General features: G+C 48.3%; 10 protein-coding genes across 18 annotated transcripts in view; 3 read left to right on the top strand and 7 right to left on the bottom strand.

Annotated features, from left to right (window-relative positions):
• Positions 1–2: 2 nt before the first annotated feature.
• On the bottom strand, positions 3–6,646 carry EIF4A1 (eukaryotic translation initiation factor 4A1; the record flags this gene model as incomplete). The annotated part of the gene is made up of 8 exons (XM_080979113.1): positions 6,558–6,646; positions 4,765–4,813; positions 4,443–4,575; positions 3,435–3,574; positions 2,108–2,276; positions 975–1,084; positions 181–324; positions 3–68 (listed from the first exon to the last, which is right to left on the bottom strand). Coding segments are annotated over exons 1-8 (834 nt in total), but the record flags the coding sequence as incomplete, so codon positions are not given.
• A 5,001-nt stretch (positions 6,647–11,647) lies between these two features.
• Positions 11,648–50,648, bottom strand: SENP3 (SUMO specific peptidase 3). The gene is made up of 11 exons (XM_080979739.1): positions 50,508–50,648; positions 44,539–45,542; positions 39,261–39,548; positions 35,921–36,032; positions 33,113–33,260; positions 28,097–28,144; positions 24,377–24,454; positions 20,611–20,748; positions 19,386–19,469; positions 18,157–18,207; positions 11,648–12,584 (listed from the first exon to the last, which is right to left on the bottom strand). Exons 2-11 carry the CDS (start codon positions 45,527–45,529, stop codon positions 12,474–12,476), a joined length of 2,049 nt encoding a protein of 682 aa, XP_080835865.1. The 5' UTR covers positions 45,530–45,542; positions 50,508–50,648; the 3' UTR covers positions 11,648–12,473.
• Positions 50,649–56,273: 5,625 nt separating this feature from the next.
• Positions 56,274–89,604, bottom strand: LOC308460947 (zona pellucida sperm-binding protein 3-like). The gene is made up of 13 exons (XM_080977481.1): positions 89,184–89,604; positions 86,544–86,662; positions 84,603–84,706; positions 82,980–83,151; positions 80,281–80,401; positions 78,083–78,174; positions 77,396–77,535; positions 75,226–75,396; positions 66,140–66,262; positions 63,639–63,722; positions 61,948–62,085; positions 57,979–58,116; positions 56,274–56,642 (listed from the first exon to the last, which is right to left on the bottom strand). Exons 1-13 carry the CDS (start codon positions 89,544–89,546, stop codon positions 56,497–56,499), a joined length of 1,911 nt encoding a protein of 636 aa, XP_080833607.1. The 5' UTR covers positions 89,547–89,604; the 3' UTR covers positions 56,274–56,496.
• On the top strand, positions 75,172–118,163 carry LOC308462315 (asialoglycoprotein receptor 1-like). 4 transcript variants are annotated; one of them, XM_080979953.1, is made up of 10 exons: positions 75,172–75,373; positions 97,432–97,557; positions 101,173–101,312; positions 103,744–103,860; positions 106,752–106,847; positions 107,151–107,222; positions 109,679–109,765; positions 110,081–110,232; positions 111,665–111,771; positions 114,542–118,163. In XM_080979953.1, exons 2-10 carry the CDS (start codon positions 97,538–97,540, stop codon positions 114,690–114,692), a joined length of 942 nt encoding a protein of 313 aa, XP_080836079.1. In that variant the 5' UTR covers positions 75,172–75,373; positions 97,432–97,537; the 3' UTR covers positions 114,693–118,163. The 4 variants fall into 4 exon arrangements, with proteins under 4 accessions (XP_080836079.1, XP_080836082.1, XP_080836080.1 ...); XM_080979954.1 differs by lacking the exon at positions 75,172–75,373 and adding an exon at positions 97,177–97,238; XM_080979956.1 differs by lacking the exon at positions 97,432–97,557 and having other exon boundaries at positions 75,240–75,373.
• Positions 118,164–120,385: 2,222 nt separating this feature from the next.
• On the top strand, positions 120,386–137,359 carry LOC308462330 (asialoglycoprotein receptor 1-like). 3 transcript variants are annotated; one of them, XM_080979986.1, is made up of 9 exons: positions 120,386–120,513; positions 124,605–124,700; positions 126,879–127,001; positions 128,411–128,506; positions 129,487–129,558; positions 131,794–131,886; positions 134,158–134,306; positions 135,075–135,181; positions 137,117–137,359. In XM_080979986.1, the coding sequence occupies exons 2-9, from the start codon at positions 124,667–124,669 to the stop codon at positions 137,259–137,261; spliced, it is 819 nt and encodes a 272-aa protein (XP_080836112.1). In that variant the 5' UTR covers positions 120,386–120,513; positions 124,605–124,666; the 3' UTR covers positions 137,262–137,359. The 3 variants fall into 3 exon arrangements, with proteins under 3 accessions (XP_080836112.1, XP_080836114.1, XP_080836113.1); XM_080979988.1 differs by having other exon boundaries at positions 120,447–120,522; XM_080979987.1 differs by lacking the exon at positions 120,386–120,513 and adding an exon at positions 123,098–123,563.
• Positions 137,360–138,133: 774 nt separating this feature from the next.
• The window catches only part of TMEM102 (transmembrane protein 102), a 171,013-nt gene continuing 53,946 nt past the window's right edge, over positions 138,134–255,200 (bottom strand). For all 4 annotated transcript variants that reach the window (XM_080979850.1, XM_080979848.1, XM_080979847.1 and 1 more), the window contains one exon: positions 138,134–142,247. The gene's annotated coding sequence lies outside the window, so the exon portion shown is untranslated. The remainder of the gene's footprint in view (positions 142,248–255,200) is intronic.
• LOC308462366 (thialysine N-epsilon-acetyltransferase-like) lies at positions 143,586–159,896 on the bottom strand. Its single transcript, XM_080980044.1, has 6 exons — positions 159,723–159,896; positions 154,928–154,979; positions 152,832–152,915; positions 150,861–150,962; positions 149,556–149,596; positions 143,586–144,389 (listed from the first exon to the last, which is right to left on the bottom strand). The coding sequence occupies exons 1-6, from the start codon at positions 159,822–159,824 to the stop codon at positions 144,210–144,212; spliced, it is 561 nt and encodes a 186-aa protein (XP_080836170.1). The 5' UTR covers positions 159,825–159,896; the 3' UTR covers positions 143,586–144,209.
• On the top strand, positions 172,038–182,248 carry LOC308462369 (thialysine N-epsilon-acetyltransferase-like). Its single transcript, XM_080980047.1, has 6 exons — positions 172,038–172,324; positions 173,830–173,884; positions 175,231–175,314; positions 175,477–175,578; positions 179,438–179,478; positions 180,449–182,248. The coding sequence occupies exons 1-6, from the start codon at positions 172,262–172,264 to the stop codon at positions 180,623–180,625; spliced, it is 522 nt and encodes a 173-aa protein (XP_080836173.1). The 5' UTR covers positions 172,038–172,261; the 3' UTR covers positions 180,626–182,248.
• Positions 193,406–217,805, bottom strand: CHRNB1 (cholinergic receptor nicotinic beta 1 subunit). The gene is made up of 11 exons (XM_080979808.1): positions 217,721–217,805; positions 214,178–214,317; positions 207,691–207,735; positions 206,737–206,846; positions 205,552–205,660; positions 204,921–205,068; positions 203,153–203,344; positions 202,157–202,380; positions 198,315–198,490; positions 195,311–195,458; positions 193,406–193,660 (listed from the first exon to the last, which is right to left on the bottom strand). Exons 1-11 carry the CDS (start codon positions 217,770–217,772, stop codon positions 193,520–193,522), a joined length of 1,485 nt encoding a protein of 494 aa, XP_080835934.1. The 5' UTR covers positions 217,773–217,805; the 3' UTR covers positions 193,406–193,519.
• Positions 222,930–255,200, bottom strand: part of FGF11 (fibroblast growth factor 11) — a 55,051-nt gene continuing 22,780 nt past the window's right edge. The window contains exons 2-5 of the mRNA XM_080980002.1: positions 240,424–240,534; positions 238,366–238,469; positions 227,959–228,157; positions 222,930–224,586 (exon numbers count right to left, since the gene is read on the bottom strand). Coding sequence (XP_080836128.1) covers positions 224,465–224,586; positions 227,959–228,157; positions 238,366–238,469; positions 240,424–240,534 — 536 coding nt within the window. The 3' untranslated portion in view covers positions 222,930–224,464. The remainder of the gene's footprint in view (positions 224,587–227,958; positions 228,158–238,365; positions 238,470–240,423; positions 240,535–255,200) is intronic.

Genomic DNA, 255,200 nt, shown 5'->3' with positions numbered 1-255,200 from the left:
ATGAAGATGACGGCTTGGGTGATGGTGAGGGTCTCGTAGAGATCGCACAGGGTGTCCAGCTTCCACTCCTTTGGCACGAGAGGGAGGAGAGTTATAACCGAAGTAGAAGACCCACCCCAAATTTAAATCAACACCTCCTCCCGGCCACCCCATAAGCCCTGCATAACAGTCGCCACGTACCTCCCTCTCCACGTTTATGTAGAACTGCCTAATACCCTCCAGGGTGAGCTCCTCCTTCTTGACCAGGATACGGATCGGGTCCCGCATGAATTTCTTGGTCACCTCCAGGACATCCATGGGCATGGTGGCAGAGAGAAGCACCACCTGGAAAGGGGGCAGAGGGGCTGCGGGTCAATACATTGGTACCCTCAAGGCTATGTACTCTATGTGGGGCTGCCCTGGGTCTGACTCGGGACCCTCCAGCTGCTGCAGAATGTGGCAGTCGGGTTACTGGGGGAGGGAAATCACCTGTGAGCCGGGTTCAAGGTCCTTGAACGAAGCTTTGAGCAATTTAGGCCCAGGGTACCTCAAGGTTTGCTTAACAGTGGTGGCCAATCCAGCTGTTTTTTGACTCCCATCATCATCAGCGGAGAAATGATAAGGGATTTTATTTTTGTGTAGGAAAAGCAGGATACAATAAATAAAACTAAATATCTCAGCGGAGGGGGAGTTGAGGGAAGTCCAGAGGAGGGGAGGGAGAATAATTGTAAACAACATGATGAATGATAAAATTCAATAAATATCCATGTTCAAATAAATAAATAAACCCTAGCTAACAGGACCAGTGGTCAGGGATGATGGGAATTGTAGTCCCAAAACAGCTGGAGGGCCAAGTTTGGCCACCGCTGGCCTAAACCTTCCATTGCAGAGAACTAAAGAGCCGAATGAGGCTGCTCTGACGACGATCAGCTTTGGGCACCATTGGCGAAGCCCTGTGGAACTCTCTGCCCCAGTGAGGTGAGAAATTGCCGTACCTGTGTGTTCCCACTCAGTTTCTGGAAGATGTCATAGATCTGGTCTTTGAAACCTCGGCTCAACATCTCGTCGGCTTCATCCAGCACAAACATCTTGATGAACTTGGGCGCTGCAGAGACAAAAATGAGCCTTGGTGAGGACTTTGAAGTGAGGGGCTAGAGACAGTGTGTCTCCTTGATGGGACGGCGGCTGGGTGAAGCTGCTGTTCTCAGGAATCTTTTAAGAGCTATGATCACTTCCGAAACCCGCACCTTTCTCTCCCAGCACAGCAGAACGCCAACTGGGAGGGAAATACGGGGGGTTGATGGGAGTCAGATGACACGCATGGGAGATCATCACAGAACAGCAAGACGGGGCGCTACAGATCTGCTTATGAAAATGGCAACTCTGCCACCAAGAGCAAAGTCACACAAGCCAGAGATAAGGCTGGAAACAAAGTCCTGATGAGGAACGCTTCGAGGAAGTTGGGTGTGTCTAGTCTAGAGAAGACTGAGGGCACCCATAATAATAATAATAATAATTTATTATTTCTACCCTGCCCAATAGCCTATTATTTCTATCCCACCCAATACCCCGCTTCAAATATCCAAAGGGATCTCCCACGGAAGATGGAGCCAGCCTGTTCTTTGCTGCTACAGAAGGCAGGTCCCGAATCCATGGATTCAAATTCTGGTTTAAGAATAGTGTCTAACCTTAAAACTGCTGCTAAGGTCATGGCAGCCTACTAGAGCCAAAGGGATTGAGAAAGCTTAATCTGTAATAACTACAATTAAGCGAACATATTACATAAAAATACAGGCAGACCAGATGTTGGGGGAAATGGGTGTTTCAGGCAATGTCCTGCAACAAGTCAACATTGAACCATAGGCTGCTTTCAACCTGCCGTAAAGTTTCTTTGTGTTTTCTCCCTTTTGAGTTAATTTACTATTAAGGCACCCCTGTTTAGGGAAGTTTTTAATGTGTGACATTTCAACGTATTTTAAATCTTTGTTGGAAGCCGCCCAGAGTGGCTGGGAAAACCCAGCCAGATGGGTGGGGTACAAATAACAAATCATCATTATTATAAAGACTGCAAGATCGTGAGTTGCCCATTGCGCTGCTGCCTGGAGGGAAACTGAATGCAGATACTTACACAGGTATCGCCTGTTCAACATGTCAAAGACACGTCCGGGGGTCCCGACAATGATATGGGGAGCCTCCATCTGCAGTTTCTGCACCTCGGCGCGGACGTTAGTCCCGCCTATACAGGCATGGCAGGAGGCGCCCATGTAGTCTCCTAGGGCCATCACGACCTTCTGGATCTGTGGGAGGATGAGAGGAGCAGAATTGTTAGCGGGGCAAGGATTCTCTTACCTGGCGCTGGTCAAGGGCAATGGCCTCCCGGTGTTTCCCCGGTGTTTCTTTTGTTTCCCCAGCATGAACCAGCAAACAGCCACGGGAGAGACACTGTGCTGGGATGAACAGGGACGGTTGCTGTCCCCCGGCCAGAGAAAAAGAGGTCCCCACTTTTTGCAAGGTGCCTCTTTCGTCAACTGGCAGGGGGAGGGAAGATGGACGGAAGAGAACAGGGTCGGAGCGGAGGCAGCGATTCCTTTCTTCAGCGGAAAGCCTCTTCGGCGTCACTTTGTGAAGCGGGACCAGGCCAGGAGAAATGGAATAAAGCCCCCTAAAATGTTCTTGCACGCCAGGGAAGGAGACGCAGGACACAAGAGGCTGGGAGCCAATGTCAAAGGGAGGACAGGAGCCTGGGAGGCAAGCAGGGTCACTTAAGGGGACAGATGAAGCACTCCTTCACGCAGTGGCGTGTTAATCTGTGGAACTCCCTCCTTCAGGAGGCAGCAAAGGTCACCAACTCAGATGGCCAGAGGTTTATGTCCTTGTCCTGATCCAGCAAGGGCTATAGGTTTACAGCAGGATATAAACTGAATAGCAACTTTTTAAAATAAAAAGTCTCTAGCCCTGCGTTGTTGATTTACAATGAAACGTTATACACGTCTGCTCAGATTTTGGTGGAAGGGGTGGGGAGAGAAGCAGGGTCCTTGCGCCTTTCACAGCTGTGCGGCAGGCAGAAACTCCAACAGGTTAAGCCTTTCCTAGTACAGAAATGCAATTATGGATAAAGCTTCACCTGTGCACGTTCTGTCTGTCAGACAGTTTATAAAGGCGCCTCTTTGCCCATTAAACCAGAGGAATGAATGGAGACCTCTGGAGTTTGTTTTTGGGGCCCTCAGTTCCACCTGCAAAAAGAGGACACGTGGTTTTTATACAAGACAAAGCTGGGCACATCTGACGGCAGCCCTGTTTAGGGAAGTTCTTAATGTTTGATGGTGTTCTTAATATTCTGTTGGGAGCCGCCCAGAGTGGCTGGGGAAACCCAGCCAGATGGGCAGGGTATAAATAATAAATTATTATTAATTATTATTATTACTATGGGCTGGAAAGAGGGGGGAAAGGCTTACCTGCTGAGCCAACTCTCTTGTTGGGGCCAGGACCAGTGCTTGGGTAGCTTTCAGGTCTAGCTCAATTTGCTGTAAGATGGAGATCGCAAAAGTGGCGGTCTTCCCAGTGCCAGACTGGGCCTGCGCAATCACATCGTAACCTGGGCAGAAGGAAAGCAGGACGGCGTCACAAACACACACAAAGGACAACTAGCACATCTCGCCAACCTCAGAGGGAGCTGTGACAGGATAAATGTTTCCCCAGCATGAACCAGCTGACAGCCACGGGGAGGAACGCTGTGCTGGGATGAATAGGGTAACGTTTATGTCCCCCTGCTAGATATAAGACAGTCACCACATTCAGAGGTGCCTCTTTGCCCAGTAGCAAGGGGGATGATGGAGAAAAGAATCGGAGGCAAGTAGGACAGCTGCATTTGCAGTGTTAGGTGGGAATAACTTGGAAAGATCTCCCAAAATTCCTCCCTTTCTGCCCAGTATTGTTGATCAGAAAAAAATCAGCCCCCACCTCACCCTGGTGCATGCCAGATTTTTAAGACTGCAAATCCCCATCATTTCTAGCCAGAACAGCGACGTTGATAGAGGACTAGTGGAAATGAAAGCTCAAAATATCTGGAGGGCAGACAAAAGGACGGACTTCTCCACACAACTATGGAAGTCACTCCCTGAAGCATAAAGGGAACCTTGAATGCTAGTTGTGTTAGGATTTTACTGTTTGGGGAATCTGGTTGGCCTGAGAACAGGATGCTGATCCGATGCAGCAAAGTCCCTTTTCTGGCAATACTAAACTTAACTGAAGCAGCAATCTAAGCGGAAGTCAGTTTGGTATCATTTGCTGCATATATTCTGCTATATGGGGCTTAAATGCTTGCTCGTCAGGGCAGCACTCTAAGCAGTCAATTTAGAAATCAATGTCTTCTCTCTTTCACTGCCTGCCTTTCCCTGTACTCCCCTCCTACACAGAGCCCCCCACCCCCCTTTGAAGAAGTGTGCTTGAGCAGTTAGCCTCACCCTTGATACAAGGGAGAATGGCTCGCTGCTGGATGGCGGAGGGCTTCTCAAAACCATAGGCGTAGATTCCTCGCAGGAGGGACTCCGACAAGTTCATGTCATCGAAACTGTCAACGATCTCGTTCCAATTGCTCTGTAGGGAGAAGCAGGGAAAGGTGAGCTCCCACAGCCAAGCCCCAAACCTTTCAAAAGAAACATCCAAGCCCCCAGAAGGGTATTTTGGGCATTCTGGATGCCACTGTGTTGGTTGGGATAGAGATCATGGTATGTTTCCCCCATTATTTAGTTATCCAACTGACTCCGGACATGGGTAGTTTCTCACCTCAATGACACCATCGGGGTCCATCCCTTCGGGGCCATTGTCTCTAGGTCTAGAGGAAGAAAAACAACATTTTAGAAGCGCTCAAATGAGCAACCAGGAAAATATCAATGCGCTCCCCACCCATTGCATATTATTATGGCTCCAAAAGGCACTTTGTTTTGCAATAGCTTATGTAAGGAATGGCCTTATGCGACAAGTAGAGGCCAACAACACCACCCGCTGTGAAAAAGCAGGGTTTACCCCTTGGAAGGTCAGAAGTTGATCACCACCACCAGGGCTTTCCCACTCGTTTGGCCAGAGGTACACTGCCACTGGCCTGATCCAGCAGAGCTCTTGCTCTCTCTCCTCCCCTGATCTGGTGGCTGTGAGTTCCACAGGCCCCTTTTGTCAACTCCAGCTATTCCTTCCAGCCACCCCCGTCATAGCTGGAGAGGAGGGAGGAAATGCCTGATCCAGCAGAGCTCTTGTTCTCTCCCCCCGATCCTGTGGCTGTGAGTTCCACAGGCCCCCTTTCTCAACTCCAGCCATTCCTCCCAGCCACCCCCGTCCTAGCCGGAGAGGAGGCAGGCGATGCCGTAAGCTCAACGTGTCCCCGGGCGGCCCATTCGCCGCTCCCCACGTGCCTCCCCGCTCCCTCTTTCTTCCTGCTTTCCTTTTAAGGGCAAGAGGCTCCTCCCTCCCCGCGCCTCTGGCCACAGGCCCGTGACGTCACGGGCGCAGAGTTCCCGGATGCGAAGCGACAGGACAATAGGCAGGGCGGGAGAAGGGAGGGGGAGAAACGAAGGGAGAAATGGACGCGCCCGCGGCGGGGGGAGAAAGAAAGGCAGCGCTGCTTCTGTCCCCCCCCATTTCTCTAAAATGGGCTCGCCCGTGCCAAGTCTGCGCGGTGCGGAAATGGAATTGCCCAACTGCCCCCGCGGGGGGGGGGGAGCGGGGAAAGGATGGGCGAGTCCAAGTGAGGAGGAGGGGGGGAAGGAGCAGACCACTGAGGAAAAAAGGAGAAATGGGAGGGGGGGAAAAAGAAAAACTTGTGTAAGAGGGAAAGGCTCAAAATGGCTGAAAAAAGGGGAGGGGGAAGAGGGGAAAAAAGGGACAGGCCGCCTTTTTTCCCCTTCGCCCTCCACACGGGGGACAATCGGCACGGAAAGAATATCGCCTCTCCTCTTCTCTTCACAAAAAAAAAGCCTTAGAGATTCCCCCCCTTTTTCTCGACGAAAAATGGAACTGCCCGCGAGCATTCGAGAAAAAAAAAACTTGGGGGCGATAAACCCCCCAAAGGGGGGGGAGAGAAGAGACAACGCCATTACAGAACCCGACGCCCCGCGCTCCCTCCCGGCCGAAATGGCGGCGCTTCTCGCGAAGGAAGTTTCTATTCACACGCCGGTGAGCCACGTTCCGGCTTTCTTTCTTTTTTCTCCTCCCCCCCCCCCGCGATGAAAATGGTCTCGGCCGCAAAGCCACAGAGACCTTAAGGGGGAGGACGGTTCCACTCCCGAAAACGGGGGCGCCGGCCCCGACCTAGCCGGCCACGTGGAATGAGCCGAGGTGGGGGACTTAAAAGCGAGGGAACAAAATGGAGGAAGGCGAGGAGGAGGAGGAAACAATTCGCGGTTCTTTCGCTGTGAGGAAAGCGCCTCTCTTTCGCCTGTTCAACCCCCCCCCCTTGGCCGCGTAATGGTTCGGTCCTCCGATAGAACCTTGAGGGAGGAGAAGAGGCCTGGACGGGCCCATAGGGCGGATATGGGGGGGAGGCCCTGCCGCGCGCGCTCTCTCTCCCTCGCCCGCTCACTCACCGGCTCTCTTGACTCGCAGACATCCTGGGGAAAAGGTCCTAGCCCCGCCCGCTCCGCTCCCCCTTATAACATCCCGCCGAGGCCCCGCCCCGCGGCCCCTCCTCCATTGGCCCTCTTCCCCCTGAGCCCGCCCAGCCGCCCGCCTCACGCCATTGGCCCCGCGCGCTTCTCCCCGACCGGCTTCGCCCCCATTGGCCCGCCGCCTTCCCCCTCCTCCGCTTCCGGAGACGCCATTGGCCAGCGGCTCGCCGCCGTCGCGTTCCCATTGGACGAGGGGGATCCGTGACGGGCGGGTTTTTTTTTTAATGGTGACGTCAAACCGAGAGAGGGGAGCGTGGGGGGTTGGGGGAAAGGGAGAGGTGGAAAGAACTCGGGCGTCGTGACGTCAACGGGGAGCGCCGGGCTCTGGTTGGTCCCCGGCCGCGTCCGTCGAGACGGCGAGCCAATGGGAGCCCGAAAGAGGAGGAGGCGGGTTCTAAGGAGGGGGGGAGACAGGGAGAGGAAAAAGGCCCACGTGGTTAGGCGTTGGGGCCTGAATTTTGGGCCTGCTGCCTTTGTCCAGCGGGGAGGGCAGAGCACCACGTGATACAGGCCTGGGGGGGGGGGTGACAAGAGGAGGATGACAAAATCACCCCCCCCCCCAAAAAAGTTAAAAGAACTGGGCTGAAATTTAAGCACTGGGTGCATTTTTCAGAGACCCCCCCAATAAAAACCTTCCCAATTTTTTTGGTAAAATAAATATTAATTTGCAATTTTTTTTTTTGCAAAAGCCCCCCCCCCCATTACAAGGGAGCCCCCTTCTAGGTGCTGTGGAAGTTCCTGGGCAGGAAGATTTGCCCCCCCCCCCAAAAAAAGTTAAAAGGGCTGGGTTGAAATTTAATCACTGGGTGCATTTTTCAGAGACCCCCCCCAGAAAAAACCCTTCCCATTTTTTTTTGCTAAAAAAATATTAATTTGCATTATTATTATTTTTGCAAAAGGCCCCCCCCCCCATTACAAGGGAGCCCTTTACGGGCTGTGGAAGTTCCTGGGCAGGAAGATTTGGACCCTCCCTCCCAAAAAAAGAGCCAAATTTCCTGACCCCTCCAGCTTTGAAACTGGAAAACTCCCCCCACCCCACAAACCCTCTTGTATCTGGGAGGGTGGATCGGATCCCCCCCCCGTTGATCCGCTGGTAAGGATTCCCCCCCCCCCCTTTTCCACTGGCCTGTTCCTTTCCCCTCTCCCATTTTTATTTCAAAATATTTTATAATAGGTGAGCAGTCCCAATCTAAGGTGTGCTGCAACAGCTCATTTCTCAAAAACAAACCACCACCTGTTATAGTTTACTGTTTTTAAATTAAAACGATTTAGGGGCCCACTGCAGGAAGCGATTAACAGGCACCTTGTAAATACCAAAAATCTGCTGTCGAGGCAGCCAAAAAAAGCCCTCGCCTGAACTTCCTTGGCCCACCTTGAAACTGATCCAGTGTGCCAAGGTCCTTTCAGTTTTTGAAAAGCAAAATGCAGAGAGATGAGGAAAATGTTGGACTTGACAGCATCCATCAGCCCCAGTCAGCATCGCCAATAATCAAGAAGGATGGGGTCCCCACAACATCTGGGGGACCAGGCATTGGCCTGAGTCATCAAGCTCTCCTCCCATGTCTGCAAGTGTTTTTGTTTTATTTTGTGTTCTCATTTTGTATGCTTCTGTTGTGAACCGCCCTGGGATCTTCGGACAAAGGGCAGCATAATAATAATAATTTTATTATTTATAACCCGCCCATCTGGCTGGGTTTCACCAGCCACTCTGGGCGGTTTACATAACATTAAAAAAATGTAAAACATCAGAAGTTAAAAATCTCCCAATACAGGGCTGCCTTCAGATGTCTTCTAAAAGTCAGATAGTTGTTTATTTCCATGACATCCGGTGGGAGGGCGTTCCACAGGGCGGGGGCCACCACCGAGAAGACCCTCTGCCTGGTTCCCTGCAACCTCACTTCTCGCAGGGAGGGAACCGCCAGAAGGCCCTCGGAGCTGGACCTCAGCGTCTGGGCTGGACGATGGGGATGGAGACACTCCTTCAGGTCTACTGGGCCCTTGAGGCCATTTAGGGCTTTCAAGGTCAGCACCAACACTTGGAATTGTGCTCAGAAACGTCCTGGGAACCAATGTAGGGCTTTTAGGACCAGTGTTATATTGTCTCATCGGCCACTCTGCCACCCGTCTAGGATACAAATCTATAAAATAAACAATGGAAACACCAGAGGCAGACCTAAGCTTTCCTAGCATCTGAGAAGCTCCAAGTTGCTGCCCAATCTTAGGTAAAGGTAAAAGGACCCCTGACCATTAGGTCCAGTCGCAGACGACTCTGGGGTTGCAGCGCTCATCTCGCTTTATTGGCCAAGGGAGCCGGTGTACAGCTTCTGGGTCATGTGGCCAGCAGGACTAAGCCGCTTCTGGAGAACCAGAGCAGCGCATGGAAACGCTGTTTACCTTCCCACTGGGGCGGTACCTATTTATCTACTTGCACTTTGACGTGCTTTTGAACTGCTAGGTTGGCAGGAGCAGGGACCGAGCATCGGGAGTTTAACCCACAGCGCCACCCTACCCTTAAAACCAAGCCAGGTTCAGTGGCGTACGTTTAGGGACTTTCTGGGGCCTTATACTTCAGCTTGATCTTTGAGATTATCTGAAGGAACTTCGTAGGTTGTCCCCTGGATTTGCGATGCATGTTTTAACGACAAGAAACCGAGCCTTTTGTGTCTTGGGCCCGTTCCTGTGGGACTCCCTGCCACTGACACCTTCTGTTCCAGCTTTTACACAACTGCTCAAAACATTTCTGCACTTCCAGGGATGTGCAGGCAATTGAGAGCATTCTCTTTCTGCGATGGTTAGTTGATTTTTCAGTACATAGGGTTTTTACAGTACATAGGTATTCTTGCAGACCACTTCAATCCTTTTCCCCCCAATACAGTGTTACATAAATATTTTTATAATTAAAGCCCCCGGCCCGTCTCCCTGTCCAGGAAAGAGCCCTCCAAGGCCCTTCCAGAAGGAAGAAACCAGTGGCCAGAATATTTTGAGCTGGACTAGAAAAGATTCCTGGCTCTGAGTAACCCGAGTGATTCACTCCCAGAGCCGTTGCGGAGGAGCAAAAGCACACAGGCTTTCAATCCAGCCGATGACTCACTACAGGGAGGACTGGGTTCAAGGAAAACTAATAATGCAGCAAAAACCAGGTAGTCAGCAGGACTTCTTGCACCCAGGGGGGTGTGATGCCCATGAAAGATGCTCCATAAACACACACTGTGTAGGTTTAGCTGAGATCCACGTTGGAATGCACCACACGCATATTTTGGGGAATTTGCTCCAGCCCCCCCAAATGAGCACGCCCCCCCTGCTTTCATAACGCTTGGTTCCGATTTTAGAATGGCTCTCCCACCACATTGCCTGTGTTTCCTCCAGCAGAGAGCCAGGGGTGTTTAGTGTGTTGGACTAGGGCCTGGAAGAGACCAGGGTTCGAACCCCGCCCCCCCCCGGCCGCTGGGTGAGCTTGGACCAGCCGCTGCTTTTCTCAGCCTAGTCTAGGCTGATCGCCGAAGAATGGATGCTTTTGAATTCTGGTGCTGGAGGAGACTCTTGAGAGTCCCATGGACTGCAAGAAGATCAAACCTCTCCATTCTGAAGGAAACCAGCCCTGAGTGCTCACTGGAAGGACAGATTCTGAAGCTGAGGCTCCAAGACTTTGGCCACCTCATGAGAAGAGAAAAGACCCTGATGTTGGGAAAGATGGAGGGCGCAAGGAGAAGGGGACGATGGAGGACGAGATGGCTGGACAGTGTTCTCGAAGCTACCAGCATGAGTTTGACCAAACTGCGGGAGGCACTGGAAGATAGGAGTGCCTGGCGTGTTCTGGTCCAGGGGGTCACGAAGAGTCGGACATAACTATACGACTAAACAACAGTCTACCTCACAGAGTTGTTGGGATAAGATGAAGAATTGGGTGGATGTGGAGAATCGTGTATGCCACTTTGAGCTCAGTGGAAAAGGTGCAATAACAGGGCCGACAGAGAAAAGTGAAAGCTACCTTGCTCTGTGTTTGATCACAACAAATAGCGCTGCCTTCGGACCGCCAGTGTTAATCAGCCCCCCTGCTCAATCCCAACCCCTTACCTGCAATCCCCCCAACTTCCCCAGCAGAATCAACCTGGAAAAATGGCGCTCTAGAGGTTCCATTTGAAAAACCGGATTCCCACACCGATTTATCATGCTTGCCACGGAGGGAGAAGGACGCAGATCTATGGAGGGACAGCGCCCCCACCCTCCAACCCAAGAAGGCCAGATGAACGCTCCCCCCCCCAAACCCCCCTCCCAAGGTTTTATCACACTTGTTGAAGCTCCTCTATTGCAGGGTGAGAGGGGAGTCTGTTGGGTCAGGCCAAAGGAGGCCTCATCCAGTTCTCCCAGTGGCTGACCAGATGTCCCAGTGGGAAACTTGCAAGTTTCCGGAAACCAGGATTCAAAGGCACTGCTGGCCCTGTGGAGTTAGAGCATAGCCACCAACAGTGTTCTCCACCACAAAGGCGTAGGACCTTGTTTTGTTTCTCTCTATATATAAAAAAGGTAAAGGTAAAGGGACCCCTGACCGTTAGGTCCAGTCACGGACGACTCTGGGGTTGCGGCGCTCATCTCGCTTTACTGGCCAAGGGAGCTGGCATACAGCTTCCGGGTCCTGTGGCCAGCAGGACTAAGCCGCTTCTGGCAAACCAGAGCAGCGCAGGGAAACGCCGTTTACCTTCCCGCCGGAGTGGTACCTATTTATCTACTTGCACTTTGACGTGCTTTCGAACTGCTAGGTTGGCAGGAGCAGGGACTGAGCAACGGGAGCTCACTCCATCGCAGGGATTCGAACCGCCGGCCTTCCGATCGGCAAGCCCAAGAGGCTCAGTGGTTTAGACCACAGCGCCATCCGTGTCCTTTTCTCTCTCTATATTGTTTTTAAAAAGTGGATCTAGGGCAGGAGGTGCAAAACTCTTTGTTCGCCTCGTAAAACTGCACAGAACACCTTTGCGCAACCGCCACGCATCGCAAGGAGGTTAGAAAATGCCTTTTTCTCCAAAGAATGCTTTTTCTTTTATTACCCACAATGGTAGCCATCGTATAAAAAAATGCTTGTTTCCGTTATCTCGGCCCCAGTGTAGAAACCTGCCCCCCCTGCCCGCCCACCAGAGCCCCTCCTTCCCCTGTTCCACCTCCCTCTCCCTTGGGGGGGGGCGGGATAAAAACCAGAACACATTATCCACTAACACAAGTAACCAACAGGGCGAGATAAAGCAGAGGGAGAAGCTGGGGGGGGGCAGGAGGGTAATTTATGCTGCCGCCCCCCCTGTGCCCGCCTTCCTGGTCCCTCGTTTTTGGACTCTACCCCCGCCCCCCCCCCGTCGAACTGGAGCGGAACATGTGCAGAGGGCATGTTCGGTGATAAGAAACTTCCCCAATCCCACCCGCTCGCCCTCCATCCCACCCATCCGTCGTGTGTCTCCCCCCCCACCCAAAAAAACCCCCGCAACTTCCCCAACAGAACCAACCTGGAGAAAGGGCCCTCTGGAGGTCGGTTTTAAATACGAACGAAACAAAAATGAGAGACCAGGAAGAAGAAGAAGAAGAAAAAGAAGAAAGGGGAGGGGGATTTAACTCGGGTTAAAAACGACACCCCCCGCCCCCCAAACGAGTCCGCTTGTTAAACCTCAACGAGTTCCAGTGACCTAAAGACGCCCCCTCCCCGCTTTCCGTACACCCCAAATCGGATGCCTGCTGTCAAGCTGGAGGAGGAGGAGTCGTGTGTCCGGCCGTCCAAGTCGGTCTTTGGGAGGGTGTGTGTGTTGTGTGTCTATGAGTGTGTGTTGTGTTTGTATGAGTGTGTGTGTGAGCTCGTCACGCAGTGAGCTTGCAGTGGCACAACTCCTTGTACATCTGACGGCGCAGTTTCGGCATGTCCTGCTGCGTGAAGGAGAAGGGGAGGCCCAGCGCCAGGAATTTGGAATACTGGAAGAGAAAGGAAAGGAGGATCAGCAATATATACCTAAGAGCATCATAACAGCCTGCTGGATCGGGTCCAATGGCCCATCATCCCGGTCTCACAGTGGCCAGCCAGGTGTGTGTTAGGTAAGGTCAAGGACCCCTGGACAGTTAAAGGTAAAAGGAGCCCTGACCATTAGGTCCAGTCATGGCCGACTCTGGGGTTGCGGCGCTCATCTCGCTTTATTGGCCGAGGGAGCCGGCTTCCGGGTCATGTGGCCAGCATGACTAAGCCGCTTCTATCGAACCAGAGCAGCGCACGGAAACGCCGTTTCCCTTCCCGCCGGAGTGGTACCTATTTATCTACTTGCACTGGTGTGCTTTCGAACTGCTAGGTTGGCAGGAGCAGGGACTGAGCAACGGGAGCTCACCCTGTCTGTGGTTCAACCCACAGTGCCACCCGCGTCCTTGAGGTAAAGGTAAAGGGACCCCTGACCATTAGGTCCAGTCATGACCGACTCTGGGGTTGCCGCACTCATCTCGCTTTCAGGCCGAGGGAGCCGGCATTTGTCCACAGACAGCTTTCCGGGTCATGTGGCCAGCAGGACTAAACCGCATCTGGCGCAACGGGACACCATGATGAGTGCCAGAGCGCACGGAAACGCCGTTTACCTTCCCGCTGCAGTGGTACCTATTTATCTACAGTCATACCTCGGGTTGAATATGTTTCAGGTTGAGCGTTTTCAGGTTACGCCCTGTGGCGACCCAGAAGTAACGGAATGCGTTACTTCCGGGTTTTGCCCCTCGTGCATGCGCAGACGCTCAAAAGGACGTCACGCGCATGCACAGAAGCTGCAAATCGCGACCCGTGCATGCGCAGACGTGGGTTCACATCCAGAGGTACCACTGTACTTGCACTGGCGTGTTTTCCAAGCCAGCAAGCGGGATTTGAGCAGCGATGCCGCGTTCCTGTGCTTTCCCCCCTGCAATGATCATTTCTCGTCTCATTGGGATAAGTTTGCCATTCCTATAAAAGCTGTTCAGTTCTGTACGTAATCGGGACACCTGACAGATCAGCTCGGAAGAGGGTCTGTTGTCGCCTCTTACTTGCCTTTTCTCTGCCCCCCCCCAATCCCCAAAGGCCACAACCTTTATCGCCACACCCCCTTGATAATTTGGGTCGCCCTTCTCCTGAACCTTTCCCAAATGCGACCGCACCATTCTCTCTTTTAAGGACTTTAAATCGCAATGAATGCACTAAAAAAGAAAAAGCTCTGTGAGGGTCCAGCTCAAACCTTGCCACGTAGGGAAACAGGAAGGTTCTATCCACCTGCCCTGATTATGCACATTGGAGGACGACCTCCCTAGAGGGGAGGTGCAAAATTCCTCCAGGGCTGGGACTGACTGTTCCTGCTGCCCACCCCACCCGCAGAAAATGGCTTCTGAGATTCTGCCAGGCCTGGACTGACCACGCAAGTGTTTTGAAGCCTGTTGTTTCGAAGTAAAATCTTGACAGACGGGAGGAAGGGACAAAGGCAGAACAGCCTCGTGCGCGGCCCACAATACGAGCTGCCGTTGCTGCAAACAGGTTGCCTCCTGACCACCCTTTTATTTGCGGGAAGGGGGAAATCCCGCTTTCTGGCTGCAAATTTGATGATGCTAATTTGCCTGAATTATTTGCATTTAATTATTATTATTATTAATACCCGACCCATCTGGCTGGGTTTCCCCAGCCGCTCAGGGCGGCTCCCAACACAATACAGTGGTACCTCGGGTTAAGAACTTAATTTGTTCCGGAGGTCCGTTCTTAACCTGAAACTGTTCTTAACCTGAAGCACCACTTTAGCTAATGGGGCCTCCCGCTGCAGCCGCCGCTGCGCGATTTCTGTTCTCATCCTGAAGCAAACTTCTTAACTCGAGGTACTATTTCTGGGTTAGCGGAGTCTGTAACCTGAAGCGTATGTAACCTGAGGTACCACTGTATTACAAACATGATAAAACATCAAATATTAAAAACTTCCCATACAGGGCTGCCTTCAGATGTCATCTAAAAGTCAGGTAGTTGTTTATTTCCTTGACATCTGGTGGGAGGGCGGTTCCACAGGGCAGGCGCCACCACTGAGAAGGCCCTCTGCCTGGTTCCCTGTAACCTCACTTCTCGCAGGGAGGGAACCGCCAGAAGGCCCTCGGAGCTGGACCTCCATGTCTGGGCTGAACGATGGGGGTGGAGATGCTCCTTCAGGTATACTGGGCCTCTGAAGCCGTTCAGGGCTTTAAAGCCACCTTTATGACGTTCACCTGAAAAGCAGTGTGTGTACGCAGACATGCGCATCTGCCGACCCACCCCAAGCCACCCTGGGCTCCTTTGGAAGAAGAAGAAGAGTTTGGATTTGATATCCCGCTTTATCACTACCCTAAGGAGTCTCAAAGCGGCCAACATTCTCCTTTCCCTTCCTCCCCCACAACAAACACTCTGTGAGGTGAGTGGGGCTGAGAGACTTCAAAGAAGTGTGACTGGCCCAAGGTCACCCAGCAGCTGCAGGTGGAGGAGCGGAGACGCGAACCCGGTTCCCCAGATTACGAGTCCACCGCTCTTAACCACTACACCACACTGGCTCTGTTTGGAGAAAAAGGTGGGATGTAGATTTAATTAAATGGATAGGGTTTTTTTTTGCAACAGAAACGCTTAGAGCAGCGGCTCACAACCTTCATGGGCACAAGGACTCCCTTTTAACCTCGCAGGCCTTCACATAATGATTTGTCGTAGCTTTACAGACTCTGTTAACAGCGAAAACACAGCCATGGTGTGGAAGGTTTTAAGATGGCTGCTTGGCTGCCTTTCCAGACCCAAGTCTCCGGATCATTCTTTTGAAAGAAGTGCTTGGTTTTTGAAAAGGATGAGTTACAGTGGTACCTCAGGTTACATACGCTTCAGGTTACAGACTCCGCTAACCCAGAAATAGTACCTCGGGTTAAGAACTTTGCTTCAGGATGAGAACAGAAATCATGCTCCGGCGGCACAACGGCAGCAGGAGGCCCCATTAGCTAAAGTGGTGCTTCATGTTAAGAACAGTTTCAGGTTAAGAACAGTTACAGATAGGTAGCCGTGTTGGTCTGCCATAATCAAAATAAAAAAAATCCTTCCAGTAGCACCTTTAAGACCAACTAAGTTAGTTCTTGGTATGAGCTTTCGTGTGCAAGCACACTTCTTCAGATACACTGAAACAGAAGTTGCCAGATCCTTCTATATAGTGAGAAGGTGGGGAGGGGTATTACTCAGAAGGGTGGTAGGAATGGGAGATTGGCAGATAGCTGGGATGAGCCTGCTGACGACTCTTAACGACTGTAATGGGTCTTACAGGAAAAGGCAAGGGGTGAGACTAAGCCATTTCTCACCTTCTCACCCCTTGCCTTTTCCTGTAAGACCCATTACAGTCGTTAAGAGTCGTCAGCAGGCTCATCCCAGCTATCTGCCAATCTCCCATTCCTACCACCCTTCTGAGTAATACCCCTCCCCACCTTCTCACTATATAGAAGGATCTGGCAACTTCTGTTTCAGTGTATCTGAAGAAGTGTGCTTGCACACGAAAGCTCATACCAAGAACTAACTTAGTTGGTCTTAAAGGTGCTACTGGAAGGATTTTTTTTATTTAGGTTAAGAACAGACCTCCGGAACGAATTAAGTACTTAACCCGAGGTACCACTGTACTTGACATGTCAGAATGTCCCAGCAAGGAAGGTACTTCCATGTAGGAATTAATAGGAAAACTGCATGAGTCTGATCATCTCACACAGACAACAGATGCAACAGAGAAAGCATTATCAACCGGGGTGGGGTGAAAGCAGATCTTATATGTAAGATCAGAAGCGATTACTGCATGGTTTGGTATGCCCTTCCATGCAGGGTCTTTATAAAAGGTAAAATGCCCTTCAGAGGGAAAATACAAGAGCAACATATAGCTCGTACGCCTGAATATTTATTTTTAAATCACCTCCTATCCTGAAAAGATATCTCACAAACTAAAAGTAACTGAAGGGAAAGCGCATGAATGACTGCTTTTTAAATATATGGCATGGTTTTATCTCTTGCAGAAAGATTGAGGCACATGGCTGCATAGTGCCATCAGTTTATGCAGATGTCTGCTTCATTTAAGGCTTTATTCCCTATAATAATGGAACTCACAGGTAGAGAAAACTACCGTATTTTTTGCTCTATAGGACGCACTTTTCCCCCTCCAAAAATGAAGGGGAAATGTGTGTGCGTCCTATGGAGCAAATGCAGGCTCCTTGGCTTCAGCGATAGCAACGCAAAGCCTCCAAAGCGCAGAGGGAGCGCTCCCTCTGCGCTCTGGAGGCTTCGCGTTGCTTTCACTGAAGTCTGGAGAGCGAGAGGCGTCGGTGCGCACCAACCCCTCTTGCTCTCCAGGCTTCAGGGATAGCTGCCTGAAGCCTTCAGAGCGCAGCGCGAGTTCCCGCTGCGTTCTGGAGGCTTCAGGTTCCTTTCGCTGAAGCCGGGAGAGTCTTGCTCTCCCAGCTTCAGCAAAAGGAACCTGAAGCCTGCGGAGCGCATCGGGAACTTGCGCTGCGCTCCGAAGGCTTCAGGGATAGCCACGCGCAGTCCCTCCGGCAGGGAGAGGCAGCCTCTCCCTGCCGGAGGGGTTGCGCACAGCTATGGCACAAGCCAAGACAGCGAGTGGGATGGATCCCGCTTGCTGTCTTGGCTTGTGCCATAGCCGTGCGCAACCCCTTCAGCAGGGAGAGATTGTGCGCAGCCTGTACGCTGCTCTTTGGGGCTGGAGGGGAAAAAAGAATTCCCCCCCCTCTAAAAACTAGGTGTGCCCTATGGTCCGGTGCGCCTTATGGAGAGAAAAATATGGTGTGTGTGTATGTGTGTGTGTGGCTTATATGTCTTTATTATCTGTAAAGGAAACCACTGTGCGAGCCAATACTTTACTATCCCTTCGAAGCTGCCCTGGCTCTTTATAAATTTGTCCTTCCGGGCTGTGATGCTTTCTGGTTTAAAATTTTCGATTCTTTCTTTTCTTCCTTTTCGCCTAGGCAGCCATAAGAACATAAGAAGAGCTCTTGGATCAGGCCCGTGGCCCGGCCAGTCCAGAATCCTCACAGTGGCCAACCGGATGCCCATCGTGGGAAACCCGCAATCAGGATTCGAACGCAAGAGGCGCTCTCCCGCTCCTGCGGTTTCCAGCGACTGCTACCCAGAAGAATTGGTGCCGCCAACTGTGAAGGCTAGCAGCCATCGATAGCCCTCCCCACACCCTCCACAAATTTGTCTCATCCCCTTTAAAGCAATTAAGGTCGGTGGCCATCGCTGCGTCTGGTGGGAGGGAGTTCCACAGTCTAACCCTGCGCTGTGTGAAGAGGGACTTTCTTCTATCTGTCCTGAGTCTCCCCAGCATTCAGCTCCCTTGGTTTTCCACCACCTGGGCAGCATGAATGTCTATGGCCAAGGGGACCGGGGGCAGCTGATGGATAAGGCAAGGGGAAATGGCACCTTTTCCCCTCTGAAAGCCATAAAGTGTCTATTGTTTTTTTTTTTGGAACCTCAAGACCCCTCCTGCCCGCCCCCCCGCCTCACCTGCAAGACGAAAGCGCCGCAGTCGCTGTCGTTGTTCTGCCTGGCGATGTTCTGGAAGGAACGAAAGGGAGATCGGGTCAAGGCGAGGAGGGAGAACAGCAGAACCAAATGACTATCCCTCTCCTGTCAGGGAGGTCTGCTTTGCAGTCCCGCTCTGGGTCACTGGCTCCCTCGTCCGCTTGGAAATCAAGAGAGACTTGTACAAAACCTGCCCCCCTGATTTCCCCATTTCTTTTCTTTAAAATTTTTTTTTTAAAATTCATTTTTCTTTTTCATTCATTACGCACATCTCATCATAGCTGTCAACTTACAGATTTGAAAATAAGGGACCAGCAGCCTCGAAAATAAGGGATCAGCAGCCAAAATAAGGGATTTTCAGGGCACAGGTATGTTCGACTTCTGAGCCCCTCCGTGCCAAAGGCAGAAAGCCCAGCCAGCAGCCAAAGGAAGCCTCACACGGTGGTTCCCACAGCGCAGCAACCCGGCAAAGGGGATGCAGCAAGGGAAACCACCGTCACTTCTCCGCTGGGAAGCGCTGAGCGAAGGCGAGTCCCCAGGCAACGCGGCCGATTTGATTGGCACAAGGCATGCAAGCTCCACCCCCCAGTCGTTCTCAGACTCCTTATTGGGTGAGCAACGCAGCCAAGCAACACAGTTGGAGCCTCCCTCCTCCCTGGCTGGCAGGAGGGAGAGGAGCTGCTTCCTTTGAAACCCGGGAAATTTAAGGGACATCATCAATAAGGGACAGCAGCGGGACACGGCACTGGGATAAGGGACTGTCCCACCAAATAAGGGACGGTTGACAGCTATGCATCTCATATTCGTAACATTTGCTATGCATTCCTTCCTCCCTCCCCTCCTGGGCTTCCCCCAACTTCCGCTTCTGGTTTGTTTCTCTTTTCACCCCCTTTGCTGCCTCGACACCCCACTACCCGTGGGGCTTTTATTTGGGGGGGGTCTAACCCTGGCACTCACCCCCACAGCTCAAAACCCCCGGTGACGGTCGTCTTTTAGATGGGTGACTCACACCGCGTCGCCATTTCCCTTCGCAGACAAACTGGAAATCCTGACCATTTCTCTGAAGAGCATTCTGCATTGGTGCAAACCCTGGTAACTCCATTCTTTGCGCTAATCAGCCGTTTTTGGCCCAGTTATTGTGGGTTGGACCATGGGCATAGCTCCATTCTGCTCCCTCCGCTGAGCGAATGGGGAGGAGAGATACTACTCACCATCTGAAAAACCCCTTTCCACCCGTCTCTGAAGTCCGGACGGTTCTTCTTGTCTGCTTCGGCCTGCAGGTATCTGCAGATGTGCTGGGGGGGGGTAAGGAGAACAGTCAGGTTTTGAGTGTAAGCATGTACATTGGGAAGCGTGGTCCATTTCTCAGCCTCCTTCCTAAAGGGGCAGGATAGCTAGACCACCCTCACCCCCTCCTCTCAAGCCCATTATGTTTTTGCGCATGCTGGAAGCCGCCCAGAGCGGCTGCGGCAACTCACTCAGATGGGCAGGGTACAAAAAACAGAATTATTTTTACTATTAAACCACTTGCAACATTGCTACCCTTGAAGCCAAGGCAGCTGTCTACCAGCTCCATCTGGGACGCAGGATGAGACCCTCCCTGCCCGCAGACTGTCTGGCCAAAGTGGAGCATGCTCTGGTTATCTCCCGCTTGGACTACTGCAATGCGCTCTACGTGGGGCTACCTTTGAAGGTGACCCGGAAACTGCAACTAATCCAGAATGCGGCAGCTAGACTGGCTGAGACCACATAACACCAGTCCTGAAAGACCTACATTGGCTCCCAGGACATTTCTGAGCACAATTCAAAGTGTTGGTGCTGACCTTGAAAGCCCTAAACGGCCTCAAAGGCCCAGTAGACCTGAAGGAACATCTCCCCCCCATCGTCCAGCCCGGACACTGAAGTCCAGCTCCGAGGGCCTTCTGGTGGTTCCCTCCCTGCGAGAGGTGAGGCTGCACAGAACCAGGCAGAGGGCCTTCTCGGTGGTGGCGCCCTCCCAGTGGAACGCCCTCCCACCAGATGTCAAGGAAATAAATAACTATCTGACTTTTAGAAGACATCTGAAGGCAGCCCTGTACAGGGAAGTTTTTAATGTCTGATGTTTTATCGTGTTTTTAATATTCCGTTAAGAGCCACCCACAGTGGCCTGGGAAACCCAGTCAGATGGGTGGGATATAAATCAATCAATCACCATCATCATCATCATCAAGCCCTTAAGGCACCGTTATGCTAGGAGGCCCCCATCCACTCTTCAGTCTTTGGCCTTGAGAGTCAGTGTGAGCGCTGAATTAGGAGCAAGGGGACCCGGGTTCAAATCCCCAGCCGGCCACAGAGCTCGCTGGGTTCGACCCTGGGGCCTGTCGCCTTCTCTCAGCCTAACCCACCTCACAGGTTTGTGGGGCTCCTTGCTTATGGCCCGGCCACCCAGGCCTTTACCTTGGGGCACCGCCGGTTGAGGGTGCGCTGGGAGTCCAGGTACGTGATTTTCTTCTGCTTCACTTCCACGCAGATCAGAGACCAGTGGACCTCCAGGTGGATTGGAATGAGGAGGAGCTCCTTGTTGAAGATGTCCACCTGTTTGTTTGTAAAACAATACAGCATTCTAAAATCAATTCGTTATAAAATCAGTTTAAATCAAATTACACAAATAAAAAACACAGACAGAAAAGACAAACAATACGAACAAATTCTTGCCATAGCCTTATTTTTCTAAACATTGTTAGGTGAGCTTCCCCAAGTCCCACCTATTTGATTTTCATTTTAACTTCATCTTTAGCAGTTTACATATATCACAACCATCTTTTTTTTTAACCATACTTAAAATAACTTCACATTTTATCACTTACAAATAATACTATTTTGAAATACCCTGTCTTCTACTTCTAACCCTACAGCCTATATCCACTTCCAAAGCTATTCTGAAGTTTAAATATTTAAGATGTCCACCTGTTAAGGGGCAGGCACACGGGGTCAGACTCAGCAGCCCCTTCCCAAAAAGTTCTCCTCTGCCTCCACCGTCCCCTGAGGACCTCAAAGGGTCATCCAGTCCAACCCTCTGCGTTCCCTCCTCTTGGACGTTCGGCAATACAGGAAGTTGCCTCGTACGACCTCAGATTTTCGGAGCCTCCAGCACAGTGCTGCCAGCACGGACTGGCAGCAGGGGCTCTCCAGAGTCCCAGACTCCGGGTCTGTCTCCGTCCTACTCAGACGCACTCTCTGGGGATTTAAGATCCCTTTCTGAGAGCAGACCACTGGTTCATAGGAACACCAGAAGCTGCCTTGAACAGCATCAGACTGTTCGCCCTCCTAGCTGTCATGGATTGGTTGGACGCACAGAAATGGTGCAGGGAACTAGCTGGGGGACCCCCAAGCGAAGAAGGCTCAGAGAAGTGTTAGAAACTGAGATATGAAAGCTAGGAGCTCAATGGCACCTTAAACCTAGGTTATGGGCACAACAACGGAACGTCTAGGTGCGCTTTTTCTTTATATCAAGAATACAAAGCTGAAAACAAATGAACGGCAGCTAAAATACAATGTTCGTTTTCAATGTTACACATGTGGTGGGCATGCAAGAAAATTAAAGAATTCTGGAATGTAATTTATGATGGGCTAAAAAAATGATTAAGGTATCCTTTATTAAAAAAACAACAACGGAGGCTTTTCTCCTAGGGATACTTGGCCCAGAAATACCGAAAACTGCGGGAGAAATATTCTTATATACTACGGTAGCAGCAAGAATACTTCTCTGAGTGAATTGGTAAGGAGAGAAAGTCCCAACTGGCGAAGTAAATTGATGGAATTTGCAGAGCTGGCAAAAATGACAGACAAGTTGAGAGGTAATACTGAACAAACAATTATTAAAAAATGGGATGTGTATAAAAAGTATCTAAAAGATGATTGTACTAACATAAAGTCAGTGGCAGGACTTGAATGACTTCTGTGAAATGATGGATAATAACAAGAGAGGATATTAATGATGATTAAAAAGAAAACGGTGACTAACAGTGCACCAGATAAAATAAGCAGTAAATACAGGATGGGGTGGAAGGAAGTCATTGGGAATCTAAGAAGAATGGATAGTGAACAAACTATGTGGTTTTCTTTTTATATGTTTGTTTTAATTGTGTGTGTGTGTGTGTGTGTATACATATATATATATCTGCCTGTCATATCTTTTTAACATCAATAAATCTGAAACAGCATTTCAGAAAAGCTTGAATCCAAAAAATAAATTTTAAAAAATTATGTTTGTTTTTCACATGGTCTAGTCCTTCCCCTGCCCACCCCCCTAATATTCTTAAGAGGGTCTCTTCCTCAGTCTTCAGAGAGTAGCTGGAAGTGGGGAGGCAGAAAAAGCTCCTCCTTTCCTTCCACTCCGCAGTTTTAATCTGAAATCTCAGGCGCAGGATTGTGCCCAGAGCTCAGAAATGTCTTGTGCTAATGAAATTCCCTGTCGCAAATCGTGCCAGGAACAACGGGAGTTTCGAACACCGGCTCAGAGTCCTGAGATTGATGGTGGGACAATGATGAGTGGTTACAAGGAGAAGCCTGGAATGAGGAGGTGTTGAAAGCTGATGAGGTAACAGGGTTTAGGGAGCAGGGAAGAGTCTGTGGCAGAGAGCAGTCCAGAATCGGAGGCAGAAGCTGAAGGAGAGGAGGGAGGCCGAGGGGCAGAGAGGAGTCCGGCTGGGGAAGAGGCACGGGTGTCTCCCCCTCCTGCTACAACCAGCTCCCTTCCTTGCTTGTCTCCCAGGACCTGAAGAGGGCGGAGGAGAGGTTCGCTGCTCACAGACACAGTCTTCTGATCGCTTGGGGAAATGTCTACGTCTATCCCCACGCAGGTGGCGCTGTGGGCTAAACCACAGAGTCTGGGACTTGCCGATCAGAAGGTCGGCGGTTCAGATCCCAGCGACGGGGTGAACTCCCGTTGCTCGGTCCCTGCTCCTGCCAACCTAGCAGTTCGAAAGCATGTCAAAGTGCAAGTAGATAAATAGGTACCGCTCCGGCGGGAAGGTAAACGGCATTTCCGTGCGCTGCTCTGGTTCGCCAGAAGCGGCTTAGTCATGCTGGCCACATGACCCGGAAGCTGTACGCCGGCTCCCTCGGCCAGTAAAGCGACATGAGCGCCGCAACCCCAGAGTTGGCCACAACTGGACCTAATGGTCAGGGGTCCCTTCACCTTTATACATACACAATGGGACGCGGATGGCGCTGTAGGTTAAACCACAGAGCTCAGGGCCTGCCAATCAGAAGGTCGGCGGTTCGAATCCCTGTTGCTCGGTCCCTGCTCCTGCCAACCTAGCAGTTCGAAAGCACACCAGTGCAAGTAGATAAATAGGTCCCACTCTGGCGGGAAGGTCAACGGCGTTTCCGTGCGCTGCTCTGGTTCACCAGAAGCGGCTTAGTCATGCTGGCCACATGACCCGGAAGCTGTAAGCCGGCTCCCTCGACCAATAAAGCGAGATGAGCGCCGCAACCCCAGAGTCGGCCACGACTGGACCTAATGGTCAGGGGTCCCTTTACCTATCCCTCTGGAGAGGAGGGGACTGAGGCAGCTGTGGGGAAGGTGGGGGATTTCAGTCTCAGCAATTGATCCATGGGGCAAGACCTACCAGGGATGAGCGGCTGTGTTCATTAGGCCTGCCGCTCAGCCAAGTCCAAGCAGATTGTGTTCTTGCCAATAAGACATCAGCTTCAACTTGAACAGTGTTATTTGCTGCCGGCTCGCTCCGGACACTAGCTCAGCAGCGGCTCTGCCAGATTTCAGCAGGGAGTCCCTCCCAGCCATACCTGAAGTTGATGGCAGGAGTTGAACCCAGGACCTTCTGCTTGCAAGGCCACTACCACCAATCTATGGCTCTTCCCTGGCTCCGTGTTTGTCAATTTTGGGTGGCCAACTCCCTTCATCTCCTGCCATCTTGGCCCACCCAGACGCTTAGAATGTTAGTGAATTTTCTATTCTCTTTTTAGTCTATTGCTGATTTTATCTTCTGAACATTTCTTACTCTTCTTACTGGTGATTTTATTGTTTCATTCTCTTCGGAAACCCCTCTGAGGCCTTCCACCCTGCCTAAATCGAGTGGCGTATAATTTATTTGTTGTGTTTTACTAAAAAATAAATAAATCTGCACCCCGCCTTTCGCTCTCTGCTCCTCCACCCTGCGAAAAGCACCGGAGTAGAGAATTCTTGGAAGCCACTCACGTTTTTGGTCCAGCGCTTGACTCCCTCATACCCCTTGGTTCGTAGCTTATCGTAGAAAAAACTGTTGAAGAAATGAACCTGGTGGAAGAGAAAACAAAGTCGCTTTGGGTCCATGAAAGAGGCGGCACGGTGTGGGGCCGAAGGGGAGGGAAGCGCCAGGGCAGGAAGCAAGTCAAAGCAGCGGGAAGAGGGTGGTGTCACCCCCAAGTTGGACCGACCTGCTAGATCCCAGTCATTTCTAGTGTGTATACAAGCCCGTGCCAATCTGGCAATCTCGCGTCCCAGAGGCAGTAGCGCCGTGTAGCAGTTAGAAGGCTAGGACTTGGGAGACCAGGGTTCAAATTCCCACTCAGCCGTGAAGCTCACTGGGTAACCTTGGGCCTGTCGCTGTCTCTCACAGCCTAACTTATCCCACAGGGTTCTTGCGGGAATTAAATGGAGAAGCATGTACAAGTGGTACCTCTGGTTATGAACTTAATTCGTTCCGGAGGTCTGTTCTTAACCTGAAACTGTTCTTAACCTGAAGCACCACTTAATAATAATAATAATAATAATAATAATAATAATAATTTTTATTTATACCCCGCCCTCCGCAGCCAAGGCCGGGCTCAGGGCGGCTAACAAGCAATAATAAAAACAAGTTGAATGAATACAACTTAAAAACAAAATTAAAATACAACATTAAAATACTGAAACATTAAAATATTAAAATGTAGCCTCATCGCGGGAGGAGAAAGGAAAAGAAAAAAGAAAGAGGGGGAGGGAATCAAATTGGCTCCAAGCCAAAGGCCAGGCGGAACAACTCTGTCTTACAGGCCCTGTGGAAAGAAATCAGATCCCGCAGGGCCCTGGTCTCATGAGGCAGAGAGTTCCACCAGGCCGGAGCCAGAGTTGAAAAGGCCCTGCCTCTGGTTGAGGCTAATCTAACTTCCTTAGGGCCCGGGACCTCTAGGGTGTTGCTATTTATGGACCTTGAGGCTCTCCGTGGGGCATACCGGGAGAGGCAGTCCCGTAGGTACAGTGGTACCTCGCAAGACGAATGCCTCGCAAGACAAAAAACTCACTAGACGAAAGGGTTTTTTGTTTTTTGAGCTGCTTCGCAAGACGATTTTCCCTATGGGCTTGCTTCGCAAGACGGAAACGTCTTGCAAGTTTGTTTCCTTTTTCTTAACACCGTTAATACAGTTGCGACTTGACTTCGAGGAGCAACTCATAGAATGCGGTGTGGTAGTCTTTTTTGAGGTTTTTAAAGACTTTGGTGATTTTTGAAGCTTTTCCAAAACTTTCCCGACACCGTGCTTCGCAAGACGAAAAAAATCGCAAGACAACAAAACTCGCGGAACGAATTAATTTCGTCTTGCGAGGCACCACTGTACGGGGGTCCTAGGCCGTGAAGGGCTTGAAAGGTCAAAACCAGCACCTTGAACCCGACCCTGTACTCCACCGGGAGCCAGTGCAGCTGGAAAAGCACTGGGTGAATATGCTCCCATGGCAGGGACCCCGTGAGGAGCCTCGCTGCAGCATTCTGCACCCGCTGGAGTTTCTGGGTCAGCTTCAAGGGCAGCCCTGCGTAGAGTGGATTACAGTAGTCAAGCCTGGAGGTGGCCGTCGCATAGCTAATGGGGCCTCCCGCTGCTGCTGCGCCGCCGGAGCACGATTTCTGTTCTCATCCTGAAGCAAAGTTATTAATCCGAAGTAATAATTCTAGGGTAAGCGGAGTCTGCAACCTGAAGCGTATGTAACCCGAGGCACCACTGTACATCGCTTTGAGCTCCTTTGAGAAAAAGGCGGCGCAGGTAATGACTGATTTGCTTGGGGGTCACGTTCTGGAACCCCTCTCACTTCTGGGTTCAGTGTGATGTGCGTGCGAGCAGTCGTGCATGTATTGGACACGCCTAAGAAGGTTGCTGCCTGCATATAAATGTACCGCAATTTCTTGCTCTATGAGACTCACTTTTTCCCTCCTAAAAAGTAAGGGGGAATGTGTGTGCGTCTTATCAGTGGCGTAGCGTGGGGGGTGCCAGGGGGGCCGGCCGCACCGGGCGCAACATGGGCGGGGGGCGCGCTCGCACTAGCAGCTCTCTGCCCCTACTAAAATCCACAGGTTAGGGAGCCCGCGCTCGCTCGGCTTGGCGAGGAGGTCGCGGAAGGGGGAGAGCGAAGCCTTCTGCCGCGGGCAAAAAAAGGAGAGGAAGCCGGGTGGGCGGGCGGGCGGGCTGGCTGGCGGGGGTCTGGCTGCGCCTGCTGCTGCCGGTGCAGGGCAAGGCAAGCAGAGCGAGGAGGAGAGAGAGGGGAAGGGGGGGGAAGCAGCTAGGAAACGCTGCGGTGTGGAGGAGGAATCAATTAAGGAGAGAAAGCGAAAAGCCTTGGAGAAAGGGAAAAAAGGAAAGAAAAGAGGCAGCTCCAGGAGAGCGCGGGGGAAAGAGAAGCCTCGCTGCTGCTGCTGCTTGGGAGAGTAAATTACTGTACTTGCCTTGCCCCGGGTTAGGGGGCGCAAATTATTTGCCTTGCCCCGGGTTAGGGGGCGCAAATTACTTGCCTTGCCCCGGGTGCTGATAACCCACGCTACGCCGCTGCGTCTTATGGAGCGAATGCAGGCTGCGCAGCTATCCCAGAAGCCAGAACAGCAAGAGGGATTGCTGCTTTCACTGTGCAGCGATCCCTCTTGTTGTTCTGGCTTCTGAGATTCAGAATATTTTTTTTCTTGTTTTCCTCCTCCAAAAACTAGGTGCGTCTTGTGGTCTGGTGCGTCTTATAGAGCGAAAAATACAGTAGATACTGTAACTAATAACAAAGAGGTTTGCAAAGGCTGCGGCAGGTTGGCGACCGTTCCATGAGCACCACCAAGTGGTGATAAGGGAGAACGACAGCCGCTCGGGTCCATCGGCTCAAACCGTCTACAACCTTTCCAGATCCAGCACCCTTTTTTCAGCGCAGGATGGCACCTTGTAGAATCCCACAGGGCCGGCCTTTTCCCCCTCGCCTCTCTTAGTCTCTCCCTGTCGTTCTCCTCCTTTCTCATGGCAACGAAGAGGATGAGGTGGGTGCTGCTGCTAGCGTGACTCTCCAGAGAGGTCAGGTCACCCTCACCTGCTGGAAGAATGAAGCTCCCTCTCTCTTGGTCCATGCCTAACTGAGATTCAGCAGAGGGGCTACTTCAGCAAGGAACAAACTGCGATCTTCTCCTACAGGACGCAGCGACGGCCACCAGCTTGGATGGTTTTAATCGGACAAAATCACAGGGGACGAGGCTATCATTTCATCGCACTTTTTGTAATTTGGTTGTAAACTTCCCTGAGATCTAAGGGTGAAGGGGGGTGTGTGTGTGTACAAATTTAATAAATAATAACCAGCCGCAATGGCTGTGTCCTGTCGGAGGCAGTAAACGCCCCTGAATAGCAGGTCCTGGGAATTGAAGCAGGGAAAGAACCACTGTTCCTGCATGTAAGGCTTCCCTTTCAGACATCATCTGGTTGGCCACTGTGAGAACAGGATGCTGGACTGGACGGGCCACGGGCCTGATCCGGCGACGCTCTTCTTATGAACACATGGCGAAGGGCCTGTTTGCTCCCTCCGCACTGGGTCTCCACACTGTCTTTAACCCCCCCCCATAAGTGAAAAATTATTATTATTATTATTATTATTATTATTATTATTATTATTAAAGTTATATGCCTCCCTTTGCTCAAAGATCACTGGGAGGTTAATAGTGATGCTCACCTTCTCTGGCACTGTGTCCATGACGAGGTCCCCGTACATGTTCATTACCTGCCCAGAAAAAAAGGAGGCAAATAGGTTAGGGGTCAACAGACAAGATTAATTTGTGGTCAGGAAAAAGGACTATATTCACACATGCGGTGGGAATGTAATCTGGTTAAAGAATACTGGCAAAAGATTATAAAGGTAATTTCTGGACTATTTCAAGTAAACATAGAAGTTAATAGGGATTTGTTATTTTCGGGAATACTGGGAAATAACAAAGTAAAGGGTAATAAGCAAGAGTTGTACAAGATTATGATTCTAGCTGGAATGGCAGTTACTGCTTTGGGATGGAAAGAAAAGGCCAAATTGAATATGGAAAAATGGAATGATTATGTTTTTGAATACGTACAATCGGAAATATTCGCACAGATAGTGGTAGAGGATAGATGGGAAAATAAATGCCAAAGAATCACAAATAAATGGGCATTTTACAGGAACTGGATAGAAAGAGGGGAAGCTTGAATGAACAGACTGTGTACATGGATAAAGATATGAAGAAGGAAGGCCTGACAGGGGGCGGGGAGGGCTGGAGTGGGGAGGGAGGGGAAAGGGGAAGGAAAAAAAAAAGTAAACCAGACAAGATTTCTTTAATCTCCTCCATCTCCTCCTCAAAGGAAACGGCAGGACCCCTTGCTAGGCTCCACCCTCCGGATTTATTATGCCAGATAGCATTCATACGTCCATTCACAGCGATATAAAAAAAATCTGGAATTTGATTACTGAATTCTCGATACAGGTTTTGTTTCAGCGTTGATTGCTTTTAACCTTTTCCGTAGAATGTATCTGGCCTGGTTTTGGTGTTTCTGCATTTTGTGACTCTCCTGCTTCCCTTCCTACGCTGCGTTCCTTATTTCTCCTGATCTGACCTCAAGAGGTGCCAGGAACAAGGCCAGCCAGGATGTTTTGCTATTTCTGTTCTTGAGTGAACATCGGGGGGGGGGGGGGAATAAGCCATCATCTCTCCTTGAAGATCTTTGACAGGGAAGTCAGAAAAGTGACTTGACTGTCAACAGCCCCTACTGAAGGCTAGGTTCCCAAGGTGTTTGGGGTTAAAGTGCGACAGTCAAGACCAAACGTTTTGGGGCACCCCAAGGAAGCTGATACCAGTGTGGAGTCAGGCATTTCACATCCCATGATCAGTGAACTTCCTTGATGTATACAGGAGAATCCTTTATGACTCTTTGTGTGTTGTGTAGAAGTACCTCATATAATATCAACAACCTCAGATATGCAGATGACACAACCTTGATGGCAGAAAGTGAGGAGGAATTAAAGAACCTTTTAATGAGGGTGAAAGAGGAGAGCGCAAAATATGGTCTGAAGCTCAACATCAAAAAAACGAAGATCATGGCCACTGGGCCCATCACCTCCTGGCAAATAGAAGGGGAAGAAATGGAGGCAGTGAGAGATTTTACTTTCTTAGGCTCCATGATCACTGCAGATGGTGACAGCAGCCACGAAATTAAAAGACGCCTGCTTCTTTGGAGAAAAGCAATGGCAAACCTAGACAGCATCTTAAAAAGCAGAGACATCACCTTGCCGACAAAGGTCCATATAGTTAAAGCTATGGTTTTCCCAGAAGTGATGTATGGAAGTGAGAGCTGGACCATCAAGAAGGCTGATCGCCGAAGAATGGATGCTTTTGAATTCTGGTGCTGGAGGAGACTCTGGAGAGTCCCATGGCCTACAAGAAGATCCAACCTCTCCATTCTGAAGGAAATTAGCCCTGAGTGCTCACTGGAAGGACAGATGCTGAAGCTGAGGCTCCAAGACTTTGGCCACCTCATGAGAGGAGAAGACTCCCTGGAGAAGACCCTGATGTTGGGAAAGATGGAGGGCACAAGGAGAAGGGGATGACAGAGGACGAGATGGTGGGACAGTGTTCTCGAAGCTACCAGTATGAGTTTGACCAAACTGCGGGAGGCAGTGGAAGACAGGAGTGCCTGGCGTGCTCTGGTCCAGGGGGCCACGAAGAAGCGGACACGACTAAATGACTAAACAACAACAACAACACCTCATATAAGCTTTGTTACGAATTTGTTCGTAAAAGTCCTTTCTAATTGGGGGTTCACTGAGCAACTGGTTGGGAGAGGGCTGCCGTATTTCCTGCATCAGAGTTCCTACGGATCAGGGCATGGGTAGGCAAACGAAGGCCGGGCCTGGATCCGGCCCAATCTCCTTCTAAATCTGGCCCGCGGTTAGTCCAGGAATCAGCGTGTTTCGACATGAATGTGTCCTTTTATTTAAGATTGCATCTCTGGGTTATTTGTGGGGCATAGGAATTCGTTCATTCCCCCCCCCACCAAAAAAATATAGTCTGGCCCCCCACAAGGTCCGAGGGACAGTGGACCGGCCCCCTGCTGGAAAAGTTTGCTGACCCCTGGATCAGGGCTTCTAGCAGCCAAATCAGAACAAAAAAACGCTTTCTCCTGTTGCTACGATCACACAGGTAGAGTCAAACTCTGGCCAATCTCATGAAGTTTACCAATCTACTTTATTGGTAAATAAATAAAGTAAAATAGAATTGTAGAGGCTGTTCTGCTGATGGACTCTGAGAAACGTATCCGGCTATTGCAATTTGCAACTGGGACATCAATAATAATAATAATAATAATAATAATAATAATAATAATAAATTTTATTTATATCCTGCCCTCCCCAGCCGAAGCCGGGCTCAGAGCGGCTAACAACAGTAAAGTGATAAAACATTCTAAAATCATTTCATTATAAAATTAATTCAAATCAAATTAATGGCAACCATTGGGCTAGAGTTCTGTGAAGAATTGCCAAAGGAGGGAGTCAGGCTGTGCCCTGGCCAAAGGCCTGGTGGAACAGCTCTGTCTTGCAGGCCCTGCGGAAAGATGTCAAGTCCCGCAGGGCCCTAGTCTCTTGTGGGAGAACGTTCCACCAGATCGGAGCCACAGCCGAAAAAGCCCTGGCTCTGGTTGAGGCCAGCCTAACCTCCCTGTGGCCTGGGACCTCCAAGGTGTTGCCATTTATGGACCTGAAGGTCCTCTGCGGGGCATACCAGGAGAGGCGGTCCCGTGGGTACGTGGGTCTTAGGCCATATAGGGCTTTGAAGGTTAAAACCAGCACCTTAAACCTGATCCTGTACTCCACCGGGAGCCAGTGCCTATGAATGAATTTGCTGAACTTTACGGTTCAAATGGTCCTCAGCTGTTTACAGTAGAGCAGTGGGGAAGCCCAGGCACAGCCTGACCCCCTGCTTTGGTAATTCTTCCCAGAACTCTAGCCCAACGGTCGCCATCAATTTGATTTGAACTGATTTTATAATGAATTGATTTTAGAATGCTGTATTATTTTACTGTTGTTAGCCGCTCTGAGCCCGGCTTCGGCTGGGGAGGGCAGGATATAAATAAAATTTTATTATTATTATTATTAGAGTTGGGAGGTGGTCCGGGGTGGAGTGTCATCCAGCCCACCCCCCTTCAATGCAGGAATCTCAGCTAAAGCATCCACGACAGATGGCCATCTGACCTGTGCTTATAAACCTCCAAGGAAGGAGACCAAATCCTCCAGAGGGAGTCCGTTCCACTGTTGGAACAGCTCTCACCACCAGAAAGTTCTCCCTAATGTTTCGTTGGAATCGCCTTTCTTGTCATTTGAATCCATTAACTGGGGCCCAACCCTCTGGAGCAGCAGAAAAAAGGCTTGGTAATAATAGTTTTATTAGTAGGACCCCGCCCATGTGCCTGCGGTGGCCCAGTGGGCTTGCTCCACCTTCCATGCGATGCTCTTTCAGATATTGGAAGATGGGCTATCGCATCACCTCTAGGTCTCCTCTTCTCCCTCCCTCAACCGTTCCTCATCCGGCTTGGTTTCCAGACCCTTTGGTCACCTCCTCTACACACCTTGCAGCTTGTCAATACCCTTCGTAAACTTCGTAACCCCGGTAAAATTAGCAAAGATTTATCATACAAATGATAATTTATGTTGGAAATGCAAAGAAAAAGAAGGCATTTTTCACCATATGTGGTGGACGTGTCCTAAGGTGAAGGACTTCTGGGGAAAGATTCATAATGAATTGAAAAAAATGTTGAAAAATACATTTGTTAAGAAACCAGAAGCCTTTCTAATTGGAACTATAGGATTGGCATTGTCCAGAAAAGATGTTAGATTGTTTTTGTATGCCGCTACAGCGGCAAGACTGCTATTAGCTAAAAATAGGAAATCTCAAGAAATACCAACGGTAGAAGAATGGCAGATGAAGATGTTGGACTTTTTGGAGCTGGCAGACCTGACTGGAAGAATCCACGATCAGATAGAGGAGGAGTATCAAGAAGATTGGGAGAAATTTAAAGGATATTGTAATATAAGATGTTGAAAGTACCAAACAGGCCTAGGATTAGAATAAGAATGAACTGTAAAAAATCAGGGACTAGATTATTAAGAAAAGAGAAGAGGATAGTAAATTGAAGAAGTTAATTTTATGAGAAATAGGATTTGCAGAGCTGTTACAAAGTGATTCAATGAAATTCAGTTAGGGGGGATTTGAGGAAGTTAAATTGGGTATAACATTATTTTGTTTTGTTTTGTTTTCTTTAGTATTGTAATGTATGTTTCTTTTTGTGTGTTATATATGTTTGCGATAAATGTTGAAAATTAATAAAAAAAATTGGGGGGGGGGGAATACCCTTCGTAAACTGGGGTGCCCAGAACCGGACACAGAACTTAGCTTACTGTACACTGGTCCCAGAAACCCGGTGGAGAAGATCTGAAATGTCACCCCCATTTTGCAAATGGAGAAACAAGAGAGAGGCCAGGCCCCCCCCCCCCCGATTTACAGCCACTTCCATCGCTTGGCGGTCTCATCACGCCAGTTCTCCTAACTGCACCACCGCTGGCTGTGCCTCTTCCCCCCATACTTTCCTCCAGCCAGTCACCTTTCTCTCCCCCCCAAAACCCCCACCTCCCAGTTTTTTCTCCCTAGCCCCGTTCGCCTCCGCAGCCTACCTGGTCGTTGAGCCAGTTGGGCCCGTAGAGTGTCTGCAGGTCGTCCATGGTGACCACGTGGCGCTTATAAGTGACCCGGAAGGTCCGAACCATGGCATTGCCCGGCAAGCGCTGGTAGGACTGGATGAGTTGGTTGACCATGCCTTTCCTGTAGGGTCCGGAGAGACCCAGAGAGGGATGACCGTGAGAAGAAAAATGCCACGGGGGACAGCTCTGAGAATTTGGGTATACAGTGGCACCTCGGGTTAAGTACTTACCGTATTTTTTGCTCTATAAGACTCACTTTTTCCCTTCTAAAAAGGGGAAATGTGTGTGCGTCTTATGGAGCGAATGCAGGCTGCGCGGCTATCCCAGAAGCCAGAACAGCAAGAGGGATCGCTGCTTTCACTGCGCAGCGATCCCTCTTGCTGTTCTGGCTTCTGGGATTCAGAATATATTTTTTCTTGTTTTCTTCCTCCCAAAACTGGGTGCGTCTTGTGGTCTGGTGTGTCTTATAGAGTGAAAAATGCGGTAATTCGTTCCGGAGGTCCGTACTTAACCTGAAACTGTTCTTAACCTGAAGCACCACTTTAGCTAATGGGGCCTCCCGCTGCTGCCGCGCCGCCGGAGCACGATTTCTGTTCTCATCCTGAAGCAAAGTTCTTAACCCGAGGTACTATTTCTGGGTTAGCGGAGTCTGTAACCTGAAGCGTATGTTACCCAAGGTACCACTGTACAGTGGTACCTTGGTTCTCAAACGCCAAAAACCCAGAAGGAAGTTTTAATTTAACCCAGAAGGAAGTTTTAATTTTTATCATCTACAATACTGCCTTATTCATTTTATAGTACAGTGCATTGATTATTGCTTTTGTTTTATGGATCCATGGTCTCGTTAGATAGTAAAATTCATGCTAAACTGCTGTTTTAGGGGCTGTTTTTAAAAGCCTGGAACGGATTGATCCATTTTGCATTTCATTCTATGGGAAAGCGCGCCAAAAACCCAGAAGGAAGTGTTCCAGTTTTCGAACGTTTTTCGGAACCCGAACATCCAATGCGGTAGTTGGCTATTGTTTCAGGGTGCCTGCACCAATCAGAAGCCGTGCCTTGGTTTTCCAACATTTCGGAAGTCAAACGGACTTCTGGAACGAATTAAGTTTGGCGCTTTTGTTTTTGCTATTTGTTTTGCGTTTTGTTTTTGAGAGCTTTTCGGTTAATTTGTTTTTGTGACTGTGTGGAACCCAGTTCGGCTACTGATTGATTGATTGTGTGACTGCGGAAACGGATAAAAGCCCCCCATCCAAACTAATTAAAACTAATTTTTTACTTACTTTTTTTACTTACTTACTATTATCAGCGCAGGTAAGTAAAAAATTAGTTTTAATTTTTATCATCTACAATACCGCCTTATTCATTTTATAGTACAGTGGTACCTCGGGTTAAGTACTTAATTCGTTACGGAGGTCCATTCTTAACCTGAAACTGTTCTTAACCTGAAGCACCACTTTAGCTAATGGGACTTCCTACTGCTGCGTTGCCGGAGCACGATTTCTGTTCTCATCCTGAAGCAAAGTTCTTAACCCGAGGTACTATTTCTGGGTTAGCGGAGTCTGTAACCTGAAACGTATGTAACCTGAAGCGTATGTAACCCGAGGTACCACTGTACAGTGCATTGATTATTGCTTTCACTTTATGGATCCATGGTCTCGTTAGATAGTAAAATTCATGCTAAACTGCTGTTTTAGGGGCTGTTTTTAAAAGCCTGGAACGGATTGATCCGTTTTGCATTACATTCTATGGGAAAGCGTGCCTTGGTTTTGGAACGCTTTGGTTTTGGAACGGACTTCCGGGATGGATTAAGTTCGAGAACCAAGGTACCACTGCACGCAATATTCGTGTGTGCGCCCTAACCCTTGGAACCAAACGCCCGTAAGATGCAGTCATGCTGTAAACAAAGCAGAGTCTTAACCGAAGCCAATCCAGGAAGTCGGGTCTGTAAAATTACTAAGCCCTGGGCATCAGGTGCCCACCTTAGCCCCAGGCGCTGAAAGAAACAACCGAGGCCTCCTGGTCGAGCCCCTCACACTCAGCTTTAAAGCCACGTGGAGCCTCGATTTCTGGAGACCGGGTGCCCTCACCCAGCTCTCTCTGCCCCTCCCCTGCCTGGTGTGATGGCCTGGGAATCTGATTCAGAGGCTGAACCGGAGGAGTCCCAGCCTGCACAGGAGTCCCTGCCTCCAGGGCCGGCTGAGCTGGGGCAGGGGCTTGAGTCTGAAGGGCCTGCACCTGTGCCGGATCCTCAGGAGCAGGCACCAGGTGAATCCACTCTGCCTCCGGAGGTGGTTGAGGATCCACTGCCTGCAGGTGCGCCTCTCCCAGCCCTGTCAGGGGAAGGTGAAGCTGCCCCTGGGTCCAGTAACCCTCCAGCCTCTCCTGAGCTGCAGAGGCTCAGGGCAGAGAGGTGGAGGGAACTGGGTTCTCCCAGGAGGAGTGCTCGCCTTAAGGCCAGGAGAGGCGGGTCACCGGTGGGCCGGGACCGCCCCTGGCCTCAGAGGGGATAAAGGCCAGTCAGCCCAGTCCCAGGTTGCGGGAGCAACGACGTTGGAAACCTGTTTCTGCCAGCACCCAGACCTGTTTTCCCGGAGTTCCCGGCCACGCCCGGCTTCTTGCTTTGGACCCCGCTTCCCACTTGGTGGACAGTCTCCGGACCCTCGACCCAGGACCGGACTTTGACCATGCCTCACGGTAACCCCCCCCCCCGGACCAGCACACCTGGAGACAGAGTGGAAGGGGATGGAGTCAAATTCCCCCGAGCGGGAAGAGAGGCCCTACCTTTGGGGTGTAGAGAATTCCTGCTGGAAGATGTCCTCTAGCTTCTCCACGACTTCGTCCACGCTGATGGGGATAAGGCTGCCGTACGTCTGCAGGAACTCGTCCAGGATGTCTGGCAGAAACGGCAGGAGGAGAAAACTGAAGCCACGGGAGCCTGGCAGGCTTAAGGGAGCCCAAGCCACAGAGTTTATTGTGGGGAGGTATGGATGGACACTGCTTGGGCGCCCCTGAGAACAGCCTGGAGGTGCAGAAGCCTGTTTTAAATATTAAAAGTAGGCTCTCTCTGGATGGGAGACAGGGCGGTGTGTGTGTGTGTCCCGCTATGAGGTCATATCCAGCAGAATTAAAACTGAACCTCTTGAATTCCAAATTCCGACACCATATTCTATTACACTGGTACCTCGGGTTAAGAACTTAATTCATTCCGGAGGTCTGTTCTTAACCTGAAACTGTTCTTAACCTGAAGAACCACTTTAGCTAATGGGGCCTCCTGCTGCCACCGCACTGCCAGAGCACGATTTCTGTTCTCATCCTGAAGCAAAGTTCTTAACCCGAGGTACTATTTCTGGGTTAGCGGAGTCTGTAACCTGAAGCGTATGTAACCCGAGGTACCACTGTATTGTACATTTGTGATTCAATTACAGTGGTGCCTCGCAAGACGAAATTAATCCGTTCCGCGAGTCTCTTCGTCTTGCGGTTTTTTCGTCTTGCGAAGCACGGCTATTAGCGGCTTAGCGGCTATTAATGGCTTAGCGGCTTTAAGAAAAAGGAAACAAACTCGCAAGAACTCGCAAGACTTTTCGTCTTGCGAAGCAAGCCCATAGGGAAATTCGTCTTGCGGAACGACTCAAAAAACGGAAAACTCTTTCGTCTAGCGAGTTTTTCGTCTTGCGAGGCATTCGTCTTGCGGGGCACCACTGTACTTTGTGTGCGTTGATCTCAAATTATCATTGCTTATTTTTCTTATCAATAAATTTACTTTATCTTTTTTTTGTAAACCATTCTGAGGGCGGTTGCTGGCGGGCTGTTTTCCTTTTTTACCATCCAGCAGTGTGTACATTTTATGGCACAGATAAATAAAATTAATCTGTGTTTGTCGTGAAACCCCTGTTGAATCAGGCCAATGGTCACTCCAGCCCGGCATCCTGTTCTCACAGCAGCCACCCAGATGCCCCAGTGGGAAACCTGTAAGCAGGATCCGACCCCAAGAGCAAGTCTCCCCTCTTGTGTTTTCCAGCAACTGGCCTTCGGAAGCATCACTTCCTCCAGCTGTGGAGGCAGAGACACAGCCATCCTGGCTAGGAGCCATCAATAGCTTTCTCCTCCTCCATGAATTTGTCTAGACCTCTTAGAAATCCATCCACATTGCTGGCCATCTCTACCTCCTGGGGGAGAGGTTTCCACAGTTTGACTGCGTTGCACAAAGGACTTCATTTTAGCTGTCCCGTTTTACATGCCATCGAATTAGAGCGGATGTTGTAGTCCGCACAGGGAACAAAACTACAGATCCAGCCCTGGTCCGAGGCACAGATCCTCATGAAGCTTCAGGATTATTATTATTATTATTATTATTATTATTTAACCCGAGGAGAGCAGAACCACCAATAAACAACCAAAGACAGCTGTGGGCATGAGAGGTGACCTAGGAATTAGTTGTTTAGCGGGGGATCCCTTGAAAATAATTTCGAGCCCCTTGGAAAAAAGCCGTGTTTTTGCATTATGCTGAAGCTAAACACAGGGACGCGGATGGCGCTGTGGGTTAAACCACAGAGCCTAGGACTTGCCGATCAGAAGGTCGGCGGTTCGAATCCCCGCAACGGGGTGAGCTCCCGTTGCTCGGTCCCTGCTCCTGCCAACCTAGCAGTTCGAAAGCACGTCAAAAGTGCAAGTACGACTCCGGTGGGAAGGTGAACGGCGTTTCCGTGCGCTGCTCTGGTTCGCCAGAAGCGGCTTAGTTCTGCTGGCCACATGACCCGGAAGCTGTACGCCGGCTCCCTCGGCCAATAAAGCAAGATGAGCTCCGCAACTCCAGAGTCGGCCACGACTGGACCTAATGGTCAGGGGTCCCTTTACCATTTTTAAAGCTAAAAAGCCCTGAAGCTGTGATCTGTAGTGTTCCGTCAATGGAGACAGATTTGATCTGTGATTTACACGGGAAGGAGATAAGCCCCTTAGGGTGTGTGGGTGTGGGTGTAATTTTAAAAGCATCCATTTTAAAAGAAATTGTGTGTGTGTGTGTTCCCTTTTGCACTCTCCCCCTTCCCTGACTTCCATGCCTTCCTCATTTTCTGCCTCTCTTTCCATTCCTCCAGATGACTCCCCCTCTCCCCTCTTGGCCACTGAGCTTCCTGTTCTTGAGTTCTCTTCCAAGCCTTGGAAAGCACGGTCTGCTGAAGGAGGAAGTGGGAGGAAGAGAAAGAGAAAGAGAAAGAGGGAGCACGCTTTGGTCTTCCAGCTTCCTTCTGTAGTTCTACGTGCTTTTTTTGTGGGGGAAAGTTATTGCCTTCACCATATCATGTTAAAGCAGGCAGTGAGCTGCTGGGGAAGGAGATCAGATGGGGCCAGGGGAAGTCCTAAATACACAATCCTGTTTTTTGTATTACCGTATTTTTCGCTCTATAAGACACACTTTCCCCCTCCTAAAAAGTAAGGGGAAATGTGTGTGCGTCTTATGGAGCGAATGCAGGCGGGAGGTTCTGCTCAGCGCTCCCTTTAAAGAGCCACGTGGAGCAGGTGTGCGGCTCTTGGGGGCTTTTCCCCGAGGGGGAAGAAAGCTGCAGAGATAGCGCAGGATAGTGTGCACCCCGGAAATGATCTCTTTCAGCTTCTGCCTTCTGGAAGAAGGTAAAGGGTTACTGAGACTAGGACTAGCCGCAGGAGAAACAGTTTCTATCCAAATGCGATTTTGGTTTTAAACGCAGTGTAAGGTAGTCTCTATGGGAGTATATTGTATTTAATTAAGGGGTATCAGAGATTTTAGGGGGACAACCAGGCTGGGATAGCAGGCTTGTTGGTTTCTGAATGTCTGATGCAGATTTTCAATTTCATTGTTCTGTATGGGACAATGACAATAAAGATTACCATATCGTATCATAGCCGAGGGTAGCGAATGCTGCTAAGAGGCCCAAGGAAACTAACCAGACAGGACTCCCCCACGGCCCCCGGAGCACCCAAGGCTGTTTCCCTCCTCCAGCTGGGCCTGAAGCCAGATCGAAGCAACCACCACCGTCCAAGACAGTCTAGGGGCAATAGCCTTGAAGATCCCATGTGGGGGGGAGAAGGAGGGGACTGTTTCATCTGCTTGCCCACCCACCCACCCATTCTGGCCCCCTCTCCTTACTGTGGACACATGTGATGTGTTCTTCTCTCAGGGGGCTGTGCTGGGCTGCCTTTTCGCCGGTCCTCTCTTGGCTGCCTTCGGTGGCCAGGTCGCCTTCGAGCCTGATCCCGGAAGGATCCAGCGGCCTGTCTTTGTCCCGGGGCCCCTGGAAGAGCTCCTCCGCCGCGTGGCCCCCGATGCTACAGACGTTGCTGATGAGGATGGTGGCGTCCGTGACTCCGGGGAGGGAGCAGAGGTCGCCGTCGGGAGTGAGGGAGGCAAAGCCGTTGGGGAGGGCGTCCATGGGGCCTGCAGCGCGAGAGAGAGGCGGGAGGGTTTCAGAGGCCTCGCAGGGACCCACATGCGTTAATAGCAGCACCCCCCAAAAACTACTACACATTTTGGAAAGCGGTTTCTCCACCCGTCTCGTGAGATATCGGCGCCAAGCTTGGAGCGACGAGGCGGGGGAGACTGTTCTCTTCAGTGTTTGGACACTGCCCCAACCCATTTTGAACCAAGACGATTCCAAACGATTTTGACACCTCTGAGGTTATCATCGACCAAGATGGTGGGCTGGAACGTTCAGGGCTGCACTGATTTTTAACCAAATATGAAAATAAACTACCGTATTTTTCGCTCTATAAGACGCACCAGACCACAAGACGCACCTAGCTTTTGGAGGAGGAAAATAAGAAAAAAATATTCTGAATCTCAGAAGCCAGAAGAGCAAGAGGGATCGCTGCGCAGTGAAAGCAGCAATTCCTCTTGCTGTTCTGGCTTCTGGGATAGTTGCGCAGCCTGCATTCGCTCCATAACACACACACACATTTCCCCTTACTTTTTAGGAGGGAAAAAGTGAGTCTTATAGAGCAAAATAGGGCTGTGCACTGGTTTGGTAGGAAGAGGAGCTCTAACCTCAGGACTAGGGGTGGGAGGCCAGAAAAACCAACTACTGCCCCCATTTGTCCAGTGCTGAGGGTCAGGCGACCTCTCATCTATGGCCCCCATGGTAATGGAATCTGTTTGATTCGGGACCAGATCCTGGCCAGGTATTCTCCAGGTAAGTGCCATGCACAGCCGTAGAAACTAACAAATTACATTATCTATTTATAAATCTCAGGATTTCCCCCCCTCACCCCCAGAATTCCTGGGCAATGCTGGGCACTTTCCGATAGTCTACTACAGTGAATATTTTTGTTGTTTTGTCTTTTTGCAATGCACTGGATGCCTCTTAAGATTTGATTGGCCTCCGCCTATCCTGGGAGACAACAGAGGAGGACTTAACCAAATTTCTCATGACTGTTCCTGAGATCAAAGACCAGGTTTTTTTTTATCTGTGTTTGGATGTAACTGGACGCCATTTAGATGGCAGAGAGAAATTCGAAATGGGAGTCTCCTTCTGGCAACTCCTGGAGCCAAGCTGGTGCCTAACGTCTTGCTCTGCTTTTCCTTTGGGAAAAGTGAGAGGGGGTCTTGTCGTCTGGGCAGCCCAGGACCTCCAGACACACTGCCTGGTCTTGTGCCCTGGCAGAGCGAACTTTTCAAAGCTGCACTGATTCTAACCACCAACTCTGAAACTGCACTGATTTCTTAGATCTCTTGAGCGATACCTGGTACGGTACCTGCTGCTTAAGAATATAGGGAAGAAGTTGCCTTATTACTCGGACAACTGATCCATCTAAGCTCAATAAGATTTACTCCTAGGGAAAGCAGCTCTCAAGAGCAGTGTTTCTCAGACTTGGGTATGGACTACGACTCCCATCATCCCTGACCGCTGGTCCTGCTAGCTAGGGATGATGGGAGTTGTAGTCCAACTAGTGATGTGAGGTGAGAATATTCTCGAGAATGAGAATATTCTCTGCTAGAAAATTCTCCGGAGAATATTCTCCACAAACTATAAATTCTAATGTAAGAACCAGTTTTACAACCCACATTAAAAAAACTAGTAAATAATAAGCCAAGCTGTAATAAAAATTTAGACCTTCTATGAGCCTACTGTAATAATATTTCAAGTTTAATGCTATAATATTGTTGTTTCAAATTTAGGCCTACAACCACAGTTTTAGAACTACTTAAGTATTTGCAGTAGGCCCACTGTACTATGTTTCCCGTGTAATGCTACAATTTTTGTGCTCTTTTATATAGCCGGTGCGGGGACGCGGGTGGTGCTGTGGGTAAAACCTCAGTGCCTAGGGCTTGCCGATCGCATGGTCGGCGGTTCGAATCCCCGCGGCGGGGTGAGCTCCTGTCTTTTGGTCCCAGCTCCTGCCCACCTAGCAGTTCGAAAGCACCCTCAAGTGCAAGTAGATAAATAGGTACCGCTTTATAGCGGGAAGGTAAACAGCGTTTCTATGTGCTGTGCTGGTGCTGGCTCGTCAGAGCAGCTTCGTCACGCTGGCCACGTGACCCGGAAGTGTCTCCGGACAGTGCTGGCCCCCAGCCTCTTAAGTGAGATGGGCGCACAACCCTAGAGTCGGACACTACTGGCCCGTACGGGCAGGGGTACCTTTACCTTTATATAGCCGGTACGATTGATATTATGATGGTCATTTCAAATTTAGGCCTATCAAAGAATGTGAATTCACTGCGTTGCCCCATTGAATAGAAGTATCCGTACAGTTTTTGGTTGCCATCTGAACAAGTACGTTAACTAATTATATAATTTTCAATGCATTAAAATGAATATTCTCCTATTTTAACTGAAAATTCTCTAATATTCTCATTAATCGAGAATATTCTGCAAAAGATTATTCTCGAGAATTTAACATCACTTAAGTCCAACAACCGCGGAGTTTGAGAAAACCTTGCAGTGCCTTGAAGGGGGCCATCTTTCCCAGTCCAAATCTGAGGTGCTACGGATTGAACCTGAAACCTTTGCCATGGAAAGGAAGTTCAGGTGCATTACCACTGAGCCTGTCATCAGCACTCTCCACCTGGTACCTCCCTAAGGAAGAGGAGGGACAACAACACCCATTCTCCATCGACCTGGCCAGGACAGACTGCCACCTGCCTCCACCCCATTCACAGGCATCCCACTTGGTCTTCGTAACAATTGCGTAAACAGATGTGCATTGTCTCCTCTGCCATAGCATCTATAAACACCGTATTTTTCGCTCTACAAGACCCACTTTTTTCCTCCTAAAAAGGAAGGGGAAATGTGTGTGCGTCTGATGGAACGAATGCAGGCTGCGCAGCTATCCCAGAAGCCAGAAGAGCGAGAGGGATCGCTGCGCAACGCCTCTTGTTCTGATGCCTTCACAGCGATGCACGATGAGGGATGGACGGGAGCCCTTACGGAGCCCCTTCCGTCCCTCATCCTGCTTCGCTGGGAAGCCAGCAGACCAAGAGGCGCTGTGCCCCTCTCCCTCTCGCTCTGCTGGGTTCAGCAGAGCAGTGCAGCGCCTCTTCACTGAGAGCCAGTGTGGTGTAGTGGTTAAGAGCGGTAGACTTGTAATCTGGGGAACCGGGTTCGCATCTCTGCTCCTCCACATGCAGCTGCTGGGTGGCCTTGGGCCAGTCACACTTCTCTGAAGTCTCTCAGCCCCACTCACCTCACAGAGTGTTTGTTGTGGGGGAGGAAGGGAAAGGAGAATGTGAGCCACTTTGAGACTCCTTAAAGGGAGTGAAAGGCGGGATATCAAATCCAAACTCTTCTTCTTCTTCTGCTCTCACAGTGGCCAGCCAATTGCCAGATGGGCAGGGTATAAATAACAAATTATTATTATTATTATTATTATTATTATTATTAACCTCCAGTGAAGGACAGGAGAGTCGACCGCTGGCTAAAGTGAAGCGAAATGCAGAAAACTTCAGGTAGTGTAGTGGTTAAGAGCGGTAGTCTCGTAATCTGGGGAACCGGGTTCGCGTCTCTGCTCCTCCACATGCAGCTGCTGGGTGACCTTGGGCCAGTCACACTTCTCTGAAGTCTCTCAGCCCCACTCACCTCACAGAGTGATTGTTGTGGGGCAGGAAGGGAAAGGAGAATGTTAGCTGCTTTGAGACTCCTTTGGGTAGTGATAAAGCGGGATATCAAATCCACTCTTCTTCTTCAGCGAAGCAGGAGGAGGAAAGCAAGGGGCTCCCTAAGGGCTCCCTTCCTTTCCTCCTCCCACTTCGCTGAAGAGTGTTGCTTCGTCTCGCCTGCCTCCTCCGATCCCCCCAGCAGGGACAACACTGCTAGGCAGCCAGTAGATCCAGCTTCCCCAAAGGGGCGGACGGACTGGTGGCCCCTTAGCCTAATCCTCCCTCCTCCTTCCTCTTCAACATTTGATTCAGAATATTTTTTCCCTTGTTTTCCTCCTCTAAAATCTAGGTGCGTCTTATGGTGCGAAAAATACGGTATCTGGTGGAAACAGGGAGCAGAGGGGCAAGCGGCGTTCCCAGAGGCTCACCTAGTGAGCAGCCGGGGCAGGATTCGAACTCGGCACTATCCAGCTCACACCCTTCACCGTGATGCTAGCTCACATCGCGCACAAACACGGTGGAAAGGCACACCAGTTTAAAAAGCCACAGGCAGTTATTTAAAACTGCGGCAGGCCAGGTCTGACAGGCTTCCCCTACCCTCGACAGTCATGCCTCAGTGGGAGAGAAGGGACTGGGAAGGATCTTTGCATCGGCTTTTCCCAGCTCCATCAGGAACCTCCCGCCCCTGAACTGTGCCAGTAGGGCGTCTCCACCCCCATCATTCAGCCCGGACGCTAAGGTCCACCTCCGAGGGCCTTCTGGCGGTTCCCTCGCTGCGAGAAGCAAACCTACAGGGAACCAGGCAGAGGGCCTTCTCGGTGGTGGCACCCGCCCTGTGGAACGCCCTCCCACCAGATGTCAAAGAGAAAAATAACTACCTGACATTTAGAAGACATCTGAAGGCAGCCCCGTTCAGGGAAGTTTTCAATGTGTGACATTCTAATGTATTTTTAAACTTTGTTGGAAGCCGCCGAGAGTGGCTGGGGTACGAATAAATAATAATAATAATAATAATAATAATAATAATAATAATTGTTGTTGTTGTTGTTTGGAAATGGGAAATCAGCTTTTATTTTCCTCTTCCCTCCCTGCCCCCTTTCCTTGTGTGCTGTGTTCTTGTGTTTTTTGTTAAGAGTTTAAGCCTGAGGGTAGGGATGGTCTCGTTCTGATTGTGCGTAAACTGCTCTGGGAGCGTTTTTGGAGCGGGGTGCCGAATAAATACATGAATAAACAAGAAACGCAGCACGCTACAGGTAAGCCACACAGCGCTAGCTATTAGCTAGCCACCACAAACGCCAGGAGGGGTCGAAGGGCAGCGGTTAAACGTGAGCTTTACCTCCGTCTCCATCCAGGCTGTGCTCTGCCTCTCCGCACTTTCTAGTCCTGGGGGAGGCGTGGGCCCCTCCGCCAGGGTACTTGAGCAGGCCGGTGGCTTCCTCCTCCAGCTCGGCGGCTCCGGGGTCTTTGTCGAAGCTGACCCTCTGCAGCTCCACGTACTGAGGGTAGGGCGAGGCGTCGTCCATCAGGGCCCCCAGCAGGCTGAGGCGAGAAGAGGCCGGAGGGGGCGAGGAGGAGGACGACGCAGGGAAAGCCCCGTCCAAGTCGTAGTCCAGGTGGGGCTCGGGAGGGCGGGGCTTGAAGCGGGCGGGGCGGGGCCTGCGTTTGGCCCCGCCCCGGCAGTCCTCCTCCCGCAAGGGGCAGCTTTTCTTGTATAGAGGGAGGTGGTCGTCGTCGGGCTGCGAGCCGGGCGAGAGGGACAGGGACGACCGGGCCCGCTTCGCCCCCGCTGCTCCCCCTCCCCGCCGGCGCCCCCTGGAGGCCATCTTGCCCCACAGCTTCCAATGGAAAGCCAGGGAGGAGCTCTTGGCGTATAGGAGCATGCGGAAGGCCCGCAGGGCACGCCGGCGCTGGCGGCGGAAGCAGCGTGCCCTCGGCGCCCCCAGAAGTTGCGGGCGCCTCCGGGAGCCGGTGCCCGCGGCCACGTCGAAGGGCCAGGCCCGGCCCCCGCTCCGGGGGACCTTCACCCTGCCGGCTTTGCTCTGGGCCGGGTGGGACTGGCCCACGCCGGCCACCTCCCAGCCGGACATGCAAGGGAGGTCCCACCTCCCTTCTTCCTCCTCGCTGGCAGAGGACGAAGGGCTGAAGCCCAGGGGCTGCTTCTTCGCGTAGGCCAGGCGCCGGTTCCCCTCGAAGCAGCCGCCGTGCTTGCGCTCCGGCTCACCCCACTCCTGGGAGGGGCGGCACAGCTTGTCCCGGTGCCCCGTGGGGTCGCGGAGGCTGGGGGACGGGCCCCCCCAATACTTCTCGTCTTGAAACATTTCCTTCATGGTGCCGACGCGGCTGCGGGGGGAGAGAGAGAGATAGAGAGAAAAGAAGATCTGCGTTACGGTCATGGGAGAAGAGTAGAAGGGGCTTCCGCATTGTGAAAACCAGAGGCGACAGAACGCATGGAGATACCAGTATACCTGAAGGAGCTTCTCCACCCCCATCGTTCTGCCTGGACGCTGAGGTCCAGCTCCGAGGGCCTTCTGGCGGTTCCCTCCCTGCAAGAAGTGAGGTTACAGGGAACCACGCAGAGGGCCTTCTCGGTGGTGGCACCCGCCCTGTGGAACGCCCTCTCACCAGATGTCAAAGAGATAAACAACTACCTGACATTCAGAAGACATCTTAAGGGAGCCCTGTTCAGGGAAGTTTTTAATGTATGACATATTAGTGTATTTTTGGTATTTGTGGAAGCCGCCCAGAGTGGCTGGGGAAACCCAGCCAGATGGGCGGGGTACAAATAATAATAATAATAATAATAATAATAATAATAATAATTACGGAGATGGCTGCTTGTTTAGCATAGTGTGCACGACTAGCATCAGGCACAGGCAGGAGACGTTGTACAGAACGCAGAAACACTTAGGTGGACGTAAGACCCAGTTCCTGTCTGGCCCTTCCCACTTGCCTTCAAGCAACTTTTCCAAATAACTTTGCATCCACGAAGACCAGACAGTGCTTTAATGTATTTAAGAAAAACCACAAACACCAAAGCACGTCGGAAGCTGGACTGCGTAGCTCAAAGACTACCCTTTCTGCGCACATGGTGGCTCAGTGGTTAAGGCAGTGGACTAGGCTCTGAGAGCATGGGTTCAAATCCCACCCTCGGTGTACGCTGGCAGTTATGTTTTGAGAGCCAGTGTGGTGTAGCCATCAAGAGTGTCAAGACTAGGAGGTGGGAAGGACCAGGGTTCAAATTCCCACTCAGCCATGAAGCTCTCACAGGGTGACTTTGGGGAAGTGGCTGCCTCTCAGCCTAACCTCCCTCACAAGGTTGTTGCAATGATCCCACAGGGATGGGGAGAACAACATATGCTACCTTGAGCTACTTAGAAAGTTTGTATATAAATGCAATAAATAATGAAACGTTCAGATAACTCAGTGCCCTTTTTCTTCCCTTTCAAAGCAAGGGAGAACGTTTGCCCCTGAAGATATTTGCACAAAGGTATAGGGGACGCGGGTGGCGCTGTGGGTAAAAGCCTCAGCGCCTAGGACTTGCCGATCGAAAGGTCGGCGGTTCGAATCCCCACGGCGGGGTGCGCTCCCGTCGCTCGGTCCCAGCGCCTGCCAACCTAGCAGTTCGAAAGCACCTCCGGGTGCAAGTAGATAAATAGGGACCGCTTACTAGCGGGAAGGTAAATGGCGTTCCGTGTGCTGCGCTGGCTCGCCAGATGCAGCTTGTCACGCTGGCCACGTGACCCGGAAGTGTCTGCGGACAGCGCTGGCTCCCGGCCTCTAGAGTGAGATGAGCGCACAACCCTAGAGTCTGTCAAGACTGGCCCGTACGGGCAGGGGTACCTTTACCTTTTTATCTGTAAAATGTGACTCCAGTTTGAGCCACCGTTTGGGAAATTGTTCCTCCATTTTTCTTCTTCTGCATCTCAAGTGGTGGTAGGCACACAGTTCCCAATACCGATTCCTGGCTCCTTTTAAACTAGTCTCGCATGTTTCAGGCAGATTAGGGGGAAAGCTTTCCGCACACCTGAGATGGCTTGGCATTCCCCTGCCAACTGGACTGCTTGCTCATTATACCTGGCTGGCTTCACTCAGTGTGGGTGTGACATCCCATGACAGAAAACTCCGCTGCCAAAGAGGGAGCTGAACAAGACGGTCCCTAAACCAGGGCTGGAAGCTCAACTGAAATATCTGAACATGCAGGAGCTAGCAGCAAAATTTGGGTGGGCTTCCTGGCTCAATGAACGCCAACCTCAATGAATGCCCCCCCCAGCCTCAGGCAAGGGAGCTACTACCTCATTATTCACTTAGTTACAGGACAGATAAAAGGACTTTTTCACGTAACACATACTTAAAACTACGGCACTTGCTCCCACCGAAGGCATTGATGGCCATAAACCTAGATGGCTTTCAAAGAGGATTGGACAAATTCATGGAGGAGGAAAGGGTTATGGATGGCTAGTAGCCATGATGCCTCTGCCCTGTCTCCTTCTGAATCCCAGCTGCTGGAAACCATCGGAGGAGAGTGTGCTCTGATGTTCGGGTCCTTCTTTTGGGTTTCCCACAGGCATCTGGTTAGCAGCTATGAGGATGCTGGACTAGATATGGTTCTCTTTGGCCTGATTTAACAGGTGCTTCATATGCCACGCAAAGGGGGTAGAAGAATGCAGGTTCAAGAGGACATCGCAGAAAACCGAGGGTTTGACACAAACCTCAGTTTGCCAAGGGAAGTGTAACTTGGGAAACTGAGGTTAGTGTCAAACCCTCAGTTTTCTGCATAAGCCAGTACAGTGGTTACATACGCTTCAGGTTACAGACTCCGCTAACCCAGAAATAGTGCTTCAGGTTAAGAACTTTGCTTCAGGATGAGAACAGAAATCGTGCTCCGGCGGCGCAGCAGCAGCAGGAGGCCCCATTGGCTAAAGTGGTGCTTCAGGTTAAGAACAGTTTCAGGTTAAGTACAGACCTCCGGAACGAATTAAGTACTTAACCTGAGGTACCACTGTATAAAGGTAAAGGTACCCCTGACCATTAGGTCCAGTCGTGACCGACTTTGGGGTTGTGGCGCTCATCTTGCTCTATGGGTCGAGGGAGCCGGCGTTTGTCCACAGACAGCTTCCAGGTCATGTGGCCAGCATGACTAAGCAGCTTCTGGCGAACGAGAGCAGCGCATGGAAACGCCATTTACCTTCCCGCCGGAGCAGTACCTATTTATCTACTTGCACTTTGACGTGCTTTCGAACTGCTAGGTTGGCAGGAGCAGGGACTGAAGAAAAGGAGCTCACCCCGTCGCAGGGATTCGAACCGCCAACCTTCTGATCGGCAAGTCCTAGGCTCTGTGGTTTAACCCACAGCGCCACCCGCGTCCTGTACCACTGTATAGGAGAGTGTAACTCCATCTCTCTCTCTCCTATACTGGCTTTCAGTATGGGAATAAGGCTGGGAAGGCGAAGTGCAAAGGAGAGAGGAAACCAAATCGCACCGTCTTGCCGTTTACTTTGACTGACAGTGCCTTGCTTTGGCAGAGACATCCGGCCACCTGAGCGTCTTTTACCTGCAGATGCTTAAGACACCAAGTTTTCTGAATGCAAAGGACCTGCTGTCCCACTGTGGACCCAACTGGAAGGTAGGAAAGTGCCCAACTCAGACCTTTGGGGGCTCCATCCATCTCACTACTCTGACTGGCAGCAGTGGCATTCCATCGTTTCAGGCAGGAGCCTCTCCCAGCCTTACCAAGAGACGCTGCTGGGGATCAAACCTGGACCTTCACACATGCACTACCCCCAAGCCAATTCCCTTTCCCTCCAGAGGTGTGCACTTTGGCTCAGCAACACACAGGCGCTCTCCAGGGTTTCCTAAGAACGGAAGAAACGCCTGCTGGATCACCTAGCCCAGCACCCTGTTCTTACAGCACCCGACCAATGAGAAACCCGTAAGCAGGATGTAACTGCAGTGGCGGCCTTCTCCCCTACAGCAGTTTCCAGAAACAGCATTCAGAAGCATCGCGGCCTCCGACTGTGAAGCCGAAGCAGTAGCCCTCCTGCCATCAACATAGTCCTCTCCTCCCGGAGGCTCCTTCCTCCTCTTACCTGGAGACGCCGCTGGTGGCTGAACTCAGGACCTCCTGCATGGAGCCACAGAACGGTAGACTTGGAAGGGACCCCCAGGGTCATCCAGCCCAACCCCCTGCAATGCGTGCAGAGCAGGTGCTCTAACCACTGCCCCGCCATGCCCTCTTCCCCTTCACTGAGCAGCAAGCAGATATATATACAGTGGTACGTCGGGTTACATACGCTTCAGGTTACATACGCTTCAGGTTACAGACTCCGCTAACCCAGAAATAGTGCTTCAGGTTAAGAACTTTGCTTCAGGACGAGAACAGAAATCGCGCTCCGGCGGCACAGCAGCAGCAGGAGGCCCCATTAGCTAAAGTGGTGCTTCAGGTTAAGAACGGACCTCCGGAACTAATTAAGTACTTAACCCAGGATACAACTGTGTGTATATCTATATATATATCTATATATATATAGGCAAAGGTAAAGGAACCCCTGACCATTAGGTCCAGTCGTGGCCGACTCTGGGGTTGCGGCGCTCATCTCGCTTTACTGGCCGAGGGAGCCGGCGTACCGCTTCTGGGTCATGTGGCCAGCATGACTAAGCCGCTTCTGGTGAACCAGAGCAGCGCACGGAAACGCCGTTCACCTTCCCACCGGAGTGGTACCTATTTATCTACTTGCACTTCGTGCTTTCGAACTGCTAGGTTGTCAGGAGCAGGGACCGAGCAACAGGAGCTCACCCCATCGTGGGGATTCGAACCGCCGACCTTCTGATCGGCAAGTCCTAGGCTCTGTGGTTTAACCCACAGCGCCACACACACACACACACACACACACATATATATATATTTCTTCTCCAGACACAAACAGGCCAAGTTTCCCTGCCACCCCCACCCCTTGCACAGTCCTGCACCCTGACCTCCCTCAGCCCTTTAAGAAAGGGGCGAGTCCTGCTTGCCAGGGAATCTAGGTGCACCTCTCACGGTGCTGCAACAAGAGTCCCCCAGAATACCCCACTGGGGTGGGGGGGCGTGGCTGGGCAGCGTTGGTGGGGGGGGAGCCCAATACAAAGAGGGGGAGGGGGCGTGGCCGGGTGGGTTAACCTGGGCGAGGTGTGGGGCGAGGGGGGCAGCCGCAGAGGACGACGGGAAAGGAGGGTTGGGGGGCGAGGAGAGGAGGGTCCCGCGGTGAGGGAGGCCGGGGAGGCCCAGGGACGGGACCCGGTCCCTCAGCGCGCGGGGTGGCGCCTCACCTTGTCCCGCAGCGGGGAGAGAGGCGCGGGACGCGGCAGAGGCCTCTCTCTCACGCCTCGCCTCCCAGCGCCGCCGCCGCCGCCGCCGCCGCCTCCTTCCCTCAGGAGCCGCCGCGGCTGCCGGCGCCGCCCAAAGGCGTCATCAGCCGGCGTCTGGGCGGGGCCACGCCGATGGAGGAGGGCGGGGCGGGGCAACGCCGCGTCACCTCTCCTTGCCGAGCGACGTCACGACGCAAGCCTCAGCATCCGGGCATTTCTGCCTCAGTCTTGGCATAACGGTTACTTGACGGAGGGGTTGCGGCGTCCCAGCAGCGTCGCTTCCTTTGCACGTCGCCGCTGCCATAAATCCTGAGGCGGCGACGCCGTCGGGCGCTGTCGGACTACGACTCCCGTCATCCCTCGCGGCTTGCCGCTGCGGCTGAGGCCGACGGGAGCTGTAGTCCATCAGCGTGTGGAGAACGGGGGGGCCCTAAAAGAATGAAAAAATATAAATATAAATGCGACAGGAGCGTAACAATCCCACATACGGAGACAATATCTAGTATTCTAGAAGCCCGCTGCTTCCCTCAGCCCGCTGCCACCCGAGGGCTTTTCGGACTACAACTCCCGTCAGCCCCTGGGAACCAGCACACCTGCGCTGGCAGGGGCTGTCGGGAATTGTAGTCCAGAATCCTGTGGAAACTATGAACTACATTTGTATACCGCCTTTTAGCTGAGGAGCTCAGGGTTAGGGGTCGCAGCATTAAAAAGTTCGTTAGGGGTACCGGGTGGGCTGAACTACAGTTCCCAGAATTCTTTGGGGGGAAAGACTTGGAGACCCAGGGGTGTCCCCTGGCAATGTTGTTGCCAGAGAACTGGCCATTGTGTACTTGTTGTCTAGTCGTGTCCGCCTCTTCGTGGCCCCCTGGACCAGAGCACGCCAGGCACTCCTGTCTTCCGCTGCCTCCCGCAGTTTGGTCAAACTCATGCTGGTAGCTTCGAGAACACTGTCCAACCATCTTGTCCTCCATCGTCCCCTTTTCCTTGTGCCCTCCATCTTTCCCAACCTCAGGGTCTTTTCCAGGGAGTCTTCTCTTCTCATGAGGTGGCCAAAGTCTTGGAGCCTCAGCTTCAGGATCTGTCCTTCCAGTGAGCACTCAGGGCTGGTTTCCTTCAGAATGGAGAGGTTGGATCTTCTTGCAGTCCATGGGACTCTCAAGAGTCTCCTCCAGCACCAGAATTCAAAAGCATCCATTCTTCGGCAATTGGCCTTCTTTATGGTCCAGCTCTCACTTCCATACATCACTACTGGGAAAACCATAGCTTTTACTCTACGAAGCTTTGTTGGCAAGGTGATGTCTCTGCTTTTTAAGATGCTGTCTAGGTTTGTCACTGCTTTTCTCCCAAGGAGCAGGCGTCTTCTAATTTCGTGGCTGCTGTCACCATCTGCAGTGATCATGGAGCCCAAGAAAGTAAAATCTCTCCCTGCCTCCATTTCTTCCCCTTCTGTTTGCCAGGAGGTGATGGGACCAGTGGCCATGATCTTCGTTTTTTTGATGTTGAGTTTCAGACCATATTTTGCGCTCTCCTCTTTCACCCTCATTAAAACCTCTAATTTTGAGATGTCAAAACAAAATAAATGATCAAAATACACAGGGCGGGTGCACATACATACATTGTTTGTGTGTTTGTTTCTTCCTCTGCGCTCCCTTCCCATCGCTGAGCCCTGGAGACGGAAGTTAATTGGGAGAGGGGCAGACCCCATAATCTGTGCTACCATTTCCAGGTTTGCGCTGTGATGGAGCTTGCAAGCTTTAAATGAATGAGGTGGAGATAAGGTTGCTGGTGCAGGAGCATCCAGACCCGGAGATATCAGGGCCCAAACCTGAGACCTAGGAGCAGCCCCCAGGGATGCCATGGGGCGACCCACCCCAGTTTTTCTTCCTTCACCCTCATCTGTGTATATGTTTACTTTGCTACCAAACTTAACTTACCAAACTTTTAGAAGACATCTAAAGGCAGCCCTGTTTAGGGAAGCTTTTAATGTTTAATAGGTTATTGTATTTTAGTGGAAACCCAGCCAGATGGGCGGGGTATAAATAATAACTATTATTATTATTATTATTTGCACCCAGCAGAGTTGTAGTGCTCTGGTCAGTGCTATGACTTCTGTCTCCCAGGCTGAGGTTGGGTATTGCTTACTAAGCCCTAGAGACGGAGGTTAATTGGGAGAGGGGAGGAGGAATCAGAGGAGAGCAGACCCCTAAAAGGAGAAAATGGTAAGCTGTGAGGGAAGCAAAAGGATACGGACTGTGATCATTACATCAAAGGCTTAATTAAAATTATAGTGACCACTCTTCAGTGTTGAGAATAACACACCAAATGGCAGGCTGTTTTACATTCCTCATGAAAACTGTTTCATCAGGTGCCTGCACCTGACCCACAATATGAGGGTCATTATAAAGCCTGCATTTATTCGTTTCCTCTATTTATATACTGCCCGCTTTGTCCCAGGACAGCAAGTGGCAAGTGATGAAACAACAAAAACGTATTTTAAAAACAATTTCCAATACAGATTCAGACTGGGAGAGCCCGAAACTTGCTGCTTGCTTAGACTCCCATCTTCCCCAGTGTGTGAGAAACTGGCCTGTGTTTAAAACCTTACACCAAAGCAAGGGGAGGAAGGAGTGACCTTCGGCCCTGATCCGTTCCGTTCGTGGAGATGAAAGCGAAAATCCTGGAAAGGGAAGCAATTTCCTTATTGCACAATGGTCCACGTTTGTTGCACAAGGTCTGTCCATCAACCATGATGGCAAAACCTGAATTTGCTGGCGTAGGATTGAATATAGCGACAGTCACATCCAAGTGGGTGACATGTGGCAGCTAGTCGCTTTGACTGCCTTACTTTTTCATAACTTGGGCGGAAGTCTTCGACCCTGCTGCTCCCCTCCTCTTGCTCGTAAACGGGTTTGCGATTCTATTATTTTCTGAATAATGCTGGCTCCGTGAAGAGGAAGTGGTTAAGCAGGCTTAGGACAGCATCTTCTTACTTCTTGGAAGTTGTTTTTCAGGCTACTTTCGTACATTTAAAGTGCTTTGATTCCACTCTAAGAATCCTGGGAGCCGTGGTTGGTTTGTTGTTGTTTAGTCGTTTAGTTGTGTCCGCCTCTTCGTGACCCCCTGGACCAGAGCACGCCTGGCACTCCTGTCTTCCACTGCCTCCCGCAGTTTGGTCAAACTCATGCTGGTAGCTTCGAGAACACTGTCCCACCATCTCGTCCTCCGTCGTCCCCTTCTCCTTGTGCCCTCCATCTTTCCCAACATCAGGGTCTTTTCCAGGGAGTCTTCTCTTCTCAGGAGGTGGCCAAAGTCTTGGAGCCTCAGCTTCAGGATCTGTCCTTCCAGTGAGCACTCAGGGCTGATTTCCTTCAGAATAGAGGTTTGATCTTCTTGCAGTCCATGGGACTCCCGTGGTTGGTTAGGAGGCCCCTATTCCACCCACAGAGATACAATTCTCCTAGCGGTTACAAACTCAAGACCCCTCGATCTTTTTCACATTGTTACGGTAAATCTGGGTGCGTATTTACCCTGCCACCCAGCTCGTCGGACAGAGTCCGCGGGTCCTTGCGGAGGAAAAGGAAGCTCAGCCGGACGCAGGAGCAAAATGCGAAGATCCAAGTTTATTGCGCAACAGGTTCAAGATGAGATTGAACCCCGAGAATGGGGCGACATAAACTTTTAAAAGTTCCCTCCAAGTCCCAGAATACAGTGCACGAAACGTCATGAATACATTATGGGAAGGTTGGGTTTCATGGATTACATCATGAATATATTACACACGTCATGAATATCTCAGAGAGAGGTGGGGTTACACTAATTAACATTTGAGATAAGGGAGGGGGAATATGCAGAGCGAGGGATGTACACAAATATACATTTCCTGAGTACCGGTGGCGGTAGGACAATGGGTTGGTGATATGCATCGTCTGCCACCTGGCACTGCCCGGAGGAAGGGCTGGGCAGAACGATCTGACAGGATTAAGGAGTTCCTGTGTACGTGACTTGTCGTCTCGGGGATTATGGAGCCAGGGTAGCATCATGGAGTCCAGGGGAAACTGAGCCGAATGACACCAAGAACAAGAAAATCGGAGTTGTGGTTGATTTTATATGATTTTCGAAAGGTTCCGATGGCTTCCAGCCTGTCCCGTAGCGTAGATCAAAAGCGGAAATAGCTCCCGGTCCGTATCAACATGGACTGCTGCCAAGCCAAGTGCCCCCCACTGTTGTAAATAGAACAGTTCGGCATCACCTCCCCCCAGTGCTGGATTTACGTATAAGCTAAACAAGCTGTAGCTTAGGCCCCCACTCTCTTGGCCCCCCCCAAAAAAAAATAAGGGGAAAAAACTGGATGCACATTTCCAAAACATAAGATAAAAAACAAACACAACCTACCTACAGCAACAGTGTTTCGTGTTGTGTGGGCTACTATGATATAAGTAATGGGCCCCGCCTGCTAGCCTGCTCCGTAAAATATCACGGGTTTTCTCATTTCTATATATAGGGAGCCTACATTCTGCATGGACTGCTTGCATTTCATTTCAACAATTATTTGGATAGAATTCATATTTTGTTATGTGCAAATGGCTTTAGCTATCTATTCAGTCCATCAACTACCATAGAGCATATATTCAACCCAAAAAACAGCAACAATTCGTTGTTGACAAAGGACAGCTGGACATATAAAGGGCCCCATTACCTTCAGTAGCTCAGGGCCTCATCAAAACTAAATGCGGCCCTGTGCCCCACCCCACAATCCTATATTTGTGCACCTGGTTATTTCTGCTTAAGTGTAGAACCTGACATTCGTCCCTATTGAAATTCATCTTGGTATCTTTTGGCCAGTGGTATTTTTCAATAAAAAGAGGTGCCGGAACTCAGCCTAAACGCCTCTCCTGTCCTCTTATAATGGTGATGGCGCCCACCTGGGGAACTGAGTTCTGGCAGGTTCTGTGATAGGAATTTTGAGGTCTTAGATATATGGTAATGTTCATAAGCGTACCAACCAAGCACATACATAGATCAGCACAGGAAGATCGACCTGGAACCATTTTTGATTCCCAAACTGACCAAATGTTTTCTCTGCAAGGTCAAACTGGGAAAGCCTCCCCATTGTATTTTCCTTCACAAATCCTGTCTTAAGGGTATGTCTGTGTTTGAATAGGGTGTGAGCCTGTGACCTGGCCCAGGAACTAAGTATTTATCATTACAAAAGACTGGCCAGGCTCCCCAGGCAACCCAATCAAGTAACCTGCCAGACAGGAGATAAACAACATTCAAATTTCTGTTTAGACCGCCTTTTTGGTGATGTAGGTGTGATGTATCTGAGGGGTGGTCTTAGGTTACACCCCTTCTGTGATGTATGTATGATGTTTCTGGGGGTGGTCTTGATCTACAGGGTGGAAATTCTTTATAAAGTCTTTATAAGGCCTTGCATGCCATTTTTCGGGGTTCCTCCTCTCTCCCGCAGGTGAGGGGAGCACCCTGTTGCAACAGATCAATAAAGATCTGGCTTACTAGCTGCTTTGCTTCTCAATATTCTCTAGTTGGCCTCTGTTATTCTCTCCTACCAATAGGGAACCTATGAAAGGACTCTATATGGGCTCTTGGATACCCCATAAGGGAAAAGGGCAATTTTTGTTTACAACAGTTCCCGCTGGGAAAAAAGCCCTGGTTTTGTTCCGGTCCTCCGATCTGTTGAGGCCACCCTGAATCTCAATTCTGTCTTCTGCGGCGTTAGCTACCCCTCCCAGTTTGGAGTGATCTGCAGATTGAATGAGCACCTGCTAAATTCTTGCATCCAATGAATTTTATAAAGACCTTGAACACTGAGCCCAGGACAGAGCCACGAACTTCTCCCAAATCCCTGAAATGAGCGGAGACTGCAAAAGGGTGCTGCGTACGTGTGTTTCTTTAAAGTGCTTTATTTGGTAACAGTTTGCATGGAAGATGCTTAAAAACGTTGGATGTCGTGCTGAGCTGAAGAACATGGATGGCCAGTGCATCTGAAACGCAGGTGCATGGCCGCAAGGATGACCAGGAAGGTGGCTTCGGTGATGATCACAATCATGGCAATGAACTGGAAGGTGGGGCTCCACCCTGGAGCGAGAGAGGGGGCAAGGAATGAGAGGCGTTGGAGACAAAAGCTGTGCCACAGCGTTAACACATCAGCTTATGAGACTAGCCGCTACTAGCAGATGGGGCTGCCAGGTGAGGCACACCCCAAAGTTCACTTGGGAAGACAGGTGAATTAATGCTAGTCTACTACTGGAAAAGGATGCGGGTGGCGCTGTGGGTTAAACCACAGAGCCTAGGACTTGCCGATCAGAAGGTCGGTGGTTCAAATCCCCGCGACGGGGTGAGCTCCCGGTCCCAGCTCCTGCCAAACTAGCAGTTCGAAAGCACGTCAAAGTGCAAGTAGATAAATAGGTACCGCTCCGGCAGGAAGGTCAACGGCTTTTCCGTGCGCTGCTCTGGTTCGCCAGAAGCGGCATAGTCATGCTGGCCACATGACCCAGAAGCTGTATGCTGGCTCGCTCGGCCAATAAAGCGAGATGAGCACCGCAACCCCAGAGTCGGTCACGACTGGACCTAATGGTCAGGGGTACCTTTACATTTACCTTACTACAGAGGTATCTCGGGTTACAGACGCTTCAGGTTACATACGCTTCAGGTTACAGACTCCGCTAACCCAGAAATACTACCTCGGGTTAAGAACTTTGCTTCAGGATGAGAACAGAAATCGTGCTCCGTTGGCACGGCAGCAGCAGGAGGCCCCATTAGCTAAAGTGGTGCTTCAGGTTAAGAACAGTTTCAGGTTAAGAACGGACCTCTGGAATGAATTAAGTTCTTAACCCAAGGTACCACTGTATTGGAAAAAAGCAAAGATCCCCAGTGTTGAAGCAATGATCCTCCAACATCAACTTCGCTGGACTGGTCATGTTGTGCGGATGCCTGATGATCGCCTTCCAAAGCAACTACTCTATTCCGAACTTAGAAATGGAAAGCGTAATGCTGGTGGTCAGCAAAAGAGATTGAAAGACTCTCTCAAGGCAAATAAAAAAATGTAGTATAAACACCGACAACTGGGAAACACTGGCCTGCGAGCGCTCCAGTTGGAGAACAGCCTTTACCAAAGGTGTCGTGGGCTTTGAAGACACTCGAACTCAGCACACGAGGGAGAAACGTGCTAGGAGGAAGGCACGCTTGGCAAATCCACATTGTGATGGACTCCTGCCTGGAAACCGATGTCCCCACTGTGGAAGGATGTGTGGGTCCAGAATTGGCCCCCACAGTCACTTACGGACTCACTGTTAAAACCGTGTTTATGGAAGACTATCTTACTCTGCTACGAGTGACCGCCGAAGAAGAAGAATATCCCAAACTCTGAGACTACAAGGTCCGGAGTCACATTTGCACAAGGCCCTTGCCTCACCTTTTCCGGGGGCAGCTGTCGATGCAGTGGCAGTGAGTTCCCCAGTCCTGGAGGTGGTCTGGTTCTTTGCCCTGGAGACGGCACCTTCGAGGGTCATGGTGACAACTTCAGCCTTCCGTTCCAGCGCTTTCCTCGCCTCTGAGGGGAGAAAGGGGCAGGTCAGTCCTAGGAGCTGCGCCATCTTTCGGCACAAAGAGAGCTCTGTGGCAGAACTCGAACCCAGATCCAGAGGGCAGGACCCGAAGCAATGGATTCGAATTGGTGTGACAGTGTCAGAATAGGATCTAGGAGAGAAGGGGGGTCAGATCCCCATTCAGACAGAAAGCTTAGCAGGCGTGAATTTGGGCCGGTCGCTCACTCTCAAGACAGAAGGATTCTAACAAGTGGTGGAGGGAACCCCAAGGGCCATCCAGTCTGACCCCCCTTGCATTTATGCAGGAATCTCAGCTATAAAGAATTCCTGACAGATGATCACCTGACCTCTCTTTGGACGGCTTTATATATTTATTTCCTGCAATTTTCTACACCGCTTCATCGGGTGTACAAAATGATCAAGCTGCAAAATTAACAGCCCCGATCTTTGAAAACATAAAACGACAGGAGGCTAAAAACAGATTTAAACTTGCACCATATATCTGTAGAAGAACCAATAGAGGCAATCCCAAAAATATTACGAGAGATTAAAAAAATAAAGGCGAGGTAGCAGGTCTTCAGATCAATAAAGATAAAACCAAACTCTTGGTTAAAAATATGAATGGTGAGAGTAAGAACAAATTACAAGACGTATCTGGTTCAAAGATTGAAAGAAAGGTTGAGTATAATATTTAAAAACTTGGGAAGGTAATAAAAGATTTGGAAATTTGGAATAGAATGAATCTTTCACTATTAGGTAGGGTGTTGACGATAAAGATGAATGTACAGATTGCTAAATATCTGGGTACGTCCGTTTTTAGCAGGTGTCTGAGTATAGCAATGGTGATGCCTGATGGGTAGGCAAACTAAGGCCCGGGGGCCGGATCCGGCCCAATCGCTTTCTAAATCCGGTCCACAGACGGTCCGGGAATCAGCGTGTTTTTACATGAACAGAATGTGTCCTTTTATTTAAAATGCATCTCTGGGTTATTTGTGGGGCATAGGAATTCGTTCATTTCCCCCTCCAAAAATATAGTGTGGGCCCCCACATGGTCTGAGGGACAGTGGATTGGCCCCCTGCTGAAAAAGGTTTGCTGAAGTCTGCAGTAGACCCTCAGGTTATGTTACTCTCAAGTAACATAAACTTTGGGTTGCAAAAGCGGCAAACCCGGAAGTATTTTTCCGGGTTTTGCCGCTTGTGTATGCGCAGAAGCAGCACATCTAGATACAGATTTTTTCAGGGTGCACACGGACCCCAGGAACGAATTTAATCCGTATCCAGAGGATCCACTGTATGTCGGAAGCTGCCCAGAGTGGCTGGGACAGGGGTAGGCAACCTAAGGCCCAGGGGCTGGATCCAGCCCAATTGCCTTCTAAATCCGGCCTGCGGACGGTCCGGGAATCAGCGTGTTTTTACATGAGTACAATGTGTCCTTTTATTTACAATGCATCTCTGGGTTATTTGTGGGGCATAGGAATTCGTTCACCCCCCCCCCCCAAAAAATAGTCTGGCCCACCACATGGTCTGAGGGACGGTGGACTGGCCCACAGCTGAAAAAGTCTGCTGACCCCTGGGCTGGGCAACCCAGCTAGATGGGTGGAGTATAACTAATAAAATTATTAATACGGAATAGGACCAGAACATTTTTTTCAGTTCTGGCACCTTTCAGGTAGGCACCATTGCCATTATAAGAGAACAATGATAAGAGTACAAGGGAGACGTTCATGGTGAGTTCTGGCACCTATTTTCTAGAAAAATAGCGCTGAGTAAGATGTCCCTATTTTCATCCGAAAAATGTCGGAGGATATATGCAAGTGCGGGATCAGGACTCACAAGCACTTGCAGCCTGACTCAAGGTTGTCCAGTATTACAGTCATAGTAAAGGTAAAGGGACCCCGACCGTTAGGTCCAGCCGCAGACGACTCTGGGGTTGCGGCGCTCATCTTGCTTTACTGGCCGAGGGAGCTGGCGTCCAGATTCTGGGTCATGTGGCCAGCATGACTGAGCCGCTTCTGGTGAACCAGAGCAGCGCATGGAAATGCCGTTTACCTTCCTGCCGGAGAGGTACCTATTAATCTACTTGCACTTTGACGTGTTTTCGAACTGCTAGGTTGGCAGGAGCAGGGACCGAGCAATGGGAGCTCACCCCATCGTGGGGATTCGAACCGCTGACCTTCTCATTGGCAAGCCCTAGGCTCTGTGGTTTAACCCACAGTGCCACCCACATCCCGTAATACCTTGGGATAAATACGCTTCAGGATAAGTATTTTCGGGTTGCTCTCCGCGGCGACCCGGAAGTAACGGAGTGCATTACTTCCGGGTTTCGCCACTCGTGCAGACAGTCAAAATCATGTCACGCGGAAGTGGCAAAACGCGACCCACCCAGTCACGTCTTATGTTCTGTTCAGGATGCGAACAGGGCTCCAGAACGGATCCCTTTCGCATCCCGAGGTGCTATGTGGTAGAAAAACCTCGGCTATGGGTCCTCCAAAATGCTAGCCTGGGGCTGAAGGCTCCATTCATGGCATTCAGATGCCTTCTCCCAAATTCCCGAAATGAGCGGAGACTGCAAAAGGGTGCTGCGTACGTGTGTTTCTTTAAAGTGCTTTATTTGGTAACAGTTTGCATGGAAGATGCTTAAAAACGTTGGATGTCGTTGTGCTCTGAAACACATGGACGGCCGTAGTGTCTGGGGGACAGGCGAATGGCCAAGAGGATGAGCAGACCGGTGGCTTCTACGATGAGCACCACCGTGGCACAGAACTGGAAATCGGGCATCCACCCTGGAGCGAGAGAGGGGGCAAGGAATGAGGCGCGTTGGAGACAGAAGCTGTGCCACAGCGTTAACACATCAGCTTATGAGACTAGCCGCTACTAGTAGATGGGGCTGCCAGGTGAGGCACACCCCAAAGTTCACTTGGGAAGACAGGCGAACTAATGCTAGTGTGCTACTGGGGATGCGGGTGGCGCTGTGGGTTAAACAACTGAGCCTAGGACTTGCTGATCAAAAGGTCGGCGGTTCGAATCCCCGCGACGGGGTGAGCTTCCGTTGCTTGGTCTCTGCTCCTGCCAACCTAGCAGTTCGAAAGCATGCCAGTGCAAGTAGATGAATAGGTACCCCTCCGGCGGGAAGGTAAATGACGTTTCTGTGCGCTGCTCTGGTTCGCTAGAAGCGGCTTAGTCATGCTGGCCACATGACCCGGAAGCTGTATGCCGGCTCCCTCGGCCAGTAAAGCGAGATGAGCACCGCAACCCCAGAGTCGCCCCGACTGGACCTAATGGTCAGGGGTCAACTTTACTGCTGGAAAAAAGCAAAGATCCCCAATGTCAAAGCAGTGATTCTTCAACATCAACTTCGCTGGACTGGTCATGTTGTGCGGATGCCAGATTATCGTCTCTCAAAACAACTACTCTTTTCTGAACTTAGAAATGGAAAGCGTAATGCTGGTGGTCAACAAAAGAGGTTGAAAGACGGTCTGAAGGCAAATCTAAAATGTAGTATAAAAACACTGGCCTGCGAGCGCTCCAGTTGGAGAACAGCCTTTACCAAATGTGTTGTGGGCTTTGAAGACACTCGAACTCAGGACGCAAGGGAGAAACGTGCTAGGAGGAAGGCATGCTTGGCAAATCCACACCGTGATTGACTTCCATTCGGAAACCAATGTCCCCACTGTGGAAGGACGTGTGAATCTAGAACTGGCCTCCACAGTCACTTACAGACTCACTGTTTAAACCTTGTTTATGGAAGACCATCTTACTCGGGTACGAGTGATCGCCAGAGAAGAATATCCCAAGCTCTGAAACTACAAGGTCCAGACTCAAGCCCCTTGCCTCACCTGTTTTGGGAGCAGCTGTCGATGCAGTGGTAGTGAGTTCCCCAGTCCTGGAAGTGGTACGGTTCTCCGCCCTGGAGATGGCACCTTCGAGGGTCATGGTGACAACTTCAGCCTTCAGTTCCAGTGCTTTCCTCGCCTCTGAGGGGAGAAAGGGGCAGGTCAGTTCAAGGAGCTGTGCCATCTTTAGGCACAAAGAGAGCTCTGGGCTAGAACTCGAACCCAGATCCAGAGGTAATGAATGTTGCGTGATTGGTCTACGGCACAAGACACATCATATGGGGACTTCCGGCGAGGCAAAATGGCGGGCGCCACAGCGGTGAGCAGCTCCTGACGCCAGCCAGAGCCAACTGCGCTACCAGGTTGGCTCTGGGCTGCTGAGACGGCCGCTGCCAAGGGGGAACTGGGGACGCATGGAGTGTCAACTGGGGGAATCGCTGACCACCCAAATTGAGCTGGGAGCGAGAGCGCCCGGCCACCCAACCAACTGCCCAGTGGCGCTCCGGGGCCAGGAAAAACCCAGAGCCGGTGCAGGGAGAAGGAGGAGAGGAGGAGAAGGAAGAGAGAGAAAGAGGAAGGAGAAAAAAGAGAGGAGCCACGAACTTCCCATGCCATTGCCATCGCAACTGTTGAGATAGGAGGGCACCGGGAGGGCAAGGACAATGGCCGAGCCCAGGCCTGATCCGAGCCTACTCCACGGTGGTTAGTGCTCCAAGAGGGCAGATCGGGGCCCAGAGGAAAGCCGCGTGACAGAGAAGACCACAGAAGGGAAGATATTACTTCTTGTTTAAGTAAAGTAAAGGTAAAGGGACCCCTGACCATTAGGTCCAGTTGTGGCCGACTCTGGGGTTGTGGCACTCATCTCGCCTTATTCGCCAAGGGAGCTGACGTTTGTCCACAGACAGTTTTTCTGGGTCGTGTGGCCAGCAGGACTAAGCCGCTTCTGGCGAACCAGAGCAGCGCACGGAAACGCCGTTTACCTTCCCGCCGGAGTGGTACCTATTTATCTACTTGCACTTTGTGCTTTCGAACTGCTAGGTTGGCAGGAGCAGGGACCGAGCAACGGGAGCTCACTCCGTCATTGCGGGGATTCGAACCAGCAACCTTCTGATCAGCAAGTCCTAGGCTCTGTGGTTTAACCCACAGCACCACCCACGTCCCTTCTTGTTTAAGTAACTTTTTTTTAATTACTTTTTTCCTCTTATTAAAAAAAAAAGTCTCCCCGGATTCTTTGGAAAAAAATCTGGTAACCTTACTTTAAGCAGAGCTAGGATAGCCAGGGATGCTTTGGTTGTCCAAGCCACCTGAGTGTTCCTTGATAACTGGGAATCTCTCCCCTGCCTTTGGAATGTAACACCCCATCCAGTTAAAAAGAGCAGAGAATTAAGAGTTGTTCAACAGTGGAACTGGCTCCCTTGGGAGGTGATGGTCTCTCCTTCCTTGGAGGTTTTTAAACAGAGGCTGGATGGCCATCAGTCATGGATGCTTTAGCTGAGATTCCTGCATCGCAGCGGGTTGGACTGGATGACCTCTGGGTCCCTCCCAAACCTACAATCCTACGCTCTGCAGAACTCGATCAAGTGGAGCAGAGCTTTTGCATCTTGCCACCCAGGAGATAGGCACGACCTTCTCCTGCTCTCAAATGCTACATACAAGCGCGTATCAATTAAGGCAGTTCTGGGGAAAGTCCGTACCTGGCCTTGCTGCTTCTATTAAGTCCGGAAACCCAGATCCCTCTTCCACCTCACTGATGAAGATGGGGTCTCTCCTCAGGTACACTGCAAAGAATTAGAAAGCATTGGCTGCCACCCTGGATCTGCTCAAGGAAAGTTGGCCAAGTATCATGAATAATAATAATAATAATTTATTATTTATACCCCGCCCATCTGGCTGGGCTTCCCCAGCCACTCTGAGCGGCTTCCAACAGAATATTAAAATACAATAGTCTATTAAACATTAAAAGCTTCCCTAAACAGGGCTGCCTTCAGATGTCTTCTAAAAGTCAGATAGTTGTTTATTTCCTTGACATCTGAAGGGAGGGTGTTCCCACAGGGCGGGCACCACCACCAAGAAGGCCCTGTGCCTGGTTCCCGGTAACCTCACTTCTCGCAGGGAGGGAACCGCCAGAAGGCCCTTGGAGCTGGACCTCAGTGTCCGGGCAGAACAATGGGGGTGGAGACGCTCCTTCAGGTCTACTGGGCCTTTGAGGCCGTTTAGGACTTTCAAGGTCAGCACCAACACTTTGAATTGTGCTCGGAAACGTCCTGGGAGTCAATGAAGGTCTTTCAAGACCGGTGTTATGTGGTCTCCCAGTCCCCAGTCTGGCTGCCGCATTTTGGATTAGTTGTAGTTTCCGGGTCACCTTCCAAGGTTGCCCCACGTAGAGCGCATGGCAGTAGTCCAAGCGGGAGATAACCAGAGCATGCGCCACTCTGGTGAGACAGACAGCGGGCAGGGAGGGTCTCATCCTGCGTACCGGATGGAGCTGGTAAACAGCTGCCCTGGACACAGAACTGACCTGCGCCTCCATGGACAGCGGTGAGTCCAAAATGACTCCCAGGCTGCGCACCTGGTCCTTCGGGGGCACAGTTACCCCATTCAGGACCAGGGAGTCCCCCACATCCGCCCAGGTTTGAACAGCTAAGGTTGGTTTGTCGGGCCAGCTGTTCAAAAACGGTTGTTTCCAATAACCGGTCTTTGGATATTTTGCTGCCTCCAACTGTGGAGGAACAGCATTTGGGGAGGGGGTTGGCCATGGGCCCGGGAGCAGAATTCTGAGGGGGTGCAAAGTAGACAGCAATCCCCATCCCAACAGGCGAATCTTGGCAGGCTCCGTCCTGCCAAAAGGGGTCTCTGGGCCCAGGAGACTTACCTGGCCTCACCGCCACATCCCTGGCCCCCTCGTTACATGGCTGCCCGGCCGGCACTCGCTCACTCTGCATGCTCCCTGGATGGCGAACGGGTGACCTAGCATAGCCCAGCCCAGTGCTCCTCTCCACAGGTTTTGGGGGGATTCACCCTCCAAACCAGCCAGCTGGGCTCCCCACACGTGTGGGCAGGCAGCCCCGCTTGTGGGGGTCACTTTTGCGGGTTGCCACGGGCTCCGTTCCCCCTTTGGAGGCGCAGATTGCAGCTACAACAAAGGCGGCATTTTTCCATCTCCGCCAAGCTAAGCAGTTGGCTCCTTACCTCTCTCGCCCTGACCTAGCCACTGTGATCCACGCGACGGTCACCTCCAGACTGGATTATTGTAACTCACTCTACGTGGGGCTGCCCTTGAGACTGACCCAGAAACTCCAGCGGGTGCAGAATGCCGCGGCGAGACTCCTTACGGGGTCTTCGCGGCGAGATCACATTCATCCGGTGCTATACCAGCTGCACTGGCTCCCAGTGGGGTACAGGATCAGGTTTAAGGTGCTGGTTTTGACCTTTAAAGCCCTATACGGCCTAGGACCCTCGTACCTACGGGACCGCCTCTCCTGGTATGTCCCACGGAGGAACTTACAGTCTGCAAATAATAACATCTTGGAGGTCCCGGGCCCCAGGGAGGTTAGGCTGGCCTCAACCAGAGCCAGGGCTTTTTCAGCTGTGGCCCCGATCTGGTGGAACACTCTGTCCCAAGAGACTAGGGCCCTGCGGGACTTGACATCTTTCCGCAGGGCCTGCAAGACAGAGCTGTTCCACCAGGCCTTTGGCCAAGGCACAGTCCGACCTCCTCCTTTGGCAATCTTCACAGAACTGTAACCCAATGGTTGCCATCAATTTGATTTGAATTAACTTTATAATGAAATGATTTCAGAATGTTGCATTATTTTATTGTTGTTAGCCGCCCCGAGCCCGGCTTCAGCTGGGGAGGGCGGGATATAAATAAAATTTATTATTATTTGTGTCCCGGGCACCGGCAAACCACGCTATGCCACTGAGCCAGAGTATAGCCCCCCAGAGCCCCCTCCGCCATGAATTTGGGAACCACTGACCTAGACTTTCCCCCCGATCCACAAAGTTTGGGCCAAGCTCTTTCATCATTCCTGTTTCTGCAACGCTGCCTCGTTCTTTTTAATGCTATTTCCGTATACCGCTTTAGGGAGTTAAATAAAACCCAGCAGTCTAGCTTCTAAATCGAACTGCTCTTCCTTCTCAGGGCAATGTGTTTTTTTCACAGCTTGTGCTATCAACACCATCGCCCGGCACGTACCATCCAACGGCAGCTCAGGATTATCCTCCTGCTCTTCCGAGATGTTGGCAGACCTTCCCGGGTCTTTGAAGGGCACAGGGGTTCTCATTACATCCACCTTGGATTCCATCGCTGGCATGAACTCTGCCAAGGAACAGAAAAAGGAGATGTGTTTTGTCTAGAGCAGCGGCTCGTAAAAACTTTTTAAAAAGACATCTGCAGGATCAGGCCAGGGGCCCAACTTTTTTTTTTTGCCTTTTGCTTAAAGGTTAACAAGTCTCGTCTAGCATCCTGCACTCACAGTGGCCAACTGGATGGCCCAGTTGAGCAGGACCTGAACCCAAGACCCCTCTCTCCTCCTGTGGTTTTCAGAAGAATGACTGTCTCTGAACGTGGAGGCAGAGCCAAGCCACTGTGGCTAGGAGCCACCGATAGCCCTCTTGTCCATGAATTAGCCTCATCCTCTTTTAATAATAATAAATAACAACAACAACAACAACAATTTATGATTTATACCCTGCCCATCTGGCTGGGTTTCCACAGCCACTCTGGGCAGCTTCCAACAAAATATTAAAATACACTAATCCATCAAACATTGAAAGCTTCCCTAAACACGGCTGCCTTCAGATGTCTTCTAAAAGTCTGGTAGTTGTTGTTCCCTTTGACATCTGGTGGGAGGGTGTTCCACAGGGCGGGCGCCACCACCGAGAAGGCCCTATGTTTAAAGGCATCTATGTCAGAAATTGGTGCTGGAGGAGACTCTGGAGAGTCCCATGGACTGCAAGAAGATCAAACCTCTCCATTCTGAAGGAAATCAGCCCTGAGTGCTCACTGGAAGGACAGATCCTGAAGCTGAGGCTCCAGTACTTTGGCCTCCTCATGAGAAGAGAAGACTCCCTGGAAAAGATCCTGATGTTGGGAAAGATGGAGGGCACAAGGAGAAGGGGACGACAGAGGACAAGATGGTGGGACAGTGTTCTCAAAGCTACCAGCATGAGTTTGACCAAACTGCGGGAGGCAGTGGAAGACAGGAGTGCCTGGCGTGCTCTGGTCCAGGGGGTCACAAAGAGGCGGACACCACTAAACGACTAAACAAGTCAGCAATTATCACTGCCTCCTGTGGGGGGGAGTTCCACAGTCTAGCTATGAGCAGAGGGGACTTTCATTGTCCTGAATCTGGTAACGTTCAGCCTTCATTGCATGTCCCCAAGTTCTCATGCTATGAGGGAGAGAGAGAAACTTTTCTGTATCTACTTTCTCCATGCAAGGCATAATTTTATGAACTATTATTCCCAAACCTTTTTTTGGCCACCGCCCTCTTGGTTCCATAAACTCACCCGCAATTCCCCTTTCCATGCCCGATAAAATAAGTATTATTCAGAATAACAGTTTGCAGAAACCACTAAGACAGACAATATTGCAACACAATAAAACCCAGCAAGGAATATTGCACGGAAATTATTCTTACACACCTTTACTCACATACGGTTGAAGCAGATTCAGAGCATGAAGTATTTATGTATTACTACTTGCCACACACGGACAAACCTTCACTTAATTTATAAGAAAATCAATAGCTGTTATCAATAATAGGCTGTCTTGTGGCAACTCAGAATCATAAATACCACAAATGTGATTGAAGGAAACAGATTTGAAAGTGGCAAGAACAGTAAAACTTTAAATACAATGCAAGGAAGGAGTTTCATTCAGGCGCTAACCTGGTCCATCGGAAAGGTTTGTAATTTAAAAGACAAAACACTAGCGTTTCCCTGCAAATTTCTCTGAAATATTCACTTTGTTTTTGCTGACCCCTGCATGTACTGCAGTCACACAATCAATCAATCAATCAATCAATCAATCAATCAGTAGCTGAACTGGGTTCCACAGTCACAAAAACAAAAGAACCGCAAGAACAACACAAAATAAATAGCAAAAACAGACAGATCTCAGCGTAACACTCAAATCGGAACCGCAACACTCAAAACGGAGCATGTTCAGCTTCCGAAAAAAGTTCGCAAACCGGAACGCTTACTTCCAGGCTTGCCGTGTTTGGGTTCCAAGTTGTTTGAGTACCAAAGCGTTTGAGAACCAAGGGACCACTGAACTTCAAAGTCAATGCGGTTTGCCAAAAGGACAAAGCGATAAAATTATCAGTAAAAACCATGAAAAACAAAATCGTGGATGTTTCGGCATCTGCGGTACTTGGGGGTCGATTCCAAAAGATCCCGCCTGAGAAACGCCTTTGCCCCTGTGGAGACGGTAGCACCGAAACAGCGGCACACGTCCTCCGGTCTTGCACTCTCTAATAAAAACCCCTGAGGAACGAGATCATCACCCCACTCGTACTATCCATCCCAGGGCGCTCAGCCACTGCCACAATGGCCTTTCCTTCTATCAGATCAAAATGAGCAGATAACAGCAAAGGTTGCTGGGTTCATAGCAGGGGCGATCAGAATAAGGGCCACTAACTGACTGCTGATTCAGGACTTTAAATTGTGCTTTTATAGCAAATTTCCTTTTCTGCGAATACTGTAATGTTTTATTGTTGCTATGGACATTGGCTAATGTGAATAAAGTTTTATCTCTCTCAAAACAGATGTGTGGTACTCAAAATGGAGCACGTTCGACTTCTGAAAAAAGTTCACAAACCGGAACGCTTCCTTCCGGGTTTGCAGTGTTTGGGTTCCAAGTTGTTTGAGAACCAAGGTGTTTGAGAACCAAGGAACCACTGAAATTCTAAGGAGCCTTTTGTGTCCACTCTTTGCTTCAGAGTCCGTTTTTCCCCAGTTGCTGGGATTCTCTGAAATTACCGCATTTTTTGCTCTATAAGACTCACTTTTTCCCTCCTAAAAAGTAAGGGGAAATGTGTGTGTGCGTCTTATGGAGCGAATGCAGGCTGCGCAGCTATCCCAGAAGCCAGAGCAGCAAGAGGGATTGCTGCTTTCACTGCACAGTGATCCCTCTTGCTGTTCTGGCTTCTGAGATTCAGAATATTTTCCCCCCTTGTTTTCCTCCTCCAAAAACTAGGTGTGTCTTGTGGTCTGGTGCGTCTTATAGAGCGAAATATACGGTATGTTGCATCATGGGGCAGAGGGAGAGACACTATGATTTTGCGGCAACTTCCTCCTCTGCGCAGAACTGCAATAAAAAGTCTTTTTGCAAATGTAAATAAAAGGGGGCAAATCCCAGGGTGTGGAGCTGTCAGCTGCGATACGCCGACTTCTCAGAGAGTGCACGCGATCTGTCTGGAGGCTGCCAGCAGCGGCCTGACCCCTTAGACCAGGGTGAGCAAGTTATCCATCCATCTGTCGGTGGGGGAAGAGATGGAAAGCAGAGGCTTGCAAAGAAAGCTAGCAATACAAGCTTGATCTGACAGTGGCACACTGGGCCCATCACCTCTTGGCAAACAGAAGGGGAAGAAATGGAGGCATTGAGAGATTTTACTTTCTTGGGCTCCATGATCACTGCAGATGGTGACAGCAGTCACAAAATTAAAAGACGCCTGCTTCTTGGGAGAAAAGCAATGACCAACCTAGACAGCATCTTAAAAAGCAGAGACATCACCTTGCCCACAAAGGTCCATATAGTTAAAGCTGTGGTTTTCCCAGTAGTGATGTATGGAAGTGAGAGCTGGACCATAAAGAAGGCTGATCGCCGAAGAATGGATGCTTTTGAATTCTGGTGCTGGAGGAGACTCTTGAGAGTCCCATGGACTGCAAGAAGATCCAACCTCTCCATTCTGAAGGAAATCAGCCCTGAGTGCTCACTGGAAGGACAGATCCTGAAGCTGAGGCTCCAAGACTCCTCATGAGAAGAGAAGACTCCCTGGAAAAGACCCTGATGTTGGGAAAGATGGAGGGCACAAGGAGAAGGGGACGACGGAGGACGAGATGGTGGGACAGTGTTCTCGAAGCGACCAGCATGAGTTTGACCAAACTGGGAGGCAGTGGAAGACAGGAGGGCCTGGCGTGCTCTGGTCCAGGGGGTCACAAAGAGGCGGACACGACTAAACGACTAAACAACAACAAAGCCAGATGCAGTCTCATTTGAAAATATAATTTTACGCGTGAGAAAAAAAATGCCGCGTTTATAATTATTATTGGTCATTTCCCCAGCGCAGACCCTGCTCAGTGCAGACATGTTGATGTTATTGGACTTGCTTAATTTAGGTTTGTTAATTTCAATGCCGGTCTGTCCTTCAAAAAAAATACAACCCTGTTATTATATGGATTAGTTGCCCCCCAGAATCACTTCACCAGGTCACCTACAACCGTAATGCAATAATATATTGATAGAATAATAATAATCAGTGCTTTTTTCCTAAAAAATTAAAATGTTTAGGGGTACTCTCATTTCGACTCAAAACCACCATTTTATAGTTCAAAACGGGAAGAATAATTATAGTAAATGGACAAAACTACAGTGGTACCTCGGGTTAAGTACTTAATTCGTTCTGGAGGTCTGTTCTTAACCTGAAGCACCACTTTAGCTAATGGGGCCTCCTGCTGCCGCCGCGCGATTTCTGTTCTCATCCTGAAGCAAAGTTCTTAACCCGAGGTACTATTTCTGGGTTAGCGGAGTCTGTAACCTGAAACATATATAACCTGAAGCGTCTGTAACCTGAGGTACCACTGTACAAAGATTCGCAAAATGTTTAGGGGTGTGCCTACCCCTGTGTACCCCCAGGAAAAAGCACTGATAATAATAAATAATAATAATAATAATATAACTAATATAGCTAACATAAGACAGCACAGTTTGAAGAGCATGAGACACTGAATCTTAAGGTTGTGGGTTCGAGCCCCACATTGGGCAAGTTTCCTGCATTGCAGGGGGTTGGACTAGATGACCCGCAGGACCCTTCCAATTCCCTCTCCAACATACACATTTTTATGCACGATTTACCCCAGCATATGCATTTCTTTTGTACCCGCTACTCAGGCTGGAGAAGCACATTGCCATAATTCAGAGGGGTGTGGACCACCTCTCCTGATACGCCCCGCGGAGAGGTCCACAAATGACAATACCTTGGAGGTCCCAAGTCACAAGGTGGTTAGATTGGTCTCAACTAGGGCCAGGGCCTTTTCAGTAGTGGCCCCGACTTGGTGGAACGCTCTGTCACAAGAGACTAACATTTTAATATTTTGCTGAAAGCCACCCAGAGTGGCTGGGGAAGCCCAGCCAGATGGGTGGGGTATAAATAAATTATTATTATTATTATTATTATTATTATTACTAGGGCCCTGCGGGACTTGACATCTTTCCGCAGGGCCTGCAAGACAGAGCTGTTCCGCCTGGCCTTTGGTTTGGACTCAGTCTGACCCTTAAGTCTCCGTCCTCTTATGGTTTTGATCTATGGGCTACTTTTAAAATGAGGCTGCATCTGAAATTGAATTTAAACTGTATTTTAAATTGCCCCCCCCTTATGTTTTTATTGTAGTTTTACCAGTTTTAGCTGCCTTGAGCCCGGCTGTGGCCGGGGAGGGTGGGGTATAAATAAAATTATTATTATTATTATTATTATTATTTCAGAGGGGGCTGCGTTTCGGCCCTCGCCTTGTTTCGGATCGTGCAAATTGAGTCCGTTCGTCTTCCAGGGTGACCTGAATCGAACCTCTCTGCCCCTCCCTAGCGATATTCGGAAACACCATTTAAATCCTGCTTCTGGCAGTACCAGCTCCGCAACACTAGGGGGAGCTCCGAGGCTTCCCAAATTACCCTTGGAGATAATTGCATCTTCTGCAATTTCCTGGGAGCAGAATGAAAATTTGAAGCCCTACTGCGCCGGATCAGAAAGTGCTGGGTTTTATTTTCCCATTGCCTTCAAAATATAAAGCCTTCCCTTTCCCAGAATCACATAACTGTAGAGGTGGAAGGAATATTGAGAGTCATTGTCTGACCTTCTGCCGTACAGGAATCTTTCTACCCAGAGTGGGATTCGAACACACAACCCTAAGATTCTTGTGCTCTACGGATTGAGTTGACATATACCTTGGTTCTCAAACTTAATCCGTTCCGGAATTCCGTTGCAAAACCAAAGCATGTTCCAAAACCAAGGCGCGCTTTCCCATAGAAAGTAATAATAATAATTTTTTATTTATACCCCGCCCTTCCTGGTTCAGAAAACCGGGCTCAGGGCGGCTAACAAATTTAAAACACTTAATTGTGATACAACAACAAAAAAAGCATAAAATACAGTATAAAAGCGTGAATAACAATAAATTCAAAAATCAATTTATGGGAAAATCCATTGAGTAAACATTAGATGATCACCAGGGCTAGCTGGCTAAATTAGTGCTACTTGGGCCAGCGAGGAGAATTAGCTGTGGGGTCTCAGAGCAGGTAATCTTCATAAAAAGGGGAGGGGGAGAGAAAAGAAGGGAAATAAAAGATCAGGCTGAATTCAGATTAAAGGCCAGGCAGAATAGCTCTGTCTTACAGGCCCTGCGGAAGGAAGTTAAAGCCTGCAGGGCCCTGGACTCATGGGACAGAGCATTCCACCAGGTCAGAGCCATCACTGAGAAGGCCCTGGCCTTGGTGGAGGATAGTCTGGCTTCCTTAGGGCCCGGGACCTCTAAACTATGGTTATTCATGGACCTTAAGGTCCTCTGCGGGGCAGACCAGGGGAGGCGGTCCCGTAGATACGAGGGCCCTAAGCCACAAAGGGCTTTAAAGGTTACCGCAAAACAGTAACGCAAAACGGATTAATCCGTTCCAGACTTTTACAAACAACCCCTGAAACAGCCAGTTAACATGAATTTTACTATCCAATGAGACCACTGATCTATAAAATGAAAGCAATAAACAATGTACTGCAGTCACACAATCTATCAGTCGGTAGCTGAACTGGGTTCCACACAGTCCCAAAAACGGAAAAAAAAAGTCGCAAAAACACAAAATAAATAGCAAAAACAGACAGACCTCATTGTAAGACTCAAAATGCAAGTTTGGCACTCAAATCGGAAGCGTTACACTCAAAATGTAGCATGTTCGGCTTCCGAAAAACATTCGCAAACCGGAACGCTTACTTCCGGGTTTGCAGTGTGAAATATACTCAGAGTCGAGAGTGGATTTCATGCTCTTTATTCAGCTCATAGTGCTGAGGAGGAATGGAAGTTCCTCCAGAATGTCTGCTTTCTATACATTATTTACACAATGGGCCCCATGTGATTGGCTAATTCTGGGATTCTCCTGTAGGCCAATAGGGTTGCGGATTCACATCCACCTGGAGCTGGATTGGGTGGCTCCTGTGGACCAATCAGACCGCTGCATTCTGGATCCTATTGTTCTAGGACCAATCAGACCGCTGCATTCTGGATCCTATTGTTCTAGGACCAATCAGACTGCTGCATTCTGAATCCTATTGTTCTAGGACCAATCAGACCGCTGCATTCTGAATCCTATTGTTCTAGGACCAATCAGACCGCTGCATTCTGGATCCTATTGTTCTAGGACCAATCAGACCGCTGCATTCTGGATCCTATTGTTCTAGGACCAATCAGACTGCTGCATTCTGGATCCTATTGTTCTAGGACCAATCAGACTGCTGCATTCTGGATCCTATTGTTCTAGGACCAATCAGACTGCTGCATTCTGGATCCTATTCAACTCAGTACATAACACAGTGTTTGTGTTCCAAGTTGTTTGAGAACCAAGGTACCACTGTACAAGTTATCGCAGTGCCCCTCCTTCAGAGGTAGGGCAGAGAAAATATATATTTTTCTTTTTTTGCTATGGCAACAGCCTCTCTATTGAACGCCTTCCCTATAGAGACCCACCTGGCGCCCACATTGCAATCTAACTAAGCTAACCAGTTATTCCAGTTTTCTGGACATTTCAGGTTTCTCGATTTCCCCCTGATCTAGCCACACACTGAAAGAACGAAAAGGTGGTCTGGATATTTTTGATGAGAACCGCTGCGCCATTCGGCTGGTCCAGGATCCTGCCCTTCGCATGGGGCTACCTAGGCGCCCCCAAAGGAATTCTGCAAATGGGTCCCAGTTTGCAACACCCCTCTCCTCGCTCGAAATTCCCAAAAAAACGATCCTCAGAGGGCACGCCACCTCCGATAATGGAAGCAAAACACACCCTTCACAACCAGCCATAGCTGTCAACTTACAGATTTGAAAATAAGGGACCAGCAGCCTCGAAAATAAGGGATCAGCAGCCAAAATAAGGGATTTTCAGAGCACAGGTGTGTTCAACTTCTGAGCCCCTCCGAGCCAAAGGCAGAAAGCCCAGCCAGCAGCCAAACGAAGCCTCAAGCGGTGGTTCCCACAGCGCAGCAACCCGGCAAAGGGGATGCAGCAAGGAAAACCACCGTCCCCTCTCCGCTGGGAAGTGCTGAGCAAAGGCGAATCCCTAGGCAACGTGGCCGATTTGATTGGCACAAGGCATGTAAGCTCCACCTCCCAGTCGTTCTCAGACTCCTTATTGGGTGAGCAACGCAGCCAAGCAATCCAGTTGGAGCCTCCCTCCTCCCTGGCCGGCAGGGAGGGAGGGAGAGGAGCTGCTTCCTTTGAAACCCGGGAAATTTAAGGGACATCATCAATAACGGACAGCAGCGGGACACGGCGCTGGGATAAGGGGGTTTCCCGCCAAATAAGGGACAGTTGACAGCTATGCAACCAGCAGCCATCCAAACCTCACCCTCCTTGCCTGAAAAAAACACCATCCGTCACTAATCTTGTGGTGGTGAGTTCCGGGGGTCAAATTATGTGCTGCATCTCTTTTTGTCCTGAAAACCAGAATTCTGCTTCCTTGGATGACCCCCCCGTGCATCTTATGAGGCAGCGCCACAAACTTCCTGCTTTTTACACACCGTAATTTTTTCGTTAAAATGCTCCAAAAGTAGTTTTGGCTGAAGCAAGCTCAGATTTTAAAGTCAGCAGAAAAAGGAATTTCCAGGGAAATGGCCGAGGGTGGAAACCAAACCCTAAAAAAACTACCGAGGAAGCATCTTACAGTTCCTTTCCAGGGAAATGGCCGAGGGTGGAAACCAAACCCTAAAAAAACTACCGAGGAAGCATCTTACAGTTCCTTTCTTGGAAAGTTAGGAAGAGAAACTAGAAAAGGAGAAGAAGATCTGTTTTGCGAGGCCCATTTACCTTCCACTGCCGTCTTCTGAGCGCTGGCCGGGTCTGCGGGGAAGTTTGCAGAGTTCTCTGGGGAGTCGAAAACAAAGAAGGGTCCCAGCGTCAGGTGGGCCTGCGGTGCGATCAACTCGGCTGTGGTCAGGAGGAAGCCACAAAACAGGTCAGTTGCGAACGTCCAATGTTCTCACAGTGGCCAACTAGACACCCACAATGGGTAAATCTCCAGAATTCGAACTCAGGATCCCTCTCTCCCCTCCTGCAGCTTCCAGAAAATGGGATTTAGAGGCAGGGCGTAGCCATCCTGGGCTATTAGCCATCGATCGCCCTCTCACTCCTCCATGAATTTCACCCAACCCTCTTATTATTATTATTATTATTTAAAAGACATCTGAAGGTAGCTCTGTTTTGGGAAGTTTTCAAATATTTAATGCTGTATTGTTTTTAACAATCGATTGGGAGCCGCCCAGAGTGGCTGGGGAAACTCAGCCAGATGGGTGGGTATAAATAAAATATTATTATTATTATTATTATTATTATTATTTTAAAGCCATACAGGTTTCTCGTCTCAACAGGATTTGGGGAAGCGGCTGCTTTTAAGGAAAGAGCTGGTGTGGTTTCTTATTGTAATCATCTTTATGAATTTAATAGCTATCCTATCTGTACATCTTGTTTTCATTCTATCAACTTTTCGTTGTTTTCAAAAGACTGTTGCCTGCTATATTTTTTTTTAGCTATTCTCAGTGCTTTTTTTCCTGGGGGGACGCATACCCCTAAACATTTTGTGAATCTAAATTTGGCCTCATCGAGGGGCAGTAGCAAAATGAGAGTACCCCCCTAAACATTTTTTTTAAAGGAAAATAGCACTGGCTGTTCTTATCTGTAAGCTGCCTTGAGACCCTGTCAGGGGGAGAAAGCAAGATTTAAATAAATACGTAATAATCATAGTAACAGTAATAATATTATAGATTTGTAGCCATCATTGCATCTGGTGGCAGGGAGTTCCACAGTTTAACTTTGAGCTGCGTGAACGACGGAAACTTCCAACATTCAGCTTCATTGAATGCCCACCATTTCTCATATTGTGAAAGGGAAAAAAAACTATCCCATATATTATAAGGTCCCTTCATTCCGCCTCTCACTAGCCTTTCCTCCACCGAAAAGCCCCCAAAATTGTGTGGGGAGCTCCAGCTTCAACTACAGTGCTGCCCAACACAGAATTGTCAAACTGTAGGGTCCGATGGGCCCTCCAAAGGTCCTGTGTGAGTGTCTGGAGGCGGTTGGAGGATGGATGGTGGCTAACAGATTGAGGTTGAATCCTGACAAGACAGGCGGGCAGGTGTGGAGGACTCCCTGGTCCTGAATGGGGCAACTGTGCCCCCAAAGGACCAGGTGCGCAGCCTGGGAGTCATTCTGGACTCACCGCTGTCCATGGAGGCGCAGGTCTGTTCTGTGTCCAGGGCAGCTGTCTGCCAGCTTCATTTGGTACGCAGGATGAGACCCTACCTGCCCGCAGACTGTCTCTCCAGAGTGGCGCATGCTCTGGTTATCTCCCGCTTGGACTACTGCCATGCGCTCTACGTGGGGCTACCTTTGAAGGTGACCCGGAAACTGCAATTAATCCAGAATGCGGTAGCCAGACTGGGGACTGGGAGACCATATAACACCGGTCTTGAAAGACCTACATTGGCTCCCAGGACGTTTCCAAGCACAATTCAAAGTGTTGGTGCTGATCTTTAAAGCCCTAAACGGCCTCAAAGGCCCAGTAGACCTAAAGGAGCATCTCCACCCCCATCGTCCAGCCTGGACACTGAGGTCCAGCTCCGAGGGCCTTTTGGTGGTTCCCTCACTGCGAGAAGCCAAGTTACAGGGAACCAGGCACAGGGCCTTCTTGGTGGTGGCGCCCGCCCTGTGGAACGCCCTCCCACCAGATTCCTTTTAGAAGACATCTGAAGGCAGCCCTGTTTGGGGAAGCTTTTAATGTCCGATGTTTTATCATGTTTGTAATATTCTGTTGGGAGCTGCCCAGAGTGGCTGGGGAAACCCAGCCAGATGGGCAGGGTATAAACAATAATAAATAATGAATTATTATTAGTAGTATTATTATCATCCCACCCAACCCCCAGCAATGCAAAGGGGCAGGGCTGGAGGAGACGACCTCCGAGCCTTCAGAAAACCCATTCACCTGGTAGACTTCTTTGCCAGCTCATCTCCACGGCTCGGGGTCTGGGAAGGAAGCTGGGGGCCTGTTCTGCCGGCACCTGATCGCAATTCCTCGCCTCGCAGCAGCTGCAGATGCTTCGAGGTCCCTCGACAGGAAGCCAGCTTTGGGGAGAAACAGAGAGAGCATGAAATAAATTTGAAACACTTAATTGATGCAACAAAAAACAGCATAAAATACAGTATAAAACGTAAACAACAATAAATTCAGAATTCAAAAATCAATTTCAGGGGGGAATCCATCCAATAAACACGAGATGATCACCAGGGCTAGCTGGCTGAATTAGTCCTATTTGGGCCAGCGAGGAGACCAGAGGAGAATTAGCTGTGGGATCGCATAAAAATTTTTATAAAAAGGGAAGGAAGGGGAATAAAAGATCAGGTTAAGTTCAAATTAAAGGCCAGGCGGAATAGCTCTGTCTTACAGGCCCTGCGGAAGGAGGTTAAATCCTGCAGGGCCCTGGTCTCCTGGGACAGAGCATTCCACCAGGTCGGAGCCACCACTGAGAAGGCCCTGGCCCTGGTGGAGGATAGTCTGGCTTCCTTAGGGCCCTCTAAACTATGGTTATTCATGGACCTTAAGGTCCTCCACGGGGCAGACCAGGAGAGGCGGCCCTGTAAACAGTGAAAAGGGCTTCAGGAAGGGACTCACGTGCTGCTGGCAACGTCGAAGGAGCAAGCCTTGTTCCGGACATCTGGCGTTTGGTCGGCTCGCGTTACCTTGAGGTGGCAAATCACGTACAGCTGGAGGGGAGAAGGCAGGAGGTTAAAAAGGGCTTTTTGGGCAAACAGCAAGGGGACAGTGGCGACAGGTGTCAACCAACTGGTTGCATCCTTATTAATTGCGTGAATATTCTGCCTTTTTCTCCAAAGAGCTCAACAAGACCGGCATGGTTCCCCCTTTCCACAACAACCCTGCGAGGCAAGCAAGGCTAACAGGCTCCCAGTGAGCTTCTTGGCTGCGTGGGAATTCGAACCCAGGTCTCCAAGGCCCTAGTTCTCATTTGATCTCCACCCAAAAACACCGTGGGATAGAGTTGGGGCTGAGAGGCAGTGACCGCCCCCCAGGGTCACATCCTGCGAGCTTCCTGGCCGAGTTGGCACAGGGATTCGAACCCTGCTCTTTCCCGTGTCCTAGTCCGGCACTCTAACCATTGAACCACACTGCCTCTCTAATTTTAGGGCTTGCATAGGGCACGGGACTCACGCAATCGCTGCCCATCAGGAGAGGCGGCAAACCCACCTTGACCCAATCGGACCTCCATTTACCCTACAACTGATTTCTTTAGTTTAGACCATTTATATAGCATTTAAGTCAGCGGATCCCCAACCCAGCTTCACTTGGTTCCATAAAACCATCCCCGATAAAAAGACACACCACTCAGAATAGCAGTCTGCATGATCCGCTAAGGGAGACAATAAAATTCAAGCCGTTCAGAATTGCAAAAGAGAATAATAATAATAATAATAATTTTTATTTATACCCCGCCGTCTCCAGCCAAGGCCGGGCTCAGAGCAGCTTACAAGGAATAAAAAAACAAGTTGAATGATTGCAACTTAAAAACAAAATTAAAATACAACATTAAAATATTAAAATGTAGCCTCATCGCAGGAGGAGAAGGAAAAGAAAAAAGAAAAAGAGGGAGGGAATCAAATTGGCTCCAAGCCAAAGGCCAGGCGGAACAACTCTGTCTTACAGGCCCTGCGGAAAGAAATCAGATCCTGCAAGGCCCTGGTCTCATGAGGCAGAGCGTTCCACCAGGCCGGGGCCACCACTGAGAAGGCCCTACCTCCGGTTGAGGCTAATCTGACTTCCTTAGGGCCCGGGACCTCTAGGGTGTTGCTATTTATGGACCTTGAGGCTCTCCGTGGGGCATACCGGGAGAGGTGGTCCCGTAGGTACGAGGGTCCTAGGCCGTGAAGGGCTTGAAAGGTCAAAACCAGCCCCTTAAATCTGACCCTGTACTCCACCGGGAGCCAGTGCAACTGGTAAAGCACTGGGTGAACATGCTCCCATGGCAGGGACCCCGTGAGGAGCCTCGCTGCAGCATTCTGCACCCGCTGGAGTTTCTGGGACAGCTTCAAGGGCAGCCCCGCGTGGAGCGAATTACAGTAGTCAAGCCTGGAGGTGGCCGTCGCATGGATCACTGTGGCCAGGTCGGGGCGGGAAAGGTAAGGGACCAACTGCTTGATGCGGCGAAGGTGGAAAAATGTCGCCTTGGCTGTTGCTGTAACTTGCGCCTCCATGGAAAGGGAGTTGATGAACTATGCAGAATTGGGGAAAATGGCAGATTAAGAGAAAACGACAACAGTGACTTTGAAAAAGAATGGGAACCATTTATATTATACTTGCAGAAACAAAGAAAGTCGATAGACTTGATGGCAGGATTCAAATAAACATTCACATTATTAGTATTAGAAAATGTTTAGAAGATAGAGAAATGTTATGGTGTTTTTGCTTTTACTTTTAGGTCTTTAGGTTTGATGTTATGTTAATAACTTTTTTCTGATGTGGAAGTTGGGGGAAGCCTAGGAGGGGAGGCAGGAAGGAATATATGGTAAATGTTAAAAATTTGAGATGTAATGAATGAAAAAGAAAAACGAATAAAAATTTTAAGAATTGCAAAAACCCAGTTGAAGCAATTTCTGACCCCCGCAGGTAACGCAGCTGCCTCCAGGGGGCAGCGCAGTCCATTTCGCAAAACCCGCCTAGGCCATCCTGTCGCCCTCCGGGCGCTTTGAACTATAACTCCCATTCGTGCCAGGTGGACGAAAGCTCTAGGGACGCCGCTCCCACAGAGCCGTGGGCCCAGATAAGGCCTCCCACACCACCAAACCCCACCTGCTCACCATATTCCTGGAGTCCCCGGCAAACCGGAAGGCGTCCACCGTGAAACGTAGCGTCTCCTCGGAGACTCTGGGTGCGAGGAACGTAGACGAGACGCCCTCTTGCCTCCCGTCCACCAGACACCTGCGCCAAAGGGAGAAATCGTCACCGACTTTGGGGACTGGAAGGTGGTAGAAAATTGACTGCTTCCCCCAGTTTTCATTCATTTATTAAATTTATTAAATTTCAAATTTATTAAATTTGTTGACCACCCTTCGGGTGAAAAGGAAAGGAAATTCTTATGGTGGATTTCTGTTTCCAGAGATTCCTCGAGGTCAGCCTTTCCACTAGATTTCCCACTTATCTTTTCCCTTCCTTGGATAATAAATAATAATAATAATAATAATTTATTATTTATACCCCACCATCTGGCTGAGTTTCCCCAGCCACTCTGGGCGGCTCCCAATCAAGTGTTAAAAACAATACAGCACTGAGGATACAGGATCGAGATTTTCTCGGGTTTCCCCCTGCAATTTAACTGGGTTTTTTCCTTTTCCCAGGGAAAAGCTGCTCTTTCGTGCTAAATCAGAGCAAACATCAATCCAGAATTGCTTGTTTGTGCCGATTGAGCGCTAAAGAGTGGATTTTTCCAAAGCTGCAGGACAAAAGAAGGCTGGATAAGACCTCTGTGATTCTTTAGGCGTGTTAGGAAGCGCCATTTGCCGCGCACCGTGCTGATGGGAGGTTTAAGTCCTAACATCATCATCATCATCATCATCATCATCATCATTTATTATTTATACCCCGCCCATCTGGTTGGGCTTCCCCAGCCACTCTGGGCAGCTTCCCAAAAAATATTAAAATACTGTCATACATCAAACATTAAAAGCTTCCCTAAACAGGGCTGCCTTCAGATGTCTTCTAAAAGTCTGGTAGTTGTTCTTCTCTTTGACATCTGGTGGGAGGTAGTTCCACAGGACGGGTGCCACCACCGAGAAGGCCCTCTGTCTGGTTCCCTGTAACCTCACTTCTCGCAATGAGGGAACCGCCAGAAGGCCCTTGGTGCTGGACCTCAGTGTCCGGGTAGATCGATGGGGGTGGAGACGCTCCTTCAGATATATCTGGAGATGCCGCCAGGAATCGAACCCAGAACCTTCTCTGCACACAAAACAAACGCTCTATCCCCCAAGTCACAGACCTTAGCGGGGAAGAGGCTTTTCTGCCCGAGGCCTTTAGATTGCTGGGGAAGAGATTACTAGCCAGACAGAAGGCATATTCCTATGTTTCCAAGCGAGGGAGCTGGAGGGGACCCCCTGAGGTCATCCAGTCCAACCCGCTGCAAGGCAGGAATCCCAGCAGAAGCAAAGCCTCAGAGGCTACTGGAAATAACGATTTTGCTCTGAGCGCTGCTGAAACAGGGATTCCTGGCTTTGGGCAGCCCGTCTCCCCCCATTCAGGGAGCACTTTAATCATCCATTTCCCATGTGGTCTTTGGAACTCCCTGCCACTTGATATTAGACAGGCACCTCCATTGTACAGCTTGATGCATCCTCAAATCTCTTTTCTGCTTCGGCAAGCCAGCACCCGGACAATGAAGGTGACTTGGCCTGTATTTTGTTAATGTTATGACATTTTATCTTTTTAAAAGTCCAATTTGTTTGGTTTTCTCGGCTGCTTTTAAATGAATAGGGTAATGCCGTTGTATGTGAACTGCTCATCGAATTGTTGTTGTTACCGTATTGGCCCGACTATAAACTGCACCCACAAATAAGCCGCAAAAAAGAGAATAATAATAATAATAACAATAATAATTTATTATTTATACCCCTCCCATCTGTGCTCGGGAATGTCCTGGGTGCCAATGTAGGTCTTTCAAGACCGGTGTTATGTGGTCTCGGCAGCCGCTCCCAGTCAGCAGTCTGGCTGCCGCATTCTAGATTAGTTGCAGTTTCCGGGTCACCTTCAAAGGCAGCCCCACATAGAGCGCACTGCAGTAGTCCAAGCGGGAGATAACCAGAGCATGCGCCACTCTGGCCAGACAGTCTGCGGGCAGGGAGGGTCTCATCCTGCGTCCCAGATGGAGCTGCCCTGGACACAGAACTGACCTGCGCCTCCATGGACAGCTGCAAGTCCAAAATGACCCCCAGGCTGCGCACCTGGTCCTTTGGGGGCACAGTTGCCCCATTCAGGACCAGGGAGTCCCCTGTCCCCCAAAAACAGTACTTCTGCCTTGTCAGGATTCAATCTCAATCCAAATAACCGAATATAAGCCGCTCCCAAAATCGCTGCAGTTGGTAGAATTGTAACTCCGAGCCAATTTAAGCCTTTGGTCTCGCAAGCCCAGAAATGTTACCGTACAATCGGCTAAAATCGAAAATGCTATTCAATTGCTACAATCCCACAGGTACTCAAGCTCGCAAATTGGCGTCGAAACCATTTTTCTGTTCCGTTTTACCGCACGTCTGTTCCAGCAGCGATATTGTAAAAAACCATTTTTCGTTAGGTCGCGAATTCAAGCCCTGCTTTAATAACTTTTCAGGGTCGGAATTTTTGGGGGGTGGGGAGAAAGTGTGGCTTATATCCGGGTCAATACGGTATTCAGGATAGAAGCCAGACTGGGGATAGCTCAGTTGGCAGAGCGCAAAACGGGTTGCGGGTTCGAATCCAACGATTCTGCGATAAAACTTACGAAATAAAACACTCATGCAAGGTATTTCCTTACCCGTTGGAGTCGACAATGGCATACGTAGACCCCAGAGTGGCTTCAGGGCTGGCGACGCAGCTGTCCACAAACAGCCTTAGGGGAAGGTGGTTCTCTGCCGTGACTTGGGCTTGCAGGTGCAGGATCTCACCCAGCTGGAAGCGAGAAGATAGCCGCTCGCCGCTCCAGTCATCTTGGCGGCGCGAGAGGATGAATGCGTTAATCATTTTTTATTTTTTTAATTGCAAGCGTAGCAGAAGAGAAAAGGAAATAAACTTTTCCTGCTGACAGCGTGGTTCATTGCAGTGGCCCCAAGCCTGTGGAACAGCCTGCCACTTGAGCCTGGGCAGGGAGGGTCCCTTACTGAGCTGAAGGCCAGATTTAGGTTTGATGAGGCCCTGAGCTACCAAAGGTAATGGGGCCCTTTATATGTCCAGCTGTCCTTTGTTCAACAACAAATTGTCGCTTTTTTGTTTATGGTAATTTATGGACCTAAAAAGAAAAGTTAAGAAATTTGACTACAATTGGAATATTGTTTTTGAATAATGATATTGGAAAACTGCTACATTTAGTTACAAGGAAATTCAGGTGGCAGGGACTAGAGGAAGTCAACTAATATGTTTATGAGGTTGGAAGTTTAACTAATTAATTAATTTGTATTGTTTATGTGTTTGATGTTATATCTTTTACTGCTATTTGCTTTATTTTCTTCTTTTTTGTTGTTTTATTTGTTTTACAGTATGTGTTATAGTTGTATGAAAATCAATAAACATTACTGGAAATAATTTATGGACGTAACAGGTATCAAAAGCCATTTGCACATCACAAAATATGTATTTTATCAAAGTGATTGTTGAAGTGAAATACAATTAAGTATATTAATAGTGAAGTAATTATTAAGCTCTAACTTAAATTGATTTTTAATTCATAACTTAACGCAAACATTTAAGGTTTATGATTTCTCTATTTCCTTCTGAGGAAACTGAATAGTTCAGTGAAACGAGGTTTGTACCCGGCGTCCCGTTAAGGCTTTGTTCAGTTCTAGGTTTTTCTAATTTTTTCCTTAAACTTTTTGATTTTTGTTATTTAGTTTAATTCTAGAAGATAATATTTCTAGTCGATTACTTCTCGTTTCAGGGATTTTCATGGTATTTCATCTGTTTTGTGTAATTTCGCGGTTCCGTGACTGTTTTTTCTACCGGCTTCAGGAAAGAAGCCAGCATTTCATAAAACAATTTTGCTGCCCTAACAGCAAAGGAACATCAGGAGTGAGAGGGCTAAACAGAGCTTGTGAAGAAGGGACCCGAGGGTCATCCAGACCAACCCGCTGCAAGGCAGGAATATGCAGCTGTTTCATGCAGGGTTCGAACCCGCAACCTTGGCCGACGTAGCTATCCTGTGTTCAAGAGCTATTAGCCAGAACAGCCAAGCAGAAACTCCATTTTTCAGAGACAGAGAACCGCAGCGACATCTGTGGGCTTTGGGGGTTATCTGGCTGTCCCCTGTTGGAGGCAGGAGACTTGGGCTAAGGGGAAATTTGCATCCTTTAAGCCCTGGTGCTCAGCAGCCCTGGATCCTAACCGGACGGGTTTGGGGGCTCTGAGCTAGGCCCTTCCCACACCCCGAATCCACCCTTTTCCTTACCGTTCATGAGTCGCAACGAGAACCCGAGCCTCGCTTCGGCCGACACGGTGGACCTGAAGGGAGCCCAGGTGGGCTGGATGGCCAGACTGGAGACGTTGCCTTTCCTGGAAACGGGGAGACAAGCAGCTGAGAACTCAGTCCAATGACTGTGGGGCACCTAGATGCCATCCAGACTGACCCGCCACCCTCGGGAGCGAGAAATCGCTTCCTGCTCCGCCCATTACTCCTCGCTGCTCCCAGACATCTAGGGGGTTGGCAGGGCAGGAGGTAGGGATCCTCCACAGTGGGAGGAGCCACAGCCAATAATGGGAGGAGCTAAAGGCCTCCATCCACAGACATTTAAAGAGGTATCGGATCACTTTAAAACATCCAGGCTTCCCCCAAAGAATTCTGGGAGTTGTAGTTTGCTAAGGGGGCCAAGAGATGTTAGGAGAAAGAACCCTCTCTCTCTCAGAACTACAATTCCCAGAGTGCTTTAACTATCAAGACCTCTTGCCCAGGGTACTTTGGGAATTGTAGCCCATTGGATGTGCCTGAACTACAACTCCCATCATGCAGCAGGCTGGCAGGGGTTGATGGGAGGCAGCTCCCAACTCCCAAGAGCACCAGAATAAATCAATAAATAATAATAATAATAATAATAATAATAATTTATACCCCGCCCATCTGGCTGGGTTTCCCCAGCCACTCTGGGCGGCTTCCAACAGAACATTAAAATACAATAACCTATTAAACATTAAAAGCTTCCCTAAACAGGGCTGCCTTCAGAGGTCTTCTAAAAGTTTGGTAGTTGTTTATTTCCTTGACATCTGATGGGAAGGAGGGCGCCACCACCGAGAAGGCCCTCTGCCTGGGTCCCTGTAACTTGGCCTCTCGCAGGGAGGGAACCGCCAGAAGGCCCTCGGAGCTGGATCTCAGTGTCCGGGCTGAAAGATGGGGGTGGAGACGCTCCTTCATGTCTACTGGGCCTTTGAGGCCGTTTAGGGCTTTCAAGGTCAGCACCAACACTTTGAATTGTGCTCGGAAACGTACTGGGAGCCAATGTAGGTCTTTCAGGACCGGTGTTGTGTGGTCCCGGCTGCCGCTCCCAGTCCCCAGTCTAGCTGCCACATTCTGGATTAGTTGTAGTTTCCGGGTCACCTTCAAAGGTAGCCCCACGTAGAGCGCATGGCAGTAGTCCAAGCAGGAGATAACCGGAGCATGCACCACTCTGGCCAGACAGACAGCGGGCAGGGAGGGTCTCATCCTGCGCACCAGATGGAGCTGGCAGACAGCTGCCCTGGACACAGAACTGACCTGCGCCTCCATGGACAGCGGTGAGTCCAAAATGACTCCCAGGCTGCGCACCTGGTCCTTCAGGGGCACAGTTGCCCCATTCAGGACCAGGGAGTCCCCCACACCTGACCGCCTCCTGTCCCCCTAAAACAGTACTTCTGTCTTGTCAGGATTCAACCTCAATCTGTAATACAGTAAAACATCAGACATTGAAAGCTTCCCTGAACAGGGCTGCCTTCAGGTGTCTTCTAAAAGTCAGATAGTTGTCTATTTCCTTGACATCTGGTGGAACGGCGTTCCACAGGGCGGGCGCCACCACCGAGAAGGCCCTCTGCCTGGTTCAGGCCTTATGCACTGACGGAGGCTGAAGAAAGCCGCAGCCCCAGAGAGACGAAGGACCGCAAATTGGGGGGAAGAACTTCACCTGTTGGATTTCTGCCTAACTACCGCTCTTTTAAAGGCACAGGAGCAATTCTCCAGACCCTCTCCTACCCATGAAGCGGCGCTATGTTAGCTACGATTCCGGCATTGATGGGGGTTGGTTTGGATGACCCCCGGAGGGCCCACTGCACCCTGCAATCTGCGAGCCTACGAACAAAAGCCCAGGGCTTGCTAAGGTGAAAAAAGCCTTGCTTCACCCCACACCCAACTGGCAGCCTTCCTCACCTGGGGTAGTGGCACTCAATGGGTATTTCCGCAGCGTTGGTCCTGGTGATTATGGGATTGGCGGAAGGCGACGGCTTGTGGAAGAGACTGGTTCGGTAGATCAGCATTTCTGGAGTCATCTAGAAGCAAAGGGAGATGGGTTGCGTTTCAGAGTTGTTAATAGGACTTGCTGCAGGATCCGTCTATTGAGAACTTTTAGCTTTCCCGGAAACAAGGTGGCTCCTTGCCGGCCGTTTTTGGCAAAGGATGAGGCCCCACTGAAAGGCCCCCATCCCCTGGGACAGTTTCCCGGCCAGCCCCACTGAAAGCTACGGAGCTCAGGAAGAAAATAAATAATAATAATAATAATAATAATAATAATAATAATAATTTATTCCCCAGGCACTCTGGGCGGCTTCCAACAGAATACTAAAATATAATAAAATAATAATAATAATAATAATAATAATAAAGTCTGAGATGAAAGCACCTTGCTTGTTTACCTGGCCGAACCCCCAAAATCTCCTAAAACCGAGGAAGACAGAGACCGACAACCCCTACGTCTCCCAAACAGTTCCTTTATGGGTTACTCGGAGAGTAAAAGGCAGCCCGCCCTGTCCAGGGTCTCTGCCAGATCTCAGAACGGCACGCCGGTCCCTCCCAGCAGCTTCCAGTGAAGAGTTAATAGTAATAATAATAATAATAATAATATTTATACCCCACCCTCCCCAGCCAAGACCCAGCTCAGGTCGGCCAACACCAGATATAAAACAATGGCTTGAAACACAACTTAAAAAACAAGATTAAAATACAACATTAAAATGCAGAGTTGACCTGCGGAACTCCCTGCCACAGGAGGCGGAGGCGGCGACCGCCGACTGAGATGGCGAGGACTGGGCAAATTTGTGGAGAAGCAGAGGGCTGTTTGTGGCCACCATGGGCCTGATCCTGCAGGCTCTTTTTTTGGAACAGGGAGGAGAAGGCTATTTGTGGAGGATTAAGGCTATCGTCGAGTGGCTATCCCACAGCTTGAGGCAGCAATGAAAGTGGCTGGGAAACGCAGGAGGGGAGCATTGGGTGTTGGGTTCGAATCCTGCCTGCGCGTTTCCCAGTAAGGGTATTTGGTTGGCCGCCGTGAGGACAGGGCGCTGGGCTATCTGGTGGCCCAATCCTGCAAAGCCTCTTTTTGCATTCCTATAAAGTCCAGGGGTCAGCAACCTTTTTCAGCAGGGGGCCGGTCAATTGTCCCTCAGACCTTGTGGGGGCCAGACTATATTTTGGGGGGGAAGAACAAATTCCTATGCCCTACAAATAACCCAGAGATGCATTTTAAATAAAAGCACACATTCGACTCATGCAAAAACACGCTGATTCCCGGACCGTCCGCGGGCCGGATTTAGAAGGTGATTGGGCTGGATCCGGCCCCCGGGCCTCAGTTTGCCTACTCATGCTATAAACAAGGCGTGTCCAAAGTCCGTTTTGGGGGCCTAATCCGGCCTGCCAGTCGGTTTAATCCAGCCCCTGTGGCAATTAATTTCCCAGGGTAAAATCCTAAAGAGACCTCAACTACTTCAATCTTTAAAAAACGCCAACTTTGGGGTAAAATCCTGAATAAAGCCCAACAACTTCAATCCCCCCAAAAGTCAACAACTTTGGTTGGCCCCCACAGCCCTTCGCTTCATCAAATCTGGCCCTCTTTGGAAAAAGTTTGGACACTACTGCGTATAAACGTTTAGGCAAAAAAATCCCAAAGTTGACAAACACACAAACACACAATTCCTTGTTTTTAGTAAACTCCCATCAATGCAGGAATCACTGAGTTTAGCCCTTGCAAACCAGATTATGCTAGTAGGATTGCCAGAAGTTTTGTGAGGTCACAATGTAATTAAGTTTGATTTAATAAGGTGAAGATTTATGTTTGTTTGTTTAAAAAACATTTTGGAAAATTAATTTAAAAAATTCAACAAAAAAAGAACTTTTGTGAGGTTTAGTATTTGAAATATTACAAGACAGACTAGGAAAAGAGTCATTAATTAAGGATAATTGATTTGATAAGGAAGATTTATGTTTTAAAAACTTTTTTTTTAAAAAAAGAGAAGTTTTGTGAGGTGGAGTATTCGAAATATTACAAGAAAGACTAGGAAAAGAGTTATTAATTAAAGATAATTGATTTGATAAGGTGAAGATTTATGTTTTAAAAACTTTTTGGAAAATTTAAAAATTTCAAAAAGAAAGAAAGAAAGAAAGAAGTTTTGTGAGGTGGAGTATTCGAAATATTACAAGACAGACTAGGAAAAGAGTTATTAATTAAAGATAATTGATTTGATAAGGTGAAGATTTATGTTTGTTTAAAAAACTTTTTGGAAAATTAATTTTAAAAATTCAACAAAAAAAGAAGTTTTGTGAGGTTTAGTATTTGAAATATTACAAGACAGACTAGGAAAAGAGTCATTAATTAAGGATAATTCAATGCAATATAAAAATTAAACCTCCTGCTCCTTTCCATGGGGCTGGCCTGGGAGACCCACCCTCCCAGGGGGTTCTGCCCCATATTGCTCAACTCCCCTAGCACCCCATTTTTAAGCTGCACCCCTCAAGTAGGACCCACCCTCCTCCCAAAAACCCCACAAAAACCCTTCCATCCCAGAGAACCCAAAGCACCTGGACTGCGATGCCACACTGATGGAGACCCGCCTCAAAGAGGACCACGTCGGTGGTGCCAGCGGCGAAGGACACCGGGGCGCAAGAGGCTGCCCCCAAAGTCAGGTCTGCGGGGGCCACCAGCCTGCCCACCCCAAAGAGGTCTCGGTGCACGGCCACCACCAAGCGGTGGGGCTCGCAGGAAACCTTCACAGCGTGGGGCGTGGCAGGAGCGGCCCTGGAAAAAACAGAGGAAGGGGGCAAGGGGACATGATCCGAGGTCTCTGGCTCCCACCAGGCAGGACTCTGGGGGTCAGCAAAAGCCCCCTGGCAGAAAAAAATGCCCCACAGCAAAAACAGCCCCATCGCAAACTCCTGCCCCATAGCTGCAACCCCTGCGCGCAATGAAGCTGAGAGCCAAATGATCGTCCTTTTATACTGCTTTCTGACTCTGCCCACAGTCACATGACTCAAGCAATTAAGACCCGCCTTGTCCCGCCGTCATTTCCCCAGGGTCCTAAAACCCGCAGGGTTTTTTTATAATAATAATAATTTATTAATTTTACCCCGCCCATCTGGCTGGGTTTCCCCAGCCACTCTGGGCGGCTTCCAACACAATATTAAAATACAGTAATGCATCAAACATTTAAAGTTTCCCTAAACAGGGCTGCCTTCAGATGTCTTCTAAAAGTTTGGTAGTTGTTGTTCTCTTTGACATCTGGTGGGAGGGCGTTCCACAGGGAGGGCGCCACCACCGAGAAGGCCCTCTGCCTGGTTCACTGTAAGCTCACTTCTTGCAACGAGGGAACCACCAGAAGGCCCTCGGAGCTGGACCTCAGTGTCTGGGCAGAACGATGGGGGTGGAGACGCTCCTTCAGGTCTACTGGGCCTTTGAGGCCATTTAGGGCTTTCAAGGTCAACACCAACACTTTGAATTGTAAAAGTGTTGGTGAAACGTACTGGGAGCCAATGTAGGTCTTTCAGGACAAGTGTTATGTGGTCCCAGCGGCCACTCCCAGTCACCAGTCTGGCTGCCGCATTCTGAATTAATTGCAGTTTCTGGGTCACCTTCAAAGGTAGCCCCACGCAGAGCATGTTGCAGTAGTCCAAGCAGGAGATAACTAGAGCATGCGCCACTCTGGCCAGTCTGCGGGCAGATAGGGTCTCATCCTGCGTACCAGATGGAGCTGGTAGACAGCTGCCCTGGACACAGATTTGACCTGTGCCTCCATGGACAGCGGTGAGTCCAAAATGACTCCCAGGCTGCGCACCTGGTCCTTCAGGGGCACAGTTATCTCATTCAGGACCAGGGAGTCCCCCACACCAGACCGCCTCCCGTACTTCTGTCTTGTCAGGATTCAACCTCAATCCATTAGCCACCATCCATCCTCCAACCGCCTCCAGACACTCACACAGAACCTCACAATGCCCCACGGTCTGTGCTCAGGACACAGCTGTCAACTTTTCCCTTTTCTTGCGGGGAATCCTATTCGGAATAAGGGAATTTCCCTTTTAAAAAAGGGAAGCGTTGACAGCTATGGCTCAGAATCCCCTGCCGCTTTGGGAAATGATTTCATTTTTTTAAAAAAAGTTTTATTAGTTGAATATAAGAACAACATATAATCCAATACAAGCAATCAAATACAGTTTCCCCCCCCAAAAAAAACAGCCTCAACTACGTCCAGGTAATTACGTTAGTAATATAATCAAATAAAAAATCATTTCTATAGCTGCTGGTTTAAAAAATATCATTGCACGTGTAAATTTATTTCATTTACAGCCTATCTTCCTTCCGTCATGTCGTAGAATTGTAGAGTTTGAAGGGATTCCAAGGCTCATTATTCTTATTATTATTATTAATTTTTATTAGGTTTTACACACCTTCCATCTTGTCCATCTCCTCCTTAAATTGTGCTGCCCAGAACTGGACAGAGAACTAGGTCATTTGGAGTATTTGAAAGACAGGTTCCCCAAAATATGCTCTAATCCACTGAAGAAGCCCCCTCCCATTAATAATAATAATAATAATAATAATAATAATAATAATTAGGTTTTACCATTTAGTATTCAACACATTTGACACATAAAAGAAGAAAAATAAAAAAGTGAAATTCCCCCCGTGACGTCCCTCAACTTCCCCTTCTGGTTTTTTAAATATATGCTGTTTCTGCTTCATTTTATCTTACTTTCTGTAAAAAAAAATTCCGCTAAATGCTTTTATATCCTTACCATTTTTATACCAAATTTTATTTCAAATCACATCTTACACTTAATTAATTTCCATTTCGTTGTTTTGTAACCGCGCACTTATTTTCTTAATTGTAAGCGTTTATTCAAATCCAACTAGTGAGTCCAATTTTTTACAATGTTTCTGTAAATACAACCTAGTCTTTTTTAAACTCTCTATTGCCATTGTCTCTTAAGTCTTCCTGTAAGTTTTGCCATTTCTGCATATTCCATAAGTTTGTCTTGCCATTCTTCCTTCGTCGGTATCTTATCGCCCTTCCATTTTGAGGCTAGTAATAATATCCTGAAAAACTTCCTATCCTATAATTATATATGGTCTGAAAAAATATGCAAAATATCTGCAAAATATGGTCTGAAGCTAAACATCAAAAAAACGAAGATCATGGCCACTGGTCCCATCACCTTCTGGCAAATTGAAGGGGAAGAAATGGAGGCAGTGAGAGATTTTACTTTCTTGGGCTCCATGATCACTGCAGATGGTGACAGCAGTCACGAAATTAAAAGATGCCTGCTTCTTGGGAGAAATGTGATGATAAACCTAGACAGCATCTTAAAAAGCAGAGGCATCACCTTGCCAACAAAGGTCCGTATAGTTAAAGCTCTGGTTTTCCCAGCAGTGATGTATGGAAGTGAGAGCTGGACCATAAAGAAGGCTGATCGCCGAAGAATGGATGCTTTTGAATTCTGGTGCTGGAGGAGACTCTTGAGAGTCCCATGGACTGCAAGAAGATCCAACCTCTCCATTCTGAAGGAAATCAGCCCTGAGTGCTCACTGGAAGGACAGATCCTGAAGCTGAGGCTCCAGTACTTTGGCCACCTCGTGAGAAGAGAAGACTCCCTGGAAAAGACCCTGATGTTGGGAAAGATGGAGGGCGCAAGGAGAAGGAGAGGACAGAGGACGAGATGGTGGGACAGTGTTCTTGAAGGGACCAGCATGAGGTTGACCAAACTGCGGGAGGCAGTGGAAGACAGGAGGGCCTGGTGTGCTCTGGTCCAGGGGGTCACGAAGAGGCGGACACGACTAAACGACTCAACAACAACAACATCCTATAATTCCTAGCAAAAAAAGCTATGCAGGAATTTTTTGCCCAACGCGGAACTTGAACTCGTGACCTTGAGATTAAGAATCTCCTACTCTACCAATCAAGCTATTCTCACTTTTTTCACCTCTCAGCTAAAAAAATCCTTGATTTAACCCCTATGTGGTGATCAGGATTAAGGCCCTCTGCAAAGAATTATTTCTTTGGGATTTTTCTAAACCTTATGCAAAGAATATTTTTGCATTTTTAAAGTGGCCATGGTTCTGGTGCTGGTTCTATTCAGGTTTACTCTGTCCAACTGAGTTGAAATGGATATCCAGCCCAATTCTAGGGTGGTTTACTCAGAAGTAAGCTCAAAGAGCTCGCAGCCAGTAACACCAGTAAAGTTGGCCAAAATGTACAAATGTTGGAAATTTAAAGAAAAAGAAGGTACCTTTTACCACATGTGGTAGGATTTTAAGAAAGTAAAATGCTTCTGGGAAATGATATATATATATAATGAGATGAAGGAAATGTTGAAATATACATTTGCAGGGAAAAACCAGAAGCATTTTTACTTGGCATTGTAGGTACGGAAATGAATAGACAAAAATCTGTTTTTATATGCAATTATAGCAGCGAGAGTATTACTAGCCCAATGATTGAAACAGGAAGAATTACCAACAAAGGAGGAATGGAAAATAAAACTGATGGAGTATGCAGAACTGGCAAAGTTGACTGGAAGAATTCAAAACCAGGAAGACCAGGACTACCTTAAGGATTGGAAGAAATATATGACTTATTCGAAAAACAATAGCATTAATGTAACATCGCTTGTAGGTTTACAAGAAATTTTGTAAGGGGGGCTATATAAATTATTGTAAAATGATTTCGGAAGGAAATAATTCGGAAATGAAGTTGAAAAGCATTAATTATAATAACAAAACGCAAGATGAGATAGCAAATTTGAAAATCGCTAGACGGGATTGATGGAAGCCTCAGGCTATAACAGCCAAAATGAAGACGATGTGAAGTTTTGTTTGGAAAACATGCAAAAATTAATAAAAATGATTTATTTAAAAAAGAGAGAGAGATCGCACTCCGTGTCTCGTTTGCAAGGAGATGAAATGCTATCGGCTATTTATCGCACGTTATTCATTCGTATTTGTTTGCAGAGAGAGTTATAAAATATTGCACTGGTTAATAGTCGCCCCAAACTTTCCAAGATACTATCAGTTTCCTTTATTGCAGGAAGTCTGACACATTTTGGGGGTCATGGAAATAGAAGGAATCCACTTTAACTTTGCAGCCTGAAATGGCCAGGAGGTGATTGATTGGGGGGAAAACCTACCTGGAGTTTCACCTGGGAGTCACAGGTGTAGGCAATGGTCAGGATAATTAGACTTTTCAGGTCCTTCCAGAGAGGTAAACTTTTAAACAGGTCCTTCAGATCATCTATTTCACAAGTTTTATACACTGGTGGATGGTAATAAAAATTTTTAAAAATCAAAGCGGTTTCCCATTGAATCAATTAATTGATGGAAATTACAAATTTGTGGAATATACGGCTTTGCAAGTCAAGTACAGATTAACCAGTGAAACACAATGGCAATATATCCAATTGAAACATATTTGCAAAGGCGGTTTGGCCCTGACGCTATAGCAGCATGGGAAACACCCTTGCTGCTACAAGATTTAATTTTGGAAGTCAATCAATGAAATTTTATTATTGAGATATTGGTAGAATAAATTTGGAAGAAATTCTTCCAATTTTTCTTCTTCTTCCAATTTTTCTTCTTATTTTTTCTTCTTATTTTTCTTTTTTATATATATATGTGTGTGCTTATCTGAAAAATATATGTGTGTATGTATTTGTATGTATTTTGTAATAATTATGTTAAATGAAATTTAATAATAATAATAATAAAGGTTGAATCTCTGCAACAAAAACAAAAAACTCTATAAAACCATACTCAACAGGAAGAAATACGATTTAGAATATGATAGACAAAAATGGAGTGAAGAGTTAGGGGTACAGATAACAAAATGATATATGGGAGTCAAGTATAAAATCAACAGAAATAGCCTCTATGGATCTAAGGCTAAGACTTACTCAACAGAAAATAATATTCAGAGTCCACTGGACTCCAGCAAAACTATACCAGAAGAAAATAACAAATGCAGAAAACTGCTGGAGATGTGGGAGTAAAAATGTGAACTTAGTACATATGATGATTAACTGCCCGATGATAAGATCATTTTGGTGCGAGGTGAAGATATATATAGCAAGAGTAATAAAAATAAATTGTTATTTAGGGGAAATGAATTTAATTCTAGATTATATACCGGAAACATGGGAGATTTCAAGGGGTCAAAAATAAAATAAAATGGATGTACCGTGTTATATTAGAAGCAAAAAAACATTGTTTTGATGAATTGGAAGAGCCGCAAAAAGATTCCATTGAGCACATGGATTGATAATATGGACAGATTAGCTACATACTAAGGCCCGGAGGCCGAATCTGGCCCAATCGCCTTCTCAATCCCACAGCCCACAGACGGTCCGGGAATCAGCGTGTTTTTGCATGAGTAGAATGTGTCCTTTTATTTAAAATGCATCTCTAGGTTATTTGTGGGGCATCGGAATTCGTTCACACACACCCCTCCCCGCAAATATAGTCATTATTACTTTTCAAAGTATCAGATCCACAAGGTCTGAGAGACAGTGGACCGGCCCCCTGCCGAGAAAGTTTGCTGACCCCTGGTCTAGATTGTTATAAGAATTTAAGGTCTCAAATATATAAATTAAATGTTTACACATGTACAAGGCAAACACATACATAAGTATATATACCACGTGTCTGAAATACTACAGGAGAGCAATCCTGAAACCACTTTGACACTCCCAAATTGACCTCAAATATTTCTCTGCAAGGAGGGAGGAAATGGGGAAAACCTTCCCATTTTCTTTTCGCTTGCAAATCCTGTCTTAAGGGTGCATTTGTGTAGGAATAGGGTGAGCCTGTGACCTGGACTGAGGAACTAAAGTATTAACCATCACAAAAGAATGGCCAGGCCGCCCAGGTAAAGCAATCAGTGACCATTATCAGGTATCCTGGCAGACAGGATTTCTGCTGTAGACCGCCTCCTTCTGTGATGTATGCATGATGTTTTGGGCTACAGGGTAGGCAATTTCAGGAGTCTATATAAAGGCTTGCACACCATTATTCTGGGTCCCTCCTGCCTCCTGCGTGGGGGGAGTGAGGACCCTGTTGCAACAGTTTAGAAAAGATCAGGCTTACTAGCTGCTTTGCTTCTCAATATTCTCTGGTTGGCCTCTGTTATTTCCTCCTGCCAATGTTGTTGTTCTTTAGTCGTTTAGTCGTGTCCGCCTCTTCGTGACCCCCTGGACCAGAGCACGCCAGGCCCTCCTGTCTTCCACTGCCTCCCGCAGTTTGGTCAAACTCATGCTGGTGGCTTTGAGAACACCGTCCCACCATCTCGTCCTCCGTCGTCCCCTTTTCCTTGTGCCCTCCATCTTTCCCAACATCAGGGTCTTTTCCAGGGAGTCTTCTCTTCTCCTGAGGTGGCCAAAGTCTTGGAGCCTCAGCTTCAGGATCTGTCCTTCCAGTGAGCACTCAGGGCTGATTTCCTTAAGAATGGATCGGTTTGATCTTCTTGCAGTCCATGGGACTCTCAAGAGTCTCCTCCAGCACCAGAATTCAAAAGCATCCTTCCAATAGGGAACCCAATTAAGGACTCTTCACAGGCTCTTGGATACCACATAAGGGAAAAGGAACAGATTTTGTTTACATCAAGATAAAATTATTATTATCATCATCATCATCATCTTCATCATCATTATCTTCAGGGCACATAAGACAGTTCTTCTTCACACAGCTTTTTTGGGGTAGGTGATGAGAAAGATGAGAAAGGGAGGGCACCTGATGGATGGATCCTTTCACGGGCGCCATCTTCACAGACTGGGCCAGGAGTCTTTAAACTCCCCAATGGGAACTGAGAAGCATACTAAGAGATTAGATTTTCAGACAGGACTGATGGACAGGAATGAATAAGATGTAAAAGTATGTTTATGGTCTGTGTGTGTGGTTTGGGAGCTGCACGGCCAGGGAAAAAACAATGCTATCCAGGGCTGCAAAGACTGCGGAGAGAATAATTGGGTGCCCTCTTCCCACCTTGGATCAAATCTACGTTTCCAGGTGTCATAAGAAAGCTGCAGAGATAGCGCAGGATAGTGCGCACCCCGGAAATGATCTCTTTCAACTTCTGCCTTCTGGAAGAAGGTACAGGGTTATAAAGACTAGGACTAGCCGCCTGAGAAACAGTTTCTACGCAAATGCAATTCTGGTTCTAAACGCAGCATAAGGAGTCTCTATAGTATAGTGTATTTTTTAGTATAGTGTATTTTATAGTATAGTATAGTGTATTTTAAAATGGGATTTCAGAGTTTTTAGGGGTTTTTGAATGTTTTATGTAGTTTTTCAATTTCATTAAAAATGAAACGATGACAATAAAGATATCGTATATATTAATTACTGTTGAAAATGATATGTTAAAAAACTAATATATATATATATATATATATATATATATATAAAAGACCTTAATTTTTTATCACACTATCCATCTGGAAATCCCCCCCCCCCCAATTTTCTGTGGGGTGGTAGCATTTTGGAAGGGCTGCTTTTGAGAGAAATAATATTGACAGAGCAAAGGTCATTGAGGCGCGCGGTGATCGGGAGCAGGATGAGGACCTGAAAATTTTGACTCGGAAAAAAGGAGGGAGGAGGTAAAAGGGGGGCAGCCAGGCCACCCCGGACGCCCCAAAACCTCGCCCCCATCCCTCTTCCGTGGCAGCTCGCCCCGTGGCAATCCTGCCCCCTGGGCACCCGCCAACCTGCCTGCTTTGGGCCAGGGAAGGTTGGCGCCGATTGGGAAATTGGTTCGTTGGCAGGTCGTGACTTTGTCCAAACTTTGCCCAGGTCGACGTTTTTGACGGGGAGAAGAGGGAGCTGCGATTTTCGGAAGCGCCCGTGACCCCACAACTAGAGAGCGACCCGGTGGAAGGACCCCCTCCGTGCCAGGGAGATGACAACTTCTTTTGACAAGCAAGTAGACATCTGAAGGCAGCCCTGTTTAGGGAAGCTTTTAAGGTTTAATAGACCATTGTATTTTAATATTCTGTTGGAAGCCGCCCAGAGTGGCTGGGGAAACCCAGCCAGATGGGCGGGGTAGAAATAATAAATTACAAGACAAAAGTACTGTTTTGGGGGGACAGGGGGCGGATGGGTGTGGGGGACTTCCTGGTCCTGAATGGGGCAACTGTGCCCCTGAAGGACAAGGTGCGCAGCCTGGGAGTCATTTTGGACTCATTGCTGTCCATGGAGGCGCAGGTCAATTCTGTGTCCAGGGCAGCTGTCTGCCAGCTCCATCTGGTATGCAGGATGAGACCCTCCCTGCCTGCGGACTGTCTCTCCAGAGTGGTGCATGCTCTGGTTATCTCTCGCTTGGACTACTGCCATGCGCTCTACGTGCGGCTACCTTTGAAGGTGACCCGGAAGCTACAACTAATCCAGAATGCGGCAGCTAGACTGGGGACTGGGAGTGGCCGCCGAGACCACATAACACTGGTCTTGAAAGACCTACACTGGCTCCCAGTACGTTTCTGAGCACAATTCAAAGTGTTGGTGCTGACCTTGAAAGCCCTAAATGGCCCCAAATGCCCAGTATACCTGAAGGAGCATCTCCACTCCCATCGTCCAGTCCGGACACTGAGGTCCAGCTCCGAGGGCCTTCTGGCGGTTCCCTCCCTGCGAGAAGACAAGTTACAGTGAACCAGGCAGAGGGCCTTCTCGGTGGTGGCGCCCACCCTGTGGAACGCCCTCCCTCCAGATGTCAAAGAGAAAAACAACTACCAGACTTTTAGAAAACATCTGAAGGCAGCCCTCTTTAGGGAAGCTTTTAATGTTTGATGCATTATGGTATTTTTATATTTTGTTGGAAGCCGCCCAGAGGTCCGTCCTTCTGCTCCCAAACACCTTTTGCTCTCTCTCTCCTCTAATATCTCTTTTAAATTTTACTCAACCCATTTTTACTTTCCTTTTTACATTCAGCCTCTTTTGGACATCATCATCCCCCAAAAGTTTTTGATTTGGGGATTTTGATTTGAGTTTCTACTGAAATGAGGCTGCATTTTAATGTTGTACTTAATCTTGTTTTTAAGTTGTATTTTAATCAGTTGTTTTTATACCTGGTGTTAGCCGCCCTGAGCCCAGTCTTGGCTGGGGAGGGTGGGGTATAAATAAAATTTATTATTATTATTATTATTATTATTATTATTATTATTTAGTCGGTTCTTGCCACTCTTGCGATCAGATTGCCTTCCTGCCTACGTGATGCTGGCCTCAGCGATGGGCCTCAGAGATTTAAATTTGAGTTTTTTGGATCTTCTACCATTATTACTAAATCAACAGCAAATGCTTTCAACTTGTATTCCTTAATTCCTACCTTCGCTCCTCTAATTCTTTCATCTGCTCTGATGTTACGGATCAGAACTTCTAGAACATTTCCTGCCCCCCCAAAATGACCCCTCAATTTTTGAATTTTATTGATATTGACGCTGCATTTTATGTTGTATTTTATACTATTTTACGCATTTTAATCCATGCTTTTGTTAGGATATTTCCGTTCCACCTTAAAAGGGAGCAGGATGTTTGTGTCACAGCCTGCGCATTTCCTGTTCACAGGATGTTTCTGTTTTGTTTTGTTTTTTAAATGATATTTATTAAAATTTCAAAAGAAAAAGATTACATTAATAAGAAAAATAACAATAAAAAAGGAAAAATACAGAATACAAAAAAAGAAAAAACGGTTAAAAACAATTCCATCTTTTCATCACTTCTCTTACATTTACTTGTTTCCCGGACCTCCTCATACCACCCTCTTTTGTATTGCAATTCAATTTGTTAGTCCAGCAATTCCTTTCCCTCCTTTTTAATCCTGATCTTTAATCTTGATATATTATAACATTAAATTTTTACGTATTAAAAACCAATTTTTCCATATTCTTTTATACCATTACGGCTAGAAACCACTTAACTTCAATCCAACATCATTCTAACATTCATTAATTTTACAATATTTCTGTAAGTAGTCTTTAAATTTCTTCCAATCTTCTTCCACCGACTCTTCTCCCTGTTTCTGTTGTGTCTATGCTTTCGTTTCTCTCTGTGCCTGAGACACTGAAGCTGGCAGTCATGTTTTCTTTGTTCTGACCAACGCTGAATAAAATTGTAAAATAATGCTCTCCTGCGTGCATCTTTCGCTGTGCATTATCTGCTGATAGAGCGTGCACCAGCTCTGGAATGTGGCAAGCTATTTCTGGAGCTCGTGTCGCTAATTGAATGATACTGCGTGTCTACGGGAGGTCGATGGATCGCAACGGAGACAACGTGAGGTCATGATGGACTCTGTCTCCCTGGCAGTATCCCAACAGCTTTATATTTGCTGTTAGCTGCCCTGAGTCTGGTTTTTAAACAGGGAAGGGTGGGGTATAAATAAAAAAATATTTATTTATTTATTATTATTATTATTAGAACTAATATGAACAGCAATGGGGAAAGCGGACAACCCTGCCTAGTACCTTTCATAATTTTACATTCTTCAGTAATGGTATTATTGATAATCTGCCTCGCTTTTTGCCTAGTATAGATAGTTTCTGTTCCTCTTACAAATGACACCCCAAAATTCATCTCCTTAAGGGCCTTCAACATGAAGGCCCACAAGACATTGTCAAAGGCTTTCTCAGCATTGATAAACATCATAGCTACCTGTCTGTCATTTCTTACCTCCAAATATTCAATAATATCTATTAGTTTCCTGATATTTTCCTTCATATGACGGCCTGGGAGGAAACCTGATTAGTCTTGATGTATTATTTCTAACAATAAGCCCTCCATTCTATTTCGTTCTATCTGGCAACGAGATTCTCAGCCGCTTTTCATCCATAATGTTTTCCCCCTCTCCAAATAATGCCTTAAATAAAATAATATAAAATTAAATAAAATCCACATTTGTCTCCCTCCCCTTTTAAAAAATATATAGTTATTGTTACTTATTCAGAGAGATACAAAAATACACACCCTTTGCAAAGTATCTTTTTATGATATAGTGATAGAAAGCAGCTATTTTGTCTTTATTTCCTTCCCCGTCCCCTTTTCAGGAAGATTCCCCGCTCTGGGATCCCACAGCTAATTCTCCCCTGGTCTCCTCGCCGGCCCAAATACGACTAATTTAGCCAGCTAGCCCTGGTGATCATCTAATGTTTACTGGATGGATTTCCCCCCTAAACTGATTTTTGAATTCTGAATTTATTGTTATTCACGTTTCATACTGTATTTTATGCTGGTTTTTGTTGTATCACAATTAAGTGTTTTAAATTTGTTGTTAGCCGCCCTGAGCTCGGGAAGGGCGGGGTATAAATAAAAAATTATATTTAGATTTTATTTATTTTTATTTTTTAATATTATATTATATTTATTATATTTATATTATAAAAAAGAATATATGGGCAGAAAGAACACCGGGCGAGAAAAAGGTACACCTGAAGGAAGGAAAAGCGAGGGAGGAGTCCTAGGGTTGCCAAGTTGAAAAGGAACCCCAGCGGTCATCTAGCCCAACCCACTGCAATGCAGGAAAGCCCAACTCCCCGTTCGTCTTTGCAGCTTTCAGGTCCCGCCGGATATTCCGCCTCGCTCCACCTCCATCGACATGGACCCTCCTCCCGAACCCAGCGTGGCCAAAGAGTACGAAGATCTCCAAAGCCTGGATGTGCCAGGCAAACATGGGCAGCACTTCGGGAGAGGTACGCAGGGGGGATGGAGCGGGGCCGGCCCATCGGACTGGGTGTGGGGAGGGCCGGATTTAGGTTTGACGTGGCCCTCAGCTACTGAAGGTAATGGGGCCCTTTCTATGTCCAGCTGTCCTCTGTCAACACCAAATTGTCGCTGTTTTTTTGTGTGGAATATACCGTATTTTTCGCTCTATAGGACGCACCCGACCATAGGACGCACCTTGTTTTAGAGGGGGAGAACAAGGAAAAAAAAATCTCCCCCTCTCTGCCCAGCGCCCCTTCAGCGAAGTGGCAGGAGGTGCTGCGCAGAGAGGGGGAGAATATTTTTTTCTTGTTCTCCCCCTCTAAAACAAGATGCCCTTCAAGGTGCGTTCAGTCGCCTTCAGGCGGCTACCTTGGAAGCCTGTAGGAGAGCGAGACGGGTCGGTGTGCACGACCCCTCTCGCTCTCCAGGCTTCAGTGAAGGCAACCCGAAGCCTCCGGAGCATGGCGGGAGTTTCCGCTGCGCTCCGGAGGCTTCAGGTTCCTTTCAACCTGCTCTTTGGGGCTGGCGTGGGGAAGCCCACCGCCAGCCCCAAAGAGCAGGTTGTGGAGCAGCGGAAAGGCGCGCAGCCTTCCCACTGCTCCGAGAGGTTCTCAGGGCTGCTGGGGAAGCCCGCCCCCTCCAGCCCCAAAGAGCAAAGAAGCCAAGACAGTGAGCGGGATGTATCCCGCTCGCTGTCTTGGCTTCTGCCATAGCCGCGCGCAACCTCTCCAGCTGGGAGAGGCTGCGCGCGGCTATGGCTTCTTTAGCCCCGCGCAACCTCTTCGGCAAGGAGAGGCTGCGCGCGGCTATGGCAATACCCCCACCTCCCGCAAAAGCCCACAGGAGCCGCGCACCCTTTAAGGAGCGCACGGCTCCTGCGGGCTTTTCTACGAGGAGGGAGAAGGGACTGACTGGCCGCATCAGTCCCTTCTCCCTCCTGGGGAAAAACCCGCAAGAGCCGCGCGGAGCTTGTGGGGGGCTTTTCCCGCCTGCCTCCCCCCTGCATTCACTCCATAAGACGCACACACATTTCCCCTTACTTTTTAGGAGGGAAAAGTGTGTCTTATGGAGCGAAAAATATGGTATGCTATGTGGTCATTGATGGATCTCATAGGTATCTCAAGCCATTTGCACATCACAGTCATACTTTGGGTTACAGCCACTTCAGCTTGCATTTTTTTGGGTTGCGGACCGCCGAAACCCGGAAGTACCAGAATGGGTTACTTCCGGGTTACGGCGGTTGCGCATGCGCCGAAGCGCCGAATCACAACATGCGCAGACATGGGTTGCGAACGCTGCGGGTTGCGAATGTGCATCCCGCTTGGATCACGTTCGCAGCCTGAGCGTCAACTGTATTTTATCAAAGTGATTGTTGAACTGAAATACAATTAAGAAGTATATTAGTAGTGAAATATTATTAAGCTCTAACTGAAAATGATTTTTAACTCATAGCAAATGTCATAATGCAAACACATTAGCATTGGGCGATAACAAAAGCTCCTTTAGAAACACAATTTACAAGGGCTCATCATCCAGTCTCTAGAAACTTGCTATAAATGAAATAATAATAGGTGTAAATATGTGGTGCAAACTACAAACAATTATAAATAGCAGAATGTAGGCACCCTCTATATAGAAATGAGCAAACCAGGGATATTTTAGGGAGCAGGCAGGGCCCATGACTGACATCCTAGGAGACTACACAACACAGAACCCTGTTGCTGTAGGCAAGTTTTATTTCATTCATTAATTACCTTATATTTTGGATATGTACATCCAGTTTTCCCCCCTTTAATTTGTTTTGGGCCCCCAAGAGAGTGGGGCCCTAAGCTATAGCTTGTTTGGCTTATACTAGGGTTACCAGATGTCCCCGGTTCCCGTGGACAGTCCCCGGATTTGCAAATCTGTCCCCGGGAAATGTGGCAGTGGCAGCCTCAGCAGGCCGGAGCCAGCCTGGTAGCGCAGTTGTCTCTGGCTGGCTTTAGGAGCTGCCCGCTGCCGTGGCGCCTGCCATTTTTCCTTGCCAAAAGTCCCCATATGATGTGTCTTGGGTGCAACATTTCACAAGGGGACTTCCGGCGAGGAACAACGGCAGGCGCCACGGCAGTGGGCAGCTCCTAAAGCCAGCCAGAGCCACTGCTGCCGAAGGGGAACCGGGGACATCCGGCGGTACAGTTCTCCTGCCCCCTTCCCCCTTTGTTTTGACAGATCGGGGGAGGCTCAGGAGTCACGAGTGGGTGGCTGTTGCCCAGGAGGGGCGCAAGGTGGGCAATTTCTCTGCCGGGCAAGGTGCAAAGCCCTTCTTTCGCACCCTGTGAAACCCTGATGAGGAACGGTCGAGGGAGCTGGGGATGTTTAGCCTGGGGAAGAGGAGACTGAGAGTAGACCCAAGAGCCACCCCTCTTTTTCTCCCCACAGCGCTGCCTCCATTCCAGTCGCCCTGGCGCCGGATGTGCCCCACCAACCGCCTCGTCTTGGTCCTGATGGGGTTCTGCTTTGTCCTGACTCTCTCGGTGGCTGTGCTTGGCATTCAGAGTGAGTGATGGGCGTCACAGCATTGGGGGAAAGGAAGCGGGGGATTGGGTGCACAGAGGCCGGCTTCCCCAACCTGGTGCCCTCGGCCTCCAGAAATTTGGGACTGCACCTCGCTAGGGCATGTTGAATTTTTCAGCTTAGGGGGTCCTTAAAAGTTGTGAAATGGCTCAGGAATTCCATTTTGGTTAGATGAATATTAATTTAGTTTTGCTTGGTAAGTAAACTGTGTGGGAAATTGCAGAGAAATCATTAGAAAGGATTGCCACGTACTTGCAGTCATATTATTATTATTAATTATTATTATTTAGCATTGCTCGACATTTTCACACAGAGAAAACATTTGCTCAGTTTGGGAATCAAAACGGTTTCAGGTCGGTCTTCCTGTGCTGATCTATGTACATGCTTGGTTGGTTATGAACATTTAACATATATCTAAGACTTCAAAAGGGACGCAGGTGGCGCTGTGGGTTAAACCACAGAGCCTAGGACTTGCCGATCAGAAGGTCGGAGGTTCGAATCCCCGCGCTTGGGTGAGCTCCCGTTGCTCGGTCCCTGCTCCTGCCAACCTAGCAGTTCGAAAGCACGTCAAAGTGCAAGTAGATCAATAGGTACCGCTCCAGCGGGAAGGTAAACGGCGTTTCCATGCGCTGCTCTGGTGCGCCAGAAGCGGCTTAGTCCTGCTGGCCACCCGGAAGCTGTACGTCGGCTCCCTCGGCCAGTAAAGCGAGATGAGCTCTGCAACCCCAGAGTCGTCCATGACTGGACCTAATGGTCAGGGGTCCCTTCACCTTTACCTAAGACCTCAAAATTCCTATCACACTGTCCTGAATCTCTCGACATTCATCGGATGCCCACATTTCCAGGGGAATGTTTTCGCCTGGCGCCTAAAGACATTTGTGTGTGTGTGTGTCCTCCCTCCTTCCCTTTTCTGTTTTTTGACAAATTAAAAAAGGACCCCTGACCATTAGGTCCAGTCGTGGCCGACTCTGGGGTTGCGGCGCTCATCTCGCTTTATTGGCCGAGGGAGCCAGCGTCCAGCTTCCGGGTCATGTGGCCAGCAGGACTAAGCCGCTTCTGGCGAACCAGAGCAGCGCACGGAAACGGCGTTTACCTTCCCGCTGGAGCGGTACCTCTTTATCTACTTGCACTTTGAGGTGCTTTCGAACTGCTAGGTGGGCAGGAGCAGGGACCGAGCAACAGGAGCTCACCCCGTCGTGGGGATTTGAACCGCCGACCTTCTGATTGGCAAGTCCTAGGCTTTGTGGTTTAACCCACAGCACCACCTGCGTCCCTTTTTTGACAAATTAGATGCAGAGTGTATATCTACTGGATTTCATTCTGGGGTTTTTTAGGGGATGCCCAGCTTCCTCACTAATTAAAAAGTTCCTCTTGAACCTCCGCCCGGCTTCCTCCCATCGCTTCCAATTGCTCTGACCTTAAAGTGCTCCAACCTGGAGGAAGGAATTTCAAAGCTATGAAACTGCCAAAATGGAAAAAAATTCATTACAGAGCTCGCCTGGGACGCCGCCTTCTTGCTCCCACTGCGCCAATTAATTAACTTAGCCTTGCCAAGCCGGTGGTTTTATCATCGCTGTTCCAAAGGCCCCAAAACAGCTTATCTTGCAGACATCGTCCCTCTTAATTGAATTGCCGCCACCTGCGTCCCCCCCCCCTTTTCCAGTAATAAAATTTGCAAAGTCTTGGGAGGCTGGGAGGGCAGGGCATTTAAAATAAAATAAAATAAAATAAAATAAAGAAATGCGTCTGCAGGCAAGCTACCTGTCTGGAGACAGGGAGAAGGATTCCCTCTAGCCCCTTTAATATAGGTCAGTGAGAGATTTTACTTTCTTGGGCTCCATGATCACTGCAGATGGTGACAGCAGCCACAAAATTAAGAGACGCCTGCTTCTTGGGAGAAAAGTGATGGCAAACCTAGACAGCATCTTAAAAAGCAGAGACATCACCTTGCCAACAAAGGTACGTATAGTTAAAGCCATGGTTTTCCCAGTAGTGATGTATGGAAGTGAGAGCTGGACCATAAAGAAGGCTGATCGCCGAAGAATGGATGCTTTTGAATTCTGGTGCTGGAGGAGACTCTTGAGAGTCCCATGGACTGCAAGAAGATCAAACCTCTCCATTCTTCGGGAAATCAGCCCTGAGTGCTCACTGGAAGGACAGATCCTGAAGCTGAGGCTCCAAGACTTTGGCCACCTCAGGAGAAGAGAAGACTCCCTGGAAAAGACCCTGAGGTTGGGAAAGATGGAGGGCACAAGGAGAAGGGGACGACAGAGGATGAGATGGTGGGACAGTGTTCTCGAAGCTACCAGCATGAGTCTGACCAAACTGCGGGAGGCAGTGGAAGACAGGAATGCCTGGCGTGCTCTGGTCCAGGGGGTCACGAAGAGGCGGACTGGCTGTTGTCACCATCTGCAGTGATCATGGAGCCCAAGAAAGTAAAATCTCTCACTGCCTCCATTTCTTCCCCTTCTATTTGCTAGGAGGTGATGGGACCAGTGGCCATGATCTTCGTTTTTTTGATGTTGAGCTTCAGACCATATTTTGCGCTCTCCTCCTCTTTCACCCTCATTAAAAGGTTCTTTAATTCCTCTTCACTTTCTGCCATCAAGGTTGTGTCATCTGCATATCTGACGTTGTTGATATTTCTTCCGGCAATCTTAATTCCGGCTAGGGATTCATCCAGCCCAGCCTTTCGCATGATGTCTAATTCTAATTCTATGATTCTGCAATTCTTATGTGTGTAAGAGGGGAGGGGAGTGTGTCAAGCAGGAGACGAGCGTGCGCCAAGCGACCGTGCCAAGAAAGAAGGGGTGAGCGCGTGTGAAAGGGAAAGAGCCGAGATCAAATTTTGCTCTTCACCTGCTTCCCACCAGGGACTCGTTTCAGTGGAGATCAAGGGGCGGCGAAGGAGGCTCTCAAGAGTTTGAACCTGACTGTGAAAGCCGGGCTCAGCAGCATCCAAGAGAAGAGTAAGTGATGGGATGGGAGGAGCAGGAGGAGGTGCTGATCCCCAGTGGTTAGAGCAGACTGCACAGAGACATTGGGCATCCTTTTATTGGTCTGCTGCCTTTCCACAACCAAAGCCCTTTCACCCTGCACGTCAGCCACCAAAAAGCTCTCCCAAAAAGCTTGCAAAGGTGGTCTCTGTGCTTCGGCGTCCGATCTGAAAGACGCGACACACAAGGAAAGAGGATTAGGGAGGGAGGAGGAAAAAGAGAAGAAGCGCAAACAGGGATTAGTTTTTCATCTCGCCGCCGTGTTTCCGATTCCAGGGAACGGCACCAGAACGAAACTGGCCATGCTGGAGAAAACGATGAACGACCAGGTTTCGAAGATGGAGAAAGGTGGGTAGCCCCATGAATGAGAATGCAATATGTGGTGTGGGTGCGAGTCCCCCCCTCCCCGTCTCCTTTTTTTTAAAAAAAAAATCATTTTTATTAATTTTCCAATAAAAAACATCCAATTAATATATCCGATCATAATCCAATTAAAATAAAAAAGACCAAATTATAATCCAAATTATAATTATTGATTTTTCGGAGCTCCCCATAGTCTGGACCTCTGAAGCATATCTCCACCTCTCAGTCCTGCCTCTCCTTGCTGTTTCCATATTTCCCACATCTCGATTTTAACGCTTTAAAATTCTCCGTCCCCGGTGCCACGATTCTCAATCACGTCAGACATCGTATATCCTTTCGTCGGTCGAATACAGCTTTATTTGTGTATGTATATTTTTCCAATAGCTCCTTTGCACCTTGCTGCTTGCAAAAGGATGCTTTGTAATCTTGGTTGGCCAGGGGCGGGAAGAAAGTACACAGGAGCTCAGACCTTGGGCCTGGCAAACGGACACTTTGCAAGACCTGAGCTGCGCTGCTGGGAAAAGCAAAGTGTCCTTTGCTGAACCTAAGTTGCTGCGGCCTCAGATCTTGCCAAGAGACCTGCGGCTCCACTGTGCTAGCTTGGGAGTTTGGTCGGGCCAGGGCCGTCTTACCATAGCTGTCAAGCGTCCCTTATTTGGCGGGACAGTCCCTTATCCCAGCGCCGTGTCCCGCTGCTGTCCCTTATTGATGATGTCCCTTAAATTTCCCGGGTTTCAAAGGAAGCAGCTCCTCTCCCTCCCTCCCTGCCGGCCAGGGAGGAGGGAGGCTCCAACTGTGTTGCTTGGCTGCGTTGCTCACCCAATAAGGAGCCTGAAAACGACTGGGGGGTGGAGCTTGCATGCCTTGTGCCAATCAAATCGGCCGCCTTGCCTGGGGACTCGCCTTTGCTCAGCGCTTCCCAGCGGAGAGGCGATGGTGGTTTTCCTTGCTGCATCCCCTTTGCCGGGTTTCTGCGCTGTGGGAACCACCGCTTGAGGCTTCGTTTGGCTGCTGGCTGGGCTTTCTGCCTTTGGCTCGGAGGGGCTCAGAAGTCAAACATACCTGTGCTTGGGAAACCCTTTATTTTGGCTGCTGATCCCTTATTTTCGAGGTTGCTGGTCCCTTATTTTCAAATCTGCAAGTTGACAGCTATGCGTCTTACCCGTAGGTGCTAGGGGTGCGGGGCACCCGGGCGCCGGGCTCTCAGGGGGGCCAGGCTGGGAGTCCGGGGTGGGGATTTGGAGTCTGGGGATTGGGAAGAGTCAACAACTGCTGCTGAGCCGAGCCCGTCAGAGCACTGCAGCTCCTGCGCACCTGGGATTGGCGCCCAGCGCATGCTGCTCACATGAAGCACCTGGCTTTGCTCAGTTGCCGCTGTGATAAGAATTTTAAGGTCTTAGATATGTAATAAAGGTAAAGGGACCCCTGACCATTAGGTCCAGTCGTGGCCGACTCTGGGGTTGCGGCGCTCATCTCGCTTTACAGGCCGAGGGAGCCGGCGTACAGTTTCCGGGTCATGTGGCCAGCAGGACTAAGCCGCTTCTGGCGAACCAGAGCAGTGCACGGAAACGCTGTTTACCTTCCCGCCGGAGTGGTACCTATTTATCTACTTGCACTTTGAGGTGCTTTCGAACTGCTAGGTTGGCAGGAGCAGGGACCCAGCAACGGGAGCTCACCCCGTCACGGGGATTCGAACCACCAACCTTCTGATCGGCGAGTCCTAGGCTCTGTGGTTTAACCCACAGCGCCACCTGCGTCCCCATAGATATGTAATACACGTTCATAAATGTACCAAGCAAACACGCACATAAATGTATAAACCACATGTCTGAAAACCCCACAGAAAAAAGTCCGGAACAAATTGACCTCAATTATTTCTCTGCAGGGTCAAAGTGGGAACCCCCCCATTGTCTTTTTCCTTCACAAATCCTGTCTTAAGGGCACATTTAAGATATGAATAGGGTGTGAGCCTGTGACCTGGCCCAAGAACTAAGTATTTATCATTACAAAAGACTGGCCAGGCTCCCCAGGCAATCCAATCATTAAGCAGGTAACCTGTCAGATAAACAAGTCACTCAGATTTCTGCTGTAGACCGCCTTTTCTGTGATGTAGGTATGATGTATCTGGGGGGTGGTCTTAGGTTACACCCCTTCTGTGATGTATGTATGATGTATGGAGGGGTGGTCTTGAGCTCCAGGGCAGGGAATTAAAATGTCTATATTGTTCTGGATTCCTCCTCCCTCCTTCGACCTAAAAAAAGGTCGACAACTCTGGGCAACCTGGCGGGGGGGGCACTGGGCATATCTTTGCACCCCGGTGCCGGCTTCCTCAAGGTGCTCAGGATTTGGCCAGGAAGAAAGTGTGCAGCTCAGGGGCCCAGCTGCGACTCTCCCTCGCTCCCTTTGCAATACGCTCCTTTATCCTCTGTCTTTTCTTCCAGTCAAGAAACAAGTCGAAGGCCAGTTGGACACCTTAAAGCAAGACTCGAGAGCTTTCCACTGTGAGCTAGTGGAGATGAGAAGCAACGGTAAGAGATCGCACATTTATTTCATCTCCTTTAAATAAAAGGACACATTCTACTTATGTAACAACACGCTGATTCCTGGACCATCCGCGGGCCGGATTGAGAAGGCGATTGGGCCGGATCCTGCCCCGGGGCCTTAGTTTGCCTCCCCATGCTATACTCTTGGATACCCCATAAGGGGAAAAGGAGCAGTTTTTTCTTATAACAGTCCCGAAAACATTTCCCGCCCCCCACAGGGGAGGGGGGTTATGGGTGCAGCTCTTGCAAGCAGGTAACCACTCCTCAAACCTTTCCTCTCCCCTCCACCGTCCGCTATAGGGAGCAAAACCGGGTGCTGCCCAAAAGGCTGGAAGGATTTTGAGGACAGCTGCTATTGGAAGTCTCAGGACACGGCTTCTTGGAACCAAGCCAAGCTGGACTGCGAGAAGAAAGAGGCTCACCTGGTGATCATCAACTCGCCGCAAGAGAAAGTAGGTGGGGGTTGGGGGGGGGGTTGGAGGCCTCTCCCCGGGTGAGGGGTGGGGGGCAAAGGGAGTCAGGCCCTTCGGTGTGGCTGGGGATGTGCCAGTCCTTGAGATGGGCACGACGGCACTTTTTCCTCTTTGCCTTTGGACACCCCCCCTTAGATAAATTCTCCCCACCTCACCGAACAACCCTTTACCCGAAGGTTTCTTTTCCTTTTGTAATAAACAAAAACCTGCCCTTCTTCCCTTATGGGGGACACAAGAGCCCTAATAATAATAATAATAATAATAATAATAATAATAATTTATTATTTGTACCCCGCCCATCTGGCGGCTTCCACAAAGACCAAAAATACACTAATATGTCATACATTAAAAACTTCCCTGAACAGGGCTGATTTAAGATGTCTTCTGAATGTCAGGTAGTTGTTTATCTCTTTGACATCCGATGGGACGGCGTTCCACAGGGCGGGTGCCACCACCAAGAAGGCCCTCTGCCTGGTTCCCTGTAGCTTTGCTTCTCGCAGTGAGGGAACTGCCAGAAGGCCCTCGGAGCTGGACCTCAGTGTCTGGGCTGAACGATGGGGGTGGAGATGCTCCTTCAGGTCTACTGGGCCGAGGCCTTTGCAGGTTGTCCATCGGTCGGAGAAGATAACAGAGGCCAACCAGAGAATATTGAGAAGCAAAGCAGCTCGTAAGCCTGATCTTTATTGATCTGTTGCAACAGGGTGCCCCCTTCACACTCCGGAGAAGGAGGAGGACCCCGAACCAAGGTGTGCCCCCCCCTTATATAGACATTTTAAATTGTCCGCCCTGTAGCCCAAAACATCATACCTACATCACAGAAGGAGGCGGTCTACAGCGGAAATCCTGTCTGCCAGGATACCTGATAATGGTCCCTGATTGCTTTACCTGGGCAGCCTGGCCATTCTTTTGTGATGGTTAATGCTTTAATTCCTGAATCTAGGCTCACCCTATTCAGACACAAATAAGCCCTTAACACAGGTAAGCAAAAGACAATGGAGTCGTCCGCGACTGGACCTAATGGTCAGGGGTACCTTTATCTTTACTTTTTATTCTCCTGTGATGTAAGTCGTGGGCCCCGCCTGCTGGCCTGCTCCCTAAAATATCACAGGTTTGCTCCTTTCTATATATAGGGTGCCTACATTCTGCATGTTCAAACGGCTTGAGGTACCTATGAGGTCCATAAATGACCATATGGCATATATTCAACACAAAAAAACAGCGACAATTTGTTATTGGCAAAGGACAGCTGGACATAGAAAGGGCCCCATTACCTTCAGTGGCTTAGGGCTTCGTCAAACCCAAATCCGGCCCTGTTCTCGCTAATAAAGGGTTAACTCTGACTTTGAACGGTGTGATTTATTGCCTGCTTGCTCTTTGACATGCAGCAACGTTTCTCCCCCCCCCCCCCCAGAGATTCGTGAGTCAGCGCTGGAGGTCCAGTGACATGTGGATCGGCCTGACGGACGTCACGGGAGTCTGGAAGTGGGTGGATGGGACTTCTTACATGCTCCAGCAAGAGTGAGTTTGATGCCCCATGCACAGACACTCCACCCAACCCTCTGCAGTGCTGTCATCGCAGCTAAAGAAATCCCCCAAAAGCAAGGAAGAATTGCGTCCCAAAAGCAAGGAATGATTGGACTCTGATTAATAAAATACACACGAGGCTTGACCAGCAAGACTCTGGGAGAAAGTGCCAATAATACTAATAATACTAATACTACTAATAATAATTTATTATTTATACCCCGCCCATCTGGCTGGGTTTCCCTAGCCACTCTGGTCAGCTTCCAACAAAATATTAAAATACAGTAATGCATCAAATATTAAAAGCTTCCCTAAACAGGGCTGCCTTCAGATGTCTTCTAAAAGTTTGGTAGTTATTTTTCTCTTTGACATCTGGTGGGAGGGAGTTCCACAGGGCGGGTGCCACCACCGAGAAGGCCCTCTGCCTGGTTCCCTGTAACTTGGCTTCTCACAGTGAGGGAAACGCCAGAAGGCCCTCGGAGCTGGACGATGGGGGTGGAGACGCTCCTTCAGATATACTGGACCGAGGCCGTTTAGGGCTTTCAAGGTCAGCACCAACACTTTGAATTGTGCTCAGAAACGCCAAAGATAACATTCAATTTTTAATCTTTGTTGGAAGCCACCCAGAGTGGCTGGGGAAACCCAGCCAGATGGGCTGGGTACAAATAAATTATTATTATTATTATTATTATTATTATTATTATTATTATTATCACTTCTGCAGCACACCAATCTAGCATATGGCGGCTATTCCCAGCTCTCTGCTTTATGGCAAAGTTGCAGCTACAGGGGACGATTCCCATTCTGCCAGTTTATATACCTACCCCTGGCGGGCTGTGTTCCTGCAGCCGGAGACGACGCCCTCCTGGAAAAGTCCTCTGCTCTTTACTTTTCATTCCGCCTCTGGCTCTGCTGCAGGAGAGGATGGGCAGCGCCTGGTCCTACACTTTCCTGGCCTGCCTCTTCTTCCAACCCCTCCACCTTCCCGCTCTGAAACTTCCTCCAACCCCTGATTCTTGCCTCCTGGCCGGCACAGTTCCCCACAAACCACCCCCCTCTCTCCCCAGTCAGACTCCAGCCCCCTGCCCTAACGCACACTATCATCAGCATCCTGCCTCAGGGCTCAGCTTATGTTCAGAAAGAAAGAAAGAAAGAAGAAAGAAGGACTATATCTCACTTTTACAGAGCGTTCCAAGAAAGGCAATTTGCATTGTGCGTTTAAATTCTGGATGCGGAGATTTTAACGCCCGTGTAATTTATTCTCATGCTCGTAAGCTGCTTAGACTGTTTTGGCACTAATAATTAATGCCGGAATCCTTCTGTCTCAGGAGAAAATGTATTTGTGTACTTTTGGGGGTGAAGTCTCGTACCTATGGGGCCGCCTCTCCTGGTATGTCCCACGAAGGACCTTATGGCCTTCAACTAAAAACATCTTGGAGGTCCCGGGCCACAGGGAGGTTAGACTGGCCTCGACCAGAGCCAGGGCCTTTTCGGCTGTGGCCCCGATCTGGTGGAACGCTCTGACACAAGAGACCAGGGCCCTGCGGGACTTGACATCTTTCCGCAGGGCCTGCAAGACAGAGCTGTTCCACCAGACCTTTGGCCAAGGCACAGTCTGACCCCCCTCCTTTGGCAATCCTCACAGAATTCTAGCCCAATGGTTGCCATCAATTTGATTTTGAATTGATTTTAAAATTAATTGATTTTGGAATGTATTCCAATTAATTGATTGTGATTTTATGTAAACTGTGTTGTTTTTTCTCTTGTTACGATGGGGGTGGAGCCGCTCCTTCAAGGATACTGGGTCTTTGAGGCCATTTAGGGCTTTCAAGGTCAGCACCAACACTTTGAATTGTGCTCGGAAACGTACTGGGAGCCAATGTAGGTCTTTGTGGTCTCAGCGGCTGCTCCCAGTCACCAGTCTGGCTGCCGCATTCTGGATTAGTTGTAGTTTCCGAGTCACCTTCAAAGGTAGCCCCACGTAGAGCGCATGGCAGTAGTCCAAGCGTGACTGTAAAACTCTAAGTAAAGAACTTGCTAGTGCAAATTAAAGGTAAAGGTAAAGGGACCCTTACCATTAGGTCCAGTCATGGCCGACTCTGGGGTTGTGGAGCTCATCTCGCTTTACTGGCCGAGGGAGCCGGCGTTCAGCTTCCGGGTCATGTGGCCAGCATGACTAAACCTCTTCTGGTGAACCAGAGCAGCGCACGGAAACGCTGTTCACCTTCCCACCGGAGCGGTACCTCTTTATCTACTTGCACTGGTGTGCTTTTGAACTGCTAGGTTGGCAGGAGCAGGGACCGAGCAACGGGAGCTCACCCCGTTGCGGGGATTCGAACCACTGACCTTCTGATCGGCAAGCCCTAGGCTCTGTAGTTTAACCCACAGTGCCACCCGCGTCCCTAGCACACGTTAGGAAGAATAGTAAAAAACAATATATCCTCTCCTGCCTTCCTGAACATTCCCACACAAAGATCCTTTACCTTTACCTTTTTTTACCTAAATCGGAGAACAACATCTCTATAGTATCGTGTATTTTATAGTATAGTATAGTGTATTTTAAAATGGGGTTTCAGAGTTTTTAGGGGTTTTTGAATGTTTTATGTAGTTTTTCAATTTCATTGTTCTGTATGGGACAATGACAATAAAGATATTGTATCGTATTGTATATCGTAATGACGATATAACGACGCATTAAATGTCTTCCCCATCCCTCCTTTCAAGAACATTGCAAATGATGGATTTTTCCGTTCTGTTGTTTTAGGGACTGGGGTGAAGGTCAGCCGGACCACTGGTACGGCCACGGACTGGGAGGCGGAGAGGACTGTGTCCAAGCTTATTCCAATGGCCTTTGGAACGACAACCACTGCTCTCGCCGGTTCTCTTGGATGTGCGAGATGGAGCTGGGCCTCTAAAGGAAACAGGAAGGAAGTTGGTACCTTTACACACATGTGGTGGTACTGCACCAAGATAAGAGAATTTGGGGACATAATATACAAGGAACTCAAAAAGATCTTCAAATTCTCGTTTCGGGGGAAAAACCTGAAGCCTTTTTGTTAGGTATTATGTCCACTGATCTACAAAAGACCCCACAGAACCCTCTTTATGTACGCAGCCACAGCGGCAAGGATTTTGATAGCAAAAAAATTGGAAAGGCGATGTCATCTGTACAAAAACTGATTGGCAAGCAAAGACGATAGAATATTCGGAACTTGCAAGGATGACTGGGAGAATAAGAGGAAATTCCGGCCGGAAATTTAGTAAAGATTGGATAACGTTTAAAGAATATCTTTAAAAGTACTGTAATTACACAAATCTCCTGACAGATTAGGACTGGAGATTAGGATTGGAGTTTAAGGAAATTATAAAGTGAAAATTTCTACTGATAATTAATGGGAAAGAATAATAAAAATGAAGTTGCCTATAGACTAGTAAGATATAAAAAGCACAATGAGGTGAATTGGAAGTTAAAGGGTACATAATGTCAAATGACGTGTTGTTAGTCAGTGTCTATGGTCTGTTTATGTTGTTTGTCGTTTTGTTTATGTTCTATGTAAATTGTTTTGTAATAAAGAATCTTTAAATATAAATGAATAGAGGAAACAGGAAGGTTCTCTCCACAAAACCTAGTTCTGTCACTCTGACACGGAGAGTTCCATACAAGTGATTTCTTTTCTAGTTGTATTTATGCTCTCTTTTTTGGAAATCATTTCAAATACAAAATTTAAGCAAGCCAAATACATCTCGATCTCTGAATCTCAATACTTCCCCCACCCTCCGTGGATCTCGTTCTCAACTTTTATAACTGCATATTATTCCATAATCTATATTTTATATCAATCCATATTATCCATGGTAATTGTTATACTACAAAGGAAATTAAAATCCTGCTAGTGTTTCCATCTGCTTGCAGGGGTCTCCTAAATAATAATAATAATAATAATAATAATAATAATAATAATAATATTTTTTTATTTATACCCCGCCCTTCCCAGTTCAAAAACCAGGCTCAGGGTGGCTAACAACAAATTTAAAACACTTAATTATAAAAGCAGCATAAAATACAGTATAAAAACATGAATGACAATAAAATTCAAAAATCAGTTCAGGGGAAATAAGCATTAGAGAATCCCCAGGACTAGCTGGCTGAATTGGTCCTACTTGGGCCAGCGAGGAGACCAGGGGAGAATTAGCTGTGGGATCCCAGAGCGGGTGATCTTCATAAAAAGGGAAGGAAGAGGAATAAAAGATCAGGCTGGATTCGAATTAAAGACCAGGCGGAATAGCTCTGTCTTGCAGGCCCAACAGAAGGAGGTTAAATCCCGCAGGGCCCTGGTCTCATGGGACAGAGCATTCCACCAGGTCGGAGCCACCACTGAGAAGGCCCTGGCCCTGGGGGAGGATAGTCTGACTTCCTTAGGGCCCGGGACCTCTAATCTATAATTGTTCATGGACCTTAAGGTCCTCAGCTTGTAATTTTTCCCCATTTTTATTAAAAGTTCTGGTCTTCTTGTTTCCTGAGTTTTCCAGTCACCTTTGTAGTTCATCAGCTTCACTTGACATTCCTCTCTTGCCATTCTTCTTTCCATCTCTGGGCTAGTAGCATCTGAGCGGCTGTTGTCCCATACATAAAAAGTCCTTTCTGCTCCTTTGGTATATCGGTACCTATAATTCCTAATAAAAAAGCTTCTGGTTTTTTAACAGTTTATTTCATTTAAAAAAAATTCATTTCATTATATATCATCTCCCAGAAAGCTTTAATTACCTTATGCCAGGCATAGGCAAACTCCAGCCCTCCAGATGTTTGGGACTACAATTCCCATCATCCCTGACCGCTGGTCCTGTGAGCTAGGGATGATGGGAATTGTAGTCCCAAACATCTGGAGGGCTGGAGTTTGCCTATTCCTGCCTTACACGACCACCACATATGATAAAAGGTATATTCCTTTTTCTTTACATTTGATTTATTTATGCTTCCATGCCGCAACCAACCGCTTTTTCCTCCTTTAAGTTCCTCCTTGACGGTCACCTTGTCCGGGAAAAGCCTTTGATTGATCACCCTACTAGTCCTCATTGTAACTGAAGATGGAGACGTCATGGTTGGCTTTTATACGGCTTAGGACCCATGTACCTACGGGACCTGGTATGGTCTTATGGTCTTCAAATAAAAACATCCTGGAGGTCCCGGGCCACAGGGAGGTTAGGCTGGCCTCAACCAGAACCAGGGCCTTTTCGGCTGTGGCCCCGATCTGGTGGAACGCTCTGTCCCAAGAGACTAGGGCCCTGCGGGACTTGACATCTTTCCGCAGGCCTGCAAGACGGAGCTGTTCCGCCTGGCCTTTGGCCAGGGCACAGTCTGACCCCCTCCTCACAGATGGCCCAATTGCCATTAACTTGATTCTGAATTGATTTTAGAATGAATTGATTTTAGAATGTATTTCAATTAATTGATTGTGATTTTATGTAAACTGTCTTACTTTTATTGTTGTTAGCCGCTCTGAGCCCGGCTTCGGCTGGGGAGGGTGGGATATAAATAAAACTTTATTATTAGTATTAGTATTATTTATACCCCGCCCTCCCCAGCCAAGACCGGGCTCAGGGCGGCTAACACCAGCTATAAAAACAATTGATTAAAATACAACTTAAAAACAAGATTAAAAAACAACATTAAAATGCAGCCTCATTCTGTAGAAACACAAATCAAATCATATAAAGTGCCTGGAAGTTCTAGTTCTTGTCGAAATCTCAAATTACATGTAATTCCCCCCACATTTTCGCCCTGCCCCAGAATGAGTTGTGTTAAAATTGTTATTTCCTTTTTTACTGAGTTGCAGTCACTGCCAAGATCATATGCGAAACCAATTCTTTTGACAAAATTTCGCGTCGTCGAAAATACCCATTAATTTTGTACCGTGAGCGATTGCTTCTTTAGCGAGATTTGCCGTTTCTGCTAGAATTAAATTGGACCTGGCCGCCATTGGCCGCCTGCATTTCCTGGTCCGCTATTGGCCGAGGGGCTTGTGCGTGTCATGGAATGTTCATGGGCTTTCCGACTGGGGAAGATTCACACAAGACCAATGCGATCCTGTGCATTCACCATTAGGCAGAGACCTGACTTTCCCTCATCCCTTTTAATACATAAAACAGAAAATATATCTTGTTGTGAAGACAGAATAACTGAGATGAGGCAGGTCTGAGGCCCCGGCCCCAAGGGCAGAAAATCTGCAAGTTATGAACCTAAATAAATGCTTTTTTTAATCTTACAACCAAGTTCTGTTTGATTTTATGCAATAGATAAATGAAAATAAACAAACCTACGGTTATACAGGAAATCAACTGTATCTTTTACGAAAACAAATAAAGCATGATGAGATTATCTTCCAAAAGGAATGTTTGTTTGCCTTTCTTCAGACATGGGTCGGTTGCCTTTATTGTATCTATTCATAAGAATATTTATAAACTGTCATTAAAAATAATGTTGTAAGAAAAAAACAAACTACTCCTTTTCCCTTATGGGGTACGCAAGAGCCCGTGAAGAGTCCTTACGTAGGTTCCCTATTAGCAGGAAAAAATAACAGAGGCCAACCAGAGAATATTGAGAAGCAAAGCAGCTAGTAAGCTTGATCTTTATTGATCTGTTGCAACAGGGTCCTCGCTCACCACATGCAGGAGGGAGGAGGAACCCAGAACCCAGGTGTGTCCATCCTTATATAGACATTTTAAATTGCCAGCCCTGGAGTCCAAGACCACCCCCAGAAACATCATACATACATCACAGAAAAGGCGGTCTACAGCAGAAATCTGAGCGCATTGTTTATCTCCTGTCTTTGTTTATCTCCTGTCTGGCAGGCGACCTGCTAATGGTCACTTGATTCGATACCCTGAGGAGCCTGGCCAGTCTTTTGTAATGATAAATACTTAGTTCCTGAGCCAGGTCCTGTTCATACACAGACATACCCTTAAGACAGGATTTGTGAAGGAGGAGACAATGGGGAGGCTTTTTCATTTTCCTTTGACTTTGCAGAGAAAACATTTGGTCAGTTTGGGAATCAAAAATGGTTTCTGGTCGGTCTTCCTGTGCTGATCTATGTACGTGCTTGGTTGGTACATTTATGAACATTGAACATATATCTAATACCTCAAAATTCCTATCACAGAACAGAATGCTGGACTAGATCGGCCCCTGGTCCAATCCTGCAGCTTCTGGGCTTCCTTCTGGAAGCTGACGGGAGTCGTAGTCCCAAACGTTTATAGGGTGCCAACTTGGAAATGGGTGCCACCCTACAAATGGGCAAGCATCTGGGTTTGTTTCCTGCCTTGACCACCCCTCCCAGACCACCCCCACGGCTGTGTTCATCTCTTTGGCCTTTCTGCTTTCCTTGGGGGGGGGGGGGAGAGCAGGATCCCATCTCAGGGGGTTGTAAACAAAATCTGGCCTTTTTTCCCTTATGGGGTATCCAAGAGCCCATATAGAGTCCTCATGTGGGTTCCCTGTTGGTAAGAGAAAAGAACAGAGGCCAACCAGAGAATATTGAGAAGCAAAGCAGCTAGTAAGCCTGATCTTTATTGATCTGTTGCAACAGGGTGCTCCCCTCACACGCAGGAAAGGAGGAGGACCCCGAACCAAGGTATGCCCGCCCTTATATAGACATTTTAAATTGCCTTCCCTGGAGCTCAAGACCACATCATACATAGATCACAGAAGGGGTGTATCCCAAGACCACCCCCCACAAACATCATACCTACATCACAGAAAAGGCGGTCTACAACAGAAATCCGAGTGCCTTGTTTTTACCCTGTCTGTCAGGTTATCTGATAATGCCTTATCTGATTGCCTTTCCTGGTAGTCTGGCCATTCCTTTGAGATGGCGATTACCCAATTCCTGAGACAATGGGAAGGTTCCCTCACCCCCCTCCCTCCTTGCAGAGAAAACATTTGGTCAGTTGGGGAGTCAAAATGGTTTCAGGGTGGTCTTCCTATGCTTCTCCAGACATTGGTCCATTTATGAACATTTGTTTTATATATAAGACCTTAAATTTTTATTACAAGGGCAGAGGGGGCCAGTCCACCATCCCTCAGACCATGTGGGGGGCCAGACTATATTTTTTGGGGGGAAATGAACAAATTCCTGTGCCCCACAAATAACCCAGAGATGCATTTTAAATAAAAGGACACATTCTACTCATGTAAAAACACGCTGATTCCCAGACCGTCCGCAGGCCGGATTTAGAGGGCGATTGGGCTGGATCCGGCCCCCGGGTCTTAGGTTGCCTACCCCTGTTCTATACCAATTGACTATATTGTCTTGGTTTGTTGCTACGCTTTGAGCTTCTATTATTGCAGGATTGGGGCTAATGAAAAACTCGTTTGCCTCAGTAATATTGATTGACTACCTTCTCTAATTTTGTTCATAAAATATTGATTTATTTTATCAGTTGTATCTCCACCATATGTTCTTTATTCAAGAACTGTGAAACAATACGGGCTATATACGTTGTTAGAACATTATTAGCCATGCTTAAGTTGGCCTGTGTATTATGGCTCAGGGTCCAGGGCTGGCTGTGTTGGAGCCAGCAAAAAGATTTCTCCCTTCCCCACAGCCGGAAAGCTCTAAATTAGGGCATGGCGGATGAGCGATGTTGACAGTTCAAAGATTGGGGGCGAGGAGTCCATAGCGAAAGTCTCTGTGGGGAAGGGCGACAGCAAACGGACCCATAGAGAGACAGAAAAAACAGGTAAAGAAGGTATCTAAATGTATTTTTAACCTTTGTTGAAGGCCGCCCAGAGTGGCTTGGGAAACCCAGCCAGATGGGCGGGGTACAAATAATAAATTATTATTATTATTATTATTATTATTATTATTATTGCCCCTCTGGCCTGTAGATCCTCTACCCTAGGGTTACCAGACGTCCCCGTTTCCCGGGGACAGTCCCTGGATTTGAGAATAAGTCCCCAGACAAATTCCATCCCCGGAATGTCCCCGGATTTCATCTAATGTCCCCGGGAAACGCAGCAGTGGCAGTCTCAGCAGCCCAGATAAGTCCCCATATGATGGTAGTGCAGGGGCTCTAATATGTGCTTCCGGGCTGCCTCCACCTTCCCTGACCCCAGAAACTAAGCTGTGAAGGGAGGCTTCATGCTGCCTATTGGAGCAGCCCTGATCCCAACTCCTACTTGCGTGCAAGCAGGAGAGGGCAGGGATTGTTAGAATTCCTGCTCCGTGATTGCAGTCATGGGATTGTTGTCTTTAACATATGTCTTGACTCCACAGAGTGGGAAGTGACGGAGACAGGATGTTTGTGTTACAGTGGTACCTCGGGTTACAGACGCTTCAGGTTACAAACGCTTCAGGTTACAGACTCCGCTAACCACAAAATAGTACCTCGGGTTAAGAACTTTGCTTCAGGATGAGAACAGAAATCGTGCTCCAGCGGTGCGGCAGCAGCGGGAGGCCCCATTAGCTAAAGTGGTGCTTCAGGTTAAGAACAGTTTCAGGTTAAGAACGGACCTCCGGAACGAATTAAGTACGTAACCAGAGGTACCACTGTACTGTGTTCCGTGAATAATAATAATAATAATAATAATAATAATAATAATAATAAATTTTATTTATACCCCTCCCTCCCAAGCCAAGTCCGGGCTCAGGGTGGCTAACAACCAATAATAAAAACAAGTTGATTGAAATACAACTTAAAAAACAAGATTAAAATACAACATTAAAACATTAAAATGCAGCCTCTTCACAGGAGGAGGAAGGAAAAAAGAAAGAGGGGGAGGGAATCAAATTGATTCCAAGCCGAAGGCCGGGCGGAACAACTTTGTCTTACAGTCCCTGCGGAAAGAAATCAGATCCTGCAGGGCCCTGGTCTCATGGGACAGAGCGTTCCACCAGATCGGGGCCAGTGTTGAAAAGGCCCTGGCTCTGGTGAAGTGGGACTATTGTCCTTTGTTCTTTTCCTCTTTGCTGTCTGATGCTAGAGAGAGAGGGAGCCATGTTGCAGTGCTCCGTGTTTGTTCATATGTAAATAAAGTAGATTAGCCAAAATGCTGAGTTGCTGAGGTCTGTCACGCGAACTGTGAAGACTCTGTGGATCCCTAAGTGTGCCGGTGTCAGTTGGCATTGGTCGCCGTGATGTTCGGGCTGAAGAAAGCTTTTGAAGCTCCCGAACGATCGGCCAGGAGGGAGAGAACATGCCAGTCAGGCATGTGTCTCTGCCAGCGTCCTACTCGAGTGTAGGCTGAACTCCTGACAGGGATCAGTGGCGTCACAACGGGGTGGCAGGGGGGGGTGGTTCGCCCCGGGTTCCATGTATATAAAGAACGGACATCCGGAATGGATTAAGTTCGTAAACTTGCACAGATCAGCAGTTTCAATGAGAAAGGGAGGAAAGCAATGACAAACCTAGATCGCATCTTAAAAAGCAGAGACATCACCTTGCCCACAAAGGTCCGTATAGTTAAAGCTCTGGTTTTCCCAGTAGTGATGTATGGAAGTGAGAGCTGGACCATAAAGAAGGCTGATCGCCGAAGAATGGATGCTTTTGAATTCTGGTGCTGGAGGAGACTCTGGAGAGTCCCATGGACTGCAAGAAGATCAAACCTCTCCATTCTGAAGGAAATCAGCCCTGAGTGCTCACTGGAAGGACAGATCCTGAAGCTGAGGCTCCAAGACTTTGGCCACCTCATGAGAAAAGAAGACTCCCTGGAAAAGACCCTGATGTTGGGAAAGATGGAGGGCCCAAGGAGAAGGGGACGACAGAGGACAAGATGGTGGGACAGTGTTCTCGAAGCTACCAGCATGAGTTTGACCGAACTGCAGGAGGCAGTGGAAGGCAGGAGGGCCTGGCGTGCTCTGGTCCAGGGGGTCACGAAGAGGCGGACACGACTAAACGGCTCAACAACAACAAAAAAATTTGTTCTATGTTATGCTAATTGTATGTTATGTTCACGTTTAATGAGGGTGGATTTCTGTATTGCGGGGGGTTCATGTTATGTTGTAAATAAAATTTCCAATAAAAATAATTATATATATAAAAAAGTAACGGACATCCGGAACGGATTAAGTTCATAAACTGAGGTACCACTGTAGTGTCTGTTTTTAAACTTGCACAGATCAGCAGTTTCAGCGAGAAATCTTCACGTGCTCGCAGTTTGGGGCATGCAGGACAGGAAGGGAAGCTAAAAAAGTTCTGTTTCTCTTGCCTGCATGAGTATAGTTCCGCTTTTTTATTTTTTTGCCTGCCTGAGAGAGGTTCCTCATTTCTGAAATAACCCGTAGGAGATTTTATAGTCTTTCACTATAAAAGCAGCCCCCAGCCGCTAATCGAGGCTTCCAGCCTTTTCAGATGTATCTCACTGGAGCCCTGTGCAGTCAATAAATCGGACCTTCCTTGTTGAACCCGTGTCTGTCTGGGAAAAATCCTGCAGCAGCACGGGGTTGGACTAGATGACCCTTGGGTCCCTTTCGGCTTGATGCTTCAACTCCCTTTGGGAGCCAATTCAAAAGGGCTGCCTGTCAGTCCTTTTGAGGAGATAATGATCCATTTGCTGGAGCCGTAGAAACATCGATTGGTTCCAAAAATCTGGACGCAGTCGGGAGAAACGGATCGTTGTGTCCCCCCCCCCCCACGTGCGTCCGGCTCGAGAATTTTATCTCCGCTTGTGGGTTTTTCTGAAAGGGAAGTGTTGGGGGAGCTGAGGAGCGACGTCCGAGTAAGGAAAAGTTACAGCGTTTGGGACTTCTGAGTTTGGAGAAAAAGGAGAGCGAAAGGGGACGTGAGAAGAGGTTTGTATAACATTTATATGCATGGGCATTTGAGGCAGCTGAACATTGCAGATTCAGCGCAGAGTTGGACTGTGGAACTCCCTGCCACTGGAGGCAGTGACGGCCACTGTGAGAACAGGATCCTGGACTCAATGGGCCACAGGCCTGATCCTGCAGAGTTCTTCTCGTGCTCTTACGTTCCAGATGACTCCTAGCAGGGTCAAAAATATCTGGGTCTGAAACCAATCCATTTGGCCATACTGGAAAATCAAACAGGAGTATTCAGATTGCAGTCTGTTTTGTGTGTTTGCCCCCCCCACCAGGAAATATTCTGTAGCTCAGTTTTGTTTTCTCTTTAGAGCAGTAATTTTGGGCGTTGAATTTTGAGGTGTCTTCGCCAACTCTAGGGCATTAAATCAGTTTTTCCCCCCATTTGGAAATTTCAGTGCGTCGATATCAAACAACTGTGGTCATCAGTAGCCAATGTTTTCACTTAAATCTTAGCTCCGTGTTAATGCAAGGAAGCCAAAATTCGTGTCAAACTGAGACCCCAGGGTTTTTCCGGCTGAAATAATGCAAATAATTAAAATGGATTGTGGTTGCGAACTCTTTGGACTCGCAGCCTATTTGGAAACTAATTTCAGTGAAATACGTTTAATCTGATGGCTGCAGCAATTAACATCCTGCTTTTCCTTTTGGGGCGTTAAACCACCACCCAAAGACCGGTGCCTGTTTTATTTCGTTTTTAGAGCGAGCCTGTGTTAATGATTGAGGATGTGTTTATTAATCTGTGTATTTTAAATCTGTGTGACTGATGACGAGGAATTTCCCAATTTGAAGGCGGCGTTTTGGACTTTGCCTTGCCAATATCTGGCCTAAATCAACTGAGAGGGAGCTGGACAGACGTCTGGCTTGTGGGATCTATTGACTTTGAGGTTGGTTGGTTTGTTACTATAAACTCAGAGAAATCCACTACTGTACTTTGAAAGCACGGATGTAGCCAAGATTTATGTTGCAGGGGGCAGGATTTTGGCCTTCAAAATCCCATCCTTCTGGTTCCAGGTTTCTCATGCCCTCTCTGACCCCGAGTGATCAAGCGTCGCAAAGACACTAGGTCCCCAAATATGGAGGACAAGGAGGAGGATCGGAACAGCGGAGGTAAGTTTCTCTGTCCTTCCTGTTTCTCTGTCTTTCGCAAACACTCATCTTGTGTATTTCACCATATTTCTTACCCCGTATGCACCCAAGCGACGGTGCCACATAAAAACCCATTCCACTTCTGTAAGAAATCAATCTTTTTTTATGTGGCGGCACCTTTGGAACTCCCTGCCAATTGGTATCAGGTGGGAACTTGATCGGCGCCTGTGAAAAATATTCTTAACCAGGAAAACATACCCAGGAGTTTAGAAAGTGGATGCAACCCCAAAACAAGTCCAAAAACAGTGTGTGTGTGTGTGTGTGTGTGTGTGTGTGTAAAACACAGGTTAATACAGTGGTACCTCAGGTTACATATGCTTCAGGTTACATACGCTTCAGGTTACAGACTCCGCTAACCCAGAAATACAGTAGTACCTCGGGTTAAGAACTTTGCTTCAGGATGAGAACAGAAATCGCGCGGCGGCAGCAGGAGGCCCCATTAGCTAAAGTGGTGCTTCAGGTTAAGAACAGTTTCAGGTTAAGAACGGACCTCCGGAACGAATTAAGTTCTTAACCCGAGATAAAGGACCCCTGACCATTAGGTCCAGTTGTGGCTGAGTCTGGGGTTGCGGCGCTCATCTCGCTTTACTGGCCGAGGGAGCCGGCGTACAGCTTCTGGGTCATGTGGCCAGCATGACTAAGCCGCTTCTGGCGAACCAGAGCAGCGCACGGAAACACCGTTTACCTTCCCGCCGGAGCGGTACCTATTTATCTACTTGCACTTTGATGTGCTTTCGAACTGCTAGGTTGGCAGGAGCAGGGACCGAGCAACGGGAGCTCACTCCGTCGCGGGGATTCAAACCGCCGACCTTCTGATTGGCAAGTCCCATTAGCTAAAGAAGGTTAAGAACAGTTTCAGGTTAAGAACAGACCTCCAGAACGAATTAAGTACTTAACCTGAGGTACCACTGTATATAAAAAAGAAAAACAGTTCCATCTATAAACCAATTCCGTATATAAAAACAACACTCACATTTAAAAACAATTCAAGATTTCATTTCAGTACTGGGATAAAGATCCCCTCTTTAAAGCCTTGTTGGCAAAGATGCAGGAATCTCCTTCTGCGTAGGATCTTAGACTGAGGCTGGATCTACACCGATCTGGAAAAAAACGCATTAAAAAACAGTATAGTGGCTCTCAATGCAATTTCTCGTTGACATCTCTGCTCTATAGCGCCCTCTGCTGGCACATTGAGGAGCCTGTCATTTACAATTCCAATGCCAGGCTCCTCAACACATTGGCGATTCACCCAAAGTTAACCCTTTAGGGCCAGGCGACGGCTCTTTTTGCTGCTGACTTAAACGCTGTCCAAAAGCGAAAGCATTGCCTATAACACATTTAAAATGTTTTAATTGACCGGTGTAGATTAGCCCAGAGGTCGGATGGCCACCTGTAAGGGATTCTTCCGCTGTAATTTCTGCATGGCCTGGGGTTCGGTTAGATGACCTGTGGGGGTCCCATCCAACTCTGAAATACTTGGACAGGGGTCAGCAAACTTTTTCAGCAGGGGTCCGGTCCACCGTCCCTCAGACCTTGTGGTGGGCCGGACTATATTTTTTTGCGGGGGAAATTAACGAATTCCTATGCTCCACACATAACCCAGAGATGGATTTTAAATAAAAGGACACATTCGACTCATGTAAAAACACGCTGATTCCTGGACCGTCCGCAGGCCGGACTGAGAAGGCGATTGGGCCAGATCTGGCCCCCGGGGAATTAGTTTGCCAACCTATGTTCTTTGTTGTTGTTTAGTCGTTTAGTCGTGTCCGCTCTTCGTGACCCCCTGGACCAGAGCACACCAGGCACTCCTGTCTTCCACTGCCTCCCACAGTTTGGTCAGACTCATGCTGGTCGCTTCGAGAACACTGTCCTCCGTCATCCCCTTCTCCTTGTGCCCTCCATCTTTCCCAACATCAGGGTCTTTTCCAGGCAGTCCTCTCTTCTCATGAGGTAGCCAAAGTCTTGGAGCCTCAGCTTCAGGATCTGTCCTTCCAGTGAGCACTCAGGGCTGATTTCCTTCAGAATGGAGAGGTTTGATCTTCTTGCAGTCCATGGGACTCTCCAGAGTCTCCTCCAGCACCGCAAGCGGACAAGGTGGTAAGGCAGGAAAAGGCTGAAAAAGCTTCTTTATCCCTGCAGAATTCGGCCTGCGCCCCACGGACTCCTGGGGCCGGCGCGTCTGCCCTGGCCACCGCCTGGTGTTCATCCTGCTGGGACTCGTCTGCGTCTTCACCATTGCCGTCGCCGTGTTCGGCTTAACGGGTGAGTAGTGGCTCAGCGGGTGAGATATCCGGCTCCTCGGGTGCGGGTGTGGCAATGAGGGGTAAAGATAAAGGCAAAGGGACCCCTGACCATTAGGTCCAGTCGTGACTGACTCTGGGGTTGCAGCGCTCATCTCCCTTTACTAGCCGAAGGAGCTGGCGTACAGCTTCCGGGTCATGTGGCCAGCATGACTAAGCCGCTTCTGGCGAACCAGAGCAGTGCACGGAAATGCCGTTTACCTTCCCGCCAGAGCGGTAGCTATTTATCTACTTGCACTTTGACGTGCTTTCAAACTGCCAAGTGGGCAGGAGCTGGGAGAAAGCAATGGGAGCTCACCCCGTCGCGGGGACTCGAACCGCCGACCTTCTGATCGGCAAGTCCTAGGCTCTGTGCCACCAGCGCCACCCATTACCCTGGCAAAAGGGTACCCACTGGCAAAAGGGGGACCCCCCATTCGACAGCCAGGTGTGGAGTCCACGATTGTGGGGTGGTGAACTCAGAAGAATGCAACCATTTAGGTGTCAGGTAAATTATGTTGGAAATGTTAGGTGAAGGAAGGGAACTTTCTACATATGTGGTGGTCCTGTGTTAAGGTTAAGGCTTTCTGGGATATTATCTACAATGAATTAAAAAAGATACTAAAATATAATTTCTGCAAAAAACCAGAGGCATTCTTATTAGGGCTAATTGATGGAGAAATTTATAAAAAAGATGTAAATCTATTTATGTATGCCACAACGGCAGCGAGAATCCTCCTGGCTCAAAGGTGGAAGCAGCGAAAACTCCCTACATTGGAAGACTGGAGAATAAAAATGGTAGAATTTGTGGAGTTGACGAAGCTGACGGGGAGAATTAGGAAGAAAAATATCAAAAGGACTGGAGCAAATTTATTCATTACCTGAAAGAAAATTGAACTCATTTAAAAACGTTTGTAGCATTAACGTGAAATGTTTTGTAAAGTGAATTTAAGATGCTGATTTATAAATAAGAATGTGATTTCTTAAGGTGATTATAGATAAAGAAGTGATTATGGGAATGCGAAATACGTATATGTTATAGGCTATAGGGATGTCAGAAAGAGAGATAGAAGTCAAAGCTCACTTTGAGCAAATAATATAAGTTGTGAATATGTATACTGAATTAAATGAAATATGGAAAAATTTAATAAAAAATATGTTAAAAAAAAAAAAGAACACAACCATTTAGGACCAGTCTACCTTTCAGATCGACTGACACCCCCCCACCTGCGCCCCCTCAGCCGCTTTGATTGGTGGGCTTATTAAATTCATCTACCACCCTTTGTCAGAACATATTGGATTCTTATTAATGAAAAATTAATTAAAAATATTTTTAAAAAGCAAAAGGCGCCTAGAAGAATGGGAGTTTCGAACTTTGCTCCCTCCCCCCAGGTCGGAAATCTGTCGGTGAATTGAAAGGAATGGAGAAGACTTTGAAAAGCATCAACCGCACGGTCTTGGCGGAGATCACCGCTCTGAAAAAGAAGGGTGAGTCCAGGAAGCAGATCTTTTTTCCAAGTGTAAGGTAAAGGTAAAGGGACCCCTGACCATTAGGTCCAGTTGTGACCGACTCTGGGGTTGCGGCGCTCATCTCGCTTTATTGGCCGAGGGAGCCGTCGTGCAGCTTCCGGGTCATGTGGCCAGCATGACTAAGCCGCTTCTGGCTCACCAGAGCAGCGCATGGAAATGCCGTTTACCTTCCTGCCGGAGTGGTACCTATTGATCTACTTGCACTTTGACGTGCTTTCAAACTGCTAGGTTGGCAGGAGCAGGGACCGAGCAATGGGAGCTCACCCCGTCGCAGGGATTTGAACCGCCGACCTTCTGATTGGCAAGACCTAATGGTCAGGGGTCCCTTTACCTTTACCTAATCCCCATGTTATACCCCCCAAACTACATCACTCATACATCACGGTTACATCATGAAAAGGGGAGGTCCGGTGGCCGTAATCTGAGCATCCTGGACCCTGCCCCATGGTTCCCCTTGCCCTCCACCAAACATCCATCAAGTGTAACAAAAAAGATATTTCCATTTCCCTGTTTCCCAGCCAAGTTCATCCCACCCTTTTGTCTCCATCTGGGTTTGTTCTTCCTGGAATGGCTACCTGTCTGGCACTCAGGTATCAGGATGCCAGGGATTATCACTCAGGCAGAGGGGCTGCTGAGTAGCTGAGCTCACCTGTCTATATGAATTTCTGAAGTTTTCCCAGTGAGCCAGTACAGAGAAACATTTATCAGTGAATTCTTACATTTGGTATCGTGCAGCAAAGGCCCTTTGAATAGACAGGAAGAAACTGCAACGAAGTGTTTTGTGGGGACAAGTCACAAAAGCGATTGTGCTGGTTTTCGTAGTGGGCTGCATGTGCAGGATATCTGCTGGAGGGGCAACACCCCCCCAACCTGTACATAAATTCCTGCAACATCCCCAAACCATTTCCCCCAACCTCACCTCTTTCTGCTGGTTCCAGAGGCAGAGGATTTGAAGCAGCTGGTGAAAATTGAACATATGGTACAAAACCTGACCGAAGAGGCAAAGGAAGGTACGTCCTCACAGAAGCAGCTGTGAGACAGATGTGGGTTTTTCCCCCCTGTGTGAGAGGAGGTGGCGGTTGTACCTGGATTCAGGGCAGGCTGTACTTTTTAGTTATTAATTTAGGTTAGTAGCTATTTTGTTTTTGCTGTTATTATTTCTAATAATATTACCCCTTCATTATACACCTTTAGGCGCCAGGCAAAAAGGTTCCCCTTCAACCAAGCCTTTGGTTAATTGATATCCAATGCCCTTTTAAAATGTGTGTGTGTGTGTGTTATTGGGTTGTTTTCATTTTCTTTTCTTTTTTTTAATATAATTTTTATTAATTTTTCTGTTTCACAATTTAGAACGCTCATTTAAACCACCTTAAAATATCAGTGATTTCCCTTCTTCTCTTTCCATGGTTCATTTTGCATATCATAAATCCCTGCATATTTTACTAAACCATTCAGTATTCCATTATTACATCCATAAAACCAAACCGTTCAGTATTCCATTATTAACATCCATCAAAACATATTTACACTGCTGAATTTATCTTAATGCTGCCAATGTTTTCAAGTGTAAACAGTTCCCCCATATATTCAATAAACATTTACTAATCTTCTTTAAATGTATTTTCTTATCGTTCTCTTATTCTATATTCAAAACAAAATAAAATAAAATAAATAAAATTAAAAAATTCCTTCCAGTAGCACCTTAGAGACCAACTAAGTTAGTTATTGGTATGAGCTTTCGTGTGCATACACACTTCTTCAGATATTCCATATGTTAGGTTCATAAGCTGCACATATTCCATCAGTTTTAAGCTGCCATTCTTCTTTAGTTGGGACCTCGCTCGTTTTCCAAATTTGGGCTAACAAAACAAGGGCTACAGTAGTGACATACATAAATAACCTTTTTTGACACCTGGGAATTTCCGTCTGAATTATTCCCCAACAAAAAGCAGACTGGTTTTTTTTAGGGGGGGGGACGACGTACTTTTAAACATTATTTCCAATTCATTATGGATTATTTTCATTTTCAATTTGATTACGCGTTTTGTGATTTTATATTGTGATCTTATGCTGTGAACAGCCCTGAGACCTGCGGATATAGGGCAGTATACTACTACTACTAGGGACGCAGGTGGCTCTGTGGGTTAAACCACAGTGCCGAGGACTTGCTGATCAGAAGGTCGGCGTTTCAAATCCCCACGATGGGGTGAGCTCCCGTTGCTCGGTCCCAGCTCCTGCCAACCTAGCAGTTCGAAAGCACGTCAAGTGCAAGTAGATAAATAGGTACCACTCCGTCGGGAAGGTAAACGGCATTTCCATGCGCTGCTCTGGTTCGCCAGAAGCGGCTTAGTCCTGCTGGCCACATGACCCGGAAGCTGTACGCTGGCTCCCTCGGCCAATAAAGCGAGATGAGCGCTGCAACCCCAGAGTCGGCCACGACTGGACCTAATGGTCAGGGGTCCCTTTACCTTTACCTTACTACTACTACTACTAATTTTATATCCCTCATTTTCCCGTACCCGAGGTAGTTATTGCCTGCAAAAAGTATACGGAATACGAAAAGCTAACAACACATAAGAGATCCTGGTTAAAAAGCATAGCTGTCAACGCTTCCCTTTTTTAAAGGGAAATTCCCTTATTCCGAATAGGATTCCTCGCAAGAAAAGGGAAAAGTTGACAGCTATGTTAAAAAGCAATTACGCCATAACAAAATTAAAACCATGTGAGAAAACAGATCTTTAAAATACAGAATTATACCCAACAAAAAGGAGACTGGGGTTTTTTTGGGGGGGGGTGGGGAATACTTTTAAACATTTTTTTTCAATTCATTGTGGATTATTTTCATTTTCAATTTGATTATGTGTTTTGTGATTTTATGCTGCGAACCGCCCTGAGACCTGCGGATATAGGGCAGTGGGATAATAATAATAATAATAATAATAATAATAATAATAATAATAATATCCCTCATTTTCCCATGCCTGAGATAGTCATTGCCTACAAAAAGTATACGGAATATGAAAAGCTAAAAACACATAAGAGATAATGGTTAAAAAGCAATTAAGCCGTAACAGAATTAAAACCATGTGAGAGAACAGATCTATTAAACTACAAGTAACAAAAACAGCATAGCCCATTTAAAAGCCCTTTGCGTAGAAAACAGTCAGTCCTTGAAAATTTGTTGGGGGGGGGCGCTCAAGAAGAATCATATTGAATGACCCTCATCTCCCTTTGGTCTGATCCAGTGAAGACCCAGTTCCAGGAACAGATCTCTAAACTGCGGACCAGCGTGCGGACCCAGAATTGCGAAGTGGAGAGCATTAAAAGCAACAAGACAGGTCAGGAATTAATCGGGGAGCAGCGCTCAAGCGTCTGTCTGGAAAAGGGGGGTGCATAACTGTGGAAAGGTGGCTCTTGCAATAATTCCCTGGTCCTGAATGGGGCAACTATGCCCCTGAAGGACCAGGTGCGCAGCCTGGGAGTCATTTTGGACTCACAGCTGTCCATGGAGGCGCAGGTCAATTCTGTGTCCAGGGCAGCTGTTTACCAGCTCCATCTGGTGCGCAGGATGAGACCCTCCCTGCCAGCAGACTGTCTGGCCAGAGTGGCGCATGCTCTAGTTATCTCCCGCTTGGACTACTGCAGTGCGCTCTATGTGGGGCTACCTTTGAAGGTGACTCAGAAACTACAACTAATCCAGAATGCGGCAGCCAGACTGGGGACTGGGAACGGCCGCCGAGACCACATAACACCGGTCTTGAAAGACCTCCATTGGCTCCCAGTACGTTTCCGAGCACAATTCAAAGTGTTGGTGCTGACCTTGAAAGCCCTAAACGGCCTCAAAGGCCCAGTAGACCTGAAGGAGTGTCTTCACCCCCATCGTTCTGCCCGGACACTGAGGTCCAGCTCTGAGGGCCTTCTGGCGGTTCCCTCATTGCGAGAAGTGAGGTTACAGGGAACCTGGCACAGGGCCTTCTCGGTAGTGGCGCCCGCCCTGTGGAACACCCTCCTTTCTGATGTGAAGGAAATAAGCAGCTATCCTATCTTTAAAAGACACCTGAAGGCAGCCCTGTTCAGGGAAGTTTTTAATATTTAATGCTGTATTGTTTTTAATACTTGATTGGGAACCGCCCAGAGTGGCTGGGGAAACCCAGCCAGATGGGCGGGGTATAAATAATAAATTATTATTATATTATTATTATTCTCAGCGTCTCCAAGTCATCAAGTGTGCATTTCAGTGTTTTTATCTTGCAAATTGCCCTGTGATTCTTGGATGATGGGCGGTACGAAATAATAATAATAATAATAATAATAATAATAATAATAATAATGGGAAGTGGCTTCTTCAGCGGATTAGAGCATATATTGGGGAACCCGTCTTTCAAATACTCCAAATGACCTCGTTCTCCGTCCGGTTCTGGGCACCCTATTTTAAAGAGGAGATGGACAAGCTGAAAGGTGTGCAAAGTAGGGCAACCAAGGTGACGGAGGGTTTGGAAAACAAGCCTGATGAGGAACGGTTGAGGGAGCTGGGGGTGTTTAGCCTGGAAAAGAGGAGACTGAGAGGAGATACGAGAACCATCTTCAAATATCTCAAGGTCTGCCCCATGGAGCAAGCTTGTTTTCTCCTGCTCCGGAGGGCAGGACTCGAACCCGTGGCTTCAAGCGACAAGAAAGGAGATTTTGACTAAACATTTCCTTACATTAAGAGCTGTTTGAAAGTGAAACGGTCTCCCTCTCTTTCCTTGGTGGTCATTTTAAGCCATCTGTCAGGAAAGCTTCAGCTGAGATTCTTACATTCCAGGGGGGTTGGACTAGATGAGCTTTGGGGTCCCTTCCAACTACAGTGGTACCTTGGTTCCCAAACACAGAAAATCCACAAGTACATGTTCCGGTTTTCAAACGTTTCTCAGAAGCCGAACGTCCGACGCGGCTGTCGGCTATTGTTTCCGGGGCGCCTGCACCAATCAGAAGCTGTGCCTTGGTTTTCGAACATTTCAGAAGTCAAACAGACTTCGAGAACCAAGGTACTGCTATATTTGGAGTTTTTGTTTTTGCTATTTATTTTGCCTTTTTGTTTTTGAGGCTTTTTCGGTTAATTTGTTTTCGTGAACCCAGTTCAGCTTCCGATCGATTGATTGATTGTGTGACTGAGGAAATGGATAAAAGCGCCCCCATCCAAACAAGGACTATCATCAGTGCAGCTAAGAAAAAAATAATAATTTTAATTTTTATCATCTACAATACTGTCCTATTTATTTTATAGTACAGTACATTGATTACTACTTTCATTTTAGGGATCGATTGTTTCGTTAGATAGTAAAATTCATGTTCAATGGCTGTTTTTTAAGTCCGGAACGGATTAATCCATTTTGCATTACTTTCTATGAGAAAGGGCGCCTTGGTTTTGGAACGCTTTGGTTTTGGAACAGATTTCCAGAACAGATTAAGTTTGAGAACCACGATTCTATGGTTCTGTGAAGTTTTTACCAGCTATCCCACAGAGGGAACCACCTCAAAGTGATGTTTGCCAGCCGACTCTTTTTCGTAAGGCAGTGTGGATCAGAGTTTGACGCCTCTTTCATTCTTTACCCCCCTCCCCCAAAAAGTGGGAAGCCACTGCTGCCTAAAAGGTTGGCTCCCGTTTAGTCGCAGCTGCTACTGGCTCTCCAAAATGGACAAGTCTTGGGACGAAGCCAAGCTGGACTGCGAAGATAAAGACGCCCACCTGGTCATCATCACCAGCTACCTGGAACAGGTAAGTTGGCCTGAACTCTAGGCAGGAGAAACACCTTTGAAGGTGACCCAGAAACTGCAACTAATCCAGAATGCGGCAGCCGGACTGGGGACTGGGAGCAGCTGCCGAGACCATATAACACCAGTCCTGAAAGACCTACATTGGCTCCCAGGACGTTTCCAAGCACAATTCAAAGTGTTGGTGCTGACCTTGAAAGCCCTAAATGGCCTCAAAGGCCCAGTATACCTGAAGAAGCGTCTCCACCCCCATCATTCTGGTCGAACACTGAGGTCCAGCTCAGAGGGCCTTTTGGTGGTTCCCTCATTGTGAGAAATGAGGTTACAGGGAACCAGGCAGAGGGCCTTCTCGGTGGTGGCGCCCGCCCTGTGGAACTCCCTCCCACCAGATGTCAAAGCGAAAAACAACTACAAAACTTTTAGAAGACATCTGAAGGCAGCCCTGTTTAGGGAAGCTTTTAATGTTGCAAGTTTTGTTGTGTTTTCTGTTGGGAGCCGCCCAGAGTGCCTGGGGAAACCCAGCCAGATTGGCGGGGGGGGGGGTATAAATAAGAAATCATTATTATTATTACTGCTGCACTGGGACAAACAGCAAACCATAGAAAATGCAATGGACGTTTGTTCCGATCCAACACGAAATCACACCGGTTTTTCCTGGGAAGCGCGAAAGGAACTATGGACGAGCCCTAAGAAATGCAATTAATAACACGAACTAAAACCGCAATCTGCCCCCGGTGACACCACTTTTTTTCTTCCCTCTCTCTCTCGCCAGCAATTTGTGGCCCAGCTCACGAAGCCCCGGAACGCCTGGATCGGCTTGACCATGGCTAGCGGCGTCTGGAAGTGGGTGGACGGGACGGGCTACACCATCCGCAGAATGTGAGTTTGACCCCCTGCCGTCCTGGTGTCCACTCGCATTGCCCTTTTGTGAGGTTCCATGTGCTGGGTATATCATTCAAGAGGATATTCTGCTCTGTAAATGCGAGGTTGTTCCATACAGTCCTGTTGATGGTTACAGTTACCTTCAACCAAAAATCTTTCAATATAGGGCAATGAAAAAAACATATGTTTTAGAGAAGCATTTTCCCTATTGCTTCTCTGGCAGTTCGATACCTTAGATAGTCATTTTTAAAAACAAATGTAATGGGGTCCAGGGGACGCGGATGGTGCTGTGGTCTAAACTACAGAGCCTAGGATTTGCCGATCAGAAGGTCAGAGGTTCGAATCCCCGCGACGGGGTGAGCTCCCGTTGCTTGGTCCTGGCTCCTGCCAACCTAGCAGTTCGAAAACACGTCAAAGTGCAAGTAGATAAATAGGTACTGCTCTGGCGGGAAGGTAAACTGCATTTCCGTGCGCTGCTCTGGTTCGCCAGAAGCGGCTTAGTCATGCTGGCCACATGACCCGGAAGCTGTACGCCGGCTCCCTTGGCCAGTAAAGCGAGATGAGCGCCGCAACCCCAGAGTCGGCCACGACTGGACCTAATGATCAGGGGTCCCTTTACCTTTAATGGGGTCCAGTTTATTCCAAATATTATTTTCTGTTGTATGTGGCTCTCTGAGCTGATATGAACTCTCGCAGGAGCATTCAAGGCACATGACGGTTTTGCTCGGGCTGCCATTTTTCTTTCCTTCCTCTTGTTGTAAACAAAAATTGCCCTTTTCCCTTACGGGGTATCCAAGAGCCCATATAGAGTCCTTACATAGGTTCCCTATTGGTAGGAGAAGATAACAGAGGCCAACCATAGAATATTGAGAAGCAAAGCAGCTAGTAAGCTTGATCTTAATTGATCTGTTGCAACAGGGTGCTCCCCTCACCTGCAAGAGAGGAAGACGAACCCAGAAAAATGGTGCACAAGGCCTTATAAAGAATTTTGAAATTGCCACCCTGTAGATCAAGACTACCCCCAGAAACATCATACATACATCACAGAAGGGGTGTAACCTAAGACCACCCCTCAGATGTTGTTGTTTAGTTGTTTAGTCGTGTCCGCCTCTTCGTGACCCCCTGGACCAGAGCATGCCAGGCACTCCTGTCTTCCACTGCCTCCTGCAGTTTGGTCAAACTCATGCTGGTCCCTTCGAGAACACTGTCCCACCATCTCGTCCTCTGTCGTCCCCTTCTCCTTGCGCCCTCCATCTTTCCCAACATCAGGGTCTTTTCCAGGGAGTCTTCTCTTCTCATGAGGAGGCCAAAGTATTGGAGTCTCAGCTTCAGGATCTGTCCTTCCAGTGAGCACTCAGGGCTGATTTCCTTCCGAATGGAGAGATTTGATCTTCTTGCAGTCCATGGGACTCTCCAGAGTCTCCTCCAGCACCAGAATTCAAAAGCATCCATTCTTCGGCGATCAGCCTTCTTGATGGTCCAGCTCTCACTTCCATACATCACTACTGGGAGAACCACTACTGGGAGAACCCCTCAGATACATCATACCTACATCACAGAAAAGGAGATCTACAGCAGAAATCTGAGTGCTTTGTTTACCTCCTGTCTGCCAGGTTACCTGTTAATGGTCACTTGATTGGATTGCCTGGCCAGTCTTTTGTAATGATACTTAGTTCCTGAGCCAGGTCGCAGGCTCACACCCTATTCATATCTTAAATGTGCCCTTAAGACAGGATTTGTGGGGAAAGAGACAATGGGGAGGTTTCCCACTTTGACCTTCCAGAGAAAACATTTGCTCAGTTTGGGAATCAAAATGGTTTCAGGCCGGTCTTCCTGTGCTGATCTATGTGCGTGCTTGGTTGGTACATTGATGAACATTTAATATATATCTAAGACCTCAAAATTCCTATCACGCTCTCGCTCTCGTTGCAGAGACTGGCGGCTCGGGGAACCGGGTAGCTTTTCCGTCGAAATGCCCTACCACCCGGCCCGTTGTGCCCATCTCTACCGCGACGGGCTATGGAGCAACGAGAACTGTAACCGCCGCTACAACTGGGTTTGCGAGATGAACGGCTGAGTCGCCAGGACAGAGAGCGCCCAGCATGGAGGCCAAGGAGTTTGCCAGGCCGCTCGGCCTCTTCCAAAGCAAATAAACAGAATCATTACGCAAAGAAAGGAGACACCTTGTCATCATTGTCTATTTCCGGAACGTTTTCGTTTCTCACGGTTTTTACTGGTAATTTTATCGCTTTGTCCTTTTGGCAAACCGCGTCGACTTTAATAAATAATAATAATCCATTTTTATTTATACCCTGCCCTTCCCAGTTCAAAAACCAGGGCGTCTAACAACAAATTTTAAAACACTTAATTGTAAAAGCAGCGTAAAATACAGTATAAAAACATGACTTTGAAGTACAGTGGTACCTTGGTTCTCAAACAACTTGGAACCCAAACACTGCAGACCTGGAAGAACGTGTTCCAGTTTGCGAACTTTTTTCGGAAGCTGAACGTGCTCCGTTTTGAGTGTTACGCTTCCAAATTGAGAGTTACGCTGAGGTCTGTCTGTCTTTGCTATTTATTTTGTGTTTGTGTTTTTGCGGCTCTTTTTTCTTTTTTGACTGTGTGGAACCCAGTTCAGCTACCGACTGACTGATTGATTGTGTGACTGCAGTACATTGTGTATTCCTTTCATTTTATGGATCAGTGGTCTCGTTAAATACTAAAATCCATGTTAAATTGCTGTTTTAAGGGTTGTTTTCAGAAATCTGGAACGGATTAATCTGTTTTGCATAGCTTTCTATGGGAAAGCGCGCCTCGGTTTCGGAACGCTTTGGTTTTGGAACGGACTTCCGGAACGGATTAAGTTTGAGAACCACGGTACCACTGTAGTTGTTTTGCAGCTAATAGTTATATTCTTATTCTTAAACATTTTGGGAATGTTTAAAACGGTTTTCTTTCACGGTAATTTTATTGTTTTGGTAACGAGCTTTGAATTTGTTTATTTGTTTTTACAATCAGGCAGTGCAGTCACAGCATAGATTAGACCAACCTTTTTCAGGACCATGCCCCACCAAAGCATCTCAAAAATCCTGATACTCCCAGAATTCCTTGGGGGGGGGGAGCCATGCCAGTTCAACAGCGCTTCCCGGGGGACTCTGGGAATTGTAGTTCCATGGGGGGGAAAAGAGTCTCCTCACCACACTCAGCCCCAGTAACCAAACTACGTTTCCCAGGACTCTTTGCGGGCGAAAACTGTTTAAAATGGTATGATGAACAGGATAGGGGACTGGGGTTTGGCCCAATCTTACCACGATGACCCGTATTACTGTGAAGACAATGGCATCCTAAAAACCTTTGGCGTACTGCAAGAAGGGGAAAGGCGAAATGTTGCAAACCTGTACGTATATTTATTTATTTGATGCAGTGAAGGCTGGTGTCGGTGGGGAGGAAAGCAGGGAGTTAAAAAGGAGGCAAATCCAAAAGCAAGGACATTTATTTTGTTTCGGTCAGGACAAATGTAAGATTCTACACTTAGGCAGGAAGAACCAGATGCACAAATATAAAATGGGGGACAGCTGGCTCGCTAGCAGTACATGTGAAAAGGATCTTGGGGTCTTGGAGGACCACAAGCTAAACATGAGCCCATAGTGTGATGCAGCAGCAAAAAAGGCCAACGCTATTCTAGGCTGCATCAACAAGAAGTCTAGTGTCCAGGTCAAGGGAAGGAATAATCCTGCTCTATTCTGCCTTGGACAGACCACACCTGGAGTCCTGTGTCCAGTTCTGGGCATCCCAGTTTAAAGCGGAGATTGACAAGTTGGAAGGTGTGCAGAGGAGGGCAACCAAGATGATCAAGGGTCTGGAAACCAAGCCTTAATGAAGGAATCGGTTTCCCAAATCTAAAAACCTGACTGTACAGTCAGTCTGAAACGGGACCCAAAATCCACATTTCCCTCCCTGCAAGGGAGCATTTCTAAAATGCATTAACTTGAGCTCGTGAGTCAATGTATAACTAGAAAGCCAGCTGTATAAACAAGTGCTCAAAGCGCTCTCCTTTATCAGTCCGTGACGGCAATGGATGGCCTTGGCTGTTCCAGTGGAGCAGGGATGGCACTCTATCTTATCTTACATTAAGACCACACTCTGATGCACAGACTTAGTCCGGGAACGGCGCCAGGAGTTGGTGACCTCTTGCTCCAAGATAAGAGTATAGGAACAGGAATAGGAACACCCTTTTATGGTCCAAAGTACAGGAAGAGGAATATTGACATCCTGGGCATCAGTGAACTAAAATGGATGGGAATGGGCGAATTCAGTTCAGATGACCATCATATCTACTACTGTGGGCAAGAATCCCGTAAAAGAAATGGTGTGGCCCTCATAGTCAACAAAAGAGTGGCAAAAGTGGTACTGGGATGCAATCTCAAAAATGATAGAATGATCTCGATACGAATCCAAGGCAGACCTTTTAACATCACAGTAATCCAAGTCTATGCACCAACCACTGGTGCTGAAGAAACTGAAATTGAGCAATTCTATGAAGACTTACAACACCTTATAGAAATGACACCAAAGAAGGATGTTCTTCTCATTATAGGGGATTGGAATGCTAAAGTAGGGAGTCAAGAGATAAAAGGAACAACTGGCAAGTTTGACCTTGGAGATCAAAACGAAGCAGGGCAAAGGCTAATAGAGTTCTGCCAAGAGAACAAGCTGGTCATCACAAACACGCTTTTCCAACAACACAAGAGACGACTCTACACATGGACATCACCAGATGGGCAGCATCGAAATCAGATTGATTATATTCTCTGCAGCCAAAGATGGAGAAGCTCTATACAGTCAGCAAAAACAAGACCTGGAGCTGACTGTGGCTCAGATCATCAGCTTCTTATAGCAAAATTCAAGCTTAAACTGAAGAAAGTAGGAAAAACCACTGGGCCAGTAAGATACAATCTAAACCAAATCCCTTATGAATACACAGTGGAAGTGAGGAACAGGTTTAAGGATTTAGATTTGGTGGACAGAGTGCCTGAAGAACTATGGATGGAGGCACGTAACATTATACAGGAGGCAGCAACTAAAACCATCCCAATGAAAAGGAAATGCAAGAAAGCAAAGTGGCTGTCCAACGAGGCCTTACAAATAGCGGGGGAGAGAAGGCAAGCAAAATGCGAGGGAGATAGTGAAAGATACAGGAAATTGAATGCAGATTTCCAAAAAATAGCAAGGAGAGACAAGAAGGCCTTCTTAAATGAGCAATGCAAAGAAATAGAGGAAAACAATAGAATGGGAAAAACCAGAGATCTGTTCAAGAAAATTGGAGATATGAAAGGAACATTTCATACAAAGATTACCATAATAAAAGACAAAAGTGGAAAGGACCTAACAGAAGCAGAAGACATCAAGAAGAGGTGGAAAGAATACACAGAAGAATTATACCAGAAAGATATGGATGTCTCGTACACCCCAGGTAGTGTGGTTGCTGACCTTGAGCCAGACATCCTGGAGAGTGAAGTCAAATGGGCCTTAGAAAGCACTGCAAATAACAAGGCCAGTGGAAGTGATGGTATTCCAGCTGAACTATTTAAAATTTTAAAAGATGATGCTGTTAAGGTGCTACACACAATATGCCAGCAAGTTTGGAAAACTCAGCAGTGGCCAGAGGATTGGAGAAGATCAGTCTACATCCCAATCCCAAAGAAGGGCAGTGCCAAAGAATGCTCCAACTACCGCACAATTGCACTCATTTCACACGCTAGCAAGGTTATGCTTAAAATTCTACAAGGCAGGCTCAAGCAGTATGTGGACCGAGAACTCCCAGAAGTGCAAGCTGGATTTAGAAGAGGCAGAGGAACCAGAGACCAAATTGCAAACATGCGCTGGATTATGGAGAAAGCTAGAGAGTACCAGGAAAACATCTACTTCTGCTTCATTGACTATGCAAAAGCCTTTGACTGTGTCGACCACAGCAAACTATGGCAAGTTCTTAAAGAAATGGGAGTGCCTGATCACCTCATCTGTCTCCTGAGAAATCTCTATGTGGGACAAGAAGCCACAGTTAGAACTGGATATGGAACAACTGATTGGTTCAAAATTGGGAAAGGAGTACGGCAAGGCTGTATATTGTCTCCCTGCTTATTTAACTCATCATGCGAAAGGCTGGGCTGGATGAATCCCAAGCCGGAATTAAGATCGCCGGAAGAAATATCAACAACCTCAGAAATGCAGATGACACAACCTTGATGGCAGAAAGTGAGGAGGAATTAAAGAAACTTTTATTGAGGGTGAAAGAGGAGAGCGCAAAATATGGTCTGAAGCTCAACATCAAAAAAACGAAGATCATGGCCACTGGGCCCATCACCTCCTGGCAAATAGAAGGGGAAGAAATGGAGGCAGTGAGAGATTTTACTTTCTTGGGCTCCATGATCACTGCAGATGGTGACAGCAGTCACGAAATTAGAAGACGCCTGCTTCTTGGGAGAAAGGCGATGGCAAACCTAGACAGCATCTTAAAAAGCAGAGACATCATCTTGCCAACAAAGGTCCGTATAGTAAAAGCCATGGTTTTCCCAGTAGTGATGTATGGAAGTGAGAGCTGGACCATAAAGAAGGCTGATCGCCGAAGAATGGATGCTATTGAATTCTGGTGCTGGAGGAGACTCTTGAGAGTCCCATGGACTGCAAGGAGATCAAACCTCTCCATTCTTAAGGAAATCAGCCCTGAGTGCTCACTGGAAGGACAGATCGTGAAGCTGAGGCTCCAATACTTTGGCCACCTCATGAGAAGAGAAGACTCCCTGGAAAAGACCCTGATGTTGGGAAAGATGGAGGGCACAAGAAGAAGGGGACGACAGAGGATGAGATGGTTAGACAGTGTTCTGGAAGCTACAAACATGAGTCTGACCAAACTGCGGGAGGCAGTGGAAGACAGGAGGGCCTGGCGTGCTCTGGTCCAGGAGGTCACGAAGAGGCGGACACCACTAAGCGACTAAACAACAACAGGAAGAGGAAAACCCTTTTATGGTTAAGAGTAAGGAGCAGGAACATCTGTGATGTCAACCTGTGTGTATAAGCTGACGTGCTTGAATTCCTGGGGAAGGGGGGAGAGGGTGCCTGGAGGATATATATACTGCATGAAATCTCTCATTACTTTGGACTTGCCGTGGACTGACCACGCAAGTGCCTTCTGCTATTCGGAGGGCAGAATAAACTCTTTCTCTGAAGTAACCTTGGTGTCATTTGACTTCCTTTCTCCCTCCCGGGAGCAACGCAAACCCCACCAGTCGGTAAAGTCTAAGAAGGCTACATTATGAGCAGGCTTCCTCAACCTCGGCCCTCCAGTTGTTTGGAGACTACAGTTCCCATCATCCCTGACTGCTGGTCCTGATAGCTAGGGATCATGGGAGTTGTGGGCCAAAAATATCTGGAGGGCCGAAGTTGAGGAAGCCTGCATATGAGGAACAGTTGAAGGAGCTGGGGATATTTAGCCTGGAGAAGAGAGGACTGAGATTGAAGCCATGGGTTCAAAGACTTCCAGGGTGGCGCCATCGGTAATGGCTGCTTCTCTCTAACTCGGAGGGAACCGGCTCTACGGAATCTGGGTCTTACCGCTACGGCGCAGCGGGGACCCCTTAAAAAAATCACAGGCGGGTGAAGCCTGTGACCGTGGGACTCAGCGGGCACCGTTTGCGCCCCCCCAATTGCTAAAAGAGCTCGGCAACGGGCTCCGGAGCGGAGCGGGGGTGGCGTGGTGCTGTGAGCAAATTGCTTCTTCCGTGGAGCGAAGCCGCAAAGCTGTTACCGGAGAGCGCTGCCTTTTTCCTGGGACAATCGGACTTTGAAAACAACTACCCGTGAGTAGGATTAAATTGGACTCAAAAGAAAAACGTTTAATTTGGTACTGAGCGGGGAAGGTACAACCAGGAAGTCTGCCTTCCTTGCATTGTAAATAGATCAAAGCAAAGAGACACTAAAGCGGAAACACAGAAAGTTACTCGAAAAAAGAGCTAAATCTTAACATCTTGAAAGTGGTTCCCCCTCTGGATTGCAGGAGAGGAGGGGGAAAAAGACTGAGCTGAATTTTCCTGCAAAAAAGAAGGGGAAAAGGAAGATAAAATTTACTGTTTAAAACTTGGAACGGACTGCCTTGAGATAAGGGTTGCATAGTGGAAAGTTTATTTCTGACAGCTAATTCTGCAAAAGGGATACAGTGTTTCTGGACTGCTCCTGTTTTGAAAGTAACTGTTTAAGTGCATTGAGACTGTTCTTTTTAAAGTGAATTTGGGGGACTTATAAAAACTATTTTTGCTTCTAAAAGTTGCAAGTTCTGGCTGTTACTGTGTCCCCCTAGAGGAAGCAGGACATTGTTACAATAACATGGAGGGATCATGGGAGGGATCATGGGAGTTGTGGGCCAAAAACATCTGGAGGGCCGAAGTTGAGGAAGCCTGCGTATGAGGAACAGTTGAAGGAGCTGGGGATATTTAGCCTGGAGAAGAGAGGACTGAGATTGAAGCCATGGGTTCGAGTCCTGCCCTCCGGAGCAGGAGAAAACAAGCTTGCATCTCTCCTCCATGTGATAGCCCTTAAGATATTTCTTCAGGGCTATCACATGGAGGGCTATCACAAGATGCAAGCTTGTTTTCTCCTGCTCCGGAGGGCAGGACTCGAACCCATGGCTTCAGTTTGCAAGAAAGGAGATTCGGGCTAAGCAGATTCTGGTGGTGAGAGTCATTCAACAGAGGTACTCCTAGAAGGTCCTGGACTATCCTTTCCCGGAGGTTTCAAAGAAGAGGCTGGATGTCAGGGATTCTTTGAGTGTGATTCCTGCATCGCAAGGGGGCTGAGATAGATGACCTTTGGTGGTCCCCATCCAGCTCCGCCATTTTGCAAATCTACGAAGCGGCGGCCCTGCTACTGCTAGACCTCCCCAACCACTCTGTCCAGAGTGAATAAAGGAACCCTGATTCCTGGGTTCTCCGATGGATGACAGTCCTGCTGTTCCGAAATCTCTGCCCGCGCCTCATTTGCTAGCTGCCCCCTCTGCCAGCTGCCGCATGGCGTCTTCTTCGAAGCGGAAGACGTGCCAGCCCTCAGTGGCAGTCAGGTCCACAGCGCCATTGCCAAGGTATAAGTCGATGGCCTTTTGGTTCCAGTCCAGAGCCGAGAATTTCATCTGGGTGCATCCTTTCTGCACGCCGATCTGCAGTGGAGAAGAAGAAAGAGCTTAGCTCAGCAGGGAGGACACTTGCTTGGCATGCAGAAGGTTGTGGGTTCAACCCTCGGGATCTTTGGGTAGCGATGGGCAACTGTGCCCCCGAAGGACCAGGTGTGCAGCCTGGGAGTCATTTTGTTTTTTTTTAAATAATATTTATTACTTTTATAGATTACAAAAAGGGAAGAGAAAAACAGAAAAAAAGACAAAGGAGGAAAGCAAAAAGGAAAGAAAAAACAATACAGTACAGTATATAAACAATGCAAAACACAACCTAAACTCGAAACTAAACACATTAAACTAAACTAAACAAACCCCACTCCCTAACCTTAACCCTAAATAAAACAAAACAAAAACAATTTAAAAACATACATCATCCCTTTTCCGTACTCAATCTTTCATTCCCTTATTTCCTCGACCTCCTCTCACCTCCCTTTTTGTATTCCACTTCTATTAATTGTTTCAGCAAATCCTTTCCATCTTTCTCCATTTTCTATCAAATTATAAATAACATATTTTTTAACCTTATTTTCCATTAAAACTAAAATACTTATATATGCTTAACTCCTTATAACATTTCTGCTAAGCCCATAAAAAATCATTCCACCATTTTTCTATCACTCATTAGTTTTACCATATGTCTATATATAAACTTTAAATTTTCCAATCTTCTTCCACCATCTCCTCTCCCTGGTTTCGGATTCTGCCAGTCCTTTTTTTTTTTTTTTTCTCATCATATTTTTTTTTTTTTAAATGATATTTATTAAGATTTTCAAAGATACAGAAAGTAAAGATTAAAATACATTCAAAGCCTTATTTTCATAGATCCACTTTCCGGGACTCCCCCCTTCCCCCACCCCTACCATATTCCCCTTTCATATTGTTGGCTCCACAAGCTCTCAGTTCTAATTAAAACTTAATTTGTTTAAACCATTATTCGAATTTAAAATTTATACACTCCTCATCAATACCCTTAATAAAAAACAAAAGTTCTCTCCCCAGGGCCCACCCCATTTTCATTCCACAATTTCCCTTTTTTTAAAAAAATAAGGACACCCCACACAATAGAAATATAAGAAATAAGAAATAAAAAGTATAATAGGTGAAAAAGAGCCAGTTCAGAAAAAAAAAAAAAAAAAGTTGACAAGCCTTTGGATTTTAGTTCTCCCCCCCCTGTCCCCGGTTTAATTTCCCCCTGACCACCAAACCATGTTATCTGCCTGGAATTCTTAAAGTCCATAAATCACCTATTTCCCCCAACTCCTTGCTGGCTTTTTCTTTTTATAGTTATTTTTTAAGACATTTAACTTCAAATCTTTAATAAAACTCCCCCCATTGTTCTTTCCAAGTTGTAGTCCAATTTCCTCTTGTTCCGCTGCTGAAACGTTCTAATTCAGAAGTTTAGTAACTCTGCAGGGATTATTGTTATTCAGGAACAAAAACTTGCGTTCAGTCCCTTCCTTTCTTCAATAGAAAATTCTATTGTCTCCTTTAGCTGAACACCCTGTAGACAAAATATTATTTCCGTTTTGCAGCTTTCCCAGAAGATAACCAGTCCTGTAAAATTCCAATGGTATTTTTCCACTTACGACCATCTTTGTAATGTCCCGAAACTCCTCTAGGGGGATTGTTGTAACTTTGTTTTCTCTAGTCCAAAAGTCCGATTGTTATCCATGTTTTCGCCATTTTGTATCCAAGTTTTAACGGGTTATAGCAAATTGTAACAAATTTAACCAGCAAAGTTCTCATAATAAGATCCTCTCTGCTTTCCGACTTTGACAGCTACTTTGACAGCTGTCAAAATCTCCGACTCTTTTCACCAGGCTCTCTCTTCAATCACCCCGGTTCCCAGGGGGGGGGGTCACGTTTCCCTTCTCCCTCAATTCTTCCTCCAGCACAGTTCTTGTAGTTCCCCATCGTGGAATTCTTAGTTTTTATCAGCAATACAAATCTTTTTGGACCTTGGTTTCCACCATCCTTGTTTTGGAAGGTTTACAGTAGGGAGGGGGACTGACTTCCTTTTTGGATCCCCCCCCCGCTCGTGTCCAATCCGAAAAAAAATTTTTTTTTTTTTCTCCTTTTGAACCCGGTTTCCAAATTACTCACGGGTTGTTGTTAAGAAGTCCGAATTTTCAATAGAAGAAGTCAGCGCTCTCCGCCAAATGGCATGCGGCTTCGCTCGGCAGGGATAGCAGAGGACTCAAAGCACCACGCTTCTCCCCGGCACCCGATCCGTAGCCTTTAAAAAGGCTCCTTCACGAGTCGGGAGGGCGCTAGCGGTGCCAGCCGAGTCTCCATGTCCACGGCCTCCGTGGCCGTGGTTTTTAAGGGTCCCCGCATCGCCGGTGCGGTAGGACCCAGCCCCTGCCGAGCAGGCTCCCTCCGGAGCTCGGAGGGAGTCCGCCATTCGGCGATGGCGCCAACCCGGAAGTGGATTCTGCCAGTCCTTTCCGTCAACTCCATAAAGTCCATCAACCTGGTGATCTTATGTCCGAGGCTCTTCAAGGCTTTTCCAAGTCCCTTCTGCAGGTCTTCTTCATTTTCTTTAATGCTAAAGAGCAAATCTCGGGGAAACTCCAACCTGTCAATCCTTTTCTTCCTTCTGAACAGATCAGCCAAATTTCCATAGTTGAGGCTACAGTCCATAAAGTATTTCAGGGCATATTTCAAGATTCCTCCAAATCCAAAGGCCCCCAAAACTTCAATCTCCTCCAGGCCCGAGTCCATGTCCCAAAAGTCAGTTAATCCCTGCATAGAGGGATCTTTCCAACTTTCCTTCTTTAATCCAAGCCGGGATCCATTCCTCAGAGTCTGACTTTTCCTAGATTCAATCATAAAAGGCCTCAACTTATAGTCCTCAATTTGCTTCTGTAAAGCCACGGATCTCGCTTGTATTACTTTATGTTCAACAACAGCAGCTTTCTCCTTCTTCTCCTTCTCCTCCACCATTTGTCCTGCCAAAATGGATTCCTGTACCAAGTCCTGAATTATTTCTGTGTTGGTGTTTGCTTTTTGACTCAAATTAGTCACTTTCTGTTCCAAATTATCAACTTTAAAAGTCATGTCATCCATCTTCTTGTGAAGCTGTCCCAGCGAACAGCTTATCATACATAAAACAGTCACAATGGCCTCTCCTGTCAACATTTTTAAATGGTCCAAGGTCAATCTCTGGTTCTCAGAATCCTTATCTGCAGCTGGAAATCCCCCAGTTACAGTCCTGTAACAGTTTCGAAAGCTCCCTCTAGAGGGAAACAGTCTCCACTTGTATCAGTTCTTTCAGGCACATCTCAAGCATTAAAGATAGTTTCAATTTTCAGTTACTTTTCCTCTTTTTTAAACGCAGAGGAGGACAATGGAAACAGTATCTTACTCTTATTTAGCTAGCTGTCAAATCCATTCTGTCAATGCACTCTCTCCAAACGTCATCTGGCAGCCCGTTCCCAGGTTCAGAGCAGTGGTAATTTGATTTTTCACTCTCTCCCGCAGGCTCACTAGGTCCAAAATTTCCCCCTCTTCTCCTGCTTCCAAGGGGGGCTTTGTATTTTAAACCGATGGAAATTTAATCATTTGCCAAAAGCTTTAAAAGAGTTTAACTTGTAACGTCTTTGCTTCAGTCTATTTACAAAAACGGAAGGCGGGCTTCCTGTTTAGAGCCTTCCCGCTTCAGTGCCAAATTAAGGTATTTAAAAGTCCAATTTTCCGTTCCGTTCTACTCACGGGTAGTTGTTTAAATCCAATTGTCCACAGGAAAAAGTCAGCGCTCTCCGGCAACAGCAATGCGGCTTCACTCCGTGAAAGAAGCGGTCGATTCAAAGCATCGCGCCACTCACCCCACATCGCTCCGGATCCCCAAAACAGGGTTTCCCTGCGAGTAGGGGAGGCGCAAAAGGTGCCAGCCGAATCGCCTGGGAGTCATTTTGGACTCACCGCTGTCCCTGGAGACGCAGGTCAGTTCTGGGTCCAGGGCAGCTGTTCGCCAGCTCCATCTGGTGCGCAGGATGAGACCCTCCCTGCCCGCAGACTGTCTGGCCAGAGTGGTGCATGCTCTGGTTATCTCCCTCTTAGACTACTGCAATGCGCTATATGTGGGGCTACCTTTGAAGGTGACCCGGGAACTGCAATTAATCCAGAATGCGGCAGCCAGACTGGGGACTGGGAGACCACATAACACCGGTCCTGAAAGACCTACACTGGCTCCCAGGACGTTTCCGAGCACAATTCAAAGTGTTGGTGCTGACCTTGAAAGCCCTAAACGGCCCCAAAGGCCCAGTAGACCTGAAGGAGCGTCTCCACCCCCATCGTTCTGCCCGGACACTGAGGTCCAGCTCCGAGGGCCTTCTGGCGGTTCCCTCCCTGTGAGAAGCAAAGCTACAGGGAACCAGGTAGAGGGCCTTCTCAGTGGTGGCGCCCGCCCTGTGGAACGCCCTCCCACCAGATGTCAAGGAAATAAACAACTATCTGACTTTTAGAAGACATCGGAAGGCAGGCCTGTTTAAGGAAACTTTTAATGTTTGGTGTTTTATCATTTTTTCATTATTATTATCATTAATTCTGTTGGGAGCCGCCTAGAGTGGCTGGGGAAACCCAGCCAGATGGGCGAGGTATAATAATAATAATAATAGTTATTATTACACCTGCCTGACACGGGTGGCGCTGTGGGTTAAACCACAGAGCCTAGGACTTGCCGATCAGAAGGTTGGCGGTTCGAATCCCCGCAATGACGGGGTGAGCTCCCGTTGCTCGGTCCCAGCTCCTGCCAACCTAGCAGTTTGAAAGCACGTCAAAGTGCAAGTAGATAAATAGGTACCACTCCGGCGGGAAGGTAAACGGCGTTTCCGTGTGCTGCTCTGGTTCGCCAGAAGCGGCTCAGTCATGCTGGCCACATGACCCGGAAGCTGTACGCCGGCTCCCTCGGCCAGTAAAGCGAGATGAGCGCCGCAACCCCAGAGTCGGCCAGGGGTCCCTTTACCTTTAACTTACACATGGAGAGTCATTGCTGCCAGCCCGAGCAGGTCATATGCAGCTAGGTGGACCCCAGAGGCATGACTGGCTATGAGGCAGCTTCCGATGTCCCTATTTATAGGGGAAAGGGACGTAGCAGAACAGTTGCCTGGCATGCAGAACGTTCCATTTCTGTGTAGGGGCAGCTCTTACCTGGGCAATGGAGCTCATCAGCTTCTTCCCAATGCCTCTCCCTGTGACAGAAGGAAGAGGAAAAGCTCAGAAGGAAGACAGGACTCCTGGGTTCTCCGAAGGAAGGAAATACCCCCCCCCGGGTATTTACGCCTTGGGAACTCTCTGTCTCAGCATCCTGGCTTCCTCTACCACGTCCCAGGACATGTCCCGCCCTCATCTGGTCTAGGTCGCTCCCTCCAAATTTTACCTTTGTTTTCAAAGCAACCGGACTCCTTCCAGATATAATAATAATAATAATAATAATAATAATAATAATAATGTGGTACCTCGGGTTACATACACTTCAGGTTACATACGCTTCAGGTTACAGACTCCGCTAACCCAGAAATAGTGCTTCAGGTTAAGAACTTTGCTTCAGGATGAGAACAGAAATCGTGCTCCGGCAGCAGCAGGAGGCCCCATTAGCTAAAGTGGTGCTTCAGGTTAAGAACAGTTTCAGCTTAAGTACGGACCTCCGGAACGAATTAAGTACTTAACCCCAGGTATCACTGTAATTTATTATTATTTATACCCTGCCTATCTGGCTGGGTTTCCGCAGCCACTCCGGGCGGCTTCCAACAGAATATTAAAATACAATAATCTATTAAACATTAGAAGCTTCCCTGAACAGGGCTGCCTTCAGATGTCTTCTAAAAGTTTGGTAGTGTTAATTTTTCTCTTTGACATCTGGTGGGAGGGCGTTCCACAGGGTGGGCGCCACCACCGAGAAGGCCCTCTGCCTGGTTCCCTGTAACTTGGCTGCTTCTCGCAAGGAGTTTTGGGAATTGTAGTGCAATGAAAGTGGAGGGCGCCAGGTTGCTTTGAAGGGGCAATACTCTCTCTCTCTCTTTCTCTCTCTCTCTCACACACACATTTTCTTAATTATACAGTGGTACCTCGGGTTAAGTACTTAATTCGTTCTGGAGGTCCGTTCTTAACCTGAAACTGTTCTTAACCTAAAGCACCACTTTAGCTAATGGGGCCTCTCGCTGCTGCCGTGCCGCCGGAGCACAATTTCTGTTCTCATCCTGAAGCAAAGTTCTTAACCTGAAGCACTATTTCTGGGTTAGCGGAGTCTATAACCTGAAGGGTATGTAACCTCAGGTACCACTGTAGTTCCTGGCTGTTCATAGAATCCACCAAATTGTTCGGTTGTAAGGGACTCCAACGGTCATCCAGTCCAACCCCCTGTGCTGAACAAATCTTTGCCCAACGCGGAACTCGAACCCGCAACCCGGAGATTAAGAGCCTTGAAGCAGCTCCTTCCCTTCCGCATTTCCGTACCTCGAAACTCTGGCATGACGTAGAGGTCTTCCATGTAGATGTTTCTGCCTTTCCAGGTGCTGTAAGTGAAAAAATATAGGCCGAACCCCACGACGGTGTGGCCTGCAGCGGGAAAAACGAAAGAACGGCGACAAAAGATCACAAGCTGCTTTTCTAAAATCAGTCCAGGGCTCTTCTGGATCAGGTTCGCAGCCGACCATAAACAGGACCCGGGCGATTCAAACGCAACCTTTTTACTCCAGGCAGTTTTTGGGGGGCAGAAAATATATTGGGGGGCTGCCCTAGAGATTGTGGGCTGCTCCCTGTGGGACGAGAACCTCGGTGAGTGGTTCTGAAATTCCCCCCGGATTGCAAATCATAGAATTGGAAAATTGCAATGCACCCCAAGGGTTAATAATCATCATCATAATAATATTTTATTTATACCCCGCCCTTCCTGGTTCAGAAAACCGGTCTCAGGGCAGCTAACAACAAATTTAAAACACTTGACTGATGCAACAAAAAACAGCATAAAATACAGTGTAAAACGTGAATAACAATAAATTCAGAATTCAAAAGTCAATTTAGGGGGGAAATCCATCCATGTAGAGAGTTTCATAGACATTTGCAGGGAAACAACAAAAATATAAGGCCCTGTCCAAAGGGATTTGCAGTCTTTGATACAGGGGAGGAGGGAAAAACCCTTGTTGCATTCAGTTAAACACAGTTTCAATAGCAGATTAATGGTTGGTCAATATTCTACGGCCTTCTAAATGTGTCTGCCTGGGTGTGTGTGTTATTTTAACTATTTACCTTGTATTTTATCCTGTGAACCGCCCTGAGATCTTGTGATAAAGGGAGGTCTATAAATCTAATTGATCATCATAATTTATTATTTACAGTATACCCCGCCCATCTGGCTGGGTTTCCCCAGCCACTCTGGGCGGCTTCCAACAAAGATTAAAAATACATTAAAACATCAGTCACTAAAAAAATCCCTAAACAGGGCTGCCTTCAGATGTCTTCTAAAATTCAGATAGTTGTTTATTTCCTTGACATCTGCTGGGAGGGCGTTCCACAGGGCGGGCGCCACCACTGAGAAGGCCCTCTGCCTGGTTCCCTGTAACTTGGCTTCTCGCGGGGAGAAAACTGCCAGAACCATACTACCACAAAATATAATTGAGAAATAAAAATTACATACATCAATATTTTGTTTGCTATTTGTTATTTACCATCTTATTTCCTCCCAGACATTCCATGCAAAACACACACCCGCACAAATAATAATAATGAAAATAAATATTTTCCCACCTTTTATCTTACAAAATCGTTTCTTCAGTTTTGACTTCCTGTCAAGTCCCTTTGCATATATTTTATCTTACAACTGAACGTAAACAAAACAATAAACCTTTCCAATACATTCAGAAAACATAATAAATCCGTAATTGTTGTCCACCTCCTTTTACTTCCTTTGTCACTCGAACGCTAGCACAGAGTCAAAACTATTATTGTATTTCCTCTATAACCATCCCATTTTCCCGCAAATTTTTGCTTTGAGTTTCCTCTGAGTTTGCTCGTCCATTGAGCCATCTCAATTACAAATTCCTGTAATTTAATTTGCCAATCTATTATTTTTGAAGGTGGCTATCCTATCACCTCTCAGTCCCCTCTTCTCCCTTCCCAACTCCTTCGACTGCTCCTCATATGGCCAGACCCCTTGATCCTCTTAGCCGCCCTATAGCTTGTCGATATCCTCCTTAAACTGGGGTGCCCAGAACTCCAGATGGGCTCTGACCAAGGCAGAACGTCTCTGGGGCAAACCTGGGCGATTCTTCCTTCTGCTTTTCCTCCCTTCATTGAGCCCCGGAGACGGAGGTTAATTGGGAGATGGAAGGAGGGAACAGAAGGGGAGCTCCCCATTGCGGCAGAGAGGGAAGGATTGCATCTTCGCCATACTGGAAGATGGGATTTTGGGGCAGGAACCTTGCTTACCGTCTTTGCTCTGATGTTTCGGGGGGACCTCGGCCACCACACATTTATAGAAGGGGTCCTGGCAGAAGCCGTCCTCGTAAAGTCCTGGAAAGAAAGACGCGAGAATCAAAGAGACAGCGAGAGAAAGGGGGTGGGGAAAAACCAGGGTCAGCAGGACCCAGGAAAAACTGCAAGACGACCAGCTGTGTAGATCCCAAACTTTTGGGCTTTTAAGTTCAGGTGAGCTCTGGAAGTAATACCAATACTACTACTACTACTACTACTACTAATTTGTTATTTATACCCCGCCCATCTGGCTGGGTTTCCCCAGCCACTCTGGGCGGCTTCCAACAAAACACTAAAATACAAAAACCTATTAAACATTAAAAGCTTCCCTAAACAGGGCTGCCTTCAGATGTCTTCTAAAAGTTTGGTGGTTGTTTTTCTCTTTGACATCTGGTGGGAGGGCGTTCCACAGGGCGGGCGCCACCACTGAGAAGGCCCTCTGCCTGGTTCCCTGTAACTTGGCTTCACGCAGGGAGGGAACCGCCAGAAGGCCCTCGGAGCTGGACCTCCGTGTCCGGGCAGAATGATGGGGGTGGAGACGCTCCTTCAGGTCTACTGGGCCTTTGAGGCCATTTAGGGCTTTGAAGGTCAGCACCAACACTTTGAATTGTGCTCGGAAACGTACTGGGAGCCAATGCAGGTCTTTCAGGACCGGTGTTATATGGTCTCCCAGTCCCAGTCTAGCTGCCGCATTCTGGATTAATTGCAGTTTCCGGGTCACCTTCAAAGGTAGCCCCACATGGAGTGCATGGCAGTAGTCCAAGCGGGAGATAACCAGAGCATGCGCCACTCTGGCGAGACAGTCTGCGGGCAGGGAGGGTCTCATCCTGCGTACCAGGTGGAGCTGGTAGAGAGGCCGCCCTGGACACAGAACTGACCTGCGCCTCCATGGACAGCGGTGAGTCCAGAATGACTCCCAGGCTGCGCACCTGGTCCTTTGGGGGCACAGTTGCCCCATTCAGGACCAGGGAGCCATTCAAACGTGCATGGCCTTATAAGGCAGCAATGCTTTCAAGACCGGTGTTATGTGGTCTCCCAGTCCCCAGTCTGGCTGCCACATTCTGGATTAGTTGCAGTTTCAGGGTCACCTTCAAAGGTAGCCCCACGTAGAGCGCATGGCAGTAGTCCTTCCCGGTTCAAAAACCAGGCTCAGGGCGGCTAACAACAGATTTAAAACCCTCAATTATAAAAGCAGCATAAAATACAGTATAAAAACATGAATGACAATAAAATTCAAAACTAATTAGATATTCCCCAGGGCTAGCTGGCTGAATTGGTCCTACTTGGGCCAGTGAGGAGGCCAAGGGAGAATTAGCTGTGGGATCCCAGAGCGGGTAATCTTCATAAAAAGGGAAGAGAAGGGAAATAAAAGATCAGGCTGAATTCAAAGGCCAGGCAGAATAGCTCTGTCTTACAGGCCCGACGGAAGGAAGTTAAATCCTGCAGGGCCCTGGTCTCCTGGGACAGAGCATTCCATCAGGTCGGAGCCACCACTGAGAAGGCCTGGTGGAGGATAATCTGACTTCCTTAGGGCCCGGGACCTTTAAGCTATTATTATTCATGGACCTTAAAGTCCACTGCGGGGCAGACCAGGAGAGGCGGTCCTGTAAATACAAGGGCCCTAAGCCACAGAGGGCTTTAAAGGTCAAGACCAGCACCTTAAATCTGACCCTGTACTCTACTGGGAGCCAGTGCAGCTGGAAAAGCACTGGGTGAATATGCTCCCATGGCAGGGACCCTGTGAGGAGCCTCGCTGCAGCATTCTGCACCCGCTGGAGTTTGTGGGACAGCTTCAAGGGCAGCCCCGCGTAGAGTGAGTTACAGTAGTCAAGCCCGGAGGTGACCGTCGCGTGGATCACTGTGGCCAGGTCGGGGCAGGAAATGCTGCCCCTCTCCCACACCTGGTGCCCTCAAGATGTTTGAGTCCACAACGACCATCAGCCCACGGTGATCTGATCCCACCCTTCGTGCCCCAAACATGAACACAACACCTCTGTGACTGGCCAGGGAAGATTTGCCTATGAGAATTCCCGCCCGCGGTTCAGCCTCACCTTGACTGCTGTTTGCTACCTGATCAGGCATTTTCTCAAACTCTGCAAGTTCCTGAAAAGAGAGAAAGAGAACATTAACCGCAGGTACAATGCCTGCCCCACCACCTCACTGGCCAAGACCTTGAATTTTCACACATAAAAAGCAAAGGTAAAGGGACCCCTGACCATTAGGTCCAGTTGTGGCCGATTCTGGGGTTGCGGCGCTCATCTTGCTTTACTGGCCGATGGAGCCGGCGTACAGCTTCCGGGTCACATGGCCAGCAGGACTAAGCCGCTTCTGGCGAACCAGAGCAGCGCACGGAAACGCCGTTTACCTTCCCGCTGGAGTGGTACCTATTTATCTACTTGCACTTTGACGTGCTTTCGAACTGCTAGGTTGGCAGGAGCTGGGACCGAGCAACGGGAGCTCACCCCGTCACGGGGATTCGAACCACCAACCTTCCGATTGGCAAGCCCTAGGCTCTGTGGTTTAACCCACAGAGTCCTTACGTAGGTTCCCTATTGGTAGGAGAAAATAACAGAGGCCAGCCAGAGAATATTGAGAAGCAAAGCAGCTCGTAAGCCTGATCTTTATTGATCTGTTGCAAGAGGGTGCTCCCCTTACACGCAGGAAAGGAGGAGGACCCAGAACCAAGGTGTGCCTGCCCTTACATACACATTTTAAATTCCCTGCCCTGGAGCAGAAGACCTCCCCTCCATACATCATACCTACATCACAGAACAGGCGGTCTACAGCAGAAATCTGAGTGCGTTGCTTACCTCCTGTCTGGCAGGTTATCTGTTAATGCTCGCTTGATTGGATACCCTGAGGAGCCTGGCCAGTCTTTTGTAATGATAAATACTTATTTCCTGGGCCAGGTCAGGCTCACACCCTATTCATATCTTAAATGTGCCCTTAAGACAGGATTTGTGAGGAAAGAGACAATGGGGAGGTTTCCCACATTGACCTTCCAGAGAAAACATTTGGTCAGTTTGGGAATCAAAAGTGGTTTCAGGTTGGTCTTCCTGTGCTGATCTATGTACGTGCTTGGCTGGTACATCGATGAACATTTAATATATATCTGAAGACGTGGGTGGCGCTGTGGGTTAAACCACAGAGCCTAGGACTTGCCGATCAGAAGATCGGCGGTTCGAATCCCCACGACGGGGTGAGCTCCCGTTGCTCGGTCCCTGCTCCTGCCAACCTAGCAGTTCAAAAGCACGTCAAAGTGCAAGTAGATAAAGAGGTACCGCTCCGGCGGGAAGGTAAACGGCGTTTCCTTGCGCTGCTCTGGTTCGCCAGAAGCAGCTTAGTTCTGCTGGCCACATGACCCGGAAGCTGTACGCCGGGTCCCTCGGCCAGTAAAGCGAGATGAGCGCCACAACCCCAGAGTCGGCCACGACTGGACCTAATGGTCAGGGGTCCCTTTACCATTAGTATATATCTAAGGCCTAAAAATTCTTATCAAATTCGGCCACCGTGAGAACAGGATCCTGGAGTGGATCGGGCCCCCTCCGGCCTGATCCAGCAGCCTCTCTGGATTGCAAACTGCGGAGTGCAAGTTTTTCTGCAGAATCTCAAATGACAGAGAGAGAGAGAGAGAGAGAGAGAGAGGATAGCCTAGAGTCTAAAGCAATATCTGGCAATTACACAATCTCTCTGCCAGCTTTGCTATGCTAATGCAAAACCCACAGGAGAGAAATCCCTGGCCTTGGTCCAGCGCTAAACAAACAGCATCAAACTCTCCGGTTAAATCCTGGCTCAGCCTTTCAAAGCCAAGGAGGTTCCTTTTGAAGTCAGGCAGGGTGAACGTTGTTACAGAGTGTGCCCAGTTTAGACTTTGCAAAGGAGGATGAGCCTTCGCTCCCTTTTATTCTGACAGCAGGGGGCTGTTGCTAGGGCTGGAATAGATCCTGGGCCCGCACATCTGCATAGGATTTGCATATGCTAATCTACATTTAAGGATTTAAAAGCCTCGCATACGAATCCCGCCCCCAGGCCCCGCTTCAATTAATTCACACTCCGCTCCAAATCAGCTCACCTGCAGTTTCAATTTATTCCTCCTCAATATCCTGAACAAATCCTGTTCTGGATCCTAGAATTGTAGAGACAAGTGGGACCCCTGAGGGTCATCCAGCCCACCCCGCTGCAATATGCAGGAATCTTTTGCCCAATGTGGGATTCGAACCCACAACCCTGAGAGTAAAAGTCTCACGCTCTACCGACTGAGCTGGTTATCTCTCCGGCATCTTGCCCTCAGCATGGCCAAGCAGACGCCCGTTATGTGAAACTGACAAGAAGGATTCGAACGCAGCTCTCCCCTCTCGCCATGGCTCCCAATAACTGACCTTCAGAAGGAGAGCCATCATGGCTCGTAGCCGCCCCATAGCCATAATAATAATAATAATAATAATAATAATAATAATAATAATTTATTACTTATACCCCGCCCATCTGGCTGAGTTTCCCCAGCCACTCTGGGCGGCTTCCAATCAAGTGTTAAAAACAGTACAGCATTAAACATTAAAAGCTTCCCTAAACAGGGCTGCCTTCAGATGTCTTTTAAAAAGAAGATAGCTGCTTATTTCCTTCACATCTGAAGGGAGGGCGTTCCACAGGACGGGTGCCACCACCAAGAAGGCCCTCTGCCTGGTTCCCTGTTACCTCACTTCTTGCAGGGAGTGAACTGCCAGAAGGCCCTCGGAGCTGGACCTCAGTGTCCGGGCAGAATAATGGGGGTGGAGACGCTCCTTCAGGTCTACTGGGCCTTTGAGGCCTTTTAGGGCTTTCAAGGTCAGCACCAACACTTTGAATTGTGCTTGGAAACGTCCTGGGAGCCAATGCAGATCTCTCAGGACCGGTGTTATGTGGTCTCGGCGGCCGCTCCCAGTCCCCAGTCTAGCTGTCGCATTCTGGATTAATTGCAGTTCCCGGGTCACCTTCAAAGGTAGCCCCACGTAGAGCGCATTGCAGTAGTCCAAGCAAGAGATAACCAGAGCATGCACCACTCTGGAGAGACAGTCTGCGGGCAGGTAGGGTCTCATCCTGCGTACCAGATGGAGCTGGTAGACAGCTGTCCTGGACCCAGAACTGACCTGTGCCTCCATGGACAGCTGTGAGTCCAAAATGACTCCCAGGCTGCGCACCTGGTCCTTCAGGGGCACAGTTGCCCATTCAGGACCAGGGAGTCCTCCACACCTGCCCGCCCCCTGTCCCCCAAAAACAGCACTTCTGTCTTGTCAGGATTCAACCTCAATCCATTAGCTGCCATCCATCCTCCAACCGCCTCCAGACACTCACACAGGACCTTCACCGCCTTCCCGGGTTCTGATTTAAAAGAGAGGTAGAGCTGGGTGTCATCTGCATATTGATGGACACCCAGCCCAAACCCCCTGATGATCTCTCCCAGCGGCTTCATATAGATATTAAAAAGCATGGGGGAGAGGACGGAACCCTGAGGCACCCCACAAGTGAGGGCCCAGGGGTCTGAACACTCATCCCCCCCACCACTTTCTGGACACGGCCCAGGAGGAAGGAGCGGAACCACTGTATGACAGTGCCCCCAGCTCCCAGCCCCTCAAGACGGTCCAGAAGGATGTTATGGTCAATGGTATCAAAGGCCGCTGAGACATCCAGCAGAACTAGGAAACAGTCATCGTTACCGGGTTTGACCAATCCTCTTTTAAAGCCGTCAAAGTTGGTAGCCATCGCTGCCTCAAGTGGCAGGGAGTTCCGCCGTTTAACTATGAATTCCGCAAAGAAGTCTCGACCCCCCCAAGGGTCATCCAGCCCACCTCCCTGAAATGCAGGAATCTTTCTGACCGACTTGGGATTCGAACCCACGACTCTCAAGATGAAGAGTCGTGCTCTGCCAACTGAGCTAACGCCTCGCCCACCTCACAGGGTTGCAGCGAGGATTAAAGGAGGAAGAGGGGGAAAGGGTGGGATATAAATGCAACAGATAAATGGAATTAAATAATTAACCCTTGATGCAGGGAGGATTTGATTTAAATCAAATCGATTTAAATCACGATTTCAGTAAGACTTGATTTAAATCACTAGTCAGTAAGACTTGATTTAAATCATATTTTTTTTAACAGAAAGACTCATTCTTGCTGGTATAATGTTAATATTTACAACCGGATGAAGGTCTCATTTTTGGAATAATAAATTTCCAGAGTAGTTTTTACAAAAATTACTGATTTGGTTCTACTATAAGAAACACCCAGTCAGATAATGACGAAATTATTGTGAGGTTTAACAAGTTAACTGTTTTCTATTTGGGCAACTTTTCCGCTGTGCTTGATCGGAAGGAGAAAAATAACCATTTCCTTAATATCAATTTAAACATTTTATTTACCTGAAACAATAGCATTATAGCTTGTTTGTTAACTGATGTGGTTAAACAATTTTTTTAAAACAACAACCCTAGACTGAGTTTTAGCACACATGAAAAACTTAAAACAAATCCTTATTTCCTGATGAACAGCCTTTGGACTCTAATGCAACTTAAACAGAAAACTATCTTTGGAAAGATTTTTCCTCCAAAAGCATTTTATTTAAAATTTTTAAAAATCCGATTTTTTAATTTCTTAAAAAAGACATTTATTTTTATCCACCCTGCCTGCCTGCAAACCAGGATGAAGGCTCAATAAGCAATAAATCTCTTTTTTTTTTTTGCTATTCGGGCTGCAGGGAGGGCCGGGGCTCAGCTGCGGGGCTTAGGCGGACATTCAACAGGTGCAGCAGTTGAACAGGACGCAGCTGCACCAGTCGAATGCCTGCCTGCCTGCCTCCTCGTGGGAAAGGGCCTACCCGGATCATGCGCATGATCTCCGCGCAGTCCTCGGCTCGGGAGGGCCGGATCGACACCGCGGGGGTGGCGGGGTCTTGGTCCACGGCTGCCTGATCGGCCATAGCAGCTCCCCAGCTGGAGATGCGGAAGTTTTCTCCTGGCTCGGAGGACTACATTTCCCAAGATGCTCCAGGGAAGAGGGAGGGTGGGAAGAGGAGGAGGAGCGGGGCGGGACAGAGCTGGCCAGAGAACTCAGCGAATCCTTGAATTGGAAGGGAACCCCAAAGGACATCCAGTCCAACCCTCTGCTCTCAAAGCGCGGTCTCCCATCCAGTTTGAAACCTTACCGGTCCCTGCTGAGCTTTGCAAACGTGATGGGAATTTTATTACAACCCCACTGGGAGGAGGTTCGATTGGTGGCGACCAATGAATGGATCCTAGGATTGTAGGCTTGGAAGGGACACCGGAGGGTCATCCATCCCAACCCACTGGATCAGGGTGGAGAGTTCGACTTCGCGGCGGTTTCGATCAGGAACGGGGCATCCAGTGCTGTTTTGTCCCCTTAAAAAATGTTTTGGGGTGCTCTCGTTTTGACTCAAGGAAATCACCATTTTATAGTTCAAATTGGGGAAAATAAATGCAGTAAATGGACAAAAGTACAAAGATTCACAAAATGTTTCGGGGTATGTGTCCCCAGGGCTGGATTTAGGTTTGATGAGGCCCTGAGCTACTGAAGGTAATGGGGGCCCTTTCTATGTCCAGCTGTCCTTTGTCAACAACAAATGGTCACTGTTTTTTTGTGTTGAATATATGCTATATGGTCATTGATGGACCGAATAGGTATCTTAAGCCATTTGCGCATGTTGCCCTGCAACCAGTCCATGCAGAATGTAGGCACCCTATATATAGAAAGGATTTGTGAGTCCAAAATGTGCACCTGGTCCGTCAGTGGCACAGTTGCCCCATACCTATGAGACTGCCTCTCCTGGTATGCCCCGCGGAGGACCTTAAGGTCCACAAATGACAACACTTTGGAGGTCCCGAGCCTCAAGGAGGTTAGATTGGTCTCAACTAGGGCCAGGGCCTTTTCAGTACTGGCCCCAACTTGGTGGAACACTCTGTCACAAGAGACCAGGGCCCTGCAGGACTTGACATCTTTCCGCGGGGCCTGCAAGACGGAGCTGTTCCGCCTGGCCTTTGGCTTGGACTCCGTCTGACCCTTATGTTTCCCTCCCCTTATGGTCTTGATCTATCGGCTACTTTTAAAACGAGGCTGCATTTTAAATTGCATTTTAACCTGTATTTTAATTTTTTTCCCCTTTTCCTTTTTTCTCTCCCCCTCTCTTTTTCCCCTATTATGTTTTTACTGTGATTTTACTGGTGTTAGCCGCCCTGAGCCCAGCTCTGGCCGGGGAAGGCGGGGTATAAATAAAATTTATTATCATTATTATTATTATTATTCAGGACCAGGGATCCATCCAAACGTGGATGGCTTTACAAGGCAACATTGCTTCTGAATGCCAAGAGGGGAGAGTTGCCCTTGCGCTCGGATCCTGCTTGCAGTGGCGGGACTGGGCCTTCCCTGCCCTCTTTCGCAACCCGGCTGCCCTCGTGACTCTCCTTTAAGGACCGAAAGAGAGAGCAAGTCGACCTTTGCTGAGACCTTGGAGGTTTCTGCCCGGAGCCATGAATTTTGCCATCCGTTGCTGCACCCCTAAGGATCTAAAGGATATCATGCGGTTTATTGAGGTGAGGGCCGTGGCGGCGGGAGAGATCCTGGGGTCCGAGCCCAGTGGTCCTGGGTGGCCACCTGCCCCAGGTGGATCGAGACAGGATTGGGCCGTTTGTCGGGCACAAGATGTTGGACATAACATAATGATGGCTGACTGGGAACAGTTATGGACCACAGGTATGAAATTCACAGCATGTAATGCCCTAAGAGAAAATTTAATGAAAATGATCTATAGATGGTACATGACACCAGTCAAGCTTGCAAAAATTTACCATTTGCCCGACAATAAATGTTGGAAATGTAATGAGACTGAAGGTACATTCTTTCACCTTTGGTGGACGTGCCCAAGGATTAAGACATTCTGGGAGATGATTTATAACGAAATGAAAAAGGTATTTAAATATACCTTTCTGAAGAAACCAGAGGCCTTTCTCCTGGGCATGTTTGGCCAATTGGTGTCAAAGAAGGATAGAACTTTTTTATGTATGCAACAACAGCAGCAAGAATACTCATCGCGAAGTATTGGAAGACACAAGATTTACCCACCCGGGAAGAATGGCAGATGAAGCTGATGGACTATATGGAATTGGCGGAAATGACTGGCAGAATCCGAGACCAGGGAGAAGAGTCGGTGGAAGAAGACTGGAAAAAGTTTAAAGACTATTTACAGAAATACTGTAAAATTAATGAATGTTAGAAAAATGTTGGAATGAAGTTATATGGCTTTAGTAGAAATGTTATAAGGAATTAAGTATAAATAGATTAATAGAGTATTAAAGGGAAAAATAAGGTTAGAATGTGTTAAGATAATTATAGGATAGAAAGCAGAGGAAGATGGAAAGGAATTGCTGAAACAATTAATAGAAGTGGAATACAAAAAGGGAGGTGTGAGGAGGTCAGTGAAATAAGTGAATGAAAGATAAGATATTGAAATTGTTTGATTTATTTTAAACTGTTTTTGTTTTGTTTTGTTAGTTTAATGTGTTATGTAGTGTTTTTGTATTGTATTGTATTGTTGTTTTTTGTAGTGTTTAAATTGTTGGAAAAGTAATAAATATTATTTTCCAAAAAAAAAAAAAAGGATTGGGCCGTTTGTCAATGTGGCAGAGAGAAAGATAGTGAGTCTGGATTCACAAGGTTTTGCTCAAGTCACAGAGAAGTTCTCCTTTTCCGCTGATATTAGCAAGGGTATACGTGCAAAAGCCCTCTCTGATTTAATTCCAGCTGACCTCGCATGGGAGAATTTCTGTGGATCAGGCCCCCCGATATAGCAGGTTTGCATTTGCACCTTGAATTTTGGAGTGATGTTGCGCCAGTTTAAACAGACCTGAAGTTTATTTTTTCTTAATGCTGAAGTTTATTTTTTCTTCATGCTTTTTATTGGTGTTTCGTTTAGCACAAACAAACAAAATACAGTAAAATTCAACAGTCATTTACCCACATTCTTTCCCCACGCTCTGCTGAGCATTGACTTCCTTCCCTTCCTTCAACAGCTTTTCTTTTTCTTTCTTTCCCACACTTTCTTATTGTATCCCATCCTATCTACATCGTAAGATTTATTTCCATCCTGCCAGAGTCTTCACATTTCTACAGTTATTATTTAGGTACTCCATAAATTTACTCCAATCTTTTTGGAATTTTGCTTCCTCCTGATTTCGGATTCTACAGGTCGGTTTTACTAGTTCCACATAATCAACCATCTTTTCCCGACGCGAGACTCGAATCCGTGACCCTGAGATGAAGAATCTTGTGCTCTAACCGACTGAGCTAGCCCTATTTTCCCTCACAGAAGGAGTCCGCTGGGAATAGGGGCAGATGAGTTGATTTCGCAAAATCTATATGCTGCTTGGTTCTTAAAAAAAACAACCCTCAAAGCTGTTTTCCCAAAAGATAAAATCATCGATAAGAATCACTGACAGCAATATAATTTAAGACTTTCGAGAAACAGGAAAAACAGATTAAAACTCTCGCCAGCTTTCTAAACATCTGGGTAGGTTTGTCGAAAGAGTTTTAGCAGGTGCCGGAAAGAGTACAATGGAGGCTCCTGTCTCATATCAAGTGGCAAGGAGTTCCAAAGTGCCACAATAAAATATCGAGTTCTTGCAGATGTGCAGTGGGTATTATGCGGCACCTGTCAGTTTTGATTCTTGAAGCAGTCAAGTGGAAGAATGTGGGGTAAGGTGATTTTGCAGGTAAACTGGTCCCAAGTTGTTAAGGATTAATAATATTAATAATAATAATACTGTAATAATAATAATAATATTTTATTTATATCCCACCCTCCCCAGCCAAAGCCGGGCTCAGAGCGGCTAACAACAATAAAAGTAACACATGATTCTAAAATCAATTCAAAATCAAATTAATGGCAGCCATTGGGCTATGCATCCCTTTGATGGACAGATAGATTGATTGATTGTTAAATCACTCTGGAAATTGCATCCCTGTGAGGATAAGGCGGTGTGCTCATATTCCTAATAACTTTCAGCATCCTTAACAAACGATGGGATTCTTGAGGGGGGGGGGCATGTCTCTTTGGTTCCATGATGTTCCCAGGCTACATGAACGGCTGAAAACTCAGTGAGGTCATTGCCCGATTCCTGTCCGTGCCTCAAGTCCAAGCCAGCATGTGGACACCGCTTTCCCACATGCTTGTGCCCAGATTGGCTCACAGCATACAACAACAACAACAACAACGTATCAGTGCTTTTTCTTAAAAAATGTTTAGGGGTATTCACAATTTACGAAGAGTTGGACACGACTAAACGACTAAACAACAACAACACAATTTTCTACTCATATTGGAATTTGTTGTTGTTTAGTCATTTAGTCGTGTCCGACTCTTCGTGACCCCCTGGACCAGAGCACGCCAGGCACTTCTGTCTTCCACTGCCTCCCGCAGTTTGGTCAAACTCATGCTGGTCGCTTCGAGAACACTGTCCCACCATCTCATCCTCTGTTGTCCCCTTCTCCTTGTGCCCTCCATCTTTCCCAACATCAGGGTCTTTTCCAGGGAGTCTTCTTTTCTCATGAGGTGGCCAAAGTACTGGAGCCTCAGCTTCAGGATCTGTCCTTCCAGTGAGCACTCAGGGCTGATTTCCTTAAGAATGGAGAGGTTTGATCTTCTTGCAGTCCATGGGACTCTCCAGAGTCTCCTCCAGCACCAGAATTCAAAAGCATCCATTCTTTGGCGATCAGCCTTCTTGATGGTCCAGCTCTGACTTCCATACATCACTACTGGGAAAACCAGAGCTTTAACTATACGGACCTTTGTTGGCAAGATGATGTCTCTGCTTTTTAAGATGCTGTCTAGGTTTGTCATCGCTTTTCTCCCAAGAAGCAGGCGTCTTTTAATTTCGTGGCTGCTGTCACCATCTGCAGTGATCATGGAGCCCAAGAAAGTCAAATCTCTCACTGCCTCCATTTCTTCCCCTTCTATTTGCCAGGAGGTGATGGGCCCAGTGGCCACGATCTTCATTTTTTTGATGTTGAGCTTCAGACCATATTTTGCGCTCTCTTCTTTCACCTTCATTAAAAGGTTGGAATACTGCCCCTCAGTGTGGCCCAACTTAGATTCACAAAATATTTAGGGGTATGTGTACCCATGCGTCCCCCCAGAAAAAAGCACTAATAATAATAATAATAATAGTAATAAGAATAATAAAATTAATTCTGTGCTGCCCATCTGACTGTGTTGCCCCAGCTACTCCAGGCAGGTCCCAGCACAATATTAACAAACACAATAATAAAACATCAAACATTTAAAACTTTTCTGTATAATGTCCCTAGATCACAGAATCATAGAACTGCAGATTTAGAGATTCTTAGAAGACTTGAGCAGATATTTGAACTATTTGAAAGGCAGTTGTAATGAAAACAGATTACGCTAGTAGGACCGCAAGACGTTTTGTAAGGAGGACTATTTGAAATATTGCGAGAAAGACCATGATGAGGATTATTAGCTAATGATAATTAAAAGTAACAGAGAAATTAAGAAATGCAGAACAAGTGATAAAGAACGGAACATCTTCAGAGGTTGTTGACAGAAGTCTAAAATATTCTATAAGATAATATTGTATAAGATACGCGGAAAATATTGTATAAGATACGCGGCAGCTAAAAAAGCCAATGCAATTCTAGGCTGCATCAATAGGAGTATATCATCTAGGTCAAGGGAAGTAATAGTGCCACTGTATTCTGCTCTGGTCAGACCTCACCTGGAGTACTGTGTCCAGTTCTGGGCACCACAGTTCAAGAAGGACACTGACAAACTGGAACGTGTCCAGAGGAGGGCAACCAAAATGGTCAAAGGCCTGGAAACGATGGTTTATGAGGAACGGCTAAGGGAGCTGGGCATGTTTAGCCTGGAGAAGAGGAGGTTAAGGGGTGATATGATAGCCAGGTTCAAAGATAGAAAAGGATGTCACATAGAGGAGGGAGAAAGGTTGTTTTCTGCTGCTCCAGAGAAGCGGACACGGAGCAATGGATCCAAACTACAAGAAAGAAGATTCCACCTAAACATTAGGAAGAACTTCCTGACAGTAAGAGCTGTTTGACAGTGGAATTTGCTGCCCAGGAGTGTGGTGGAGTCTCCTTCTTTGGAGGTCTTTAAGCAGAGGCTTGACAACCATATGTCAGGAGTGCTCTGATGGGGTTTCCTGCTTGGCAGGGGGTTGGACTCGATGGCCCTTGTGGTCTCTTCCAACTCTATGATTCTATGATTCTATAAGAAGTTATGTTAAATGATGGTTGGAAGTGATATGTTAAAAAAAGCAATAAAAATGTGTGTGTGTGTGTGTGTGTGTGTGTGTGTGTGTGTGTGTATATAACTGCAGAGGTAGAAGGGGACCCCCAGGGGTCATCAAGTCCAACACCCTGCAATGTGGGAATCACGACTCAACAACAACAACAACAACAACAACAACAACAACAACAACAACAATTTTTTAATCTATATCCCGCCCTCCCCAGCCGAAGCCGAGCTCAGAGCGGCTAACAACAGTAAAATGATACAACATTCTAAAATCAATTCATTATAGAATCAGTTCAAATCAGATTAATGGCAACCATTGGGCTAGAGTTCTGTGAGGATTACCGAAGGAGGGGGTCAGACTGTGCCTTGGCCAAAGGTCTGGTGGAACAGCTCTGTCTTGCAGGCCCTGCGGAAAGATGTCAAGTCCCGCAGGGCCCTAGTCTCTTGGGACAGAGCATTCCACCAGATTGGGGCCACAGCCAAAAAGGCCCTGGCTCTGGTCGAGGCCAGCCTAACCTCCCTGTGGCCTGGGACCTCCAAGATGTTTTTGTTTGAAGACAGTAAGGTCCTCTGTGGGGCATACCAGGAGAGGCGGTCCCGTAGGTACAAGGGTCCTAGGCTGTATAGGGCTTTAAAGGTTAAAACCAGCACCTTAAACCTGACCCTGTACTCCACCGGGAGCCAGTGCAGCTGGTATAGCACCGGGTGAATGTGATCTCGCAGCGAGGATCCCGTAAGGAGTCTCGTCGCTGCATTCTGCACCCGCTGGAGTTTCTGGGTCAGTCTCAAGGGCAGCCCCACGTAGAGCGAGTTACAATAATCCAGTCTGGAGGTGACCGTTGCGTGGATCACAGTGGCTGGATCAGGGTGAGAGAGGTAAGGAGCCAACTGCTTAGCTTGGCGGAGACGAAAAAATGCCGCCTTTGCTATAGCTGCAATCTGCGCCTCCATGGAAAATCCCTGGCAGGCGTCCGTCCAACCTCTGCTTTAAAAAAATTGATGGACGGCCCACCACCTTCTGAGGCCAGAGAATGATAGGATTGTAGAACTGGAACGGACCCTATGATTCTTCACCGAGTTGCCAGAATCAGGCCCTCCAAGTCTGGTATTTTGGCAGGAAGAGGAAATTTCGATGGCTTCAGCCTCAGCCATTGTAGCTTCAACTTTGCCTCCCATTTCTCGAACCCGTTTCCTCAAGTCCCTCGTGCAAACTTTGCCCTCCAAGTCACTCTCAGAAGCTCCTGGTGCAGTTTATTCTTTAACTACTAAATGGAGATGGCATTCTTTCCCCTTCCCTAATCTTTAACTCGAACCCAGCTCCCTTCGCCGTGAAAGCCTTGTGAAAAATAGTGGATGGAGTCAGGGATGTTTAGCCTGGGGAAAAGGAGACTCAGCTACATTAGTTTAAAAAAACCCACACACATCATTTTGGCTGCATTATAGACATGCGACACCAGGTGGTGCTGGGGAGCAAAGAAAATTTATTTGCGATTTTCCATAGCGGTTTATTATTATTATTATTATTATTATTATTATTATTATTATTATAACGGTTTAATTTCTAACTTATTTATAGTGGCTTTTCCCCTGTGTGTAGATCCACTCAGAAATGAGATACGATAGCCACCTTGAAAAATATCTAAAGGGTTATTCACTGCCCTATTATAACATGTTTCGGTTTTGATATTATTTATTCTATCCTAGGTTTTCCATCAGACTTAACTGATGAGAAATAGAAGTGAGTAGATGGGAAGTCAGTTACAGTATATATTAAAAAAAGTCATTTTTATGTTAAATGTATTGTGTGCCATAAGGCGCACCTGACCATAAGACGCACCTAGTTTTAGAGGAGGAAAACAAGGGAAAAAATAGTGTGAACGAAACAGTGGATGTATGATTTTTGTGGTTCATGCTGTGGCCACAGACGTGTGATTTGACGGTGAGTTTGGGGTAGCCCAATGCAAAAATCCTGATGATCCATGTGGATCCGTGCTTTTTAACCACGTTTTTGCGCCATTGCGGCCCCACGAAACAGTGGGTGCGTGATTTTTTTTGGTGCAGGCAGTAGCCATGGGCATGCTATGTGATCTGATGGTTAATTTGGGGTGACCCAATGCAAAAATCCTGAGGATCCATGGGCTTTTACCTCCCCGCTCCCAGGCAGCCTCCTTTATCTCTAGCGTCCCTTATCTCCCTCCTGATCACTTGTGGATCAGCGGCTTTGTTTCAACACCCCCTTCCCTCTTTTAAAAAAAAGCATGATCTGCTTTTTCTCCCTGGGCAATTCGGCTCCAGGGACCACACATTCGCTCCATAAGATGCACAGACATTTCCCCTTACTTTTTAGGAAGAAAAAAGTGCATCTTACGGAGCGAAAAATACGGTATTTAATGTATTATTATTGTTGTTGTTTTTCTTTTCTTTTTTCCTTTTTCGTTTCTAGGAGGTGATGGATATTTGTTTACTTCTATATTTCTTTTTTGTGTGTGATGCATTAAAATGATATATAAATATAAATATCTAAAGGGTTGTCCCACGGAAGATGGAGCAAGCTTGTTTCTTCCTGCTCCAGAGGGTGGGACCCGATCCGATGGCTCCAAAGAGCAGAAAATGAGATTGAAGGAAATGCGATGGGTATATCCACCTGCAGACATTTTAAACAGATCAAATGCACATTTAGAGCCCAGTTGTTGTTGTTTAAAGAACTTCTCCCCAAACAACCCCAAGAATTGCCGTTCTTCCCCCACCTGACCTACAATTCCCAGTCCCCTGAACAAACTATAACTCCCAGGGGCTCGATCTCCCTCACAGGCGGTGAGTTTGGGTGAGCAGACGGTAATAATTCTCCGCAGCCACACAAAAAAATACGGGCCTGAATTGGAAATTCTCCTGTTGTGTTGCTCCGAAAGTGGATGATTGGCGACTTGTCACGCAGCCGACGTGAGTAAAATCAGGGCCAGACATTTCCTGAATCCAAATTCACCCACTTCTGCGATGATGAGCATATTTGCTCAACTAATCTAGAATTTGTGTACAGCGCACCAGCTGAATCAGAAGGCGTCTGTTTGCTCACGGCGCATGATTCACACAACTTTGGGACCCGGGTTTCCAAGCGTCTCGGGTGCCTACGCAGAGAGGGAGGAAACGGCCAGCCAGCAAGAGGGGCCCGATTCACCCGGAGACAGGAACCTGCATGATTTGTTGTTGTTTAGTTGTTTAGTCATGTCCGCCTCTTCGTGACCCCCTGGACCAGAGCACGCCAGGCACTCCTGTCTTCCACTGCCTCCCGCAGTTGGGTCAAACTCATGCTGGTAGCTTCGAGAACACTGTCCCACCATTCTCATCCTCCGTCGTCCCCTTCTCCTTGTGCCCTCCATCTTTCCCAACATCACGGTCTTTTCCAAGGAGTCTTCTCTTCTCATGAGGTGGCCAAAGTCTTGGAGCCTCAGCTTCAGGATCTGTCCTTCCAGGGAGCACTCAGGGCTGATTTCCTTCAGAATGGAGAGGTCTGATCTTCTTGCAGTCCATGGGACTCTCCAGAGTCTCCTCCAGCACCAGAATTCAAAAGCATCCATTCTTTGGCGATCAGCCTTCTTTATGGTCCAGCTCTCACTTCCATACATCACTACTGGGAAAACCAGAGCTTTAACTATACGGACCTTTGTTGGCAAGGTGATGTCTCTGCTTTTTAAGACGCTGTCTAGGTTTGTCATTGCTTTTCTCCCAAGAAGCAGGCGTCTTTTAATTTCGTGGCTGCTGTCACCATCTGCAGTGATCATGGAGCCCAAGAAAGTAAAATCTCTCCCTGCCTCCATTTCTTCCCCTTCTATTTGCCAGGAGGTGATGGGACCAGTGGCCAGGATCTTGCATGAATCTGCATGAAAGGATCTTATAAAGCCATGGAGAAAATGGATATAGAAAAGTTTTCTCCCCCTGTCTTAACACTAGCATTCTTGGACATGGCACGAAGCTGTTTGTTGGAAGGTTTGGGATGGAAAAGGCCTTCTTTGTGCATGGTTAAACTGTGGAACTCCCTGCCACAGTGATGGCTTTAAAAATAGACAAACACCTTGTGCGAAGGACGGCTATTGAAGTGATGAGGCTCACCCAGCCCTGCCTTCTTGAAAACTATAAGTAACCAAACAATTAAACCCCTGTGTTGCAAAGAGAATCCATAATTTGTGACTTTCAGAGATTTAGAAGATTTTGGTTTATTTGGTTTTGCAGAGAGTGAATATTTCATATATTTCATATTGTTCTATGTTCTGTATAGATTATATAAAGAGTTTATATTCTTAACGGAGAAATCTGAGGGCTCCCTTGGACAAGAAACAAGGACACCAGCCAGGAATACCAGAGCAAAACAGCAGCCAGTAGGCTTGGTCTTTATTGACGTTTGTCGCGACAGGACTCCCACCTGCCACAAGGTGGAACAAGATGGAAGCCCCGAACAAGAGAGAACCCAAACTTTTATTAGCTGCTAATCCCCATGTTACACCCCCCCAAACTACATCACGGTTACATCACAAAAGGGGAGGTCTGGTGGCCATAATCTGAGCATCCTGGACGCTGCCCTATGGTTCTCCTTGCCCTCCACCAAACACCCATCAAATGTAACAAAAGAGATATTTATATTTCCCTGTTTCCCAGCCAAGTGAATCCCACCCTTTTGTCTTCATCTGGGTTTGTTCTTTCTGGAATGGCTACCTGTCTGGCACTCAGGTATCAGGATGCCAGGAATTATCACTCAGGCAGAGGGGCTGCTGAGGAGCTGAGCTCACCTGTCTAGATGAATTTCTGAAGTTTTCCAGTGATCCAGTACAGAGATCCATTGATCAGTGAATTGTTACATTTGGTATTTTGCAGCAGAGACCCTTTGAATAGTTAGGAAGAAACTGTAATGGGGTGTTTTGTGGGGACAAATTGTGATAGGAATTTTATGGTCTTAGATATATGGTAATGTTCATAAGTGTACCAACCAAGCACATACATAGATCAGCGCAGGAAGGCCAACCTGGAACCATTTTGATTCCTAACCTGAGCAAATGTTTTCTCTGCAAGGTCAAACTGGAAAAGTCTCCCCATTGTCTCTTTCCTCACAAATCCTGTCTTAAGGACACATTTAAGATATGAATAGGGTGTGAGCCTGTGACCTGGCCCAGGAAATAAGTATTTATCATTACAAAAGACTGGCCAGGCTCCCCAGGAAATCCAATCAAGTAACCTGCCAGACAGGAGATAAACAACGAGAGGAGAAAAACAACATTCAAATGTTCTGTTTTAGACCGCCTTTTCTGTGATGTAGGTGTGATGTATCTGAGGGGTGGTCTTAGGTTACACCCCTCCTGTGATGTATGTATGATGTTTCTGGGGGTGGTCTTGATCTACAGGGTGGGAATTTCAAAAGTCTTTATAAGCCCTTGCACAACATTTTTGTGGGTCCTCCTCCTCTCCTGCGTGTGAGGGGAGCACCCTGTTGCAACAGATCAATAAAGATCAAACTTACTAGCTGCTTTGCTTCTCAATATTCTCTGGTTGGCCTCTGTTATTTTCTCCTACCAATAGGGAACCTATGTAAGGACTCTATATGGGCTCTTGGATACCCCATAAGGAAAAAGGGCAGATTTTTATTTACAACAAAATCACAAAAGTCACAAAAGCGATTGTGCTGGTTTTGGTAGTGGGCTGCATGTGCATGATATATGCTGGAGGGGCAACCCCCCCCAACCTATACATAAATTCTTGCAACAATATTGACATCGCATTGTTGTACTTGGTCATCGTGTTGCCTTTGGATATTACTGTCACGTCTCGAAAACTATGGCCGGCCGCAGGACCCTGGAGAGAGTTCAAGTTCCCATCTTCTCCTCGCTGAGATCTAAGAAGCCTGACGGATTGACCTTGGAACCTTCTCCCTCCAAAGCGCCCAGAAACCCCTCCCACCCCCACCGGAGTCCAAGTCGTCACTCAGGAATCAAGCAGATTCTCGACCAGCCACCCTCCCAGCTTTCAAACGCAGCCCAGATGCACACAGCAGTCCTTTCTACAGAGTAAGTAGCCTGGGAGAATCTGGAGCCATGAGTTTCATCATCCGCCCTTGTGCTCCAAAAGACCTGAAGGACATCATGCGACTGGTGAAGGTGAGGAACGCGATGAGAAGCACGGAACGGTCAGAGTTGGGAGAGACCTCTGAGGGTTCGAAGACAGAGGTCCTCTGGTTGGGTCGGGATGACATGGGGTTGGAGGGCCAACTCCTATCTCTTCTTGTTGTTGTTAAGTCATTTAGTCGTGTCCGCCTCTTCGTGACCCCCTGGACCAGAGCACACCAGGCACTCCTGTCTTCCACTGCCTCCCGCAGTTTGGTCAAACTCATGCTGGTCGCTTCGAGAACACTGTCCCACCATCTCGTCCTCCGTCGTCCCCTTCTCCTTGTGCCCTCCATCTTTCCCAACATCAGGGTCTTTTCCAGGGAGTCTTCTCTTCTCATGAGGTGGCCAAAGTCTTGGAGCCTCAGCTTCAGGATCTGTCCTTCCAGTGAGCACTCAGGGCTGATTTCCTTCAGAATGGAGAGGTTTGATCTTCTTGCAGTCCATGGGACTCTCAAGAGTCTCCTCCAGCACCAGAATTCAAAGCATCCATTCTTCGGCGATCAGCCTTCTTTCTGGTCCAGCTCTCACTTCCATACATCACTACTGGGAAAACCAGAGCTATAACTATATGGACCTTTGTTGGCAAGATGATGTCTCTGCTTTTTAAGATGCTGTCTAGGTTTGTCATTGCTTTTCTCCCAAGAAGCAGGCGTCTCTTAATTTCGTGGCTGCTGTCACCATCTGCAATGATCATGGAGCCCAAGAAAGTAAAATCTCCCACTGCCTCCATTTCTTCCCCTTCTATTTGCCAGGAGGTGATGGACCCAGTGGCCATGATCTTCGTTTTTTTTGATGTTGAGCTTCAGACCATATTTTGCGCTCTCCTCTTTCACCCTCATTAAAAGGTTCTTTAATTCCTCCTCACTTTCTGCTATCAAGGTTGTGTCATCTGCCTATCTCTTGCGGGGGCTCAATTAGTGCCAGCACCTTCTGTCAAGAGCTTAGTTTGCCTACCCATGGTTTAGGGCCCCACTTTCTTAGCCCCCCCCCCAAAAAAATTATGAGTCTTTGAAAATTGTGTTTCTAAAGGAACTTTTGATATTGCCAAATGCCAATGTGTTTGCATTATTAAGTTTGTTACGGATAAAAAAATCATTTTAAGTTAGACCTTAATAATTATTTCACTATTAATATACCTCTTAATTGTATTTCGCTATTAATATACTTCTTAATTGCATTTCAGTTAAACAATTACTTTGATCAAATATACATTTTGTTATGTGCAAATGGCTTTAGGTCCATAAATGACCATATAGCATATGTTCAACACAAAAAAACAGTTGTTGACAAAGGACAGCTGGACATATAAAGGGCCCCATTACCTCCAGTAGCTTAGGGCCTCGTCCAACCTAAATCCGGCCCTGGGCCTGATCCTGACTGTTCTTCTGTGCACGATTCATCATAAGGATCCCAGGGTGAAAGGGGAACAAATGAGTCTCGAGGCGGCTGCAAACCAGAGCTTTTGCTCCCAATTCTCTCTCTCTCCCTATAAACAGGAGATTGCGGGCATTTACAACGTCCCTTTGGGCTCGCTCAGGACCAACGTCGAAGGTAAAGAAGGGGCTCCGGTGTGCATATAGATTATAAGGTTACCAGATTTTTCCCAATGAATCTGGGGACACTTTTCAACTTCAACGGATTTTGTATGGGGACTGATTTGTAAATCTGGGGACTGTCCCTGGGAAACGGGGACGTATGGTAACCTTAGATTAGTGGCTCCCTACAGGAGTGGTTTGGGACGTGGGTGGCGCTGTGGTCTAAACCATGGAGCCTCTTGGGCTTCCTGATCGGAAGGTGGGCGGTTCGAATCCCCGCAATGACGGGGTGAGCTCCCGTTGCTCGGTCCCTGCTCCTGCCAACCTAGCAGTTCGAAAGCGCGTCAAAAGCGCAAGTAGATAAAAAGGTACCACTCCGGTGGGAAGGTAAACGGCGTTTCCATGCTCTCTGATTTCCGTCACAGTGTCCCCTTGTGCCGGAAGTGGTTTAGTCCTGCCGGCCGCATGGCCCGGAAAGCTGTCTGCGGACAAACGCCAGCTCTGAGCCCAGCTTCGGCTGGGGAGGGCGGGATATAAATAAAATTTTATTATTATTATTATTATTATTATTATTATTATTATTATAGCTCCCTTGGCCTGAACGTGAGATGAGCGCTGCAACCCCAGAGTCGCCTTTGACTGGACCTAACCGTCTGGGGGTCCTTTACCTTTTACCTTTTACAGGGGTGGTTGTGCCCCCGGGGGTGATACTGGGATTACCTACAGGGGGCGCTAAGAGGCAGTTTTATTGTTGAAAGGCCACCTCTCCTGGTCTCCCCCACAGAGGACCTTAAGGTTCATGAATATTCATAATTTAGAGGTCCCAGGAAGTCAGATTATCCTCCACCAGGGCCAGGGCCTTCTCAGTGGTGGCTCCGACCTGGTGGACTGCTCTGTCCCAGGAGACCAGGGCCCTGCAGGATTTAAGCTCCTTCCGTCGGGCCTGTAAGACAGAGCTATTCCGCCTGGCCTTTAATTTGAATCCAGCCTGATCTTTTATTCCTCTTCCTTCCCTTTTTATGAAGGTTACCCGCTCTGAGACCCCACAGCTACCGTAATTCTCCCCTGGTCTCCTCGCCGGCCCAAATAGGACTAACTTAGCCAGCTAGCCCTGGTGATCATCTAATGTTTATTGGATGGATTTCCCCCCTTAATTGATTTTTGAATTCTGAATTTATTGTTATTCACATTTTATACTGTATTTTATGCTGCTTCTTGTTGCATCAATTAAGTGTTTTAAATTTGTCGTTAGCCGCCCTGAGCCTGGTTTTCTGAACCGGGAAGGGCGGGGTATAAATAAAAATTTATTATTATTTATTATTATTATTATTACTGCTCCTCCCTTTCCCGCTTCCTCCCCAGAGCTGAAGAAAGCCGGATTTGGGGAGCAGACCCAGTACGAGTGCCTTGTAGCCGAAGTCCCCGCCGAAGAGAAAAGCAAGGAAGGTAATGAGGGGATGAGCCGGATCATGTCCAATCTTGCGATGGACATGATCCGACCCGCAGGGAGAAGCTGCTGCTGCTGCGATTGAGGCGCAAGTGGGTGGTCTGGAAATGCCAGCAAGGCTGAACTCCTGCGTAACATTATTTATTTTGCTCCACACGCAGGCTACACCCTTATCGGGTACACCCTCTTCTCGTACACCTATAACACCTGGAGGGGAAAGAACATCTACATGGACAATCTTTACGTCATGCCGGAATTTAGAGGTACGGATGGGGAGGTAGTGGTCGAATCCTGTCCTCATGGCAGCCAGCCGCTTTGGGAAATCCGCAGGCAGGATTCGAACGCAAGACCAGCGCTCTCTTGTCCTGTGGTTTCCAGAAATTTGCATTCAGAAGCATTACGAATAGCCACGCGGTATTTTAGCGGGGTGAAACCTTTTTTGGGGGGGGGCAGTTTTAGCGGTGATGGCAGGGCGGTGTTAAAAATATGTCTTCGGGTGTGCGGACTTCAAACCTTCAATTCTCTTTTGGATCGGACAACATGGGTGTTCGACGAAGGAGCACACAATCTGCTTCCGGAAAACCAGGAGAATTTTAATTTTACCTCCTGAAAATGTCACGTAATTCTAAATCGTAGAATTGTAGAGTTAGAAGGGACCCAAAGGTCATCCAGCCCAACCCCTTGCAATGCAAGAATCTCAGCTAAAGCATCCATGACAGATGGCCATCCAGCCTCTGCAATAATAATAATAATAATAATAATAATAATAATAATTTAATGCTGTATTGTTTTTAACACTTAATTGGGAGCTGCTCAGAGTGGCTGGGGAAACTCAGCCAGATGGGTGGGGTATAAATAATAAATTATTAAAAATTATTAAATAATAATAATAATAATAATAATCAGCAACCACAACTGCAAGTACTTTAACCTGAATTTTAACAGGGAGAAATGTAAAGTATTGCACTTGGGCAAAAAAAATGAGAGGCACAAATACAAGATGGGTGACACCTGGCTTGAGAGCAGTACATGTGAAAAGGATCTAGGAGTCTTGGTTGACCACAAACTTGACATGAGCCAACAGTGTGACGCGGCAGCTAAAAAAGCCAATGCAATTCTGGGCTGCATCAATAGGAGTATAGCATCTAGATCAAGGGAAGTAATAGTGCCACTGTATGCTGCTCTGGTCAGACCTCACCTGGAGTACTGTGTCCAGTTCTGGGCACCACAGTTCAAGAAGGACACTGACAAACTGGAACGTGTCCAGAGGAGGGCAACCAAAATGGTCAAAGGCCTGGAAACGATGCCTTATGAGGAACGGCTAAGGGAGCTGGGCATGTTTAGCCTGGAGAAGAGGAGGTTAAGGGGTGATATGATAGCCATGTTCAAATATAGAAAAGGATGTCACATAGAGGAGGGAGAAAGGTTGTTTTCTGCTGCTCCAGAGAAGCGGACACGGAGCAATGGATCCAAACTACAAGAAAGAAGATTCCACCTAAACATTAGGAAGAACTTCCTGACAGTAAGAGCTGTTTGACAGTGGAATTTGCTGCCAAGGAGTGTGGTGGAGTCTCCTTCTTTGGAGGTCTTTAAGCAGAGGCTTGACAACCATATGTCAGGAGTGCTCTGATGGTGTTTCCTGCTTGGCAGGGGGTTGGACTCGATGGCCCTTGTGGTCTCTTCCAACTCTTCTATGATTCTATGATTCTACTTGGCAATTGCTTTTAACGATTTCTGTACAATTTCACACCCGTTTACTCACCCACCAAAACCAAATTACAGCGATCTAACCAAAATATCTTTGGAATTCCCAAGTCATGTTACAAGTTTTTAGCAGCCCCGTAATATTTCAGATTTGAAGGTTGAAAAATTCAATGCGCACTGAAGGCGCGCCCCTTTTTTGCATCAAGGGGGCAGCTGCTGCTCTTGAAGAAGCCCTGTTTGTGCTTCATGATGGGCCAGGGTTCAAGACAGGGGTCAGCAAACTTTTCCAGCAGGGGGCCAGTCCACTATCCCTCAGACCTTGTGGGGGGCCAGACTATATTTTGGGGGAAAATAATAATGAACGAATTCCTATGCCCCACAAATAACCCAGAGATGCAATTTAAATAAAAGGACACATTCTACTCATGTAAAAACACGCTGATTCCCGGACCGTCCGCGGGCCGGATTGAGAAGGCGATTGGGCCACATCCAGCCCCCAGGCCTTAGTTTGTCTACCCATGGTTTAAAGGGGGGGGGAGTCCAGTCGCGGACGACTCTGGGGTTGCGGCGCTCATCTCGCTTTATTGGCCGAAGGAGCCGGCGTACAGCTTCCGAGTCATGTGGCCAGTATGACTAAGCCGCTTCTGGCGAACCAGAGCAGCGCACGGAAACGCCGTTTACCTTCCCGCCGGAGCGGTATCTATTGATCTACTTGCACTTTGACGTGCTTTCGAACTGCTAGGTTGGCAGGAGCAGGGACCGAGCAACGGGAGCTCATCCCATCGCGGGGATTTGAACCGCCGACCTTTTGATCAGCAAGTCCTAGGCTCTGTGGTTTAACCCACAACGCCACCCGTGTCCCTAGTAGCACCTTAGAGACCAACTCAGTTTGTTCTTGGTATAAGCTTTCGTGTGCGTGCACACCTGTTCAGATACCATGCACACAAAAGCTTATACCAAGAATAAACTGAGTTGGTCTCTAAGGTGCTAGTGGTCAGTAGACCTTGATCTTTACTGCTGCGCAACAGGTCCCCACAGGAGTAATAAACCTGAGCATGGGGTGACCTCCTCCTCGAACCGCCGACCTTCTGATCGGCAAGCCCAAGGCTCTGTGGTTTAACCCCCAGCGCCACCTGCGTCCCCACCGATGGTTTGTTGTTGTTGTTGTTGTTTAGTCGTTTAAGTCGTGTCCGACTCTTCGTGACCCCCTGGACCAGAGCACGCCAGGCATTCCTGTCTTCCACTGCCTCCCGCAGTTTGGTCAGACTCATGTTTGTAGCTTCCAGAACACTGTCTAACCATCTCATCCTCTGTCGTCCCCTTCTCCTTGTGCCCTCCATCTTTCCCAACATCAGGGTCTTTTCCAGGGAGTCTTCTCTTCTCAGGAGGTGGCCAAAGTCTTGGAGCCTCAGCTTCACGATCTGTCCTTTCAGTGAGCACTCAGGGCTGATTTCCTTCAGAATGGAGAGATCTTCTTGCAGTCCATGGGACTCTCAAGAGTCTCCTCCAGCACCAGAATCCAAAAGCATCCATTCTTCGGCGATCAGCCTTCTTTATAGTTCAGCTTTCACTTCCATACATCACTACTGGGAAAACCATAGCTTTTACTATACGGACCTTTGTTGGCAAGGTGATGTCTCTACTTTTTAAGATGCTGTCTAGATTTCTCATTGCTTTTCTCCCAAGAAGCAGGCGTCTTTTAATTTCGTGGCTGCTGTCACCATCTGCAGTGATCATGGAGCCCAAGAAAGTGTCTTTGTCCATGGAGTTTTCTTGGCAGGGATACTGGAGTGGCTTGCTGGTTCCTCCTCCAGGTGGATCACGTTTGGTCAAAACTCTCCACTATGACCTGTTCATGTTGGGTGCCCTGCTCGGCATAGTTCGTAGCTTCTCTGAGTTATTCAAGCCCCTTCGCCACAGCAAGGCAGTGATCCATGAAGGGGACCCATGGTTTAAGAGGCTACAAAATGGCCGGAGCTGAGCAGGTTTGGCCAGAGCTCAGGTGAGAGGCTATCTGGGGTCTCCTGGCAGTGCCACAAAATTCTTGACGCCTTGGGTTGTATCTTCAGAGAGAAGCAGCGATATCAATGCAGTCACCTCAGGATGGATAGAATCCACCTTTCCCCTGCTCTGTTTATCATGGAATCCTAGAGATGTCGAGTTGGACTGGGACCACCAGAGGTCATCCAGACCAACCCGCTTCGCCATGTCGGATTCGCAGCCTAAGAATCCCTGGCGGATGCCCTCTCCGTTCAGAAACCTCCAGCGAGGGGGAATCTGCCGCCTTCTCACAGAGTTGTGGAATTGTAGAGTCGGGGACCCTCAGAGGTCATCCATCCCAACCCTCTTTTGCCACGTAGGAATCGCACCCAGAGCACCGTATCCTAACAGGCTTCCTCTGGTTGTCCTTCCTCACAGGGAGGCGGATCGGGAAGGCGCTGATGGAGCAGGCGGGTGAGGTGAGTTGTTTGTTCAGGTATGCAGGAGAGGATATATTGTCTGGTTATAGCCTTTCCAACTCGTGTTAACAAGTTCCACAATTTAGCAGAGTAACATTCCCCCTTTTAAACTCGCAGTGGATGCGTTTGCTCAGGCTCGCTAAAGCCTCTAGAATAACTGTTCTGGTATTTCCCCCTTATTCCCTCCTAAATGATAAGACACGACGCAGTCATCTGTAAAAGTATAAAAAGGTTTACTCACACATCATTCTGTTCACAGTCAGATCCCAGAAGGCAGACTTAGCTTAGAAAAGTAACATACATCTCATAAGGAGACAGTCCCTTTGTCCTCTCTTGGCTGGAAAGTTCCCATTGCCAAACATTCGTATTTATGGGATGGCCTCTCCTGGTCTGCCCCACAGAGGACCTTAAGGTCCATGAATAATCATAGTTTAGAGGTCCTGGGCCCTAAGGAAGTCAGACTATCCTCCACCAGGGCCAGGGCCTTCTCAGTGATAGCTCCGACCTGGTGGAATGCTCTGTCCCATGAGACCAGGGCCCTTCAGGATTTAACCTGCTTCCGTTGGGCCTGTAAGACAGAGCTATTCCGCCTGGCCTTTAATTTGAATTCAGCCTGATCTTTTATTTCCCTTCCTTCCCTCCCCCTCCCCTTTTATGAAGATTACGCACTCTGGGACCCCACAGCTAATTCTCCCCTGGCCTCCTCGCTGGCCCAAGTAGGACCAATTCAGCCAGCTAGCCCTTATGCTTATTTCCCCTAAATTGATTTTTGAATTTTATTGTTATTCATGTTTTTATACTGTATTTTATGCAGCTTTTAGAATTAAGTGTTATACATTTGTTGTTAGCCGCCCTGAGCCCGGTTTTTGAACCGGGAAGGGCGGGGTATAAATAAATTATTATTATTATTATTATTATTATTATTATTATTATTATTATTAATTCCCTCCCCTTCTCCCTGCCGCCACAGGTTGCCTGGCGCCAAGGCCTCAGCCAACTCCGAATGCATGTTTCCTCCCAGAAGGCGGACGTCCTGAGCTTCCTCGAGAGGAGGGGAGGCGAAAACCTGACCGACAAGGACGGCTGGCACCTCCTGCGTTTCTCCAACGAGGCCCTGAGGAGGCTGGCAGCTGAGAAGAGATTCTAGCGGGCTCTGGGTTCGAATTCTACCCTCCACACCTAGGCTCCCGGACGGGGCATGTTTTGTAGTTAGAGAGGGGGGGATGGATAGCCCGCGATGCAGGGGCAGCAAAAGCGAGTGCGGAGGAGGCGTTTGGGTAAGAGGAGAAGAGTCACAGAATCACAGGAGGGCCCTCCTGCGGCCATCTAGACCAACCCCTTGCAATGCAGGGTTGTTGCAAAATAAATAAATAAATAAATTAGTCTGCGAAGAAGCCTGAAGAAATTTTCTGACGAATCTGTGGCCTTGTTCTTGCCTTTGGTGATGCTTTCGCCCTTCTTCTTTTAAAAAAAGAAATATTTATTTGGTTTTCCAAATTAAGATTTTACAATCGCATATCCAACATACATCATAAAAACAAGATTCGAAAGAATATTCCCTCCTCTCCTTTGTGGATCCTGTTGTCGGCCATTTACTCCTGCATCTTTTATAAGACCTCTTACGGTCTTGATTTATCAGCTACTTTAAAATGAGGCTGCATTTTAAATTGCATTTTAACCTGTATTTTAATTTTCTTTTCTTTTCTTTGGCCGGGGAGGGCGGGGTATAAATAAAATTTATTGTTATTATTAATAATAATAATCAAACCTTTTACATCTCCATTATAACCCAAAATTCACCAGGTGTTATTCCATTCCCACTAATGATTGTAACCGTTTACAATGATTCCCCCCCCCCCAGATAAATTGTAATTTCCCCCCATTCCTTATTAAAAATTTTAGCTTTCCGGATTTCGGATTCTTCCAGTCGTTTTTGCCATCTCTGCATAATCCGTCGACTTAATCTGCCTTTCTGGTCAGAACTTAATTTTCTTCCCATCTCTGGTCTCTTCTATTCAGGTCTAGCTAGCTGGTTGTTACAGGATTTAATTTCCACGCATGTGTGAAACCAAGGGGAAGGAATACCTCTGTGTAAACCTGTGCAAGTTTATAAACCTGCGGGACTCTGCTTTTGTGGGCCAATAAAGTTAAAAAGCTGTGCCGCAGCCGGAGTGGCAATTTGGAGAAAAATCCACTACAGGAGGGAGGGAGTTTAAGATTAACCAGGGCAAAATATTCCTCTTTTTTTTAATATAATTTTTATTAAGTTTTCCATATTTCATTACATTTCAGTATCAAAAAACCACAAAATTCATAACTTAAAGCATTGCTTAAATAAAGCATCAACCTCTTTCCCTCCCTCTAACAGACTTCCATATCACTTTACCAATTTCTTCACATTCCTATATTCACTTTTTTACCTTACATCAATCTTTTAGCAATCGCTTTCTTATAAGTAAATCAGCTACTTAATTTCCCATTACCAAACATTTCGACTCAGACACACGTTTTCAACTGTTTACAATTTTCTTTCCTATAAAGTATAAATTTGCCCCAGTCCTTTGGAAACAGTTCATCACGGCGATTCCGAATCCACATATTCAACCATCTTTACTTGCCAATCTTCCAATGTGGGGAGTTCTTGCTCAGGGCAAAATATTCTTGCATTGGAGCGGGTTGGTCTGGATGACCCTCAGGTGTCCCTTCCGACTCTAGAATTCTGCGATTCGATGATTTACAATGCCACCCGAATTCTGCTTAAAAATAAAGAGCGGTTGTCTCCGGAGCACACGCAGAGTGGTTTTCCCTCTCGGTCACCGAGCCGCTAGAACCAGGCCATACAATTCTTTTTTTTAAAAAAAAATAATTTTTATTGATTTTAACATATAAATTATAAAATGTACCACAAAACGTATCACTTATACAATCTTTTTGGACTTCCATCAGCACCTCTGATGATCCACCGTTTTAACCACTTCTTATGCATGTCTTAACTTTATATTGCCTTTACATCTCTTAACAAATCATCCTTCCCCTTCTCCATTTTTGCAATACTTCCAATCATACTCCCCACAAAACTTCTTGCAAATCTACAAACGTCGTCTGATCTTCACAAATACTTTTCAGATAGTCCGTAAATTTACTCCAGTCTTCCGTGAATTTATGGTCCCGCTGGTTTCGAATCCTTCCTGTTAGTTTATCTAGTTCTGCATAGTCCATTAACTTCATCCTCCATTCTTCAATCGTCGGTAGTTCTTCTTGCTTCTATTTTTGGGCCAATAATATTCTTGCTGCTGTTATTGCATATAAAAAGAGCTTACATTCCTTTCTATTTATATCACTCCCAACAATGCCCAGTAAAAATGCTTCTGGTTTCTTTATAAATGTATATTTCAACATTTTTTTCATCTTGTTATATATCATCTCCCAGAATCATTTCACCTTTTTACATTCCCACCACATGTGATAAAATGTTCCCTCTTTTTCTTTACATTTCCAACATTTATTACTGACTTTATACATCTTCGCTAACTTGACAGGTGTAATATACCATCTATACATCATTTTCATCACATTTTCTTTTAAGGCATTGCATGCAGTAAATTTTAAACCTTCTTTCCATAATTTTACCCAATCACTCAGCTGTATATTATACCCAAAATCCTTGGCCCAGTGAATCATAACCGACTTAACCTCCTGGTCCTTCAAATGCCATTCAAGCAGCAATTTATACATTTTAGACAAAATTTTAGAATCAGAACCAGGCAGTACAATTCTGGGATGGAAAGAAAGAAGTGACCACGTGTTTCAGGTTAAAAATTTGCAGTCTAGGAGAGAGCCAGTTTCTTGGGGGGGGCCTTCAAGTCTCCAGGCCAAAGGGGAAGAAGACGAGTCCTTGAAGCATCCAGGCCGGTTTGCTATTGAACCGAAACGGTATAGGCAAAAACACCGAACTAATATTTAACCCGAATCGGGCGCCCTTTGACACTGAAGCACCGTGCGAAACCTCCTGATCGCTCTTACGCCAACCGGTCTGCAGTGGTGAAGACAAAGAATCACGGAACCGTAGAATTGGAAAAGCACCCAGTGGTGATCTAGCTCAACCCTGTATTTTCTTCTGTTATAGGAATCCTGAAGTCTCAAATATAGAATTTGTTGTTGTTGAGTCATTTAGTCGTGTCTGCCTCTTTGTGTCCCCCTGGACCAGAGCACGCCAGGCACTCCTGTCTTCCACTGCCTCCCGCAGTTTGGTCAAACTCATGTTCATAGCTTCGAGAACACTGTCCCACCATCTCGTCCTCCGTCTTCCCCTTCTCCTTGTGCCCTTCATCTTGCCCAACATCAGGGTCTTTTCCAGGGAGTCTTCTCTTCTCATGAGGTGGCCGAAGTCTTGGAGTCTCAGCTTCAGGATCTGTCCTTCCAGTGAGAACTAAAGGCTGATTTCCTTCAAATATAGAATAAATGTTGATAATTGGACAAGGTAAACACACATACATAAGTATATGATCCACATGTCTAAAACAGCACAGGAAAGCAATCTGAAAATCATCTTGGCTCTCCTAAAGATTATAAATATTTCCTTAACCCCCCTTGCCTGAGAACAGGTAGGCAGATAGCAATCAGGGGCAGTTCCTGAAGGAATTCCGCTCCTATATCTATAAACCTCCTTTGTAATAATTGGCATTATTTGCCCAGATGCTCTGCACTGAGGGATATCCGACAGCCATCCCGATGGTCTTATCAAATGCTAATGTTTGGTGTAAACTGTGTCTGGAACTATGTAAAGGTAAAGGTAAAGGGACCCCTCTGGGGTTGCGGCGCTCATCTCGCTTTATTGGCCGAGGGAGCCGGCGTACAGCTTCCGGGTCATGTGGCCAGCAGGACTAAGCCGCTTCTGGCGAACCAGAGCAGCGCACGGAAACGCCGTTTACCTTCCCGCCGGAGTGGTACCTATTTATCTACTTGCACTTTGACGTGCTTTCGAACTGCTAGGTTGGCAGGAGCTGGGACCGAGCAACGGGAGCTCACCCCGTCGTGGGGATTCGAACCGCCAACCTTCTGATCGGCAAGTCCTAGGCTCTGTGGTTTAGACTAGAACTATGTAAAACTTGCTAAATATTCAGGAATATCACACCTTGGCCTGCCTGAGCCACAGCAACCCCGCTTTCTGTGTGATGAAATTTCTGACTGTTTGTGGAGAAGGGGGTGTCCTTTTCCCCCTTGCCAAATGCAAACCCTTAAAAGAGATGTTTCTTCTTGGTTCGGGGTCTCTCTTGCCTCCGTGCAAGGAGGGGAGGGAATTCAGTTGCAACAGAAAAACGAAGACCTGCCTTGCTTTTCCTGCCTCCCGCCTCCATCCATTAATCTCTGACCGATCATGGACTTAGGGGACTCGCCCCCCCCTTGGGGAGTTGGGCAGCAAAAGCCAACCACCCCTATCTTTTCCTATATCACTTCCTGGAGAATATAAGAATATTCTGCTGGATCAGGCTAACGTCCCACCTAGCCCAGTGTTAATGGAGAAATCTGAGGGCTCCCTTGGACAAAAAACAAGGACACCAGCCAGGAATACCAGAGCAAAACAGCAGCCAGTAGGCTTGGTCTTGATTGAAGGCTGTTGCCACAGGACTCCCACCTGCCACCAGGTGGAACAAGATGGAAGCCCCGAACAAAAGAGAACCCAAACTTTTATTAGCTGCCAATCCCCATGTTACACCCCCCCAAACTACATCACGGTTACATCATGAAAGGGGAGGTCTGGTGGCCGTAATCTGAGCATCCTGGACCCTGCCCCATGGTTCTCCTTGCCCTCCGCCAAACACCCTTCAAGTGGAACAAAAGAGATATTCACATTTCCCTGTTTCCCAGCCAAGTTAACCACACCCTTTTGTCTTCCTCTGGGTTTGTTATTTCTGGAATGGCTACCTGTCTGGCACTCAGGTATCAGGATGCCAGGAATTATCACTCAGGCAGAGGGGCTGCTGAGAGGCTGAGCTTACAGGTCTATATGAATTTCTGAAGTTTTCCTAGTGAGCCAGTACAGAGAGACACTGATCAGTGAATTCTTACATTTGGTGTTATGCAGCAAAGGCCCTTTGAATAGATAGGAAGAAACTGATGAAGTGTTTTGTGGAGACAAATCACAAAAGTCCCAAAAGTGATGGTGCTGATTTTGGTAGTGGGCTGCAGGTATGTGATATCTGCTGGAGGGGCGAACACCCCCCCATACATAAATTCCTGCAACACCAGCATCCTGGTGTGGTGTAGTGGCTAAGAGCGGTAGTCTCGTAATCTGGGGAACCGGGTTCGCGTCTCCGCTCCTCCACCTGCAGCTGCTGGGTGACCTTGGGCCAGTCACACTTCTCTGAAGTCTCTCAGCCCCACTCACCTCACAGAGTGTTTGTTGTGGGGGAGGAAGGGAAAGGAGAATGTTAGCCACTTTGAGACTCCTTAAAGGGAGTGAAAGGCGGGATATCAAATCCAAACTCTTCTTCTTCTGCTGCTCTCACAGTGGCCAGCCAATTGCCCCAGTAACTGAGAGCAGCCATGGAGGCAGCGCCTAGTCATGGTTAGCTCTCGCCTCCTCCCTAAATTTGTCCAATCATCCAAGTTAGTAGCCATGGCCGATTCCTGTGGGAGGGAGTTCCACAGGTCAATGACACGCTGCGCGAAGGACTTTCTGCAGCCAAAAGAGGATGGTGTCGAAACCTTTTACCTTCTAGCAGCCTGACTCGCAACTGAACTCTGCGAGCCTCAAAAGCCCTTTGAAATTTCTCCCTTTTTGCTGTTTGAAGTGCCGGCGGGGGGAAGTATCTGCAAAACGCTCCTTTCGTTCTGAAGACTCGGGCGAAGGATCAGAAAAACGAAGTCTCAGAGTCATCAAAAACGTACAGCCAGGAGAAGCCGACCGGTGCATGCTGGGTTGGAAAGAATCTAAATTATCTTTCCCCTTCAGATGTTCTGCCTCTTTAGCCGAATCTTTTTATTTCAACCGGCAAGGCTGGATATTCGTTTTCCAAATCACTGGGGAGGAAAAACCTATTTCAGATCAACACAGTTGGGGACTGTTAGCTGTGGACACACACTATTCCTTGAAAAACATTCAAAGCACACAGAGAGAGAGAGAATTCAGGGAACTGTAGTTTATCGCTTACCGTTTGAAGGTGTGGGCTTCAAATGTGATTTTAAGCATCCGTACCCAGCTGCTTTGATGTTAAGGCTCAGGAACATGATAGACGCCAATAAAAACATGGCACGGCATGGAGAAAAGAAAGTCCTTCTTCAAGCAGCGTTGAGTTAAACTATGGAACTACCTGCCACTGGAAGCAGCGACCTGGGTGGCTTTAACAGAAGATTAATTGCAAATTAACAAACAGGGCTATCGGCGGCTGCCAGATGGGCCCAATGGCCGGATCCTCGGTCCAGTATACCTGAAGGAGCGTCTCCACCCCCATCGTCCAGCCCGGACACTGGGGTCCAGCTCCGAGGGCCTTCTGGCGGTTCCCTCCCTGCGAGAAGTGAGGTTACAGGGAACCAGGCAGAGGGCCTTCTCGGTGGTGGCGCCCGCCCTGTGGAACATCCTCCCACCAGATGTCAAAGAGAACAACAACTACCAGACTTTTAGAAGACATCTGAAGGCAGCCCTGTTTAGGGAAGCTTTTAATGTTTAATAGACTATTGCATTTTAGTGTTTTGTTGGAAGCCGCCCAGAGTGGCTGGGGAGACCCAGCCGGATGGGCGGGGTATAAATAATACATTATTATTATTATTATTATTATTATTATTAGCTTGCAGGCTCTTCTCAGGTCAGGAAGGAGTTGGCTATTCATGGAGGAGAGGGCTTATGATGGCAACTAGCCAGGCTGTGCCTGCCACAGTCAGAATAATAATAATAATAATAATATTTTATTTATATCCCGCCCTCCCCAGCCAAAGCCGGGCCCAGAGCAGCTAACAACAATAAAAAAAACCACAGCATTCTAAAATGAATTCATTTTGCTGCTGAATCTCAGTTGCTGGAAACCGCAGGAGTGGCGAATGGGTCTTGCGTTCGAATCCTGCTTGCAGGTTTTCTCCATAACGGGCACCTGCTTGGCCACTGTGAAAACAGGCCATCGGCCTCATCCGGCAAGCCCTTCGTATGTTTTCCCCGAATTGTGTTCCTCGCCGTCCGAGAGGAAGAGAGACACTGGGGGTGGGCCATTAAATGAAAAGTTAATAGGCCGGGCGCAACTCCCGAATTCAAATTTTGCTCCAATGATCGTGCTGAGTATATTTGCTTAACTGATCCAGAGCCGTCTACATCGCGCAGGCTAAATACACAGACGTGTGTTTGCTTACAATGCATAATTTGCTGCACCGGGTTCCCAAGCGTCTCGGCAGAGAGGAGGGAAGGGAAGGAGAGACTCAAGGCAGGTGGGGGGAGCAGGTGAGACCCCCTTCTCACCTGTGTTAACGGAAAAATCCGAGGGCTCCCTTGGACAAAAACAAAGACACCAACCAGGATAACTTGGGGCAAAACAGCAGCCTGTAGGCTTGGCCTTTATTGAACTGTTGCAACAGGGTGCTCCCCTCACACGCAGGAGAGAGGAGGAACCCAGAAAAATGGTGTGCAAGGCCTTATAAAGACTTTTGAAATTGGCACCCTGTAGATCAAGCCCACCCCCTGAAACATCATGCATACATCACAGAAAGGAGGGGTTGAGGGAGGAGTTGTGGTGGTAACCTGAGTGTCCTGTCACCTGGCTGGTTCCCCCTTTCCCCCTCCCCATGAGTACTTTCCAGGTGACAGAGGGGAGTTTGCAGTTTCCTGCCCCCAGAGGGAAGAGCTGATTATTGTCCTTTGTTCCAGTCTGTGCTGAATCCACTCCCATATGCAAGTTCTTTGTGATCTTGATGGTCTTCTGTCTGGGACCATCAGGGTTGGCATAGCAACTGGGCAGGGCTCCTGTGTATGTGCTGGGATGCTCAAGGGATTATGGCTGCCCTGTATCATAGAATCATAGAATCATAGAGTTGGAAGAGACCACAAGGGCCATCGAGTCCAACTCCCTGCCAAGCAGGAAACCCCATCAGAGCACTCCTGACATATGGTTGTCAAGCCTCTGCTTAAAGACCTCCAAAGAAGGAGACTCCACCACACTCCTTGGCAGCAAATTCCACTGTCAAACAGCTCTTACTGTCAGGAAGTTCTTCCTAATGTTTAGGTGGAATCTTCTTTCTTGTAGTTTGGATCCATTGCTCCGTGTCCGCTTCTCTGGAGCAGCAGAAAACAACCTTTCTCCCTCCTCTATGTGACATCCTTTTCTATCTTTGAACCTGGCTATCATATCACCCCTTAACCTCCTCTTCTCCAGGCTAAACATGCCCAGCTCCCTTAGCCGTTCCTCATAAGGCATCGTTTCCAGGCCTTTGACCATTTTGGTTGCCCTCCTCTGGACACGTTCCAGTTTGTCAGTGTCCTTCTTGAACTGTGGTGCCCAGAACTGAACACAGTACTCCAGGTGAGGTCTGACCAGAGCAGAATACAGTGGCACTATTACTTCCCTTGATCTAGATGCTATACTCCTATTGATGCAGCCCAGAATTGCATTGGCTTTTTTAGCTGCCGCGTCACACTGTTGGCTCATGTCAGGTTTGTGGTCAACCAAGACTCCTAGATCAAACCTTCCCCATTTTGTAGTCCTTCCTTCATGGAGTAAAATAAAAGTGGAACAGTGCAAATCCGATGTATGGTTGATTTTCTATGAATTTATAACAGAGGTGTAGTGTATGTAGTGTGTGAGTGTGTGTGAAGTTTGTACAAACTGAATGATTGGGGTGGGGGGTTTCCTGCTACACCTGAAGCATGAGGGGCTGTTTTGCAGGAGCTGTGCAGAGTAGGATTTCCTCCCAAAGGTTCCCCAGAGATTCAGTGTCTCACATTCAGGGCTGAATGCTGAGCCCTGCAAGTTAGAAAGGCTACTGTTGTTGTTGTTTAGCCGTTTAGTCGTGTCCGCCTCTTCGTGACCCCCTGGACCAGAGCACGCCAGGCACTCCTGTCTTCCACTGCCTCCCGCAGTTTGGTCAAACTCATGTCTGTAGCTTCGAGAACACTGTCCCACCATCTCGTCCTCCGTTATCCGCTTCTCCTTGTGCCCTTCATCTTTCCCAACATCAGGGTCTTTTCCAGGGAGTCTTCTCTTCTCATGAGGTGGCCAAAGTCTTGGAGCCTCAGCTTCAGGACCTGTCCTTCCAGTGAGCACTCAGGGCTGATTTCCTTCAGAATGGAGAGGTTTGATCTTCTTGCAGTCCATGGGACTCTCAAGAGTCTCCTCCAGCACCATAATTCAAAAGCATCAATTCTTTGGCAGTCAGCCTTCTTTACGGTCCAGCTCTCACTTCCATACATCACTGGGGAAACCATGGCTTTAACTATACGGACCTTTGTTGGCAAGGTGATGTCTCTGCTTTTTAAGATGCTGTCTAGGTTTGTCATTGCTTTTCTCCCAAGAAGCAGGCGTCTTTTAATTTCGTGGCTGCTGTCACCATCTGCAGTGATCATGGAGCCCAAGAAAGTAAAATCTCTCACTGCCTCCATTTCTTCTGCTTCTATTTGCCAGGAGGTGATGGGCCCAGTGGCCATGATCTTCGTTTTTTTTGATGTTGAGCTTCAGACCATATTTTGCGCTCTCCTCTTTCACCCTCATTAAAAGGTTCTTTAATTCCTCCTCACTTTCTGCCATCAAGGTTGTGTCATCTGCATATCTGAGGTTGTTGATATTTCTTCCGGTAACCTTAATTCCGGCTTGGGATTCATCCAGCCCAGCCTTTCGCATGATGAATTCTGCATATAAGTTAAATAAGCAGGGAGACAATATACAGCCTTGTCGTATTCCTTTCCCAATTTTGAACCAATCATTTGTTCCATACCCAGTTCTAACTGTAGCTTCTTGTCCCACATAGAGATTTCTCAGGCTACTGTTAACTGCTCCCCAAAAACCTAGGGCTTTATGGATGGAATTTTTCTCCCTTTCCATTTTTTTGCAATGAGCATCCTGGCAGCTGTTGTCGCATGGAGGAAACTTTCCTTTGATTGTCAGGAATATCGTTTGTGATTATACCCAAAAGGAATGCCTCCGGTTTTTTTACTAAAGGAATGGCAAATTAAATTTTGCTAATATATACATCTGGCAAGACTCACAGCATTCATAAGGGGACAATCGGACCAAAAATTACTATTAAAAGAATGGAGATGAGTATATGAAAAGTAACAAATGAAGCTTTGCAGGGTTAAAGTAAGAGAAAAATTTAAAAAACAAAGCAAAAACCCAGGGCTTTAATTTGGCTTGGGGAGTAGGGTTGCCAGATAAATACTGTATTTTTTGTTCTATAAGACTCACTTTTTCCCTCCTAAAAAGTAAGGGGAAATGTGTGTGCGTCTTATGGAGCGAATGCAGGCTGCGCAGCTATCCCAGAAGCCAGAACAGCTTTCACTGTGCAGCGATCCCTCTTGCTGTTCTGGCTTCTGAGATTCAGAATATTTTTTTTCTTGTTTTCCTCCTCCAAAAACTAGGTGCGTCTTATGGTCTGGTGCGTCTTATAGAGCGGAAAAATACGAAAAATAAAAATAAAAATCTCCAGTCTGACCCACTGCAATGTGTGTGTGCTTCAGCCCAGCAGGAGCTGCCTGCGAATCATAGCACAGCCAGACTGGGAGATCTGCCGTTTTCTGTTCTCTTCTCCCAATTAACCTCCGTCACCAAGACCGGTCCTGTGACATCACCCTGTGCGCTCCAACTGTCCTGTTTCTACCGGGACACCCCAGAATTACAGAAGCCGCCTCGATTTCTGATTCCGTCCCGGGGTGTCCCAGAATTTCAGCCACGGGGGGTGGCGCAAAAGAAACACTGCACCTCTGGCCAGAACTTCATCCCTGTGCAGGCGGATTGGGGGCAATGACAAAAGGAGAGCTGAGCATGTGCAGAGTGCCTTTCTCCACCCCAGAGGTAACAGGTGGCCATCCATCCTTAGCTGTGGTTCCTGCATTGCGGCGGGTTGGGCTAGATGACCTTTGGGGGGTCCCTTCCGCTGAGTAACCAGGAGCGTCCGGCGGAAAGGGAATAATTAAGTGCTCAGTTAATTAATCTTTCCTCAGGTCTCTTGGCCATCCTTGCCCTCGAAGGGAAAAGCTCCTGTTAGCAGCTGCCAGCGCAGTTTAGTCTTTAACTAGATGGTGATGGCAACCCTGAAAAACCCCACTAATCTTTAACCTGGAGGCGGTTGGAGGATGGAGGGCAGCTAGCAGATTGAGGTTGAATCCTGACAAGACAGAAGTACTGTTTTGGGGGGACAGGAGGTGGGCGGGTGTGGAGGACTCCCTGGTCCTGAATGAGGCAACTGTGCCCCTGAAGGACCAGGTGCGCAGCCTGGGAGTCATTTTGGACTCACCGCTGTCCATGGAGGTGCAGGTCAGTTCTGTGTCCAGGGCAGCTGTCTACCAGCTCCATCTGGTATGCAGGATGAGACCCTCCCTGCCCGCGAACTGTCTGGCCAGAGTGGCGCATGCTCTGGTTATCTCCCGCTTGGACTACTGCAATGCACTCTACGTGGAGCTACCTTTGAAGGTGACCCGGAAACTGCAATTAATACAGAATGTGGCAGCCAGACTGGGGACTGGGAGACCACATAACACCAGTCCTGAAAGACCTCCATTGGCTCCCAGGACGTTTCCGAGCACAATTCAAAGTGTTGGTGCTGAACTTGAAAGCCCTAAATGGCCTCAAAGGCCCAGTAGACCTGAAGGAGCGTCTCCACCCCCATCGTTCAGCCCGGACATTGAGGTCCAGCTCCGAGGGCCTTCTGGCGGTTCCCTCCCTGCGAGAAGCTACAGGGAACCAGGCAGAGGGCCTTCTCGGTGGTGGCGCCCGCCCTGTGGAACACCCTCCCACCAGATGTCAAAGAGAACAACAACTACCAGACTTTTACAAGACATCTGAAGGCAGCCCTGTTTCGGGAAACTTTTAATGTTTGATGTATTACAGTATTTTAATATTTTTTTTGGGAAGCCGCCCAGAGTGGCTGGGGAAGCCCAGCCAGATGGGCGGGGTATAAATAATAAATTATTATTATTATTATAACCTGGATCCGTCCCTTTGGCATCTAAACTCCAGGCTTAGATTTCAACTTGCGATGCTCACCCAAAGGCCGAGCCCAGGTGTCCGTCAAGCCGGGAGGGGGGCAGGGGGTAATGGGCAGGCCCCGTCCCCCAGTCTCTTAAGTTCATCTTGAGTCTCAGGACAGAGTTTTATTATTCATTTCTTTATTTGTTGCATTCATATCCCCCAAGGAGCTCAAGGTTCTCCCTCCCCTCCTCCTTTAATACCCACAACAATCTTGTGAGGTAGGCTAGGCTGAGAAAGGCAGCGGCTGGACAAAGGTCACCCAGTGAGAGTCCCAGTGGGGGTGTGGCTTGAGGAGAGGGTGGGGCCTTGTGGAGTCCCTTGGGGCGTGGCTTGAGGAGAGGGTGTGGCCTTGTGGAATCCCAGTGGGTGTGGCTTGAGGAGAGGGCATGGCCTTGTAGAGTCCCAGTGGGTGTGGCTTGAGAGGGCGTGACCATGTGGAATCCCAGTGGGAGTGGCTTGAGGAGAGGGTGTGGCCTTGTAGAGGTCAGTGGGTGCGGCTTGAGGAGAGGGTGTGGCCTTGTGGAATCCCAATGGGTGTGGCTTGAGAGGGTGTGGCCTTGGAGAGTCCCAGTGGGTGTGGCTTGAGGAGAGGGCGTGGCCTTGTGGAGTCCCAGTGGGTGTGGCTTAAGGAGGGGTGTGGCCTTGTGGAGTCCCAGTGGGTGTGACTTGCAGAGAGGGTGTGGCCTAGGGTCTGAATAGAGAGGCTTAGGGGGCTGTATTTCACCCTGAGGTTCCCCAGACCCACCCCATAGGGATGTGGGCACGAGCATGTTCTTCACATCCTGTCGCCGTGTCGGCGGGAGTCAACGGTTCACAGGCCTTCCCCGTGGAAGGACCACCTGACACATTATTCCGGTTGGGCGAAGGAGGCTGTGGGCTCAGGGGAAGGGCTGGTCGGGGGGCAGGTGGAAACTGGCGTCCAGGAAGATGCTGAAGGTGCCCAGCGTGGTGAAGATGATGAAGGTCCAGAAGAAGAGGCGGTCCACCACGATGGCGACGTACTCCCAGTCCTTCTTCAGCTGCAAGGGAAGGAGGAAGCAGGTCACAGAACAGTCGAACTGGGAGGGACCCTCAAAGGTCATCCAGCCCAACCCCCTGCGAGACAGGAGTCGGAGCTGCTTGACAGGTGTCCATCCAACCTCTGCATAAAAACTTCCAATGAAGGAGAACCCGTCACCTTCGGAGGGCATGTGTTCCACAGCCAAACAGTTCGGACCCTCAGAAGGTTCTTCCTAGTTTTAATAATTTAATAATAATTTATTATTTGTACCCTGTCCATCTGGCTGGGTTTCCCCAGCCACTCTGGGCGGCTTCCAACAAAGACCAAAAATACACTAAAATGTCACACATTAAAAACTTCCCTAAACAGGGCTGCCTTCAGATGTCTTCTGAATGTCAGGTAGTTGTCTATCTCTTTGACATCTGGTGGGAGGGCGTTCCACAGGGCGGGCGCCACCACCGAGAAGGCCCTCTGCTTGGTTTCCTATAATTTGGCTTCACACAGCGAGGGAACCACCAGAAGGCCCTCGGAGCTGGACCTCAGTGTCCAGACTGGACGATGGGGGTGGAGACGCTCCTTCAGGTCTACTGGGCCTTTGAGGCTGTTTAGGGCTTTCAAGGTCAGCACCAACACTTTGAATTGTGCTCGGAAATGTCCTGGGAGCCAATGTAGGTCTTTCAAGACCGGTGTTATGTGGTCTCGGCGGCCGCTCCCAGTCCCCAGTCTAGCTGCCGCATGCTGGATTAATTGTAGTTTCCGGGTCACCTTCAAAGGTAGCCCCACGTAGAGCGCATGGCAGTAGTCCAAGCAGGAGATAACCAGAGCATGCACCACTCTGGCCAGACAGCCCGCGGGCAGGGAGGGTCTCATCCTGCGTACCAGATGGAGCTGGTAAACAGCTGCCCTGGATACAGAATTGACCTGCGCCTCCATGGACAGCGGTGAGTCCAAAATGACTCCCAGGCTGCGCACCTGGTCCTTCGGGGGCACAGTTACCCTATTCAGGACCAGGGAGTCCTCCACACCTGCCCGCCTCCCGTACTTCTGTCTTGTCAGGATTCAACCTCAATCCATTAGCCGCCATCCATCCTCCAACTGCCTGGAATCTCCTCCCTTGTAACTTGAATCTGTTGGTTTTGGGGGTCCTGCCCTCCAGAAACACCTTTGTTCCCTCTTCCATGTGGAAGCCCACCAGATATTTGAAGGTGGCTATTGCACCTCATGATGCAATAGAGAGTCCCATGGACTGCAAAAAGATCAAACCTCTCCATTCTTAAGGAAATCAGCCCTGAGCGCTCAGTGGAAGAACAGATCGTGAAGCTGAGGCTCCAAGACTTTGGCCACCTCAGGAGAAGAGAAGACTCCCTGGAAAAGACCCTGATGTTGGGAAAGATGGAGGGCACAAGGAGAAGGGGACGACGGAGGACGAGATGGTGGGACAGTGTTCTCGAAGCGACCAGCATGAGTTTGACCAAACTGCGGGAGGCAGTGGAAGACAGGAGGACCTGGCGTGCTCTGGTCCAGGGGGTCACGAAGAGGCGGACACGACTCAACGACTAAACAACAACAACAAATTGCATCTCATCTCGGTCTCCCTTTATCCAGGCAAAACACGCCCAGATCCTTCCATCCTTCCCCAGAAGGCTTGGTTTCTTCCACAAGAACTCACCTCATCATAGTCATCCTGTTCTTGGAGCTGCTCTGCTATGTAGGTGATGGCGTCCATGGCGGCCTTCAAGTCTGGCGGGAGCGCGATGCAGTGACTGGGGCCGTCAATGTACTTCTTCATATCCGTGGGGAATGCCTCTGGCTGGAACCTGCAGGAGATTTGCCGTCAAACCTAACAGTGCATATTCTCGTTAATTAGCGAGTCTAGCAGCGCTTCTCAACCTGTGGGTCCCCAGATATTGTTGGACTACAACTCCCATCATCCCTGACCACTGGTCATGAGTGGCTAGGAATGATGGGAGTTGTAGTCCAACAACATCTGGGGTCCCACAGGTTGAGAACCATTGGTCTAGGGCGTGGGTAGGCAAACTAAGGCCTGGGGGCCGGATCCGGCCCAATCGCCTTCTAAATCTGGCCTGCAGACGTCCAGGAATCAGCGTGTTTTTTACACGAGTAGAATGTGTCCTTTTATTTAAAATGCATCGCTGGGTTATTTGTGGGGCATAGGAATTCGTTCATTTTTTCCCTTCAAAATATAATCCGGCCCCCCACAAGGTTTGATGGACAGTGGACCGACCCCCTGCTGAAAAAGATTACTGAGTCGGTGGAAGAAGATTGGAAGAAATTTAAAGACTATTTACAGAAATATTGTAAAATTAATGAATGATAGAATGATGTTGGATAGTAATTAAGCGGTTTCTAGCTGTAATGCTTTAAGAGAATATGAAAAAAAGGGTTATAAATGGGTTAAAATCTAATGGTAAGGATTTGCTGAACCAATAAATCGAAGTGGAATACGAAAAAGGGAGGTACGAGGAGGTCCGGGAAACAAGCTAAAGGAAAATAAGTAACTGAAAATATGTGTGTTTTTAACTGTTTTTATTTTGTATTTTTCTCTTTTCTTTTTCATTTTTATTATAATATTTTAAAAAACCTTAATAAATATCTTATAAAAAAGAAGAAGAAAAAGATTACTGACCTCTGCAACTACTACAACAGCCTCTCAAAGCGGTTTACGAAAAGAGACAAAAGCGTAAGACAAAGCGTACAGTGATGGTTTAAAATATACGAAAAGTTAACATTGCCTGAATGAGAATCTTTTTAGCAGGTGCCAAAAAAAATACCATGAAGGGGTCAAGAGGCAGGGAGTTCCGAGTGTAGCTGCCGCCATTCTAAAACCCATCTCTGGGTTATTTCTGGGGCATAGGAATTCATTCATTTTCCCCCTTCAAAATATAGTCTGGCCCCCCACAAGGTCTGAGGGACAGTGGACCGGCCCCCTGCTGAAAAAGTCTGCTGACCCCTGGTCTAGGGGCTAACAGCCACAGAGATGTAAATTCCTAGATAGGCAGACTCAGTCCATAGGAATGCGATTCCTTATCCTTATCCTCTCTCTCTTTCTCTCTCTCTTTGTCCTTTTGCACCATATTTTTGATTGGGATGGATGTCAGTCTCAACTCTCCCTGAGCATAGAAACAATTTTACTATTCAACTATGTATTTTGTAACCTTGAAGTATTTTTTTTTTACCTGCCTTGTGTTTGCTGCTGTTGGGCGCTGAAAATGAGTGCAAGACTTTTAAGTAAGTAAACCCCAATTTAAACCTACTTTACGGTCATTCTTTTATCAAGCAGGTAACTCCCAAAGTACCAGCTTTCAGCCTTTCCTAAGCTTCTATTTTCCTGCCAAAGGGTGGTCATCTAAAGCTCTGCCCATGTTCCAAATGCAAACATCAAGCTGATTATTCAAGCTGATCCCACACATGTGAGAATCTGGAAGGATATTTGTAATTAATATATCCTCTCCCATGTAAGTCAATCAGTCAGTAGAGCATGAGACTCTGAATTTCTGGGTTGAGGGTTCGAGCCCCACGTTGGGCAAAAGACCCCCGCACTGCAGATGACTCTCCCAACAATTTTATGAAAACCTTGAAAGAGTGAGAATGGAAGAAGGAGTCCACCATTGGTAGAACAAGCTGAGACCGCCATCTTCCCCTCTATTTTAAGGGAGCTATTCAAGAGTAAGGGATGCGGGTGGCGCTGTGGGTTAAACCACAGAGCCTAGGGCTTGCCGATCAGAAGGTTGGCGGTTCGAATCCCCGCGACGGGGTGAGCTCCCGTTGCTCAGTCCCTGCTCCTGCCTACCTAGCAGTTCAAAAGCACGTCAAAGTGCAAGTAGATAAATAGGCACTGCTCTGGCGGGAAGGTAAACGCCGTTTCCATGCGCTGCTCTGGTTCGCCAGAAGCGGCTTAGTCCTGCTGGCCACACGACCCGGAAGCTGGACGCCGGCTCCCTTGGCCAGTAAAGCAAGATGAGCGCCACAACCCCAGAGTCGGTCACGACTGGACCTAATGGTCAGGGGTCCCTTTATTCAAGAGTAGCAAATATTTCTCAAATGGGGAGGGCCCTCCTTTTTCTTTTTTTTAAAAAAATCCAATTAGTCCTGAAAAGTGCCAGGGCAAAGATATTTCCCCATTTGGAGTGACGACAACACTGAACCGGAAAGGGTGGCCCTCGCTCTCAACGGGCTTTGAAACCTTCTGAACTGGCTTTACCGTCAACATGACCAAATTGGATTTGCAATTTGCGAGGAAATCGGGAATGATCTTTGGACTCTACCTGGCGACGCAATCCTGAATAAAGTCTGACTGACTGAGAGTCTGGGGCGTGTCCCCAATTCCCACTGCCACAATTTCAGAACTACAGTGGTACCTCAGGTTAAGTACTTAATTCGTTCCGGAGGTCCGTTCTTAACCTGAAACTGTTCTTAACCTCAAGCACCACTTTAGCTAATGGGGCCTCCCGCTGCTGCCTCGCCGTCGGAGCACGATTTCTGTTCTCATCCTGAAGCAAAGTTCTTAACCTGAAGCACTATTTCTGGGTTAGCAGAGTGTGTAACCTGAAGCGTATGTAACCTGAAGCGTATGTAACCCGAGGTACCACTGTACCTAGCAACGACCTCCCTCTCGTTCATCCCACCAGTGTCAAATTGCCCGGCCTCTTCACCTGTTGGGTTTGGGGAACAGGAAATCGTAGGCAGGGGTGCGGATAAAATATTCGTCCGTCCGGCGGTTGCTTTTCACCACGGTCTCTTGTTTGGGGTGTGGGGGTGCAGGTTTCAAGAGTGTCTCTGGCTTGGGACGCCGCAAGCCCAAATACCGGGGGAGTGTGTGGATGAAGATCTAGAGAAGGAAGGAGAGGGAGGAAGAGAGAGTACATTTCCTTGCATTCCCCCCCACATTTCTGCTTAAGGGATGCCAGCGAGGCAGAAGGTATTGGTAAGAGGGTGGTTGTCTCAATAATAATAATAATAATAATAATAATAATAATAATAATAATAATTTATACCCCGTCCTCTCTGGCCAGAGCTGGGCTCAGGGCAAATAACAGTAGTAAAAATTACAGTGAGAACATAATACGGGGGGGGGGGGGGACGGGACACCAATTTAAAATACAGGTTAAAATGCAATTTAAAATGCAGCCTCGTTTTAAAAGCAGCCCGTAGATCAAAACCATAAGGGGAGGGAAACATAAGGGTCAGACTGAGTCCAAGCCAAAGGCCGGAGGCCAAAAACAGAACTATATAGAAGCTTTTATATAATTGTGGCTGGGGAAACCCAGCCAGATGGGCGGGGTATAAATAATAAATTATTATTATTATTATTATTATTATTATTATTATTATTAATCTGACAGCTGATGGTAGTCCCTGTGGCCTTTAGTGGCTGTGAATCTCTCCCTGGCCTTTTGGCATCTCACGCTCATTGCAGTCTGAAAGGCATAATAATGTAATATGAAGCTTGCTGGATCTGTCCAATGACCTATGTAGTCCAACATGCTGCCATCACAGAGTATGACCAGATGTCCCTGGGGAACCCGCGAGCAGGACCCGAGTTCGAGAGCCACTGTCCCTGCCTGCGCTTTCCAGCAACTGTTCTTCAGAAGGATCGCTGCCTCTGACCGTGGAGGCAAAACACAGCCATTCCGGCTAGTAGCCATCAGTAGCGCCCTCTTCCTCCATGAACATGCCCAGTTCTCTTTTAAAGCCACCCAGGCTGGGAACCGTCGCTCCCTCCTGTGGCAGGGAGTTCCACAGTTCACAGCTGGTCCCAAGCACGGTTCTGCTGGTCAGCTTCTTCCTCCTCGCCCCCCTATCACTTTCCGTTTAAGACGCAGCTGTTCTCCCACTGCCCCTTCAAGCGATGGCGCTATTCCTGTGGGATTTGCTGCCCAATCACAAATGCATGTTTTGCTACACCAGTGTAGGTCTCCTTCTGCCTCTCTTTTTCTACCATGCTCCAACATGCTAAGCGGAAATGTGTCTGAGGACTCACACACCCTCTATTGAGACCGCCAACTCTTATTTTGCTCTAAGTTTGAAGTCGTCTTCTATCTACTACATTGCTATATTTGCTGCCTGCACTGAAATGTAAGTAAATGTTTTTTTCTTACTAAAAACGTTTGTTTCATTCTCTCTCTTTGTGTTTATACTTTTCAAGTTTATACATTTCACTAGTTTTACAATCCATTTAACATTTCAAAGTTTGACTTCCTTCCTCTTCTTTCTGCAGTTCCTTAAATTTATTTTTAAATATTTTCTTCATATCCAAATTCATTTATTTATTGACTTTAAATATATACTCTCATGAAACTGCAGGTTACTACAATAATCCTGACAATGTTTTCATCTGTTTGCAATTTATCTGTAAATATTCAACAAACCGTTTCCATTCTTTTATAAAAAGTTTGTTGTTTTGATTTCTTATTCTTCTGGTAAGTTTCGCCATTTCTGCATATTCCATAAGTTTTTGTATCCATTCTTCCTTTGCTGGGGCTTCTGCTTCTTCCCACTTTTGGACAAGTAGCATTCTTACTGCTGTAGTATAGCATACATAAATAGATTTCTATACAATTGAGGTAGTTCTGTCCCAAAAGAAAAGCTTCTGGTTGTGTGTGTGTTTTTACAAATGTTATTTTGAACATCCTTTTCAATTTATTTGAAACACTTCAAAACGACCTTGACAGATTAGAGAACTGGGCAAAAACAAACAAGATGAATTTTAACAGGGAGAAATGTAAAGTATTGCACTTGGGCAAAAAAAATGAGAGGCACAAATACAAGATGGGTGACACCTGGCTTGAGAGCAGTACATGTGAAAAGGATCTAGGAGTCTTGGTTGACCACAAACTTGACATGAGCCAACAGTGTGACGCGGCAGCTAAAAAAGCCAATGCAATTCTGGGCTGCATCAATAGGAGTATAGCATCTAGATCAAGGGAAGTAATAGTGCCACTGTATTCTGCTCTGGTCAGACCTCACCTGGAGTACTGTGTCCAGTTCTGGGCACCACAGTTCAAGAAGGACACTGACAAACTGGAACGTGTCCAGAGGAGGGCAACCAAAATGGTCAAAGGCCTGGAAACGATGCCTTATGAGGAACGGCTAAGGGAGCTGGGCATGTTTAGCCTGGAGAAGAGGAGGTTAAGGGGTGATATGATAGCCATGTTCAAATATAGAAAAGGATGTCACATAGAGGAGGGAGAAAGGTTGTTTTCTGCTGCTCCAGAGAAGCGAACACGGAGCAATGGATCCAAACTACAAGAAAGAAGATTCCACCTAAACATTAGGAAGAACTTCCTGACAGTAAGAGCTGTTTGACAGTGGAATTTGCTGCCAAGGAGTGTGGTGGAGTCTCCTTCTTTGGAGGTCTTTAAGCAGAGGCTTGACAACCATATGTCAGGAGTGCTCTGATGGTGTTTCCTGCTTGGCAGGGGGTTGGACTCGATGGCCCTTGTGGTCTCTTCCAACTCTATGATTCTATGATTCTATTTGCTCCAATGGGGATGGCGAGGCGAAGCAGACCACAAATAAAAGTGGACAAAAAGATATAGTTGCCTTATTCCTAAACTTCATTACACGGCAAAACGTATAAGTGTCTTTACTCTGCTAGAAAGGCTTCACAGTCTGTTTACTTTTTGTATTTCTCCCCCACGTGAGATAGGAGGTTTAAATTTTAGATCACCAGTGTCAAAGCGATGATTCTTCAACATCAACTTCGTTGGACTGGTCATGTTGTGATGATTGTCTTCCAAAGCAACTACTGTATTTTTTGCTCTATAAGACTCACTTTTTCCCTCCTAGAAAGTAAGGGGAAATGTGTGTATGTCTTATGGAGCGAATGCAGGCTGCGCAGCTATCCCAGAAGCCAGAGCAGCAAGAGGGATTGCTGCTTTCACTGCGCAGTGATCCCTCTTGCTGTTCTGGCTTCTGAGATTCAGAATATTTTTTTTCTTGTTTTCCTCCTCCAAAAACTAGGGGCGCCTTGTGGTCTGGTGCGTCTCATAGAGCGAAAAATACGGTACTCTATTCCCAACTCAGAAATGGAAAGTTTAATGCTGGTGGTCAACAAAAGAGGTTCAAAGACTGTCTGAAGGCAAATTTCAAAAAATGTAGTATAATAATAATAAGAAGAATAAATTTTTATTTATATCCCACCCTCCCCAGCCGAAACCGGGCTCAGAGCAGCTAAAAACCAACAATTGGGAAACACTGGCCTGCGAGCGCTCCAGTTGGAGAACAGCCTTTACCAAAGGCGTCATGGGCTTTGAAGACACTTGAACTCAGAACGCAAGGGAGAAACATGCTAAGAGGAAGGCACACCTGGCAAATCCACACCGTGATCAACTCCCGCCTGGGAACCAATGTTCCCACTGTGGAAGGACGTGTGGATCCAGAATTGGCCTCCACAGTCACTTACGGACTCACTGTTAAAACCGTGTTCATGGAAGACCAGCTACGAGGGATCGCCAAAGAAGAAGAAATGTTAGTGTCAATCTCCCCCACATACCTGTCGCACCCAGAAGGGCATCTCATGGGTGTTGGGTGAGCGATGGTGCAAGTTGAGGACGACCACGCTGAGGATGACGGACAAAGTCACGAGACTCATGGTGAACATGAGATATTTCACGATGATGGGCACCGCCAAGGACGTCTCCGGAACCTTGTCGGCCAGTAGCAGGAGGAAGACGGTGAGGGTGAGGAGAGCAAAGATGGAGAGGGTCATCTTCTCGCCTGAGGAAGGGAGGTGGAGGAGAACATGAGCAGTACTGTTCTTGGGGGACAGGGGGCAGGCAGGTGTGGAGGAGTCCCTGGTCCTGAATGGGGCAACTGTGCCCCTGAGGGACCAGGTGCGCAGCCTGGGAGTCATTCTGGACTCACAGCTGTCCATGGAGGCACAGGTCAACTCTGTGTCCAGGGCAGCTGTCTGCCAGCTCCATCTGGTACGCAGGATGAAACCCTTCCTGCCCGCAGACTGTCTCTCCAGAGTGGCGCATGCTCTGGTTATCTCCCGCTTGGACTACTGCCATGCGTTCTACGTGGGGCTACCTTTGAAGGTGACCCGGAAACTACAACTAATCCAGAATGCAGCAGCCAGACTGGTGTCTGGGAGACCATATAACACCGATCCTGAAAGACCTACATTGGCTCCCAGTACATTTCCGAGCACAATTCAAAGTGTCGGTGCTGACCTTGAAAGCCCTAAACGGCCTCGGTCCAGTATACCTGAAGGAGCATCTCCACCCCCATCGTCCAGCCTGGACACTGAGGTCCAGCACCAAGGGCCTTCTGGCGGTTCCCTCCCTGCAAGAAGTGAAGTTACAGGGAACCAGGCAGAGGGCCTTCTTGGTGGTGGTGCCCGCCCTGTGGAACGCCCCCCCCAGCTTTGCAATATCCCTCTTTGAGGAGGGCGTCAGGCTCAGCGAAGCCCATCCCACAGGGTGTAATAACACTTAACAGCCTGAAGGTGTCGCTCAAGAGTGGCTCTTTTTTTCTGGCTACTCACCAGCATCTGGTGGGAGATAGAAGACAAAGATGGCCAGGATGGTAATTAGGATGCAAGGGATAATGACGTTGATGAGGTAGAAGAGGGGCTTCCTCCGAATGATGAGGTAGAAGGTGATGTCCTCGTACAGGGGGTCTCCCGGGAGGGTGTTCTTGCGGGACGGTTTGTGCCGGATCTCCCACTGCCCGTTGTCTGCCGAAGGAAAAGACAGAAGGGAAGTTTACTTGGAGGAAATTGCAGTCAAACACAACGATGTGTGATTCCTAGTTAGTGCATGAAGGGGTTAAGATAATACAGCTGTTTTCCTAGACTCAGCTAGGTCACGCCCACTCTTCCCCCTGGCGAGGGAGGAAGTGAAGCCTCCTCTTCCTGTTCCTGTCTCACTCTCTCCTCACCAAGTAGCTAACCAAGGAAGACGTGCCTAAGCAAGCTTTCCGCATTCTCTGCAATTCCGAGAGTATTCTGCCTGTGTTCTCCATTGCCGCTGCTTGGATAAATGCATGAATCTGACCTTTAGAACGTTTTGTAAGTAAAGCATTTTAAACTTAGGAGGAATTAAAGAAGCTTTTAATGAGGGTGAAAGAGGAGAGTGCAAAATATGGTTTAAAGCTCAACATCAAAAAAACGAAGATAATGGTCACTGGGAAATCACCTCCTGGCAAATAGAAGGAGAAGAAATGGAGGCAGTGAGAGATTTTACTTTCTTGGGCTCCATGATCACTGCAGTGGGTGACAGCAGCCACGAAATTAAAAGACGCCTGCTTCTTGGGAGAAAAGCAATGAGAAACCTAGACAGCCTCTTAAAAAGCAGAGACATCACCTTGCCGACAAAGGTCCGTATAGTTAAAGCTATGGTTTTCCCAGTAGTGATGTATGGAAGTGAGAGCTGGACCATCAAGAAGGCTGATTGCCGAAGAACGGATGCTTTTGAATTCTGGTGCTGGAGGAGACTCTGGAGAGTCCCATGGACTGCAAGAAGATCAAACCTCTCCATTCTGAAGGAAATCAGCCCTGAGTGCTCACTGGAAGGACAGATCCTGAAGCTGAGGCTCCAAGACTATGGCCACCTCCTGAGAAGAGAAGACTCCCTGGAAAAGACCCTGATGTTGGGAAAGATGGAGGGCACAAGGAAAAGGGGACGATGGAGGACGAGATGGTGGGACAGTGTTCTCAAAGCTACCAGCATGAGTTTGACCAAGCTGCGGGAGGCAGTGGAAGACAGGAGTGCCTGGCGTGCTCTGGTCCAGGGGGCTATGAAGAGTCGAACACGACTAAGCGACTAAACAACAACAGCTTGTTGTCTCTTCGTTGCAAGAGGGGAGTGCAGGAAGCAACTAAACGGGACAAAGGGATCTTAACAACCTATATTCCTGACACTATACTGCTGCTTGACTTTTGCGAATCTAAACTCTGCTACTGGGCATTCTCTGCCGGATCCGGCCCAATCGCCTTTTCAATCTGGCCCATGGACGGTCCGGGAATCAGCATTTTTTTACACGAGTAGAATGTGTCCTTTTATTTAAAATGCTTCTCTGGGTTATTTGTGGGGCATAGGAATTCGTTCATTTTTATTTCCCCCCCAAATATAGTCCGGCCCCCCACAAGGTCTGAGGGACAGTGGACCGGCCCCCTGCTGAAAAAGTTTGCTGACCCCTGGTCTAGGTTGTCTTTTGGGTCATCCCTTAGGGGGGGTCTAGGGCTGATTTTACCCTTCCTCGTCTAGCCAGCCCCCGCCACACGTATTTCCCCAGAACCCACCATTCCTCACCGATAAACGTGTTTTCGTAGATGATAATCTCCTTCAACTCCAGCCCGTCCTCACCGACCGGGTGGAGAAGGGTGATTTCTGAGGTGTCGTAAGTGTATGAGCGGAAAACCATCGTGCAGTTTTGCCAGTCGAAGGGGAAGTAGGTTACCTGCCGCACAAATACACCCCCCCCAAAAAAAACGAGAGAAAAAAAGGCTGTCATTTTTAAAATTTACAGTAATATCATGCTCTGTATATTTGTATTTTCTTTTCCCCCCTGAGTCGGACACGACTAAACAACAACAACAAAAACTAAATTTGGGGGCACTGGGCAGATCTTTGCACCCCGGCGGCGCATATTCATTTTATAGTACAGTGGTACCTCGGGTTAAGTACTTAATTCGTTCCGGAGGTCCGTTCTTAACCTGAAACTGTTCTTAACCTGAAGCACCACTTTAGCTAATGGGGCCTCCCGCTGCTGCCACGCCGCCGGAACACGATTTCTGTTCTCATCCTGAAGCAAAGTTCTTAACCTGAAGCACTATTTCTGGCTTAGTGGAGTGTGCAGCCTGAAGCGTCTGTAACCCGAGGTACCACTGTATTTGTAACCACATCTCATTTATTTATTTTTTATAAAGAAAATCTCACTCACCTGGATACTGCAACTGCTCTTGTAAATGGCTGGCGGCTGCCACCGGACGACTCCTTTGTGGTTCACCAGGACATTGATTGACAGCGCAATGTCAAAGTTGCCGTCGTTGCTGGACAGGGTGAATAAGGGACAAAAACAAGGTTAAGCCGGTGCTTCAGGCCAATAGCCCTTCTAGTCCGGCCTCCTTTTCACACAGCCACACGCCTGTATGGGAAACCCGCGAGCTGGATCCGAGTGCGAGAGCTCTCCCCCCTATTGTGGTTTAGAGAACATTTTGGTTTCGAGGAAAGGCGAGGAGGAGGTACATCTCCAAGCACAATTCAAAGTGTTGGTGCTGACCTTGAAAGCCCTAAACGGCCTCAAAGGCCCAGTAGACCTGAAGGAGCGTCTCCATCTCCATCGTTCTGCCTGGACACTGAGGCCCAGCTCCGAGGGTCTTCTGGCGGTTCTCTCCCTGCGAGAAGTCATGTCACAGGGAACCAGGCAGAGGGCCTTCTTGGTGGTGGCACCCGCACAGTGGAACACCTTCCCATCAGATGTCAAAGAGATAAACAACTACCAGACTTTTAGAAGACATCTGAAGGCAGCCCTGTTCAGGGAAGTTTGTAATGTTTGATGTTTTATCGTGTTTTTAATATTTTGCTGGAAGCCGCCCAGAGTGGCTGGGGAAACCCAGCCAGATAGGCGGGGTATAAATAATAAATTATTCTTATAGAAGTCTATACAAAAGTGCCTGGCATGGAAAAAGAGGGCAGAGACATGTTTTTCTCCCTCTCCTCCCGTAACGCTTGAACTTGTGTGAAAGCTGAATGATGGGAGATTCAGGACAGGACTTTTTCACTTTTAATCTGCGGAACTTCCTGCCACAGGAGGCAGAGATGGGCACCGACAAGAATGGCTTTAGAAAACGATTGGACCAGTTCCTGGAGGAGAAGGTTTGTCAATGGCTTGAGAGCCGAAGAAGAGGCTGCTTTCAGGCCAGTGGCCCATAATAATAATTTAATAACATTTTATTATTTATAACCTGCCCATCTGGCTGGATCTCCCCAGACGCCCATTATGAGAAGGCCATATTATGGCATTATATGGGAAGGCGAGGGATCCCTGCTGGGAACAGCTCCTCCCTTGCCCGCAGGTCTCTTCCTTTTGACAGCGCCAAGGTTCCTAGTCCTCATTGCCACTCACTTGTTCATTAGGACGATATCCGGGAGCCAGACCTCGTCCGAGAAAAGCCTGACGGAGGTGATGCCGTCATAGTCGTCAGGGTCCCAGACGAGGCGGTAGTCGGTCCATGTCTGGTACCCACAGAGAGAGAAAAAGATGTGTTTTATCTCGAGAGGGAGATGAGAGAGTCATTGGAGGAAAGGCAAGAGGAAGGTTATCGTTGGTGCTGACCTTGAAAGCCCTAAACGGCCTCAAAGGCCCAGTATACCTGAATGAGCATCTCTACCCGCATCGTCCAGCCCAGACACTGAGGTCCAGCGCTGAGGGCCTTCTGGCGGTTCCCTCCCTGCGAGAAGTGAGGTTACAGGGAACCAGGCAGAGGGCCTTCTCGGTGGTGGCGCCCGCCCTGTGGAATGCCCTCCCAGCAGATGTCAAGGAAATAAACAGCTATCTGACTTTTAGAAGGCATCTGAAGGCAGCCCTGTTTAGGGAAGCTTTTAACGTTTAATAGGTTATTGTATTTTAGTGTTTTGTTGGAAGCCGCCCAGAGTGGCTGGGGAAACCCAGCCAGATGGGCAGGGTATAAATAAATTATTATTATTATTATTAATCGCTCCTGGAAAAGTTCCAGTAGACAAAGCATTGCCTGATGGTTTCTGAACATCCTCTCAAACAGGCAAGTCCAAAGTCTGTTCCGGGGGCCTAATCCAGCCCGCTGGTCGATTAAATCTGGCCCCTTGGGGTAAAATTGTAGCTCAACAAGTTCAATCCTAAAAAAAGATCAGCAATCTGGCCCTGTTTGAAAAAGTTTGGGCACCCCTGGGAGAATTCTGTGCCTTTGGAAATGCAGTCGGAGGAGAAACCCCTTGGAACAAAACTGAATTTGGATCCCTTTCTGGCGCTTACCCTAAAAGGGAAGAAGTGTTCATTTGTCAGGGAGGCAAAGAAAGAGAAAGAGATTTCATTTTCACCTACCAGATCCAAATAGACTTTGGTCGTCAGTTCCTCATCTTTCTCTGCCTGAAGAAACAAAGAAGAAAAGAAAAGGATTGTCCGATTTTTCAGAACGCTAACGGTTGGCACAGTCAGAAGTGCCACGTTTGCAAGAAGCCAATCTTTTAGTATGGCAGCAGCTACACTCGGAACTCCCTGCCACTTGACCCCTTCACGGTACTCTATTTGGCACCTGCTAAAAATATTCTCATTCAGGCAAGTTTTTAACCTTTTAACTTTGCGCATATTTTAAACCAGAGGTGAGCAAACTTTTGCAGCAGGGGGCCAGTCCACTGTCCCTCGGACCTTGTGGGGGGCCGGACTATATTTTTGTGGGGGGGGGGGAATGAATGACTTCCTATGCCCCACAAATAACCCAGAGATGGAATTTACATAAAAGGACACATTCTACTCATGTAAAAACACGCTGATTCCTGGACCGTCCGCATCGTGCAGTGTATAAACGAAATCATATAAATGAAACCCACCAACCCTGACAATCTATGCAATAATTTGCAGCCAGTTTCTGCTGGACTGATGCTTGCAAGCTTCATCATCGTCATCAAAATAAATTAATTCTTGCCCATCTGGAGATTGAAGGTGTTATAAGAATTCTGAGGTCTCAGATATAGAAAGTAAATGTTTACAAAGGTACAAAGCAAACACATACATAAGTATATAAACCACGTGTCTGAAATACTACAGGAGAGCAAGACTCTCCTGTGACGCACTATTTAATTGGGATCCGCCATTATGGGACAGACAGTCATGGGGGAGGCGAGCTCTTAATTTGTTATCATATCTGTACTTCAAGTCCGATTTGGCAAATCTCCCCTGAAAGACTAATGTTTGATGCAACCTGTCTGAGAAAATTAATGAGCAAACGCCTAGATTTTATTTCATCGGAACTGAGAGAAGATGGCGTCTGCCACCAGAGAAGGACTTTTGGATTGATTTGGCATAAACACCAGCGTGTGAGGACATATTGCGAACGACAGACTTATCAGCTGCCAAAAAAAAAAGGAGAGTCATACAAACTTCACACAGAAGCATATCACTGCTCACTTCAATTCGCCTGTGGAAACAACTCAGAAGCCATGAAGGAAGGAAGGATAACAACAGGAAGATTTAAAGAAGGACCTATTGGAAACTCAAGGCAGTAGAAACATGAGATGATTGGAACCCCACTGAACTTAGAATCATAGAAGAGTTGGAAGAGACCACAAGGGCCATCGAGTCCAACCCCCTGCCAAGCAGGAAACCCCATCAGAGCACTCCTGACATATGGTTGTCAAGCCTCTGCTTAAAGACCTCCAAAGAAGGAGACTCCACCACACTCCTTGGCAGCAAATTCCACTGTCGAACAGCTCTTACTGTCAGGAAGTTCTTCCTAATGTTTAGGTGGAATCTTCTTTCTTGTAGTTTGGATCCATTGCTCCGTGTCCGCTTCTCTGGAGCAGCAGAAAACAACCTTTCTCCCTCCTCTATGTGACATCCTTTTCTATATTTGAACATGGCTATCATATCACCCCTTAACCTCCTCTTCTCCAGGCTAAACATGCCCAGCTCCCTTAGCCGTTCCTCATAAGGCATCGTTTCCAGGCCTTTGACCATTTTGGTTGCCCTCCTCTGGACACGTTCCAGTTTGTCAGTGTCCTTCTTGAACTGTGGTGCCCAGAACTGGACACAGTACTCCAGGTGAGTAGCATGGGAAGCCCCAACAAAAAATTATAATTTCGCAAAATATTTGGACTTTATGTATTTGTATAATTTGGAATATTTAATGTGATCTGATTGGATTGTTAAAATGGAAAACTCAATAAAAATTGTTAAAAAAAAAAAATAGTACAGGAGAGCAATCCTGAAGCCATTTTGACTCTCCCAATGACCTCAAAGCCTTCCGGTTGTCTTTTCGCTTGCAAATCCTGTCTTAAGGGTGTATTTGTGTATGAATAGGGTGAGCCTGTGACCTGGACTGAGGAACTAAAGTATTAACCATCACAAAAGAATGGCCAGGCCGCCCAGGTAAAGCAATCAGGGACCATTATCAGGTATCCTGGCAGACAGGATTTCCGCTGTAGACCGCCTCCTTCTGTGATGTATGCATGATGTTTTGGGCTACAGGGTGGGCAGTTTCAAGAGTCTATATAAGGGCTTGCGCACCATTGCTCTGGGTTCTCCTCCCTCCTGCGTGTGGGGGACCCTGTTGCAACAGTTCAATTAAGATTAGGCTTACTAGCTGCTTTGCTTCTCAATATTCTCTGTTATTTTCTCCTACCAATAGGGAACCCACTTAAGGACCCTATACGGGCTCTTGGAGACCCCATAAGGGAAAAGGAGCAGGTTTTTTTCCCTTATAACAAGACTAAGGGTTTTTTTTTTTTTTTTTTTAACCAAAGACTAGGTTTTTTTTAATAAGACTAGGGTTTTTTTAATCAAAAAATTAGGTTTAAAATTGAGGCTCATCAATATACGCTGAGGGATGTTTTCTTAATTTGGAGTCCCCCAAAACATGGGGGCGTCTTATACACGGAAAAACACGGTAAATTATAATTTGAATTTGCTGGTGTGTGACTCTATCCCATGGGTAGGCAAACTAAGGCCCGGGGGCCGGATCCGGCCCAATCGCCTTCTCAATCCGGCCAGCGGACAGTCCGGGAATCAGCGTGTTTTTACATGAGTAGAATGTGTCCTTTTATTTAAAATGCATCTCTGGGTTATTTGTGGGGCATAGGAATTTGTTCATTATTATTTTTCCCAAAATATAGCCTGCTGTCCACCCCCAAAGTCTGAGGGACAGTGGACCGGCCCCCTGTTGAAAAAGTTTGCTGACCCCTGCTCTATCCCAACTAGAAATAACGAAATAACGGAAGTCTGGAACGGCAGCAGAAACTGCACTTGGAGATGTGCTTTTATTCTATCTCGCTGTTTCTTGGGAAGGAAATTGGGACCATTCCTGGAGGGAGGATGAGCTAAGAGGGACAGGAAGACCTGCCTTCCTTTGTCCTGCGTGGCTCCAGGATTCGGCTATTAATAGCCAGGATCCTCAGCTGTCGAGCTGCCACCGTTAACCCTTTCCTGGCCCAAGCCCAGAGGAGACATCGAATCACAGGATTGTAGAATTGGAGGGGACCCAAAGGTCATCTAGCCCAACCGCCCTGGCCAGACCCCGCCTGGAGTCCTGTTGCGTCCCGTTCTGGGCGCCTCAATTTTAGATGGGTGTCGACAAGCTGGAAGGTGCGCAGAAGAGGGCGACCAAGATGATGAAGGGTCCGGAAACTGAATTTTAGGAGGAGCGGTTGAGGGAATTGGGTGATGTTTAGCCCAGAGAAGAGAGGATATAAGAGCCATCTTCAAAAATCTGAAAGTCTCCTGAAATATACTCGGAGTCGAGAGCGGATTTCATGCTCTTTATTCAGCTCATAGTGGTGAAGAGGAATGGAAGTTCCCCCAGAATGTCTGCTTTCTATACATTATTTACACAATGGGCCCCACGTGATTGGCTAATTCCGGGATTCTCCTGTAGGCCAATCAGGTTGCAGATTCACTTCCACCTGGAGCTGGATTGGGTGGCTCCTGTGGACCAATCAGACTGCTGCATTCTGGATCCCATTGTTCTAGCACCAATCAGACTGCTGCATTCTGGATCCTATTGTTCTAGGACCAATCAGACTGCTGCATTCTGGATCCTATTGTTCTAGGACCAACCAGACTGCTGCATTCTGGATGCTATTCAACTCAGTACATAACAGCTCCCTTCTTTTTTCTTACACTTCCAACATACATTTGTCCCAGTTTTATACATTCTTGCAATCTGTACATCATTTTCATCTAATTTCCTTTCCAAAGAGAGCAGTCTGTAAATTGTAAGTCTGTTTTCCACAATCTTCCTCAGTCTTCAGACAGTATATTATGGCCTATATCTTGTGCCATAATATTTTATCATAAGTGGTGGGAATGTAGAGAAAAAAGAAGAAGAAAATGTTCAAATTAACATTTGCAAAAAGCAACAACACCAGAAGCATTTCTGTTAGGGATTGTAGGAAAAGACCTGCCAAGGAAAATGAAGAACATATTTTACGTATGTGACAACGGCGGCCAGAGTCTTAATAGCACAAGGATGGAAGAATGAAGAAACCCCGACAAAAGATCGGGGCAAGGGAAATTGATGGACTAAACAGAACTGGCAAAATTGACGTATAAATTGCGTGACAAGGACAACTGTGACTTTAAAGAAGAATGGGAACTTTTTACAAACTACTTAAGAAACAACAACAAATGAACTAGACTCCTTGGAAGGTTTTGAATAAACATACACAAACTTACTGTTGCTAGTTGGGATAGCTCAGTCAGCAGAGAATGAGACTCAAAATCCTTAGGGTCCTGTGTTCGAGTCCCATGTTGGGCAAAAGTTTGGGGGTACCTTCCAACTCTACAATTCCATGACCAAACATTAGGAAGAAATTTATCGTTTCTCTTTATACTTTTCAAGTTTATACATTTCATTACTTTTACAATTGAACATCTCAAAGTTTGACTTCCTTCCCCCTCTTTCTGCGGCTCCTTAAATTTATTTTTTTAATATCTTCTGCATGTCCACATTCAGTTAATTTGCTCATTTAATTATCTGCTTTAAATATATACTCTTATGAACCTGCAGGTTATTACAAACATCCTGCCAATGTTCTCATCTCTTTGCAATTTATCTGTAAATATTCAATAAACTGTTTCCATTCTTTTATAAAAAGTTTATCTTGATTTCTTATTCTTCTGGTAAGTTTCGCCATTTCTGCATATTCCATAATTTTTGGTATCCATTCTTCCTTTGCTGGGACTTCTGCTTCTTCCCACTTTGGGGCACCGTAGTATAGCATACATAAATAAATCCCTATACAATTTAGGTAGTTCTGCCCCTATAATCCCCCAAAGAAAAGCTTCTGGTTTTTGTTTTGCAAAAGTTATTTTGAACATCCTTTTCAATTCATTGTACAGTCATACCTCGGGTTACAGACGCTTCAGGTTGCGCGTTTTCGGGTTACGGACGCACTGAAACCCGGAAGTACTCAAACGGGTTATTTCCAGGTTTTGGCGCTCGCACATGCGCAGAAGCACTAAATTGCGCTTTGCGCATGCGCAGAAGCGCCGAATCGCAACCCGTGCATGTTGTGGACGCTGCGGGTTGCGAACATGCCTCCCGCATGGATCACGTTTGCAACGTTTGCACTGTACAGTGGTACCTCGGGTTACATACGCTTCAGGTTACAGACTCCGCTAACCCAGAAATAGTGCTTCAGGTTAAGAACTTTGCTTCAGGTTGAGAACAGAAATCGTGCTCCAGTGGCGCGGCGGCAGTGGGAGGCCCCGTTAGCTAAAGTGGTGCTTCAGGTTAAGAACAGTTTCAGGTTAAGAACGGACCTCCAGAACAAATTAAGTACTTAACCCGAGGTACCACTGTATATCATTTCCTGGTAAGCTTTAACCTTGCTACAAGACCACCACATATGATAAAAAGAACCTTCTTTCTCTTTACATTTCCAACACTTGTTTGATTTAGTAGATTTTTGCCAGTTTACTTGGTGTTAGGTAAAGGTAAAGGGACCCCTGACTATTAGGTCCAGTCGCGAACGACTCTGGGGTTGTGGCGCTCATCTCGCTTTACTGGCCGAGGGAGCCGGCGTACAGCTTCTGGGTCATGTGGCCAGCATGGCTAAGCCGCTTCTGGCGAACCAGAGCAGCGCATGAGAACGCCGTTTACCTTCCCGCCGGAGCGGTGCCTATTTATCTACTTGCACAGGTGTGCTTTTGAACTGCTAGGTTAGCAGGAGCAGGGACCGAGCAACGGGAGCTCACCTCGTCGCGGGGATTTGAACTGCCGACCTTCTGATCGGCAAGTCCTAGGCTCTGTGGTTTAGACCACAGCGCCACCCACATCCCTTACTCAGTGTTAGATACCAGCAATATACCATTTTCACACAATTTAGGAAGAACTTTCTGACGGCAGGAGTCATTTGACTGCGGAACGGACTCCCTAAGAGGTTTCAAAGCAGCGATTCCATGGCCCCCTGCCAGGGATTCTTTAGCAGCGATTCCTGGTTGGACTGGATGACCTTTGGGGGTCCCAACTCTACAATTCCAGATTCTACGAACCGCCTGCAATGCAGGAATCAGCCCCATATTTTGAACATCCGGACAGGTTCCGTTTAGAGGAAAACCCGGGTTGAATCTAAAGAGACCAACTCTCTGCGTCGCTGTGACATCCACCCGATTTGCACGACGCCCCATCTGCACTGTCTCCCCCTGCTGTTCCCCCGCGGTATTGCGCCAACAGGAAAAGGAAACTAGGCTGCCCTCTGCAGGCTGCAGCAGAACCAGGGTTCTGATTGGCTGCCACACCGCCACACCTCCCCCTGCTGGCAGCTCCAAGTCCTGCATCCTCCAAGCCACCGGGTCCAAAAGACCCTTTGCTCACCAGGCTGATCAGCTGTGAGAGAGACATCCCGATGCGGACGGGAACTCTGTCGTCGACGCTGCGGACGGGCAGGACCGTCTTGGAGTAGTTCTGGGCAAGTTTATCCACCAGGCGGCCCTCGACTTCTGAGCAGCTCACAACTGGAGAGAGAGAGAGAGAGAGAGAGAGAGAGAGAGAGAGAGAGTCTCAGTTTGTCTTCTGCAATGGGGCAGATCGCAGGCGATCAGGAACGGCCAACGTTTGAACAGAACCGAGGAGTTGGAAGGGACCCCCAAAGGCCATCTAGCCAAACCCCCCGCAACGCAGGGATTGCATCTGAAGAATACCCAACGGACGTCCAGCCGACCTCTCTTTAAAAGTCTCCGACGAAGCCCAGATTTGTGGCATTGAAAGGGATTTTTTAAAAAAGGCTATTTTTAAATTAAATTTCTGTTTTAGAATATTCACTTCAACCACCTTAAACTATCAACGGCTTCCCTTTCCGTGGTTCATTTTGCACAACAGAAATCCCTGCGTATTTTGCATAAACTGAACCATTCGGTACTCCATCCCTCAAAACTTATTTGCACTGTTGAATTTATCTTCACGCGGCCGGTGTTTTCAAACGGAAGGGATCTCCGAAGATCATCCAGCTGAACCCCCTGCAATGCAGAAATCACTTCTTCTTTTTATTGACTTAAATTTTTTTTTATACAGACAGCAAAACAAAGAGGGGTAAATTAACATTGCCTTCTACCGATAAGAAATAATAATAACTATTACAATAATGAAAATACTAAAAGTACATTTACTTACGCTTTTAAACTTCTATTCTGGTTACAATATATTACTATTCCATAAGAATCTATTATATCCTTTGCTGTCCCATATATTATTTTATTTCCCAAATTCAACCTAACCCTCCCCTCCTCCCCACGGCATCCCTTAACCTGTGTGAACAGAAATCACTTCTATTTAGCGCCGACGGCATTGTCTTGTCTCTCCACCATTTCCGCATCCTGGAACTGCTAACAGTTATTAGGATAATAATAATAATAATAATAATAATAATAATAATAATAATAATAAATTTTATTTATATCCCGCCCTCCCCAGCCGAAGCCGGGCTCAGGGCGGCTAACAACAGTAAAACAGTACAAAAGTACAGCACAAACAACACTCTAAAATCATTCATTATAAAATTAATTCAAATCAAATTGATGGCAACCATTGGGCTAGAGTTCTGTGAAGATTGCCGAGGGAGGGAGTCAGGCTGTGCCCTGGCCAAAGGCCTGGTGGAACAGCTCTGTCTTGCAGGCCCTGCGGAAAGATGTCAAGTCCCACAGGGCCCTGGTCTCTTGTGGGAGAGCGTTCCACCAGATCGGGGCCACAGCTGAAAAGGCCCTGGCTCTGGTTGAGGCCAGCCTAACCTCTCTGTGGCCTGGGACCTTCAGGATGTTTTTGTTTGAAGACCGTACGTTCCTCTGTGGGGCATACCGGGAGAGGCGGTCCCGTAGGTACGAGGGTCCTAGGCCGCATAGGGCTCTGAAGATTAAAACCAGCACCTTAAACCTGATCCTGTACTCCACCGGGAGCCAGTGCAGCTGGTATAGCACTGGGTGAATTTGATCCCGTGGCAAGGACCCCGTAAGGAGTCACGCCGCGGCATTCTGCACCCGCTGGAGTTTCTGGGTCAGTCTCAAGGGCAGCCCCACGTAGAGCGAGTTACAATAGTCAAGCCTGGAGGTGACCGTTGCGTGGATCACAGTGGCGAGATCAGGGCGAGAGAGGTAAGGAGCCAACTGCTTAGCTTGGCGGAGATGGAAAAATGCCGCCTTTGTTGTAGCTGCAATCTGCGCCTCCATGGAAAGGGAGGTGTCGAAGATGACACCCAAACTCTTAACGGACGGTGTTGGCACTAATTGCGCCCCCGCAAGAGATGGGAGTTGCCCCCCCAATCCCATATCGCCCTGTCCCAGCCACAGGACCTCTGTCTTCGAAGGATTTAGCTTCAACCGGCTCCCACGTAACCATCCAGCCACAGCTTCCAAACATCTGGTCAGTGTGTCTGGGGCCGAGTCAGGATGGCCATCCATCAACAGATAGAGTTGGGTGTCATCAGCATACGGATCCCCATATACTAGTTATTTTACATTTATCCTGGTGTCTAAACGGCTAACTTACCTTACTGCTGGCCTAAAATGTGGAATTTGCACTGTATTATTTGCTCCTGAGCCTATCCGTGATTTATTTATTTGCTTGCTAAATTCATACCCCATCTGCTCCTCCGAGAAGCTGACGTTCACGGTTCTCCCCCTCCTCATTTAATCCTCACAACAAGCTCTGTGAGGTAGGCCAGTGAGCGGGAATTCGAACCCAGCTCTCTCGCGGGTCACGGTGTGGCACTCTAACCACTGCACCAGACTGCCTCTCTTTAGGGATGCTGCAAACCACTCGGAGGTTAGTTTGAAAGAAGAAGCAGAAGCGTTATAGTAATATTTTTGATGAAATATAATAATAATAATAATAATAATAATAATAATAATAATATAATCGTTATAGTAATATTTTTGGCCGCCATTTAAAACTACACTCATCGGCACCGAATTACCCAACAGCCAGACAGAGAACAGGGTTAGGGCAAAGCACACAAAAAACCCAAGATTTTCCAAATAAAATAAGAACAATTTGACATTTGGTAATTCAAGAAAAGCACCGATGCAGTTGTAGAAACTTTGTAGGACTTCATTATTCTGCACGCCACGCTTTCTGCTCTCCTTTTATTACTCATCCATCATGTCAGGAAATCAGATGGGGTGCACTGCAACAAATCCCTTTCATTTCATTCCCCGAATTTCTCATCTTTATATTCTTTTTATGGCATGTTAAGGAAGGCGCTGAGATCTTTACAGGGCCTCTGGAAACCCCGAATCAATAAACCAGCCTGCGCTCAGTTCTCCAGGCTCCAAAAATATATATATATTGAGTAAGGGGGGGTTTCCACAACGATCCGAATGGAGGTTTTATTGCTCCCTTCTCACACTTATATATTTCTTTTCATTCTCCTCCTCCCCATTTTCTCCTCACAAGAACCCCCCTGCGAGGGAGACCAGGTGGCGGGAGGCAATTTTGAATTTATTGCCATTCACGTTTTATACTGCATTTTACGCCGTGTTTTTCGTTGCATCCATTGTTTTAAATTTGTGGTGGGAAAAGGAGTTATCTGTGGGACTGAATGTAGGTATGTTTGTATATATTTAAGGATTGTATGAAATGTATGTTTGTATGCTTGTATATTCGCAGTATGTGTGTATTAATGCTGAATTATTTTAACAATAAAAACTTATTTAAAAAAAATAAATTTGTTGTTAGCCGCCCTGAGCCCGGTTTTCTGAACCGGGAAGGGAGGGGTATAAATAAAAAAATATTATTCTTATTAATTATGGGCTCGGGTGGGGGATTCGAATCCGGGCCCCGACACCCTAACCACTACACCACCTGCCCCAAACCCCTCTCCCACATCGCAGGGTGGACTTTATTAGGAGGAAAAAGCAAAACACTCACCCAGGGCACAAAGAGACAGCAGAAGACCCCAAAGGATGGCTCGGCCCGCCATGATATCCCTTGTTTATCGGCAAGGTCCCAGAAGCAGTGACCCCCACCCAACCACCCCCCAGCCCCTTCCCCCAAAGCCAAGCAAGAGCATCTTATTGGCGTTGGCACCTGTCAGTCAACAGGAAACTGGAACGGACAGCAGGGTTTGTCCGGCGAGCGAAGATTGTGTTACTGGTTGGCATCTCACAGCTGTCGTGGGATTTCCGGCCGGGCCACCTGTTCCCAAAAAGGCCCTCCAGAAAAGGCCTTTATTTCATGTATTTTTAAAAAGCCTCTCTGGCTGCAGGAATCTCAACCCAGACCGTATAACCAGCCGTATAACCGGCTTGGCCAAACTTCGAGACCAAAGTGCCAGACTCTGGCAGGCAGCATTTATGAACCCGGTTCCAAAACGTGGGAATGGATCGTTGGAGAAACTGGAGCCGGAAGAAGAGAGGAGCAGGGATTGGGGAAACCGCGAGCCGGATCCTGTTCTGGAGTTTGGAATGGGGAGGGAAGGCCAGAGATGGAGTCACACTGGACTGGAGCCAAAACTATATAAATACCGTATATATGGAAGAGGCGATGGGCTCCAGCCCAGCTTTGCGTTGGAAAAGGACTCCGGTTCAATCGCTAGGAGCAGATATAAGCAGCTCAGGAGAGCCCTGCTGGATCAGACCAATAGCCCGCCTAATCACAGAATCGTAGGGATCCCCAAAGGTCATCCATCCAAACCCCGCTGCAATGCAGGAATTTTTCGCCCAATGTGGGATTCAAACCCACAACCCTGAGCTTAAAAGTCTCACGCTCTACCAACTGAGCTAGTCTCTCTCCAGCATCTCGCCCTCAGAGTGGCCAAGCAGCCGCCCGTTATGTGAAACCGACGATCAGGATTCGAACCCAAGTCCGGCTCTCCCCTCCTGTGGCCCCTAACACCTGGCCTTCAGAAGAAGAGCCATCGCGGCTAGTAGCCACCCCATAGCCTTTATCCTCACTGGGTTTGTCCAATCCTCTTTTAACGCCGTCAAGTTTGGTAGCCGTTGCCGCCTCAAGTGGCAGGGAGTTCCGTAGTTTAACAATGCGCAAAGAAGTCTCGAATCTTCCAGCATTCAGCTGCATGGGACGCCTATGAGTCCGAGCAAAGGAAGGAACCTTAAAAAGGTGACTGGGGAGGAAATCCCCAGCGTGTCTGAATTGTAGAATGGTTGAGTTCAGAGGGGCACCTAGGGGTCATCCAGCCGAACCCCCCTGCAGTGCTGAAATGACGGCTGACAAATCCCCAACAGGCGGCCACCCAAACCTCCGACGGAGGAGAGACTTCACAGAGTTGTACATTTGCAGGGGGAGCCCCCAAAGGTCATCCATCCCAACCCCGCCTCCAGATACTCACAGAGACAAGCCAGGTAGAATAATAGAAACTTTCTTTTTTTATTATTATTTCCAGAGTGCAGGACAAAAGGGGTGGGGTGGCAAGGAGACTCTCGGCCCATCGCACCAGGTTTATGGAAAGGGGAGGTTTTTAAGTTATTGCTGAGAGGGAGCCGGTTTCTCATGCAAGGGTGTCGGGGCCAAAGGCAGAGAGGATTCCTGCAATTATTGCTTTTCTGTGCTGGTTAAAGGGGAGGGGAGAGGAGAAGGCGGGAGTGGGGCGGAGCCAAGGAGGCCAAGCCCCGCCTCCTCCAGCGGTTGTCAGGTCCCCATGGCTTGTAGCAGAACAGTGGCACACATCTGGGAGCGAAAAGGTTTCTGATCCCAAAATTAAACATTCCCCAAAATGCATTTTTTCTGACTTCCGATTGAGAAGGTGCAACTCAAACTCCCAAACAGGGAGATCTGAAATTTGGAGGGGAATTTATTTCTGAAAAATTGGTTCTTCTGCAAAGAGATTTGAAATCCCGTTTTTCCATTTCAGATCTGGAAGCAAAATGAAAAGGGTTTTGAAATCTGGGAATCGGGGAGTTTGCTTTTCATCAGTGCTTTTTTTTGGGGGGGGGGGGGAGAGGGTTACGCAAACCCCTAAACGTTTTGTGAATCGTCACACTTTTGTCCATATACAGTCTTTTTATTTTGCCCGATTTGAACTATAAAACGGTGGTTTTCTTGAGTCAAAACGAGGGGAACTTCAGTAATCGTTGCAAGATAGCCACGATAGTGAAGATATATTGAGAAAAAGTTAAATGATGATAAAAGTGTGTATTGGCAATAATTAATATGAAATTGAAAAAAGGAATATATGTGTCTATATACGGTATATCGTGTCTATAGTGTTAAGAGCAACTTATGTTTTATGGTTTGCTGAGAAAATTTTGTGTTTATTTCCTGTGTGTAATCCTGTATCTGTGGTTTTTTTTTTTTTTTTGCTGTATCAATTAAAAAGAGAGACAGTGAGCAGCCCTGAACATTTCTTAAAGAAAAAAAAAGCACTGCTTTTCAGAACATCCTGGTTCCTTAGCCCGATTCAAAATGAGGGGGGTTCTTTGGGTTGATTTTAGGTTTATAACTTCTCCCCTAAATTCGATTTTTGTACTGGGCCGAGGAATTAGGATGTTCCGGAAAGCGAACACTCACATTCCCAGATTTCAAAATGCTTTTGTTCCCCCCCCCCCACAACAAAAAGGGGGGTGGGATATACATGGCGCAGATTTCAAATCCAGCTCAGAAATCAGAGTGGAGTTTGGAATGACTTTTCATTCTGGAATCCCTTCACAATGTGGAAGGGACCTGAGGGTCATCCAGACCAACCCCTTGCAAGGCAGGAATCGAACTCGGAACCACGGAACCACGTTTGTGCCTGGCAACCTCTGGAGAAGTTGGAGAACGGAGGGGAAGGAGAGGCGGAGGGAGGGAGGGAGAAAGGAGGCTGAGCGGAGAGAAGGGAGTGGGGAAGACCCAGGGAACCCCACACACGGGTAGGCAGGAGAGGGGTGTTTAATGCCAAAGGAGACCAGGCAGAGTTGGACTCCCCAACCCTCCCTCTCCCACGGCCCTGTCCTTCAGCTGAGGCATTAAGGTGGCTGGGAGGAAGGAGATTATACAGAATTATATACACAGTACAGCCTTCAGATATAAAGTTCGCACGCACAAAAAAAAAGGTGGGGGGGGGGAAGAGGTTAGATTTCAAACCCACAACCTTTCGCGCCAGCCAGTCGCTCTGAACCACTCGCTTGGTACTGGTGCAATCGCGACGTCCGTACATGCAAACACACACACACACACACACACACACACACACACAGAGGTGTTCAAGAAATGTGTTGCAGAAAGGTGAGGATGAGAAGGCTCTAGAGGAATTCATCCCCCGGCAGTGAAATGGTTAAAGCCGCTGCAGGAAATGGGGCGTTGGAAAGGAGACCCCCCCACACAGGGTCCAACCCCCCCTGCATTGCAGGCTGAATAATCCCAAATAAGTCGCCCTCCAACCTCTGTTTAAAAACCTCGAGTGAATCATAGACATAGAGTTCCTGCAATTCCAGAATTGCAACTAAAGAAATGTAATCATAATGACAACCATCGTTGGGATTTCTTTTCTTGTCATTCGAATCGCTCGGTTTGGGTCCTTTCTCTCCAGATTATCAGAAAGCAAGATTGCTCCCTCTCCCGTGATGGGACAGCCTTTCAGATACAGTGGTACCTCAGGTTACATATGCTTCAGGTTACATACACTTCAGGTTACAGACTCCACTAACCCAGAAATATTACCTTGGATTAAGAACTTTGCTTCAGGATGAGAACAGAAATCGTGCTCTGGTGGTGCAGCAGTAGCAGGAGACCCCATTAGCTAAAGTGGTGCTTCAGGTTAAGAACAGTTTCAGGTTAAGTACGGACCTCCGGAACGAATTAAGTACTTAACCCGAGGTACCACTATATTTGATGACGGCTGCCACACGTCTGAATCTACACAACTCCATTTGCTCAGGAGGAGAAAAGAGATGCTGCGATGTGTTGTGTGTGTGTTTGCGCATGAAAGAGATCATTTGCGCACAACCCCCCCGAAAGAGAAAACCAAGCAGCTCACTCAAAACATTGCACCAGTCGGTCGATCCATGCGCTTCCCACTGGCCCTACACACCGCCCACTGGTGGCCGGGCGGAGAATTGCTCCCCTGTGTGCCTTTTCCTTTTTCCGGGAAGCTGTCGCCCCCTTGTGGCCGCACCTTGCAAAGACACCGTTGCGCCCCTGCTGGATCCTCAGCAGAGAAATTCCTGAGTTCGCTTGAACCCTGTAGCCATTGGACAGGAGGGGATAAGGAGAGGGGGTCGGCCTGGTTTCAGACTCGAGGGTGGCAGCGGGTGCCCGGGACACCTATGGCTCTGGCTGGGCGCGGTCACCGCCAGGAGGAAGACAAAATAGGTAGTCACTGCCGCATATGGCTCATTAAAGCATCGGGCCTGATCGTGGAATCGTAGGGTCGGGACACCCCGAAGGGCATCTAGCCCAACCCGCCGCGGGGCAGGTCCCGCGTGCAAAGAATCCCCTGGCTATCCCGTTTGTTGGTCCCTTCCTGCTCTCTGTTGGCTGGACAGAGATCGGATCTCTCTTTCAAACATGGCTCGGTAAGGATGGAGCAGGGCGAGGCGAATTTGGAACCCGGGGCCAAGGGGTGGGGAAGGCATTGCGGAACCCAGGTCCGGCTTTCTGGAAGAGGGTCTAACGCAGCCTGGCTCCCCAGATGTTTTTGGACTATTCCCATGGGAGTTGTAGTCCAAAAAGGACCTGGGGGCGCCAGGTTGGAGGAGGACGGTCTAGTGGTTTCTGAGATTTGAACCCAGGACCCCAGGGCTTTTTTGTGGTGTGGGGGGCAGCTTAGCTCAGTGGCTGTGTGGAATTAGAACATGCGTCCATGGATGGGCAGGAAGGATGGGGGAATGGGGAACAGGAAACATCCCCCCCCCCTGTTCTCTAGCAGGGATCAGAGTTGGGACACCCCAAAGGTCATCCAGCCCAACCCCATGCAATGGTCCCGGGTTTGTTTTCTGAAAGACAAACACAGGGCAATGCGAGATGCATTTTAAAAAATGATTCTGCATCCATCCACTCCCCACCCCAGAGACCCCTCTGAGCCCCACAATAAACCCTACCCCCACCCCCTCGCAGAACACGGGTTCGAATTGGCTTATTCCCCCCAAACCCCGCTCAGTCTCGTTCATTTATGGCCTCTTGAAATCCTGAAATCGGATTGGAGTATGGCGAATCTGGGCTCTGGGATGCAGGAGGAGGAATCAGGGTTGGGGTGTCAAAATGGTGGTGGGTTTTTTGGGGGGGGCGGGCGCAGAGTTTTATGGCATGCATCCTCCCCCGAGTTATTAGCTATTCGTTCCCCAATAAGGTCCATGCGCCAAGAAGATCATCGAGATGTTGCAAATTATGGTTTTTGGGGGTGTCCAGATTGCGATCCCCGCAGGCCAGTATGACAGTGTCGCCACTCAGTGGCCAAAGATGGTTATTGCATTTTCTTCTTTTGCAGTGGAAGCTGGGAAAACGCCCCTTGGCGTGAACGCAATGCTGCCATCCGGTGGCCGGATGACACTTGTTAGTTTCGCAGGCTGCAAAATGTTCTTGGTTCCTGATAGCGCAATGTCGGCCCCCGGTGGCTGAAATCAGAAATATAGTCTTGTCGCTGCAGAACACGGGAGCCCGGCAAACGAAAAGGTAGTCCTTTGCATCACGAGTGTCCGGAACTGGCATTGCAATTTTTGTTTTGTTTTTTTGTGGGGGACGGACAGTCATTACGTTTTTCATTGTAAAAAAGTGCCCACGAACGAAGAAAAAGATTCCACTTATTTTTTGTTAAATTGTTCCAAGAGTGTTTAGATGGTTTCGCTTTGAAGGTTTCTCCCCAGTTTTTACATCCTGGGACCTTCTGGAGGCAGAAGACAGTCTCAGCTACCTGAGCTGGTTAAACCAAGAGTCAACTCGCCCCCCCCCCCCATATAACCACCTGCCGCTGTTATTCACAAATCCTAAAAGACCAGCGGCGAAATTATATACACCCTGCAACGATTCCAGATTGGAGAATGTCACCCTCCGGTGGCGGAAAAGGGGATAGCACAGTTGTCACGAAATCGAAAAACTCCCCCCTCCAAACCCCACCCCCCCGGAGTAGGAAACTGTGTCGTTTTCCATTGGCTGTTAGAAGAACGTCGACACACTTCTTTTAAAAACACTTCTTTCCTTCTCCCTGAAGTTGTGCCGTCGGTTCCAGCGAAGACGCCCTCATCTCGCCGTTTTGGAAGACTGCTGTGGATCGGTTGGGTTGCAAAAAACGTCACTTTTATCCCTGACGAGACGCAACAACTTCTGCAATAGGGATGCCGGAAGCCCCATACACAGTGGATTTGTCACAGTTTGGAAGAAGAAGAAAAATCCCGGCGTTGCAATGTCGCCCCCGTGTGGCCGGAGGCCGTATTGCACCTGCAAGCGCAAAACGGAAGACTTATTTTTTTCCCCCCTCGTCCAAGTTGGCGGCTGACGATGGACCTCCTCCTTTCCCGGCCGGATCCTGTCCGGGTCCAAAGTCCCGCAGAGGCGGAAGACAGCGAGAGAGGAGGGGAGACACATCCTGAGAGAAGATAGAAGATCCGTGAAGGTGTGTTTGGGAAGGTGTTTCTTGGCCGGCAGCCGGCTCGGAGGTGTGTGGGGTGGTAGTGTGTGCAGGCGGCTTGCACGGGGGAAGTGGGGGGCGGAGGAGAAGGGGCACCCCCCCATTCCTCGGGGCTACGTGGCTTCCGCCTTGGAGATCTCTTTGACGGGCGCGGCGGCGGCACCGGCCTCCTCTGCCTTCTTCGCCAGGACCGGCTCGACCACGTTGTGTAAGGAAGGCTCGCGATACAAGGCCACTGCGGAGGGGAAAAGGGGGAAAGGGTTAAAACGGCGTCGGACTACAATTCCCATCGGCCCCCAGTTGCGGGGGACCAGAGCGGCTCCCCCCCCATGAAGGAAGACCTTGCCTGGGCTCCAGGAACTTCTCTAAGCCGCGTGCCTCTTTGGGCAAAGGTAGCAGAGCGCAGTTACCATATTTTTCGCCCCATAGGGCGCACCGGCCCATAGGGCGCACCTAGTTTTTTGGGGGGGAAATAAAGAAAAAAAATTTATTTCCCCCCCAGGCGTGGGGCTGGGGTGGGGGAAGCCCACGCTTCCCCAGCCCCCAGAACAGGCTGCTCTCCGCAAGCCGTGGGAGCCCCGTGGGAACTCCTGCGGGCTCCCAAGGCTTGCGAATAGCTTCCTGAAGCCTGGAGAGCGAGAGGGGTCAGTGCGCACCGACCCCTCTCACTCTCCAGGCTTCAGCGAAAGCCTACATTCGCCCCATAGGACACACACACATTTCCCCTTCATTTTTGGAGGGGAAAAAGTGCATCCTATAGGGCGAAAAATACGGTAACCGGCGGAACTCCCTGCCACAGGAGGCGGCGGAGGCGGCCACCAAAATTGGCAACTTCCCTTTAGATATTTGAAGATGGCTCTCCAATCTCCGCTTTTCCAGGCTAAACACCCTCAACTGTTCCTTTTTCAAGCCCCGGTCATCCTTCCAGCTTGCCCGTTTCCTCCTTCGTACAATAAACCTGTGGCTCAAAAACCGGACTAATCCTAGCCTATTTGCCACGCTGCAGTAATTCTGGTTTGCTCACGAGTCAGCAGCAAGGTTGGCTGGCTTTGGAGAAAGTCTAGACTGGTTTCCTGATGGAAGGAGGAAACGGGCCGGATTTAGGTTTGATGCATAGCTGTCAACTTTTCCCTTTTCTTGCGAGGAATCCTATTCGGAATAAGGGAATTTCCCTTAAAAAAAGGGAAACGTTGACAGCTATGGTTTGATGAGACCCTGAGCTACTGAAGGTAATGGGGCCCTTTCTATGTCCAGCTGTCCTTTGTCAACAACAAATTGTCACTGTTTTTGTATCAAATATATGCTCTATGGTCATTTATGGACCTCATAGGTATCTCAAGCCATTTGCCCATGTTGCCCTGCAACCAGTCCATGCAGAATGTAGGCACCCTATATATAGAAAGGAGCAAACCAGGGATATTTTAGGGAGCAGGCGAGCAGGCGGGGCCCATGACTTACATCCTAGGAGCCTACACAACACGAAACACTGTTGCTGTAGGTTTTATTTTATTTGTTTTTTATCTTATATTTTGGGATGCGGGTGGCGCTGTGGGTTAAACGACAGAGCCTAGGACTTGCCGATCAGACGGTCGGCGGTTCAAACCCCTGCGACGGGGTGAGCTCCCATTGCTCGGTCCCAGCTCCTGCCAACCTAGCAGTTCGAAAGCACATCAAAGTGCAAGTAGATCAATAGGTACCGCTCCAGCAGGAAGGTAAACGGCCTTTCCGTGCGCTGCTCTGGTTCGCCAGAAGCGGCTTAGTCATGCTGGCCACATGACCCAGAAGCTGTACGCCGGCTCCCTTGGCCAATAAAGCAAGATGAGCGCTGCAACCCCAGAGTCGGCCATGACTGGACCTAATGGTCAGGGGTCCCTTTACCTTTTTATATTATATTTTGGAAACATACAGTTCCCCCCCCCTTTATGTTTTTTGGGGGCGCCCCAAAGAGAGTGGGGCCCTAAGCTATGGCTTGTTTATCTTATAAGTAAATCCGCCACTGGCCCTCTGCCCTGTCCATCGTTTCTTCCTGACCAATAAGATTCAGAATCTGTTTCTCAGGACTCTCTCAGCTAGGCATCTGAAATACGTGGTACCTTGGGTTAAGTACTTAATTTGTTCTGAAGGTCCGTATTTAACCTGAAACTGTTCTTAACCTGAAGCACCACTTTAGCTAATGGGGCCTCCCGCTGCTACCGGAGCCCGATTTCTGTCCTCATCTTGAAGCAAAGTTCTTAACCTGAAGCACTATTTCTGGGTTAGTGGAGTCTGTAACCTGAAGCGTATGTAACCCGAGGTACCACTGTAGCCTTTTTATTCCACATCTGAAGTAACTAGGAGGAAGATGCAAGGACAGACCAGCTCAGAGGAAGGCTGGGAGCAGATAGGAGCTTTCTTTCTCGGCTGTGCAAGAGATCACGTGCGCCGGGAGCAGAGGCACCGCCAGAGATCACTCGCATGATTGTCAAAGAAGGAGGGAAATGGAAAATGAAACCCTACGAGGAAGTAAAAGAGTATGTGTATGTTTGGTTGCATTATTATCAGGTTAATGAAATGTTTAAAAAGGCTCTCAAAGAAAGTGATTTTGCAGAAAAAGAAAAGACTCAAAGTTCCAAACGGAAATATTAAATAATGATTGTAAAATTTTATCAAAGATGTATAAAATGCTGCTGGAATGGTATACAAAAGATGAGGAAGTCAAATCGGTTATGGTACACTGGGCCAGAGATTTTGGATAAAATATACAATTTAATGATTGGACAAAACTATGGAATGAAAATATAAAATTTATGGCATGTACTGCGTTAAAGGAAAATGTTATGAAAATGGTATACAGATGGTATATTACACCTGTAAAATTAGCAAAAATGTATAAAACATGTAATAAGTGTTGGAAATGTAAAGAAAAAGAAGGGACATTTTACCACATGTGGTGGGAATGTAAGAAGGTGAAAGGCTACTGGGAGATGATTTATAACGAATTGAAAAAGATGTTGAAATATACATTTGTTAAGAAACCAGAGGATTTTCTTTTAGGAATAGTAGGAAATGAAATAAATAGAAAGGACTGTAAACTTTTCCAATACGCAGTAACAGCGGCGAGAATACTACTGGCCCAAAAATGGAAACAGGAAGAATTACCGACGCTGGAAGAATGGAGAATGAAACTGACGGACTATGCAGAACTTGACAAATTAACAGGGAAGATCAGATATCTACGAGACGATAAGTTCATCGAGGACTGGGGAAAATTTGTAGATTATCTGGAGAGTATATGTGATGAACATATAACGCTTGTGGGTTTTCAAGAAGCTCTGTGAAAGTATGAGGAATATTGTAAAAAAGGAAATAAGATTGGGAGGGTATATTAAAAGGCAATATTAAAATTCGGAAATGCGTAAATTAAAAAATTAAAACGGATGATTGGCAGAGAAGCTGGAGGAAGTCCAAAAGAAAAATGTGTGATAAATTTTGATATGGTTTTATATATTTGTATTTGAAAATTAATAAAAATTATTATATAAAAAAAGAGATCACTCGCATGGCAATGATATTCGGGGATCGCGGCCCGAGCCTTTCTCTCCCAAACGCCCCCCCCGCCTCTGCTCACCTTCCAGCAGTTTGGGCAGGAAGTGGGCGGCGGCTTTGGTCTTCTTGACTCGGTTTCCCTTCATCACCTGCCCGTCCTTGTTGATGCCCAGATACCACGACCGCCCAGACTCCCTCTGCCGGTAGAGCGTGGAGGAATACATGACGTAATAGTTCTCAAAGACGCACTCCTTGAAACGGCACTCAGCGGTGAAGTGAGTCTGGAGAGGGGAGAGGTTTGTTATATTCATTGATTAAAAAAAAGACATTTATATACCGCTCTCTATAAATGTGCCTGCATTGGTGGTCCAGTGGTAGAATTCTCGCCTGCCACGCGGAAGGCCCGGGCCCAATGCAACAGTGCTTTAGGGACGCGGGTGGTGCTGTGGGTTAAACCACTGAGCCTAGGACTTGCCAATCAGAAGGTCGGCGGTTCGAATCCCCGCGATGGGGTGAGCTCCTGTTGCTCGGTCCCTGCTCCTGCCAACCTAGCAGTTCGAAAGCACCTCAAAGTGCAAGTAGATAAATAGGTACTGCTCCGGCGGGAAGGTAGACGGCGTTTCCATGCGCTGCTCTGGGTCGCCACAAGCGGCTTAGTCCTGCTGGCCACATGACCCGGAAGCTGTACGCCGGCTCCCTCGGCCAGTAAAGCGAGATGAGCGCCGCAACCCCAGAGTCGTCCGCGACTGGACCTAACGGTCAGGGGTCCCTTTACCCTTTACCTTTACTCTATAAATATGTGCAGGGGTTAAGAGAGAGACCGGGGTTCGAATCTCGCTATGAAGCTCACCGAATGACCCTGGGAGAGCCTGAGATACATCACAGAGTTGTTGAGGCTGAGGCAAAGCAGATGGAAGTGCGGGGTACGAACAACAACAACAACAACAACAACAACAACAATAATAATAAATCTCCATCATTCTGCCCGGACACTGAGGTCCAGCTCCGAGGGCCTTCTGGCGGTTCCCTCCCTGAGAGAAGCCAAGTTACAGGGAACCAAGCAGAGGGCCTTCTCGGTGGTGGCGCCTGCCCTGTGGAACGCCCTCCCACCAGATGTCAAAGAGAACAACAACTACCAAACTTTTAGAAGACATCTGAAGGCAGCCCTGTTCAGGGAAGCTTTTTACATTTGATGTGTTACAGTATTTTAATATTTTTTTGGAAGCCGCCCAGAGTGGCTGGGGAAACCCAGCCAGATGGGCGGGGTATAAATAATAAATTATTATTATTATTATTATTATTATTAGAGGAGGGAACTATTTATGCCCACTTGAACTCCTTGGAGACAAAGGTGGCCGACAAATGCTATGAATAAATGAAGGAAATCGCAGATGCTTACAACAATTGTACAGAAAGCCGTATGATAAAAAAGCATATCAAAGGTTAAAACCAGAAATCAGCTAGGCATCGTGCCAATACAGTGGTCCCTTGGTTCTCAAACGCCTTGGTACTCAAACACTGCAAACCCGGAAGTAAGTGTTCTGGTTTGCGAACTTTTTTCAGAAGCCGAACGTACTCAATTTTGAGTGTTATGCTTCCGATTTGACTTCTGATTTGAGTGTTACGCTGAAGTCTGCCTGTTTTTGCTATTTATTTTGCGTTTTTGTGGCTTTTTTGTTTTGTTCTTGTGACTGTGTGGAACCCGGTTCAGCTACTGATTGATTGGTTGTATGACTGCAGTACATTGTTTATTGCTTTCATTTTATGGATCAATGGCCTTGTTAGATAGTAAAATTCATGTTAAATGGCTGTTTTAGGGGTTGTTTTTAAAAGTCTGCAACGGATTAATCCATTTTGCATTACTCTGTATGGGAAAGCGCGCCTTGGTTCTGGAACGCTTTGGTTTTGGAACCGACTTCTGAAACGGATGAAGTTTGAGAACCAAGGTACCACTGTATTTATTCTTAACCGCTTACATAGGCCTGGCAGAATAGAAAGGTTCCCAGCGGGCCTTTAAAAGTTGGCCCTGACATTGGCTGCTGAATTTCTATTGGCAGGGAGTTCCACAGGCTGATGACACTAAAGGCTTGGTTTTTTGTTGTGATTCCTGCAATGGTTTTTTGGTTTTTTGTTGTGATTCCTTTCAGCTCTATGTATATTGATGGCGCTGTGTAAGAAATTTCATCACTGCGAACAATCAAGCAAAACGCCATGTAGCTATATACAACAGATCAACCATTAAAATGTACATATCTAAAAAAATCAACTATTTTGAAACCATTATAAACCCCTCTGGCTCTGTTGGAGGAAAAGCTGGAGATGTAATAAAATACTACCATGAAAAGAGAAAAAAAAACATTTATGCAAACACTGGCTTGTTTTGACAGCTGCCTGCCCCTAGGTGGCGCTGCCCAACACTAGATGGACACCCTTATTAGATCACCCATAGGGACTCTGGGTCTCCCCAGGATACCTGGGTCCCCATCCCAGAATCGTGAGGCCGAAGGCGCCAGCGGATCCATAACGTTAATGAGAGCAAAGTGTCCCGGCCGATGAAGCACCCCAGCTACTTTTATTCACTCCCAAGCCGCCAGCCGCCATCATTTTCACTGCCAAATTTCTTCAAAGCTGTTTAATTGGCACTAAAAGGGCGTCTTAAGACTCGCCAAGAGATCTGTGGGGGAGGGAGGAGGAAAAGTCCCTCCCGAGAGATTTCCGCAGGGATCAGGGGAAAGAAGATGGGGAGGTTATTTCACCCCACAGATCCCTGGCCTATCTCCTTTAGCAGGCGTGCAAGTTCAATTTTTACATTTTTCTTCACCCAGTTCTTTTTATTGATTTCCCATAATTTTTTTTTAACAAATCCTGACCAAATTAATACAAATTAAAAAGCTGACATCCCACCCCCTTTTGCCCCTCTAGTTTCCTTCCCCTTGTGCCGTTCCCAGATTTGAATGTCTGACGTAGATTTTTTTCAGTTTCGTTGTTGCAGATGGGACAACGACAATAAAGATTGTCGTATCGTATCGTATAAGATTTCCAACCTTCAACCCCTCTCCCTGCACGTCACCTGTTCGACTGAGGCTTTTATACATTATACATTTCCTGTGATGAGGCTGCATTTTAATGTTATAATGTTGTATTTTAATCTTGTTTTTAAGTTGTATTCATTCAACTTGTTTTTATTATTGCTTGTTAGCCGCCCTGAGCCCGGCCTTGGCTGGGGAGGGTGGGGTATAAATAAAATTTATCATCATCATCATCATCATCATCACCTGCCCTCAAAGCAGGCAAGCAGATTAAATCTTCCTTTATGAATCTATAATAGCCATTAATCAATTTTAAAACATCCCTTTTCCGGTAGCTCTTGAATAATCCTATTCCCTCCCAGTCAGCCTTATTGTAGCATCTAAGGCGGGGGTAGGGAACCTCAGTCCTGGGTGCCGAATGTGGCCCTTCAAGCATTGCTTTCTGGCCCTGGGGAGCCTCCCAGGCCACGCCCCCTGCCCCAAGCCACACCCCTCTCTGCTCCTGATTGGCACCTCCCTTAAGTGCCCCCCCAGCTGTGCTTAATCTCTGACCCCAGGACAGAGAGCAGCGTGTCAAGAGATAATTCATATTCAGGGCCCCACCCACTTTTGCCTTTGGCTCCGCCCACCACAGGCAAACGGCCCTCGCGAGCCTTCCAGGAAGCGAATGCGGCCCTCTCTCGAGGCGTCGAGAGAGCTGGCGCTGCGCTCATGTCCCGTTTGGGGGAAACCGCGAAAATCGGACACTGTATTGGTTGGGCCTCTTTGGTGCGCGGTTAAACGGTGGAACTCCCTGCCACAAGGATGCTCCACCAGCCTGGGCGGCTTTAAGAAAGGACAGGGCAAGAAGGAATAATGTAAAAGGGAAGATTAAGAAATGCTAGGATGCGAAGATACCACCTGGGAAAGCAGGAAGAGGGAGGGAGGGAAGTTGACGTGCGAAGGAGCAATACAGTGGTACTTCAGGTTACATACACTTCAGGTTACATACGTTTCAGGTTACAGACTCCGCTAACCCAGAAATACTGCTTCAGGTTAAGAACTTTGCTTCAGGATGAGAACAGAAATCATGCTCCAGTGACGCGGCAGCAGCAGGAGGCCCCATTAGCTAAAGTGGTGCTTCAGGTTAAGAACAGTTTCAGGTTAAGAACGGACCTCTGGAACGAATTAAGTACTTAACCCGAGGTACCACTGTATATAAAGTGAATTTCAAGAGTACAGTGGACGCTCGGGTTGCGAACGTGATCCGTGCGGGATGAACGTTCACAACCCGCAGCATTCGCAACGTGCAGCGGCGCGTCTGTGCACGCGCGAGTTGCGATTCAGTGCTTCTGTGCATGCGCAAAGCACGATTTAGCGCTTCTGCATGTGCGCGACCCCTGAAACCCGGAAGTAACCTGTTCCGGTACTTCCGGGTTTCGGCGGTCCATAACCTGAAAAAACGCAACCTGAAGCGTCTGTAACACAAGGTATGACTGTATGTTGAAACGGAAAAAATGGAAGAGCAATAAAAATATTATAAAAAGAAAGAAAGGAAGGACAGGGCAAATTCGTAGAGGAGGAGGCTATCGACAGATCGGATGTGGGACCTTCTACATGCCAAGCGGATGCTCAGATGCTGATCTGTAACTTTTCTCCTAAGATTCTAGCCCTCATGCTTCTGAACAAAGACCTGGTTTGCAAACAGGGGTTTCTGCCTGCTGATGAGCCACTAATTTGGTCCCTCTAGTTCAGTTCAGTTTCGAATCCCCGCAACGGGGTGAGCTCCCGTTGCTCGGTCCCTGCTCCTGCCAACCTAGCAGTTCAAAAGCACGTCAAAGTGCAAGTAGATCAATAGGTACCGCTCCGGAGGGAAGGTAAACGGCGTTTCCGTGCGCTGCTCTGGGTCGCCAGAAGCGGCTTAGTCCTGCTGGCCACATGACCCGGAAGCTGTATGCTGGCTCCCTTGGCCAGTAAAGCGAGATGAGCGCTGCAACCCCAGAGTCGGCCACGACTGGACCTAATGGTCAGGGGTCCCTTTACCTTTACCTAGTTCAGTGCTGTGGAACGGGCTTCCATTCCTTGGAAGCTTCTAAGAAGAGGTTGGGTGGCTGGCTGTCTCTCCTGTACCAGGGACAGTCAAACCTCCACTCCCGTACTCTGAAAACCCGGAAGTTAAGTGTTCTGGTTCCCGAACGTTTCTCTGCTTAAGTGCCGAAAGCTCCTGCAACCAATCGAAAGCCGTGCTTCGGTTGCCGGACATTTGGGAAGCGGAACGGGCTTCCGGAACGGTTTTCCCAGTAGTGATGTACGGAAGTGAGAGCTGGACCATCAAGAAGGCTGATTGCCAAAGAATGGATGCTTTTGAATTCTGGTGCTGGAGGAGACTCTGGAGAGTCCCATGGACTGCAAGAAGATCAAACCTCTCCATTCTGAAGGAAATCAGCCCTGAGTGCTCACTGGAAGGACAGATCCTGAAGCTGAGGCTCCAAGACTTTGGCCACCTCATGAGAAGAGAAGACTCCCTGGAAAAGACCCTGATGTTGGGAAAGATGGAGGGCACAAGGAGAAGGGGATGACAGAGGACGAGATGGTGGGACAGTGTTCTCGAAGCTACCAGCATGAGTTTGACCGAACTGCGGGAGGCAGTGGAAGACAGGAGGGTCTGGCATGCTCTGGTCCAGGGGGTCACGAAGAGGCAGACACGACTAAACGACTCAGCAACAACAACATAAATTCGCTATGTACAAATGTAGACTTTCCATTTAACAATATTTGCGATTCATTTTTATAAATACCGTACGAGGTTAAGGTCTGGTTAACTACTACCCCCCTTTTAAACACAATATCTTCTTATTGTTCTGCTTTGTTTTCTACATGGATAATATTATTGTTTCTTCTTTTTTTGTGCCTTATCCGTGCACTTGTAATTTTGTACATTTCCGATGATGTGAGTGTATATAACGCTCCCCCTTAGCTGATCTTCCTGCCTTGTGGTGGGCGTTTGGTCTAGATGATCCTTAGGGATCCCTTCCAACTGAGCAAGGATTTTTTTGGTCTGCACTGGCTGGCAGCAGCCGCTTCCCAGGGCAACAGGCCGCGAATATTCAGCCGCTGGGGACGATAGCCGGCTATCCCATTCATTATTATAATAATAATAATCAAATTTTATTTATACCCTGCCTTCCCCAGTCAGAGCTGGGCTCAGGGCGGCTAACACCAATAAAATCACAGTAAAAACATAATAAGGGGGAAAGGGGGGGGGGAACCAATTTAAAATACAGTTTAAAATGCAATTTAAAATGCAGCTTCATTTTAACAGTAGTCCATAAATCAAGACCATAAGGAGAGGGAAGCATAAGGGTCAGACCGAGCCCAAACCAAAAGGCAAGGTGGAACAGCTCCGTCTTGCAGGCCCTGCGGAAAGATGTCAAGTCCCGCAGGGCCGTGGTCTCTTGGGACAGAGCGTTCCACCAAGTCGGGGCCAGTACTGAAAAGGCCCTGTCCCTAGTTGAGACCAATCTAACCACCTTGTGACTTGGGACCTCCAAAATGTTGTCATTTGTGGACCTCTCCGCGGGGCATACCAGGAGAGGCGGTCCTGTAGGTACGAGGGTCCTAGGCCGCATAGGGTTTTAAAGGTCAAAACCAGCACCTTCAACCTGACCCTGTACTCCACCGGGAGCCAGTGCAGTTGGTAAAGCACTGGATGATTGTGATTCCGCAGCAAGGACCCCGTAAGGAGCCTCGCCGCGGCATTCTGCACCCGCTGGAGTTTCTGGCTCAGCTCCTCCTCCAGGAATTTGCCCAATCCTCTTTCAAAGCTATCCAGGTGAGTGGCCATCGCTGCCTCCGGTGGCAGGGAGTTCCGCCGTTGAACCCTGCGCTGCACGATGGAAAATTCCTTTTCTCGATTGTTCTGCATTCCAAGCAGGTGCTCTTTGTTGTTGTTTAGTCGTTTAGTCGTGTCCGACTCTTCGTGACCCCCTGGACCAGAGCACGCCAGGCACTCCTGTCTTCCACTGCCTCCCGCAGTTTGGTCAAACTCATGCTGGTAGCTTCGAGAACACTGTCCCACCATCTCGTCCTCTGTCGTCCCCTTCTCCTTGTGCCCTCCATCTTTCCCAACATCAGGGTCTTTTCCAGGGAGTCTTCTCTTCTCATGAGGTGGCCAAAGTCTTGGAGTCTCAGCTTCAGGATCTGTCCTTCCACTGAGCACTCAGGGCTGATTTCCTTCAGAATGGAGAGGTTGGATCTTCTTGCAGTCCATGGGACTCTCAAGAGTCTCCTCCAGCACCAGAATTCAATAGGATCTAAATTCTGGCCTCGAAATACGCAGTGCATACAGAAGAATGGAGGATATTTGCCTCCATGCCTTTGTGCATCGCCTTCCCTCATCTCTACCTTATGCACTGATTTTACTCTTCTTTTGGAGGGTGTCTCGAGAGCCTCTTTCTCCCTCTCCCTGGCTGTGGTGCCCCCCCTCCTGCCCCCTCGCCTGCCCGCCCTCCGTCCCTCCCTCTGCCTCTCTCCCTCGCTCTCACAAACCCAAGCAGCCAGGCATCACTTTCTGCCACGCTCATCCTTTCTGACAGGCACCATCTTCCCAGGGAAAACTCCCTCCCTGTCAGCTGTTCCACGCTCCCCGCCGGATCGGGGTCACCTCTCCAGGCGGCGGATAAATGATTCATCACGCCCCCCCCAACCCTCGCTGCCTCCCCCGGCCCCCAGCCTGCACCCGGCACCTCCCAAGCCAACCTCCCTCTCCATTTTCGGAACGGGGACCCCCCCTCCAAAAAACGCCAGCCCTCCGAGGCGGTCGCTGCCAGGAATTTGCCCAGAGATGCGTCGCTCGGGCACGGGCCACACTGCTGCGAGAGGAGCAAAGGGTGGGGGGGTCAGGGAGCCTCGGCATCTGCCGGGCCGGAGGACGAGAAAGGGGTGCCCAGAGGAAGGTCGGCTGATCCTGGCAGCCGGCCGACTTTTAGAAAAGACACTGTTTTATTTCAGACGGTGAGCGCACAGGCCTCCTTACGGGGTCCTCGCTGCGGGATCACATTCACCCAGTGCTATACCAGCTGCACTGGCTTCCAGTGGGGTACAGGATCAGGTTTAAGGTGCTGGTTTTAACCTTTAAAGCCCTATACGGCTTAGGACCCTCGTACCTATGGGGCCGCCTCTCCTGGTATGCCCCATGGAGGACCTTACAGTCTTCAAACAAAAACATCCTGAAGGTCCCAGGCCACAGAGAGGTTAGGCTGGCCTCAACCAGAGCCAGGGCCTTTTCAGCCGTGGCCCCGATCTGGTGGAATGCTCTGTCCCAAGAGACTAGGGCCCTGCGGGACCTGACATCTTTCCGCAGGGCCTGCAAGACAGAGCTGTTCCACCAGGCCTTTGGCCAGGGCACAGCCTGACTCCCTCCTTTGGCAATCTCCACATAACTCTAGCTCAATGGTTGCCATCAATTTGATTTGAATTAATTTTATAATGAAATGATTTTAGAATGTGTATCATTTTATTGTTGTTAGCCGCTCTGAGCCCGGCTTCGGCTGGGGAGGGCGGGATATAAATAAAAATGTATTATTATTATTTGAAGCACATCTACCTTCCAAGCGCTTGATTTGCTCTCTCCAGTGAACTCCGGGAACTGTAGTTTCCTGGGAACTATAGTTTCCCGGCGCCCTTGGCTAACGGAGGCTCCTCCTGGGATTGTTTTTTTGTAGGAATGCCCTTTGCTTTGCAGCCGAGATTGGGGGCAGATGGAAGGAAGTGCTGGCACGTTGTTAAACTGCGGAACTCCCTGCCACAGGAAGTTGTGCTGCCCCCCTGCCAGGTGTGAATATCGTGGTCCATTATGGTTGGTACGGATGATGGACGGGGGCTGCGCTGTCTCCTTCTGCCTGTCCCCGTTCCCAGCAGCCCTCTTGGGTGCTCAGTCAGAAGAGCACGAAACTCTTCGACGCCGGGTTCTGGGTTCGAGTCCCACATTGGGCAAAAGATTCCTGCATTGCAGCGGGTTGGACTAGATGAGCCTCAGGGTCCCTTCCGACGCTGCCGTTCTGCGATCATGGGTCGATCTGCAATCGGGGCTCCGGGTTTTAAGGCAGGGAGGGTTTTTTTTTTGCACAGGCACCCGTGAAACGAATCATGTACAGTAATTATTTCCCAGGGAGAGGAATACTTTCCCTCTCTCTCTCTCTCTCTGAACTGCAATTAGCAGCTGCCCTCTTTAACGAGGCCTCTGGAGAGAGAATTCCCTGACCCCAATTGGAAGGGAGAGCATCGCTTCCGCAAGCCCACATCCGACCCCCTCGCCACCTGCCTGGGCCCATCAAGCTCTCTCTCGGTCGGCCACCCCAGCCCTTGAGCTCTGACAACCTTCTTGACCCCCACTGAGCACACGGCGACAAAGGTCAGAGTGTGTGGGGCCGCTTGAGGCTGCTGTAGCCGTTCCTAGCTGTGGGGTTTTTTGTGGGGGGACTCCCAGAGCAAGCAGACTCCATCTGCAGACATCAGTAGCTCCTGCTGGAATTGCAGAAGTCTTGATTCCGAAGGGACCACCAGCGGTCATCCAGCCCAATCCCGGGCAATGCGGGAATCTCAGCTAAAGCATCCATGACAGATGGCTGCCCAACCTCTGCTTAAAAACCTCCAAGGAAGGGGAGTCCGCCAGCTCCCGAGGGAGACCATTCCGGCTCTTACAGCCAGGAAATTCGTCCTGAGGTTTGGTGGGGAGGGACGCGGGTGGCGCTGCGGCTTAAACCACAGAGCCCAGGACTTGCCGATCAGAAGTTCGGCGGTTCGAATTCCCGCGACGGGGTGAGCTCCCGTTGCTCGGTCCCTGCTCCTGCCAACCTAGCAGTTCGAAAGCACGTCAAAGTGCAAGTAGATCAATAGATACCACTCTGGCGGGAAGGTAAACGGCGTTTCCGTGAGCTGCTCTGGTTCGCCAGAAGTGGCTCAGTCCTGCTGGCCACATGACCCGGAAGCTGTACGCCGGCTCCCTCGGCCAGTAAAGCGAGATGAGCGCCGCAACCCCAGAGTCGGCCACGACCGGACCTAAGGGTCAGGGGTCCCTTTACCTTTACCTAACGTATTGGAGCAAACTCATGCATCTAAAGCACTTTTCGGGACGTGAGAAGAGCTTGCTGGATCAAACCAGTGGCCCATCTAGCCCAGCAACCCAGTAGCCAATGAAAAAAACCTGCAATCAGGATTTGAACGCAGGACCAGCACTCTCCCCTTCTGCACGTTCTAGCAACTGGCATCCGGAAGCACTGCTTTCTTCCGACCGTAGAGGCCGTCGACAGCCCTCTCCTCCTCCTCTGCAAATTTGCCCCATCCTCTTTTAAAGTGGCCTGCCGCCTTTTCCTGTTGCGGGGAGTTCCGCAGTTCAGCTGCACCAAAAGGTACTTTCTTTCCCCTGTCCTGAATTTTCCAGCGCCCGGCGGCAGGAGGAATCGAACCCCCCGGATACTCACAGAGGTATAGAGGTAGCCCTCAGCGTTCATGGCGACGTACTGTCCCGATTTGGTGCTCTGGATAGCGACCACGCGAAGTCCCACCGGGATGAGGTTGAAGAGGGCTGCAGGGAGAGAGGCAGAAAGGAGGTCGGTGTCAACACCAAAGGAAGAACAGGAAGAGGGTTTTTGGGGGCGTCAAGAATAGGGGTCAGGAAACAGATTTACCCCACCCCCGCCCCCTAGTTGTCAGAAGGCTTTTCTAACTGGGGAGGGAGATTTTCCCCCAAAAAACTGTCCATTTCCATTTCTAATGCTTCCCCTTCTCAAGATCCATTCTTCGCAAGTGAACTTTGAAAGGCGCTACTAGCCCTTGTGAAAATTCGCCGGCATCCGAGTGCGAACGCAACCTTCCGAATGCGGTTTTCAAAAATTCGCTTCATTATTTGCTTCCTAAAAAAATCTACACGTTGCTCGATTGCAAGGAACCGAGCCGAAAACTTTGCAGCGGTTTGCAAAAAAAAAAAAGAAGATAAAATAATACAATCGTTGGTAAAAAAATGAGACAGTATACAAAAGCTCTCAAAAGAGCTAAAATAAAAACAGATCAAAACCTTGCCTAATATTCGCTTTTTTTGCAAGGCTTTCCCCGCAACTTAATGCTCCTTTCCTCGTTTATTTTCACAGGTATACGCCTTTCCAAACACCTTCTTAGTTTGGAGAGGTTCTTTGCGGACATCGCAGGAGTGCCGAATTCAAAACACGGTTTTGGTTCGAGAAGCGACGATCTGGGTCGTTTCTCGGCAGAACCGAATTCTTCCCTGCTATCCTAGTTGGGAGCCTGGACCCGTGTGCCCTTTAGAAAGAATCCTAGAACCACCAAACTGTGCAGCTGGAAGGGGACCCCCTGAGGTCATCCAGCCCAACCCGCCGCAACGCAGGAACCACGGCTTAGGAATCCTAGAACAGGAGGTGTCCAACATCTGCTTAAAAACCTCCGAGGAAGGAGAGAGGAAATATTGGGGGGCAGAGAAGGACCCCCATGGGCAGAACTTGTGAATTCTGCTGGCGGCGGTGGCAGCAGCAGGAGGAACGGGAAGAAGGGTTGCTTTGGAAAGGGACTCAGACCACGGGGAGCGAGTTCGAGGTGGGCGGCAGGTGGACCTTTCGAAAGCCTCTGCTTCCTTTAAATGCAAGAGCACGAAGGGGCAAGGGGGGTGGCGAGATTTGCTGCGGCCGTGGCTGCCGCTACCCTCCTCCCGGTTTTGTATTCGGGTCTAGCGCAGGGTGGAGGGGAGAGATTTGCTGGAAGCAGCCCAGGACGGGATGAGATGGAAGGAGCAGGGATCATCAATCACGCGTCCCTCAGAGGACGGGCCGGCTCAATTATGCTCAGATAGAGAGCCAGGAATGGACGGGAAGAGAAGGCGGGAGGAAGGGAAGACAGATGGCGCAAGCCAGCGAGGGAATGAGCCAGGGGGAGGAAGGCCACGGCTGCAGACGGGGGGGGGGGGGCGTGTGGTCAGGCGAGAAGGCCCCCAGATCCAGCCCCCTGGGGGAAGAAACAGGCAGGATTTAATTCACAAACGGCCCGGGAATATATCCCAGGTCTTGTCCCAAACCGGGGCCAGGACAGGCCATGACACCCCCTGCCCAAAAAAGGACCCAACCGGCAGGTGGAGGGCCCAAATGTTGGCTGACCCCCTGCGCAGTTGCGTTATACGGGGTTGGGCTGGATGACCTTTGGGGGTTCCCTTCTGGCGGTACGGATCTGAGGCAGCCTCCTCCTTCTCTGACTCGGCAAGGAAGCGCCCCAAGATCTTATGGCGAAGAAGGGCGGTATATGACTCTAATAAATAAAAGGAATAAGGTGTTGGCTCTTCGGCGCCACCTGTTGTCTGGCTCCCTGCTGCCCGCCCTACCCCTGCTGAAAAGGGAATAAGTGGAAGCCTCCTGCCCCGATCCGTTCTGGGATGCGCAGGTGGAGGGTCAGAGATTTCTCCAGATCTCCTGCCGGGGCTTTGGGCAACGGACGTGGGTCAGGCGAGGGGTTCCCCCGGCCCCACCAGCTGCCCTTACTGAAGCCGTTGGTGTCGTCTCTGGTGCTGTCAATACTGCCGTCGGGGTGGACCTGGAGATAATAGCCGTGCCTGCAGAAGAGTTTCGTGACGATGCCTTTCAGCTGCGGCTCTGCACCGGAACGGAGGTGGGAAAGAAAGCGAGACATGGTAAGAAACATCACTTCCCTCTCCCCACATGAACCGACGCAGACCCTCCAATCGCCGTCTAAGACCTTTCTCTGTGTGCCCCTAACCTCCACAGGGAAGCCCGGAGGGTGGCGGCAAGACAGCGGGGCCTTTTCTGTGGTGGCTCCCTATTTGCGGGATGTTCTCCCCAGGGAGGCTCGCCGGCCACCATCCTCATATATTCATTCATTCATTATTTTATTCGTATGCTGCCTTTCCCTAGTTAAAACAATGCTCAAGGCGGCTTACAACACAACGAGATTTACATAATCAGCAACATAACAAAAGTCATAAACAATAAATAAAACACGTCAAAAAGAACACAACCGAATGGAAAACAATTTCCACATAAATCATAAAATCTAAAACTAAGAATATAGCATTAATATCAACCGCAATTTAAAATGACATAGATGAAAAAATAAAAGCAATTAAACAACAACAGCAATAATAATTTATTATTTGTACCCCGCCCATCTGGCTGGGTTTCCCCAGCCACTCTGGGCGGCTTCCAACAAAGATTAAAAATACATCAAAAACAAAACAAACCAAACACAAAACACAAAAACATATCTTTTGGCACCGGTCAAAAACGTTTCTTTTCCGCCAGGCTTACGCTTCAGCCCCACTGAGATTTGAACCCAGGCCTTTGCAACCTGAAACACGAAGCATTGTGTTGCAGAAGCCTCCCCTCCTTTGCTCAGAAAACTGCAGAGGTGGAGGGCATTTGTGAAAACACAACGAAAAACTGTACAGCACCTAGCACGGCGCATTGCAATTCCTGCCATGCACATTCGGACAAACGATTAAGGCTACTGCAGGCCAAATCTTGTCTAATGTCCTTAGCAGCCCTAAACGTTTTGCAATGGTGCAATCATGTCAGTTTTTCATTTTTCAAGCTACACGTCCGTCCCCCTTCCTTTAGTCCCATTCCCCCTACCACTGTGCTCCTCCGAAACCCACTTCAATATGCCAACACGAGGCATCCAGAACCGGACACGGCCAACTCCAGACGGTCAGCCCTGCTCCCGTTAAAGTGTGGAGAAACTGGGATTTCATTAACGCGGCCTGGAATCGTGTTAGGCTTTTTGGCTGCTGCGTCACGCCGGTGGCTCAAGCTTAGAATCCTAAAAATTGCACTACAAGTCGTAGTTTAATGGTGAATTCCGGACATAATGGAGATGTAAAAGGTTTGGATTATCGTAAAAGACGCAGGAGGAAACGATTAACAACACGACCCACAAAGGGGAGCAAAGGGAGGTCCAGGAGATTCTTTAGAATCTTGTTTCTCTGTTGCACGTCCGATATGTGACTGTAAAGTTTTAATCTGAAAAACCAACCAACCAAACAAACAAATACCGTATTTTTCACTCCATAAGACGCACCTGACCATAAGACACACCTAGTTTTTAGAGGAGGAAAGGGGGAAAGCCCGGTTTTTTGAGGATCAGCTCAAAGTTGTGCAGATTCTTTTGCAAAGGGAAAAAAATCTGTTTTTTTACGGGGTTCCACTCACAGTTCTGCAGCTTCTTTAGGAAAGGAAAGGGAGCCCTTTTTACAGTTTCCAGACAGATAATCTAATCAGCCAGTCCCACGTCGCTGGGGGAAAAAGCAGCCTCCGTCTGCAGAACATTCAGCAATGGAGGCCTGGGCAAGGGGCCGGAAAGGGAGCCAGCGATTGACCACACACTTGCTCCCTAAGATGCACAGACATTTCCCCTTACTTTTTAGGAGGAAAAAGGTGCGTCTTATGGAGCGAAAAACGCGGTATTTTATTTATTTATTTATTTATTTATTATTTATTTATGCCCCGCCCATCTGGCTGGGCTTCCCCGGCCACTCTGGGCGGCTTCCCAAAAAATATTAAAATACTGTAATACACCAAACATTAAAAGCTTCCCTAAACAGGGCTGCCTTCAGATGTCTTCTAAAAGTCTGGTAGTTGTTGTTCTCTTTGACATCTGGTGGGAGGGCGTTCCACAGGGCGGGCGCCACCACTGAGAAGGCCCTCTGCCTGGTTCCCTGTGACTTGGCTTCTCGCAGGGAGGGAACCGCCAGAAGGCCCTTGGAGCTGGACCTCAGTGTCCGGGCAGAACGATGGGAGTGGAGATGCTCCTTCAGGTATACAGGGCCTTTGAGGCCGTTAGGGCTTTCAAGGTCAGCCCCAACACTTTGAATTGTGCCTGGAAACGTACTGGGAGCCAATGTAGGTCTTTCAAGACCGGTGTTATGTGGTCTCGGCGGCCGCTCCCAGTCACCAGTCTGGCTGCCGCGTAATAAAAACAGGCACATTGCAACCTCACATCCGACCCCCTCGCCACTTGCCTGGGCCCATCAAGCTCTCTCTCGGTCGGCCGCCCCAGCCCTTCAGCTCTGACACCCCTCTTGAGCCCCACTGGGGGCTTGGTGAAAAAAGACAGAAGCGTCACAGAGTGTGTGGGGCCGCTTGAGGCTGCTGGAGCGGTTCCTACCTGTGGGTTTTTTTTTGTGGAGGGACTCCCAGAGCGAGCGGGAGATGGCATTTTTCCATCTCCGCCGTGCTAAGCAGTTGGTCCCTTACCTTTCTCGTCCTGATTTTGAAACTGTGATCCATGCGATGGTCACCTCCAGGCTTGACTACTGTAATTCGCTCTACACGGGGCTGCCCTTGAAGGATTAGTTGTCTCCTGCCTTCCTGCACATGCCCCCCCTCTCTAGGGAGCAGACCTCCCTAGACCCCATCCCAGGCTGCGAAAGGACCCAGGAGTCCTGGCTCATGTGCTCTGACCATTCAGCCAGACTTCCCCAACCTTTATGCCTTCCAGTTTTGGACTACAACTCCCATCAGCTTCCAGTGAGCGCAAATGTGTTGGGACTAATAGTTCCTGTCAGTGACATTTTCCCCCACCAGCCAGTAGGAATGTTTTGGACTACAACTCTCATCCAACAGCGTTGGACTACAACTGTGTTTTATTCTGTGAACAGCACTGAGATCTTACGATGAAGGCTGGTATATAAATCTAGTTAATAACAATAATACTATGTTAAAGGACGCGGGTGGCACTGTGGGGAGCCTAGGGCTTGCTGATCGGAAGGTCGGCGGTTCGAATCCCTGCGACAGGGAGAGTTCCTGTTGCTCGGTCCCTGCTCCTGCCAACCTAGCAGTTCGAAATCATAACAAAGTGCAAGTAGATAAATAGGTACCACTCCGGCGGGAAGGTAAACGGCGTTTCCGTGCGCTGCTCTGGTTCGCCAGAAGCAGCTTAGTCATGCTGGACACATGACCCAGAAAAACTGTCTGCGGACAAACGCCGGCTCCCTCGGCCAGTAAAGCGAGATGAACGCCGCAACCCCAGAGTCGTCCGTGACTGGACCTAATGGTCAGGGGTCCCTTTACCTTTTGAGGGGGGAAATTTCAGGGCGAGATCCTATTCCACAGCCCAGCTCGTTGGGGTGGAAGTTCCCTGCGGGTCCATGTGGTCAGTAAAAGAAAGAAGTTTCAGCCAAGTAATTTGGAGCAAAACAGCGGTTAGTAGATTCAGGTAGGTAGCCATGTTGGTCTGACACAGTCAAAATATATTAAAAAATTGTCCAGTACCACCTTAGAGACTAACTAATTAAGAGAGCCAGTGTGGTGTAGTGGTTAAGAGCGGTAGTCTCGTAATCTGGGGAACCGGGTTCGCGTCTCCGCTCCTCCACCTGCAGCTGCTGGGTGACCTTGGGCCAGTCACCCTTCTCTGAAGTCTCTCAGCCCCACTCACCTCACAGAGTGTTTGTTGTGGGGCAGGAAGGGAAAGGAGAATGTTAGCCGCTTTGAGACTCCTTAGGGTAGTGATAAAGCGGGATATCAAATCCAAACTCTTCTTCTTCTTCTTCTAAGTTTGTTCTTGGTATAAGCTTTCGTGTGTATGCACACTTCTTCAGATACCATGCACACAAAAACATATACCAAGAACAAAGTTAGTTGGTCTCTAAGGTGCTAGTGGTCAGTAGACCATGATCTTTATTGTTGCACAACAGGTCCCCACAGGAGTAAAAAACCTGAGCATGGGGTGACATCCTGTTTTAAAACTTCCCTCTTCCCCCCAAAATACCCTTTGAGAGGCATCATTGATACATCATCACTACATCACTAGCATGTCACAAAAAGTGAGGAGGAATTAAAGAACCTTTTATTGAGGGTGAAAGAGGAGAGCGCAAAATATGGTCTGAAGCTCAACATCCAAAAAACCCCGAAGATCATGGCCACTGGGCCCATCACCTCCTGGCAAATAGAAGGGGAAGAAATGGAGGCAGTGAGAGATTTTACTTTTTGGGCTCCATGATCACTGCAGATGGTGACAGCAGCCACAAAATTAAAAGACGCCTGCTTCTTGGGAGAAAAGCGACGGCAAACCTAGACAGCATCTTTAAAAGCAGAGACATCACCTTGCCAACAAAGGTCCGTATAGTTTTCCCAGTAGTGATGTATGGAAGTGAGAGCTGGACCATCAAGAAGGCTGTATGGAAGTGAGAGCTGGACCATCAAGAAGGCTGATCACTGAAGAATGGATGCTTTTGAATTCTGGTGCTGGAGGAGACTCTGGAGAGTCCCATGGACTGCAAGAAGATCAAACCTCTCCATTCTGAAGGAAATCTGCCCTGAGTGCTCACTGGAAGGACAGATCCTGAAGCTGAGGCTCCAAGACTTGGGCCACTTCATGAGAAGAGAAGACTCCCTGGAAAAGACCCTGATGTTGGGAAAGATGGAGGGCACAAGGAGAAGGGGACGACAGAGGACGAGATGGTGGGACAGTGATCTCGAAGCTACCAGCATGAGTTTGACCAAACTGCAGGAGGCAGTGGAAGACAGGAGGGCCTGGCGTGCTCTGGTCCAGGGGGTCACGAAGAGGCGGACACGACTAAACAACAACAAATACAAGGGTTACGCAAGTTCAACATTAGGTCACTTTATCAGACACCTTTCCCAACACCTCTTAAGTCCCCATCACCCAAAGAACGATCAAACTCTTGACATCTCCTTGCCCTCAGGACCTGTCTGGAGATGGGCTTTCAGAACCCCTGACTTGCTCAACTGCCTCTGGGGATGTCTATGGTCGTCCCCCTGGTCATTCCCTGGGTGGGGGGCTCTGAATGCCCTCTCACGCTTGGGGAATTATGGTGGGATGCCCTGTTCCTGCTTCTTGGTTCACGGAGGGAGGTGGAGCCCAAATTCACCTTTCTTTCAGGGTTAAAATGGTCTCGGAATGAGGAGAGTCGGTTAAAGTATGGATTTTCTACGAATTTATAAAGCTAGATTTCTTCCCTGCGCTGTCAAGTCGAAAGGATACGTTCCGGCATAATATTTGGAACATTGTGACAACTATACAGTGGTACCTCGGGTTACATACGCTTCAGGTTACATGTGCTTCAGGTTACAGACTCCACTAACCCAGAAATAGTGCCTCGGGTTAAGAACTTTGCTTCAGGATGAGAACAGAAATCGTGCTCCGGCGGCGCAGCGGCAGCTGGAGGCCCCATTAGCTAAAGTGGTGCTTCAGGTTAAGAACAGTTTCAGGTTAAGAACAGACCTCCGGAACAAATTAAGTACTTAACCCGAGGTACCACTGTAAAGATGTGCGCCCCTCCATGTCATTTCCATAACAACTATAATAATACAATGGATGCTCGGGTTGTGAACGTGATCCGTGCCGGATGCACATTCACAACCCACAGTGTTCACAACCAGCAGCGGCGCCTATACGCACGCGCGGATTGCAATTCGGCGCTTCTGCGCATGCGCAAAGTGCGATTTGGCAATTCTGCGCATGCACGACCCCCGAAACCCAGAAGTAACCCGTTCTGGTACTTCCAGGTTTCGGCAGGTCCGTAACCCGAAGAAACGCAACCTGAAGTATCTGTAACCCGAGGTATGACTAAAATAATTCCAATCAGACAGCAGGAATGTGTTAGGCTACAACGCCCAACAGGAATTTTCTGGGAATTGCAACTCTCATCAGCACCCAGCCCTGAGGTCCCTATTGAAACACAATAGTGTGCGATACAAAAAAAAGTTCAAAACCATTTAGAGCCATAAAAGGTAAAGGTAAAGGGACCCCTGACCATTAGGTCCAGTCGTGACCAACTCTGGGGTTGCGGCGCTCATCTCGCTTTATTGGCCGAGGGAGCCGGTGTACAGCTTCCGGGTCATGTGGCCAGCATGATTAAGTTGCTTCTGGCGAACCAGAGCAGCGCATGGAAACGCCATTTACCTTCCCGCCAGAATGGTACCTATTTATCTACTTGCACTTTGACGTGCTTTCGAACTGCTAGGTTGGCAGGAGCTGGGACCGAGCAACGGGAGCTCACCCCGCCGCGGGGATTCGAACCGCCAACCTTCTGATCGGCAAGTCCTAGGCTCTGTGGTTTAACCCACACCGCCACCCGCGTCCCTTAGAGCCATAAAAACGACTGCTCAAAACATCCCCTCGAATGTCTCTGAGGGTGGAGGAACTGCCAAAAGGGCCCCCTCTGCTGATCTCAGCACCCTGTTCTCACAGTGGCCAACCAGACGCGCATTATAGGAAACCCACAAGCAGGATTCGAACACTGTTCCCCTCCAGTGTTTTCCAGCAACTGGGATCCAAAAGCATCGTTGTCTCTCTGACCATTGTGGCAGAGCCGAGCCGTTAGAATTTGTCTAACCCTCTTTTCAAGCCGGTGGCCTCTTGTGGCGGAGAGTTCCATGGTTTAACTCTGTGCTGGCTTCCTTTTATCTGCCCTGAATCTTCCAAGGAGAATTGGGCTGCGAGAAATTCCCCTTTAAGAGAGGTTCCCTTGGTCCTCTGGCTAATTTAATGTTGAGGTTTAACACGCACACCCAAAAAAACCACACACCCAAAAAGCTACAGACCTGAGGCGTGATTTTTGCACAAAACAAAATACACATTTAAGACACGCACGGAGCGCGCATCTTAGGACATCTCTATTCCAAACAGATCTCTCTCTCCCCCCCCCCCCCATTCTTGGCCTGCTTCAAGCTCAGAAAATCACTCTTTTTGTTCCTCCGCTGCTCCCTCCCTCCCTCTCCGCCTTTTGACAGGCCTTGGAAATAATTCACGAGCCATTACAGAGCGAAAGGGGTATATTCTGGGCGCCAGCATCTGGGATATGACAACGCAGGGGAAAGACTCTTAAGCAAATTATACTTAGGGAAGAAAAATGGGTCCCTTTTAACGAGACGCAGCGAGAGATTTCCCGTTCCATCAACGTCGGGGGAGATTTGAGCATTTTAATTCTGCTGTTTCCCTTAAGGAAATGGGGGAGGGCAAGAAATCTGGGAACGGGCTCAGATTTCCCCAGATCAAGATGGAAAGGCGAAGGGTCCGGGGTTGAGTTTTAGGGGGGTTGGTTCATGCATTTTTTGGGTGTGTGCAAAATCAGGCTTGTTCCAAAATAAATAAATGACAATTTATTTGGAGTTAGGGCCAGGGGTGCAGGACGCCTGGGTTCCCTGGAGGGAAGTGCAAAATATTTTTTTAGTGGGGGCAGACAATTGGATTTTGCCTCCCACGGTCATTTAGTTTCCCCCCCTCGCTCTATTTCCCGCAGGCAAACGTCCCATTGCAGTGATGAATCAGTCTAGTTGTATATGAATGTAATCTTTTTAAGTGGTGAGGTGTCCACACTTCTCAGAGGCAGTTGGCCCAGCAAAAGATGAACTGCGGATTTCCAGCAAAACATCTCCTTCCCTCTCCCTTCTCTATCCATGACTCTGGGTTTTTTCTCGCCTGCGGCTGATCGTGCCTTTGGGGGGGCTGGCGATTCTCCCTCCAACACCCCCACACAAAAAAGAGTTAATTAGCAAAGCAACTCAAACAGACAGCTCCTTATTCATCATGTTCTGCAGGCTTCACCTCCAGATCTCCTGACCGGTGTGACATGCCCATTTCACACACGGGGACAACCGAGGCTGAGAAAGAATAACAGAGCGGTGGAGTTCGAAGGGACCCCTGGGGGTCATCCAGTCTGACCCCTCCAGCCATGCAGCAATCACAGCAAAAGAATCTCCAGCAGGCGGCCAACCTCTGTTGAATAATGGAGTCCACCAGCTTCCATCTAGCCGAGCATCCTGTTCTCAAAGTGGGAAACCAGAGCCACACACACACCCCGCCAAAAGAAGCCCATATTCAGGACCCAATAACAATGGCCATCAATAGCTTTCTCCCCCCTCCATCAATTTGTCCAATCCTCTTTTAAAGCTTCCAAGCTGGTGGAACATTGCTGCCTCTTGTGGCAGGGAGTTCCGCAGTGTAACTGCGTGAAGGAGGACTTTCTCTCATCTGCCCTGAAATCTCCCATTTTTCAGCTTCATTGGGCAGCCCTGAGTTCCAGCACGACGAGAGAGAGGGATAAAAACTTTTCCTCTTTGCTTTCTCCTCGCCGGGTATAATCTTATACGCCTCTCCTCTTCCGTGGGTTTTTTAGCTAAAGGAAAGAGTTCCGAACGCCGTCACCTTTCCTCCTCTCCACCTTTTCCAAATCTTTCCCAGCTCTGCAATATCTTTTTAGCGCCAGAACTGTACTCCAAGTACAGTCGCACTGTAAATTTGCAAAAAAAAAGCCAGCGTGATATTCTCTTTTTCTCTTCCCGATCCTTTTTTGAAAAGGAGCTTGTGATAAGCCCTGAGCTGTGGTAGGACTAGAACTCGGAACTTTAGAAGAGCCCAGCTGCTAGATCAGGCCAACCAGATGCACCGCAGAATTGTGGCGTTAGCAGGGACCTCCAAAGGTCATCTAGTCCAACCCGCTGCCACGCAGGACTCGGGGAAGTCCGCAAGCAGAGCTTTTTCCACTTGGGTCCCCCAATGACTGACGCGTTCAGGGCCGCAACGTGAGAACCCAGCGACGACCTCTGGTGATGTCCCGGGGCAGGCCCTGGCGATGCCAACCAGCGCAATGCGTTGAGCATTAACCTCCGTTGCCGAGAGTGTGGCATTCAATTCCTTCCTACCATTGAGCCCTGGAGACGGAGGTTAATGGGGAGGACACCCCCAATGCAATCATTTCCAACCTCGGCTGATGCTTGCAAGATGCAACCCCCAGTCTGCTGAATAATAACGTTGTGGGATTTTGGGGGGGGGTCAGTCTGGATGATGCCCCAGGGTCCCGTACCCAGCAAAGGTTGGAATCCCAGAGGGCATTCTACTGCTGAACTAGCCAGACAATATTCTTAGCTGCAATGTTTGAAACTCAGATATATGGCCGCCAAACGGCGCCTTAATCCTAGGTGCTTTTCCCCCCTTTACAATGAAATTTATTATCATTGTTGTTTGTTTGTTCCATTTCTTTACTGTTTTATATTTCCAAGAAAACACCTCAAAGTGGTTTACAACAGATTAAAACATCAACTAAAACAAATTCAAGCTTCAAGGAAAATATTTCAGATCCTTCTCTCCGAATTTCAGATACTTCTCCCCAAATTGATTCGCCTACTTAATTTATAGAGCTGCCCCATAGCAGATGGACTCTAGGAAGTCAGGGTGGTGTGGCGGCTGGAGTGTTGGACCTGGGAGATCTGGGTTCAAATTCCCAGTCAGGAAGTTCACTGGGTGATCTGAGGCCAGTCACAGCCCCTCCACCCACCTCACAGGGTTTGGCTACCCGATGGAGAGGTCCGTCGCCTGGCAACCAGAGCTCTCCACATGGTCGCCACGGGAACCACGGCAGCCGCAAGATGCGCCTGGGGGATTTCTACCCCCTGGTGATGTCGCGGGGACGTCATTCAGCGTGACGTGTTGAGCATTTACCCCCATCGCCGAAAGTGTGCCATTCAATTCCTTCCCACTACAGAGCTTTGGAGACGGAGGTTAATTGGGAAAAGGGGAAGACACCCCAGAGATGCTATAATTTTCAACCTGGGCTGAAGCTTGCAAGATGCACCCCCAGTCTGCTGAACTGTTGTTGGTTTGAGGCGGGGTCAGTCTGGATGATGCCCAGAGTCCCTTTTCTGTACCCAGCAAAGATTAGAATCCAAGAGAGGATTCTATCGCTGATCTACCGTGTTTTTCGCTCTATAAGACGCACCAGACCACAAGAAGCACCTAGTTTTTGGAGGAGGAAAACAAGAAAAGAAATATTCTGAATCTCGGAAGCCAGAACAGCAAGAGGGATCGCTGCGAGTGAAAGCAGCAATCTCTCTCGCTGTTCTGGCTTCTGGGATAGCTTGTGCAGCCTGCATTTGCTCCATAAGACGCACACACATTTCCCCTTACTTTTTAGGAGGGAAAGAGTGAGTCTTACAGAGCAAAAAATACGTTAGTTTCTTTGTAAGACGACAGCCTTAGCAGGCCACTCGGGTACTCTCTTCAGCACCCAAAAAGAACGACCCAGCTTCAAATAAGTGAGGGGTCCCGCCAGGCCTTTTCCCCAGCCCCCTCTCCCAGAGCAACAGCCTGAGTTCTGAGTGCGAATTGAGCCAGAAACCAGGCTGGGAGCTGGAGACACAGAGACCTGCTTGCTCTGTGCTGGACCTAAAACTGCGAAAGACAGAGAGGCGAGATCTTTTTTTGGGGTGCAAACGCCGCGAACCCCTGCACCTTAGGCTCGGGTTGTATATATGTGCCGATGCACAAACCGTATAGCCTAAAGACACTACGGTCTCCGTTGACCTTCGTCCCGAGGGAAACCGAACCCCAGGAAAGCGGGATTCGCTCAGAGATTGGTGCTGCGTGGGAGAACGATAGTGGTCAAAAAATTAAAGATAATCTCGCGGCCTCTTCTGGAGAATCGAGCCCCTCAGCCTTGGAGGGGGGCAGGTGAACCCCCAGCCTTGGGGTGTCTGTTTGGCAAGCCTTTTCCATTGCCACCAACATTGTGGGTGCAGAATATTTGGCCCACGCACACCCAGGCGGTTCCTGCCTGCCTGTCTCACCTCTTCTCTCCTTCCTTCCTCTCCCTTGTCACACTCCCTCGCTCTCCCTCCGCATCTGCAGAGAGAGGGAGAGGGAGAGAGAGGAGGAATCTACAAGGTTACGCAGATGCAGAGGTGCTCCTGATCACAGGAGGCGGGAGGGAGAAATCCCTAGGCGGTTTGGGGAGAGGCGGAAAAGGGAATCTGTCGAGAGAGAAAGGGTATTTTCCGGGGAAAGCAAAAGGACGGGGGTCTGAGATTTGGCCTGGGATAGGGGGCTGGTATTGTGACGGGCTGCAAATTCAGGGTGCGGGGGAAAGCTTACCAGCCTGGGGTGGGTGGGTGTATGTGTCATATGGTTTCCGGGTTGGTAGCGGGGCCCCCAAAGGTCATCCAGCCCAACCCGCTGCAATGCAGGAAGCACAGCCATAGAATCCCCAGCGGACGGCTGTCCAGCTCCTACATAAAAGAGGGGCTGTGGGGACCCTCGATCACAGAATCCTAGAATTGTAGGGACCCTCAAAGGTCATTTGGCCGATGCAGGGAAATGCCACGGAAAAGGGAGCTAGCGGGGTTTGGGTGGGGAGACGTGATTGGCCCCCAGGAGATTGGTTTCTTGGGGGGCCAGCAAGGTGGAACCGGGAGGGGGGGCATTGTGGACGGACGCATTAAACAGGCTGTGATTTGGGGGAGCGGGGAGTGTCGTTCAAAGCTGAGAATTTAGGGATCTGAAAACAGATGAGATGCTGGAGATATTGTGGGGCACAGTGGCAGGTTCTGTGATGTTAGGATGTAAAATCAAGGGGTTCAGAAGGGTTTGTGGGTTTTGTGGGGGGGGGGCACAGATCCAGGGAGCAAGGTGGGATCAGAGAGGCCCATGCGGACTAGAATATTGGGCGATCTGGGAGCGCGGCTATCACATTCAGTACCTTAAGGGAAGAGATGGGGTGTGATTTGTGGGGGGACGGACCCTGAGCCCCACATCCAGGACGTTGCATTGGGGGCAGAGATCTTTTCCAATCAGGACTGAGGACAGAAATATATAGCGTGCAGTAGAAAGGAAGGAAGAAACCAGGGGAATAAATTTATCTGGATAATTATTCCCTTCCGCTCTTCCTACAAGCAGACGGTTCTTAAATACACAGACGCGGGGTCGTCTCTCCCCCCCCCCCACTTCTTCCAACAGCTTTGCAAAGCTCTCTTCCTCCCATAATGTATGCAGATATATTTAAATGGATTTAATTTATTATAATAGCCCTGGCTGCCTTTGCAGCTAGCCTGGAGCATGCAAGGGGAGAGAGACGGGAGAATGAAGAAATAAGAGGTTGAGATCTGGTTCCCATGGCCTGTTTTGTGGATGGGGGGGTGAGTTTGTTGCTAAGGCGAGAGGGGGGCAGGAGAGGCGTCTGGTCTGACCTTGTGGGGAGGGCAGTGGGGTGTGTGTGCCCCCAATGGAAAGACAAAGAGGGAAGCCTTTTGCAATGGGGTAGGGCAGCCACGGCTGGTGGGCCACGCCTAAGCCACACCGTCCGGGAAATTTGGCACCCGCCGCCGAGAGAGGCATCCATCATGTTTATATCCCAATCTCCGAATAAGTTCCCAAATAAAAACCCGGCGAGGGAGCGCCGCGGCGGTTCCCTCCAAGCCTCCATAAATATATTTATTCCTGGCAATAAAAACCGCGTCCCTTTTTTTAGACGCCTCCAAACGGATCGCTTTCCCCGATGAGGAAGCCGGGAAAGTGCCCGCGAGGTGGAAACGGATACCCTCTCGGGGAGGCCTCGGGCTTGGAGGGTGGTTCCCCCAGCCTGACCGCAGAGCAGGGAAGGAACCGCAGGCAAAGGGGGGTTTTTCCTCCTCCCCACCCCCAGACGGGACCCGCCCTGCTCTTTGGACGTGCTTTTGCGGCGTTTCCTCGAGCGCTTCCACCCGCTCGAAGGCCTGGGGTTTTTCAGAAGCCACCCTTGCCCGACACGGGGCCGGCTCACCTGTTGGGCAATTAAAAACGGGGGACATTTGTCCCGCGCTCGGTTGCGTGGTTCATTTGCGGCTGCAGGACGGAAGAGTCAGCCCTGGAGGGTGGCAGAACTGGTTGTGGAGAAAAGAGGGTGGGGAAGAGACAAGAGAGGGGGCTGCGAGGTAAAGGGACCCCTAAAAAGATCACAATATATAAAATCAAAATAAAAGCAATAAACCAGTAATAATGGTAAAGGTAAAGGGGACCCCTGACCACTAGGTCCAGTCGCGGACGACTCTGGGGTTGCAGCGCTCATCTCGCTTTATTGACCTAAGGAGCCGGCGTACAGCTTCCGGGTCATGTGGCCAGCATGACTAAGCCGCTTCTGGCAAACCAGAGCAGCGCATGGAAACGCCGGTTACCTTCCCACCGGAGCGGTACCTATTTATCTACTTGCACTATGAGGTGCTTTTGAACTGCTAGGTTGGCAGGAGCAGGGACCGAGCAACGGGAGCTCACCCTGTCATTGCGGGGATTCGAACCGCCGACCTTCCGATTGGCAAGCCCTAGGCTCTGTGGTTTAACCCACAGCGCCACCCGCGTCCCTATGGGGGCTGTGAGAGCCACCCTCAAAGATCTGGAGGGCTTCCCTACGGAAAGAGGAGAGAGGTGGTTTCCTAGTGTTCCGGGACGACCCAAACTTTACGGGGTTCAAATGACAAAGAAGGAGATTCTGAATGAACATGGCCATGGAGATCATGGAAGATGGCACGTTCTCCTTCGCTGGGGGCTTTTAAGCAGAGATCGGGTGGCCATCTCTCAGGGGGTTCTTGGGCTGTGGCTCCTGCACTGGAGGGGGCTGGACTGGATGACCTTTGGAGGCCCCTTTCAGCTCTGAAATTCTTTGAAAAGGAGACAGGGGCTGTGGGTGGGTTGAGAAGGGCAGAACCAAGAAATTGTGCCCCCCAAGGAAGAGCAGAAGAAGGGAGAACGGGGGTTTCGCCTGCGTGGAGACAGCTTGGAGATTCTCCTTTCCAACCCAGCTGAACATCACATATGCAGACGGCCACTGGTGGCTGGCAAATGCTTGTGGAATCCTAGAATTGTACAGTTGGTAGGGGCTCCTGAGGGTCATCCAGACCAACCCCGTATACTCAGGAATCGCAGCAAACGAATCCCAGGCAGGACAAACCATCCAGTTTCTATTGAACCCTTTTGCCTGCTTAGCTCAGTGTTGTTCACACTGGCCCCCAGGGTTTCACGCTGCTGGAGAGATGACCACTAGGCATGATGGCCACGCTCTGCCCTCACGGCCGGGGGCAAACCATGCTTCCAAATCCCAGTTGCTGGAAACCGCAGGAGTTGGGTCCTGTGTTCGAATCCAGGTTTCCCTTTCAGATGCTGGGCTAGAAGGGTCACCGGCCTGATCCCACAGGGAACTGAACCGGGCGCCTTCTACACTCCAAGCAGCTGTCCTTCCCCACCCCACTGAGCCACAGACGATCGCTTCGGCGGATGACCCAACAACCCCAGAGAACGGACACAAAATCGGATACCCGCGTGCTGAATGAACCCGGGTCTGATCCAGTCGCGGCCACACTGATGCGAGGACGCCAAAGTCTCTGCCCCAGGGAGCTTACAATGTGCAGGAAGGAGGCTTCAAAACAGTCGCTCTCCATTTGCTAGGAAATCAGGTTTTGGGGGGCTCGGTTTTAGGTTGCTATAGGGTTGGAGTTTTTTGGGGGGGTTGGGGTGTAATATGCAGGGAGAAAATCGGGGTGTT

The sequence above is a fragment of the Podarcis pityusensis genome (genome assembly GCF_964106645.2).
Source record: "Podarcis pityusensis genome assembly, chromosome: 13".
NCBI lineage: Eukaryota > Metazoa > Chordata > Lepidosauria > Squamata > Lacertidae > Podarcis > Podarcis pityusensis.
Note: the sequence above shows the minus strand (reverse complement) of the source record. Positions and strands in the feature narration are given on the sequence as shown.

Excerpts from the sequence above, each read along its gene's own strand:
- SENP3 (XM_080979739.1), bottom strand. The coding sequence starts at position 45,529 with ATGAAGGAAATGTTTCAAGACGAGAAGTATTGGGGGGGCCCGTCCCCC. Across the intron at positions 36,033-39,260 it reads ACACATCACATGTGTCCACA|ACATCCTGGACGAGTTCCTG; the intron begins GTAAGGAGAGGG and ends CGTTTCTGCCAG. Across the intron at positions 12,585-18,156 it reads GCGGCGCTTTCGTCTTGCAG|TATTCCAAATTCCTGGCGCT; the intron begins GTGAGGCGGGGG and ends TTTCTCTTCCAG.
- LOC308462369 (XM_080980047.1), top strand. The coding sequence starts at position 172,262 with ATGAGTTTCATCATCCGCCCTTGTGCTCCAAAAGACCTGAAGGACATC. Across the intron at positions 172,325-173,829 it reads ACATCATGCGACTGGTGAAG|GAGATTGCGGGCATTTACAA; the intron begins GTGAGGAACGCG and ends CCCTATAAACAG. Across the intron at positions 173,885-175,230 it reads GCTCAGGACCAACGTCGAAG|AGCTGAAGAAAGCCGGATTT; the intron begins GTAAAGAAGGGG and ends CTTCCTCCCCAG.
- CHRNB1 (XM_080979808.1), bottom strand. The coding sequence starts at position 217,772 with ATGGCGGGCCGAGCCATCCTTTGGGGTCTTCTGCTGTCTCTTTGTGCC. Across the intron at positions 205,661-206,736 it reads GATATCGTCCTAATGAACAA|CAACGACGGCAACTTTGACA; the intron begins GTGAGTGGCAAT and ends CACCCTGTCCAG. Across the intron at positions 205,069-205,551 it reads AGAGCAGTTGCAGTATCCAG|GTAACCTACTTCCCCTTCGA; the intron begins GTGAGTGAGATT and ends TTTGTGCGGCAG.
- LOC308462366 (XM_080980044.1), bottom strand. The coding sequence starts at position 159,824 with ATGGCCGATCAGGCAGCCGTGGACCAAGACCCCGCCACCCCCGCGGTG. Across the intron at positions 152,916-154,927 it reads GGTAGCAAACAGCAGTCAAG|GACTTTACGAGGACGGCTTC; the intron begins GTGAGGCTGAAC and ends CTTTCTTTCCAG. Across the intron at positions 149,597-150,860 it reads CGTCATGCCAGAGTTTCGAG|GGAGAGGCATTGGGAAGAAG; the intron begins GTACGGAAATGC and ends CTTCTGTCACAG.
- LOC308462315 (XM_080979953.1), top strand. The coding sequence starts at position 97,538 with ATGACAACTTCTTTTGACAA. Across the intron at positions 106,848-107,150 it reads CAGCAGCATCCAAGAGAAGA|GGAACGGCACCAGAACGAAA; the intron begins GTAAGTGATGGG and ends TTCCGATTCCAG. Across the intron at positions 111,772-114,541 it reads TCTTACATGCTCCAGCAAGA|GGACTGGGGTGAAGGTCAGC; the intron begins GTGAGTTTGATG and ends CTGTTGTTTTAG.
- LOC308462330 (XM_080979986.1), top strand. The coding sequence starts at position 124,667 with ATGGAGGACAAGGAGGAGGATCGGAACAGCGGAG. Across the intron at positions 127,002-128,410 it reads CGCCGTGTTCGGCTTAACGG|GTCGGAAATCTGTCGGTGAA; the intron begins GTGAGTAGTGGC and ends CCCTCCCCCCAG. Across the intron at positions 129,559-131,793 it reads GACCGAAGAGGCAAAGGAAG|TGAAGACCCAGTTCCAGGAA; the intron begins GTACGTCCTCAC and ends GGTCTGATCCAG.
- LOC308460947 (XM_080977481.1), bottom strand. The coding sequence starts at position 89,546 with ATGGGGCAGGAGTTTGCGATGGGGCTGTTTTTGCTGTGGGGCATTTTT. Across the intron at positions 80,402-82,979 it reads GCCATTGTCGACTCCAACGG|GTGTCTGGTGGACGGGAGGC; the intron begins GTAAGGAAATAC and ends CCTTTGGCGCAG. Across the intron at positions 63,723-66,139 it reads TCCTGAGCTGCCGTTGGATG|TGTACCTGAGGAGAGACCCC; the intron begins GTACGTGCCGGG and ends AATTCTTTGCAG.